The sequence below is a fragment of the Panthera pardus genome, unplaced genomic scaffold, assembly GCF_024362965.1.
Source record: "Panthera pardus isolate Hobbes unplaced genomic scaffold, ASM2436296v1 HiC_scaffold_3, whole genome shotgun sequence".
NCBI lineage: Eukaryota > Metazoa > Chordata > Mammalia > Carnivora > Felidae > Panthera > Panthera pardus.
Window position 1 is genome coordinate 16,958,484 of NW_026526876.1, and position 278,934 is coordinate 17,237,417.

At 59.2% G+C, this 278,934-nt stretch overlaps 3 protein-coding genes and 3 long non-coding RNA genes across 20 annotated transcripts; 1 reads left to right on the plus strand and 5 right to left on the minus strand.

The window, feature by feature from the left end:
* Window positions 1-1,429: 1,429 nt before the first annotated feature.
* Window positions 1,430-4,743, plus strand: LOC128774272 (uncharacterized). Its single transcript, XM_053893072.1, has 4 exons — window positions 1,430-1,500; window positions 1,733-1,811; window positions 4,154-4,460; window positions 4,595-4,743. The coding sequence occupies exons 1-4, from the start codon at window positions 1,430-1,432 to the stop codon at window positions 4,741-4,743; spliced, it is 606 nt and encodes a 201-aa protein (XP_053749047.1).
* A 29,004-nt stretch (window positions 4,744-33,747) lies between these two features.
* LOC109276869 (uncharacterized) lies at window positions 33,748-42,548 on the minus strand. 7 transcript variants are annotated; one of them, XR_002084884.2, is made up of 4 exons: window positions 42,279-42,548; window positions 40,125-40,187; window positions 39,431-39,535; window positions 37,915-39,290 (listed from the first exon to the last, which is right to left on the minus strand). XR_002084884.2 is itself a non-coding variant. In XM_019466075.2 (3 exons), the coding sequence occupies exons 1-3, from the start codon at window positions 41,671-41,673 to the stop codon at window positions 34,503-34,505; spliced, it is 645 nt and encodes a 214-aa protein (XP_019321620.2). In that variant the 5' UTR covers window positions 41,674-42,173; the 3' UTR covers window positions 33,748-34,502. The 7 variants fall into 7 exon arrangements, 1 of the variants encoding a protein (XP_019321620.2); XR_002084885.2 differs by having other exon boundaries at window positions 40,046-40,187; XR_002084886.2 differs by lacking the exon at window positions 42,279-42,548 and adding an exon at window positions 41,371-42,173.
* A 10,314-nt stretch (window positions 42,549-52,862) lies between these two features.
* Window positions 52,863-53,686, minus strand: LOC128774287 (uncharacterized). The gene is made up of 2 exons (XR_008418842.1): window positions 53,525-53,686; window positions 52,863-53,141 (listed from the first exon to the last, which is right to left on the minus strand). It is a non-coding gene; the product is annotated as an uncharacterized LOC128774287 (long non-coding RNA).
* A 7,023-nt stretch (window positions 53,687-60,709) lies between these two features.
* Window positions 60,710-63,444, minus strand: LOC109276870 (uncharacterized). The gene is made up of 2 exons (XR_002084887.2): window positions 62,124-63,444; window positions 60,710-61,709 (listed from the first exon to the last, which is right to left on the minus strand). It is a non-coding gene; the product is annotated as an uncharacterized LOC109276870 (long non-coding RNA).
* Window positions 63,445-75,456: 12,012 nt separating this feature from the next.
* Window positions 75,457-77,485, minus strand: LOC109276871 (uncharacterized). 2 transcript variants are annotated; one of them, XR_002084890.2, is made up of 4 exons: window positions 77,399-77,485; window positions 76,586-76,701; window positions 76,100-76,262; window positions 75,457-75,521 (listed from the first exon to the last, which is right to left on the minus strand). It is a non-coding gene; the product is annotated as an uncharacterized LOC109276871 (long non-coding RNA). The 2 variants fall into 2 exon arrangements; XR_002084889.2 differs by having other exon boundaries at window positions 76,586-77,463.
* Window positions 77,486-93,878: 16,393 nt separating this feature from the next.
* On the minus strand, window positions 93,879-240,894 carry SEPTIN9 (septin 9). Of its 8 annotated transcripts, XM_053893170.1 has the most exons (12): window positions 240,775-240,894; window positions 224,121-224,177; window positions 160,166-160,807; window positions 105,163-105,354; window positions 103,113-103,241; window positions 102,647-102,728; window positions 102,177-102,314; window positions 101,420-101,537; window positions 100,440-100,535; window positions 100,046-100,142; window positions 96,928-96,979; window positions 93,879-95,894 (listed from the first exon to the last, which is right to left on the minus strand). In XM_053893170.1, exons 1-12 carry the CDS (start codon window positions 240,791-240,793, stop codon window positions 95,765-95,767), a joined length of 1,752 nt encoding a protein of 583 aa, XP_053749145.1. In that variant the 5' UTR covers window positions 240,794-240,894; the 3' UTR covers window positions 93,879-95,764. The 8 variants fall into 8 exon arrangements, with proteins under 8 accessions (XP_053749145.1, XP_053749148.1, XP_053749147.1 ...); XM_053893173.1 differs by lacking the exon at window positions 224,121-224,177 and having other exon boundaries at window positions 240,775-240,884; XM_053893172.1 differs by lacking the exons at window positions 224,121-224,177; window positions 240,775-240,894 and adding an exon at window positions 215,064-215,188.
* Between the last annotated feature and the right edge of the window lie 38,040 nt (window positions 240,895-278,934).

A 278,934-nucleotide genomic window follows, 5' to 3' on the forward strand; every position in this document is an offset into this window, starting at 1 on the left:
TTTTCAAGTCGGCTTCTTTCACTGAGTGATACGCATTTAAGGTTCTTCTGTGTCTTTTCCTGGCTTATTAAATTATTTCTTCTTAGCACTGAATAACAGTCCATTATTGGGTGGACCGCACTTTGTTTACTGTTCACCTTCTGAAAGACATCTTGACCGCCTCCAAGTTTTGGCATTGATGAATACAATTGCCCTAAACATCTGCGTGCAGGGTTTCGTGTGGATATGTTTTCAGCCTCTTTGGGTGGAAACCAGGGAGCACGATTGCTAGATCGTATGGTAAGAGTATATTTAGTTTTGTAAGAAACCGCCAAACTGTCTCCCAAAGTGGCTGCCCCAGTTGGCTCCCAATGGCCGAAGGGGGAAACATCGAGCGACGAAATACATTACGTATTGGATTATAGCCCAAAGTATAAAGTAAGTATCCATGAAGACGTCCATACTGGCATAAATAAATGACTGAATTCATAAGTAAAAGGTGGAGAATGGACAAATCCCCCTTGCAGGAGAGTTCGTAATATAGTTTCTGTAGAAGCTCTGCCCTCCGGTAAGCGGAACACGACTCCCCATCACTTGAGCATGGGTGTCGCATAGCGTTTTCCTCCTAAAGAGCACAGCACGGAAAGGGATGAAAACAGCACCTTTCCCTTGAAGAAACCAGAGAAACAGTGCCTCAGCCAGCTGGTCAAGGTCCTCATCAACAGCCACGAGTCACGTTGACATGACAGGCACAAGTCTCGGCTGCTTGATGGGACACGACGTGGCACTTTAACTCTGTGCTCTGCCTCCCCTAAACCCACAAACTCAGTCTAATCCTGGGGAAAATGGCAGACAAATCCCAACTAAGGAACCTTCCACCGCATGCCTCACGAGTCATCCACAAAGCTGTCAAGGTCATCAAAAACAAGGCAAGACAAGAAACTAGCCCAGACACGGGCAGCCTGAGGAGACATGGCTCCTGAGTGTGATGTGGGGTCCTGCATGGGATCCTGGAACAGAGAAAGGACACTGGGGGGGAAACCGTGACCATCTGAATAAAGCATGGACTTCGGTTAATAATGTCAGCATTGGCTCATTGATGTTAACAATCGTGCTGTACTTGTGTGAGATGTTAATGGCAGGGGAAACCAGGTATTGTGTATATGAGGATTCTGTGTTATCGACACTTTTTTGGGTAAATCTAAAACTATTCTAAAATAAAAGATTTATTAAAAAAAAAATACGTGGCGTGAAAATGACTCTGGCATCGAGGCATCCCCGGTGGTGCGGCCCCTTCTGTGTCCCGGGCATCTCTCTCCGTGTCCCCAGCAGGAAGAGCCAGAGGCCACGGGGCCATCCTGCTCTGCCCCTTGTTGGCTGGGTGACTTTGGCCAAGTCACTTCCCTCTCCAAGCCCACAATTCTCATTCAACGTGTGGCTGATGACACCCATGTCACCAGATGTCCGCGAGGACCGGACGGGCTTTGCAGTCCTGCCTGGGATTGCCTGGGGCGCTTCTCGGTCAGGCCGTGTGGCTCCATCACAGAGAATTGGGCTCAGCGGGTCCGGACAGGGCCCAGACACCCACCTGTCCAACCAGCGCCCCTTGTGGTTCAGATGTCACCGAGGCCGGTCCTTTGGAAGGATGGCCGGCTTGCAGGTGAGGCCATTAGGATTATGGTGCGTAGCCATTCTTCCTCCCTGGTGATTTGAGGCCTGGCTGTGGGTCCTGAGGTGTTGCCTCTTGGGGCAGGTCTTGCAGTAAAGTGGACAGTGACCCACTGCCAGGCCTCTCGCTGGCCGAGGCCCGGTCTCGAGATGCCAGTGTGTTTGTGAGTATATCACCCTGAAGCTGCTATAACACAGGGAGGCGTTTCGGGGGGCGGGGGCTCTGCCCTGATCACCCTTCCCGCCGCAGAGTCAAGAACCAAGACCCGAAGCTGAACATGAGGCGGAAAGATGCACATAAATATACGCGGAAGTGGGAGCCCGGGCAGCTCAGTGGGTTGAGCTTCTGACTTCGGCTCAGGTCACGATCTCACGTTTCGGGAGTTCGAATCCCACATCAGGTGAGCTCGAGCCCCGAATTGGGTGAGCCCCGCTTCTCTCTCTCTTTCTCTCTCTGCCCCTTGTGGGATTCTCTCTCTCTCCCTCCCTTTTTCTGCCCTTCACTCACTTATGCCCTCTCTCTCAAAAAGAAAGAAAGAGAAAGAGAGAGGAAAGGAAAGAAAGAAAGAAACAAGAAAGAAAGAAAGTCATAACTACCTAAATGAGATTGAAATGCCTGAAAACCAAAGATTTAAAAAAAAAATACACCGACTTGTCACGTGTTCATCTCCAAGTTAGTGAATTACAGCGTCTTTTGCAAAAATATATTTGTGTTTATTCTCTTGTAAATTTACCCAGATCCTCTGCAGTGAGGATATGTTTCCTTTAAAACCAGACCAAAAGAGGGGCACCTGGGTGGCTCAGTCGGTCGAGCATCCGACTTCGGCTCAGATCATGATCTCACGGTTTGTGGGTTCGAGCCCCGTGTCGGGCTCTGCCCTGACAGCTCAGAGCCTGGATCCTGTGTCTCCCTCTCTTTCTGCCCCTCTCTGTCTCTGTCTCTCTCTCTCCTCTCTCTCTCTCAAAAAGAAATAAACAGTAAAAAATTAAAAAAAAAATAAAGCCAGACCAAAAGAAGTTTCTTGCTTTCTTTTTATATATATGTATAAAACTAGAGAGAGGGAAAAGAGCCCTTTTCACCGGGACGGAGGTCCAGCTAGGAGACACAGAGGCCGGTGGGTGGACACCTCCAGCCTCTCTGTGACACTACAGTTACAGGTGTTTGCCTGCCTGCCTCACTCACACGCACCCCCCCCCCCCAATCAACAATGCCACTTAGACACATGAGCTTTGGGTCCCTGCCCTGCTGAACCCTCTCTCAAAGGAGAGGAATGTGCCCGTCTTGGATACCTGTCATGGGGCATAAGGGACTTCCTTTTCCCGGCCTCTTCTCACAGATCAGAAGCTCGTCACCCTGAGCGACACCACCCTGACTCCCTTTCCCCCCCACTGTGGATCTGCTGGTTCTGCCCATTCAGTCCTATGTCCGTGGGACAGAACTGAGCCCGGCCGGCAAGGCCGCTCCCACGGCAAGGGGCATCCAGAGGGCAGGCCACCAGCTCTGGGGGACCCCCCAGAAGGAAAGTCTTCTCATCAATCAGGAAATGCATATCCCCTGGCCCTTCCCACCTCCTCCCCCCTGGTGTCAGGCCTTGGCCGCCCTGGGGACCTGTCACATTTCCATGTTCTGATGGGTCTCTCCTGGCGTCACTTTGAGAAGGAAGCAGGAGCTCGCTTCTTGGAGGCCCCTCCCCCTGCCCGGTTCCTGCCCTCTGCCTCGAGGACCCTCCTGTCCCCTTCCTGGTGTTCAACCCTCTGCTGAGCTAGAGCCCCCTAGAAGGTGCTGTCTTTGAGGCCAGTAGACTTCCCACGGCTTCGAAAGCCCAGAGGACACGGTAAACCCAGACGCACCGCTGCGCAGGGGTGGGGGGTGGAGGGGAGACCGTGGGGCCCGCAGAGAATTAGAGCCAATGGTTTGTGGGGGGAGAAAAAGGGAGGAAGGGGAGAAAAAGGGGTTCCTGGGCCGCTTCCCTCCTGTTTAGAGCTCAGGCTGAAAGAGCATTTTCCGAGGCTGAACCTGGGGCCCTGGGGAGGCGCTGTGGTGCGGGCTGTCCTGCAGCCCCCCCACCCCGCCCCCGCACGGGGGGAGCGTCAAAGCCAGGCCTCACCACAGTCACCAAAAAGCGCGTGTGCAGGCCGTGATTGCTTGTCACCAAGATGGACTATATGATGTGAGCCATGGCAAACACCATAATGACTAATTTCAAACATTTATTACAATTCTTGAGAGACTTGAAAGCTGTCCCCGCTCTTGATTTTAATAATTGCAGTCTCGAAGCAGCCGCTTATCAAAGTGACACAAATTGTGTGGTAAATAGATTATGGCACAGCTGAAATACTGGAAAATGAGATCAGAAATGCTCCTTCTCCCCCATTTAAAACTCCCTGCAGTCCTTCAGCGAGCCACAGCGGTGCGGCCACGGGGGGCCTGCAGGTGGGAAAATGCTGCCTGGCCAGGCGGCTTTTATCAGCTGGCCCCCCAGAACCCCTGCTGTGGGACCCCCAGGACACCGGCCCTAACCCTCAGACCCCCAGGACACCGGCCCTGGCCCCCCAGACCCCCAGGACACCGGTCCTGGCCCCCCAGACCCCCGAGAACACCGGCCCTGGCCCCTCAGACCCCAGGACACTGGCCCTGGCCCCCCCAGACCCCCAGGACACCATCCCTGGCCCCCCAGACCTCCCCAACACTGGCTCTGCCCCCCGGGCCCCCAGGACACCAGCCCTGGCCCCCCAGACCCCCAGGACACCGGTCCTGGCCCCCCCAGACCCCCAGGACACCATCCCTGGCCCCCCAGACCTCCCCAACACTGGTCCTGCCCCCCGGACCCCCAGAACACCAGCCCTGGCCCCCCAGACCCCTAGGACACTGGCCCTGGCCCCCCAGACCCCAGGACACTGTCCCTGGCCTCCCAGACCCCTAGGACACCGGCCCTTTCCCCCCCAGACCCCCAGGACACTATCCCTGGCCCCCCAGACCCCCCCCAACACTGGCTCTGCCCCCCGGGCCCCCAGGACACCAGCCCTGGCCCCCCAGGCCCCCTGCTGCAGGACACGGGCCATGGCTCCAACTCCAGCTTCCTTGGCCCAGCCTAAGCCAGAGGGTGTGGGGTGTAGGAAGGAAGGAGAACCTGTGTTGTTGAGTCAGGGGTGGAAGGGGATGCTGGCTGGGGAGCCATGGGCAGTGACCCTCCCAGGGAAGCTTTGATAGAGAGAATCCCCTCCATCTTGTATGTGCCACTAGTCGTGAGTTCTCACAGCCTGCCTGCTCCAGCCCCTCCTTCCTGAGTCTCTCCTTCCACAGACTGGGCACCTACTATGTGCCGGGCATGGCGTAAAGGGTCGGGCACGGACAGGCGCAAAGCCCGACAGACGCCTTCCAAGGGCTTCCGTCCAGAGCAGGAGGCCGGCGTGCAGGCCCTGAAAGGAGGTGACGGGACAACCCATGTCGGGCTGTGCCTGCTGGGCGGCGGGAGGCCCCGGGGCTGCTGTCCCCCTGCTCTGCCACAGCTGACCCAGCATCTCGGGGACGCTCCCCAGCAAGGGTGCTTGTGTGCTTGGGCCAGGACCCCGCCCTGCTCAGGATTCGGGCTCTGGTGTCCAGATGCCCGTCTCTTCCTCTGAGGACAGAATGGCCAGGGTGAGCCCTACACATCCTCTTTTGTTTTGTTCTGTTTTACAGACTTTATTTTTTTTTATTTTTTTATTTTTTTAAATTTTTTATAACATTTATTTATTTTTGAGAGAGAGACAGAGCATGAACGGGGGAGGGTCAGAGAGAGAGGGAGACACAGAATCTGAAACAGGCTCCAGGTTCTGAGCTATCAGCACAGAGTCCGACGCGGGGCTCGAACCCACAGCCCTCACGGATCGCGAGATCATGACCTGAGCTGAAGTCGGCCGCTTAACCGACTGAGCCACCCAGGCACCCCTAAAGACTTTATTTTTAAGTCATCTCTACGCCCAATGTGGGGCTCAAACTCACAACCCCGAGGTCAGGCGTCTCATGCTCCGCCGACCGAGCCAGCCAGGCTCAGCGAGCCCCACGCGTCCTTAAAGGGCAAGAAAACCAGGGAGGGCTCACCCACCCCAAACATTTCCCTTCTAAGTGTGTGACACGGTTAGAGCCAGGCCTGTGGGTTGTCACTTAGCACCTGGGCTCCGTGAAAGGCAAACCATTGATCTTTGGGGAGACTCGCGGAAGAGCCCTCGGCCCAGAGGACGGCATTAGCAGGAATGATTTGAATCAGAATCCCAGGAGCAGCGTGGTGTTCCAGAACCTCACTGGTAACTAATCACGGGCCTGTGCATCAATGACAATCGCTATCCAGATGGAGAGCTGGGTGCGTCTATTTGTATGCAGTTTGTAAGAGGCCGGCCTCCTTCCTGCTCCGGCCTGGGGGGGAGGGGGGTGGCCCACACCGCAGCGAGCGGCTACACCTGCAGAGACCCACCAGCCACAGGACGTGCTCGTTGGGGATGCTTCATTGGTGCTCAACACAGACTCGGTCTCCTTGGAGCCCCAGCTCCGGCTGAGTCTGGGGGACACAACGGGGTGACCACCAACCTCCTCCAGATCCTCCCTCCCCCACACGCAGCCAGCCTGGGGCCCCCAGAGAACGGGGTGCGGGCACGGCCAGAACGTGCCCGGGCTCTGACGGCTCTAAGGAGTCGTTCCTGTCTGTTCCACTTTTTAAACTAGGCACTGAATGAAGAAATTAAACAGTTTATGTATTTAAGCCCAAGTTAATAGGTATTAAATTTTACTATTTATTAAATATTAATAATTCATTAGGATTTTTCAAATTAAATATCAAACCTCCAACGAATTAAATTTAAAGAATTAAGCCTATTATTAGTGGAGAGAAATTGCTGGGGTTGGGGGCGGGGTGGGGAGAAACAGGTTCCAGAAACCATTCTTGTAGCCAAAAGGGCTTATCGCCGTTTTATAGATGGGGAGAGGAAGGCCGCCCGGAAGTTACAGCACCTGACCTTGAACACACAGCGGGTTCGTGTGTGAGGTGGGGATTCAGACCCACCCGCGTCTGATGGTGTCCCGGATCCGATCCGCTGCTGAGAATACACACGTGCCCACCCGGATGGGAGGGCAGGACTTGTGGGGCCAGAGGAGGGCAAGGGGGGTATGCAGAGTATACTAATTTTGCAGGAAAGCAGGTCGTGGGGAGGGCTGGGGGCGGGGGGCGGCTGGGGGGTGTCTTGGGGAAGGGCGCTGACGGGCCGAGGAGGGCACCCCCTGGGAAGCTGGGTCCTGCCTCGCGCCCTCTCCTCCCCAGGCTTTGGTGGGTGCAGCGGCGCGCACGTGGGGTCCTCGTGCCCAGCCCGGGAACGGGCGAGTGTGTGGCCTTATTTGGGATAAAGGTCTTTGCAGATGGGGTCAAGCGACCCAGTTCGGCTGAGATGCTGTTGGGTCATGTGGGCGAGTCCTGAATCCAAAGACCAGCGTCCTAATGGGAAACAGAAGAGGGCAACTTTGCCAAGAAGCGAAACCATGTGAGGACGGGGTGCAGAGACGGCGGGGGGGGGGGGGGGGGGGGGCGGGGAGGCAGCCACAAGGAGGGCCAGCGGCCACGGGACCTGGAAGAGGCAGGAAGAGCCGCTCCCCGGGGCCCGGGGAGAGAGCGAGGCCCCCGGACATCTCGATCCCAGTCTTGTGGCCCTGAGAGCTGGGAGCGAACCCAGTTGTATGGCTTTCAGCCCCCGGCTTGTGGTGATTGTTTCAAGGGCCCCAGGAAACTTGCCCAGGGCCGAGGGAGCTTGCCCGGCCCCTCTCTGCGATAGTGTCACAGGCGGGACACCACGGCCCCATCGTGCCGGCTGCTGCTGCTGTCCTCCCAATTAGGGTCAACACCATGGCCGTGAGGGACGCAGGCATCCCGACTAGGTAGGCAGGGGTGACAGGAGGGCCTGGAGGGGCGGGCAGGGGTGACAGGAGGGCCTGGAGGGGCGGGCAGGGGTGACAGGAGGGCCTGGAGGGGCGGGCAGGGGTGACAGGAGGGCCTGGAGGGGCGGGCAGGGGTGACAGGAGGGCCTGGAGGGGCGGGCAGGGGTGACAGGAGGGCCTGGAGGGTCTCTGCTGTATATCTGTCAGGCTCAGGCCTGGGGAAATGAACCGTCCAACGACAGCAGGACAAACACGGGTGACAGACGGGCTCTGATACTTTAATAGGTCCAAACAGGAGATTCAGCCTTATGAAAACATGGGTTGGTGGTAGTTCGTCTAATTATAAGATGCTTTATAATCAGCTTCTTCTAAACAGGAAACCCCTTGGTCCATTTCCACTATGAGCGGATTTGTATCTGTTGCTCCCGGTGAAGCTCATTGCGGGGGGAGGGGGGGGTCCCCTTGGCTGAACAGCTAGACCCCCACCCCTAATTCGGGGCCACATCTCCCCTCTGCCCTGCTCCCCCCCAGGGTCCTGGTCCCAGCTGCCCCCCTCCTCCACCGCTGTCCCTCCCTTTCTGGTCCTACCCTGGGGCGTCAAAACCCTCAATGTCCCCACCGCCCGCCACACGGAGAATAGACTCGGCTGCCGGAAAGGTCGGGCCATCCACACGTGGCCCAGACAGCCCTCAGGTCTTTCCTCCGGCCGCCCTCACGTAGGTGATGAGCTCCAGCACAGGGCGAGCAGGACGCCCCCCACCATCCCCTTGCTGTGCCCCCTCCAGGCTCTGCTCCTCCCGTCGCCCCCTCCGTGATGCCCTCCCTGCCTCGTCTCCTAAAGGCCACAGACCGGACGTCCTTCCAGGTCGTCTGCAGCATGACCTGTTACTTGAAGCCTTTCTGGTGTCCCTCAGGGCAATGCGGCCCCACCTCCTTGGGCCCCCCACCCGCACTTGTGACCCTCCCCTGCTCATACGTGCCTCCTCCGTCCAGCTCTTTTGGACACAGGCGGCCACCTGAAGGACACAGAAGATCCAAGCGGCAACCCGGCCCCGCGTGGCTCATGACAAGGGCCCCCTTAAGTCACGTGCCTCCCTTGGCCTCAGCCATCAGCCCAGACCGAGGGGTCCACCTTCCATTCGGCTGTAGCCTCTGATCTCCAAACAAAACCTTACGTGACAGAGGACAGGCGTCTTATTGCCCACAGTGCCCCTCCTCCCCTGGCTCTACCTGCAGAGAGAGAGCGTTGTCTCGGCCTCCCCGTCCCCCCGCCCCCCAAGATGGCTCAGGCCACCCCGCCGCCAGCCTAGCTCCTGGCCCCTCCGAGCACAGAATCGGCAAGAAGAAGAGAGGGACAGTAGACCACAGACATAGGAGGGAGGGAAGTGTATTCTTGCCTGTGGGGTCGGTTCCTGGGCTTTTGTTTGCTGTTGAAGAATCCAAGTAGGTGGTAAGGTGAGAGAAAAGTCCTGAAGAAGCTAGGGTGAAGAGACAGACAGACAGACCCACAGAGCGAGGAGAGGAGAGAGAGAGGGAAAGAGAGAGGGAGATGGAGAGAGGGGAGGAAGGAGAGAACTGAAACTGCTTGGCCAGCTGACAGGGAGATTGGTGTATCAGCCAGATTGCTTCGGAGAGAGATTTGTCTTCAGAAATTGGCTCATGTAGCTGCGGGGCGGGCCGGCGGGACGTCTGTAGGGCGGGCCTGGCGGGACTCAGGCAGGCGTCGCTACCTTGGTCTTGAGAATTTCTTCTTCCCGGGAAAGCTCAGTTTTGGCTCTTAAGATCGTCAACTGATTAGATGAGGCCCACCCCCGCTTTGGAGGGAGGTCTCTTTTACTTAGTCACGTCGATCGATGTCAACCACATCTTTCACAGCAGCACCTAGACTAACGTCCAGTTAAACAACCGGGTGCTGCTGCCTGGCCAAGCCGACGTGCAAGACTCAACAGCACATTGGTGACTTAGAGACTGTGGTACATCCAAGGACCGGAGAGAGAGGAAGGAGGTTCTGAAAAGCACCGCTGGAGGTTAGGAAATGGATCCCTTTAATCCCTCCTATGTGTCAGATCCACCTCTGTGGGTGCAGGCTGGGGTGGGCAGACCTGTTGTGCTGCCCCCTCTTGGCACCTCAACCGCCTGTGGCTCGCCACACCCCCTGGTCTCAAGGGTGGTCTTTCCAGATGGACGAGCTTGTGCCCGGACAGAGCGGGAGAGCCGGGGAAACAGCCCAACTCCCCTGAGTCTGCAGTTCACTTTAGGACTGAGCAAGGGACTCGGGTTGGAGCTCAGTTCTGTGCAGATTGCAGGCCAGGGGAAGAGGGAGCAGCCCAGGGTCCCCGCCCCCCTCACTCCTCCAGGGCTGTAGGTCGACACAGGAGCAGAGGTGAAGCCAGCCCTACCGGCCTTCCCTTAGCTCCGTGGGGAGCCCCTGCTCGGTCCTTCGGGCCCCAAGTTGGCATTCACCAGCTCAAAGGCAGATCCCCAGCCTCTCCCCACCACCCTCCACCCCAAATAAAAGTCTGCCAAGCGCTGTAGTCTTTGATCCATACATCTTCCTGGCACTTCCCCCCAGGAAGTAACTCTCAGGACGGTGTCCGGATTGGCCGTCGTCCCCCATCCCCTTCTTCCCCTTGCTGGCCCGGTTCCCCTCTTTGCTATTGGAGTGCCACCCAGGCCTGCGATGGGGGCCAGGAGGGGCAGAGCCTGGAAAGACTCTGGCGTTAAGATAGAGATGCTCACGTTGGCTTATCACCATGGCAACCTGCTGGCTGAGTGGGGAGGCAGAGGGGCCGGGGCTGAGGGTCTGTGTTCTCCACGCTGTGGGGGGTGGGTGGCTGATGATGAGACCTGGGAGCTTCTCCTTGGGGGGCCCGGGGAGGGGGTTGCTGCCTTGCCAATCTGGCTCAGCGTGGGTCTGGTCCCACCCCGAGGCAGGAGATGAATTGCATGGTTGGGATCACGAACGGGAGGAAGTTCAAATACTAACACGACCTGCGTCCCCGCCCCCTAGAGGAGAAGGGGTTCCCGTGCCCGGATCTGGAAGAGCCCAAGCCCCCCAGGAGGCAAGAGGGGTGCAGAGAGGCCAGAGACGGGCTGCCTTATCTCTGGCATTTCCCACCACTCCTCCCTGCTCAGAGAGGAGGGCATACAGATGAATGGTTTCTGCCTCCGGTAGCCCAACCACAGACCTGCACCCCTTACCTGGGCCCTGCTGCCTGGCCTGCCAGATGTGGCAAGAAGTGGCCTCGCGGCCATTGCCAGACATCAGCCCACCTCCCCATCTCTGCTCTCTTGGCCTCAGTTCCTGCCGGTGTTCTCATCGAGAGTGTGGACTTAGAGCCGGGGGTCTGGGCGCGGGGCTCGGGATGTGGAAGGAGCAGGTGGAGGTGGGCAGTGGGCCTGGGCATCCTCCAAATGCAGCCGGCAGCATGCTTGTCCACCATGTTCCAGAATATTCCGGCCCCTCAAGAGGAGATTGATCACCTCGTTTAGGTAGGACTCTTCCATGGCTTGGATGAAGGCTCCAGAACATGGTCCAGGAGGCCTCTTCCGGGCCCTGTCTGCCCCCCATCCTGTCTTATTTCTGGAACCTTCTAACCACAGTGAAGCAGCTTCATGCTCTCCAGCCTTTTATACTCTGCTTGCTCACTCAGCCCGGAACACTTCCCCCCTCCCTCTCCAAGTCCTAGTCTGGAGTTCACTTCTGCGAAACCCCCAGGCTTTGTGAGAGGGCACCTGCTGGGGGGCCCTCCCTGCCCCACTCTGCTCCCCCCTCCTTTTTCTTACACAGGCAGCACCCCCAACGTTATCACCCCTGCCCTTGCGCTCACGGGCAGCTTGTGCTTCCAGAAAGAGTAAGACTTTGACGACACATGGATGATGTGTGGCATCCCAGCCCCACCATTAACAGCTGCGAGGATACAGTGGTGGCCTTACCTCTGTGAGTCTCAGTTTCCACAACTGTAAGAGGGTGTGAGCCCCTGGTCTGGCCCCCAGCAGCCATCCACACACAGCCTTTGTTACACCCCTTACCTAGCTGCCTTGGGTGATGTTTTCTTTATTTCTCTCCCCCGGGGTAGGGAGTTTTTTGCAGATGGGGACTCTATTTTATCTGTGCCTCATTGCAAAGTAGAGACTCGATGGCTATTTGGGGGTGGTGGATGACAACCCAGCCTCCAGCCAGCTAACAGGAACCAGAAAAACATGACCCACAGAGAGGAGGGGATTTATAAGGCCACAAGCAATTACAGATGGTGAAGAGATAGAGTCCTTCTTGGTGTCCAGCTCAGGACTTAAGTCTTAGTTAAAAATATCTTGATTCAGGAGAACCGCTCAGCTACCCAAATCCAGCCTGCTCCCTGCCCAACTCACGGTCCTGCTGACAAGCCCCCGAATGTCTGCGGTCTCCCTTGGGCCTGCCCAAGCCCCAGCTTAGCATTCTTTGTATCCAAGGAGGGAGGCTCCTGCTTCTCCCCCACCATCCCTCAGGTGAAGCTGTCCCTGATTCCTAGAGCAGCAAGCCTGCTGGCAAGTCATTCCTGCCTCACACAACTAGGTCTCACCTTCCACCTGTAATGCTGTCTCTCTTCAGACACAGGCCACTTTCTGTTTGCTCAGCTCCTAGGCCACAGCACTCAGCCCCCGACTGGACACTGGCAAGGCAAGGTGTGGACAAGCACTCCCAAAGCACGTCACTACCTGCCCTGAGTTAAATGGAAGTCCCTCAAAAGGCATGTCCACCAGGAACCTAAGAATGTGAGTTTGTTTGGGAAAAGGGTCTTTGTAGATTATGTTATACTTAGTAGCAAAAGACTGAATGCTTTCCTGCTAAGACTGGGAAAAAGGGGAGGATGTCCGCTATTACCCCTCTTATTCTTATTCTTAAATAACACTGGAAGTTCCAGCCAGTGCAATAAGGCAAGAAAAGTAAATAAAAGGCATACAGATCTGAAGGGAAGAAATTGAACCATCTATTTGCACAAGGCATGGTTGTCTACTTAGAAAACTCCAAGGGATATTTAAAAAAAAAAACAAAAAACTCCTGGAGTTGCGTCTGAGTGGCTCAGTCAGTTAAGCGTCCAACTTCGGCTCCGGTCATAATTTCGCAGTTCGTGGGTTTGAGCCCGCATCCAGCTCTGTGCTGACAGCTCTGAGCCTGGAGTCTGCTTTGGATTCTGTGTCTCCCTTTCTCTCTGCTACTCCTCCACTCGTGCTCTATCTCTGTCTCTCAAAAATAAATAAACGTTAAAAAGTTAAAAAAAAAATAAAAAATAAAAATAAAAAACTCCTGGAACTTATGTGAGTTTAGCAAAGTGACAAGATATAAGATAAACATACAAAAAGTTATCGTGTTTTTAAATACTAACCATAAATGTATGGACACCAAAATTTAAAAAAACAATACTATTTACAACCACTCAAAAAAAAAAAAAAAGAAGAGAAATACTTAGGTGTAAATCTAACAAAATTTAGTGTAGGGTTTATATGTGGAAGCTACACAACATTGATCAAAGAAATAAAAGAGAACCTAAATAAATGAAGAGACATACCATGTTAATGGATTGGACATAGTAGAGATTCCCATTCTTTCCAAATTGACACAGACTTAAAGCAATTCCTATTAAGAGCCAGCAAGATTTTTAAAAATTTTTTAATGTTTATTTATTTTTGAGAGAGAGAGACACAGAGTACAAGTGGGGGAGGGGCAGAGAGAGAGGAGACACAGAATCCAAAGCAGGCTCCAGGCTCCGAGCTGTCAGCACAGAGCCTGACGTGGGGCTCGAACTCACGAACATTGAGGTCATGACCTGAGCTGAAGTCGGTCGCTTAACCGACCGAGCCACCCAGGCGCCCCTCAATTAAGTGGTTTTGTAAAAATGAGCCCAAAGAGGGGCACGTGGTGGCTTGGTCGGTTGAGCGTCTGACTTCGGCTCCGGTCATGATATCACAGCTCGCGAGTTTGAGCCCCGCTTCTGGCTCTGTGCTGACAGTTCAGCGCCTGGAGCCTGCTTTGGATTCTGTGTCTCCCTCTCTCTCTGCCCTTCCCCCACTCACTCTGTCACTCTCTCTCTCTCTCAAAAATAAATAAACATTTGGGGCGCCTGGGTGGCGCAGTCGGTTAAGCGTCTGACTTCAGCCAGGTCACGATCTCGCGGTCCGTGAGTTCGAGCCCCGCGTCAGGCTCTGGGCTGATGGCTCGGAGCCTGGAGCCTGTTTCCGATTCTGTGTCTCCCTCTCTCTCTGCCCCTCCCCCGTTCATGCTCTGTCTCTCTCTGTCCCAAAAATAAAAATAAAAAACGTTGAAAAAAAAAATTTAAAATAAATAAATAAATAAATAAATAAACATTAAAAAAAATTAAAAAAAAAAAAAAGAGAGAGAAGGCAAAAAAGCACAATTCTCATCTTGTTTCTGCCTGTTCCAGGAAAGAGAATGGTCTCCAACTTGGCAAGGTTAAAACAAAGCAGAGTGTATGTTGCGGGAGCTCAGGAGCTGTGTGTTGAATTAAATGCAAAGCCGGGATTGCAACCAGATGCAAGTTAAGGAGAGAAAAATAGCCACCTGAGCTGCTATAAACGAGTCCCTTCCCCAGCCCCTGATGAATCGCCTTCCCGGGCGTTTAAGCAGCCATCATCTCAGAGGTACTATGGTAATTTCAAGAAATTATGGAGGGTAAGGGAGGTGTTGAAACAGTGGCCATGAACCACGCCTGACCTGCTTCTCCAAAAGAAAGGAATGTAAGAAAATTCTAGAACTAAGGGGCCAGCAAATGTGTTGTCAATCTTTCGAAAAGGGCAAGACGATTACCGAGTCGGTGCGCGAGTGCATCAGGGGGGCAACGCAGAATTGGAAAGTCGCTAAGACGAAAACGCACGGCATGAATCTCGCTCCCATCTTCGGTGAGTTATCAGGCTGATAGATCCAAAGAATGTCTCCAGCAAAGACGCTGATTTGCATAAACATTTGTAGATTAGGTGGTCAAACAAAGGACTGTCGTGATGGAACCGGAGGGAGAGCCGTAGGTCCGTGGGCACCGTGCACAATGAGGAAGCCTGGAAGGAGAGCCCTAGCGGAGGGCCACAGGGCTCCTCTCTGTCCTGGTGCCCGTCGGCACCTCTGCGGTACGCGCGGGCAGACGTAGCCGTGTGCTTTTCAAATCTGCAAACGGCATAAACCTGGGATGCTTAAGATGAAAAATGACAGAGTCAAGACTCAAAATTAATTAAACAAGAGGCCCCAGCGTGCAAACACCAGCGGGTCAAACGTTGTCAGAGAGCATTCGCATTTCATATTGCATCATTAGGAACCAGGGAGGCTGACCCGACAGAAGGAGGCCCCTGTGGGAAGCTGCTGGCAATACATAGAAGGTGGCAAACCTCACGGGGGCCAGTGGGGACACCGAGGGGGAGAGAGGCGGGCCCACCCTGATCCGCATTAATAGCACCGAGGATCCAGCTTACAGGAACCGCAGGCCACTGGGCACGTCGCGGCCGGGAGCCAGCCTTCGGTGTAAGAAGGACACGAGCGAACGGGAACGCGTCCAGGGGAGAGGTCTGCAGGGTGAAGGGTCTGGAAACAGGAGTAATGATGAAGAGACAACGTCAGCCGGACCTGGAGGAGAGATGGCAGAGGCGGGGGGAGAGGGGGGACCTCACTGCAGGCTGCAGGGAAAACAGATGGTTATTGAAAAGCCGGAGTGAGTGTGGCCGTCCTGCCTCCCAGGGAAGGTGGCATAAATCCCGTCTGCAGGAAGATACATCTCGCCTGCTCCCTAGCCTTGCTGAGGGATGCAGAAGAAAAAGATGGGCCTTAACAGGATCTGCCAGTCCCCCTGTGCTGCTGAAGTGGGGTCCGAGGTTATCAGTTGGGGAGGGGCTCTGGCGATGCAGGGGGGGGGTGTGTGTGAAGACAGCAGGGGGGGGGCGTGCATGGGCCTGAGAAATGCAGGGGGTTGAATTGCAGAAAAGCTGGCAGGGTGCAAGCAGAGGAATCTGGGTGCCTGAGTCACTGGCGGGCGAGCTGGCGGGGTTGGGTGGGGATCCCGGCTGGGGGGGACGGGGGGAGGCCAAAGGAGGCTCAGGAAAGAGCTCTGTGTGGTTGAACCGGAGCTGACTGGCCATGCCGTGGTGTGAACCTCCCTGCAGCCCCGCAGCTGCTCACACACAAATGCTCCCCTGAATGACGTTTGGAGGAAGTGACCCCTGTTCCTGGGCCAAGGGGACGGCGAAGGGCCAACGTGGGGGACCCCGAGATGTTTGTAGGCGGGGCTTAGTCAGCAAAGGCGGGATGGAGGGGGAAACACGAGCTACTCCCGCCCCTCCCCGGTCCCCCTTGGCCCCCAGAAGCAGCAGAGGGAGGTGGGCACCCACAGGCCAATGAAGCAGAGTTTGAGGCAAGCTTTTTCAAGGCTCGGTGGGCAAAGAGGTCTGCCCCAAAAGGCGTGGTGCTGCTCCCTAGAGAGAATCGGGGTGCAGGAGGAGGCCATAGGGGGTGGGCACAGCCTTCTGGGAGCGCGGGGAGGGGCCTGACCTTGGGCCGGAACACAAGAGAACAGCCAGCCAGCCCTGGGTGGTTTTAGTAGGAAAACAGCAGGCACCCGACGGGGGTGACGGAGGGACTCTTGATGACAAAGGACCCCAAGCTAGTTGAGTTGGCCGAAAGGAGAAAAGGAGGGGGCGGTATTTGGATCACACAACTGGAAAGTCTGGAATGTTCCACGTGGTTGGACCTCGGCATGCCAACCTTGTCTTCAGGGATTGCTCTCTGTGTCTCAATTCTGCTTTCCTCTGAACCAGCTTCATGGTCACATAGACACAGCGTCTCCGGGCTCCCAGCCCACCAGCCCGGGCAAGAGTGGGAGAGAACGAGGCTTTTCCTCTGTCCCAGCAGGACTGACTCACCTTTGCCTGATTAGCCCGCCTTGGAATAGGTCAGGAGGGCGGGGCTCCCTGATTGGCCAGGCCTGGGTCAGGTGACCCCCGGAGCAGGTGTAAATGTGAGGGTGATGTCAACCCCCTGGACCTGGGGTTTGACCGGCTGACAAGTGACAAATTTCCATCTCCACGAGTCCACAAGTCTACCTCTCGGTTATTTGTCCGCAAGGCCGGGACCCAAAGAGCCAAATACACAGCAAACACTGGGCAAACCGTGGCTTAGTTGCCGTTAGAAATACCTTAGCAGATTGTCTGTAGTTCCTTCCCGAGCGCATTCACGGGGCACTTGGGTGGTCCAGTCCATCAAGCATCTGACTCTTGGTTTCCGCTCAGGTCATGATCTCATAGTTCAAGGGATCGAGCCCTGCAGCCCCTGTGCTGACAGCTTCTCTCTTTGCGTGTGTGTGTCTCTCTCTGTGTCTCTCAAAAATACACAAACATTAAAAAATTTAATAAATAAAAATAATCACCTTCTTACCGGACTTGAGGTTCACATCAGAGTCGCTTGTGCATTTTTAAATACTGCCCCTCCTCCCTTTAAAAAATAATTGTATAGGAAAGACCCCGCGAGAACCCGTGCGGACACAGGCGCCAGGCCAGAGCGGAGCGGGGCCGTGGGCCCGTGACAGGTGGGACGTGAGCCCCACGCCGGGCCGCGTAAAGGCTTGGCGGGAGCAAAGGGTAAAGTCTATGGGCAAAGGGGATGTTTCAACTGACATGTCATTTGGGGGGGGAAATGTATTCCTGGTGCAGTCAGCCCGTCAGAGGGAAGATTTCATTCCCTAATCAGTCACCAAGATATACCCACGGAAGCGGCTACGTATAATTTGCCATCATTTCCCTGAACCCCACTCCTGGCTCCAGACCTCATCTTTCTCATCCAGACTCTTTTTTTCATTATTTTATTATTTTATGTTACATTACGTTACGTTATGTCATCTCATGTCATGTTATGTTATGTTATGTTATGTTACGTCATGTTATGTTATGTTATGTTATTTTATGTTATGTTATTGTATTTTATTTTTATTTTATTTTTTATATAATGTATTGTCAAGTTACCTAACATACAGTGTATACAGTGTGCTCTTGGCTTCGGGGATAGACTCCCGAAATTCGTCTCTTACGTACAACACCCAGGGCTCACCCCGACAAGTGCCCTCCTCAATGCCCATCTCCCATTTTCCCCGCCCCTGCCCCCCCATCAACCCTCAGCTTGTTCTCTGTTTTTAAGAGTCTCCTGCGGTTTGCCTGCCTCTCTGTAACTCTTTTCTTTCCTTCCCTTCCCCTGTGTTCATCTGTTTTGTTTCTTAAATTCCGCATATGAGTGAAATCATAGGATACTTGTCTTTCTCTGACTGGCTTATTTCGCTTAGCGTGATACATTCTAGTTCCATCCACGTCGTTGCCGATGGCAAGATTTCATCCTTTTTCATCGCTGAGCGGTATTCCGTTGTGTATAAACCACATCTTCTTTATCCGTTCTCATCCAGACTCTTGAATCCGCATTCTTACCTCCTCTACGGCTCCCCTGCCCCTGCCTGTCACCTCACCAGCCCCTGGGCAAGCTGTCTAAAAAGTCAACTGTGGTCGTCCCTCCTCTTCCGAAAACCCCTCCGTAGGTCCACCCGCCTTCTTGCAAACCATTTTCTCCGCACGAATGGAAGCCTTGCACGCGTGGGCAGTGCTCCCCCGTTCTCCCTCCTCTGGGCCCAGGCAACCACCCGTCAGCCTCCTGTCTCCATGGATCTGCTTCTCCCAAAGGGAATTTGACTGACGGAGTGGGGCTGTGCTGGCCCGCTCCCGAGTGTGCGTGTGGGGAGGGCGTTAGAGACAAGGGGCGGCCCGTCCTCATGCTGGAAAGACAACAGCGCACCAGGAAGCAAGTAGGAAATGCTCAGGTGCTCATCTTCGCAGTTCATAGCGGCGACTGGGGAACGGAAGGTGGGGCCCCAGTTAAGTCATCAGGAAGGTGTCAGAGGCCAGGGGGGCCTGTAGTTGAACGAGGCCAGAAGGAAGGACCTGCAGGCGGCCCCGGGAGGGAGGGGGAGGGGTGTCTGAGGTCTGGAAGCACCAGGAGTTCTTACACGGGCTCTCAGAACACCTTGAGGTCAGAGGTTATTCCCATTTCCCACTTAGCAGATGGGAAAACTGAGGCCTGGGGACGGCAGAGAGAGGAAGTCTCCCGGGCTGGACATCAACCCTCCCGCCTCCCGATGGATTTGGCCACTCAGGAAGGTGGGTTCTTCCTCTCCCAGCCACGACCGGGGGGCGTCCCATCAGTCTCGATGCCTGAGCGCTGGAGAACTTTCTAGAACCGAAGGCGCGCCTCTGCCCTCGGCAGCATCTCCCAGGTGGCCAAGTTCGTCCTTTCAGGTTCCTGAAACCTCTTCCGCGGCAATTTATCCCGCCAGCGAGGCAGCCAAGCTCTGGAAATCAGACCCAGGGAAAGGAAACCAGATTAAACACGAGACCGCAGAAGGTGTCCCCGTTCTCCAGAGCCCAAACCCAGCAGGATCCAGAAGCTTCCCGGATCTCAGCGTGGGGCTCGGAAGCCCACCTTATTTGGGGGTGACCTGAACCCCGCGTCGGGCTGTTGATTCCTCGTCGGCCCGATCCAGCTGTGAGCACAGCACTGGCCCAAGAGGGCTCGCTCGGACCCCCCACCCCTGCGACTGGGCCGTGTGCAAAGGGTGGAAAGCAACTTAAAGGTTTTTGGACCTCAAATGGCTCTTACAAAACAACATTTTTAGGAGTTAAGCAATTAATCCAAACACACATGGATTCAATTTCCTTGAAGCAGGGATGGTTTCAAGACCGAGGGAGAAAAATGCTCAGGGACGGACCCCTCGGAGCTTTAGTGGGCCTCAACCAGAAAGGCCTATTACATTGCCCTCCGCCCCCCACCAAAGTCACCAGCCCCCCACCCCCTCCTGCTTGGCGGAGGGAGAGGAGGCTCTCGGGTAACCATGTGCCAGCCCGCTGCCCCCCGGGGGGGCCCTGGTTTGAGAAGGGGAGGAGCTCATTCTGCAGGGTGGGGGGGGGGGGGGGTGGACAGGCAGGGACCCAGGCCTCCGCTTTCGTGTGGACGGTCTTCGGACAAAAGGGACACTAAGGAGAAAAGGCAGCAAAGAAACCAGCCCGATCGCGGCACTGTTTCTCTGCAGAGCACTTCCTGCCTCTGGGTTTTCCTGGAGGCGAAGGAAGGAGCTTCAGGGCAAATGTTCGCTTCCCTCCTCGCAGAGTTTTATAACCTGGCCTCAACTGCTCGCTCGGGAGACAAGCGATTTAATAGAATTATGTGGAGACCTTTAATTGACCTCCCCAAACAAAGGAAATTAAACACAAGACGATGTTTACATAAAACTTCTACGGTCAAATGGGAAACAGGCCATCCGCTCTGGGTGCAGGAGGAACCGAGAGTTTAGAGCTCTGCCCTCTCCGGGGTCCCACGTTCTGGGGAGAGGAAGGCACGTGGGTGGGGCCCACGCCAGGCCGGGCCACCGGCCTGTGTCCCCAGCAAACGGCGTCCCTCGGTTCCCATCTGGAGGGGTGGGGAAGAGACGGTGAAATAGAGGTGAGTTCCAAAAGCTAAATGTTGGGGCGCCTGGGTGGCTCAGTCGGTTAAATGTCTGACTCTTTTTTTTTTTTTAATTTTTTTTAACTTTTATTTATTTTTGAGAGATAGAGACAGAGCACGAACGAGGGAGGGGCAGTGAGAGAGAGGGAGACACAGAATCGGAAGCAGGCTCCAGGCTCCGAGCGGTCAGCACGGAGCCCGACGCAGGGCTCGAACCCACGAACCTCGAGATCATGACCTGAGCCCAAGTCGGATGCTTAACCGACTAAGCCACCAGCTGTCCCTATTAAGCGTCTTGACTCTTGATTTTGGCTCAGGTCATGATCTCACGGTTCGTGGGATCGAGCCCCACGTCGGGCTCTGTGCTGACAGCTCAGGGACTCCTGGGGATTCTGTCTCCCTTCTCTCTTTCTGCCCGTTCCCCATATGTACACAGGTGCTCTCTCTCTCTCTCTCAAAATAAATTTAAGAAAAAACATTTTTTTTAAAAAGAAAGCTTAATTCCTATGAAAGAACGATACCTTTGACAAAGCATTCAGCCCCCAGCCAGTGCTCATCACTGTTCCCTGCCAGGGGGTGTGGCTGTGCCCTGAGAGCCCCGGGATTTACTTTCCACGCTCCTCTCTCTTTCCCTCCTGAGGAGAAAGCAAGCTCAGAGGGCTTCCTGGAGGAGCTCCACGCTCACTGCCGGGAAGGGCGCGATCCGGGGTCCGAGGCAGGTCTCTGACTGCAAGACCGCAGGCCCGCCCTCTCCAGAACCGAGCTCACCGTAACCAAGTGCCGAGCCGCCCATCTCCACTCGGTCTCTCTCCCCGAGTCCCACACTCCCAAACCCAGCCATGACCTCCACGGTTTCCCTCGGACGCCTGCCGGCTGTTTCGGACGTAACAGGTGCAAACTCCTACCTGGCCGCCATCGCACAGCCACGCTGCAACCTGCCCCACCATCTGGATTCACAGCATCTCCGGGCCTCCGGCTGCTCCAGCTGGAGGGCTGGGGCTTCTCCTGGCTCCTCTCTGCCCCTCACCCCCCACACGCAATCTGTCAGCAAATCCTCCCGGCTCCGCCTGGGACCCAGCCCTTTCCCATCTCCCAGCCACGCCCCGGAGGCTGTTCTCCAACACGGCGCTTCCTGGCTCTAACCCTCCAGTGGAGGGTTCCCACCGCCCAGAGGGAAGCTGCCCCGTCCTCAGCGGGGCCCCGGGCCTCACCTCCTCACCCTTGCTGTGGCCACACCAGCTCCCTTCCGCCTCCTGAGGGCCAAGCACCTTCCTGCCGCTGGGCCTTTGCACCTGCTATTCCCGCTGCCTTGAACACTGTTCTCTAAGACATCCCGCCGGTCTTTGCTCAAACCTCCTTGTTCAGCTCTGTTTCAGCGCTGGGTCCCTTCTGGCAGCCAGGCCCGCTCTGCCCTCTCCCCGCTTTGTGTTCTGCCTGCAAACTCTCGCCTCCTGTTTCTTTTTCTTTTTTCTTTTTAGATTTTCTTTTTCTTTTATTTTCTAACTATTTATTTTGAGAGAGAGAGAGAGCGCGCGTGAGAGCACGAGAGGGGGAGGGGCAGAGAGACGGGGGGGGAGGGGTGGGTGGGGAGAGAGAGAGTCCCAAACAGGCTCCTCGCCATCAGTGCAGAGCCCGACATGGAGCTTGGCCCCACCAACTGTGAGATCCTGACCTGAGCCAGGACCAAGGGCTGGATGTTCAACCGACTGAGCCATCCAGGTGCCCCTAAAGATTTTGTGTGTAAGGGATCTCTACACCCAATGTGGGGCCAGAACCCACGACCCCGAGACCCAGAGTCGTGCCTCCACCGGAGGAGCCGGCCAGCAGCCCCCAGACCCTCACCCGATTCTAAGAAGTCGCTGTAGTCTGTCTCCTCCTCTGGTGTCAGCTCCTGGCTCGCGGGGCACCGAGGTGCCCTCGCTGGCTAGCACAGGCGTGTGATACAGGTTGAATGAATGAGTGAAAACACTGGAGAAGAGGCCCCAGTCTGCTTGGTACAAGTGCTGGGCTGAGGGCCCGTTTGGCCCGTGGGGTCCGGCGTCTTGGGGTCCTCCTGGGGGCGGGGTCCAGGGCGCAGAGCTCTCCCCAGGCCTCCAGGGACCCACGGCTCCCGGGGCACAAGTCGGCCTATGACCCAACCGTCCCCTTCCCCGGTCAGGGGTCTGTGCCCGTTCACATCCCCGCTGTGTGAGCAGAGCCCCCGGGCAGTCCCTGTCCTTGTCACTTTGAGTGCCACCCGGTAGTGCACAGTCAGCAGCCAGAAGGCTGTCCTCAGGCTGCTGGAGGCTGGTGGGCGAGAGGAGCGAAAGCGCCTGGGAATTCACCTCTCCCCCTCCCTGTGACGGATGGGTGAGCGGTGCCCTGTCGGCTCCCGGGCCCCCAGCTGGGACCGCACCTGGGTGGGACCCTTGTCTCCAAATCGTGGGCTCAGCGTGACACCATCCCCTGGGGTGGCCTCCGTCCTTCTGTCTCACTTCCCACTCACCTGCTCTGCTTTCAAGGAATGCCTCCCAACCAGCTCCTGGGGCCCCCGCCTGTGACACACCTTCCAGAGTCACGCGAACGGAGCACAAGGGCACATCGCTGTCCCCCACCCCCCCCCCCGCCCCACCCTCTTTTAAAGTTTGTTCCTTTTTGGAGAGCGAGTAAGCAGGGGAGGGGCAGAGAGAAAGGGACACAGAAGCCCAGGCAGGCTCTGCATGGACAGTGGAGGCTGACGCGGGGCTCGAACCCACACGCTGTGAGATCGCGACCCGAGCCGAAACCAAGAGTGGGAAGCGTAACCAATTGGACCACCCAGGCGCTTCTCGTGTGCCCCCTTTTAGAAGATGAGAAAACTGAGGCCCGAGGGCACCCGGTAAAGGCAGCAGCGACATTTGAATACCCAGGGACCCTTCCTTAAGTGCCGGAAATGCGTTCCCAGACTGCCCCTCCCCCCCGCCCAGGGGACCCCTGAGACCTCAGACGCTACAGAACCCTCTGTGTAAATCCTCCAGCTTCAGACCTATGATGACGTGGAATTTACAAACCCGGGGCAGTAACAGACGAACAGCATTAACTAACGATAGAAGGGAACAACTGTAACAATATTCTGTAATGACACTCATGTAAGTGGGGTCTCTAGCTGTCCCCCAGTCGCCCTTCCTCTTGCCACGGGGTCAGATGACAAACTGTCCCCGTGAGACGGGAGGAAAGGGGGTGAGTGACTGAGTGACGCAGGCAGAGGGACACAGCGTTAGGCTACTGTTGACCTCCTGATGCTACATCACCTCCGTGCAGATCACAAGAGCAGCTGGGCACCCGGGATTTACCGCTCAGGTTACAACGTTCCAGATCAGAAGACAGGCGTGCTTTTTTCCCTTCCAACCTACACGTTTTTTTAAAAAAAAAACTTTAACGTCTTTCTTCTTTGCAGAATGAAACAGACTTGGCATTGTGCTCCCTCCCATCCCTGAAGGATTTGCTCGGCGAGAAGATAAAAAAAAAAAAGAAAAAAAGAAAGAAAGAAAGAAAAGGAAAAAAGAAAAGAAAAAAAAAAATCATCCTGCCGTATTTTTAACTGATGGCTGGCTTGTGCCTGTTTGGTGAGATTTATTCTCTCATTAATCACTGCCCTCCCTTCATTCATGTTAAATATAAAATTGATTAGGAAAGATCCCCATCATGGTTAAAAAAATAATTAGCTGCTACATCATGTTGCCCACAGAGCGACAGAAAAGAGTGATTAAATTAGGAATATTAAAACCCCATTAATCTGCACTCAACTTAAGCTCTGTTTGTTCATCTCACGGTGGTGCTTATTATTTCTGACGCTGAAAGATATTTGAATTACCGGCTGCAACGAGGTCACTCGCTGAAAGATGTCAGGTCAGCCGTTAGTCAAAGGGGATGGGGCGACCCGAAGTGAGGGCTGCCGGGGTGTCAGGGAGGCCCTTCCCCACGGATGTCTCTCGACGCGGTGACATCAGTCCGAAAGGTGGGTGCACCTCGCGTCCGGGCTGACCGGCTGTACAAGGGCGCACCTGTTCTCCATCGCCTTTGACGGGTCACCTGTGACTTTAGGGACCTCCGCGGAGTCTTCTGGGCTGGCGTCCTCTGTCCCTGCCCGGCCGGGCCTCCTCCTCCTGTCTGTGGGAGCCCGCGAGCGCCCCGGTCCTGTGACAGCCGTCCCAGCAAGAATGGCAGGTGTCTCCTGTTGCACACGTGTCATGCCCAGCGTGTGCGGAAGGTTCCGTCTTCCGTCTCATGGGGTGCGTCACGGTCCCGCGAGGCGGCCAGCTCGGCCGAAGGCGCGTGGCCGGGGTGAGTGGCGGCACCTGTGTTCAGGCTGGTCCGCTGGGCTGTGTCCCCGGGGACAGCCTTAGCCACTCGAGGGGCTCCTGCAGCCGACAGGGACTGGGTCCCGCAGGCCTCCCTTCGAGAAGGCGCTGCTGTGCAAGGGCCAACGGATGCGGTCCACACAGCTGTCCTGTTTTGCACGACTCCACCGTGAAATCAGCACCATCACAAATCGCTTCCTGCTGCAAACGCCCAAGCTGGGTAGGAGGGAGCTTCCCCGGGAGCCGGAGTGAGGCCTGCTGTTGTCACCAACAGGGGACCCAGGTCCGCTCCCCACCCCACCCCCCCCCACGCCCCGCACCTTCCTTTTCGGTAAAATTTCAGCGAATCTCTGCTTCTGGCTGTCTGCGTCTGAATTTATTTCTTCCCTGTTAATTCCACTTGCTACTCTGCTCAAGAGCCCGGTCACCCCAAATCCGTCGCTCCTCTGGCTGTGGAGGGAGGACAAGGAAGGGACTTCCCGTTGGCTGTCTTGTTCGCGCTGGCCGTCTGAGGGTCCCGTCCCCCGGGCCCGTGCTGTCGCGGGGTCCGCGCTCTGGGCGCTCCTGGGGGACGAGACCCAACCGAGGTGTCTCCCCAGAACAGCTGGAAGCGGCAACATGGAGAGGGCAGGGGTGAGGAGTGCAGGGGGCAGGAGGGGAGGCGTCCACGCGGGGTATCAGGGTCCGTGGCAGGTCTGCACAGGGGTCGGGAGGGCAGCCGCAGAGCATCATGGAAGCCGTGCGATAGATAATTCCCGAGAGGATGAATAAATGAGTGAATGAAGCCAGGCAACAAGGAGCTGGGATATCAGGACTAGCGCAGGGAGGAGGGAGAGATCCGGGGCCGGGGGGCCAGGGGAGGGGCTGCTTGCGGGGGCAGGCTGGCCTTCTGGAATCCTGGCCCCGGCAGTCTTTGGCCTTCCTACGCCTCCGTGAGGCAAAACCGGCCGCTCCCCTCCAGCCTCGGCTCCTGTTCCTCGTGCCATTTCCCTTGGAGCCTTCCTCTCCGGGCCCAGCTGACCTCCGCGCCCCTTGCCACGCCTGATCCCCCCACCTGCAGGCCCCCCGGGGACCCCACTCCTGGCACCCGGCCCCTGCCTCACACCCCTCTCTCGGCCCGCTGCGTGCGAGGAGCCCCGGCACGCCATCGAGGCCGTTGAGCCGAATCCGGTGGGGCTGGAGACCCCTTGGGTTACGTTCCCCCGTGTCCCTGACGAGGAAGCAAAACCCGGTTGGTCACCGATGTGCGGGGCTCACCCTGCGGGCTGTTGGTCACGGGCGCGCGGCCCCCTGCAAGCACTCAGACTTGACAGAAAGGGGCTTCTGTGACCATGCAGACTGGGTTCCTCTCACGCGGTGCTTTCTATCTCTGTTGGATGCTTACCAGATGTGGGGGCCAAGGACAGGCCCGGGGAAGATGCTTTTGGACTTGGGCACCGCGGCTGGTCCCAGATGACCAGAGTCGCGTCCTGGCCACAGTGCCGGCGACAGTCCAGGGATCCTGAGGCAGGCAGGCCGGCGGCCCTGGCCTCCCGTCGACCCCTCCTAAAAGGCGGGGAGGGAGCTTCCCCACCCCCTCCGAGACCTCCCCTTGCTGTGGCCCCAGCCCAGAAGCGCTCAGCTGGATTACTGGAAAAACGAAGTCGCCAACCTGTGAAAACAGTCCACGCGAATTCCTGAGGCTGGCTATTTATAGAGGCGGTTTGGAACAGCCCGGAGCCCTCCCTACAGGTCTCCTCGGAGCCACCATGGAATCCGCACAGAGGGAGCATGTGACAGATTGGACAAAGAGTCTATTTGCGCAAGGGCTCTCGAGCCCCAGGCTAAGGCTGCCTCCGCCGAGCAGAGTATCGGATTTTATCTGCCACCGGCCGGCCGTTTTTAAGGGCACAGAGCACATCTGTGTCAGCACCGCTCTCCGGGATGAGGTCCGGAGCGGGGCCAGACCTCAGACTTCACGGAAAGCTGGCATCGCCCAGGCTGGGGACCAGGCCCGGCCGCGTTTCAGAAGAGCACACTTAGGCCCATCGTCTCCGGCACAAACACCAGGGGGAGAATTTCAAATGATCTGGGGACACCCGCTTGGATAGGTCTGTTTAACGGCAAAAATATCGCGGAGAAAAAGGATTTCGTAGGTGACTTCTGGGAAAATACACGAATCGGAGAAACATCCCAAAGGCGCCGTGAAAAGGGAAGGGGGCAGCCCAGCACCCCCTTCCCCAGGAGCACAAGGCTGGCCTTGTTTTGGCCCTGGGATGGCATGTGCCTGTCGTATTGTAGGGATCATGAGGCGGCCAGAAGGCAAGTTCAAGGACACAAGGCAGAGCCTGGGAAAAGTGCCCTGCCCTCCGACGGTGGCCAGAGGTCCCCGTGTTTAGCCAGAACCAGAAGGAAAAGAAAATCAATGTGTAGCTTGCTCTCGGCTAATGATCTTTGAAGAAGATGGAGAATTTAATGCTTCTGTGTTCTTAGCAGGGAGGGGGACGTGGGTGGACAGGGGCAGCCCCAGAAGGTGACAGTTCAGATTTCAGAGGAGGAAGGGAAGGGTCAGTGCTGTCATTTAGAGTGTGATATGGGGACGGGGTTGTGGGAGGGCTGGGCTCCGAGAGGACCCTTCACACTGGGGTCCATGGGGGCAGGGGGTGGGCAGGGGAAGGAGCCATGAGCACCTTTGCCTGTCGAGCCGGGCACAGGAGCCCCGTGCCCCAGGGACCTTCAGGACAGAGGACGTCTGTGCCCACACAGGAGCCCCGTGCCCCAGGGACCTTCAGGACAGGGGACGTCTGTGCCCACACAGGAGCCCCGTGCCCCAGGGACCTTCAGGACAGGGACCTCTGTGCCCACACAGGAAGGGGTCTGCCACCTGGGGACCTTGAATAGCCCAGCCTGGCACTAGGAAGCACAAGGGAAAGGGGTCTGAAAGGGTGGGAAGTGACACATAGAAAGTCCAGTCTGGACTGGAGGCCACTAACAAATGTTTCAAGTGAGCCCAATGTAGTGAGTGGGCTCAGACAAGCCCAGTAGACCCAGAGCAAGAACCTGCACTTGAACTTATAGGACGTGGACCCCAGGGCCTCGCCCTGCCCTTTACGAGCTGTGTGACCTCCTTACAATCTTGGACCTCTGTTTCTGCACCTATAAAATGGGATGGTGGGTCATTGTGAGGGGTGAGTGAGCCTGGCATACAGTGGGTGCTTAATGAATGCCTTATGAGCCTGGGTCACCCCAGCTTTGTTTCATGTATATCCTAGGAGGGCCCATGCACTCTACCTGGGCCTTTACACTGTTACTTTTAAAATTGCATTGGGAAGTTTTCAGAAAGGTTAAAAACAAGATTCCCAAAGAAAATGGGAGACAGAGACTGACTGAGAAATCTGGCCTCAGAGTCAGAAAGTTTGCTCAAAAGGGTGTGGTCGGTTGGAAAACACGCCCCCTAATCCTAATCTCCACAAGTGAGGTGTTATCTTATTTAGAAAAAGGGTCCTTCCTTGTAGGGGCGCCTGGGTGGTTTAGTCAGTTAAGCGTCCGACTTCAGCTCAGGTCATGATCTCGAGGTTCATGGAGTTCGAGCCCCGCGTCGGGCTCTGGGCTGACGGCTCGGAGCCTGGAACCTGCTTCGGATTCTGTGTCTCCCTCTTTCTCCGCCCCTCACCTGCTCGATCTCTGTCTCTCTGTCTCTCTCTCAAAAAACAAACAAACACCAAAATTTCTTTTTAAAGCAAAAGGGTGTTTGTAGGCGTGATTAAGGATCTTTGGATTGAGGAGATCATCCTGCATTCTCGGGGGAAGGGGACCCTAAATGCCATTGCAGGTGTCCTTACAAGAGAAAGGCAGAGGGAGGTTTGTGACCTCGGGAGGCAGTCACTGTGGGAACACTGCCACAGGCCAAGACCATCCGGAGTCACCGAGAGCTGTAAGAGGCAGGAAGGATCGTCCCCCGGAGGGAGTGAGGCCCTGCTGACACCTTGACTTCAGACCAGTGGCCTCCGAGAGCTGTAAGAGGCAGGAAGGATCGTCTCCGGAGTCACCGAGAGCTGTAAGAGGCAGGAAGGATCGTCCCCCGGAGGGAGTGAGGCCCTGCTGACACCTTGACTTCAGACCAGTGGCCTCGGAGCCGCGGGAGAATCAATTTGTGTTGTTTCAAGCCCCAAGTTTACAGTAATGTGTTAATAGCAGCGACAGGAAACCGATGCCAAAGGGAAAACAAGTTTATCTCCGGGAGTCCTACCCTTCACTGCGGAGGCCAGAGGAGGAGGAGACCTGACCCGCTCACCCCACGACGGCCCTGCCGGGACCCCTGCCCTCGCCCTCAACTGGAGTTCCTCTCGATGCACGTGCTTCAGGTGGGGCTGGCTCTCTGCCTCAGTTTGTCCTTCTGCAGGCACGGACTTCCGTACCCCCACTGGCAGGGGGCTGCTCCTGGGGGTGTTGCCTGCCCCCAGGGCCCCCTGCCTTAGCTCTGGAAAAGCCCTGAGCCAGAACGCAGGAGGGCTGGAGGCAGCTTCCTACGCAGCCGGCCCACAGCTGGGCTCGCAGGCGGGCCAGAGGGATTTGGGCCCAGACAGCGTCTGCTATTCCCTCACCAGCCGCCTGACCCCCAAATGGGTCCGTAGGTCAGGCATGCTCTGTGATTGTACAATCTGTCCAGTGCGCTGTGAGGAAAGAACAAGCCGTCTTAAAGCTGGTAAGACGACGGTCTGGGCCGGCCAGGACCCACCATGAAAGGAAGCCCACCGGGGAGCTCGGAGAGGGAGGCGAACACACGCCTGGGCCTCACCATCTTGTTTGAGCACCAGGATCCACAACCCTTACTTGTGCCCGCGCCGTGCGGGGCTATCGCGGTGCGGGGAGGCCTCCTGATGGTCGCGGCGATGGGTCAGAGCAAGAGCCGAGCTCCAGACGGCGAACTCCTTCTCGCCCAGAGTCCCAGAGGGTAGCCGCCAGGTCCTCTGTTCACTCCGTGGGGAGAGGGGACCGGGGACGGGGGGGGGGGGCCCATAGGACCCCAATTACCACCTGTTGACTGGCTCAGCCCCGAGAGGCCACTTCAGGTGCCGGTTCCCAATTACAGCGCCCGCCCTGGGGGGATAGAACCGCTTCCCTCGGACCCAAGGATTCGGGGCAGAGACGGTCAGGGAGGGCCTCAGGGCTGCCCCGCATCCTGAACCAGTGGTGAACCTGCCAGGAGAATCCGTCTGTGCCGGGAATGGGAGGTGCAGGTTCCGCCCCGGACGCAAGGTGCCACAGCGGAGGGCCCGGCGGAGCTGGGGGTGCCCGGATGCGTCGCTGGCCACTCTGGGGATGCTGGTCCCTGCAGGTGCAGTCAGAGGGAAGCTGGCCCCACCCCGCTCCAAAACAAAACTATCGCCCGCAGACTGGCTCATCCCAGGGCTGGCTATGCAGGCCCCATCACCCCTGTTTCTCGCTCAGGGGCGATCGCTGCCCTGCCCTCCGGGGCAGCCTAAATCTAGGTCACAGTCACAAAAATTATGCAGCATTTTATTTTATGGTTTCTACGAACTGCTCGCCTGGGCCTCTACCACCTGTTACCACTGATGAAGTTTTTTGCAGGGGGTGGGGGGAGGCCCGGAGCCGACAGCCAAGAAAGAATTCTTGAGTCGTCTTGGGTGCCAAAAGGCGATTTTGTTAAAGCACGGGGACAGGGGGACAGGACCCGTGGGCAGGAAGAGCTGCGCTGGGGTTGTGATGGGTGACGGGTTGTATCCCCTCAGGTCAGGAGAGGGGCAGGGACAGGGTAAGTCTCTAAGGAATCTTGGAAGCAAGGTTTCCGGGACCTTGAGGGACTAGCTGTTGCTAGTGAGATGCCATTTATTACCATTTAATAAAACCTCCGTCCTGAGACCCTTCAGATGTGTATCGGGGGCCATGAACTTGGAGTGGGATTGCCAGCATATATCTTGGGGCCGTCGAGATAAAGGAAGTTGACTTACAGGGTCCCCGAGGTTGGGATCACGTTAAGCCGAGATTCCCTTTGGCCCCCCGCAAAGTGTCACCATCGAGGCAGCCGAGCTCCTAGAGGGTGGTCACTCTGCTCGTTTCCAGGACTCATCAGCGGGCCGTAGGCAGTAAGGGAATTTAGTGTCTCCTCTGCCTTAGTTTCCCACGTCACCACGGCAAGGACTTTGACCCCTTTCCATCTCGATGAGGTGACATTAGGGCTCCAGGAAACGGAGTCGATCGGTTTCCGGAGATCAGGCTCTGGAAAAGATGGCCTTTTTCTTGCCGTTTACTAAGCTATCTGTCCGCCGAAGGAGACTCCTGTCCTGCACAACTGTGATACAGCTGCAGAGGCCAGGAAGAAATCCGGATTATCTGCCAAGCCCAGGCCGGGACCAGTCACGACCGACACTTTTCCCCGTTTATTCTCTTCGGAGGAAAAGGAAGGGAAGAAACGTTTTGAGTCTGAGGCCATTTTTGTATTTCAGAAACAAAACACACAGAACAGGATGAAAACCAAACCCCCCCCACCCCACCCCCCTGCCTCGGCTCTCTTTTGTCCCAGCTGAGCAACATCCAGCTGGCTCACCAGGCGGCAAGGAGACTGGAGTCGCGGGGCCAGCCCAGAGAGGGCGAGTAGGGCGATCAGCGCCTCCTCTCCCGTGCAGTCGTCCTGGGTTGCTGCATATTCAGGGCTGCCCCCCCCTTCCGGCGCAGTGGTCTGCACGACCCCCCGTGACGCGTCTGATTTGCAGGGACATGGGCTCCCCAGCCCCTCGCCTGCCGTGTCTATGCAGACGCTGCCCGGGCTGTAGGCTGAGGCGCTGAAGTGACAGAGGAGAAGGAGGTCCTTCTGCGTCTCCCCCTCCCCTGTTCACACCCTGTCTCCTTCAAAAGTAAATGCACATTTAAAAAAATAATAAAAAAAAAAAACCAAAGCCTATTTTGGGGTTTTTTTTTTTGGTTTTGTTTCGTTTTGTTTTTACCTTGCAAACAAGTGAGCCTACACTCCGATGTAGAGACCCAGCACAACAAGCATCTGTTTCTTCCCACGGGGTAGGGGAACAGAACAAGAGAAATTTGGGGGCCACAGGATTAGCCACGCATCGTGGAAGAAAGTCCTGGGAACAACGGACCCTGCGTCCGACTGGGCAATAAAGGATCCGCCGCTGAAGGTATAAAGAGAAGCGTGATCTGTGGGTCCCGAGAGAGCCGGAAACAGAACCACAGGAAGCAGGTCTGTGCAAACAGATGTGGGGAGAGCAAGCTGCAGCGGCCACACCGGCCTGGCTGTGTGGCTTTGTTAAGCCCCTTAACTTCTCTGGGCTTCGTCTTCCTCTGTCCCAAGACCTGGCCTCCTGTCTTCTTTCCAGCGCTAACGTCTTTGATGCAATGACTAGGAATCACCGAAAGCAGGGATTCCTAGAACACACAAAACCACCTGCTTGTTTCTTCAAATCTCGCTCTCCCTGAGCTATCTCTTAATTCAAATACTCAGGAATTTCTGTTTAAGTTATTAAGCTCATCATAACAAAGCGTTCAGTGTTTAAGTCATTTGATCTTTTTAAAATTATTATTATTATCCTTGATGTAGTAATTCCCCTTCTAGGAGTCTGAACAAAGCGTGAGCATTGAGGCACAGACTCATTCTTTGACCATGACCAGCAAAGAATCAAAAGACAAAGTCAACAAGCAAACAAACAAACAAACAAACAGACAGACAAAAAGACAACCAACAGATGAACACAATCAAAATAAAGCGTAACTCTTCGTGGAAACTTTCACAGCGGTATTTTTTTAAACGATGAAGTATTCACAGTGTAAACACGCACACAGAAACACGCCCACACACACGATAAATATCGCCAATAGCACACGGCTCTTTCCTCTTGGACACCGGACTCAGGCTCAGGATCCTACTGAACACAGCACTCCGAAAGGCCACCGTCAGTTGGAGTCGGCGTTCAGACGAGACCTGCTAGCGACCTCAGTCTGAGACCCTTCGGCGAGAAGTCCAACAGTCAAGGTCAGGGTGAAAAAGGAAGCTTAAATAGGAGCTTGGTGGAAGGTCGAATGAAGGCGAGTGCAGGGCTGTGATGGCCCATTAGGGACGAGAGAGTCACTTCCTAGGATGAGGTGGTTGGAGACTGAATACGTTTCCTGCTGCTTTGGTTGGAATTCCAGGAGCAGAAAGTTGTCCTTCTGAGGCAAATTAGAAGCTTTGGGGGTTTCTAGTCTCCCCATTCCTGGAGGGGGATGGTCCTGGGAGTCTTAGCTACTCGAAAATGCCAGACTCTCGGGGCTGAATGGATGCTGCTGCAGAGAGCATCTCTTAGTTGTCTGAGAATCGATAGGCCTTGGGGGGAAACTCCTTCAAAAGTAGGTCTGCCCCAGATCGTCCACCACCGCATGACGAAACATCACCGTGATGTGCCAGGTGCCGCCTGAGGGTCTCTGGGCTGGCAGAGGGAGGACCGGGGTCCCCCTGGGCCCCTCGCCAAGGAGGCTGGGAAGAGCCATTCGCCCCGTCCCTCCTCGCGGAGGACAGATGCTCCGAGGACAGGGAGATTAAGGGGCTGAGCCATAGAAATTTACGGACCACGTGCGGGCAGGGGGACGCAATCTTGCTGCCCGGCGACACCTGGGCCCCATCGCCTGCATCCGAGATGACAGAGCGACTTCTCCCGGCGGCCACGCGCCCCTTCCCCCAACAGACGCTCTCCATTACCCTCGTGGGACGGCGTGATTTCCAGGACCGAGTTTCTTAGATTAAGTCCTTTATTAACCCTCGGGCGGGAGGGGGGGAAATGGGCGGAGACAAGAGCCTTCTCCGTGTCTTCATTTCCTCCCCCCCCGCCCCCCATAAATCCATTCCGAGTCAATGACATTTGCAGAGTGTATTTTCACGGGTCTCCATAATCCCTTCAGAATATTAAGGCCGCATTACTTTATCTTTGGTTACATTAACTTCAATTTTCCTTATGAGTTAGTATTTGGCTAAAAATTAATATAGTGAAGTTGAAAAGAACCTTATGATAGGAAAAAGACTGGTTTCATCTCTGGGTGCTCAGATCCCGGAGTACGCTGGGGTTAATGTAATTAACTTACAATTTGAGCCTGGGTTGTGTATATACACTGAATCTCCCCACTGGAAACGAGATTAGATTTTATTACTCTATATATCCTGGTTATCTTCGCTGTGCCAGCTCGGTGCCACAATGAAAATGCAGAACCATCTGATACTGAGCCCATGCAGTTTATTTAAGGATTTAATTAAATGCTCTAAATGGAGAGCTTCCCCGAATTAACATTTTAAATGTGACTCATTCCAGGTTTAATATTGTCTCAATGCCAACCTGGGAAACTCCGTGGTCAAGTTGTTGACGTTCGAATTGAATTCATTTGGGTGGCTCCGGGGGGATCCATTAATTAATCTAAACAACTAATGGGGATTGGTTCTGACTTTTGATGAAGATTATTTACTGAGACAATTTGCGATGAATAAAGAGTCACAGTAGGCAAATGCTTAATTGAATTCAAAAAAGTCTCATTGTGTTTAATATCAGGGACGCATCGTGGGAGTGAGCTTTGAAATACCATGAAAGGGGCCATTGCTTCAGTATCTTCGGAGCTAGGCACTAATAACAGAGTGAACGGGTAATTACATTTTCCTGGGTAATTTGCTGCTTGCAAAAGGACAACAGGTCTGGCTGGCTAATCGCTTCCGTGGTAAGAGATTTCTAAAAGCACAAACTTTGCCCTTGGAAGGCAAGGGACCCCACTGGTTGCCCAAAGGCAAAGCTATCTGACTCCGTCTCAGCCGCACACAGCTCTGTCCTCACTGTCAGAAGCTCGCCCGGCTGAAAAAGCCCGCCTCCACCCCCACAAAGCCCCCAGGCAGCCACTTTGCCAGACTCCAGGGTCTCTGATGAATCCAGTTGAATTAGGTGAGGACGAGCATCCCCGGTCCGTCCATCCGTCTTTCACCGTCCGTTTTCACCATCGGGGTCAGCACAAGTCGGACCTCTGCTTGGAGGAAAATGGAATGCTGCCCCAGCAACCAGTACAACACCCATTCTGCCCGGCCTTCAAGGCCCAGGGCTGTCCCTGCTCCACGCAGAATCTGAAGATCACCGCCGTTCACGGTGCCCTCTCTCCCGGCCGATCAAGGGCTTGCCCCGGCTTCTCTGATGTAGCTCAGGACCTGCAGCACCGGCATCACTGGGCATGTTAGAAAGGCAGACTCCCAGCCCGAGTCCAGAATCTGCCTTCGGCCAGACCCCCAGGGGGCGGTGCCCTTTCGAGTTGAGGCCACGTACCCGGCGCACTTATTCTGTGGGATAATTATGCCGCCCCGCTGAATGAGCTTTTCCTTCTCTGGTCCCCCTGGTGTCAGGGCTCTGCTTCTCTGGGATCTGCCGTGACCCCCAGGACCGGAAGAGACCTTGAAAAAGACGGAAGTGACTGGTGGTTTCTCCCCAAACCTCTCTCCAACATGGTTGGGGGCGGGGAGCCCAGGAGCGGATTCCTCCGAACTGGGTACCACAGGAACTCAACCCTGCCAAGGCCAGGGAGCACCTGACTCCCACTGTGACCCCCCTCAGAGCCTCAGGCCTGGGGACACTCAAGAGTGAATGAGCGGTCGGTCATTACCGTGGGAGGGATGCCAATAGCTCCTAGATGCCCGTTCTAGTCAATGGCTTGTCCTCAACAGAGCGGACTTGATGTCCCCCGAAAAGGTCCCCGTGCTCTGTGTCCGGCCAGCCAGACCCCCCGCCTCCCACGTGCAGATCTGTTCATGTTTTGGTGGAAAGTGCACCTGGGTTCTGGTTGTGTAAAGCTGGGCCTAACGTGATTTTTGCCAAACAAATCAATGATGCAAAGGTGATCTGTGCGACAGAAGAGTTGTGTTCTGTAAAACGGCTCACCCCACGGAGGAGGCCTCCTCTGTGCACTTAGTTTGTCTGAGAGCACTGGTGACTTAAGCGAGGGCAGATGGTGGACGTGGGGTAAAGAAATAAAAGTGTCAGGGCACCTGGTGGGTCAGTCGGTTAAGCGTCCGACTTCGGCTCAGGTCATGATCTCACAGTCCGTGGGTTCGAGCCCCGCGTCGGGCTCTGTGCCGACCGCTCAGAGCCTGGAGCCTGCTTGGGATTCTGTGTGTCCCTCTGTCTCTGCCCCTCCCTTGCTCATGCTCTGTCTCTCTGTCTCTCAAAAACAAATAAATGTTAAAAAAAAATTAAGAAACATGCAGTGCCTGGGTGGCTCAGTCGGTTAAGCGTCCGACTCCGGCTCAGGTCACGATCTCGCGGTTCGTGAGTTCGAGCCCCGCGTCGGGCTCTGGGCCAACAGCTCAGAGCCTGGAGCCCGCTCCGGATTATGTGTCTCCCTCTCTCTCTCTGCCCCCGCCCCCGCCCCACTCACACTCTGTCTCTCAAAAAAATAAATAGACATTAAAAAAAAAAAAAAGGAAAGAAAAAGTGTTAAAAAGCCAAGTGATCAGAGCAAAGGAGACGATCCGGAAAGAAAGAAAACAAGCTGAAGGACGGCAGCGGGTATTTGCAAACCACACATCTGATAAGGAACCAATACCCGTAACACACAAGGAACTCCTATAACTCGATAGCAGAAAAACCCAAACAACCCAATTAAACCATGGGCAAAAGACTCGAATGGACATTTCTCCAAAGAAGACATCCAAATGGCCAATGGATGTATTCACGGGCATGTCAAAAGATATTCAACATCGCTGATCAGGAAAATGTCAATCAAGACCATCTCACTGGGACCTGTTAGGATGGCTATTAAAAAGACCTACATATGGAGAGAAAACACGTACTGGTGAGGATGTAGAGAAATTGGGAGGCCCGTGCACCATTGGTGGCGAGGTAAAATGGCACAGCCACTGTGGAAGACAGTGTGGAGTTTCCTCAGCCAGTCAAAAATAGAACTATCAGCAATGTTGCTGGTGCAAATGTCTCCAAAAGAATTAGAGTCAGGATCTTGAAGCGATCATCGCCCTCCTACGTTCATCGCACCGTTATTCACAACAGCAAAGATGTGGAAGCAACCAAAACGTCCACCGGCAGATGGATGGATACAGAAGGTGTGGTTCATCCATACGATGGGATATTATGTAGTCAGTCTTAAGAAGGAAGGAAATTCTGGCACCAGCTACGATATGGATGAGCCTTGAGGGCGTGGGGCTCCGTGAACTAAGCCAGTTTCAGAAGACCAAATACTGTGGGATTCCATTTATATGAGAGAATGAGAGCTCCCGAACTTGAACTCGTAGAGGTGGAAGGTAGAACAGAATTTGCCAGGCGCTGAGGGAAGGGGGCAAGCAGGAACGTGACTCAGTGTGCGTGAGGTTTCAGTTACCCAGACGAGAAAGGTCTAGAGATGTACTGAACAAGTATTCCATACACTTAAAAATTTGTCAAGAAAGTAAAAAAAAAAAAAGGGGGGGGGGTGCCTGGGTGGCTCAGTGGGTTAAGTGTCTGACTTCAGCTGAGGTCATGATCTCACAGTCCGTGAGTTCGAGCCCCGCGTCCAGCTCTGTGCTGATGGCTCAGAGCCTGGATCCTGCTTGGGATTCTGTGTCTCCCTCTCTCTCTGCCCCTCCCCCACTCACGCTCTGTCTCTATCAAAAAATGAATAAATGTTAAAAAAAATTTTTTTTAAGCCAACCAATAACAGTATTTTACCAATGTTAACTTCTCAGTTTTAGCAAATGTGCCATGGTTATTTTAAGATGTTAACATTTCAGGGGCGCCTGGGTGGCTCAGTCAGTTAATCCAGAGTCTGACTCTGGATTTAGGCTCAGGTCATGATCTCATGATTCATGGGATTGAGCCCTGCGTTGGGCTCTGTGCTGACAGCATGGAGCCTGCTTGGGATTCTCTCTCTCTCTTTCTCTCTCTGCCCTTCCCCTGCTGGTGCTCCTTCCCCTCCCCCCATCTCAAAATAAATAAATAAACATTAAAAAAAAATTTTTTTTAACGTTTATTTATTTTTGAGACAGAGAGAGACAGAGCATGAACGGCGGAGGGTCAGAGAGAGAGGGAGACACAGAATCTGGAACAGGCTCCAGGCTCTGAGCCATCAGCACAGAGCCTGACGCGGGGCTTGAACTCACAAACCGCGAGATCATGACCTGAGCCGAAGTCGGCCGCTTAACCGACTGAGCCACCCAGGCGCCCCTAAATAAACATTTTTTAAAAAAGATGTTACCATTCAGGAAGCTGGCGAAGGACATGTAGCCAGGCTTCTCCATCTCGGTTCTACTGACATTTTGAACTAGATCCTTCCTTGTGGTGGGGCCATCCTGTGGATTTTAGGATGTTTAGCGGCACCCCACTGGGTGCCAGGAGCAGTCTTACCTACCCACCCCCCCCATGTGACAACCCACAGTGTCCCCTTACCCTGCTGAATGTCCCCTGGTGGGGATGCTCCCAATTAAGAACCACTGTCAAACAGAACCCTTTGCCCGGTCTTTGCACTGTTCTAGAAATCTAAAATTATTTCGAAATTGAAAGTTTATGCCATAACACCAAAGGGACAATCCATGAAAGAAATCATTGATAAGCCCAGCTTCGTTAAGATTAAAAACCACTGCTCTGGAAAAAGTGGGTTCAAAAGAATGAGGAGACGAGCCACAGACTGAGAGACAGTATTTGCAAAGGACACATCTGATAAGGGACTATTACCTGATATATATAAAGAACTCCTACAATTCAACAATAAGAAAACAAACAGCCCAGTTAAAGATGGGCCAAAGACTTTGACAGCTCTCCAAAGGAGATATAAGATGGCAAATAAGCATGAAAGTATGCTTTACATCATGTCATTAGGGAAATACAAATTAAAGCAACAATGAGACACCACTACATGCCTCTTAGATTTGCCCAACACCCAACGCCGGTGAAGATATGGAGTAGGAGGAACTCACTCACTGCTGGTGGGGATGCAAAATGGCGCAGCCACTGTGGAAGCCAGTTTGGCAGTTTCTTATGAAACTAAACAGACCCTTACCACACGACCCAGCAATCGTGTTCCAAGGTATTCACCCAAAGGAGCTGAAAACTTACCTCCGCACAAAAACCGGCACGTGGATTGCTTATAGCAACTTGATTCATGCTTGCCAAAACTTGGGGGGCAGCCAAGATGCCCTTGAGTAGGTGAAGGGATGAATAGACCGCGGTCCAGCCAGACAGCAGAATGTTATTCAGCACAAAAAGAAATGAGCTATCAAGCCATGAAAAGACACGGAGGAACCTTAAATGCATCTCGCTACGTGAAAGAAGCCGGTCTGAAAAGACTACAGACTGTGGGATTCTATCTGTCTGACGTTCTGGAAAAGGCAGGACTATGGGGACAGTAAAAGGATCAGTGGCTGCCCGGGGTTAGCAGGGCAAGGAGGGAGGGATGAGTGGGGGGAGCCCTGAAGATTTTCAGGGCCGTGAAACTACTCTGGATGATACCGTAATGGTGAAAACACGTCATTTTGCATTTGTCCAAAGCCATAACGTGTCCAATACCAAGAGCGAAGCTTAATGTAAACTGTGGACTTTGGGTGATAGGACGCGTCCACAGAGCCTCATCCGTTGCAACAAATGTACGCTCTGGTGGGGGTGTTGATCATGGGGGAGGCTGTGCATGAGGGGGAGCAGCGGGTACGCAGGAAAGCACACGAGGCCGGGAAAAATGAGGTCGGACCAGAGCCAGCGCGGATGAACTTCCTCCAGCCCACAGAGTCTCAAATTAGCTCATACTGGAACCAGGTTGTTGCTCGGACAGTAGCTGTTAGCAGGGTCCCACGAGACTCGGTTCCCCGGAATACACCTTGGGAAACGGTGTTCTCCATCCGTTGTCCTCAACCAGGCGCGGGCTTGCGCCCCAGCGGATAACTGACAACGTCTGAAGGCATCTGCGGATGTCCCGAGGAGTGGGGCTGCAGGCACCAAGGGGGTGGGGACCAGGGATGCTGCTCCCGCCCCTCAACGGGCAGGACTCTCCCGTCACACCCGTCAACAGTGTCACAGCTTCAAAGCCCGTCCCCCCCGCCCCGAGTCACGGGACATTGGCAGTTACGAAGCAGTACATTCAGTCGGCATAACTCCTTGGAAAGGAGAGCCCTGCGTTCGCTGTTGCTTATCGACCCGAGGGTCTCTGGGGGCTCCCTGCTAGTGGAGGTGGCTGGGTGGGAACCATGGGAAGAAAGGGACGGTTTGGTCGGCTTTGGAGACCAAGTGCAGGCCCAAACTCGTGGAAAAGCAGAGACGCAAAGGAACACCAACACTCGGATGCCAGCGGGCAGGAGACGTCCCTGTGCCCCTGACACCCGTGATTCTGTCCGCGGAAGAGATTTCATTTGCTCCCACTCACAGGTGCAGAGACCCAGGAGTGTGGTCCCAGAGGGGATAAAGTGGAGCAGAAATATCACCCCATGGGACTCTGGGCTGACCCCTGGCTCTCTCTGGTCCCTAAGGGGCAGGCTGTCCCCTGGGAGTGAACCCTGCCAGACCAGCCTGTCCCCCATTTTTCCTCCTGCCACAGCCCCGTCCCAGGGAGTTAAAGGGAAGCTTTGTGCGAGCTCCTATTTTACTGCATTTGTCTCATTGCCAACCTTCAAAATGCCAAACGCTGCCACTTGCCCTGGGGGAAGTAATTTCGTCTCTTACCCCGAATGTCACCGCAGAAACTCACTTCAGACCCCACTGACTGATCGGTTTCTCCTGCACCAGCATCCACCGGCATGCCAGGCGTCAAAGACAAAGGGACTCACCTCTGCCTCTCCGCGCCCTCGGCTCTCTTTGGTAGTAAAATCACAAGCTGCCACTTCCAGATCCTGAAAGAGACGTGGAAAATAAGGTATTCGCAGAAGAAGCTTAACTATGAAGCGTCCACATATTACGAAACAGTTATCCAGCTGCTAAAACAATGCCAGCATGTATTGAAGAAGGGGAAATGTTCACATGATGATGTTAGCTGGAAAAAAAAAGAATGCGATATGAGCTCAAGTTGGTAAAAATAAAATAGAAAGGGTAGAACAAAAACAAAAAAAAAAAGGAAAAAAGGCAGAAAAACATGTTTTATGTGCAGCCAGAAAACGTGTAGATCGTTTGCTTCCTTCTTCTGTTCTGTACTGTTCTGTATTTTCCAGAGTATGTATGAATTCGATGATGTGTAATTAAAAGTTCATTTTTTTTAAATGTGTAATGTTTATTCATTTTTGAGAGACAGAGAGAGACCGAGTGTGAGCAGGGGAGGAGCAGGGAGGGAGGGAGACACAGAGTCGGAAGCAGGCTCCGGGCTCCGAGCTGTCAGCACAGAGCCCGACGCGGGGCTTGAACTCACGAACCGTGAGATCATGACCTGAGCCAAAGTCGGCCGCAGAGCCACTCAGGCATCCCTGAAAGTCCATTTTTAAAAGAAAGCTTAAATCCTAGGGTTCTCCTCAGGCTCGGGGCACTGATGCTCTAGTAAGTGACATCCCACAGGAAGGGGTCACATCTGAAGCCACCGGTCACCTTCTCTCCTGATGTATCGTCAAGAACCTCCCCACAATGAGCCCACAACAGTCATCTTCAGGGCGTTGCTTTCTGGGGGTCGAAGAGGGCAGAAGGGAGTCTCTGGGAAGAACACGGCATGGCCCATTGCCTCAAAGCCAAAGGCACAAAAAAGTTCTTCAACGGCACAAGCCCATTCCGACCACAGAACAAGAGCCCCGACCCCTTCCCCTGCCGTCCCACCCATTTGGACACCTATGGAATCTTCCAGAACCGACTGGTCTTGCAAGATGCTCCCTGGGCCTACCAGCGTATCTTAGACCTGATACCAGAGTCCAGCGGACAGGGGGAGCGTATCTGGACGTCCCGAACAGGAAAACTTACCCACCCCACTCCCACCCTGACATACGTCGCCAAGCACGCAGGGGATCAATTTCTGGCGAAGCCAGCCTGGAGTGGGGGTCCCCCAATGTGCCTTTGCAACAGTCCCCAGGCGATGTGCTGCTGGTCAGGGGACCCCACCTGGAGAACCAGGGAAGCAACAATACAGAGGCAGCCAGGTGGAAACACCAGCTCCTCCTTCTTGTGAAAACGGTCGCAGCGCTCCGGATGGCCCGCCCCGGGCACGGATCCAGAGGGCGCGGGCACGCCGCCCCGTGGGTGTGGACACGCCAGGCTTGTGGGCGGGGCTCGGCCCCCGAAGAGGGTAAGCCCCCTCCCCGGGGGAAATCTTCTTCGTGGCTGGACGGACAGGAGCAGGGTCCCCTCCTTTGTTCGTGCAGACGCCCGTGCCCAGAGCTGTGGTCTCCACTCAGCCCCAGCCATCTCCTTGGTGGCCCACTGGCGAGAAACTCATTGGAATTCAGGTTGCTTGTAAACACCTGCAGGTTTTGAGATTTTGCTGAGGTCCGGAGCTCGGGGATTTTGCTCGGGGAGTTTATCAGAGTTAAGTCGGTGAAGGGAAAAAGAGGTGGGTGTGTGCGGTGGGGGGAGATGGCGGGGATCAGTGAAGATTAGTAAATTATTCACACATCGCTCTCTACCAGAACGGAAGCTCGCCTTCCACTCAAGAATGCTTATCAACACCCTTAGGTTTGTTTTTCCATCCATGTTTGAAGGAGGTAGAAGGGAAAATAACATCATTTTTAATTAAGAAATTAAGCCGTCCCCTTTCCCAAATATTCGGCTCTGAATTCATCACTTCCAGGAGCGGGGGGAGGGGAGAGTCCAAGCATCGCAAGAAAATGGTTTTTTCATCATCCGCAAAATCCGATGCCCAAAATAGCCCCTTTGTTGCCCTGGCAACTAGCATTTGCTCCCCCCCCTCCCCCCCATCCCTTTGCATATTGCTGCATATTTCTATCACCTCTTTCCAGGCACAGTTCATAAACAGGACGGCATAATAAAGAATGTTATCACCAGTGACTTACAGCCCAGCTGCGTTCAGCGAGATAGAAAGCGGGAAGCAAATACAATTTCATGCAGCGAGGGTAACAGATTGATTGGGTGTCCTTCAAATGCGATGCCTCTTCTTTAAGTCAGTCCAAATTCAGAAAGAAAGTTGGGCTCGTCCTTTTCCTGGCCGCGATAGACAATCCACGCGGCGATAATGCCCGGGGGTCTCATTAGGACTGGAACCATCCTGCCCCGAGACAGGGATTATTCCGACAGACTTAGCTCCTCTCTCTCCCTCCCTCCCCTCCTCCGCTCCCGTCAAAGGGCCGAGGCCCCGGGATGTGGGCCTTTGCGAATTAATTATCCTCTCTCGCTGAGAATTACTCGGGCTCCATTGCTGGGGGCAGTGGGGGCGAGGCGGGGGCTTTAGCTGATGAAGATCGAGTACGATTTTTCACATCCGTACCTGGATCCTCCCGTCTGGAGAGCGGCCGTGTCCGTTATGGGGTCTGTCTCTCTCCCCGGTTCAGGCAAGATCCCACTACGGGCCTGGTATTCCTCCTGGGCCCTCGGGTAGACTTCTCAGAATCCCACGCCGTGGTGGGATTCGGCAGGGGAAGCTCTAAAGAACGTGGTCCCGGGGAGAATGAGCAGGAGAACCCCCACCATCCTCCCGGAAAAGCTTAGGGGCTGCCTGGGCCCCAGGCACCATCCAGAACGAAGACTCCATCCTTCCTTGTACAGACACCATTTATGAAGTCGGCCTGAAGGTCGTCCCCGGGCCACTGCAGGAGAGGGAGGCAGAGAAAGCGGTCGCCTTCCTGAAGCCCGCAGAGGGGAGGAGAAGAGAGGGGCACCACGTCTCGTGGGCACCAGGGAAGCATCCCCGGAGCTCGGCTTCCTCCCGGCCGGTGGCCAAGACCCTTGCGGGTGCCGGTTCCCATGCAGCGGTTGGTCCGGGCTAAAGAGTTTGGGCAGGTGGCTCTTTGGGGGGGTGGGGCCCCGCAGCGGGGAAGAAGACGACTAGGGTGATGGGGTAGCCCTCCCGTGCCTCCTGGGTTCTTGGCTCCGTCCAGGCCAGTTCCCAAGGCCGGACCGGGAGGCAGTTTATGCATTACCTGATGTTCTCGCCAAGCCTTCGCTGCTGGGGTGCAGGAAGCGAGAAATTCTGGAGGAGAATACAGCCAGCTCTGGTCCCATTTGCAGGAATTCACCTGGCGTCAGTCAGTTTCTCAGAGCTCACGTCTCAGGGCCCTGCTGGAAATTTTGTTTTAATGTATTTTCAATTGAGAAGCTCACATAACATAAAAGTAACCATTTTATGGTAATTTTTTTTTTTAATTTTTGAGTTTATTTTGAGAGAGAGAGAGAGAGACAGAGCATGCAAGCCGGGGAGGGGCAGAGAGAGAGAGGGAGAGAGAGAGAATCCCAAGCAGGCTCCACGCTGTCAGCTCGAATCCACGAAGCATGAGATCATGACCTGAGCCGAAACCAAGAGCCAGATGCTTACCCGACTGAGCCCCCCAGAATCCCCTAAAATTAACCATTTTCAAGTAAATGGACAATTCAGGGGTTTTTCCTACATTCACAGTGTTGCACAGCCATCACCTCTATGTATTTCCAGAACATTTTCATCGCCCCAAAAGGAAACCCCAGACCCACCAAGCCATTATTCCCCATTGCCTCCTCTTTCCAGACCCTGGCAACCTACTGCTCTGCATTCTGTCTCCACTCTCTTCTGGATAGTTCTTGGAAGTGGGATCATGCAGTAGGGACTGGTTGCTTTCACGTAGCATCTTCGAGCTTTACCCACATTGTAGCAGGTGGTCAGGACTTCATCCCTCGTGTGGCTAAATAATATGGCTTTGTCTGGATACACCAGACTTTGTCCCTCCATTCATCTGCCCACAGACGTGGGATGGTTCCTTGACTTCTGTGACCAGCACTGCTGTGAGCACACGTGTGCCTGTATTGGTTTGACCGCGTGTTTTCAATTCTCTGGGGTCTATACCCTGGAGTGGAATTGCTGGGACACAGGTAATTTTTTTTTTTTTTTTCCGGAGGGAGAGAGCGCAAGCAGGGGAGGGGCAGTGAGAGAGGGGGACAGAGGATCTGAAGCCGGCTCTGTGCCGACAGGCTGATAGCGGTGAGCCCGACCCGGGCCTCGAACTCATGAACCGTGAGATCACCACTTGAGCCGACGTCGGATATTCAACCAACTGAGCCACCCAGGCGCCCCAGACCACAGGTAATGCTGTGTTTAACTTTTTAAGAACCCCCCCAGACTGTTTTCCAGAACAGCCACACCATGCCACATCCCCACCTGCAGGGCGCAAGGGCTCCCCTCTTTGAACACCCTGGCCGGCACCTGTTACCATCGGCCTCGATTCTAACCATCCCGCGGGCATGACGTGGTATCTCACTGCTGACCGGTCTTTCCCCGATGACCCATGACGTTGCGTGACCTCAGTATGGGCAGTGGCTCCCGCCTGAACGTGACCCGCGTTTCTTTTCTTTTCCTCTCTGCAAAGAAATCGGGCTCTTGAATGAAGATCCTCACTCACGGAGTCCAAAACTGCACAATGGGCCCTGGGGCACATGTGGCCGGGAACACGATCCCTCCGAGACAGACGGAGAGAGAGAACTTTCCATCCCTTTCCTCAGACCTCCCTGATCACAGAGCCGAGGAGAGAGAACCGTAGCAGAAGGTTTAGAGAAATCCTTAACGTCAGATTCTCTGCCGTTGCAGGAGCCTCTGAAATGCTCCACGGAGGGGACTAGGAAGACACGTGCCCGTTCCTTCCACGCCAAAAGGAAGGTCGGAGGCGGGGAAGCTCGTTTTCGTTTTCTTTACAAGCGCAAGGAGGCTTGCAAATCCCCTGTATCCTCCTCACCTTGAGCACGTTTCCAAGAAAGGCGAAACAAAACCGAGTTCGCATTCTGCAGACAATGAGGGGTTTTGTAGGACAGTAAGTTCACAGTTAATTTCTCCCTCTCCTGAGACCCGACGTCCTGACACCATAAAACATGTCTATGGGCCATCAGATGATGGGGTCCCAGAATCTATGGGAACATTAAATGGAGGGAAATGTGCTGAAAAATGACACTGTGTCGCTGCCCCTGCCCCCCTGCTCTGGGCTGTGTCATTACAGGTCAGACACCTGCTTCCTCTTTGTCATTCTCTAGCATGACAAACGCACCCGCACCCTGGCCCACAGTCTCGTCAGCCTGCCCGCCGACACAGCCTCACGGCTGGCCTTTCTCCTGGAGAGGAGCCCTGGTGGGGACAGTCTGTCCCCCGTCCTGTCCCCCACGGGCTCGCATCAGTCATTGGAGATTTCACTCTGGCCCAGTATCAGACACCGGGGCTGTGACCCCAAGAGAAGGCTGGGGGCCTGACCAAGGGGGCAGTGAGAAGAGGGGCCGGAACTGGGCTTTAAATGGGAGGGAGGTTCACCTGGGTGGCTCAGTCGGTGAAGCTCCTGACTTTGGCTCAGGTCACGATCTCGCAGTTCATGAGTTCGAGTCCCGAGTCAGGCTCTGTGCTGACAGCTCGGAGCCTGGAGCCTGCTTCGGATTCCGGGTCTCCCTCTCTCTCTCTGCCCCTCCCCTGCTCACGCTCTGTCTCTCTCTCTCTCTGTCTCTCGAAAATAAATAAATTTGAAATTCAAATGAATTTCAATAAATAAAATAATACGGTAATTTAAACAGATAATAAATTCGAGAAACAGTCCTGCCTCCTTGTCTCTGCTCAGACTGAGCCCCTTCACCCCAAGGCCATTCTCCTGAGGCCTCACTTCTATGCTGCACCTTCGTGGGTGACCCGGAGCCTTCTGGAGCTCATCTGTGTGCCGCCCTGATGAGGGTGAGGGACAGGGTACCGAGGAGGAGGGCACAGGGGGAAGAGAGGGTACCAGGCTAGCCCTTCAGCTCGGTTACAGAGGACCCACTGTGTGCTGGGCACAGTGAGGGGTTCCCCTGTGTGCCCTGATGGGCTTTTGGCCAGGGTAAGGCAAACACACGACACTGCTGGAGAAAAAAGGAGGCAGCACAGACACAGGGGGTGACACTTCATGATCACAGAGGCTGGGCTGCCTGATAACAGTGATTATTTTTTTTTAATGTGTATTTAGTTTTGAGAGAGACAGAGAGAGAGACAGAGACAGAGGGCCAGCAGGGGAGGGGCAGAGAGAGAGAGAGGGAGACCCAGAATCCGAAGCAGGTTCCGGGCTCTGAGCCGTCAGCGCAGAGCCCGGCGCGGGGCTCGAACTCACGAACCGCGAGATCACGACCTGGGCGGAAGTCGGACGCTTAACCGCCTGAGCCCCCCAGGCGCCCCGACAGTTTATGACAACAAACCTTCAGACAATCCACAGGGCACACCTGCCATGAGCCAGGCACTGTCTGAAGTTCTGTCTGCGTCCTCCCGTGTAAGGCCCACAGAAACGGACCAGACAGATAGCATCAGTCACAGGCACCGTAAATGGCAGAGCTGAGATTTGAACCCAGGACTCTCTGACCAGAGGCCTCAGTTTTTCGCCACTAAACCACTCCTCTTCCCGATCGAGCGCGATGAGGCGGGAGGGAGAGAAGGGGGAAAGAAGACGGTCACTGCCCAAGGACCGATGCAGACACGCCCGTCGCAGGGGGACCGTCCACGGGCCTGGGACGGGAGGTCCACGTGCTACGGGGGCCACAGAGGCGGGGGAGCCACTGGCCTGGAGTCCGAAGGGCACATGAACGGCCGCCGTGGAGGGAAACATCGTCAAGGTCACTGGAAAGGGCCCATGAGCACACAGGGCCGACGTCATCCACGCTGTTGGGAAGGCGCACGGTGTCTTGGGGTCAGGGTGGGGGAGGTCCGTCCATGGTGGAGGAGGGGCGACCGGGAAAGGTCCCCGCCAAGCAGCAATGTTGGCAGAGAGCCGGGAGGAAAGCCTGGGGTTTCCACAAAACCAAAAACAGCCGTGCGCTGGATATTGTAAGTGGCGGGCCGGCCTAAGCCAGACCCAGGAGGCAGCCAAGCACCTGCCATCGGGGGGGCTCACCGGGTCCCACGCCGTCACCAGAGTGTGGGGCCTGGGTGGGAGGGGGCGGAAGCAGGCGACGGACGAGGGGGTGGAGCCTGTCTGAGGAAGGAAGGTCTCAAGAGCAGGACTTGGCACTTTGTTCTGACCTCTGCCCTGTGCCCGGCAGGAAGCGTCCGCTCCGATCGATCGGCAAGGAGATTCCTGGGCACCAGAGGCATAAGAGGCCACTGTCTGGGACCCGGTGACAAGCAGCCTTGTGCCTGAGGTCCTGTGACCTGCGGGGAGCCTACACCACGAGCCCCAGGGCCATTTGGGCTTACTCGAGTCCCCTGGGTCCCGAGGCTGGCTACCTCCCTGCGCACGTGGGTCGCCCCCCCGCCCCCGCCCCGGCCCCCAGCGGCTGGCCTCCTGCGCATGACTCTTCATCCGCCCAGCGCTCAAGTATCTGCCAGCCTCCTCCTCCTCAGGCCGGATCCATTTCTGTCTACCTCCCACTCACTTCCTGGGACGCAGACACAGTCATGGGCCCAGACCGGCTGGTGAGAACCAAGTCTGCAGCTGTCTTCCCACGTCCACAGTCAGGGAAGCGTGAAATTGGCCGAGGTGGGGGTATTTACACCATGGGAATTGGCGAACGCCAGAAAGCCAGTTAGACACTGACCCGCACACGGCCCCACAGGTGATGCTGGCGTGGCAGGGCCACAGAGCGCTGACAAGCAGCGGAGACCCTGGGCTGGGCCGCTGAGTGCCTTCCGGGGGCAACGACCTTTCCTGATGAGGCTGCATTTAGAAGTTTCCAGGACACCACCCCCCTGGAGCTCTTTTTTTAATATATGTACGTTTTATTCATTTACTTTGAGCGAGAGAGAGAGAGACAGAGCTCGAGAGCGGAAGGGCCAGAGAGAGAGGGAGCTCCAGAATCCGAAGCAGGCTCCAGGTTCCGAGCTGTCCACACAAAGCCCAATGTGGGGCTCGAACCCACAGACCGTGAGATCTTGACCCGAGCCAAAGTCAAGAGGTGGACGCTTAACCGACTGAGCCACCCAGGCGCCCTTCCCCTGAAACTTTTTATGTTGACTGCAGGTTCTGGAACTTTCCTCCTGTCTACTTTTCTAAGTCCCTAGAAGGCAGAGGGTCCCAACTATGCCACTAACTATTCCACTCATGCCTCTGGACCTCACCTCTTGTCCATAAAAGGGAAGGCAAAGGGAAGAGCTCCGTAAGGGGCACTCTCAAACCTCAGGGTGCCCATGAGACATCTGGGACGTGCACTCCTAGGTCCAAGGTCGACCAGGAAAGCCAGGCTCTCTGCGGGGGGGTGAGGCTGGGAATCTGCAATGAGTCCACTGTGGTCGTCTGAGAACCACCTCGAGTAACAGCCGGCCGCCATCCCCCGATGTCCCACTCCCTGTCTCCGAGGAGTGACGTGGTGACCAGCTGGTCGGACATCCGCGGGAGCGATGGTTTTCGCCGTGGGCGGGCGCCAAAAATGCAACAGCTTCGTGGAAGGACCTGAGCCTCTTTGGCGCTGGGATCAGCCGTGGTTTCCCAGACCCCTTCTGGCCCGCGGTTCTGACCCTATGCCGTGACGAACGGTTGCCATGCCCTCAGATGCCACTGGCCGCTCGCCGGGCTTCACGGGGCCTTGTTGGCCCGCGAGCCCCATGTAAAACACTCGGAAAGAACAAACAATTCCCACACAAACAGCAAGAGGAGAGGCAATTTTCATCAGCTGCGGCGCCATAAATCTTGATATATTTTATGACTCTCACTTACATTTCTTGTTCAACTTGTGCATAAAACTTCTCCAGATTTATACAAGCCCACTGCATAAGTCATTCCCTTCCCAAACGGGCTCTATATCTTGATGACCTTTTAGAAACCAATGACTGCTTTTCTGTTGTTATCCATAATTGGAAAAGCACCGGAGATAACAAAATTTATGGCAATGAATGATCTACCTGAGCAAAGCCATAAAGAACGCCGGATATCTAACAGAGGGGCGGAGGAGGAAGACACAATCCCCCTGTTTGTCAAATGTTATCTCCGTCAGCCAGGGTCTCCTGCGGCCGCGGCCCCCTCAGCTGACGCCTGAGACCCAGGGATATGGCTCACGTGGGGCCGGTCCGGCCACCGCCACCGGAGACGGTGGTCCAAGAGGGCCTCTGCTTAGAAAGGTCTAGAAACTCCCGAACCGAGGTCGCTCTCACGTCCGCGTCGATACAGACGGTGCCTCAGCGGAGCTAAAAGACGGGCGAAGACGGAGAGGTGGGTGGGGGAGGGCCACAGAGTATTTTCTTGTCCCCCGTCAGCTCCCTGTTGGTTTACTGAGGGCCTACTATGCGCCACCTGCTGTCGCACGGGCGGGAGACACTCCGTGAACAAAATGTACCAGGATCTGCCTTTGTCGTACTTATATCCCAAGATGCCCTCTGACGGCTCCAGCCACAGAAGGGGCAGGAAATGACTCTGAATGGCTAGACAGGCACCAACCAGCCTTCTCTCCTCTGAACAGCCCCCTCCGTGAAATTGACTGCTCCCCAGGCAAGGACTCTTAACTAAAGGAATTCACGATTTTCATCCCAGCCGCCGGGAGAGCCGAGGATGCCATGCGTTGATGTAACCAGGATTCCTCAAGCACCTTTGGTACACAAAGGGCTCGGCCTGGAAGGCTCCGTTCTCAGACCCATGTGTCCAGGTCTCTGAGGAACGCAGGGTCGGTGGTTCACGGCAACAGCGGGGCAAACGAGCTTGTCCCTTGCACAGAAGAGGGACAAGTGTGGCCTCTTCCCCGGAGCAGAGAGGAGCAGAGAAACCAGGACAGCCTTTGCTCCCCAGGGCTGGAAGCAGGCTTCACTCGCAGCAGGAGGAAGTAGGTCAACAGAGCCAAGAACTCTGGCTCTGCCCGGCTGCCCCAGCAGGAACGATCACTTGCTTCCCGAGCCTCCTATTTCTGTAAGGGGAGCGGGTGGAGGCAGAGAGGAGTCAGGTGGCTGCAGGAAGAGGCATTTGAGACCAGGAGCCAGCGAGTGACGACCCACCCATCGGGAGGTCCCACCGAGCGCTTGTGAGCCATGAAAGAGCAGAATGAATTCACTGGTGACTGATTGCATGACCAAGCTCGCCACTGGGCAAGTCCAGACAGCGGTGCTTGACCCCCCAGAATGACAGGGGGGCGTGGGAAGAGTGACGGATGGCCGGGAGGAGTCTGACCCCGCTCCGGAGGCCCGCTCTGGGTCCAGGCTGGAACGTCCAACCGCGGCACCCTCTCACGCACGCTCTGTCTGTGAGCCAGCAACTCGGGAGCCCTTTTCCTAACACCACCCGCCCAAGGAAGAGCCGTCGAGCCCCCCGGGGACATGAGCGGGCCACCCCAAAGCCCAGCAGCTGCAGTCACGGGCACTGAAGACGCGGGGGTCAGCTGGGAGTGACCCGCGGGAGGCAATGCACTTGGGGCTGAGAGTCGGGGGCCCAGGGGGCTGGGTTCCAGCCCGCTTTTCACACCCACCTGGACTCTGAGTAAATCACCAAGCCTCCGTGAGTTCTGGAACCTCCTGGTCTTTACCTGTAAAGGAGACAGTCGACGGGGAGGTGCGAGAGGCCAGCGAGATGGCATGTGTCCCGTGCGTGCCCAGGGCCGGCGCCCGGCGCTGGGCCGTGGTCACTACTCATCGTGGTTAGTTCCTCCTCCTCCCCCCCAACTACCTTCAGAGACCTAAGCCTTGGAGAGGGTGGAGAGAACCGGGTGACAACAAGACCGTGAGGAAGGTGGCCACTGCCCCAGGGCGACCCGCCCCGGCCAGTGCCTGGGACCGCGGGCCGTGCTGACAGACACGAGGAAATTGCTGGGGCAGCTGAAAGGCTCAGGGTCTCCCCGAGGGGCTGGACATCGGAGGGAAATGGGCAAAGACCTGACCCGACAGGGGCACCATCTGAAGTCAAGTGAAGGGCTAAGACCTCCGGAGCCAGACGGCCGGACTCCAGCCCCGTGTGACCCTGGGCGGGCCACCTGCTCTGGGTGTCACTTTCCCCTTGTGAAACAAGGGAGTCCAGCAGTATCCCCCCCGCGGGGTTGAGGCAGGGCCAGCTGGCTTGACGGGGTCGCGTGCTTAGGATGTCGTCGAGCTCGAGGAAGCCTCACACCCTGGGGCCCCCTTGCAGGTGGGGGAACTCACCTGGGGGACACTGGGGGGCAACGTCCCTCGAGCCTCCGGCCCAGTCGGCAGAGGGACCCCAGTGCCACTGCTCCCGCTCTGGGAGGGGCAGGGCCCCCTCCCCGACTCTGGGCGACCCCTCCCTCCCCACGTGCCCCTTCGCAGCCCAAGAGCCTCGTAGAGGCTTCCTACGTAGAGGCCCCAGGCCCATGGCCTCCCTACGCGTGGGGAGCCACCTGTGTGAATGTGTGGTGCGGACGTGTGAGTGTGTAATGTGTGTGGTGTGGGTGTGTGTGAGCGTGTGAGTGCACGTGTCCTAGGGAAGGGGCCGAGACTGTCATCGGATCCTCCAAAGGCCACGACCTCCAAAGGCCGCTGCTCTTGCCCCATCACTTTCTTGGTGACACGTCGGCTTCCCTCAGGCTGGGGCAGAAACCCGGGGGATTTAAACTCCCCCTGAGCTCCAGGCCAGCTGGCAAGACGCGAAAAAGTGAGAGGCTCTAAATCCGAGGCAAGAAAGCGGAAATGGTCCCGCGGGGAGACGGCGGGGAGAGGCCTTCTCCCGGTGCAGATGGCGGGCCTGTGGCTGCTGTCCTTGGATGGGCTCACTTGCAGGCCGGGCCCGCGGACTTCAGGGCCAGGCAGTTAAATGCAACCTTCTTCCACCTTCTCGTTCTATTCGGGCCCCCGGTGGAGGGGACGGTCCCCATTTGCATTGGGGCGGGACACCTGCTTTACTCATTTCTTCCAGAACCACCCTCCCAGACCCCCCCAGAGATCACGTTTAACCAGCTATCTGGGCAACCGGTGGCCCAGTCAAGTTGACACATAAAATTAACCATCACAGGGGTGCCTGGGTGGCTCAGTCGATGAAGCGTCTGACTTTGGCTCAGGTCATGATCTCTCAGTCCGTGGGTTCGAGCCCCGTGTTGGGCTCTGGGCTGACAGCTCAGAGCCTGCTTCCGATTCTGTGTCTCCCTCTCTCTCTACCCCTCCCCCCTGCTCATGCTCTGTCTCTCTCTCTCTCAAAAATAAATAAACATTCAAAAAAATTAAAAAAAAAAAAAAAGAAAGAAAGAAACACTAATACAGCCATGCACTCACTGCCTATCTGGAACCCCTCCCTGGTGCGGACACGTTCAAAGCCGCACTCGTCATAGCAACCAAAGGGGAAAACAACCCAAGCATCTATCGGTGGATAAACACAGTGTGGTCCGGCCATACGATGGAATGTTATTCAGCCTTAAAAAGGAAGGAAACGCCAACGCCTCCCGAACGTTCGGGATGTGATGCTCCGTGAAAGAAGCCAGACATGAAAAGACAAATACTGTATGACTCCATTTACCTAGGGCACTTAGAACAGCCAAATTCACAGAGACAGAAAGTAGAGCACAGGTTTCTGGGGGCTGGGGGAGAAGGAAATGAGGAGGTAGTGTTTGATAAGGACAGAGATTTAATTTGGGACGATAGGAAAGTTCTGGAGACAGACAGTGGTGCTTGCACAGCAAGGTGAATGGACTTAGTGCCACCGAACTGTCCACTTGAGAAATGGTTAAGAGGCGGCTCAGTCGGTTGAGTGTCTGACTCTTGATTTCAGCTCAGGTCATGACCCCAGGGTCGTGGGATGGAACCCTGAGTTGGGTTCTGCACTGAGTGTGGAGCCTGCTTGGGTTTCTCTCTCCTTCTCCCTCTGCCCTGTTTGTGCACTCTGTCTCTGAAAAAAAGAAAGAAAAGAAAAGAAAAGAAGAGAAGAGAAAAGAAAAGGAAAAGGAAAGGAAAGAAAAGAGAAAAGAAAAGAAGAGAAAAGAAAAAGAAAAGGAAAGAAAAAGAAAAGGAAAGGAAAGAAAAGAAGAGGAAAGAAAAGAAATGAAAAAGAAAAGGAAAGAAGAAAAGAGAAAAGAAAAGAAAAAAGAAAAGGAAAGGAATAGTTAAAATGGGAAGTTTTATACTATGTGTATTTTACCACAATAAAAAAAATTAAATAGCCCAAAGTAAATCACACTGGCCATTTAGCCCCGTCCCACAGTGTGTTTGTCCCCATCTACTCTGCCCCAGAGGCCACTTTCTGCCCCTTGAGGGCTCCAGGCTTGTCCCCACCTCGGGGCCTTTGCATCTGCTGCTTCCTGGGCCTGGAAAGTTCTTCACGGGGCTGGCCCTGTTGATGAAGTCTCAAGTTAGATGCCACCTCCTCAGAGAGGCTCTCCCGACCACTCAGGTACAGGAGCCTCCCCCTGCCAGTTTCTGGAACGTCCCCCTTTTCACGGCCAGATTCTTTTCCTACTGTTTCTTTTCTGTCTCCACCAGCCTGCACAGAGGCCCCGTGAGGACGGGAGCTCGCGTCTGGCTGGCGGTGCTTGGCACACGGCCGGTGCTGAGGGGATTTTGGAAGGAGGGACGGAAGGAAAGAAGGTGCTTGGAAATCACACGCCGACACCCGGCCGCGGTTAGCGTGCAGAGACAGAGAGTCGGGGCGCAGGGGGGTCTTCTGTGCGCTTGGAGAGCTCACGCAGCCTCGGGGAAGACTTACCACCCACCCTGGGAGCCCTGGAGCCACAGCCCAGGTGCCTTCCACCCGCCCCCCCCCCCCCCAGCGGGCACACGGGCCACCCTGTCCAGCTGCAGGCAAGGCCCCCGGAAGGGCTCCGCTGTGAGCTGGAGGCCGGTGAGCCCAAGCCGAGATCGGGCCCTGGGGACTGCCACAGCCCGTGCTACCCAGCCCGCTCTCATGTGGCCGTCACCTCATCCCTGAGGACAGCCCTTCCCAAGTGTTTCCCACTGTAAGTGCTTTCTGCAGGCAGCAGTGAGGGCCTGGGAGTCAGGGAGGGTTGGGCAGGGGAGGGAGGAGTGAGTGGGCAGGGGAGGGGACAGGTGGGCAGGGGAGGGGAGAGTGGGCAGGGGAGGGAGGGGTGAGTGGGCAGGGGAGGGAGGGGCGAGTGGGCAGAGGAGGGGAGAGGTGGGCAGGGGAGGGAGGGGTGGGCAAGGGAGGGAGGGGTAAGTGGGCAGGGGAGGGAGGGGTGAGTGGGCAGGGGAGGGGAGAGTGGGCAGGGGAGGGAGGGGTGAGTGGGAAGGAGAAGGGGGGGTGAGGGGGCAGGGAAGGGAGGGGTGAGGGGGCAGGGGAGGGGAGAGTGGGCAGGGAAGGGAAGGGTGAATGGGCAGGGGAGGGGAGAGGTGGACAGGGGAGGGAGGGGTGAGTGGGCAGGGGAGGGGAAAGTGGGCAGGGGAGGGGAGAGGTGGGCAGGGGAGGGAGGGGTGAGTGGGAAGGAGAGGGAGGGGTGAGAGGGAAGGGAAGGGAGTGGTGAGTGGGCAGGGGAGGGGAGAGTGGGCAGGGGAGGGGAGAGGTGGGCAGGGGAGGGGAGAGGGGGCAGGGAAGGGAGGGGTGAGTGGGCAGGGAAGGGAGGGGTGAGTGGGCAGGGGAGGGGAGAGGTGGGCAGGGGAGGGGAGAGTGGGCAGGGAAGGGAGGGGTGAATGGGCAGGGGAGGGGAGAGGGGGCAGGGGAGGGGAGAGGTGGGCAGGGGAGGGGAGAGATGGGCAGGGGAGGGAGGGGTGAGTGGGAAGGAGAGGGAGGGGTGAGGGGGCAGGGAAAGGAGGGGTGAGTGGGCAGGGGAAGGAGGGGTGAGTGGGCAGGGGAGGGGAGAGGTGGGCAGGGGAGGGGAGAGGGGGCAGGGGAGGGGAGAGTGGGCAGGAGAGGGAAGGGTGAGTGGGCAGGGAAGGGGAAGTGGGCAGGGTAGGGAGAGATGGGCAGGGGAGGGGAGAGGGGGCAGGGAAGGGAGGGGTGAGTGGGAAGGAGAGGGAAGGGTGAGTAGGCAGGGGAGGGGAGAGGTGGGCAGGGAAGGGAGGGGTGAGTGGGCAGGGGAGGGAGGGGTGAGTGGGCAGGGGAGGGGAGAGTGGGCAGTTGTGGGGAGAGTTGGGGGCGGGAAGGAAGAGAGGAGTAGGGGAGGGAAATGCGCAGGGGAGGGAGGAGGCGGGAGGGGGGCGGGATGCAGGGAAGGGTGGCCAGGGCACGACGGCACGGCCTGGGGCACTTGATTGTCGTGTGGTGTGCTCGGCGTGTGTGTGCATGATGTGGGGGGTGTGCGTGCGTGTAGCGTGTGGGGGGTGTGAGTGTGGCAGGCACGGTGTGGGGTGCGCCTGCGTCACCGCGGAAAGCTGCCAGAGCCATCTGGTTTCCAAGGCAACGCGTGGAGGTGCGGGCGCCCGAGGAGACGCGCGTGCGGGGTCCGGAGCGCGGGCGCCCAGCTGGAGCCCGGCCCACGCCGCCCGCTCGGTGCCCGCAGCGCCCACCGCGGAGCCGGGCCGGGGCAGGGGGGCGGGGGCGCTGCGACCCCCGCCCCACGAGGGGCCCGGGCGGGGGGCCGAGGATTAATCCCGAGCCCCGGAAGCCCCCAGTGAGAGCCCGCATCCCGCCCCCCCCCCCCCGCCCCCTCCAAGCCCACCGTCCCCACCCCTGCAGGGTGGGGGAGCCAGGCAGGCAGCGGGCCATCCCGGGCCCCACTCCACCGCTAATTATTTTCCATGATGAACATGTTATTATGTCTTACACTCGAAATAATCAATTTGGAATCACCACTTTGATGAGTTAATGGGCACTTGGTGGGTGTCATTTGAGAATCTCTCTGCAAAGTACGGTTCTATTTTTACCAGCGGCTGCGCAGGGACACAAGAGGACGTGCCGTGGGCGCCCGAGTCCCCACCTCCCAGTCTCGCCCCCTCTCGCTCTCTGTGTCTCTCGCCTCCGACACCACCACCTCTGCTCCTCTGGGCTGTGGCCCCGGGACAGCCAGTGAAGGAGGTCCACACCCCGGGCCCAAATCCGGGCCGCCCAACCCTGGCTGAGCCCTCCGCGCCACCCGTAGACGGAATGTTTGCGTCCTCCCGCCGCTCGCAGGTTGAGAGGGCACTTGGAGATGGGGCCCTTGGGAGGAGATTAGGCCACGAGGGTAGAGCCTTGATGAATGGGATTAGTGCCCTTATGAAAGAGACCCCGAGAGCTTCCCCGTCCCCTCCTCCGTGTGAGGACACGGCCAGAAGAAGACGCGCGTCTCTGAGGCGCAAGGGGGCCTCCGCCGACTCCGAATCTGCGGGCACTTTGATCTGGGCCTTCCAGCCTCCAGAGCTGTGAGAAATACGGGTCTGTGGTTTCAGCCCCCAGTCCGCGGTGGTGTCGTGGGCGCCTGGACACGCTAGGGTGACGTGCGTCAGCCCCCCCCCCAGTCCCCCAGACGCCCTCAGAAGGTAGTTTTGATCCATACGCCCGTTTCTCTTGCGAGAACACTGAGGCTCTGCCATTTGAAGCCAGAGAGTGTGGCCTCGTGCCCGTGGATGTCCGTCTATCCCAGTACCACGGCCTCGTGTTGATTAAACCAGCAGGAGAAGAATGCAACTGGTCCATCGCAAAGGCCGATGAGGGCAGAACTAGAGGAGAGCTGGAGACACGGGGGACGCGTGGGGACGGAGCCGGCTGAGCAAGGGGCTGAAACCCATCGTCCCACGGCGCCAACAGCCCGTGGGGCAGGGCACCCACACCCCGAAGACTCACCACCATCCGCTCTTCCGAGGCGACCCTAGCCTGGCTCTGTGGGCACCTGCCGGCACACGACACGGGCTGTCACTCTCTGTATTTCCCATCCCTCTGTCACAGTGACGAGTCCAGAGGTGGGCACGTTAAGCGATCCAGCCTAATTAACGCAAGCTCAGAACCTTCGCCTAGAATGTTGGAACACAGAGGCTCTCTCTTGCTTACCGGATGTGACCAAGAAAGCACGGGGCCCTGAGGACCGGCCTGCAACCACGTGGGACCTACTGGAAGCAGAAATTAGAGAAGAAAACACAGGCACCCGCAGGCACACACACGCATCATAGCCGCCGTGGTCCTTGTGCGTTGGAGGGTCCTGGTCCCAGGGCACGCAGGCCCCCCCGCCCCCCCGGAAAAGTGACCAGCAGTTGGCCCCAATTCGGCCTGTTCTTCAAAAGCCGGGCTTCTCCGTTGGAGAAGAGCAGGAGACGTCCAAACAGGCCAGAGCAGTGAGGCCTCTACGGCAGCCAGCTCCTTAGGAAGCCAGATGGTCTGTCCACTGGTGAGAGAGGCCGAGGGAGAGGCCGAGGACTGGCCCCCTCCAAAGCAAATCGCGGCTTCTCTACAGCTCCACAAGTGGAAAACCAAATTCTCTGTATTCCCTGTGTCATTCCTCTGGTCTCTGGCCCGCATCCCACCCACCCCCACTCCCAGAAAAGGAGCGTGGAGGTTCTTGCAGAGCAGTTCTCTCTAGGGTGCCTGAGCCCTTAAGCCTGCAGAGCTCGTAAAAGTCCACACTCGAGTGCTTTCTGGGCACCGGTGGGTCCACGGGGCTTTGCGGAACTCTCGAAAGCCAACGTACAGCGAGATTTCCTGGTCGCCTTTCCAAGAAAAGAGGTGCTGTATGAGAGGAAAACCAAAAGGCAGGGGGACCCGACTCGCAAACAAGTTTGCGCTTGTTGGCGTGGGGAGTTTTCGTAGCTGTCCCCCAAGCTCCTAAAATAAAGGACGGGAGATGACTACCAAAGTACGAAAAACCCAAATTCGGGATGTGACCCACAGGAAACCATGCTGGTAGGTAGGCTCACAGAGGAGCCTCATCTGCACGTCCCAGGCACCCAGGTGGCGCAGGTGTGGCTCTTACTGAGGCTGTCCACGGGGACCCACAGGCTGGCGTCCCCAGAGCTGCCCCTGCTCTCGGTGCCCGCCGGGTGGCAGGACACTCTGTCTTTGGTACTGTCTGCGGCATTCAGCTCTGTGGTCAAAGACAGCCTCACTCGTGTTGGGTGCAAGTCTCTGGGTTGGGTTGGGGGGGAGGGGACCTCCAAGGAGGAAGAGTGAAGTTCAAAGAAGCAGGAGCCTCAGGAACACACAATCTCCCCAAGGAAGGAACACCCAGAGTGCACCCACCCTAGCAAGAAACAGCAGGGAGACTGGGAGATACTATTTGAGAACATACACGTTCCCAATGTCCGAATGCAGAGATTCTCAATGTCTTTTAACAGGTCGGTGGCGGCGGAAGGCCGTGGGCTGAACAGAAAATTCAAACACTTCCGGTGTGGAAGAAGTCACATTTTACAAAGAACACCGCTATCGCCGGTATTCGTTCGCGCTCTGGCCCTCACCTTATTCAAGCACCACATTTCTGGTACGGTGTTCAGGGTCTAGAAAACCACCAGACGGGTGGAAAGTGCTCAGTAAAGTTGGCATCATTATTACCAAGAACCATATACCACTTGTTGAAAAATATCTCCTACGTGTGCATGCGCCCCAGAAGCAATCTCCTAAGAAGTTTTAAAAAATGTTTCACAGGGAGAGTGTTGTGGGTTCTGAACTCATTTGTTAAAGATATGAAATGTTACCACGCTTTCCAAGATGGGAAGAACAACCAGTTGGCATAAGGAAATGAAACCAACATGAGGAAATGAAACCTACAAACTTCAGTTAAAAAAAAAATCACACAAGGGTCAGATGGGATTGGAAAACAAGTATCTTGGTTTGATAGCTGCCGACCCCAGCTTGCTTCCTCTGGTTGGATCAGCAAACCTTCGTGAGGCCTCCTTTCCACCTAGGACCAACACAAACAAACACTGACATGAACAATCCAGAAGGAAGACTTCACAGGGGTGCCCGGGTGGCTCAGCCAGTTAAGTGTCTGACTCTTGATTTCAGCTCAGGTCATGATCTCATAGTCTGTGAGTTCAAACCCCGTATCACGCTCTGCACTCATAGTTAAGAACCTGCTTGGGATTCTTTCTCTCCTCTTTCTCTCTCTGCCCCTCCCCTACACTCTCTCTCTCAAAATAAATGAACTCAGGAAAAAAAAAAAAGCATTAAGCCAAATTTTTCAAAAGTAGCGAAACATGGTCGATTTATTTTCTATAAAGGTATGAAGGCATTTCAGTGGGGAAGGGACTGTCTTTTAAAGAAATGGTGGACCCCCTTCGGCAAAAAAGATGAATTTCAACGTGTATCTTTCACCAATAATAAAAACAGACTCACAAGCGATACTCTGGTTCGGCCGTGCTGGATGACAATGTGGAGGCATACGCCTATTTTACGACCCGGCAATCCGTCCCGGAAATGTGCGTGCCCACAGGAACTTGTATGTGTGTGTTTACAGCAGCTTTATTAATCATCCTCAAAAACCGGAAACACCCCAAATGACCTTCACCTTGGTGACAGATGAAAAAAGCAGCAGTAAGGGGGAGCCTGGGTGGCTCAGTCGATTGAGCGTCCGACTTCAGCTCAGGTCATGATCTCACAGTTTGTGGGTTCGAGCCTCGCATGGGGCTCTGGGCTGACAGCTCAGAGCCTGGAGCCTGTTTCAGATTCTCTCTCTCTCTCTCTCTCTCTCTCTCTCTGCCCCTCCCTAGCTCACACTGTCTCTCTCTCAAAACTAAACATTAAGCAAAGCAGCAGAAAACCCGTACAATGGGATACCGGTCTACAATAAAAAGGAGGAAGCCACCTTGCACACAACGTGGCCGGCTGGCAAATGCATGATGTTATGTGAAGGAAGCCAGACTCAAAAGGCTGCATACTGTATGTTTCTATTTCTAGGGCATTCTGGAAAAGGTAAAACGTTAGGGAAAGATGACAAATTATTAGTCTCCAGAGACCAAGGGGAGGGGAGCTGTGGACTGGGCTAAGGGAACTAAGTGCTACACAGCTTGACTATGGTGTTATGGACATGACTGAATGCACTCATCAAAACTCACAGGGCTGGTTCCTACCAAGGGTACATTTTACCACGCGCAAATTACACCCCAGAAACCGCACTGAAAGAAGAAAGAATACGATCCGATTGACCTCATTAAAATATAAGTTTGTGGAGGAGGGGGTGTGGGGGGGCTCAGTCGGTGAAGCGTCTGACTTCAGCTCAGACCATGATCTCACAGTTCGTGGGTTCGAGCCCCGTGTCGGGCGCTGTGCTGACAGCTCAGAGCCAGGAGTCTGCTTCTGATTCTGTGTCTCCCTCTCTCTCTGTCCCTCCCCCCCCTCCCCCATTTGCACTCAGTCTCTCTCTGTCTCAAAAATAAACATATATATATATACATATATATACACATATATGTACATATACATACATGTGTGCGTATATATGCACATACATATATGTGTACATATATACACATACGTATATGTATATATATACATATATATATAAATTTGTAACAGGAAGGTAACATTTATTATCAACAAATGTGGAATGTATTCAAGTCAAGGTGCAAACGCCAAGCCAAATAATTAAGTTAGTGATGCTCAAGTTACTTTCAAAACAATTTATTCCACAGCCGTGCTGTTTCGGGCTCCCAGGACGAGACTTTTCCTTGTTCTAACTTACACACATGTTGAGGGCAGCTCTTCATTTGCAAACCAGGGGCCTGACGGACCGGAGCGGTGCCTCCTTGGCCTCTCTTCCCTGGAGGTTTGTGCCGTCCAGACAGAGGGTCGCTGGGTAGGAGGTGCACCGACGTCCTTGTGGGTCGTCCAGCATGCTGAGAATACTCCCTGGGGGCCCAGAGGAGTAACAGCTTAGGAGAGAAGGTGGGGGGTGGGGGGAAGGCACCAAACAGAGGCGAGGTGAGGATTTGGAAAAGAAAGACCGTGCGCTGAGAGGCGTGTTGAGGAACGGTGTGAGCCCATCACGGGCTGTCTATGCGGTCAGGATGACAGACGCAAGGCAGGCAAGGGGCTGAGGTCTAACTACCATGAGCCACTTCTCCCCCGACTGGGGATCGTCCTGGCCCATGAGCAAATAACCTAGTGGCCCCATCACTGCAAACTAAAAGGGGTCACCAGCCCCTTGACCTCTGCGTAGTTTGACCGAAGACAAATAAATTGTCCTGTTTGTTTAAGGAAAGGTCTGCAAAGCCCAGAGCCCCGGAAAGAGACCTTTTGCCTTCCACTTAGATTAATAGACTCCCCGCACGTCCCTGGTGCCCGACCCCGGGGGCAGGTGCTGGGAGAGTGGGCAGAGGGGAGGCCCAGATCTCTCCTGTCCGTGCTTGGGGACACGACGTGGTCTCTATTCTCCAAACACAAGCGTCTTGCCTTTAATGCAGTATCACCTGGGGAGGATGGATTATTCCGGCTCCGAGGATGTTTCCAACATCCTAGCCCACAGCAGTGTTGGGGACAGAGGCGACGCTCTGGGAGCGAGCAGACAGAATGCCAAATGGACAGATGGGGGCACTACCCTGGGAATCTGCAAGTGACACGCACAGAGATCGAGTCTTGCTCCGAATGGCTGGTCCACGCGCCCACCTACAGAGAGACCACAGGACTGGTCAGGGGCCTGCTGAACTAGAGGGGCACTCGTGACTCCAGGGACACCTCCCCTTCTTACAATCAAAGCCCTTCTTGGGTTTTTTGAGCTGGTTCGGGCAGTCTCTGTTCCTTAAGGAGCTATTTCCTTTTTGCTGGTAAGCTCTGAGACGCTGGCCAGGGGAGTCACTAGTCCAAAGGGACATGATCAGTTAGGGGACAGCCAAGCCCCGATGGGTTTGAGTCTGAAATCTGTGTTCCCAAAACAGTGCTCCCGGCAGGGCAGCTTCCGGCGGAATCTCATTTCTGAACCCTTTCCAGAACCTTCCCTGGGGTTCTCAGCCCTGGCCGCCTGTCAGAATCCACTATGGAGCCTTGCAAAGGGACCTGATCCCCACAGAACCACCCACGCACCTAGTCCTCTCCCAGAGGAGAGCACAGATCAGTCCTGGGAGCCACTGGACGCCGTCACTGGATCCAGCCTCAGCATGGTCAGCTGTCTCCATTTCTTTAGGGACTCCAGAAGCCCAGGCCATGCCGAGGAAAGGGCAGGGAGGGGGCAGGACGGCAGAGGAGGGGGAGCTGGGAAAGCAAGGGTACACTCAAGGTGGCAGGCAGCTCGGGAAGGAGGGTGCCCGCAGAGAGACCAGGGAACGCAGATGCGCGCTGTGACCTGTTTGGAGGGGACCTCCTCCGGGGCCAGAGCCGGTGGGCGGGGCCTGCTTGAGCCGGCCCGCCTGGGGAAGGGGTGGGGCCTGGGGACCAGCTTCCAGGTGTTGGTGGCCGGCAGGCAGGAGGGAGGTGTCGAAGCTGCGGGTGAATCCCGCAAGGTCAGGCAGGGCCAGAAAGATCCGGATTGGGCTCCCACCTGAACTCGCTGCCCCCACCCCGTACCTGGCCGTGGCCTTCAGCCTTTTGGGGCTGGGCCTGGCGGTTGCGATCCCGCCAGTTCGTTCTCCAGCGGAAACACGAGGCTGCTCTCCTCCCAGCCTTGCCGGGTCCCGTGAGACCTCACCCAAGGCCACAAACAGGTGAGCTGTGCAGCACGGCTTCCGGAGAGGCCAGGGACTGCCGCTCAGCGGGGACGTAGTAACGACAACCTTTCCTTCTAACTGCCAGCCAGCCCTTGTCAGGAGGCGGCAAAAATGCCTGTGTCGTACGGCTCTGGCTGACCCAGATCAGATGGGCTCCCCGCGAGCCAAGGCCCTGTACCTCTGGGTCAGTGACTTTGACACAGGAACTGCAGGGCCCCGGGGATTAAGCTGAGCTTCTGTTAAGTCCCTGACCTTGCAGATAACATCATCCAAACCAAACCCACGGGACGCTCTGGCTGTGGATGCATCTTCGACTCGGCCAAGAGAGCTGTTGGCCTAACTTCCACGCCTGCCGCCAGCCACTCTTCCTTGGGGACACCTGGGGGTCCCCAGCATCGGGGACACATGCACACGCACACCTGAGACCCCGAAGCTGAGGCTTGCATCTGAATCAGCCACCTCCGACCTTGGGGAGGGTTGTAACGACTGTGTCCTGATGACCTCTTCCGAGTCTCATCCGGGTGGGACAGGAGGCCCACCGTCCGCCCACGTGGGGAGGGGGAGGGTCAGGCCAACCTGGGACCTTCTCTAATACAACTCACGTCCCGCCCTTTCAAGCTCTCGATTGGCTGCTACAGTTGTCCATCACCAACCCAGGGAACCAATAGGGTGCCGGCACAGTGCACAGCCTGGGCACCCGCGCGCGCACGCGCGCGCGCGCGCCTCTCGCTGCAGTCACCTGACTGTTCCTCCAGGCGGAAGGCGGTGCGCGTTCCCGGCCCGGTTCCGGATCGCCAGTGGTGCGTGTCGCGCGGCTCCTGTAACCCAGTGACAGGTTCCAGGCGGCGGGATGCACCAAGTGGTCCGTCCTCACAGGAAGGTCAGGTTCTTCCCAGAGCGATGATGTCCCCTCCCCGCGGAGGGACACCTGTTGGCCACGTGTTCGTCTTCACACGCAGCCTTGTTTCTGGGCCAGGGGAAGGCCGAGCGGAGGGCCGAGCAGGGCGTCCCAGCGAGGGTCCCCACGCCACCCCGGTCTGCTCGGTCTTTCACCTACAGCTTTAGCGTCGTCAGACAAACGCGGCCTTGCCATCACCCCGAGGCCCACAGCAGCCCCTTTCCATCCGCGGCCCATCCACGTCCTCAGCATTTCCAGACTCTGGGGGACTCTGCTCTGTTGACCCAGGCACAGGGTCACGCTGCACCCTCGCTCTGCCCGGATTAGCCCACGACCTTGGGCAGGATCTCCAATCTCCCTGGGCCTCCGTCTCCTCCTCCGGGAGGTGAGTGGGGTTAGGCCTCGCGATTTCCGAGGCCGCTCTCATCTGCGAGGTCTGTGCGTTTGCAATTCCCGCACGTCTGTATCTTCTTCCTGAGTCCAAATCTGGAGGAGAGTTGGACGCAGCTTAAAACAATGCTCCTGTTTTCCAAAGGGACCCTCTCATCCCCTGGCGTCCTATGGTGCCGCCCGCCGATTTCTACCTGGCTCCCAGGGGAAGAATTGTTTAATCTGGTTGTTCGCTGTCCCGATCGTTAGCTGCGTTAGGCGATTGCAGAAATTCCAGCCATAAATAATAATGATTATAAATAATAATTACAGGCACAGTCCCCTCCCCATGCCAAAGCGCTGCTTGCTTCCTCCTCTTATTTTTTTTTTAAATGCCACTCTGTGCCAAAGGCCTTCAGAAAAGGAGTTAATTAATATCCCTGGCTGTGGACTAATTCTCATTTCAACATGTGGTTGTCAGTTCCCTGTCATCATAGCTGATTTACAACAGGGTTTAATTAAATTCTCCGTACATTATTCAGCATTCTCCGAAGACAACGCCAGAGAGGCCCGGGGTATTTAAAATGTCACCTGCTGAGACATATCACCTCTTCTTAAATAAATATGACAGTGATCAAACTTTGGCTAATTACGGGGACTTAGTTATTTGTTTGTATGTTTTAATATTTAATTGCTTTCGTGTTCATCCAATTACCGAGCGACAGCAAATAGAAATTAACTTTTTATCAGCGTGTTCCCAGCCCCGTGAGGAAGGGCCCCCCAAAGCCTCCGGACGAGGGGAACCGCCCAACTTGCGAGACCGCAGACGCGGTCTCAGCTCGGCGCACGGGGCGATTAAATCAAGGGAGAACCGTCGCGGCTCCTGCCCCAACTCCCAGCCTGCGTGGGGCTGCACGCCCAGCTTCCAGCAGCGTCTGGCTCCAGGCGCAAGAGATGTTAGGGGAACACGCTCAGGGGTTTAATTCCACACTGCCACCCCATGGCCTCTGGGCGCAATTACCCCCAGTTGCTTTAGAGGCTCAGGATTCCCTGCAAGGAGGTGAGAACTCTGGCAGTTTGTCTTGGCTTTCCCCTCGCCATGCAGGTGCTGTCTTCATGCTCCGCCAGCTTTGGGGGCCGTCGGCTCCTTGTGAGAAGTTCTGGCACCTTCTGCCAACCTCCCTGGGACAAAGGCAGCACCTGGGAACGTGTTTACTGTGTGCCACTTATGTCACAGATTCAGCAGCCGGAATAGGCACACAGCTTGTCGCGCATGGTGTTCTGATCAACTGCATTGGCCGGACCCCACCCAAAATGGCCCGCGGGGGCCCCCCAGAGCCAGTCCCTCTGGCGTTATCTTGAAAGCTCCCCCTTTGCTCCAACACATCGCCTGACATTTCGACGTTTGCTTTTTCTCCCTGTCCTAACCTCAGTATCTCAATCTCTGCAGAATTTCAAAAAAAAAAAAAAAAAAAAAAAATGGTGGGGGTGGGGGGGGGGGGAGGATGAAGAATTAAGCCCTTCCTGGAACTCTCTCAGCGATTCCAAATTGGATAAGCCAGTTCTACCTCCAGCCTAACCCCACAGCCTCATGGGATGTTGGTTTAAAACGTTCAACTTTCCAAAAATAAAAATAATCTTTTCATGTACTTACAGCTTATCTTCCCAGCTCAGCTGTAAGCTCCTTAAGGGGCGGGCCCAGAAACTAGCAGAGAGACTTAACCATGGTAAAGAAAATGCCAACTGGCTAGCCTTCTTTGAAATGGCCCATGAATGGCCTTGTGCAGCGTCTGTCTCCCAAGGGGGCAGACGGGTGTCATGGAAGGAAATGCATTCTTTCACTGAGCAGGTGACACCTACTGTGGGCTAAGCCTGGGCTCTCCAGGATGATCAAACAATGCAAAAGCCCTGTCCTTGGTGCTGGAGTCTGGGAGGAAACACAAACAATTACCAGCAGAGGTGTGTGCGGGAGAAGGCAGAGAACACAGGGGTGTGGACAGATCAGGGAACCTGGTCTGAGACACCAGCCCAAGCTTGCCCAGGAAGCCAATGTGAGCACAGACAGCTGATAAGAGAGGAGCCTTTTTCATTGGGCAAAGAATAGGAGGCCTTCTGGAAAATTTGTCCTGGGGGCCCAGAGTTGATGCAAATGAACCCAGCCCAGAAAGAGAGGTTTTAATTGGTCCCAGCAGGTGCTTCCCTGGTCAGGGGTCAGCACACAGTTCAGCACCTGTGTGAACATCTCCATCAGGGTCCCTGAGGCCTGCACTGGCTGTCACACCCATTCTCTTCAGATCCTGGAGATTTTTACCTTAAATTCACATCAAGTCTCTATCCCCATTTCCTCTCAAGCTAATTCCCCTTGACAGTCAAGTCCTTAGAGGAAGCAACAAAGCTTCAGACCCCTTGGCTTGGTCAGGAACTACCGAGACACCCAGGCAGCAGAGAATACAGAGCAGTGGACCGAGACAAGGCATCAGGGAAGGGTCTGGACGTTAGGAACCTTGGGGGCCCTGCTGACATGGGGGTCCAGCTCTGACCGTGTCTCTGAAAGACAAAAGCACCTCTACAGTAGTGAAGCCATTCAGTTTATCCTTATCAGAGCCCATCAGAACAGGGATCGTGGAGGCCTCAGCCGTCCCCAAGCATTACAGGTTGTCACACAGACAGGATGAGGGACCAAAGACTCTGGCTGTCCCCACCTGAGCCCATCTGGAGGAACGGGAGTGGCTGCATAGAACGTAGGAGGACGTGTAGGACATTTAGGACATGAAAAAGGGACAGCAGTGGGTCAGAGGGAAAAATCAGTCAGTGATACAGCTTCTGCCTGGCTCCCTCTCCCAAGACACACACCCTCGGAACCGAGCCACATGGAGAAACAATAGTCGAGGACCCAGATGACAGCCAGCATCAACCACCAGACTTGTTTTCTTAAAAACAGCCGATTTCACTTTTTTAAGTTTATTTATTTTGAGAGAGAAAGGGAGCACAAATACAGTGGGGGAGGGGCAGAGAGAGAGAGAGAGCGAGAATCCCAAGCAGGCTCCCCGCTGTCGGTGCAGAGCCCGATACCGGGCTCGATCTCCGGAACCGTGAGACCATGACCCAAGCCTAACTCAGATGCTTAACCAACTGAGCCACCCACGTGCCCCAGCCACCAGACTTGTAAGTGAACATCCCTTTAGATGATTCTGACCCCAGCCTTTGAGCCATCCCATCTGATGCTGAGTAGAGCGGAGAAAAGCTGTCCCCCCACTGCGCCCATGAGCAAAATTAATGCTATTATTGTTTAAAGCCACTAAGTTTGGGGTTATCACATAATACTAGGGAACCAGCACAAATACCCTTTTACCTTCAAAATGTATGAATTCAGATACTTCTCATTCCAAATTCCCATATGGGCTAAGGTGAAGTGTATTTTTTCTGTGCCTGAATCAAGGAGTTACCTGAGCAACTTAATAATGTACCCAAGATGACAGGGGAAAGTCTACTTTTAACTGAAACTGTCTTCAAGTACATCTATTACAACATCTATTTGCATACAAAGAGGTAACATTCCAATATCACAAAGTAAACTTATCTGTTTGCTCTCATCCTTACCAAGTAACTTTGAGACACTTGAGTACATTAAGTAGTCACTACAGGTGCTTGAAAATAATCCAGCAGTGTTTCTTTAAAAACATTCAGTAACTAGGGGCACCTGGGTGGCTCAGTCAGTTGGGCGTCCGATTTTGGCTCAGGTCATGATGCTGCGGTTCGTGAGTTCGAGCCCCTCGTCAGGCTCTGTGCTGACAGCTCAGAGCCTGGGACCTGCTTTGGATTCTGCGTCTCCTTCTATCTCTGCCCCTCCCCTGTTTGCTCTCTGTCTTTCTCTTTCTCTCTCTCTCTCAAAAATAAATAAACATTAAAAAATTAAAAAAAAAAAACATTCAATAACAAGCTCACCTCCCCAGCTTTACTCCAAGGACCCTGAACCAAATCGTAAGTAAACCCTTGAACTTTCTTTATAGGGTGCCCTAATGAGAAGCAGCCCTGTCACAGATCCATTCCTGCAATTCATGAATATTGTCCTATGACTTTCCATTTTGGGATTTATATCTGTAACCTGTAACTGGTGTACATTTTCTCTGCCCTCAACATCTTAATATACTCGGCAGATCTCTACCAACAGTCAGGCAAACCTCCTTCTTATTGTACTTTTCTCTTCACCCTCTTACCTAGAATAACTGACTTTCTCTTCGGGATGCACCTTCAAAGGCCCAAAGAGAAGTTTACATCAACCTACAGCCTATATTTTAACTGAAATCACCATTATATGGAGATCCCAGAAAGCCCAGGCCTTAGGAGTAAAGACCATGTCTTAGAGTAAGGGCCACATCCTAGATCCAAGTTGAAAACCAAAATAGGTCTGCCCAAAGAATAAAAACAAACTTTTCAGGATGAAAAGCATTCACCAACAATCTAGCTACATGGCAAACAAAACTCAACATTTTTTAAAGGAGGATAAGACCATCCAGACTCCATACAACACATCTTCTAAAATGTCCAGCATACGATCAAAAATTATCAGACATGTGAAGGAATAGAAAGCTATGGACCCATAGTAAGAAAAAAGAAAAGAAACAGAAAAAGATCTGAGGTGATCCATTTGTTTGAATGAGCAGAAAAGACCTTTTTAAAGTAACTATTTAGAATGTGCTCACAAATGTAAATGAAGGTTAGCCATGAACAAAATAGGGGGGAATCTCAGCAAAGAAATAGAGACTACTAAAAAATAACCAAATTGATTCCAGAACTTAAAAGTAAACAATCTAAAATTCACTGAGTAGGAGATTGGATGTTATGGAAGCAAAGATTAGTAAGCTTGAAATCAGGTCGACAGAAATTCTTCCATATGAAGAATAGAGAGGAAAAGATTTCATAACAACCAAGAGAGACTTGGCGATCTATAGGACAAAATTACATGGTGTAACATATACGCAAGTAGAGTTTTTAACAGAGAGGATAAAGAGAATGGGGCAGAAGAACTATTTGAAGAGATAATAGCTAAAATTTCCCAAATGTGATGAAAAACGTTCACTTACAGATCCAAGAACCTTAGAAAACCTCAAGCAGTATAAACGCAAAGCGACCCATACCTAGTTACACTATAGTCAAACTTCTGAAAAAAGAAAAAAGCAAGATCATGACCTGAGCCGAAATCAGATGCTTAACCGACTGAGCCACCCAGGCGCCCCAGGAGAAAATATTTTAAAGTACCAGGGGTGGGGGGGTGAGGCATGGCAGGAGGGGGAATGTTGGCTCACGAGTCTAGATCAAGAGAATACTTCTTCCAAAAATGAGAATGAGTTACACACACTTGCAGATAATGAACTCTGAGAGAATTCGTCTCCAGTAGACCCACATGGCAAGAAATGCCTAAAGCTGTTCCTCAGGAGGACAGGAGATAGTGCCGTACAGAATTCAGACCTACAAGAAGAAATAAAAAGCACCAGCAATGGTAAATACTATGGGTAAATATAAAAGAACGTGTTGCACAAGGGCTCAGGTGTCCAATGGCCTGGGCTTATGTCTGTTTTAGTTTTACCACTTCCTTAAAATAAACCTCAGTGCCCCCATCTGTAAAATGGGAATAATTCTAGGACTAACCTTGTAGCGTTGGAGAGGGATTAAATAAGAAAGCCCGCGTAAGGAGTGTGGTGTCATGTCTGGTGCTGCCTTAAAGGCTTCGCCTATATAAGTTCTTTCTTGACCATTGAGCACCCTTGTTTGGTGGCTGTTATTCCCATTTTAAAGGGAGCCATCAGGGCACAGACCAGGCAGCTATTCTATGGGACTAGGATGCGAGAGGGTGTCCAAACTCAGACACGACATAACCTCATAACCTCAGACACACATACGTACACACACACACGCACACACACACACGCACACACGCACACACATGCACACACACACACACACACACACTTGCTCTAATGCACACCAGTGGTATCTAATCATGGCTCTGCCATGGACCCCTTCTCAGAATAATGTTTATAAAGACATAAAATAATATACATAGAATTACAATGGTAACCAATGACATCGTGGGGGTGGGACAGAGAGAGGAAGACACAGAATCCAAAGCCAGGCTGCAGGCTCTGAGCTGTCAGCACAGAGCCCCACGCGGGGCTCAAACTCGTGAACCATAAGATCATGACCTGAACCAAAGTCAGAGGCTTGACCAACTGGGCCACCCAGGCGCCTCTGGGTACCAGTTCTTAAAATACATTTCAACGATAGAGATACTCAAATATATGTGCCTCTTTATCAATGCAACAAATAAGGCACAGTTGCTGATTGAATAACCAACGTGATTTCTAAGTGATGATGAGCACAGAGACTATTTTGAGCTGTCTGCAACAACTTTAATGTAGTGAAAAAAATAGCTGGGAAAATCGCGGTAGTGTGTTGAGTGCATTTATAATGGAAGGAAATGCTAAATTTCAGTAGAACCTTGCTGAAACTAAACGTGTAAATTTGCTTCGTCCAAACTCCTGGACCCCAACTGGTTTGTGAACGCTAGATTGGGGAACTCAGGCCGTCTGGTCTGTATCGCTTTTCAACCAACATTAGCTACGATCCTTTGGGAAATGGATCCCCTTCGTACATCTGCAGAAACCTCCCGATTCACTTCCTTAGGGAGAAACTAAATGCCTTATCCACGCATGCGGACACGTTTTCCAGACAATCGTAAGAAGTTCCAAGACCTTCAGAAGCCTTCCCTTGGATCCCGGATTAAGGAACCCTCCTTCCTAAGCAGATGTCAGAGCCCTTGTCTGTTCACCAGCCTCCTTCAGGAGGAAAATTACCATGATCTCTCCCAAGAACACACGGTACTTTGAAAGAAAAAGAAAAAAACAGAGGGGAGAAGCGACCGTTCAGGAATAGAAAGAAAACATCTTTTTTGGCCATCAAAGTCAGCAGGCAGTTGTGACCCAGCGTATCCCATTTACGGGACTGATTACTTAATGGAATCCAGTTGCCGATGAGACAGGGGGTGAGGCCCGCGGAGGGCTGAAGGGAGAGGGGAAATATTATGTGATGCTGTTTGATCACGCTAATTACTCATAATGGCCCAAACCAGGAACCCAACCACAAGCCAATTCATTGCAAAAGCTATATAATAATGTTTAGGATAAGGAATTAATTTTTATAGCCATTGGGGGCACTGAACTTCTACTGTAATGCAGATTTATTACAAATTAAATTCTCTCCTCAAGTGGTTAATGGAAAGACGCTGGACGTAGCAGAAACGACTCCCTGACCAGACTCACTTCCTCCTCCCGACTCTGCTGGAGACCAAGAGCAGGGGTTTGTCGTCACCCCCATCCACAGGCCACCGTTCCCCAGATGACACAGAGCTCCCGCCAAGTCCATTGCCTCCTGTTTGGTGTGGGGGGGACGGTGAGTGGCACCCCCAGGCGAGGACATCTCCTTGCTTCCCACGGATGGGACCAAGGGCACCTGCAGGCCTCAGCCCTTAGGTGCCCCTTTTCCTGGCTGCCCAGTGCAGATCCCAGGAGAGGCGGCAGAAGGGCGGACGGGGGGTGGGGGTGGGGGGGTGCATGCCGGAGCCCGTAGTTCCCCAGGCTCTGACTTTCAGCCTTGTGGTGTCGGCCCCAGGACATTTGCATTCAAGGAATAAACTCTGGTTTACTCTGTACTGACAAGACTCCCTGCCTTTTCAGACTAGCCTTTGCCAGATGAGGCAGGTACGGAAACTGTGGGGTTCTCCGGCCAGATCTCCCTTCTCCCCCTCCGAGAGAGCCGAGCCGGCAAGGTGTTCCTTGGCTGGGGCCCAGGCAGGCATGGTATTGGTGCCCCCCAGCCCCGACTCGCTCTCCCCGCACCTCCTCCCTGTCAACCTCAGCGGCACATCGGTGGCCAGAGCAGCGTTGAGAAGCAGCATCCGGGGCCCCACGGTGGCGCTCCTGCTCCTGGCGTGGGGCCTGGGAATCTGTATGTCAAAGTGTCTCTGCTGGTCCCGATGGTCTGCTCTGTAAGAAACCCTTCTCTCTGAAAAGATCCCAGGGCAGCCATTTGTACCACTCACACCCCAGGGCAACTTTAATGGTCCACTTCCTCCCCAAAGTAAAGCAGCTTGCAGCCTGAGCGACACTGGGCCCGGGGAGGGGGGTGCCGAGAGGCGTAGCAGGGTGGCCAGGACACCTGTGCTTCCGAAACCTCCAGGTGGCCTCCTTCTGAAAGCGCACGTTCTTAGGGACAGCGTGGCCGGACTTCTCCTGTAGGGGCGGCTGGCTCTCGTCCGCACTCCCACAGGATGCAGCGAGGGGCGCCCACGTGCAGGCGGCCCAGAAGCTGCGGCCAGAGAGGAGACCACGGGCATTCAGGCGGGAATCAAATCCCCTTAAAGACGGCAGGCGGAGTATTTGCAGATTTGGTCCACACCTCGGATTCTGGGCATGTAGCATTGTCCTTGACTCCCTCCACGGGCCTCAGATCACCTCCTGGCATCTTGGGCCTGTTGTCCTGGCCTCTTGTCTTCAAAGGAGAACATGAACGGAAGAAGCACCCCGAATCCAGGAGGCAGAGACATGGGGGGAAAGTCAAGTTCTGGCCGACTCACCCCTGGGATCTGGACTCGCACCCTCTGGGCCCCTATTATGTCCCATAACGTCTCAAGAGAGGCCAGGGGCTCCTGGCTGCCTCAGTCAGTAGAGCACACAACTCTTGATCTCAGGGTCATGAGTTCAAGCCCCACGTCGGAGGCAGAGCTTACTAAAATTAAATGGGTAGATAGATAGACAGACAGTGCTGGCTCAGTGTCTCTGGGCCACTCTCTTGCCTCCAACCCCCATGTTTTAGGACCTAATACTATGGGCCAGGCCCTGGGGACCCAAGACCCAAAACACTGGCCCTCACGGAGTGGGGAGGAGAGACGGTAAACCAATAAATGAAATAATTATACATTGTTCAGGCAGGTGGATAAAAACTGTGGAAACAAGGCGGGGCCTGCAGATTGGGGGGGGGGGGTAGGCGTGGCCAGGGACGGCTTCTTGATTTCAGCTGGGGACGCTGGGCAGGCCACTCCTGGCACATCCCGCTGCCTGGCACGCCTCTCAGCCTGTCTTGGGCAGACCCTTCCATGTGCTTGTGTAAGTATATCTTCCAAACTGTGTCTGGAAACCTTCGGGTAGATTCCCCCAGGCCCCCACCCCCCCTGGATTTAGTCTCCAATTTGAGTGCCTTTCTCCTGCTCCTGAAAAGGTCCTAGTAACGAAGTGAAACTTTGTGGAGTTTTTTTTTTCCCCTACCTGATTTTGCTAATAGGGAAAAACATATTTTTTCCCCATTTTCTTTGAGTTCAGCTTCTCTGATTCCCGAGAAAGCCGAGGTAACGAGAGCTGTGGGCGCGTCACCCGCGCCCCCCTCTGCACGCACGCGCTCACGTGCCGCGGGGCGCGGCGACGCTGGGGAGACAGACTAGAACCCACGACCTTTGAAGCGCCACGCCGGATCGGCTCGAGGGCCAACACGCCGTCCGTGGCTCCGCAGAGCCGGCCGCTGAAACCCTCCTCTGCCTCTGCGGAATCCTGCGCGTGTCTGCGCGCTGACTCTGGAACCTCCCGCCACTGCGTGGGCAGGGGTGTACCCCCCGCACCTCCGAACGCCCTGGACTGACGGCTCTGGACCCACCCCCGGCCGGAGGGTCTCCTCCTGGCCCCCGGGGTCTCCACGGCGCGGACTACAACTCAGCCGCCCAGAGCACATGAAGGGATTCGCTGTGCCAACGTGCCCTGTAGATAGGCTTTCCGGGTGAAAGCTGCCACCCCTGACCTACGCGGGAAGGATTTGGACCGATCGTGTTCTCAAAGCAGAATTTCCTGACACCGATAGCGGCGTGGCCCCCCCTAGATGCGTGACCCCATTGCTAAATGGCTTCGTGTCCCCACATTTCCACTGTGGAATTTTGGGGAAGAGCGCCGGTTACGAGAGGCCTAAATACCGCAAGTCCCTGAACTGGGCCACGTTACGGAGCTTCCTTGCCTCTGTCTCCCCATCTGTAAAATGGGCATGATGGGGCCTCTTCATTTACTCTGGCGTCTAAGGTATGAGGTAAGGGCTCTGTCACTAGCAGCAAGGACGTAGGACCCAGATTCTTTCCAAATATAAAAGAGGGCAAAGGCACCCCGGGTCCCGGGCATCATCACCGAAGGTTCTGTGAGCAAAGGAGGGGGGGCTGTGAGACCGACAGAGGCCGCGTGATTGTGCAGGACTCCGCGCCCTCTGCCACCCAGGTCCCCGGGAGCTGTCACCTCCCGCACCCTCTCCAGTGGCCACATGGGTGGCAGGGCCACACGCGCTGGTCCCCACACTGGGAGGCCCTCTCAGCACGTGGGTCACGGATAGGAAAAGCTGCAGGAGGCGGGGCGTCGATGGCCACGCCCCCCCGGGAAGGGGCGGGGCAGATTGTGCCATGGGGGAGGGGCGGGCAGGCACCAGGCTCGTTCCCCTCTCTTTTACGGTAATACTTCACCCCCATTCGTACCTAGAACTGAGAGCAATGTGATATTATCATAGAGGTAAATACATAATTACATAGATGGTAGGCTTAAAAAAAAAAAACAACACCCAAGCTGATTATTTATCCAACCAACTGGAAAACACATGAGCGAAACCATGCCGTTGACAGGTGAACATAGTCATAATTGCTCTTCAAACACGTATTTAAGTGTCGATCTGTTGTGTAAATACATTTTTAAAAGAGCACATCTTTGAGGGGGAGTGCGGCGGGCAGGGGGCTTGGAGCATGAAAACATCTGGGCGTGGGCGGTAGCACACACAGTCCGCAACTTTCTCCTCCTATCAGAGCAGGTGTTTTTAGGGACCTGGGAGGTATCTTTCAGAGGTACAGCTTGCATTCGCCTTTTCCAAAGACTCGGTGCTGGTCCGCTCAGGCGGGCTGGGCGGCTTTACCACCGGAGATTTCTTTTTCCCCCCATTCCGGAGGCTAGAACCTGAGCTGCAGGCATGGGCATTGGTGGTTCCTTCCGAGGCCTCTGTCCCGGCCTCACGGATGGCCACCTTCTCCCCGTGTCCTCACTGGGTCTTCCCCCTGTGTGTGTGTCCACATCTCAGCTTTCTGTAAGGACTCCAGTCGTCCTGGATTAGGGCGACCCTAGTGACCTCGTGTAACCTTAATCACCTCCTCAAAGACCCTCTCTCCACATCCTGAGGTGCTGGGGTCACAGCTATCTGAATGGGGGCGGGGTACGCGGTCCACACCGGACTCCGTCCAAGCCCGCTGACGCTTCCCTGGGGGACGAGGGGCTTCCTGAGGACCTGTGTCGGTCACCTGTCCGAGGACTCTCCTGTAAGAGCACCAGGTTCCGGCCGCCGGCTTTATTTAAGGATAAATACACCTAAAGGGTGGTTTTGAAATAATAAATACATGCCTCAATGCAGAGAAAACATTCTGGAAAGTTCCACACTTGAAGGACGGTCCTGATAAGAGAGGGCAGCAGGTGGTTTCCAGGGTCAACCTTAGACGCCCCACGAGGTGTCTGGGAGCATAGGGGGTGAGGGCAGCCTCACCGCGGGGCCCCACCAGCAGGCGGAGGGTGCCCACCGCCCCTGCCTGCTCCCGCCCGGTTGGGCACCCCCTCTGTGGGCTCATTAGTAGCCGTGCTCAGCTTTTAGGGGCTGTTCTCGGGGCTCTGGGAGCAGCGGCCACGGCCGCTCTTCCCCTGGGGGGACGCAAGCAGGAGGCCAGGGTCTGTCTGACATGTGTCAGGTCGAATCACCAGCTCTCCCGAGAACATCTTCCTCTCTGTTACCCTCGCCTCTGGCCATGCAGTGCCAGCGGTGGACGGAGAGACAGGAGGCCCCCTAATGATGCCAGGCAGGCAGCCCCCAACAGCATGGCCCTCCCGGCTCTCCAAGGGCCGGCGGGACAGTCACCACCAGCGGCATGGCCTCTGGGGCCCTCACCCCTCCCCCCCCCAAGAACAGAGTGGGGCTAAGAGTGAGGGTCCCCAGAGTGGCAATGGCCCGGCCCGGCTGGGAGGGGTGAGGACCCTCACCTTCCTGACTAGCCCGTCGCTTCCAGGGAGCAGAGAGGAAAGGAAGAACGCATTTCCCAGGGGACGGGCTCGCCTCTGTCTCCAACGCAGCCCCATTTTGTGTGCTGTTACCGTGTCTGCGTCCTATGTCGTCATCACCACAGCCACTCCGGCATTTCAAGCTCTGCGCCAAGACGGAGAACAGAAACGCACATTCTAGCCCCCCGTACGCCCCTCTACCCATTCTGGAATGCTCTCTGCTATTGTACGAGCTGGTGTTCCGGAAGCTTCCTCAGCGGGCCAGGCACCATCCCTGGCCCCGGCCCAGGGGGCCCTGCCTGCGCTGCCCCCTGCCAGCTGCCAAGAATGGCAGGCAGGCAGGCCTTCCTTCTCAACAACGGTCACTCTGCCCCCTGTCCCCTCCGTCCCTCCATGTCCCCACCCCACCCTGGGAGGTTGTGGAAGGAGCGGGTAGTGAGGGGAGGGGCGGAAGAAGGGAAGCCGTACATGGTGTGACGGCTCCCAGTCATTCTGCGTGGCTGCTCGCTCGCAGGCAGAGGAAGGAGGGGCGCCAGCCAGGAGCATCCCGAATGCTCTTAGATTCATCCCACCCTGCTGACCGCCTGGAAGCATCCAGAGAGATGGCTGGACTGAACCCCTACCCGGGCCGGCAGCACGGAGGCGAGGAAGCTAACGCCAAGAGCCTTGCAGGAAGGAAGCAGTTAAAAAGCAGGGGAGGAGGAGGAAGGGCTTTTGGGAGGAGAGAGAAGGAAGGAGTCCTCTCGGCCATATTGGGCCCCAGAGAACAGTACAGGGGTGTACAAAGGCCGGGCCCTGGCTTGCCTCCCCACTCACAGCCCTCTCCTCTCCCCGCACCTTCCGTCACCCACCTGCCTCCCTGGTGACCGTGGGGCACGCTGCCCGGCACTGCCACTCCGGGTGCCTCTGCCCCCAGTTTTTTCCTTCCTTTCTCCAAATAACCCTGCTTTGTTCTAAAGTGGAGGTAAGGTCCCCAGGGACCACGCCCAGACCAGGAGGGACATGACAGGAGAGGCTTGGTTGAAGCAGAGCCTCTGACCCTCCCCTTGGGATCCCCCCAAGACCACACACACACACACACACACACACACACACGCCCCACGCGCACTGCGCGGGCTCTGAGCAAAGCCTGGAGACAGCGCTGACACCCGGTGCCCAGATGCTGCCCCCTGGGCACCCAGAAGGGATTCGCCCTGCAAAACGGCCCTCGACAGCCCCACCCCCACCTCGCTGGTCCTCCCTGTGGTCACTGAGCAAAATCTAACACCCCAAAGGCACCACCTCTCCTTTCCCTGCTGTCGTGCAGGGCGATTGGCGGGGCAGGTGGTGGTTGTGGAGCCCATGGCGCGGGGAGGGAAGGAACATCACGGAGCCCGCTCTGGGCATTTCTGCAGGGAAGCCCAGCCCCCAGATCAGACCTGCCCGGAAACACCGCGCCTCCGCCTCCGCCTCCCCTCCCCGCCCCCCTGCAGCCCGGCATCCCGTCCGTCCCAGGGACCCCGGCTTGCTCTGACCGCAGGATGCATTCCCAGCCTGGCCCCTGCCCCAGAAGGGAGGCCGCGGTGCTCCCGGGCAGGGGTGGGGGGGCTCGCCGGGGTGAGCATTCCCGCACCCTGCGACGGAGGGGGGAGTCGGCAGGAGGGCTCATTATACTCTCTCCTCGGAAAGCTGAGAGCCTATCACTGCTGTCTTGGTAGGATTTTTTTTTAATCCTGGATATTACAAGAACATGAATTAAGCTCTGATGAATGCAATATTAATTAATTACATGAAGATCCACGTGGGACCCTGGAGAGGGGGAGCGGAGGGAAGAGGCTGTGCGTGCAGACGGTGGGGAGGAGGGGCTGTGGTGGGGAGGAGGGGGCGTGGCTCGACCGGGGGCGTGGCTCTGCAGGATTCAAGGCGTGGCTCGCTCGGGGGCGTGGCTCGCTCGGGGGCGTGGCTCTGTAAGATTCAAGCCCCGGACACCCGCGCAGACGAGGGAAGTTGGGGACCCCTACTGCACCTGCGTGCAGGGAGGAGGGGGAGGAGGGCCCTGGTGCCGGCCGCCATCTCCTCTCTCTGCAGGTACGTTTTTGAAACCTTTGAAATCCGTTTTGGCACGTTCCCAAACAGCTGCTTGTCAGCCCTGAGCCCTGCGAGGGACCGAGGGTCTGACGGGGCTGGCGTGCCTCCTGGGTTTCTTCTGTCCAGAACACGGAGCATAAGCATTGCAAGAAGAGTCATCATCGGCCAGAGGCAGAATGTCCCCCAAAACCCTTCCATGCCCCCCCCCACTTGATCCCAGGGGTGGCGGCCACTGCCACAGAAACCTGGCAAAACAAATCCTTCTGAGGACGAATGTAAGACTAAACTTGAAAATAACAGCGGGGGGCCTGCAGTCAGCGGGCACTTCCCAGATGGCTTTCGGATACAGTCAGGGCCCCTTGGTGCGGCCAGCTTGACGTGGGACAAGCACGTCCACCTTCTGGGGAGGGGGCGGGGCTTGTCCCCGGGAGCTGAGCAGGCCTCGGGCAGGATCTGGATCTCCAGGCTGGGGTCACCAGGCTGGGCAGGGCAGTAAGAGACAGAAACAGGGCACACCGCTTCCCGGGGACGCTCCCTCCTCTGTAGGGATGCGCTCACGTCCTGTTTCTCCTCGATAGGAACATTGGCAGAATTCTAGAGCCTAACATGATGGTGAGCGACAAGGTCTCCCGTTTGTTTATTAGACTGAATGTTTGCGTCCCTCTAAAATTCATTTGTTAAGTCCTAGCGCCCAGGGTGGTAGTGCCGGAGGTGAGGGCTACCTGGGAGAGGTCCCGCGTGAATGAGATTTGCACCTGTGTCAAGGAGGCCCCAGGGAGCTTGCTCGTCCCTTCCACTGGCAAAGCCCGTCTGTAGACCTCCCACCAGGGGCCTAGAGCCTGCCCGCGTCTTCATCTGGGACTTCTCAGCCTCCAGAACCACGAGGAAGGAATGTCTGCTGTTTAAGAGCCACGCGGTCTACGGTGGGTTTTGTTAAAGCCGCCCGAACAGGCTCAGACAAGACTCCGCCACATCCAGCCAAGGCTTACAAGTTTTCCAGCACCGTCCGTGAGATGTCAGACGTTTCACGGGTGTTCTGGAGCCATTGCCCTTGCTTCATCTGGGCCGGGGACCCAGAGAGATTCAAGACGGGCTCGGAGCTGAAGGAGACCTTGTTGCTCTGTCCAAAGACCAGGGGAGAATTTTTCTGCCCGTGTGTGCCGCCCGTTTCCTGTGGCGCCCAGGGTCCATTCCCACCGCTTGGCATCATGGAGCCGGATCCACGAATCCTACATCCCCTCTCCCCATATCAAACCCGTGTGGGCTCGGGGCCCCCCCGGGGTGGCTGTCCGGTCGTTAAACCTCAGTCTGTCGGAGGTGCTTCCGGACGACGATGCTACGAGGTGGTCGGTGAATCCTCTCCCCAAAAAATCAGTGCTCAGCGGGCCACGGTTGTCAACGGTCCACCTTCTGGGGGCAGCGGGAGTCGACCGAAGGCGGACAGGACGCTGGAGGTTCTTGTTCAGGTGAGAACAGCTCAGCTGGCCGTCTGCTCACCTGGATGCCCCCATCCTCCCAAAGCGAGGTCCGCAAGGACAGCTGTGGGGCGACGCGATTGGGGAGAAGGAGGAACCCACAGCTTTGTAAGCTCCGGGCTGCGCTCTGAGCTGTGGCAGGCAGCCTGTGAGCCATCCATGCAGGTGTAGACGGAGGGCCCGGAGGACAGACACCGGGAGTTCATCACGCTTACCGGACACGGTGTCTGAACCGCCGGGTGCCCGTTCCTGGAGCACGTTTGTTTAACAAGTATTTGCGCGTGCGGAATACCTTGTTCTCCGCCTGGACTCATCAGCATCGGGAGCGACCAGCCCTCCCCTCCTTCTTCAGGCTTCTTTCGTGGCCGCTGCTGTCCGCCAAAAAGAGCCCGAGGCTTGTGGTGGCCAACGTACCTGAGGTCAACTCACAAGGAGAGGACCTACCGAGGAGCCAGCGTGGTGAATTTCAAATGGCCGTGTCAAGGGGTGCCGGGGCGGTTCAGTCGGTTAAGCGTCCGACTCTCAGTTTCGGCTCAGGTCACCATCTCACGGTTCACGGGATCGAGCCCCACGGCGGGCTCCGCGCGGACGGTGCAGAGCCTGCCTGGGGTTCTCTCTCTTTCTCTCTCTCTCTGCCCCTCCCACGCTCGTGCTCTCTCGCTCTCTCTCAAAATAAATAAACATTTAAAAAAATATTTTTTGAGAGCGAGGGAGACAGAGTGTGTGTGGTGGAGGGGCAGAGAGAGAGAGAGGGAGACAGAATCCAAAGCAGGCTCCAGGCTCTAGGCTGTCAGCACAGAGCCCAAAGCGGGCTCGAACCCACGGACCGCGAGATCATGACCTGAGCCGAAGTCGGACGCTCAACCGACTGAGCCACCCAGGCGCCCCCAGCCTTACGATATTTGGATGGCAGAGCTAGAGAGGGCGTGAACAGCTTCCGAGAGGAAAAGAGACCCTTTGCACAGGACAGAAATGCCACAGCAGTGGGGGACTGGAAGACAAAAGAGCCATGCCTTCAGTGTTTCCAGAGCAGTGACTTTTCAAGGAGGCCCGGCACCCAGGCCAAGTGTGAAGCCTCAGGACATGTACCTGTCAGGTGTTTTCGGGCAGCCCCTGGGAGACACCTGACCTGGGAAGCAGGCGTCACAGTACGGAGGGTGGTAAGGAAGAGAATTTGCACCCTGATGGGTGAGAGGGGTGTGGCAACCTCAGGGAACAGCCAGAGCTCAGAGAGGACATGGTGGGGGGTGGGGGGGGGGAATCCATCAGGTGGGGTGGGAGCGACTCCTCCAAGCACCGGATGTCCTAATCGTGGGGAAGGACAGAATCGAGTGTGGTGTTGCTATGCTGTCAGAGAATTTGGGAAGACCCCGTGACCGTGACCTAGTAAACCGTGTAGCCAAATAATAACAGCTACTCAAATACATATATTAACTCTAAGAAGAACAAGGGTACAGGGCAGGAAAGGTAACCGTAATAAGAGTATGTGCCTCGGTGGTGGCAATCAGGTGGCTTCTTCTAAGCCCTTACAGCACCATCCCAGTAAGGCAAAGGCGAAGGGATGTTTTTCACCCAATGGGGGCCATCTGAGAAGGAGGGAGAGCTGGTGAAGGGGTGGGGTGGGAGAGAGAGCGCCACGATAAATCTTCATCCTCTGCCACAGGAAGGTGAGGGGAATGCCGAGAAACGTCACAGAAGTACATTGTGGCAGCTGTGAACCGAAACCAAAACCAGGTGAGGTGTGTTTGAGAAAGGGACCGGAGAGGGGAGATGGGGCCGTGTCTTAGTGCCCTCCGGCTGCCGTAACAAAATGCCAAGGAAGAGGCGCTCGTAAGCAACAGAAGTGAATGTCTCCCAGTTCCGGAAGCTGGAAGTCCAAGATCAAGGTGCCAGCAGATTCAGAGTCTGGGGACAGCCCACTGCCTGGTTCATAGATCACGCTCTTACCGTGTCCCCCGACGGCAGGAAGAGCTTCTAACGAAAGGGTACGGATCCCATTCCCGTGGCTTCGTCCTCATGACACAGTCACCTCCCAAAGGCACCACCACCTTGGAGGGTAGTATTTCCACGAACGAATTTGCGGGGGGGACGCAAACATTCAGTTCGTCGCAGAGACAAAGGGCACGAAACGGGTGCCTTGTTGCTGCTTTCCTTTTAATATTATTTAACATTTAAAACTACACACACACTTTAGTGTGATTAAAAAATAATTTCAAGGCGGCACCTGGGTGGCTCAGTTGGTTAAGCGTCCAATTTTGGCTCAGGTTATGATATCGGGGTTCGTGGGTTCAAGGCCTGTGTCGGGCTCTGTGCTAACAGCTCAGACCCCAGAGTCTGCTTTGGATTTTGTGTCTCCCTCTCCCTCTCTCTGCCCCTTCCCTGCTTGCCCTCTCTCTCTCTCTCTCATAAATAAATAAGCAAACACTTTAAAAATAATAATAATTTTGAAACTATATAGATTTTAATGTTCTTAAGTTTACAATCAAATACAGAATTGATAACAAATACCTACAAATACTTGAGAGAATATACGAGGAAGGTACAAACACAACCTGTAGAGAAAAATCCAGAAGACTTAGAAGACACACACAAAAAAACAGAAGCAAAGCAGACAAAAGCATTAAAACCAAATGTGTTTGTTACAACAATAAAAGTAAATGATTAAAGCTCCCTTATTAAAAACAAACAAACAAACTTACAAGTATATGTTATTTACCAGAGGCACATCCAAAACAAAAGCGAAATTAAATATTAAGGGGAGATTAACATTTAAAACAGCAGGCCAAAATGATCAGGGAAAGGCAAACAAACAGAAAGCAGAGGCTGAGAATGTTCTTATTCATCGTCACAGCACCAGGAACAGAAGACACCGAAATGCACAGAGTTATTTTATATTGATCAAAAGTAGAATCCATAACGAAACCATAATGTCATTTGTCATGTTGCAGATGAATGGGGAATCAAAACATATCAACAAAACGTGGCCAAATACAAAGAGACTCGGAATTACAGAGGCTGATGGGGCGCCTGGGTGGCTCAGTCAGTTGAGCGTCCGACTCCGGCTCAGGTCATGATCTCGTGGTTCGTGAGTTCGAGCCCAGCGTCGGGCTCCGTGCTGACAGCTCGGAGCCTGGAGCCTGCTTCCGATTCTGTGTCTCCCTCTCTCTCTCCCCCTCCCCACTCGCACCCTGTCTGTCTCTCTCTCAAAAATAAACATAAAAAAATAAATAAAAAAAGAATTACAGTGGTTGACAATAGCCATCTCTCTTAGGATAACACGGACCAAAAAAAAAAAAAAGTATTTTAAGAATACGACTCATAAGGTTAAATAAGTTTCCATCTATGTCTATGAATAAATCAAGAGGTGGACTGTGACGGTCAGCCCCCAAGAGGACCCCTGAGATCCCCGTTCCCGCTTGGTGCTGAGGCTACTCCGTGTACACGATGCCGATGCGTCACTTCCAAGGTCAGGTTATGAAAGACATCCCAGCTGCTGTTCCGGTCATGTTCTTTCTCTTTTCCTTGGGTCACTCGTTCTTGGGGAGCCAGTTGTAACGTGAAGGGAGGCCCCCATGGCAAGGAACCCACATGGCTTCTGCCAACAGCCACAGGAGTGAAGCCGTCTAGGAAGCAAGTCGTGTGGCCCCAGTCAAGCTTTCCCATGACAGCCGCCTTGGCCAACATCCTATCACTTCATGAGAGACCCTGAGCGGGACCTTCTCTCTCCCTTCGCTGTTCCTGAATTCCTGAGCCGCAGAGACGGGAGTGAATAACAGCCTGTTGTTTTAAGCTTCTGTTGGGAATAATCTGTTATGCAGCCGTAGATGACTAACAGATCGACAGAGAGTTGGGGAGAAAAAGAGGTTCTTCATAACATTCCCACTTTGCAAACATCAATGGAAAGGTCACAAAATTGATTTTACGTTGGGTCACAACGTGGGTCTTTTCCAACCGCTTTCTTTCCTACCCACGTACAGGTCACATCTGATAAGGAATGTCGAAACCTGGATAAAAGATGAAAATTATTGCCAGACCCCAAGACGGGGCCTTATGGTTGCCTAAAAGTCAAGACCGTAACATCTGGCTCTAATATCTGGTAGCGGCTGTATGGATTTATTCCCTCATTAAGGATATTTATTTTTTAAAAAGATATGTGGCTTGACTTCATATTACCGCTGACATAGCCTAAATATTTTGAATGCATAAAATTCTTTAACTGTTTCCATTCTTGCTACGTTCAGGTTTTCCACCCAACGGACACAACTGAGACGTGGTTATTTTTACCGTCCTCTGACCGCGTCAAGGCATTAGGCGCTGCATTTGCTAACTGAAGCGAGCAATACATATTTAAGGGTTATGTCTGAGCCAGACACTAAACTATTCCCCAACAAACAGGAAAGTCTGCTCTGTTCACATGGGATACATAAAACTAAATCCAGGATACAGCACATGGCCAAGCTCATAGTAAAATTTAGGAAATACTGTCTGTATGAATTTTGGGCCACTAAATACCTACTGTACCTATGTGGCCTCCATAATAAGAATAAAAGGTTTATTATACATGCAACGGTTTTAATTGTTAATCCTTTTAATGTTAATTTGTGTTATTAATTTTCCATCTTATTACACCGAAGTCAGATGTAGTCAGCAATGTTTCTTCTTTGGGGATTTTATTGAGGTTTTCTTTTTTTTTTTGTTTCTTTTTTTTATTTTTATTTATTCTTGAGAGAGAGAGAGACATAGCAGGAGCAGGGGAGGGGCAGAGAGAGAGAAGGAGACACAGAGTCTGAAGCAGGCTCCAGGCTCCGAGCTGTCAGCACAGAGCCCGATGTGGGGCCTGAACTCATGAACAGTGAGATCATGAGCTGAGCCAAAGTCGGACGCTTAACCGACTGAGCCACCCGAGTGCCCCTATTGAGGTTTTCTTTGTAGCATAGCTAGAATCAGCTTTTGTAAATGTCCATGGTTGCTTGAAGAGAAAATACGCTACCTCCAGGGTATCTTTTTTATTTGTTTGTTTGTTTTGAGAGAGAGAGAGAGTGTGAGCTGGGCAGGACAGAGAGAGGGAGACACAGAATCCGAAGCGGGCTCCAGGCTCCAAGCTGTCAGCGCAGAGCCCGACGCAGGGCTCGAACTCACGGACCACAAGATCATGACGTGAGCCGAAGTCAGACGCCCCCGGGGATCTTTAACATCCACCCATCAGCTCTGTCTAGAGCTGATATTTAGCATCTCTGCAGCCTTACTGGTTTCTAGTCTGCTTTTCCTCTTATGTGTTGAGAGAGGGGAGCCATAGTTCGCTAACCTGCTTGCTCTCCTGGCTCCTCTGCTCGGCCCTCTAGATCCCACGCCACGCTGTTTGCACGGCAGTCCCTTCCAGCAGGGTGGCCCCGTCGATCCGCTTAGCATTTCTGCCCTTGAGCTGGACGTTTTCCGGTATTAATATTACAACCCTGATACTTTTGTCTTTGGTCAATCTAGTATGTTTTTTCCTTCTTCTGTGTTTAACTTGACTGAGCTGCTTTGTTGAATAATGTGTTCCTTACAAACACCATACAGCTGAGTTTGTTCTCTGATCCAGTTCTAGAGTCATTGCCTTTTAACGGGTGATTTATGCCATTTACGTTAATTGATATAAATGAAATGGGCAGTCCTAACTGTATTATTAAATATCATTAGCTTACCATTTTCAATGTTCTTTTTTGTTTTCTCTCTCTTACTCTAGGTCTGAATATTGTATATATTTATATAACATATGTTTTACGTACATGTAAAATATGCCTGTGCATATTTTATATAATATATAAAATATGTTTGACATACAATAAATCATAAGAGTATTAATAATATGTGACATATATTATATATATATACACACAAAATACATTTTAGTGTCTGTGTCTATTTAATATGTGTCTTGTTTTCTCTGTGATACAAGACAAAGATACACCATCCACCCAGGCACATAGTAGAAAATCCGTAAGTCATTTAAGGTCCCTCCTCCATCCAAGCGATAGCCAATGCCTGATTCTTCTACGTGTCTCTCAAATCTGGCATCTCCTTTTCAGTCTCTGCTTTGTGCCAGATTCTTAATGCTTCTCACCTGGATGGTCACATATCATCCTAACTGGCTGGTCACCTGCCCTCATCCCACATCCACACGGTCTTTGTGCAGCTGATAGAATACACCGTCTGAAAGTACACTGTCCAATATGGCAGGAAAGTTTACTGTAAATAAAATTAAAAATTCTGGGGCACCTTGGTGGCTCAGCCGGTTAAGGGTCCGACTTCAGCTCAGGTTATGATCTCGAAGTTCGTAAGTTCGAGCCCCGTGTCGGGCTCTGTGCTGACGGCTCAGAGCCTGGAGCTGCTTCTGATTCTGTGTCTCTGGTCTCTGTCTGTCTCTCCCCTGCTCCTGCTCTGTCTCTCTCTCTCTCAAAAATAAATGCTAAAAAAGTTTTTAAATAAAATTAAAAATTCAACTCTTCAGATACACCAGCCACATCTAAAGTTTTTAATAGCCACATGGGTCTTGTGGCCAACCCCCTCTGCACAGCCTCCCCCACCACCCGGAGAACACCCACATGGCTGTAGAAGGTTCGTTGCACAACCATGTTCTAGATGCAGATCTAACCACATCGGGTCCCTTCAGGAAAGTCTTCAGTAGCTCCGGTGGTTTGCAAAACACAGCTCAGATTCCTCATGGTCGCCCTCAAGGCTCTTCTCGACGTGACCCCAGCCCGTATTCCGGCCCTTCTCCTGCCCTTCTCCTGCTCATTTCCACATTTCCTCTCAGCTCCACAGAATTATTTGCTTGTCTTTGACCACCGTGTACTGATTCTCCTTCATGCCCCGACGCCACCACTCGGTCAACCAAGTGCTGTCCCTTCCCAGGCTATGTCTCTCTGGTGTCCTTCCGCCTCCCCCACCTGGGGTTCCCGCATCCCCTGAACTATACTTACGAGACGGTCATCTGTCTTCCCCGCCAAGCTACACGCTCCTGAGAAGAGGTCCTGCCTTTTGTGACTTAGATTCCGCACAGAAAGCATACTGCTGGCACACGGAGGTTCTCAAAACAAACATTCCTTAAATGAACCAACAGGTGATCGCACGAACGGAGACCGAGGAACCCAAGGGGCGCCCGTGCGCTCAGCGGGCCGTAAGGGGACCGGTTAATAACAGAGCCTGGGACGAGGGGCAGATTACCCCTTGCGGCCGGTTCGGTCCACACCGGAGATCAAACTAGATGCGTTCAGGGCTTTGAAGGCACGCCCAATGGCAGAGAGCAAGATCGATTTCCTTTGGGAGCTGCCGAACGTTAAATTAACCTTTTTAATCCCTGAAAAGTAACGCACACGGAGCCTGCACACTTTGTGGGCTTTGCAGCCGACTGGGTGTGGTGGGAGCAGGGCGCGTGTGGGGGGACACCAGCCTTTGGAGCAGCAGAGAGAAAGCTGTATAAGCTGTGTATTTTTTGAGAGAGAGAGAGAGAACAAAGAAGAATTATGAGAAGCCCCCCAAATTACAAGTGTGGGTTACAATAATTGCTCAATTATAGACTTCCAGCTTTATTAGACACCACACCCCCTCAGCTTCCGCAGCTTTCCAGGGGCTGTCTTGAGTTGACAAAAGTCAAAAAGCTCTGTGGGAATTCTGGCAGGGAGCTGAGAGCGGGTGGTGTAGCCCGTCCTGAGGGCGCGAGGCTGGGACGCAGAGGTCCAAGCCGGGGCCAGGGCTCTGTCTGTCTCCCGGTGGCGCATTCCCCTGGGGAACCGTCCAAAACCCTGGGGGGGGGGGGGGTTGGGGGACCTCCAAACCCTGGGGTTTGGAGGTAGAAACTCGGCTGTTCACATTTGTCTACGAGGGGGAAGCAGCCGTGGCCCGTGGCCGGTTGCTTTGGAAGTCCTGACGTATTTCTCAGGGTCCTTGAGGGCCCTGGATTCGGCAGAGAAGACCCTCCCATCAGGCTAACATCCATTGTTATTTTCTCCTTTTGCAGCGGGAACATCGAAGCTTCCAAGAGACGTCCTCTCCTCTTCGAGAATTACCACCCACCTCTGCACCCTGGTGGCCTCCCGTTCAATAGCAAATCCCCTCCGTGCACCTGCCTCCCGCCACACCGCCACCGACCACGTTTTGGGGGACACGGGTATGCAGTCCGTAGCAGCTGGTGACGATGATGGCTGACACCCGTGGAGCTGTCTTTATTGACCAGCCACCATTCTAAGTGCTTCACAAGAACCGCCTCATTTCATCCCAACAGTGCTAGGAGTTACCAGGTATCGCTTCACCATCGTTGGACTCACGGGGGAACTGAGGCAAAGACCTCGGTGAGGGTCACCCACCCGAAGTCACCCAGCCGGCAAAGAGAAGAACCGACGTTCAAAGCCAGCTGCCGAGAACACTGCCCTTGGATGACCTCTGCGAAGGAACACAGTCCGAGGCCTGCAAAAAAGAGGGGCGTAAGCAGCACTCACAGAAATGAGCCTTCGGGAAAAGAAAACGTAGATGAGACACTGCAGAGACCGCGGGCCCAAACTCTCTACCAACCTCGCACTTGCTTGAGGGCCGAGTCGTACGGGGGCCACGACGGCAGGAAACCTGGGTTCTCTCCCCGCTTTCTGTGCACAGCGACGTGCCCTGGGTCTTACTGGGTTTTGCGAGGCTGCGGTTGGCCACAGCGGGTTTTGTAACGCCTGCTGGCCGCGCATTCCCGCGCGTTGCCCTGTATCGAGGGCCCTGGGGGCGTGCGTGTTAACCCGAGCGCCCACACGTGTGCACACAAACACACGCTCCCTGCTCGGAGGCCACAGGCAGCCCGGCACGGTGAGGGGTCGTCTTGCTGTGCTGCGGCCCGGCTCCTCCCAGAGAGGGTGGTGGCCGAGGACAGGGGTCCCCAAAGCGGCACCCAGAGAGCAAGACACCTCGAGGAGGAACCCACCGGGTGAGGGAAGGCAGGGGAAGGGGAGCTGCGTGGGGAGGGAGCTTCCCGGAGGATCCTTCCACACACCCGCGGGCAGGAACCAGAGCCACCCAAGGGCCAGAACGGGGACCCCGTTCCCTCCTATAGGGTGGCATCCGGCAGGGGGTGGGGGGAGGCCGCGCCTGGGGCGCCAAAGGTGAACACCCAAAGATGCTCCTGAGCCCCTGTGATGAGCTGCCCGCCCGGGTTAATCTGTTTGCCAATCCTGGGACTCGGCAACCCCGCCCGAGGCCACGTCCGCACCCCCACAGCTCGCCCACTGGGAGACCCCCCCCCACCCCCAGCCCCCGTCTCTGCTTTCCCCAGAGCAGCTGTCCGGAGGGCACGCCTTTCCTTCCCTTGGCAGAGGCCCCCTGCTTCCTCGGGAGACCCAGGATGCACACTTTTCTCGTCGTCGTACTCGAACATGCCCGGAACACATCCCCCGCCGTGAGACGTCCCAGACCCAGAGGGGCTGAGACACAGACATCCTTTTTTTCAAAAAATATTTACTTAAAAAATTGTGCTAAAATATACCTAACATAAAAGTTGCCGTTTTAGCCTTTAAAATTTTTTTAGTGTTTATTTATCTTTGAGTGAGAGAGACAGAGCGTGAGCAGGGGAGGGGCAGAGAGAGAGGGAGACACAGAATCCAAAGCAGGCTCCAGGCTCCGAGCCGCCGGCACAGAGCCCAACGCGGGGCTCGAACTCACGAACCTGAGATCGTGACCCGAGCCGAAGTCGGACGCTCAACCTACTGAGCCCCCCGGGCGCCCCTCATTTAGCCTTTTTAAAATGTACAGTCGGAGGCATTAAACACGTTCCTCCTGTTGTGCAGCCATCACCACTGGCCCTTGTCAGAACTTTTTCTCTTCCCAGACAAGCTCTGTCCCCATAAACACTGACCCCCGCCCCCTGCCCCAGGCCCTGGTGCCCAAGGACATTCTGAGGGTGAGCCGTCCTGGAGCCGGAACCCTAGCCCCCTCCCCTCGTGGGGCTCCTGGCGGGATGCAGAGGCTGGGGCGCCACCCTAGTCCTGAGCGGTGCCCACCCTGGCCCGGCTAGCTGCCCCTAGGATTTCCCTCCGTGCTCCGTGCTCAGCCCCGCCTGGCTGGGTCCCTGGCCCCTCCCTCACGGGGTCCCTCCATGTGGCTGTTTCCTTCATGGGACTTCTATTTCTTCGTGGGATGGGCTCCAATACAGTCATTAATCCGGGAGATGAAGGGGCCGGGGTGGGGGGGGGGGTTCTCCACGTGCCAGGACTTGCTGATCAGCCTGATGCTGGTGTCCTGGCACCCGAGGAGGGGGAGAGGAGAAGGGGAGAGGTGGGAGGAGGGGAGAAGGGAGGAGGGGAGAGAGGAGGAAGGGAGAGGAAGAGGGTAGAAATGAGAGGAGGGGGAGGGAGGAGGGGGAGAAGGGAGGAGTGAGAAGGGGGAGAAGGGAGGAAGGGGAGGAGGATAGGAACGAGAGGAGGGGGAGGAGGATAGGAGGGGGAGGAGGGGAAGGTAGAAGGGGGAGGAGGGTAGGAATGAGAGGAGGGGGAGGGAGGAGGGGAGAAGGGAGGAGGAGGAGGAGGGAAAAGAGGAGGAGGAAGGAGGAGGGTAGGAATGAGAGGAGGGGGAGGGAAGAGGGGAGAAGGGAGGAGGGGGAGGAGGGAAAAGAGGAGGAGGAAGGAGGAGGGTAGGAATGAGAGGAGGGGGAGGGAGGAGGGAGGAGGGAGAAGGGGGAGAAGAGAGGAAGGGGAGGAGGATAGGAATGAGGAGGGGGAGGAGGATAGGAGGGGGAGGGAGGAGGGGAGAAGGGAGAGGGGAGAGGGGAGGAAGGGAGAGGAAGAGGGTAGAAATGAGAGGAGGCGGAGGGAGGAGGGGGAGAAGGGAGGAAGGGGAGGAGGATAGGAGGGGGAGGAGGAGGGGAGAAGGGAGGAGGGGGAGGAGGGGGAGGGAGGAGGGGGAGGAGGGTGTTGTGGGACCAGCGCAGGAGTTCCTGGCCCTGACACTCTCCTAGTGATTAGTTTTTAAATCAGGCAAGCGGTTCAAGACCCACTCACTCCGGGCAGCTTTAATCACTCATACTCCCTCTTTATTCTCATTATTTACAGCCGTCCTCTCTGCCGGAAGGAAGGAAGGTGCTTTCTCTCTGGGCTCTGGGCACTCAGCTTCAGGCCCTCCGCCGCCACCGGCCGCCTGCCCCGGGGGACCGGGCCGGCACTCTGCACGGGACCGCGGAGGGCTGGCCGGGGGCGCACTCCTTCGTACCTCGGGTGTCCCCGGAGCCGCCCTGCAGCCCCGCGGGAGAGTGGGGCTCACACAGACCGGAGGAAGGAGGGTGGTGAGGCCACCTTTGCAGGGCTGCACGGAGGGGCTGGGCTTGGGGGAGAGTCAGCCCCGCCGACCTCTTAGCAGTTGCTGATATTATCAGAGAAAACCCAGAACATCTTATTTTCTGGGAAGGCCGGTGCCCTCGGAGTAGGGGCCGTGCTGGGGTTGTGCGGCCAGCCCGGGTCGGCAGAGGGTCGGCAGCCTTCCCGGAACTCTCCAAGGACGGGCTCTCGGGTTTGGGCTCCTGGCAGCGACGTTTTCATCGGCGACCGACCCGTGTGCCTGTACCCCTGACACGGGCGGGTTCCGATCTCCCGGGCCCCTCCTGGCTGGGCCTGGGGGCGGTGCACACATCTGGAAAGCGTTCTAGACGCCAAGGCAGGAAACGCATCTGGTCTGCACAGCGAGTCCCAGTCTCGGCCATCCGGGACGCCCGAGCTGGGCCTGAGCTGGGCCCAACCTAGCCTTCCTCAGGGGGAGAGGAAGGGGAGAGCAGGGGTGAGGGGGAAGGGCAGGGGCGGGGGACAGAGGGCTCCTGCCCGAGTGAGGGACGAGACAGCCTCACTCGGGCTCCCTGCTGGGTCGGAAAGGGGGTGGCTGGGGACCCCTGCAGGGTGGTACCTGAGACAGAAAACCTCCAAAGCCCTCAGCTGCACACACTGGGGTCTAGCCCAGATGTCTGCATGGCTCCGTCCTCCCTCTCGCCCCCCAACTTCCTCTCCCCAGCACCCCAAGCCCCAGGGGCCCCCACATCCAAGTCAGGCAGGACACGAGACAAAGCACAGGAACATTAATGCTATGGAACTCCGCCCCACCCCCCACCAGAGTTGGCACTGGGGGGGGGGGGATGGTGGGGCTTTTCGTTTCTTTGTGGCGTATTTTCGCTTCTGGCATTTTCCACGTTGTCTTTCCGCGCATAGGCTACCTTTGTAGTCGGAAAGGAATGTTTAAAAATGGCAGGGAGCGCGTCCATAAATACAGATCAAAAGGAGACCCCCTTAGCTGATTTCCACCTGGCTTCTTCCCCAGGTGGAGCCCACCTGCTCTGGGTCCCCCCCCCCCCCCCCCCCCACGGATGCAAGTTCACACACAAGGCAACTTCCCCAGCTTTGGAAAAGCCACAAAATTGCCTATTGATTTAATCATCTTCTGGCTTGTTCGGGCCCGGCAGGCCACAGCAGGGAAGACGTGAGCTCAGGACACCTGGGTGCCACAGCACCCTCGGGACATCCCACCCCCACACAGGGGCTCAGAGCCAGCATGAGGCTATGGCTGGTCCTTGGGACCTCCTGCTCCCCCCAGGATGTGTCGGCAACAGCCTGCGCCTTGCAGCTCCTTAGGAACCCCTTGGGCCAAGGAGTCTGAGACCAGGGGCCTGAGCGGTGGGAGAAGGTGGTGTGCAGTCTACACAGGGTGAGCGACTTGTCCAGCTCGCCCAGGACCTTCCTTCCCGGGTTTAGCACTGAAAGTCCCGCGTCCCTGGAAAACTGGGACAGTAAGCCACCTGGATCTACAACAGGGGATTTGCTTGGTTGGGGGAGGGATGGAGAGCCCCATCACTGCGGGCATTCACGGACTGCCCTTGGATGGGAGTGTGGACGGGGGTGTTCTGGTACCAGCCAGATGTGGTAAGTAGGCCCCCGGGGCGAGGAACCCCGATTCCTGAACTGAGACCAAGGCTGGGAGAGGGAGTTGGGCCCTGGGGAGGGTCAGGTCCAGAGACCAGCTGGTGCACAGGGATGTGCCAGCAGGGGTGAAAATGGGGACGCTTTTCATCTGGAGGAGGGAGCGGGGCTTCAGGGTCAAGGAACCGCCGAACAGATCAGAGCCCGAAGGGCCGGGCCCAGCGGCCCTCACATCTGGACTGACTCTCCTCCTCCTCTGGAGCCCACGGCAGACATCTGCAGTCGGTAACAGACCTCGGGATCCTGGAAGCAGGGGCCCCACGTGGCCACCGCCCAGTGAGTCATTCGGAGATGAAATCCATTCTTAAAATGAGCCCACCTGCCCGACGGAAGGGCTGGCTGGGGAGGTCATCTCGAGACCTCGCAGCTCGCGGGGGGCAGAGCAAACCTGGGACCCCAAATCATCGGAGTCCCAACGCGGGGACTTGTGCTTACCACCTTGTCCCCGAGGCCTGGGGACAGAGGGGGGAAGGGGGTGCCGCGGGCTCAACAGCACCCACCCCCCCTCCCAAATTCACGTCCTCTCAGAACCTCGGAGTGTGGCCTTATTGGGAAATGGCATCTTTGCAGGTATAATTAAGGGAAGGACGAGCTGAGTCATCGTGGATTCGGCTGCACCCGAAATCCAATGGCAACGCCTTAGAAGAGGCAGGAGAAAAGGGGACAGCGTGGCCTGCCGACCCCTCGATCTTGGACTTCTGGCTTCCAGGATAGGATGTGAGAGGACAGACTTCTGTGGTTTTAGCCCCCCCCCCCCCCCCCCCCACCCCGTGTGTGGTGGTTTGTGATGTACAGCAAAGGGCTCCGGGCCTCCTTCCCCAGGCCCGTGGGGGGTGTGCAGGGATCCCCCGAAGGCAGCCTCCTAAACCCGTCTACCGGGGCCCATGCTCTCCAGAAGGAAGTTCACCAGTATGCAGTTACTGTCAAATACGGACCAGTTCACAGGGTTCGATCTGGTAAAATGAACTTCAAGAAGAAAAACTTCCTTCCCAACGATACAGGGAGAGAAGCGGCTCATAGCGCCTTCCTGTGCAGACCTTTCAAGCCTCCCGAGAAATGAATGAATTAGGAAAACTTTGCCCTTCACCTTCCACATAAGCAAGAGCTTCTAAGTCCCCTGACGCCGGTTCCCCAGCCAGAGACTGAACGGGCCTGGAGGCCACGCTGATGCCAGCTTCCTCGCAAAGGGGAGCGGTGCCCCTGGGGTCAGGAAGAGAGAGAGAGAGAAAACCAAAAACCAAACCCAAGAAGCCCTTTCCAGGTTTGCATTTGGAACATTTATTTCAGGAAATACATTTCCAACACTTTTGTTATTTATACAAAAAGACGAATTTCTCAGGAGGCACATAGCAGAGGGCCACTGTGGAACAGAGCCCAGTGAAACTCACAAGTTTTCAAAATCTGGCTACAGAGAAGGAAAGCGAGAAGCCACCCCAAGGCCGTGCCCACCGCGGAGGCCGGGAGGCTGGCGCCGCTCGAAGCCGCCCCGCGCCCCCGGGGCCCCGACGCTGAAGGCGGGGTTTTCCTTCGAAGTCTTGGGTCTTGGTTTTGGCAAAAACGCGGCAAGTCGGCAAGTCAACAGTTTCACCAAGGGGTCCTTCCTGTCTCGGGTGGGGGGGGTGAGCGTGCAACGCAAGGACATTGTACGTGCACACCCACACGCACACGCACAGGCCTGTCCGCATCCCCTTCCTCCCGAGGCTCTTCTCGGCGGCGGCAAGAAGCCAGCGGGGGGGTGTGTAAGACAGACGTGTACCTCGCCTGCGTCTCGTCTCCTCGACCTGAGCCAGACCCCACGCTCTCCGGGAGGCAGGAGGGAGCGCGTGTGATCTGCCGTGCGTGGCTCGGACGGTGCCTGCCTGCCGGTGGCCGGTCGCCCCGTGGAGACAGAGCGTGGGGGGGGGGGGGGCGGGGGCGGCAGAGACCGGCCGGGCCACCGTCGGGGAAAACCCATTCTGCAGCCCGACCGACCTCGGGCTGTGCACAGCTGACTCCTGACCTCTCCCTCTTTGGGGGGTGGGGTGGGGGTCTTTACCGTGGGCTCCGCGGTGGCAGGAGCCCGGGGACATCTAGGGCAACAAAAAGCCTGGCCTCCCACCTCTCGGGGTCATGGTGTCAGTAAGGCCCGGGTCGGGGGGGGGGCTGAATGTGTATCTGGGGTGACCACCCACGCAGAACTGAACCAGAGCATCTTGGGCCAGAGAGATGTCTAAACAGGCAGACAGACAGACACACACACACACTCTCCCAGTCAGATGGCGGTGCAGGGCGAGGTCCCGGGGACCACTGGGGCCTCTCGGCACGGGCCTGGCCCCCTGCTGCCCGCACCTGCCACCTCTTTCTCCCCCAGCATCTCCACCAGATTCACTTGCTCGGACCTTCTCAGACGTGGTGGGCGGGGGCTGGAGTGGGGTGCATCCTTTTCCTTCCTTTGAATGACTCAATCCCGGGGGGGAAGGGGGGACGAGGGAGAGATAAGGACCCGTCTCCCTGTCTCCCCGCGCTGCCCCGAGTTGCGGTGGAGGGGACGGTGGGGTGGGGGGTGGGGGTGGGGAGCGCTGGCTCGTGGACGGCTGAGATAAAGGCACTTTCTGCTCCAGGACGAGCGGGCAGGTGGGGCGGGCGGGCAGCAGCCAACGGGCCTCCCCGTGTCTAAGCAACTGGCAACTTGCGTCTCACAGAATTGACTATTCTGCCCTCGGGTGGGGCAAGGGCGGGGGCTCTGAGTTATGGCCGGGGCCTCGGAGGGAGGAGGGGGCAGGAAGGGGGTCCAGGTCACCAGGCCGGCGGCCGCTCACGGCCACCACGCTCGGAGGCTGTGGCCGAGGGCCACCAGGAGCCGGGCCCGGGGTTGGGGGCTGGCCCTCATCAGCGGGTCCTCTCCTGCTCCTCTTGGCCACGGGACGGCCAGAGAGGCGGCCTCCTCTCCGAGGCCCGCCCGATCCGGGCCCCACAGTCAGCGGCTAACAAGGAACACACTCAGGAGGGCACACGCCATCTTGTTACTGGGCAGCGTGTAAAGGGGCGGAGAACGATGACAAACGGAGGAAATTATATAAAATAAAACGGGGCGTGTGGGCGGGCCTGGGTGGTGGCGGTGGAAGGGACTGGGGGGCGGGGTCCTGGGGGGTGGGGGGGGTCTACATCTCCTGGGCTTCTGGCCCCTTCTCCTCGACGCCGTTGGACGTGCTGCCCTCGTGTAGACGCTTCACCCGGTACGCTTCGAAGTGGATGCTGCTGGTGATGTCCTTGATGTTCTGCATGTGTGTCCTGGGGGCAGGGGGCACGGGGATGGTCACAGGGCAGGCCACGGGCAGGGCGGGGGCGGGGCGGGCGCTGACCCAGGACTCCCACCGCCTGCCCCCTTCCACCCCCCCCACCCCCGCTTGGCTCTCAGGGGGCCCTCAGGAGGGCTCCCAAAGCCCATCAATGGGGCGGGGTAGGGGTGGGGGGGGGGGGGCAGTCTCCGTGGCAACCCAGACCCTCTGAGCACACACTAATGCACACGCCCGCCCCTCTGTGTCAAGCCTGTGGCCAGTCCGGGCTGGGTGCACACTCCGAGGGGACAGGGCTGGCCTGTCCTTGCTGCCACCTAGAAGCACCAGGCCAGTGGCTAGTGAAGAACCACCGGTCCAGGGGAGCGGCCTGAGCTGGCGTGCTGGTCGACCCTGCGGTCCTGTGCTCAGGCTCTCCTCCCCCTGCAGCCCAACAGGAGAGACTGGAGAGGGGGGTCAGAAGGGCTTACGGTAGGGGTCTTTCGCAGCCAGACCCTCCAACACGGTGGGGTCACTCCTGGAAGCCACGTCCCACCCCTAACCTGGGGGCCGCAGGAGCCACAGCAGGAGCCCCGCCCTCTCCAATCACTCGCCCAGGCCCAGCCACCTGGCACCCTCTCGATGGCCTGAGGATGGCTACTTCCGGGCAAGGAGAAACCTCTGCTGGGTCCAAGCGGTGGGGTCCGGGGACACTGGGATGGTCGCAGGAGACACCACCCCCATGCCCGGCATACAAGGACCCCTCCCTGGGGCCCTGAATCTCACGGGCTCCGGCAAGCTGCAGTCCGAACCTGGCCCCTCCCGTCCAGGGGATCTTATCATACAGATTAAGAAGGTTTTCACTTCCTGCTTCATTTCCCCGGAGGCGTTTTAGACCACGGGCTTCCGAGGTCCTCCTGGGGGGGGGGGGGGGATGTGCTAGCTGCTGTCCAGGACCCCCGCCTGCTCCCCCACAGTCCACGCTCCTGATTTAGGGCCTTCTGGGGTCTTCAGGGGGCCAAGGCCAGCACCCCACAGCTCCCTCTCACCTGATAAGGAGGTCCCGCAGGTAGGCGAACTCACAGTGGGTGGTGTTCTCAACTGAGGAGACAAAACGGGCTTTAAAGTCACTGGACGCCCCTGCCCCGGCCCCGCCTCTCCCCTGCCCCCCAACCCCCCCAACCCAGTAGATCCTGGTGCCCAGAGGAGGCTGGGCCGGTCGGCAGAGGAGTCCCTGCTTCATCCACGGGCACCAGGCAGCTGGCAGGCACCCGGTTCCACGGATCCCACCGTGGTGGGCCTGACCGGGCTCCTGTCCTCCAGAGGGCAGGACTAGCAGGGACACAGCCCAGGAACCAGCCGGGCAGCAGTGGGGAGAGGGCTCCCGTAAGGCAGGCCGCTGCTCCCCGCTGGGGACCAGGGAGGTCTCCTGGGAAGAGCAGCCCGTCCCAGGGGATCCCGGAGGACAGGAGGGGCGTGGTAACAGAGGCAGGCAGGAAGTCGAGCTGGGATTTTAAAGAAGCGGCCAAAGTGGCCCGCTGGGTGTCTTCCCCACGCGCACACACGGGACGCACGGGGACGCGTACTGTGCATCACCATTTACATCAAGCTATGGAACCAGCAACGTGGAAGGCCCGCGTTGCCCGGTGACACCCAGAGGCCCCAGGGAGCGACAGGCCCAGCGGTCGCTCTACTTTGCGCACTGGCAGACCTCTCGGCGGAGAGGTGAGGGGCGCCGTCTGCCCTGAGGGCGGAGGGCGGAAAAGGCGCCCGGCCCTGCACATTTAATCCAGTCTTCACACACCCCACGAGATACCACTCTGGCTCCTCCTCTGTGGGCACGAGTCTGTCCCCCCCGCCCCCCACAAGCCGGCAGGCAGGGTCGGGGCGCAAAACCCCCAAGTGCCTCCGCCTTGCCAAGCTGTCTGGATTTTACTCCCACTGCCTCTTGCCTGGGTTCTACCCTCCTCCCCCCACGTCCCCGCCCCTGCGGGGCTGGGCCCCCACTAGAACCTTCTGCCACCTAACGTGGAGCAGCAGCGAGAAACGGTGGCAAGGACGGAGCCCCGAAGCTGGGAATGTGAGCCTCTGGCTACTGCTTCCTGGCTTGGGGAAGTTCCCTGGCCTCTCTGACCCCCCCCCCCCCGTTTCCTTGTCTGTAAAGCGGGGAGGAAATGTCACCCACCTCTCAGGGACACGAGAGGCCTGGATGAGCTAACCGTGTGCTTCGTGACCCCCCACCTTCCTCCCGAAGACGCTGCAGGCGGTTTCCGAGGATGGGTAAAATATCTCGGGAGGGCGCACAGCAAGTTGGAGAGAAGATCAAAGAAGCAAGACCAGGGATGGGGCAGGGTGGGCAAGAACGAGGCAGAAGCGCTTAACAACCACGCTTGCCGGGGGCGAGCACAGGGCGGCCGGTCCCCTGGCCAGTCATCAGTGCACAGGGTCCCGGGGATTAAGAAGCCACCTGTGTTCTAGGACGTGCGACGGTTCCGAGATGGGGCAGAAGCCTCCTCCGGGTTCCTCGGATGGGACACCCACCACCTCCCCACCGTCCTTACGAGGTGCTGGGGGGCGGTTTCCCAGAACAATGTCAAGGTGAGCAGGTGCCACGGCACACAGGTCACGGGATATGCGGGCTCGAGGCCCCAACACAGGTGCCGGAGGCAGGAACCAGCCCCACGATTCCTGCGCGCCTGAGCTGGCCACCAGGGGGCAGCAGAGGCGTGCCCGTCACTGGACTGCCCCTCAACCCTCTCCGAGGTCCCCGCTGGCCTTTCTTGTCACCCCTTTCTTGGCCTTTCTTGACACCCCTCCACCCTCCAAACCACGCGCCCGTGAAAAAAGGGCCCTAAGGGGCAATGTTTCAGGACGAGCCCAGGTAAAGCCTGGTGGAGAGACTGTCGCGTGGGACACAGAGGTGAGCGGCCCCCACAGAGGCACGTCCGGGATCGAGGCCCTTAGACGAGGGGAGAGCTGCGGAAAGGCAGACCCAGCAGACGCTGGAGAACACCCAGGCAGAGGCTGGTTTAGAACACACCGCCCTGCACCGAACCCGCCAGCACCGGGTACCCCAGGAAGGTCTGGGGACTCTCCACGCTTAGAGTGTTTGCCGCCCCCAAAGCTCCAAGGTCTTTGGGACATTCTCCCGTTTTGCTAAAGTCTCGGCCCATAGTACCCATTTCAAGGATGATGAAAACTGAGGCCCCGGGGGGGGAGCTAAGGGACTTGCCCCATTTCACAGAGCGCCAGGGGCGGGAATGGCTGCTGAACAGGCCCTCTGGATACTGCGCCCTCAGCCACGGGCTCGAAGAACACAGTGGCCCATCTCAACCTGTCCTTTCTCCCCCGTCTGTTCTAAAGCGGGAGGAAGGAACAGAACGGACGGTGGAGAAATGCCCGGGTGCAGCCCACCTAGGGTGTTACCGCCCGAGCGGCTGACCCGTGTCTGCCAGAACCCCATAGATACTCGTGAGCGACAGCTTATGTGGAGAGAATGTCTGAGGACGTCATTGAGGTAAAGAACCAAAGCGGCGGCCATCTTGGATTTCCGGTGGACACTAAGGCAATGACCAGTGTCCTTCCGAGGAGACGGAAAGACAGACACGGTCAGAAGGCTGAAGGCGGAGCGGAGACCGGGGACGCGCCAGGGGACGCGGAGGGTGGCTGGCAGCCACAGGAGGGAGGCCCGGAACACATCCTCCCTCAGGGCCTCCGCAAGGAACCAGCCCTGCTGACATCTTGACCTCTGGCCTCCAGAACTAGGAGGGTAGGTCTCCGCTCCAAGCCACCCAGTCGGTGCTAATTTGTGACAGCAGCCCCGGGACGCGAAGATGTGGGGGTCTCAGTAAATTCTGCAGGGGGTGCGGGCCGCCTGGCTCTCGGAGCCGATGGTGCCGGAAGCCCACCCCCGCGCTAGGCCCAGAGAAGTGTGGTAGTTTGTCCAGGGTCACACAGCGCGCCTCTGAATCGGTAGCCCCGGAAACCCAGAACTCGGCGGGATCACGGGGCGCTCCCTCTCTGGATGTTCCCCTGCCCCGTGGGCGGTCGGGATGGAGGTACGGTTCCATCAGCAAACGGCCGGGCCGCCCTGGACAAGCCACTTGCCCCCCTCCCTGGGGCTGAGTGGGGCAAAGCGATGGACGCGGTCCCCAGAGCACCCAGTACCTTCGATGGTGCCCCACTTGGTTTTCCTTCCGAGGATCCTCCTTCCGTTCACTTGGTACTCGTGGTCGCTGCCCACCACAGCGAACGGGATCATCTCCTGCGGGCGGGACGGGCAGCGCGGGTCACGTGTGTGTGCACAGGCCGGTCCGCGCCCGGGGCCCCTGGGAGGAGCAGCCCTGAGCCCGGGGCCCCCCACCACCGAGACCCTTGGCCTGAGGCGGCCACATGCGGCCACGTGGGCTCTGACCCCTTCCGGCCCAGAGACCGCGTTCTCACGGCTCAAGGCCATCACACCCGTGACCCCAGTCCCCCCGGACAGGGCTAGGAGACCCCGCCGTGTCCTCTGGCAGGAACCGAGGGGCCTCTGGGAACGGCGTCCGGCCAGTCCGCTCACCCGGAACTTCTCGTTCACCAGCCGGTCCTCCGAATCCTCGTCGAACTCCTTCTGGGGGTACACGTCGATGCCGTTGGACAGCAGGTCCGCGGTGATCTGGGGGCCCGGAGGGGAGAGATGTGGGCGCCGTCCGCACAGCGAGCCGGACTGGCCCGCCAGTATCTGCCCACGCTGTGGCCTCCAGTAAGCGAGTGGCCCGGGCCTGGGGTCAAGGGCAGGCTCTACCGGGGCAGGCGACCCTGGTATCTCCAGTGCTGGTGCCTCTTGAGTGGAGGGGGGCAGCTGCAGGCCCGCCAGGAGAGACGTGCAGCCGCCCGAGGGAGCCGGGTCGCTGTTCCTGAGCCCCGGGCTGTCTACTCTCTCCAGCTCATCCCACCCCGAAGACAGCAGCTCAGGGTTGCGGCGTCCTCCCTCGAGCTCTACCCGGAAACCCTCTGTCACCGCAGGCCCCGGATGCCGCACGGGCCCGACTGTCACCGCCCTTTACAGCACCCGCTACCCGCCATGCACGACATTCCCGTGCACGGCCGTCATTTCTGCCCTAAGCACAGACCCACACCCATGAGCAGCTTCAAGGGGCTTTCTCCTTCCTTCTCCCTCCTGCAGACACAGCCACAGGAGACAGTCCTTCCCTAAGCATGCTGGGAAAATCCCCAGCATCGGGGCCTGTGGAGCCTGGGGGATTAGACCGAAGGGCCTCCTCGCTCACGCCCACTGGGACGGAGGCTCTGCGGGGCCCCGGCGCCTCAGTTCTCCAGGTGGTTCTGACGTGTGGCCATGTGGAAGCAGCAGCCCAAGGCGCATCCTCCTGCTCGACAGCAGCCCGAAGTGGGGCCACACGGCAGGGAAGGGAGGTGCGGCCACCTGCCCTCCCCCCCCACCCCCGGTGGAGACGACCCGTTTCGGATTTTTCTCCTCCAAGAAAAGCCCGGCGTGCTGTGTCTGACGGCCCCCGCGAGGAGGAAGGTGGAGAGACCTACCCGCTGTTTGAAGTAGACCCTCTCCTCCAGGGTCAGCGTGTCGGCCTTGGCGATGACGGGGACGATGTTCACTACTTTGCTGAGGCGCTTCATGAACTCGATGTCCAGGGGCCTAAGGCTGGAACAGAATGGCCTGGATGAGTGTTGGGCCGGCAGGGGGCGAAAGGACGGGCACGGGACGAGAGAGGGACGGCGGCCTGCTCCCGGGTGGGTGCACGTCAACAAGGCCAAGGCCGTGGGCTGAGTGCCGGCCGAGCAACAAGTGAGGGACGGCAAGAAGGAAGAGCCAGACAGGAGCGGGCTGAGGACAAGACCAGCTCTGAGCATGGTCCTGGGCGAGGCGTGCTCTCAGAGAGGGGCTGTCATTGCTCAGGTGGCGGTGGGGGCTTCGCTCAGGAGGGAGAAGTGGGAGACGCGGAGAAAGGACCCAGCAGCTCCGGGGCCTCCGGGACAGGCTGGCTGGCCGCTATCCAGGGCACCCCCAGAACCTCGCCCACTGGCTCCGGCCTGCCACAGTCTGACGGAAGCTCAGCCTTACCCTCCACCCCCCAGCCCCCGACCGGGCACCTGCTCTCGGCGGGTGTGGGGGTGGCTTCGCGGGGTCCCGGATGGCGGGCACGTTCCCTCCCACCCCGGAGCAGAGCGGTGCCCTCTCTTCCCCTGGGGCGACAGCAGCAGTCACAGACGGGGCACGGGGGTTCTGAACCGGGACGGGACAGAACCGCCCCGACCCCCCCAGGCCCCGCGTGGGACGTACGAGTGGCCGGTGGCCGGGATGAAGTACAGGCAGCAGTGGACACGCGTGTCCGGGATGCGCTTCTTGCGGTCGATGCTGACCTCCTCCTGCAAGTATCTCTCGTACTGGTCGTTGATGAACTTCATGATGGGCTGCCAGCTGCACGGGAGGCCCCCGTCAGCCAGCACCGGGACCGGCGCCCGCCTTGTCCCCCCCCACCCCCGGCAGGCCCCCCCAGCTCCCCGAATCCCAGCCCAGCACCCCATCTTCTACCACAAGGGCCGGGGCTGCTGGGCTTTCCCAGCAGAGACCAAAGCCCTACCCGAGAGCCCCCAGACCAGCCTCCCACGCGGCCCTTCGACCCCAGGGGATGGTGGAGGGAGGGCAGGATTCTCAGGGTTCGGGGGCCTCCGAGGGTTTAGCAGCACCGCAGGCCAGGGGCACCCATGAGCGCTCTTCTCCCGGGAGGAGAAGCCCCCGCAGATCCTCACCAGTTCTCATTGTTGATGTGGTCCCCGAACCCCGGCGTGTCGATGACCGTGAGCTTCATGCGGACGCCCTTCTCCTCGATATCTGCACAGAATCACAGCGCCCACCGAGCTCAGGGGGAGACCCCGGACCCCTACAGATACCCCGCGGGTCCCGCCTGCTAGGGACCTGACCGGTCCTACCCCGGGGCCTATACAGGGTGCCCATGGGTGGTGACCAGCGATGACTCCCCAGGTGATGCCGGGGAGATGACAGCCTCCAGGAGCAAAGCCCAGCAGGGGCCAGCAACGGTTATCCTGGGGAGCCCCCTGCCCACGGTGTCTGGTGGAAAACTCAGGTGTCTCCAGGGGGCTCCATCTGACCAAGGGCTGCAGGGGTCCCGGAGGGCATCCCTGAGCCAGACTTTCAACATGCCCAGCTCAGGGGACCTGGCGTCGACACCCCCGGCCCCCCCACCCCGGCACTCACCGTGCGTGATGGACTTGATCTCGATGGTCTTGGGGATGCGTTCCTCCGAGGTCGGCTGCACGGACTTCCGGCTGATCTTGGATTTGAAGAGGGTGTTGATTAAGGTGGACTTTCCCAAGCCGCTCTGCCCTGGGGAGGGGACGGGAGCCAATCAGCGGGCCCTGCGATTCAGCGATAACTGGGCAGTGCCCCCCCCGCCCCAGCACCCCTCAGCGGGGGCCCCCGGTCAGGAAGAAGGGCCGGGATGCCCAGGTGGTGGCCCGGCTCTCGTGGTGGGTGGCTTGTAGCAGGGCAGGGACCCAGAGTACCCAGCAGGAGCTGAGATGCAGAACAGCACAGGGGAGGCCAAGTGCAGGGCCAAGAGCAGGGACGGCCACAGGCTGGTGCCCACACCAACAGACCCTGCAGCTGAGAGGCTGACTGGCCAGCGGGCCCCCGGGGCATCAGGCGGCCCCCGAGCCCCAGAAGCGCTCCTGGCCTCACCGCGTGTCCAGACCTCACCTGACCCGAGTCCCCTCCCACAGCAGGGGGGATGTGCTGGACTCAGCTGTGGCTGGAAGGTCCCTGCTGCTCACAACTGTCAGAATCTAGGGCTGGCCTTGCTGCTGCTGCTGCTGAGGACCCGTAGGTCCCGCTCACAGAGCCCTCGATGCGCACCGGGCGCTGTCCTGACTGCGGCTGTGTAACCCTCCGCATCCCGCACCCAGGTGCTGCCACCCTCCCATCTGATGGAGGGGAAAACAGGCACAGAGCCCAGCTCCAGGGCCCCGCCCATGACCTGGGGGCGCCCACAAGGACCAGCCGCCGTGCTTACAGGGTGTGTACTGGGTGCCAGGCATGCCTCACAGGCACACACAAGACCCACGCTTAGAGCCCCATCGCTTTACCCCTTCCCTGAGCTGCCTCAGGCCGTGCCAACCAATATATTTAAAAAAATTAAATTACACCCATTTTCCGACCTTGATCATCTGGCAAGGAAAAGCGGGGGCTCCCAGGATGCTGGAGGCTGACGCCGGGAATCCCGGGAGACGCTGTTCAGCGGGCCAGGGATCGGCCTCCCCCGTCCATCTCCCCCCACGGACCACCTGTTTGTGTCCCCGCCACGCTCAGGGGCAGAGCGACATCAAACGTGCTGACGGCTCAGAGCCTGGAGCTGCTTCGGATTCTGCGTCTCCCTCTCTCTCTGCACCCCCCACCCCCGCCACCCCTGCTCCCGCTGTCTTTGTGTCTCAAAAATGAATCAATGTTAAAATAATTTTTTTTAATAATAAAAAAAAAAAGGTCGGAACTGTTATTATCATCACCCTCAGCACTTACTGCTTCCCGAGCGCCCATGACCACGTAGGGGCCACACACAGTAACAACTGATTCGCCCCTCCCAGCCCTTTGGGGTCAGGATCACTCCGTTTTATGGATGAGAAAATCAAGGCAGGGAGAAGCCCCGGGGAAGACAGGACAAGCGCCACGCAGCTCAGTCCGGGCAAAAGCGGGATTCTACCCTGGGTCCGCGGAACCCCCAAACAGGTGCCCTCCCACCCCAGCTGCGTCTCAGTGGTGGGGGCCCTGCCGTGGGAAGAGGAGGAGGAACTGAGCCCCCGCTCTCTCCGCTCTGTGAGCTGAGTCCTCGTCAGGCCCTCTCTGGGCCTCATCGCTGCCTATAAAGTGGGGCACCCTCTTCACAGGGTTTCTGCAAGGACTGAACGGGACCCCGAGTGGCCGTCCGGTTCTCGCGGGGCCACCGGGAAGCCACCAGCCAGGCCTGCAGAGCCCTACCCAGGGCTGGGCCTGGTGATGCTTCGGCAGAAGGTGCAGGCCACTGGTCGGAGACCAGCCGGGTGGTCTTGGGTTCTTACTACGAGGAGCCCCCCCTCCCCCCAGAGGCGTGGGGGAAGCTGGGGCCCCCCTGGCAGACACGCGGGCACACACACAACGCCACACGCGCCCTGCAGGCCTGGCGTGTCCACACCCATTTTGCACAAGGGCAGACTGAGCCCCGGAGCCCGAGGGGCCGGCCCACGGGGCTGGGTCCCAGTATGGGGCCCATGCTCACCGACCACCATGATGTTGAACTCGAAGCCTTGCTTCATGGCCTTCCTGCGCATCTGCTCCAGGATGGAGTCGATGCCCACATAGCCGAAGTCCGCGGGGGCCTTCTCGTTCCGGGGCGCGGGCACCTGCTTCAGCCCGGCATCTCTGGGGGTGTCGGCCATGTCGCCAATGCAGCCAGGAGCTGCCTCGGGGGCTGCGGAGAGAAGAGTGGGGGCGTTAGGGGGCCGGACACAACCATCTGCAAAGTGCCTGCATCCTCGGGTGGTTCCGACCATCGCGCCAGTTTCTCAGATGGGGAAACTGAGGCTCAGGTGCCCAGAGACCCCTTTGGAACACCCCAGCGCTAAAGATCCCCTCCCCCCCGACACACACACACACAAGGCACGGGCCGCAGAGCCCTTCGCTCAGCTCCAGGATAGAGTTGACCCCCAGCCCTCACCCTGCCCCAGGGCACCCAGGTGGGCCCTCTCCACCTCCTTCCCTGACTCAAATCGGCCCCAACACCTGCTGCAGCCAGAAGGCCTCAGGACCCTTGGGGTCAAACAGTCAAGTGTTTGCGGCAACCTGTGAGCCAGGGGGGAAGCGAGCATTTGTTGTTCTGTCACTCCTGTCACTCCCGGGTGACGGGTGTTCAATCCCAGGTACCCACCAGCAGCCCTGGACGCAGAGTAGGCTCCCCCCGGGGCCCATCTGTTCCCGGGCGATGGCAGGCAGACGAGGCTCTGTGGCAGCTCCCTACCCGCACCCCCCCCCCCCCCGGACTGGGCCCGGAGGGGGAGGTCTTCTCCCTGCCCAGCCTCTGTGTGCCCCCCACCCTCAGACCAGGACGAGGTCTATGAACGGCCAAATAGGACAGAGCTTCTAGAAATAATTCCAGCTTCCGCGGTTTGTAGGTCAGAACCTTCCTCCCTGTCCCCCTTCCTCCCCTGGCCGCCCTCAGGAGTCCACACACTCAGGTCAGAGGCCTAGAGAAGGGACGAGCAGAAGGCACCCAGTGGGGACCTGAGGGGCACTCACCCAGTGGAACCGGTCCCCACCAGGGTGGGGCGGGAGCACATGGGCCGCGTCCCGGTGCAGCCCCAGACGTGCCACACACGCCCCACCACACCTCTGCTGGGCCAGCCCCTCAGCCCCGGTGGGGCCAGGCTCTTCCCGCCCCCCCAACCGCTGTGGAGGCCTTTCCAGGGCCGCTCACGGGTCTCCCGGCGCACCCCGAGCTCACGGGAAGGAAGCACACTGGCTGTCGTGACCTGTCCCCTGGGCATCGGCCCCGGGACCCTGGTGTGTGCTGGGGCAGGGCGGCGGGGGGAGGAGGCACGGTGGTGCCCTCTTGGCCCTGCCCTGGGAGGCAGCAGGCCACAAAGTCACCGCGGGGCTTCGGATGAACGGTTTCCACTTCCTGGGGAAGTGACCGGACCCTCCCCCTCCACCCCCGCCTCCAAACCCCAGTGGCCCCAGCCGGCTCGCACCTCGGCGGCCACACCTCTGCTTTACAGGCGTGTCAGAGGGAGCTGACACGGGGTGGGGGTGCCCGGCCCCCTTCCCTTCCATAACGAGGATGGTCAGCTCACACATTCCAGAAACGGGAGTGTGGGTGGGTCATCCGCAGGAACGCTCAACTTCCCCGTGTCCTCAGCCACGCAAAGCGCCGTGATTCCTACTGCGCGGGAAGGGGAACCAGCAAATAACAGAAGACACCGATGACGACCAGGGACCGCCCGGGGCCACGCCGCCCACTCCCGCCCCCCCAGGCCAGGGAAAGGCCAGGGACCCGGGAAGCAGCGATGACAGCCGCGGGGCCTCCCCCCGAGTGGCACCCGGAAGGCATCTGCCTCTGCTCCCTCTTCAGAAACAGTCCCTGCGCTCCAGCATCTTTAAATAAACAAAGACCAGAGCTGCATCTGGCCTTGAACATGTGGCTGTGGGGCTGCTTCCTGGAGACAGACTTGGGGCCCCGTCTTGCAGGGCAGTTCAGCCCCGCCCCGCGTGACCGAAAATTGCTTCCACCTGCCTGCCGGGCCGGGAGCCCTTCCGTCCGGGCCTGGGCCGGACCCCCGCCCCCACCCACGGCCCCTTCCGAGCCCTAGTGGTGGGGGGGCGCCCCCCGAACCCCACTCGGCTCTCTCCTCCGCCCGGCCTCTGCTCTGGCTGGGCCCCTCTGCAGCCACCGACACCCACGAAGCACAGAGCAAACATCCCGCCCACCAGGGCCCTGTCTGGGAAGTCCTTCCCACCGACCCACCGACCCACCGACCCACCGACGGAAGGGCCTGGCCTCCACACAGGTGAGGGTCCCTTCCCGCAGCCCCTCCTCCCTGGGAGGCCTGCCCGGAGGGCCACCGGCTCGGGTGCAGGTGGGGATACCAAGGGCTGGGTTGTGCCCCGGCCGGGAGGCAGGCTTTGGAGTCCGGGCCAGGACCTGCGTGGAAAGAGCAGAGGCCCCATGAGGCTAACTGGCCCAGAGACGCTTTCTCCGAACACTTGCTTTCCACGGAGAGCCACCGGGGCCTGGCTGCAGGAACCCCCTCCTCCAACACCGTCCGTAACGACTTCTGTGATGGGAGATTCTATGCCTGTGCCGTCGAACCGGGTGGCCACACGGGGCCGTTTTTAAAATCGGGGTAGAATACGCATAACGTAAAACGCACCACCAATCCTTTTCTTTAGACGTACTTGGCGCCCTTAAGCCCAGTCACGTTGTTGTGCAACCAGTCTCCAGAACCCTTCCCCGTGTCGCCAAGCTGAAACCCTCTCCCCGTTAAACACGAACTCCCCACCCCCTCCCGGGGCCCTGGCAACCTCCATTCTACTGTCCCTGAACGTGGCTACACTAGGGGACCCCGTATAAAGAGGCTCTTGTGGTATTTGTCCTTTTGGGGGTGGGTTTATTTCCCTTAACATAAGGTCCTCAAGGTTCACGCGTGCTGTTATGTAGCAGGTATCGGGACTGACTTTTTTGTTTTTTTTAAAGTTTATCTTGAGAGAGAGAGAGAGAGAGAGAGAGAGAGCGCACGCACACGGGCAGGAGAGGGGCAGAGAGGAGGAGAGAGAGAATCCCAAGCAGGCCCCACGCTGTCAGCTTGGAGCCCGACGCGGGGCTTGAACCCACGAACCGCGAGATCATGCGCTGAGCCGAAACCAGACGCTTAAGACTGAGCCACCCAGGAGCCCAGATCTCCCTCCTTTTCAAGGCTAAGAGGCCCCCGTGTGGCTAAGGCACATTTTGTGTATCCGTTCATCCCTCGGTGGACATCTGAGCTGCTCCTACGTTTCAGCCCTTGTGGATGACACTGCCACGAGCACCGGTGTGCAAACATCGAGACCCTGCTTCCAGTTCCCCTGGGGTCACCCCGGAAGTGAGATGGCCACATCACACGGCAGCCGTATTTTTAATTTTTTGAAGACCCGAAGACCCACCCACTGTTTTCGCCTGTGACTTCTGAGCACTTGAAATGTAGCCAGGCCAACTGAGGAATTGAATTGTTTGTTTTGTTGCATTTAAATTAATTTATGGGGCGCCTGGGTGGCTCAGTCGGTTGAGCGTCCGACTTCAGCCCAGGTCATGATCTCGCGGTCCGTGAGTTCGAGCCCCGCGTCGGGCTCTGTGCTGACAGCTCCGAGCCTGGAGCCTGTTTCAGATTCCGTGTCTCCCTCTCTCTGACCCTCCCCTGTTCATGCTCTGTCTCTCCCTGTCTCAAAAATAAGTAAACGTTAAAAAATAATAATAATTAATTAATTAAAATGTAAAAAGCTGCACGTGGACGGCACAAAATTCTGTCCAACCGACTCCTTTTACAAGCGGGGAAACTGAGGTCCCCAGAGTGATTTTTTTTTTTTCCTGAAACGTTCGCTTCTGTCACCTGTGATCACTGTCCGTGTCCCCCACACAGACCGGGAGCCCCAGGGAGGATGGCAGCAGACCTGGGGGGATGCCCCACGCCATACCTCTAGAAGTGTCCAGGGAGGGGACACTCGACACCCATGGAATGAATGGGGTCTTGGGAGTGTCCCCCTGGTGCAGGGTGGGTAGAGGAGGGCTCTGCGGCCGAGGCTGGCCCACAGCCCCTCCATGACCCTGGTCAGGCCTGTGTCTAATTCACACCCCCCAGTGACCTCTGCCTGGGGCCTGGGCCTCATTCTCTTTCAAATGGCCCTGTCACCTCCACGCCTGTTTCATACCCAAACTTCATGAGATGCTATTAATAGGAAAGGGGAGTTCCCCACAGAACAATTTTCACATTTGTGTCCCAGATGGCACTCACTGCACCCTCGGGAGCTAAAGGTATTTTAAAAGTAGAAAAGTCAGGTTCAGAGAGGTTAAGTAACTTACTCAAGGCCACACAGCACCACCTGCCTTTTCTCATTGTTCCTGGCTGCCTCTCGGCCAGGAGGCGATGTAGAGAGAGGACAAGCAGCCGCGCCCTCCCTATGCCGCCCTCCTGGGTCTTTCCCCTCCTCTGAGGATGGAATGTTCCCTGGGGCAGCCTCACCCCCTTCCAGGCAGCTTCGGGTCAACAGCTCTGCCCCCAGGCTCCCAGGCCCAGGGCGAAGTCACCGCCCTCCGTGCCACCGGATCTCCCCGATGGAAGGAAGGCCAGGGACCACACAGGCTGAGGTGACCCCACACACGGGCTTATGCTTTCCTCCAGCCTAATTATTTCCTTTGTAAAGTTTTGACCGTTTAAACCATGTTTCGCTGTTCGGTTCGGCAGCATTCACAATGACGTGACGCATCACCACCATCAGATGGCAGAACCCTTTCGTCGTCCTGGATAGAAACTCTGTGCCCATCAGACACTAAGTCCCGCCCCGCTCCCCCAGGGACCTCCAGTGGGCCTTCTGGCTTTGTGAATCTGACTCCTCCAGGGGCCCCATTCGGCACGGTCCTCCTGTGTCTGGCTTTGTTCACCGAGCCTAACGGCCTCACAGCCCATTCCTGCCGTAGCAGGTGCCAGACCTTCCTTCCTTTTGCTGCCTGATAACATTCTGTTTATCCATTCATCCGTCAACGGACACTCGCGCCGTCCCCCCCGTTTTGGCTGTCGTGAATAACGCTGCTACGATCACGGCTGTACAAGGATCTGAGTCCCCGCTTTTGAATTCTTTTGGGCATCCAGCCTCCTGAGGAAGAGAAGCCAGCCGACCATCAGCAAGGCTGTGGTTCGGGCAAGAAGTGCCACGGTCATCCCGTCGTCAGAGCGAGGCGCGGTGACCCCCTGCAGACCGCACGGTAGGCGCCAGGGGCCTCGGGTCGTGGGCCCCAGCTCCCCGTGGCCTGTGGCCGGTCCCCTACCCTGCTGGCACTGCCCACCTGGGAAAACGGGCCACATGTGGTTCCTGAGCACACGGCCCCTGCCACTGCTCTCCGCTCCGAGAGCCCCTGGACCCTGACGCCGCGGCTTGCTGGGGTGGCACCCCTGACTCCCAGCCCCGAGAGTGGCTCTCTAGAAATATGCAAAACACCCACCAGGACGCGGGCAGAAAAACAACATGTGGATATCAGTGGCACGTTAACTGCAAAAGGCCGTGACGTCATCCTGCCACCTGCTAGGACACGGACGAACCTCGAAGACATTACGCTCCGTGAGAGAAGCCGGTCGCCAAAGGTCACACACGTATGATTCCATTTTTGTGAAATGCCCAGAATCAGGCAGATCCATGAAGACAGAAAGCAGGCACGCGCGGCCAGGGGCTGGGGGAGGGACAGTGCCTGCTTAATGTGCAGGAGCCTTCTTTTCGGGGTGATGAAAATGTTCTGGATGCGGACGGAGATGACAGCTTGTGAATACGAGCCACTGAATTGGACACTCTAAACGGGTGGCTTGAGCGATGGGGGAACTGTGATCTCAATAAAACTGTCATATTAAGAAAGGAAAGCAAAAAGGCTGCCTGGGGAGCTGGATTTAAAAGAACCCTACTGGGCCCACGAGTGCCCGCCAGCCGGCCCCACAGCACAGCGGGCAGCTGAGGCCCAGATGCCACGCTCAGGTCCGAGGTCTGGAGGCCGGGTATGGCCAGGTGGCACCCCCGGGGTCAGCAGCCCTGCATCTCCCAGGAAGGGTGATTTCTTGGGGCCGGGGGGGGGGGGGGTGTGGGGAGGCAGGCCAGTTGGGAGGAAGTCTTGCCAATTTCTCTCCACTGGTCCCCGTTTTGAGCCCTGGCCCACTGACCGCTCCCTTGCTGGGGAAGCCCCGCCACGCCTGCCCCCTCCTTCAGCACCGGTGCCCGCTGGGTGGCCTCTTCTCAGGAGTTGGGTGGCAGGGCCCTGAAGCAGGAAGGAAGCGCAGGGCTCCGCCCAGCCCCAACCGGCGACCTCGCTCTTGTGTGGGCCCGCAGCCGGGGCTGTGACTTGGGCGCTGAGTGACAAATTCTCCCCCCGCCCAGGGACGGCCAAGGATGACGGGATCGGATGGTCGCCTGCAGCTTCCCGGGACCACCAGGGCTGTGGGCGCAGCTCTTCGGGCTGGGACACCTCTGGAGCCCCTCACGGCACCCCAGGCCTGATGGGGAAACCAACACCCCGGGGTCTCCCCTTGGCGGCCCGCTGCCGGTCCCCACGAGTCCCATCGTCCCCGAGCATCAGCTGTCAAATGTAGATGTGGCTCTACTGGGGCCACGGACCCTGGGCCACTGCCTGACTCTGCTCCCAGCGGGAGAGGGGCATCCACAGGGCACCGGGCTCTCAGGACAACGCTCTCGGGGCAAAGCCAATGCCACTCCCCTGTCTCACCCCGATCCTCTCCGTGCCTGGCTCCTGGAGCCGGGGGTCACCGATCCCGGTGTCTGAATGTGCCTTGCTCAGTCACCACCCACAGCGCCTGGGCAGAAAGCAAGGCCAACCGGTCCACGGATGCCTGGAAGGCTACCCAACGGCCGACAAAGGGAACCAGAGTCACCAAGGAGATCTAGGTAGACCCACTCGGGGCCAGATGTCGGGGTTCCCAGGGCACCAGGGACTCCTCCTGCCCCAAAGCCCCCAGACTTCTCTCCTGGAGGAAACCACACGTCCAGACACGTAAGCCTTCTGTCTCCCACCCCGCCCTAGCCCAGGTGACCCAGCAGTCAGTCCAAGTTCACCGCAGAACAGCGCACACAGTGGGGGGTTCTGGGACGGCTGCCCCCCCTCCCCCCACAAGCACGTGGAGTCCACCCTCCGGGACAGTGGCACAGGCTGCAGTGAAGGCTGAGGGGACATCTGCAGACCCCAGCAGAGCACCGAAGCCCGTGGCCAGGACGCAGTCAGGCCCTGCCCCCTGCCCCCCGCAAAGAGGCTTCTTGAAGGTGGGCGAAGACCCAATGCACGTAGTGCCCGGAGTGACCAGAGCTGCTCCTTCCCTCCCGTCTCCCTCCCTGGGTGGCTGCCCAGTCCGGCAGCTCCTGGCCTGTCCCCGCTGCTCTCCTGCTGAGCCCACACCCAGCCTCGGAGGTGTCTCCACAGTGACTGAGTAACGCTGTGTGTGGTTTCCTCTCCCCACGTGTCCCCCGACGTGACAGTCAGGAAACCAGTGCCCTCATCCGCCACGCTCACTCGTGTATTGCCACGTTTAGAGCGGTGCCTGGCACGAGGCAGGTCCACAACGCGATGCTGAATGAACGAGGGAACAAAGGGAGGCGCTGATCACAACAGCCGAGGTCTCCCGGGGGCTCACCATGCACTGGGTGCTACCTTGAATGCCACACCTGCACTAACTCACGTGACGTGCACGGCACAAGGACCGGGTAAGCCAGCGACGGGCATTACCCCCAAGTCTCCGATGAGGAAGCTGAGGCCCGATTTTGTGACTTATTATGACCCAGCGCGAGTGGACGGACGGCAGAGCCAGGATTTGAACGCAGGGAGGGTGACCCCACAGGCCAGGTCCTCCAGCACCACGGAAAAGCAGGAGCGGTGCGTTCCCGACAGCGGAGCCCGAGCAGGTGCCGCTGGGGCAGGGACTGAAGCTCTCGCCGCCCCCCCCCTCCTCCCAGGAGCCGCCCATCCTGTTTAGTGAGGCACCAGGCCTCTCACGGGGCATTAGGATTTTTTTATTTTTTATTTTTAACGTTTATTTATTTTTGAGAGAGAGACACAGAGACAGAACGTGAGTGGGAGAGAAGCAGAGAGAGAGGGAGACACAGAATGTGAAGCAGGCTCCAGGCTCCGAGCTGTCCGCACAGAGCCCGACGCGGGGCTTGAGCCCATGAACCGCGAGATCGTGACCTGAGCCCAAGTTGGACGCTTAACCGACTGAGCACCCCCAGGCGCCCCAAGGGGCATTAGGATTTTAATCTTCATGACTTCATAAAGTCATTCAAAGGCCAAGCCTGGTTGGCCAAGCGCTTCTAAAACAGCTGCAGGGAGCAGTGTGGGGGTCCCAGATTCCAGGGGACTCCAGGGCAGGGGCGCTGATGTAGGAGAACCCTGGTACTGCAGAGGCCCCCCCCCCCGCCAGGGGCCCCGTCAGAGCTCCCAGATGGATCCATCCGAGCAGGCAGCAAAATGCCCATTTTCATCCTAAAACCCCAGCTCCTAGAGGCCGCCCCAGGTCCAGGTGGAACTGACAAAATTCACAGGGGCCTCCAAGATGACTCCCCACTTCTGGTATCAGTGACACGGGAGGGAGGTGCTATTCTTAGCCAACCTGGGGAATACAGGTGAAGGAAAGAGAATGGCCAGTCTGTGGGGCCAGACACACCCACATTCGGGGGCTGCAGAAAGGCCCTGGACCGAGACGTCAAAGAAATAAATGGCTGTCAACAATAATCATGGAAAAAGATCCCGGGGCCCTAGGGGACCAGGACCACAATGTAGATTCACTCAACAGATATTTGATGGCCAGGGGGTCTCCCTCCCCGAGCTGCAGCAAGGACCAGCGAGAACAAACGGTGTCATTCCGGACGGGGCGTCACTCCTGCGGGGCTCTGAAAACAGGATCCTTTCCCATTCACTCGGCTCCTTCTTCCTCGGGTCCCCCCATTCACCTACACCGGGGCTGTTACAAACTCCCCATAAACGTCGCAGGGGAACTTCCTGTCCCCTTCTAAAGATGGAAACACTGAATACAAATGGCCGAATTTTGCAGATTTGTGCGGGTGGGGACCGAGGACGGAATCGGAAAAGCGCGCATGCCTCATCTAATTCGAGACGTAATTCCACATCAAATTACACTTCACACTTTGTCCGGGGCAGGAAGCGGCTCGTCACAGTCCGGTCAGGAACGGGGCTGCCAGAAATCTGAGACTTTGCCCTCTGGCCTGAAACTCTGCTTTAGAAACGGAGCTCAGAGGCTGGAGCCTCTCCGGAGAAAGGAGGGATTTGCAAATGCAAAGGGCTGCATTTTCCCCCCCCCTCGGCCCTCCTTCCCTTTTCCAAGGAGACCGAAACTCCAGTTCTAAAGCTTCTGTGTGAGGAGACTCAGGGGAAGTGTGCATGAATAAACATCTCCCAGGACCCCATGCCCTTTGCGGACCCGGCAGGGACAGTGCCACCCCAACCCGACTCATTCATTCATTCATTCAGGGGCCCAAGGCGCCCCGGAGGCGGGGAGGGGGGTTCCCCCACTCTCACTGCCCGCCAAGGCTCCTCGGCTTGGCTTTTCTCCCGCCAAACGCGTTCAAGCAAGCTTCTCCTCTATTGTGCAGGAAGGAATCTCAAGAAGCTCTCCCTTTCTGCCAACACGGTTTCAATTGGCCCAAGTCGGCGAAGTCAGATTTGGACAGCGGCCACCTCTCTCCCCATGCCGCCCCACCCGCTTCTGGAAGAGGCCTTCTTCTGTTCTCTATTGGCGGCCCGGCCACCTCCTTCTCCTCCTCCAGGGAGCTCTCAGCTGGGCTGGGCGGCCCTTCGGAGACCCCGGGCTTTGCTCAGGGCAGGCTCCGGGCTGCAAGCATGGTTCGCTTCCTAAAAAGCAGCCTGCAGAAGGGCCAGGGCCAGGGCTGAGCCCTCCGACTCCCCGCATCAAGGATTCATTTTTTATTTCATTTTCCACTACCCAGTGGCCTCGCAGGATCAGGGACTGTGCCCCCCCCCCCCCAACACAGAGCCTCCTCCCACCCCAGAGAACCTTCCAGCACAACGGGTCCCCGCCCCAAAGCAAACCCAGAATCCAACCCCGGGCCAGCCCGCCCACCGGGTCTGAAGGGGCCGGCTGACCACAGAGATTCCGTTAGTTCTTGGCAAATATTTGCCAAGTTAAAAGCAGAAAGAAAAGATTCTCCCCCCATGGATGGGTGGAAACTGGCCATTTGTCACAGGGTAGAATTTCCTCTTATCAGGGATGTCCCGCTAAGGAGGGGGGGAGGCCTCCCCTCCCCCTGTCCCCTCTATCAGCGGGACTGTCAGCAGATCCTCACCAGAGGGACAGAGGCTGGGGGCGCTGGAGGTCCCGCCTCCCCCAGCTGATGAAGTCATCGGAGGAAACAGGGCTCCCCGGGGGCCACAGGACACCCCTCCCCCCCAGGCCAGGGGCTAAGCAGAAGATCTCCCTCGTGCCCAGGGTGCTACAGGAGGCAGACTGTGGCCCGCGGGGGCCATGCAGGGAGGGCCACATTCCTGGGCGGGAAGCCTGAACAGATGACCCCTGAGGCAGGGAGTCAGCAGCCCCGGACCCTCTTGAATCAGGTCCCCCATCCCTTTGTCGCTCTGGCTGTGGGCTGAGCAGTGGCGAGAGAGCTGGAGTCATCTTCTCTCCCACCTCTGGGTCCTTCCTGCTCAGGAGAGCAGAGGTTCTGGAAGCAGTGGGCTCGGGGCCTGGGGATTAGCAAGGACTCCTACTCGGACCGCGTCCCCCTGGCCGGCGGGGCCGCTCCGATTCCACACGTCCCAGACTCCACCGCTCCCCGGCGCTCCTACGGGAGCCACTCGTTCCGAGGATAAGCCCAAGAAAGGCCCTGTGAAGTCTGAGGACACATCTGGAGCCAGTAGGGGAACGTGGGACGGACAGCCCGCCCATCGGAGGAATCTCAGAAACACAGCCACCCCTCTACCCGGGGCCCTCCCCAGGAAAAAGCCGTGTGCAGCGACAGCTGCCCAGTTACCCCTCGGGGCGGACGTTCCATCACCCCTGAGACACCGCCTGGGGTCGGGGCGGGGGGGGGGGGGGGACACGCTGGCCGTGGGCAGGGTGCAGACACCTGTGAGCCCAGGGCTGGGTCATACACCAGAGAGAAGCGGGCACAGCCCATTTCCTGTCTGCACTGGGGGGTGAAGCTGGGGCGTACTTCTGGACTGGCGGTTCTGAGTGCACACGGCTGCCAGACCTCTGCGGAACAAAGTCCTGAGGGGTCACCCCTCACCCCACGTTGCAGGGAGTGAGCCCTGAGCACCCCAGTCAGTCTTTTCCTTCCCGCAACGCTCTCTTCTCTTAGCCGCGCAGGCCTCCGCTGCCTTTCCCCTGTCCGAGGCTGCTGGGGGGCTCAGCCTCTTTGCTGGCTCTCCTTCCACCTGGAAGTCCCGGCCCCCGAGCGTCACAGGCCAACCTCTGTCCGGTTCACACACTGATGCCAACTGACCGTCCCTCTGAGTCCGTCCCAGCTCAGCGGAGATGCCCCGAGGCCCCACCGGCACCAGCGTCTGTGGCCCCTGCCCAGTGAAGTCTGGAGGTCTCAGACCGAACGGGCCCCAAACTGAACTCTGACCCTCCAGGCCGCCCCCCAATCCCTCCACGTGAGTAAATAGCACCTCCAGGCGTCCAGTTATCACAGCTACAAATCTGGGGGGCCCAGCCTTGGTCCTTCCCCTCCCATCACCCAAACCCAACCATCTGTCCCAAAGTCCTCCCAGTTCCAGCCCAACATCCCTGCAGGTGGCGGCCTTGCTTGCCTCCCCGCGGCCCCCACCACCCAAGCCATCACCATGCCTGCCCTCCACCCTCACCCCCCCCGCCCCATCACGCTCGCTGTGTGACCCAGAGCAAGGAACTTAACCTCTCTGCACCTCCATTTTCTTCTGTGTGGATTGGGACAATACCACTGCTTGCCTCCCGAGAGCGCTGGGGGAATCCAACAAGATTGTTTACGAAGCACAAGGAACAGTGCCCAGTCAGTGCTCTGAGTAGCTGTACAGAAAACAGAAGCCCATACCCAGCTCTCCAGCTTGGGTGAATGGACTGTCTCCCCAGCTCCTACCAGCTCTGCAAACAAGGCTCCTCACAGAGGTTCTCTCCTGCTCGGCTCCTGGAGGAACCCCTCATTTCCCCAGTTGTTGAATGAATGAATGAATGAATGAGTGAGTGAATGAACGAACCAATAGGAAACTCGCTACCCTTCCTTCCTCCTCTCTTCCCAGAACACTGTAAGGGGCCGGCTCCTGCTCCCCGGCCAAGCCGGGTGGCGCCTCTCGGCCCGGCCCCAAACTGCTGGCCCGCATCCTCTCCCACGGGCTTCCCCACGGCCTTCGGCGTGTGGCAGGATGGGAATGGGATGTTAACCATTTCCAGTCTCCGTCGTCCTCTGGAGCCACAAAGCACCGAAGAGGAAGGATGGACGGATGGACGGGCTTCCGAGGACAGCTCCTGCCCATTCAGGAAATTTTGCTCAGGAAATGGGGGGGAAGGGCGCCCAGAGGAGGAGAGGCGGGCAGAGACTGGGCCTGAGGCAGGCATGCCGGTGGGCAGGGGCTCGGACCACCCCGGTCACTGCCCCGAGCCGCTCCCCACCGCTGCAGATGGCCTGGCCGGTGCAACAGCGACAAGCGAGTCCCCAGCGTGGAGGGACCAGGCTGTCGGTCACCGGGCAACCCCGGAAGACATGCCCTCCTGGGAACTAGGGTCAGTCGGTTAGTTTCATAGCCCAAGGGTGACTCTTCCTGCTGTCCCCTAATCTGCGGTCCAGCAGCTACACGTGACCTGCCTCCAGCCCGGACTGAAGAGTGGTTAGAACTGGCAAAGAGAATTGATTAACTCTGACACAACCAGTCTTGGAAACATACCCAGTCCCGGGGCCCAGGGGCTCAGCCTGGACCGCAGACGCACGGGGCCGGCTGGGCCCAGTGAGCAGCGCTGACCCCCAGGGCTGGGCTGGGCTTGGGCACTGCACAGTCTGCAAAGCGCTCAAACTTGCTTTATCACTCGGGATCCTGGGCTTCCGGCGGTAACGGGCCGCGACTCTCGAAATGAGACCAAAATAACAAGATCGACAGGGCTCTTACACAGGTGACGACGGAAGGCAGTTAAACTAGGGAGCGCACCAGTCTGGGGGGGGTCCCACCCTCACGGGATCCTGCCCGCAGGCAGACCCCAGGCGGCCCCGCACCCTCCACACACACCCCCGGGTACCTGCCGGCAGATGGGAACCGTCTGAGGCGTCCTCCCTGAGATCGCAGCAGCTGTGGAGGCCACGGGGGTGGGAGCCCGTCGCCTCCCAGGTCCCCTCCCAGGTCCCTCCGCCCCGAGGCTCCGGGAAGGAGCCACATTCATATGGTAATTTCTGCCTGTGAACTGGCGCGGCACAGAGGGCCCTCCAGCTGCGGGCCGGGAGGAGGGGAGCCTGGCCCGGGCCTGACCGCTCGCTCCCGGCCCTGCCAAGTGGGCCCTTCCCGGGGCGCTCAATTCGGGCTGCGGGGGGAGCGGGCGCCTTGGTGCAGGCGGGGCAAAGGGCCTCGCTTTCTGCGCTCACACGGTGGTTTCAGATGACAACGGACACGGGTTTGTTTCACTTCACTTTTCGGTGGCTCCCTGCAGATCATGCCGCGGCCCTCGCCCCCTCCCTGGACCCCAGGGGCAGCCCCCCGCGCCTCCACCCTCCCTGGAAGGAAAGGTCTCCCCGGGGCCAAGGCCGGTGGGGGAAGGGGGAGCGCGTTCTCTCAGGAAAAAAAAAGAAAGGCCGCTCCCACACCCCAGTCCTCCTTTCCCTCAGCTTCCTCTAGAGGGGAAGGGGGAGAGGGAGGAGGAGGGGGTCACACAAAACCCAGCCACTCCCTCCACCCACTTCCTCTCTCACACTGCGTGAGTTCACTGCTGCAGCTGAGAGAGAGAGAGAGAGAGAGAGAGAGAGAGAGAGAGAGAGAGAGGAGAGAGAAAGGAGAGGAGAGGAGAGGAGAGGAGAGGAGAGGAGAGGAGAGGAGAGGAGAGGAGAGGAGGGGAGGGAAGGGAAGGGAAGGGAAGAAAAGAGAAGAGAAGAGACATGCAAACCTTCGAGAGAGAGAGAGAGAGAGAGAGAGAGAGAGAGAGAGAGGAGAGAGAAAGAAGAGGAGAGGAGAGGAGAGGAGAGGAGAGGAGAGGAGAGGAGAGGAGGGAAGGGAAGGGAAGGGAAGGGAAGGGAAGGGAAGAAAAGAGAAGAGAAGAGACATGCAAACCTTCGAGAGAGAGAGAGAGAGAGAGAGAGAGAGAGAAAGAAGAGGAGAGGAGAGGAGAGGAGAGGAGAGGAGAGGAGAGGAGAGGAGAGGAGAGGAGGGAAGGGAAGGGAAGGGAAGGGAAGGGAAGGGAAGGGAAGAAAAGAGAAGAGAAGAGACATGCAAACCTTCCAGAGAGAGAGAGAGAGAGAGAGAGAGAGAGAGAGAGGAGAGAGAAAGAAGAAGAGAGGAGAGGAGAGAAGAGGACGAGAAGAGACACGCAAACCTTCCTTAGTTCTGGGCCCACGGAAACCAGAAGTCGGCTCCAGGACTCAGCTGCAGACCCGAATGGCTTCTCTGTGCCCCCACCCCCACCCCCACCCCCAAACCCATCCACCCATCCAGCCCATTCACCGCTGGATGCAAAAGGAAACAAAAGGACCCCTGGCGAATCGCCCAGACACAGACTCAAGACAGGTCATGGGGGAAAGTGCAGGAGAGAGAGAAGCGCGCAGCGACTGCCCCCTCCCCGCCGCCGCCTCCCCCCCGCCGGGGACACAGGGCGCGCCCCCACCCGTGCTGGCGAACCAACTATCGCACGACCGGCAATTCCGGGGAGAAATGAAAACACAAGTCCGCACCAAGACACGGGCACCAACATCGAGTGTTGCATGATTCACAGGACTCGAAAAACAGAAACAGCCCCGATGCCCGGCTACTGATGAAGGGATAAGCAGCACAGGACGGGGCCACCGCGTGGAACACTATTCAGCCAGGAAAAGGAACCAAGCGCTGACCCCTGCTACCACGTGGACCTTGAAGATACCATGGCATAAAAAGCCACCTGTCCTCTCTGATTCCACATTTATACAACGCCCAAAGCAGGCAAATTCATAGAGGCACGAGGCAGCTTCGTGTTGCCAGGGGCTGGGGGCAGGGAGCTGTTCGTGGGAACAGGGTCTCTTCTGAGATGATGAGAATGTTCTGGAATTAGTCGTGATGACTGGGTAACGTTGGGATGCGCTAAAAACCTCTGAATTGTACACTTTAGACGACTGAATTTTAACGGCGTGCGAAGTGTATCTCGATAAAGCTCCTAACAACAGCAATATAACAGCCTGCTCCCCGTGTCCTCGTCCGTGGCCAGCTCCCAGCACCGATCCAACATCCCGCCTCCAGGTGCCCCCCAACTCTGCAGCCCAGCGAGTGGGGGCGCTGGCAGGCTCCCTGGCCCTGCGACCCCCCCCCCCCTTGCCCTCTCTGCTCCTGACCCCACCGGTGCTCATTAGGAGCCCCCTTTAACACAGCAGGAAACCAAAACCTCAACCTGAAGGGAGGGGAGACTGGGATTCAAACGCAGCCAATCAGCAACCACAGAGGGTCTCTGGGCAGGAGGGACAAGGGAAAACCCACTCAGCACTCCCCTCCCGGATGCAGGGACACCTGCGACCCCTTACACGTACCGGAACCAACTGGGTGAAGCAGCAGCAGCAGGCCCCAGGCCCCCCCGCCACACACACGCACACACGCACACACCGGGCAGGTGTTCAGTCTTCTGCGCAGGCCCAGCCGACCCAGCGGAAATGATGGCAGGAGCCAGCAGCTGCCGGGGGCGGCCGCCGGATATCCTGGGCCATCTCTGGCACGACCCACCCCAAATCTGTCAGAGGCCCGAGCTTCGCCCTGTCCCGTCCCAAACCCGAAGGATGCTGCCGAACGAGCCTCCGTGGAAACAAGTCCTAGAGAATTCACCGAAGCCCCGCTTTCACGGGGCGGCAAAGGCCCCAGAGAGGGTGGGGTGGGAGGTCTCTGGTGGCTCAAGGTTTAATTATGACTTTAGCGCCTGAGTTTCCGAGTGCCCCGTGGTGTTCGTTAGGTCTTTACTCCCCAGCCGTCCCCGGGGAGCCCCACGGCGAGGGGCCAGCTCAGGGCGGCACACGCGGGGGGACTGTCCTCACCCCAACCGCCCCACAAACACGGGGGCCCTCGGAGAACCAGCCTCCCATCCCTGACTCACACGTCTCCCCCACAGTCTGGGATCTAGCAGCCGACAGGTGCAGGGAGAGGCCACTGGCTCATCCTCCCACGGGCCCACGATGGGCCCCAGGAGATGTGAGCAGGCCAGGCCTGGGTTTCAGGCCCAGAAGCATTTCTGCACCTTCCTGCTGAGTGGTGTCCAAAACGCGTTGCTGGGCAAATGTATAAGGAAATAATGAAGACAGAAGTGGCCGTCCGCACACGGGCAAGGTGTGACTGACCAGGTGCTCCAGTTCCACTGTGAGCCCCGGGGGAGGCTGGGGAGGCAGCCAAGACCTTTGGAAGGATGGCAAAGGTCAGCTGAGGAACTCTGTGCAAGAGCAGGAAGCAGGAAGCAGGAAGCAGGCACCTGCTGAGGGGTGCCGTGTGTGGGGTGCCACCTCCATGTGGACAGGTGGGCACCACACCCCCCAGCCCCGCCCCACCCCCACATGTTCCCGGAAATTTCCCCTGTCGTCCCGCTCCCCCAGCCGCCCCTGAGCTGCTCTCCTCTGTGTCTCCAGTGAAATTCCAAAGAGCCCAGAGGGATCATCTCAACACTCCGGGGCCTGAAACCTTTGCTGAGTCCCAATTGCAAAGTAGCTGCTTCCTGGGACCCCCCCACTCCCACCCCACCCCCAGCAGGTCCTAGGACACCTTCCTAGAGCCTCTCATCTTACAGCTGGTGCATCTTTTTAAATGTTTATTTATTCTTGAGAGAGAGAACGCAAGCAGGGAAGGGGAGAGAGGGAGAGAGAGAGAATCCCAAGCGGGCTCCACGCCGTCCGTGCAGAGCCCGCCGTGGGGCTCGGTCTCATGAGCCAAGCCAAAATCAAGAGTCGGACGCTTCACTGACGGAGCCACCCAAGCTGGTGTGTACTTGCCACCTAACTGGGATGGAAGCTTCTAGAAGGCCTGCCTCGTGGGGCCCCCTACCCTGCTCGGCCCAGGGCCGTCCCGAGGTCAGGACTCATGAGAACGGCAGGCGAGGGGTTACACGCACATGGCACCTCCCCGTCCAGGTTCTGTGACCTCCGTGCTGACCCTGTGAAGCGGTACGCCTTCCGGAAACTGGACGGCGGCTCAGAGGCGACGCGGCACGTGTGTAAGGCCGCGGGGCCATCGACAGGTGCACGGCAGGCACCAGGCGGTTCCCTGGCCCCACGTGTGAAGCTCTCCCTGCAATGTCTATCCTCTCACGGAATCTGGGGAGCGGGCCGCTCTCCCAGCGAGCGAGCAGGTCAACAAAGCAGATGTGGGGGCTGGTCAGGAGCCTCGGGAAACGCTGACCCGGTCATAGGTGGCCGGCTGATGCCAAGTTAACAGAGGTGGGGCTGGTCCCTGGGCCCAGGTCCCCACCAAAGAAAGACAGGGGTCTCCTGGCCGCCCCACCCTCGCCCGCCTCCCCCCTCACCTTCCACAGGAACTTCCGCCAGGCTCCTCACTGTTCCCCAACCTCCCGGCTTCCACCCGGAGTCACCGCCCGCCTCGCTGGGAGCCTCACCTGGGCGCTGAGTTCCCTTGGTTCGGAACGGCCCCCACATCCTGCCTCCAAGGGCCTCTGCCCGCTGGGGCCCTAAGAGGGGACTGGGGGAGGGCTCACTCTACACCTGAGTAGGGGACACATGGGAAGGCAGCGGGGGGGGGGGGGGGGGGTGTCCCAGCTCCAGTGCTGCCAATCTGGCATCAGCAGGTAAGTCACTGAACCCGTGGGGCCGAGCAACCTGCTTCCCAGGCCTTCGTCTTGGCATCTGCCTCCAAGATGGGGGGGAAAGCACCAGAGGAGGGCACAACGGGCTTCTGCCCTGAACTGGAACATTCTGGACATGTGGGAAGACCGACAGGAAGGTGCCAACAAGGCTTGTTCGGCACTATTCAGCAGCACAGAGGAAGCCTGAAGCGGCCCCTCGGCTGGCCAGGTGGGCTCTGGGGGGGCGGTGAGGAGGGCACTCGATTCGACGTAGGTCAAACCGGCCTTGGGCTGAGGTGGCCTGGAGCAGAGGTGGCTCAAGAAATCAGCTGAAAACTCATTTATTCTGGGGGCGCCCGGGGGGGGCTCTGTCGGTTGAACATCCGACTTTGGCTCAGGTCAGGATCTCGCGGTTCGTAAGTTCGAGCCCCGGGTCAGGCTCTGTGCTGACGGCTCGGAGCCTGGATCCTGCTTCCGATTCTGTGTCTCCCTCTCGCTCTCTGCCCCTCCCCCTGCTCATGCTCTGTCTCTGTCTCTCTGTGAAAAAGAAGTAATTTTAAAAAACTCATTTATTCTGTAATAAACAAACTTATTCCTAATAGGCAACCTTACGTGTTCCCCAAAGAGGAACTTTCTCAGTTTCCACCTGTCATGTAGGGCATGAGGCAGCCTCATCACCTCAATAAATTCTCCAAGAGGAAGACAGAGGGCTCCGCACACCGGGCCCGGAGTCAACTGTGGTCAGCAGGACGGGCCCTGTTGGAGGGCCCAGCCCTGCATTAGCAGAGCATGTGGTCTGCAAAACAGCAGCGACTGTCCCTCCGACCCAGGGGGGCCCCTGCCCCCCCCCTCCCATCATGGGTCTTTGGAGTCCACAGCTGACACCCGCCAACGGGTGGCAACGTGGATCCTGTCCTCAGTCCCCTACTTCCCCGGAACCAGGGCACAGAGTGGGGGCCGGGCCATCTGGTCCAGTCCCCTGCACCGGGAGGATGTATTCAGATCCCCAAGAAAAGAAACACTCCAAGGAGAGCACGTATAAAGACAGTAGGGCCACGGGCTGTTCTCATAAGGCTCTCTGGAGCTGGTCGTACAGAAACCAGAGGATTTGGACAAAAGATGAAAAGCTTTGGGCAAACCGTGCTGACTGTGCATGCATTCAAACGTTAACTGAGCAAGCTCCTGGGAGGTCCGGGCCCGGAGACAGAGATCAATAAAATGCAATCTCTACACAAGTCCACAGTCTAGGGAAAGACAGGACACAATGTCCCCGTCCGGTGTGTGTGTGTGTGTGTGGGGGGGGGGGGGGGTCCTCCACGCAGGAGAGTGAATTTGAAATCACCGTCCCGCTCCGAGCTAGGAAAATCTTATCTGGGGTCCCAATGTCAAAGGCCTGGTGACAGGCACCTAGAACCTGGCCTGGGAGATAAGGTAGGAGATAAGTATCTGGGAGGTAGGACACACTCTGCTGGGGACATCAGCAAGGACACTCCAATGACCGTCCAGATGACTGGGCACTCGGTGCCTGGCATTTGCAGGGCAGGGCAGGGGCTGGCAGGCCTCTGGGGACACAGGTCCCGGAAGTGGGGATTGCAAGCCAGGTGCAAAACGGAGGAAATCAATGCCTGGTGAGCTCTCCTTCCCCAAGGCCAAGTGTGGGGGCGGGGGGCAGGGGAGGGGGGGGTGGGCGCAGGGTCAGTGTCAGTGACTCAACCCCAGCCTGGAGCTGGGGTTCCGAGGGCCACCTTGGCTGCTTGGGAGCCAACATCTCCCCAAGGGTGGCCCCCCACCCCCAGCTTCAGAAGAGGCACAAGAAATTTGGGGGTGCCTCTGCCACGATCCAGCTAAACTAAAACGTTTAAAAATCACATTTCGGTTGGACCAGCCAGGAAGAGGGGAGTGAGCCGACGGGCTCACCCTCGCCTTTCAGACCCTTTGTGAGAAGCTGCAGCCCCCCAAACCAAGGCCCAGACCCTCTTCCCGGAAACCAGCTTCTGAGGGCTGAGCACCAATTCTGCTCTCAAGGTGGGAACGGGCTGGTCCAGAGGGCAAGGGCCCGAAGTTAGAATCAGAACTCGGAACTCCTGGGCCCGGCGGCCCGGCCCTTCCCGGTGATGATAACAGAGAAAGAGAGGACGGGGCATTTGGACCCCACTCACCCACCCCAGCCCAGGGACAAGCCACGGCGGGCAGGCTGGAAGGCCTATCATTAGCTGTGGGCCTCCCCTGGCTTCCCAGCCTGCTCCTCGGAGAACGGGCTGGCCCGCACAGATGACTTCACTGCCCGCCACCCTGGGGAGCGTTCCTGGGAAGGCCTCGCAAGGCTCCACTGAGCGCCTGAGAGCAGGTCCCTACCTGTCCAAGGAACCAGGATGGCTCTCAATAAACAAATCAAAGCCTGCCGCTGGAAGGCAGAAGTCTGGGAATGAGTCTGGGCCAAGGGCTGTGATTTCTGCTGGAAGCATCTTCCCCGAGAGCTCGGCTGCGGGGAAGCGGGCAGTGGTGATCTCCGAGATCACCAGCCCTGAAATAAAGTCATCCCTCCCATGCACCTGGCCAAGGAGAGCAGGAGGGAGCCCAGAACCCCTTGGGTGGCCTGGGAAAGCTGGCCCGAGCCTTAAATGTGCAGGGGGCATCGGATAACGGAAGCTCCTAAGCCTTTGACAACACAGGAAGCTAGGCTAGAGGCTGGCGGGGGTGCTTTCTTAAGGATAGGGTCTTCCCCTTCTCTGAAGGCCCCTAGGGAATGTGGCTCATCCTATCTGACAAGAACAGCTCAGGCTATGACACAACAGGAAGTGGGGAGGGTACGTGGCTGGGGAAGAGGGGAGGGGGTGGTGGGAGGTAGGTCAGCCCAGAGACTCTGGTTGCCTTAAGGGGTGCGGGGCTTCTGGGGTGAAAGCCACCGTGAACCCTGTTCTCGAGGCTTGGGGCGCTCAGGGAATGACCCACGGGCCCCGACCTGGGCTGTCTTTGGCTTGGGTGGGCGGGGCCTTGTGGCTGCCCCCTCCCCACGTCTCAGAGCGCCCTGTGCCCCACACAGAGTAGGCCCTCCCCACACGCCAGCTGAACTGGCCACCGTCCCTGACACGGTGCCAGTCAAACGGAGCAGTCTGTCGGAAATACAGACAGAAACCAGCAGACACATTAGTGAGGCAGGTGCCCCAACACGGAAATAATCGGGGGGGGGGGGCAGTGGGGATGCCCAGGAGGGGTCACCGACAACACAGATGTTAAAACGGGTCAGCCACAGAAGAGGCCTCCCTCCGAAGTCTCACCTGAGCCCGAAGGAGACCCAAAGGGACAGAAGCAAGCATCCCACCCTTCCAAAGAGGTCCCACACAGACACTGGTCCTCCAGCCCCAAATGGTTAAACAAACTCATTCTGCTTCCTATTTCCTGAAAAGGAGCCCCCCTGGGTTGCCACGGGGAGCCAGCCAGAAGAGAAATGACATTTATGTAAACACCCACGGAGGCCAAGCGCCCATGAACGAGGTGGGAAACCCACACGTGATTAGAAGGGATCAGAAGGGGACATAAGGGATTAGAAGGGAATGGGGGGCTTTTTCTCTGTCCTTGCCTAACAGGATTTTCTGTGCGGGATCCAAACCAAATTCCTACTAGGGTGCTATGCCTACCGCCAGAAGCCCACTGCCTGGGCGGCACATTTTCCTCCAGGAAAGGAATTCCAAACTTCTCTTTGGTGAGCAGAGATGCTCCCCCAAACCTCTGACAAAAGAGGCAGATTTCCTGGCAGAGAGGAAGCAGAGGGGCACCAGGACTGGCTGAGTCGATCCCCAGGGGACAGTGGGATGAAGTTTTGGGAGCAGAGGGCACAGGCTCTGAAGCACCCCGGCCATCCCAGCGCTGGTGCACGAGGGGGGCGGGGGGGACTCGCCCGGCTGGCTGTGGGATTTGAGTCTGGGGGATTTCCCATCGTCTCGGCTGGAAAGTTCTTTGGAAGCCTCGGCCCCAAGGAGCTCCTCCCTCACCTCCACCCCCCCACAGCCCCGTTCCTTGACAGGGAGTGGCCCCCCAGGATGCTCCGGGCACAAGCCGCCTTCCAGACGCCCACCCCCCCCCCACCGCCCCCAGGACCCGGAGACAGCGCGGCAGGGTCCCCCACGCCCATACCAGAGGGGGCACCCGCATGTCCAGGGTCTGCCGAAGCTAGCCTCCCAGCCGCCCGCCCCAACGGCTGACAATCTGTGCGGAACGATTTTAAGAGGCAGCGGTGGCCAATCCGAGTGCCTCCCGGGCCTCCTGGAAGCCAGGGAAGCCCCCCGCGAATGGGAAACCGGCTGCGAGAAACTCCCCGCCGCGGGAAGGACCTGGCCACTCGGCTTAGCTGGCCCAATATTTACAAAGAGATAGCTGTGGCCGCACAAAGCCCTTTTCTCTGCTCCGCGGCCGTAAATCTGGGCCCCGCGTGGAGACCGAGCTCCCGCCGCCCCTCTCCCGGGGACCCAGAGCCATCCCGCCGGCTGGTGGTGGGGAGCGGGGGGCCGGGCCCGGGTGGGGGACAGGGACCCCCGGGGAGGCGCCGCGCGCGGCCCCGCCACCGGGCCGTCGGAGGACCGCCGGGCGGCCGCACCACCTGAGGGCCCCCGGCCACCGCCGGTGCGAGGCCGCAAGGAACAAAGGGAGCGGAGGACTCACCCCTGCAGCTGAGTCGGGCTGCGCTGGCTGCCGGAGAGCGCGGCCCGCCCACCGGGTCACATGGCTCGGAGCCGAGCAGAGGATCAAAGGGGCTTTGTGGCCGCGGAACAAGGAGCCTCCCAGAGCGCGGGCAGAGGTAGGAGGGACCGCCTGAGCCCGGAGGCTCGGGGGCAGGGCGAGGGGAGCAGAGTCGGGGGCGGGGGAGAGAAGGGGCGCCCGGCTGCAGGCCCGAAACCAACCGGGGTGCATTCGGTGCGTAAGAAACGCCAAGGAGCCGAGCTCCCAAGCCGGCCTCCAGGGAAGCGACGGGGTCCCCCAGGAAAGAGCTCCAGGAGGGAGAGAGGGAAGACGGCTCACCTGGACGTCCAGTCCCAACCGCCCCGGCCACAAGTCAGGGCGCCCGCAGAGTCCCCTCCTCCCAGACGGTCCTGCCCGGGGGAGGCGGGCGGGACGGGAGTGCAGGGTGGTGCCGGGAATCTGACACTGCCCGGGGGCGCCCTCGGTCCCTGCTGCCCCGCCCAGCACCCCCCTCCCTTTGCCAGGTGAGCCCCAAACGGGTCCTGACCCCCGGCCGGCTCAGATAACACACCCAGGCTATCGGACGGGCTCCCTCAGGTCGGCAGACCTCCCCCAGGAAAGCGGTCAAGGGCCAAAGCCTCAACTGCCTAAGCGCGCCGTGGTGGAGACGGCCCCCAGGGAGAAGCCTCGAGAAGGGGAACTGGGGCCGGGCGGGGCGGGGAGGTACGGGCGGGGCCGGCTCACCCTGAGCACTTTCTTTCTTCCCGGAGCCGCGGCTTCTACAGCCCTCAGGGCCCTGGCAATGAGTCACCCTCCCCCGCAGAGCCTGGTGTGGTGCTGGGACCCTCAGGGGGGATGGGCTAGGTGGTCCCCAGAGGGAGGAGCTTGGGAACCACCCTGTTTGGGGCTGGGCCTGGACGCTGGGATCTGCCAGACCCATCCCGTGCCACGACCTCTGACCCCTGAGTGAGTCACTCCCAGGCGCTAGAGTGGCCAAGGGAGCCCCAGGCCTCCTCCCCACTAGCAGAGAGCTCCCGCGGGTTTTGGGGGGATTTGCAGGGGCGGGGAGTGAGTCGTTCAAGTGCAGAGGAGCCCTGAGGGACACCTGAGAAGGTGGTGTGAGGGCCAGCTGGCCCAGACCCGCTCCCGAGGCCGGCTCTCCTTCCCATTCCCATGCCCCCCACGTGGCTGGTGGACGAGGCCCCCAGGCGCCCACCCACTGGCCACGCTGGCAAACCGGCCACATCCAGCTGGTCCCCCTGGGGTTCCTCAGAAGCCAGCTCTCCCCAGCGGCACCAGCCCAAGCACTGCCCACCCCTGATGGCCACGGACTCCGAACCGTGAAGGCTTCAGGGGGCCGCTGTCCTCCCCTCCCCACCCCACGCAGAGTGCAAAGCCGCCGCCGTGGTCTCTGGGCGCCTGGCCAAAGACGGGGAGCGTCCAGGGGAGGGATGCGTGTCCGGAGATCTTGTTCCCATCACGGCGGGAGGGAGGACGGTCGTGGATCTGAGACGCGGACCTCGGAGGCGGACGCCAGAATCAGGCCCCCTTCCTGGGAGAGAGCTTTGGCTCATGACCCAACCCTGCGGGCTCGGGCCCTCCCCACCTGCAAAATGGGCGCGTCAACTGTAGTCACGAGAACTAAAGTGGGACAGGACGACCAGAATCAGGAAGAGTGGCCACTCAAAATTGGCGCCTCTCTTTCCTCCAAGAAGGTGGTTTCCTAGGATGGGGAGTCAGGGGTGGGCAGGGGGTGGCTCCTGCCCACCCCCTGCCCACCCTGCTGGGCCCCTGTCACCGGGGCCCCGAAGGACAGTTCCAAGAACCATGGACAAAGGATGCCAGGGGGGACTCCTGTCCCAGGTGTCAAGGTTAACAAGGAGCCTGGATATGCACCTCCACTCTGCACCTGTCCTGTGGGCAGAGGGCCGCCTTCTCAGTACTCCCCTCAGCAGCTCCTTCTCTGCCCCTCACCTAGCTTTGCCCCCCAGGGCCCACCAGCAGCTCCTTCTCTGTCCCTCACCTAGCTTTGCCCCCCAGGGCCCACCACCGCTTCCCGGGCCACACATGGGCAAACCTCACGCTCTCCGAGGCCGCCCCTTGCCCCACCTCCTCCCCTCCCTGCTCACCTCTGGCCCAGGAGACAACCCGGGTGCTTTCCACATGTTCCCTCACTCATCGCTCACCCGATGGGGGTCTCCAGAGCACAGGAGGAGGGGGTCCCTGGACTAGAGGAACAGCCTGAAGCCTGCAGGGCTCCCCTCCTGATCCCCCAGCAGAAAACAGAAGGCAGGTCCCCGATAAGCACCCCCACGTCTGTAATTTTCAAGTTTCCAGTAGCCACGTTGAAAAACGTTAAGAAACAGGTGACGCGAAATATATTTCACTTAATGGAGCCAAAATATTATCAACGCCACATGTCATCAACGTAAACACTTTTTAGGTATTTTACATTCGTTCTGCTTTCCATACTGAAGTCTATGAAGTCCAGCGTGCACCGTGCACTTAGGGGACCCCCCTCCACCCCCTCCACCCCCCCCACCCCCGGCTTGGACTAGCCACGTTGCAAACGGCTACCGTCCCGGACATTCTCGATTTCACCCTGGTTACACCAGACCCTTGGACAGCTGTTTACGTAGACCGTTTTATTGTAGCCCCGCACCTCCTTTTCAACAGCGGGGGTGTGGCTACTTTGGGGGTGCTGCAGGGCACAGCTTGAGGGGACCCACCGTAGTCTTTACTGGAAGATATCGCTGAGGCCACCGGTCTCTACATCCCAGTGTCCCCCTTCGGCGGATGTACTGGGGCCATTTGCAAAGGGAGAGAGTGGAGAATGGCGGGGGGCGGCGGGAGCCCAGGCGGGGACCCCAAGAAAGGAGAGAGGGAGAGGAGCGTGTGGTCCGGCTGAGCTACCACGAACCCTGGCCTTTGTGAGCCCAGGGATTCCACGCTCCAACCACGACTCATCCTGCCTTTGTTTACTGACTTCAAAGTCACAAACAGCTTCACTGGTTAGAAAAGAAATCTATAAAGACAGAAAGCAGATTGAGGCTGCCAAACTGGGGGCGGGGGCAGCAGTGGGAACTGACTGCTTAATGGACATGGGGTTTCCTTTGGAGCTGATGAGAATGTTCTGGAGCTAGATCATGGTGCTGTTGCACAACACTGTGAATGTGCTAAGTCTTTCGACGGTAAAGTTCACATCCTGTGTGTTTGATGCCATAAAAAAGTATTTACAGAAAAAAAAAAAAAAAAGCAAGTTTAATGCATCCTTTTTTCTCTTGAGCGAGGGCGCCCTACTCCCCAGGGGCCTCCCGGAGGAGCCAGCCCCGCCCACTCCTGTCCCCAGGCCTGTGGCCTCCACAGCTGCAGGGGCACAGGTTTCTGTTGTGTGAGGCCTCTGTCGCAGCGGCCCCAGGACACTCACACGGCCTGCAGTCCCGACCGGCCCACTGGAAGGGGGGAGCTTCCTCGCAGGAACGAAGAAACGGGACGCTCCGGGCCAGAAGGAAACTCTCGGGTCCAGGAGCAGCAAAGAGGATCCCTCCCAGCCCCAACGAGGGGGATCTAAGTCGAACTGTCCGACTCTGAGCTCGACCCTTGCCCACTAAGCCAAGGAAGCCCCCCTACTGGGCACCAGGAGGCCATGCAGGGGAGTGGTGGGGGGGGGGGGGGTCCCCTGCTGACAAGGATGCCCTAGACCATTTCCACCAGTGGGTGCTGCTCACCCACTGGCCTCCCTGGGGGAGCCGCCAGGGAGCTGGAGGCACTGGTCAGCTGTCCTGCCACAGGGTCCTATTCTGAAAGCCACAGGGGGACAGCTGGGTCAGGCCCCCACTTACAAATGGGCCCACTGGGAGTAGAGCACGGTCCGAGGGTGTCACCCACCCTGCAGTGCCGGGATGCCCACGTGATGCCCACGTGATGCCCGAGACCCTCATGTGGCTCAAAGCAGCAGCAGAAGGGAAGGGAAGTGGTCACACCGCACCCCCCCTCTCCCTCTCTCACACACGCACGCACGCACGCACGCACACGCCCCAGGGCCCGGGGCCCCCAACTCTCTCCTGCCAAGCCTCAGCCCTCCTACAACCTCTTTCCCAACCCACCCTGGGCAAACCCCGCGGGAGGCAGCCGATGCTTCCCATCAAAGGCCAAGAAGAAAGTATCCTTCCCTCTCCTCTGCCGGACGGTCACTGGACTCCCACACGGGAGGGCAGGGGGCTGCCGCTGATGTGGGAAGCCAGCAGGTGCAGCCACACCCCCCCGGGGGGAGGGGAGCCCACCCAAGGTCCTGCTGTCCCTGGGGAGGTGGGGGCTCCCAAAGGCCCCAGGGTGAGGGCTCAGGCCTGCCTGCAGGGAGAGAGGCCTGCAAAGTCTCTCTTGCCGCAGGGTAGCGTTGCAGGCTGGCGGTTGAGTCACATTGGGCTGACGTCTTTCTTCCGGTCCCTTTGCAACCTGGCCGAGGAGGAACACGGGCAGGCTGTCCCCCGTCTCAAACACAAGCCCCCTCCTTGGGCCCGTGGGCTCTCTCCCCACCGCCTAACAGTTGGTCTGCATTGTGCCTTCTATGTTTCCACCACCCGCTGGCATCTCAACCTCTGTCTGGCTTCTGCCCATCTCACTGGTAACCGACCACTCGACAAAATTCTCAGGGCCCCTCCCCTCATCCCCCAAGGCAGGGGTTTGCACAGCACAACAGCACAGGGGGGTCTCCTCCGCCCTCATCCCAGCCCCCTGGAGACAGGGGAGAACAGCCTCTCCTCCGTCCCCAGAGCCACCCCAGGGACCGTCTTCCCAGCTCGGCCACCTCTTACACATGCTGTTTTCTAATGAGCCCACACCCCCTGTCCAGACCCTGCCGTCTCCCAAACCCCACCTAAAATCCACCCCCACCCCCCTGCCCCGCTCCCCGTTAAAGGCCACTGCCTCCAGGGAGTCCTCCAGATGGCCTCCCTCAGCCGGGACCACCCTTCGGTCCCCCGGATCTGGAGCATTTGCCAGGCTGACTTACTCACCCGCTCCTGGAACGTGTTTGGCGAGCGCAGGGCAGGAAGGCCCCACTTCCTCCTTTCTAACAAGCGTGCCTCCCTCCTCCACTGTCCCTCAAGGAGGCTTTAATACACATTTCTTTCTCCTCCAGAAAAGCCACCGTGTCAACAGTGTGTGTTAGAAACGATGTTATGATATCTTAACTTTAGGAAATTGTGCTCCTCTTCTGCAGCCACCGCTCGTCATCCCATTATCCCGGTGCATTATCCCGGCTAGAGGGCCACGCAGTGGGATCAAAGAAGCTCCAGGCACACTCCCAGCCCCACCCACCCCACCCTCCCTCGGTAACTGCGCGCCCTGGGGCTCCGAACTCCCAGCGGATACAAAGCCAGAAACACTCAGACCCTGCAAAGACCGGTAAAGACACCCAAGGTGTCTCTGGAACACTCCGGGGTGTCAGGAGGGAGGACCGCCAGGTGGGGGCGCTCCAGGTCGCCTTTAGGTGTGATACTGTGGGTCCTCCCCTCCCCTTCACTGAAACAAGGGCCCAAACCAAAAAGCCCAGCAGCTTAGATGGTAGGATTTTGAGTCAAACCATACAGGGTTCCGTATTTAGAGGGGGACCGAGGCTCCGGGACGCGGGGTGAGAAAGGGCAGGATTCTAGGTTTGGTTTCTGGAAACAGGATCTCAATCCTAGCAGCACTCCATCCTTCTTAAGGGGAGCGGGTAAGAAATAGAGACGCCCGGGCCCCACCCCAGCCATTCTGATTCAACTGATCTAGGGCTTGGTATTTTTGGAAAATTTCTCAGGGGGCTCTAACGTGCGGTCCGGGTTGAGAAGTACCGTTTAGGCCTGATAGATGCATACACACACACAGCTGGGATCCGGCGAGATCCTGACAGCATTTGGAGCGGAATGTACCCAAGAGACACGCTCGGATGAGTGCAGCTCTCAGGGTCAACAGCTCCTTCAACCGTCCGGGGGAAGCGTCCATCCTCAAGAGGTTTTATCCTGCCTTAGGACAAAATCAACCCTTCGGCCCAGAGAAACTTGGTTTTGACCCAGAAGGTCCGTGCAGTTCTTGCTGAAGGGGGGGGGCGGGTGGAGGGGCTGGAGATTCAGCGGGCCAGGCTCGGGCTTTTGCTAAAGTATCTCCACACAGCCCACTGCTTGGCCGGGACTTGGAAAAGAGCAAGAAAAAGGACATCTGAGCTCCTGAAATCTCTTGATCTAAAAGCAGAACCCGCAAAAGAACACGGTTGCCATCATTCCCCTCTGCGAAGCAACCAAGGGAAGACGGACTTTATCACAAGAGATGAGAAGTCTTTGCACCACACCTAAAACAGACACTCACAAAGCTATCGACTTCCCATCTGTCCTAAGGGGCCATTTATCTTTCCAAAAAGTCCTTTGTTTTCCAGGAAATGTTCCTCTCCCCCTCCCTTTCCCCTACTAGGATAGTATAGAAGCTTCAAATTCTAACTGCCCATCTGAGTCACATTTTTCTGCAAACTCCCATATGTACATGATTAGAGCTATCTTTTCTCTTGCTCAGACGTATGGCTTTTTATCGGTTTAATTTGGGGGGCTGGAGGGGTGCGGCTCCTGTCAGTTTAATTTGCAGGCCCCCAAGGACTGAACCTAAGAGGATAGAGGAAAAGGTGTTCCTCACCAGCACCTACTAAAAAAAACCCCAACCCCCCCCCCCCAAAAAAAAAACCCTTTCTTCACTGCAGATCCATACTTTCCACACCCACAGCCAGGAATTCAGACCCCTGGTTCTCAAAGTCTGTTAAAGCAGGAAAATTTGCCCTGCAAGATACCTCCATCCTAAAAGTTTTCCACGACTGTATCGATCAACTGCTACCCTCCACCATCCCTCTTTTGAGGTTTACAAGTATATACACCAGCACATCAAATGTTTGACATTTTATAATGTGAGGGTTTTTTAATTTTAACTTTTTAAAATATTTATTCATTTTCGAGAGAGACAGAGCGTGAGCGGGGGAGGGGCAGAGAGAGAGAGAGAGAGAGGGAGACACAGAATCCGAAGCAGGCTCCAGGCTCCGAGCTTGTCAGCACGGAGCCCGACGCGGGGCTCGAACTCTCGGACGGCGAGATCACGACCTGAGCCGAAGTCGGACGCTTACCCGACTGAGTCACCGGGGCGCACCCCCCCCCCTTTATTTTTATTTTAAACTCTTTAATTCCCAACCTTTTCAGACGTGGAACCACTTGGCCTCTACAGTACCTTCTAAGGGCCCCAGAGAGAATGAAGTGGGACACAACGGGTTTGACTTCTCAGCCCGTCCGTTCTCTCTAGGCCAGGCATCAGACCAGTCCAGACTCTGGACACAGGCTGGGGTGGGAACAGAGATCACAGGCCCCACAGGTAGGCTACAGGTTTTACGATAATATTTCTAAATCCACATTCCTGAGTTACCAGGGGACACAAGAATGGGCACGCAGCACTGTTTGTTTCTTCCTTCCTTCCTTCCTTCCTTCCTTCGTTCGTTCCTTCCTTCCTTCTTTCCTTCCTTCCTTCCTTCCTTCTTTCCTTCCTTCGTTCCTTCCTTCCTTCCTTCCTTCTTTCCTTCCTTCCTTCCTTCCTTCCTTCTTTCCTTCCTTCCTTCCTTCCTTCTTTCCTTCCTTCCTTCCTTCCTTCCTTCCTTCCTTCCTTCCTTCCTTTTTTGCATTGTTTCTAACGGGGAAAACTGGAAACAACCCGATGTCCATCGAGGAGAGAACAGAAAGCTATGGTATATCTACCCACCACGACCACCTGGCAGCAAAAATGCACAAACCAGAACCACAGGCATGAGGCGCAGGACCGCAATTTGCAAGCACAAAAAAACTGCTCAAGGACACGCTCCCAGTTACGGGACGTGCAGAACAACAGCGTGTGTTGCTGCCCGGGCTGGACAGAGGCTCCAGCTGTTCACTGGCCAAGATGGTGCACGTTTACTAAAGACTCAAGAAATCTTCGGGGGCGCCTGGGTGGCTCAGTCGGGTGAGCGTCCCCCTCGGGCTCAGGTCACGATCTCGCGGTTCGTGAGTTCGAGCCCCGCGTCGGGCTCTGTGCTGACGGCTCGGAGCCTGCTTTGGATCCCCTGTCCCCCGTCTCTCTCTGCCCCTCCTGGCTTGTGAGCACGCTTTCTCTCTCCCTCCCTCGCTCTCAAAAATAGATAAAACACACACACGCACGCTGAAGAAATCTTCGCAGGCCCGAGGGAATAACGAGGCGTGAGCTTTTCGGTGGCTAACTGGCAAAAGTCGTCACCTCCCTGAGCCTCAGTTTCCTCACCTGTAAACTGAGGGCAACAAACCACCTGCTACTGGGCTGCTGGCAAGGAGGCTGCTCAGACCTCCTGCCCTCCCCCCCTTGTGGGGTTCTGAGCAAGATGATAACAAGCTGACAACCTCAAAGGGCTTTGAAAACCACAGGATGCTCCCACCTAAGGGGAGCCAGTGACTCCCGGGCCTGTTTTCATGACCTGGCAGAAAACGTCCCAGCCAACGGAAGCCTTGTTTTTTTCCTCTGGGGGCAGAGGCCTCCTTGGTCTCAGGCCCGAGGTCTCAGGCTACCTGACGTGAGGCTTCTGTCAGCCCCAGAACCCGCTTGTGGTGCGGGGTCCCCGAAACCCCCTCACGCCTTTAGGTGAGACCACCGTTCCCGTAAACGAAGCGGCCTGTGTGATCCAGGCCCGAGCCGGCCCCGGCTCTTTCCTCCTCTCTCCCCTCCCAGGACCAAGAGCTCAGGAAATCGCAGGCTGGGAAGCTGCTGGAACATCATTCAGAGAGGGGACGCTGACCCTCCCCGGCTCACCCCACACAACTGAGCACCCCAAGTGCCAGCCCCCCCCCCACCCACCCACCCGGGAGCCCACTTTGCCCGGGCTGGACAGAGGCTCCGTTCACTGGCCAAGATGGTGCACGTTTACTAAAGACTCAAGAAATCTTCGGGGGCGCCTGGGTGGCTCAGTCGGGTGAGCGTCCCCCTCGGGCTCAGGTCACGACCTCGCGGTTTTGTGAGCTTGAGCCCCACTTCTCTCTCTGTCCCTCGCTCACCTCGTGCACGTGCACGCTCTCTCTGTTGGTCTCAAGAAAATAAAAGTACGTGAAAAGAGGAACACACAACATTCAGTGAAAGAAACCAAAATGAGAGAAAAAAATGTGCCTAATTAGGTAAGTTCAAAACCAGGCAATATTCTTTGCGGGGACGGAACATCTCTGTCTCCCGACTGGGTGGGGGGAGGGGGGTGCCCTACATGAATCCAGGTAGGTGGTAACATCTCACAGACCCACACACCGAAGACAGTAAACCGCCCCGAAAGCTGGTTAAGAGCTGAATGAGACACAGTCATTTCCTGGCTTTGATAATGAACCAAGCTCTCCTGAGGGAGGATGCTGGGTAAAGGGTAGAGGGAACTTTCTATGGTTGCTTCTGTAACGTCTTGAGAGGCTAAGGCAACTTCAAGACAAAGCTGTTTTTTTTTTTTTTTAATTAATTTTTTTTTAATTTTTTTTTTAACGTTTATTTATTTTTGAGACAGAGAAGAGAGCATGAACAGGGGAGGGCAGAGAGAGAGGGAGACACAGAATCTGAAGCAGGCTCCAGCACAGAGCCCGGCGCGGGGCTCAAACTCACAGACCGCGAGATCACGACCCGAGCCGAAGTCGGACGCTTAACCGACCGAGCCCCCAGGCGCCCCAAGACAAAGCTTTTAAAAAGTACATCAAACATGTGAAATCCGGCAATACTCATCACGGGAAACAATGAAAATGGAGACTGGATGGTTCCCTTCCTTCGGCCCCTCGTGGGTTACGCTGTGTGCTCCGTCCGAGTGTGGGCGCCGTCCCAGGTGCGGGGGCCCTGCCCGCCCAGGCCTCGGAGTCACAAGGTTAAGATTTAGCAGCAGGCGTGGAACCCACGCAGATGATCTGGCAACACTTAGCAAGGGCCCGCAGCACCTGAGAACAGGGCCAGCGAAGCTGTTCTTAATCCCGAAAGAGGCCCAACCCGGTGGGACGGCAGGCGTTTCCAGGCAGGGGCGCCTACGGGGGGGCCACAGAAAGGAGTTCTGGGAGTCAAGATGGGGGAGGGGGGGCGGCAAGTGATGAGGCTGGAGGTCCCGACTGTCCTAAAGTGTCATTCGCAGCTCTGATTCCACACCTGAGAATGCGGTGCTCAGGGTAGTGAGGGGTGGGGACTTGCTCACCGGGTCCCCACTCAGCTCACGAAACGGACTGTTCCATGGCCAGAAGCGAAGAGCCTAAATTCTAACTTCTGGCCGCAGGGGGGCCCGCGGGGTCAGCGGGCATCGCAAACCCACTCGCCAAGGTCTCCCTGGGCAGCCTAGTGACGCCGGCAGGAGGTGGAGGGCAGCAGCCTGCCGAGGAGGCCCCCACACCCGTGACCATCTATACCACCACTGAGGACAGTGCTTCGGGGGACGGGCTGAACACCCGGCCTGAACTCCCTGCATACCCTGAACCTGCCGCTGAACTTCCCTGGGCCTCAGTGTCCTCACTCACAAGTCAGGAGTTGAAACCCTCTCAGGCTACAGACTTAAAAAAAAAAAAACAACACAAAAATGAGGCCAGTGCTCCGACCCTCACCCTCGCCTTCACTTGCGAAAAGGGGAATAAATAGGTTTCTCAACTGGTGTCTTTCCTGCCCTGCCCCAGGGGAGCCTTCCTGTGGGGTCTGGAGCTGGGAGAGGCTGGGCGAGCCCAAAGTGGGCACACAGAGGCACGGGACAGGAGGATGCCTCCGGAATTTTTCCAGAAGATCACCACTTCCTGACTGTATTAGCTTCCTGTTGCTGCTGTAACAAACTACCACAAACATGGGGACTTACAACAACATAAATCTGTCCTCTCCCAGTTGTGGAGGTCAGAATCCAGCACTGGCCCTCTGGGCCTCTCCCTTTCTCCTCCCTGAAGAGAGAGTCTACCCAGCTGCACCCGCAGAGAACGCTTCCGGAACCCAGTGGGACCCCCTGCCCTGAGAAACCGGCTCGGGGACACTTCTTTGTGCCCTGTCCCACGTGGTGGCACCCTGGCCCTCTCCCCGGGTGTCCTCGCAAAGCCCGGACACTCGGCCCACCCCGCAGGGGGCGTCGGTACGCTTCAGCTGCTCTCAGGCCGAGGGCGGCTGCCGGGAAGCGGCTGTTGCCCACGCCCGGCCCGGCCTCCGTGCGAGCGGCCAGGGCAGCGAAACAGGAGGCTGGAGGTGGCAGGGGCCGCAGAGGCCGGGGAGGCGCGGGGGGCAAGCCGGGCACGTGATTCCCAGCCTGCGGTTCTCAGGGGAAGGGTGAGCCCGGGGAACGGCGAGCAGGGGCCCCAGGAGCTCCGCTGGGGGGGGGGATGAGAAGGGGCTCTGGCCCTCCAGCCCCCACCCCTCCGTGGCTCCGGCCCAGGGCCTCCCCGCCCCCGTCCCATCTCGGGGGAGAAAGTGAGGCTCCTCGCCCTGCCAAATTCCAGTAATGAATCCCACATTCATTCCACCCTTTCTGCCGTTGGAAGCTCTCCCTCCAACCTTCCGGGCTCGCTCTGAACAGCTGGCCTGCAGAAGTCGGTGGGATTAAATATGCGGGGTGGCTCGAGGTGCCTGTGCAGAAAGCCTGTTCTCACTGCATCCCCCCACCCACCCCTTCCTCCGAAGAGGCCTCTCATTCCTGTCCTTTTCCCTGGGAAAAGCCACAGGGGCGGCGGGATCCAGCATTAACTCTTTGCTGCCCGCCAACCTTCCTGCCGGCGCCCTCCCCCTCGAGGCCGGAGGGGCGGGAAGTTGCACTCCCCTCCCACCACGCCGGTCCCCTGACCCTCGTGCGTAAAAACGCACCGCGTGCGCGGTCAAGGGCCGCGCGTGAGAACACACACACCGGGTGGGCACAGCGCTTGCCTGCAGCCCGGCCTCCGAGCCCCGGCCCTGCCCCAGGGGACGGGGTGCGGGCTGCGGTCCCCTGAGAGGGTCACGCCTCACCAAGGACACAAAGGCAGGGGGCTCACGGGGCACCTGGGTGGCTCAGTCGGTTAAGCGTGCGGCTCTTGACCTCAGCTCAGGTCTTGATCTCATGGGTCATGAGTTCGGGCCCCGCATCGGGCTCTGCACGGACGGTGCGGAGCCTGCTTGAGATTCTCTCTCTGCCCCCTCTCCTCTTGCTCTCTCTCTCTCTCTCAAAATAAATAAATAAACGTAAAAAAAAAAAAAAGGAACAAAGGCAGGGCTCAGGAGCAAACGTGCTCAGATGCCCACGGTGCCTCTCTGGCAGTCTCCCGCACACACACAACGCACCTGAGCTGAAGGCCGCCCAGTGACCGAGTGCGGGACAGAGGTGGGAGGCCCAAGGACACCCTCAAAACCGTAAAGGATCCAATGATGAATAGCTGTGGTCGTTAGCCCAAAGGGTGTCTGCCTCCCTCAGGTGCCCCATCTTTCTGGAATGATGTGTGGGGAGACTGGGCTTCGCTGACCTGTGTACCCGGCCCCACCCCAAGGATGGGTCGTTCCACCTCCAAACAGGCAGCCACTTAAGGGGAGGCCACAGAACCAGGGCCTGGGGGCCGGGCCTCCGGCTCGGCCACCAACCTGCTGTGTGACCCTGGCCAACTCTCACCGCCCCTCTCTTGGCCTCACGGTCTCCGCCATAAGGAGAGAGAGTTAAGTCAGAGGTCCGAGGAGGTACGTCAGGGGCTCGGGAGTCAGGCTTCCGGGATGCAAACCTTCCCTCCGTGACGCCCACTTAGCTGTGTGACTTTGGGCAGGTTACTTAATCCCTCTGCCTTGAGCTCCTCGGCTGTGAAATGGGAATACTGACAGAACTGACTTCACGGCACGGATGATGGGATTAAAGGAGGTGCGTATGCCAGGTAAAGCGCCCTCAGGCCACGCGGAGTCCCAGGGCAGCCCTGGTCACCATGAACGGACCCCCGCGCCCCCGTCCGCGTGGTCGGGGCCCCGTCCCTCCTCTGCAGCTCGAGGCCCCAGCCCACAGAAGGTGCCGCCCTCCCCGCCTGCCTCTCTCCCTTCGGGTGAGAGCAGCGGAGAAGCTGGAAACCGGCCTTAGTCCCCAGTGACCAACCACCCCCCTGAGTTAGGAACCACGGAGGCCCCAGGCCACCACCCTCCGTCCACACTCGAGGACGGTGAAAGATCTCCTTGTCGTCTTCAAAACCACTCCTCTCCCTCCCTCCTCCAGACGCACCTTAGCTTCCTGCACGAGAGCCAACGCCGACCCTCAAGGCCAGCCAGGGGTGGGGCGTGGGGAGCCCAGGAATACCTGGGACTCGGGGTTTCGCGGAACCAGGTCCTGCTGGGGCCACCCGCCGCCCCACCCCCGCCCCACCCATGGCTCCCTCGCGTCGTGTTCCTTTGCCTTTTCTGCCCCCTCCCTCCAGCTGAGGACGGGGTGAAGGTGGCCCAGGTGGGCAGAGGGGAGGGGAGGGGGTGGGGGGACAGCCGCCCAAGGGCCTGGGCCGGTCTTGCCTCCTCACTGCGAGGCCCTGTTCTAGGGAGCCTTCCACAGAAAGCAGGCCGGAGAGGAGCTGCCTGGATGGGGGACGAGGAACCCTGCCTGTCCCAGGGAGCGTGGGGAGCACGCCTGCGAACCCCCAGCCAAGGGGCCCCCCCAACTCGAAAAGCGCGACTCTCAGACCCACGCAGACGGGCAGCGGCTCAGTCCCGCACTGTCCCGAAACCCACACGCAGGCGCAAAATGTCTGGTTTCTCGAGAGCCAGAGGACGAGGGGACCCCCCCCACCCCCACCCCGGGGTCGGGGGAGGCCCCACACAAGCTCTGCTCGCGGCGGGCGGAAGGACTTAATTAGTACCATACGGCGCCGGAGGGAGGGGGCAGGAAAGGAAACCAGCAGGAACACGAAAGGCGGGTGGGGGACCAGGAAAGGGCAGGGCGCACCCCCGGCCAAGCCTGCAGAGAAGGGGACGCAGAGGGGCAGCCAGGCCTCCCCTGTCCCCCGCCCCCCTGCGGATTCTCCCCAGCGTGGGCAGCTACAGCCTGTCCCTGGGACGGCTGGATCCGGCTTGGAGGTCAGGCCCCGGCCCAGCCCACCCTCTCCGGCCAGAGCGCCAGTGCCCTGGGCCGCAGCTGCTGGTTTTCTGGCATGGAAGGGGTGGGGGTGCGGGGGCTGGGCTGGCGGAACCCGTCCTGCCTCACCCGCTCACCCTGGTCACCAAGGACTGGCCCCGCGGTGGCCCGTCTCCGCTCAGACGCCAGCCAGAGTCCGGGGGCCTCTTCTGTGCTCCGTCGTTCAGCCCCACCTGTCCCAGCCGCCCCTGACACCTCGTGGGACACCTCGTGCTCCGGGGCAGGAGCCAGCAGGTGGGGTCCCGGCCATGACCCGGAGCTGGGAGGCAAAGGCTCGGGGGAGGAAGGGTGCCTGAGGGGGCACCGAGGGGCTGGAGGTGAGGCTCACAGGACAGGCTCTCCTTCCTCCGGACGCGCAGCACCCTGTGACCACGGGAACGGGCCCAGAGCAAAGCCACACCTGCGGACGGCTGAACGGGGCGTCGCTCGCAGCATCCCCGAGCGGCCTGGCCTCCGGACTTCTCATTTCGGGCTACAGCCGATTCCTGGGCCGCTGCGAGGCGGGGGTTCCGTTCCGTGGCCCCGAAAGCCTTCTGCTGGAGCTGCTGAGGCCACAGCGGGGACCCGCGAGGTGACAGGGGGCGAGGGCCCCTCCACAGCCGAGCAGTGACACCCCCGGAGAATGAGGTCCCCCGCAAAGGGCCGTCAGCCCGCCACCCGCCCCACCGCCCCTTCTCAGGGCCGAGGACTCAAGCTGCTGGGACAGGGGACTGCAGGGTTGGCCACCTCCCCCTAGAGAACAGTGACGGTGCTCCAGGCGGCGGCGCCCGGCCGGTAACCGTTCCTGCCGCCGCGGCCGTCCCTCCGCGATGGCTTCCGGAGAGAGCATTCCATCTGCGGTGGTCAGCGTCCCGAGATCCAAGAAAATTCTCGGGACGGCAGCTACGAGAAACGCTAACGCCGAGTAAGAGCTTATGAACCGCAAGCTCTGTTCCCAGAGCATCACATGCGTCCCCCACCGCAATCGACTGGCGCCTTCCTGGAGCCTTCTGCGGCCCTCCTCCCCTCCTTCAACGGATCAGGAACCGGATCAGGAACCGAGGCACAGAGGGGCTAAGCAAGTCGCCCCAGGGCACACGGCGGGAGGGGGGTAGGAGCCGCCCCTCCCCCTCCCCTGCTCGCCTGGCAGGGACCCGCTGAGGACGGGGCGGTGGGGCAGCCGGGGCCAGTCCCTGGTGTCCTCGTGTCCCACCCGGAAACCCCAGTCCTCGGCTCCGGGCCTGGCCCCTCAACAAATGACAGAACAGCCCCAAAGTGCCCAACACCCTGACGGGGACAGTGAGGTGATCCGCTCTGGGGCCTCTGCTCCTCTGGATGAACTCACCCGTGTCTCACTGAGCTCTCCTGAGTCTTTCTATGAGCCCATTTTACAGAAGGGAACAAAGTACCTTGGCCACGGCCGTGCCGCCAGGAAGGTCACTCGGCCCAGCTCTGTGGCCACACTCTTGCTTGTGCCACTCACAGACAACCCCGCGGGATGACGGGAGACGGCATCCGAGGGGGTTCACTCCTCGCCCGCTGCCCCCGCCAGGGGCCAAGCCTCTGCCGAAAGCCTCCCCGGCCTGTTCGTGAGTCCTGCCGGCCCCAAAGGTGGTTTTGGACCGGCCGTGCCCTCCTGGAGCAAGCGGGCGCAAACCCGTAGAAGCGCCAGACGCAGGCAGAGGGAGGAAACCCCCCCGGGGGGGGGAGGCACTCCCGTATGTGGCAGAAAGAGGCGTCAGACCCCGTTTGGACTATTTTTAAAAAGTCATTTGTATTAAGCATACGGGGAGGGAAACAGCCTGGAAGAAAATGCCAGCCGTGCTTTATTATTTCCTTCTGATGCAATCGTCAGTGACGGTTTTCTCTAGAGTGTTCCAATTTAAAAATTGCCTTTGCCATGAGTTGGCATAATTTTTAAATAGCGAGAAATACGGGTTGTTTTCAATCAGGAAGGCAGATGCCTCTTAGCTTCTCAGCAGCCCCCCCTCCGTCGGCACCCAGGCTCCGCCAGCCCGGCACACGGAACGTTCCAAAGAGCTGTCAGCCGGGCCCTGGGCTGGGTCTTCCCCAGACGGCTCCGAGGGGCCGGGTCCCCTCGCCTCCGCGTGCAGGGCTGGGTCCGGGACCCCCCGGTGGGACGTGTGGTGGGGGCTCCACAGGCCCTGCCAGGAGGTCACTTCCCGCTGGGCTGCAGGGATCACGGGACTTCAACTGGAGTTTAAATCAACACAGCTCTGCCTCATCCCCAGCCTGGTGGGGACCCCCCCCACCCCGCCCCCGCCCGGCGTGACAACCCCCAGGACAAATGTTAGCAGGGAGGGAAGCCGCTGCGGGTGTGACGGGACAACTCTGTTGTGTCCAGGCCTCTCCGGGGACTCGAGGCCTCCACTGCCCCCTACCGACCAGCCACCATCCAGGGAGGAAAAGGGGGTGACGTGCCCACGGGGGCTGCGGGCCCATCGAGGCAGGGAGCGGAGCTGGGGGCACGTGGGATAGGAGGGTAGTCTCTTACGCGGGTCGGCTCCTGCCTCCAAAAACGTCACTGCCCCCCTTCCTCGGCGACAGAAAGAGGCCACCCGGGACTGAGCACCCACTTCTCCCAGGTGAGAAAAAGACTGCCTATGTTGGACGCCCACGGAGCGAGCACCAGGTCTGTCCCCACGCAGAGGACAAGGTGCACTCCGACAAAGCCCAGAAGCACCCACCCCCGAGCCCGTTCCCGGAAACGTGTCGGGAAAGGATCTGACAACCGTGCGATGCGGGAGGCGGTTGGGGGGGCGGGGGAGGGGGTCACAGTTCTCAGCAGGGAACCTCCCAGTGACCGGCCCGCTCAAGGCCAGCACGGGACCAGCTCCCACGGGCCCGGCAAGGCGCAGCCACAGTCTGAGGGGCGAGCGAGCTGTGAGACCCGGTGGGAAGGAGGGCCAGCACTCTCACACCTCTGGGTCAGCCCTGGGCAGGCGCCGTGACGTCCCAGCCTCACTTTCCTTCTGCAGAATGGGGAACAGGCGTTTACATCCGGGGCAAGACCCAGCTCCCTGGCAGGTGGTTCGCTCCACCGGCGGCCGGCATTACCAAGACTGGCCACAGCTCCGGAGGCAAACCCCGACACGGAGTGGGTGCCCGAAGCCTGGCCCCCAAGCCTACCCCGTCCGCTGTGTGGCCCCGGGCACACACCCCTCCCCTCTCTGGACCTGAGGCAGACCCCACCAGTCTAGGGCAGAAGTCTTCCCTCCCGACCTCGGATCCTCAAACACAGGTCTTCCAGCAGCCAGGACCGCGGGACTGGGGCCAGCCCAAGTGAAACACACCCACCGAGCCAGGCCGGGAGGCGGGGGTGGGGGGCGGGGGGGCCTGGATGTCTCCGGGATCACATGGCCAGTGTCCAGCAGGGCTGGGTTAACCCTGCAACTTCTGGCTCCGAGCCACAGACAGCTTTGCTCCCCACACGGACCACAGAGGGCACGTGGACGTGTCCCCCGGATGGGTGCGGGCAGGTGGGGGACAGAGGGACAGGTAGGTGGGCAACCGAAAGGGCCTGCGCGGCGTCGGGTGAGGGCTGAGGGACCCCAGTCGGAAGTCTGGCCCGCCCCTGCGCGGAGGGGGCCCTCGGCCAAAGCGAGCGCTCGGTCCATTCCCGGAGCGCGGCCCCCTCCCTGCAGGCTGCTCCCGGCACGCCGCCCTGCCCGGAGCAGTGCTGACCCGCGCCACGTGACCCAGCCTGGGAAGACGGTCCCAGATGTGGGAGGTCGGACCCGGGACCGAGTGTGCGGGGGAACCCAGCTGCACAGGAAGCTGGGCCAGTGGCCTCCGGAAGCCTCCAGGCTTCGCAGTCCGGACTCCCAGGGTCTGCCGCTGTGGGGCCCTCTCCTGCCTGTGGCTCAGAGCCCCGACCTGGACCCGTGGGCTCCAGGGGTCCGGGAGGGAAGACGTGGCCTTGTCCCCGGGGTGGCTGGCTGCCTACCACCGGGGAGTGAGCCTCTGGCCGCAGCCCCTGCCCCTCCGGGCCCCGGTTCAGCCACAGCGACACCGCCCTGGGGCTGCCCTGACAGGGAAGGGACCTCTCTGAGCTGCCTAAGTGGCACAGAAGCCACGCACGAGTTACAAACCCGCCGGGGCTCTGGGGTCTAACAGTCCCCGTGTTCAACTTCAAAGCCAGGGTCTGCCACATCCAGCCTTGTGACCTGGGGCGTTTTTCAACCTCTCTGTGCCCCAGCACCTTCTCGACAACAGTAAAAGTAAGTGTTCGCTGAGGTTGCCGTGCGGATCCGTCCCACGAGGCACGTGAAACTCGGGGCTCTAGCCCTCGGAGCGGTCACTGTGATTGATGGCATCTCAATAAAGGCTGGGAGGAGAATGACAGCCTCCCCACTGGGTCCCTAAAATGGAAACAACTCAGCTCTCAGAGCAGCAGAGCTCCAGCCAGGGGCGGGCGCCCAGGTCCCGGTTCCAGCCAGCTGTCGCCTTGGAGAACGCTCCCCACTGCTCCGTCAAGGGCCGGCGCCACCCTCCAGGGTATCTCCTGGCTGGCACCTGCTTCCAAAGCACTCATCGGGACTTTCCAGATCTTTCCTCCTCTCTCTCTGACCTTCCCCTACTCGGTTACCCCCACCCCCCCCACACACACACTTTCTTACTCACTCTCTCCTTTCAGTCTTGTTCAAAAACAAATGATCCAGGCCAACTGTGTCAGCTGGCTCCCTGGAAAAGTTCCCCTGTAGCAGGAACATGTGGCAGAGGAGGGACCTTGGGAAGGATTACTCACCACAGAGTCGCGCTCTCGGGGCGCTGGGGCACTGGGCAGTGACCCAGGCCAGCCTGGCCCCCGCACCCTCCGATTAGGAACTGGCCCGGGGTGGGGGGGGGGGGCGCATCTCTAGTCTCCTGGGCCAGAGACGCTGCCCACAGTCGCGTGGTCACAGCCAGCATCAAGCCTGCCCCTCTCAGGGTCCCCGCGGTGGGCTCCCGAGCCCCGGGTGGACAATGTGCTCAGAAGGACTAGAGCTCCTCGCGCTTACCCACGGCCTGGCCCAGAGGCAGGTGTGATCTCAGAGCCCACAGCTGTCACCTGGGGCCGGCACTGGCGTCCCGACCGAGACCCCAGAGGAAAGGGGAGAGAACCGGAAGGTTCTGGGAGAAGGTTTGCTGTGGTGTTCTTAAACTCCCCTTTGCACAGGCGGCTCTCCCCAGAGGCCCTGCTTCCCGAGGGTGGGTTTGGGCCCAGGAAGCCACACTTTCAGATTCGGAACCGTCCAGAGCCTGGAAGGTGGAACTCGGGCCCTGCCAGGAGGTAAGGCAGCAAACGGGCACGTCTTCTGCTTCGGGGACCCCTCAAACGGATCAGCGTCCCCATCGGCACGTGCAGCCAGGAGCCTGCTCTGAGGGAAGGGCTCTGGGGGGTGAGGACAGCCGGTTTCCCAGGGCTCCCGGCTCACCCCACCTCGCATCCCCAGGCAGAACTCTGGGGCCTACTCCCAAGGCCCAGAGACCAGAAATGAGGGGACCCGAGGACGGACGCTCCCCACCGCCATCCCCAGGGCCGTGCTGACCGGCTGGCCTCCCAGAGAGCCATGGGGCCGTGCTCCAGTCCTGGCCGCCCTGCCCAGTCCCGAGGCGGGCTGCTGAGAGGAGTGGAAACCTGCTGGCTTCTCCACCCGACATTCTCTCTGATGTCCCGAGGGACAGTGCCCAGGGAACAGAGACAGGACCCCGTGCTGCCGAAGGCCACCCTTGTCAAGAGCTGAGCTCAGGGCCCGTGCTCAGGAAGCGCCCTGGGGCTCAGCAGGGCCTCTGGAATCATCGTGGAAGCAGCCAGTCCCCGCCACCCACTCCCGCCCTTCACCCTGGCAGGGTCGGGGTCAAGAAAGCTCCCGCCTTGCCCATCCCAGCCCAGCAGGAGGGTGGAGAACTACTCTGAGCTCCAGAACACTCGATAACCCGGGTGAGCCTCTGGAAGCCACCACCGCACGGGACGGAGTGCTCAGGGACCTGCAGGGACAGCGGCTCCAAGGCCTGGGAGCAGACCTGGCAGGCAGGGGGCTGGCCTGCAGGCCTCTGTCTCCCGCTGGTCCCAGGCCGGCAGGGGTCTTCTCTTTTTTTTTTTTCCTAATTTTTTAAAAAAATCTTTATTTTATTTTTGAGAGAGAGACAGCGTGTGAGCAGGGGAGAGGCAGAGAGAGAGGGAGACACAGAATCCGAAGCAGGCTCCGGGCTCCGAGCCGTCGGCACAGAGCCCGATGCGGGGCTCGAACTCACGAGCTGTGAGATCACAACCTGAGCCGAAGTGGGATGCTCAACGCACTGAGCCCCCCAGGCGCCCCCAGGCCGGCAGGGGTCTTATTTCAGCCCCTCCCCAACCGCAAAGGCACGCCCCCCCACCCGCCCCCAACCCAAACTTCCCCCAGACAATTCCGGCAGCACTGGGGCTGGTCTTGTGAGGAGGGGAAGGGGGGGGCAGAAAGACAGGATGGGAGCCGTGGGCAGTGGGCCAGGGCCGGGCCGGGCCGGCCGGGTGGTGGCGAGCAGCCACACGGGGCTCCCTGCAGCTGTGATCCAAGAGAGAGAGAAAGTGGGACTTCCAATCTGTTCCCACTCAAGCCCCTGACGAGTATCTTATTTCAAAACCCAGGGCAGCTGAGGGTCTGGAGGAAAGGGGTGGGGGTGGGGGGGGGGGGGAATCCCAGAGCCTCTGCTCTCTAAACGGGGTTTTCTTTCATCATCTCGTGGCGCCTTGCAAAAGAAAGCAGCAAACGGAGGGTGCCGGTCTGGGTTCCTCTGCACCCCAGCCAAAGCTTCCGGGCAGGGACCCAGCTTCCCGCCCCGCCCCCACCACTGCTGCCCGCCTCCCCCGCCAGTTCAGCAGCCGGGCTCCCCCAGGAGCCGAATCCACACTTAGCTGCGGGGGGGGGGGGGGGGCCCTGAGGCCAGGGGCTAGGGTCTCTCTGACTTGAGGTTCTAATCTAGGAAATGGGATAAGGAGAGTCACTATAGCCGGAAACTAGCCTTACCCCGCTGGGATGGTTAGGTGACCGTCAATGGATTGGCCACCCCTGCCCCCAGCGGAGATAAGGATGTGGCTAATTGCTGAGACAGGGATCCGGACCTCCAGGGCCAGAAGACTCTTCCAGTTCTGAGTCCCATCCAGTCCCATCCCGTCCCATCCAGAAAGGAGGGGCTTGTGCCAGATGGACTGCCTGGGGGTGGGGAGGGAGGGGCAGGGATGTGCGGGAGGGAGTCGAGACGGGGAGGATCCTTCCAGGACAGTGCGTGCGACCATGTGACCGGAAGACTCCGAATGCCGCCCACCCCCTCCAGCCCCCAAAGACTCCTCTGGACACCGAGGCTGAACATTCCCAGACCTGCTGGGTCCAAACAGAATCGGCCACCGCTGCAGCCAAGCGTCTCCCGGGCTTACGGGCAGGGGGGGCGGGGGTGGGGGGGCTGCTGTCTAACGTGGGTGGAAGGGGTGGGGAGGGCAGGCGCCAGGGCCAGGGTGGCTGGGGGCCCACACCGCCCACGGAGAGCAGAGCACCAATCCCCTGCCAAGAACACGCACGCACAATAGGCAGGGATTTGGGCAGAGGGAGACTTGCTGCTAAATTAAATCTCGGGGAACTCGGCTTCTAACTCTCGGAGCTGGGCCATCGCCCCAGAACAGAATGTCCATTGCTGCTAAACCACGGGCAACACGGGAGGCTGGCTGTGAGGTCGGCCTCTGTGCGCGCAGCAGACAGAGCAGCTGTTACTCCTCCGTAGAAGCAAAAGGAAGTGGCCGAGGCTCCCCCGGGGGCTGCCACGGGAAGAAGGGGGGGGGGGGGCCCAGGGGACGGAGCAGGGTCCGCCCTCTCCCCCTCTCCCCTCCAAGCCCCACACCACAAACCCACCGCACCGGCCCTGCCGCAGCCAGCCCGGACTCACCTGGTGCGGGTGCAGGGGCCGAGGGCCTGGAATCCAGGCTGCGCTGGAGGGTCTGTGGCTTTGGGGCCTTATTTCAGGAGGTGCCTTGAACCCTCGGTAACCTGAGCTCTGTGTGACAGGGGCTGCTGCCTCACCGTGCGCCCTTCCTATCGGGCAGCAGACAGGCATTAGTCAGCAGGCCGGCAGGCAGGGAGCCACGGACCTAAGGGAGGCCTTCCCTTCGACCAGAATGAAGGGAGGATGGGGATCACCCTGAGGGTGAAAACAGAGCCCACCCCCCCCCCCACCGCCTTCCCCCTCGGGCTGGGCTACTGGGCCCTGCAGAGAAGCCGACGCCGCCCCCGGGGGCGCGGGCAGGGATCACACCCTGACTCAGGCAGGCTCTGGGGTGGCCGGTGACTACGGGGACCGTGGGTGTCGCGTCCCTTCTAGGCTCATTTGCGGTCCATGATATCATCCTCCCCACCGGCTCGCCATCCCCGCGCACAAGAGGGAGCCGACCCCCCCCAGTTCTGCAGGACCAGGAGGCTACGTCTGCCAGGTGTGACCCACCTTACGGGAGGAACAGAGAGAAAACCACCGCAGCCCAAGCCCCTCTGTCCAATCAGCACCCTCCTCGCGGCCCCCCCCGGGGTCGCCCGTTTCTGCCCGCCGAGAAGTAGGGCAAAAGCAGGGACGGACAGAGGAAACGTTTCTGGAGACGGTGAGTGAGCACAACAGCTTCCGGGCTGGGAGAAGCTCAGAGGCAGGGAGGGGCTGTCCTGCCTCCTAGCGGTGGTCTCCAGGGTGACGGCCCCTCCAGAGCGGGTACACAGATGTGCCCTGGTCGCACGGTGTAACCGTACTCAGCCGTAGAAAGGGACGAAGTTAGGGGCGCCTGGGTGGCTCAGTCAGTGGAGTATCCGACTTCGGCTCAGGTCACGATCTCGCGGTCCGTGAGCGCGAGCCCCGCGTCGGGCTCTGTGCTGATGGCTCGGAGCCTGGAGCTTCGGACTCTGTGTCTCCCCCTCTCTCTGCCCCCTCTCCCCACCACTCACACTCTCTCTCCTTCAAAAATAAATAAATAAATAAACAAATAAAAGGAAAGAGGTGAAACTCTGATCTGTGCTACGGTGTGGGTGAACCTTGAACACATTAGACAGAGTGGAGGAAGCCGGTCATAGAAAACCACCTGCCGTATGGTCCTGTTTCTAGGCAAAGTTCAGAACAGGCAGATTTAGACAGAAAGGCCCGTTGCCGCTTAGGGCTGGAGAAAAGGGGGTCGGGGTGATGGCTAAAGGGGACAGGGATTCTGTCTGAGGCGACGGAAATAATCTAAAATGGACCGCGGCCATGTCCGCACAACTTTGCGGATAAAACCACAGAGAGGTGCCCTTTGGATGAGTGCCCTGCGGGGCATGTAAACCGTGTCTCAAGAAAGCTGCTTTAAAAGAAATAAGAAAAGCTCTCCCCACCCAAAAAGAGAAAAGAACAGAAAATCCCGAGAGTGCGGCCAGGCACAGTAAAGGTAGGAATCACTCCCGCGAAACGCTGCGTTTTTATACCCCCCCACACACACGTTAATCGAGCCACACATCCGCGTGTCCTGGTCGGTGGTGTAAAATGTATTTCTTCCCAGGAGCTGCAGCCCAAGAAAGTTTGAAAGGCTCTCTCTGGGCAACACCAAACTCACGATTCCTGAAACCCTGGCCCTTCACCTGCCTGGACCACTCTGCCCCCTCCGAGACCCGGGGCCCCCATCACCACCCCTGAGAGCTCTGCCAGCAGGGTAGGGGGCTCTCTTCCCCCGGCGGTGGGGGGTTGCTGTGGTCCTCTGGACTGGTCCCTCCTGGAAACCTGGCCACGCTGCACGGCTCCCATTTCAGAGGGAGGATCCCTGGGACAGCGGCCACATCCAGCGGTCTCTGCCCCCTGCCTTCTGTGAACAGCGTCCGGCCCGGGGAGGGGCCGAGGTGCACAGGGTGATGATGCCAGACTACTACCTTTGAAACGTCCAAGAGGTTTTAAATACCTCAAAGGATGATATTTTAGTGGGGGGGAGAAAAAGGTATAAAATAAGAGAAAAACCAAGAATTCAAACGAGCCCATGGAAAAAGGCTCCTTAAGGTTTTTAAAGTACAAGGGCTCCCACGAAAATATCGGGCTCAGACGGTTTCACCGGTCAGTCCTCTCTAAGTTATAACACGGAGATGACCGTGCTGCTGTTCGAAACGTTCTTAACTGTTCCAGGACACAGAGGAAGAGAGAAACACATCCAAATTATTGTGGCTGAGCCAGAGAGACACGGACACTAAAGCTGATAAAAATAGCGTGCACACCCCCCACCCCATGCGGCCCGGGGACCAAGCTCACGTGGATACATCCGTGCAAAACCGCATGTCCCTGGCTCGCTGTTTACCCCCCAATAAATTCCAACGGATGAATGACGTCCGTAAAGACAAAACCATAAAAGTGCGAAAAGAAAACCTGGACGGACTGTTTTCTAGAATTCTGGAATGCACAACGCCTCTAAGCAGGGCATAGATCCCAACAGAGAAAAAAATAATAACAAGAAGAAGAAGAATGCACTTGACAAACCTACGGGTTAAAAACCTCTGTTTGGAGGATGAAAGAACACGCTATAAATAGAATCGAAAGTCAACAACTGGGAAAAAGCCCTCAGAGCAGCTATAGTAAAGGTGCACGAGGGTCTCTTAAGAAAATGTCAACCTAAGGGCGCCAGGAGGGCTCAGTTAAGCCTCCGACTTCGGCTCAGGTCACGATCTCGCGGTCCGTGAGTTCGAGCCCCGCGTCAGGCTCTGGGCTGACGGCTCGGAGCCTGGAGGCTGCTTCGGATTCCGTGTCTCCTCCTCTCTCTGCTCCTCCCAGGCTCATGCTCTGTCTCTCTCTGTCTCTCAATAATAAATAAACGTTAAGGGAAAAAAAAATTTTTTTTTTAAAAAAAGGAAAATGTCAATGAGAGAAGGATGAACAACCCGAGTGGGGCCAAGAAGGAACCAAGGGCAGGAATGAGCCGCTCACGGAGAACCCAGGGCCCTTGGTCTGTAAACGTGGGAGAAGACGCTGCCCTTCCCACGAAGAGAGACGTACAAAATAAAACTGCGGTCAGCCCGGGGCGCGGGCACAGAACCTCTCTGTTACTGGCAGTAAAAACCAGTGTGACTGCTCAGAGGCCAGTTTGGCCACACAGATCAACGTCTTATTTAATTTTGTTTTTTAGTAAATATTTATTTTTGAGAGAGAGAGAGAGAGAGAGAGAGAGAGAGAGGGAGCAGGGGAGGGGCAAAGAGAGAAGGGGACAGATGATCTGAAGCACGCTTAGCAGAAAGCTCGACGCGGGGCTCGAACACACGAACCCCGAGATCCTGACCTGAGCCGAAGTCGGACCATCCACTGACTGAGCCACCCAGGCGCCCCACGGATCAACCTTTTAATTTTTTTCCAATTTTTTGTAGCGTTTTATTTATTTCTGAGAGTGTGAGCGAGAGCGAGGTAGGGACAAGAAGGAGAAGGGAACAGAAGACCCAAAGTAGGCTCTGCACGGAAAACAGAGAGCCCGACGCGGGGGCTCGAACTCACGAGCCGTGAGATCATGACCTGAGCCGACATCTTAACCGACTGGGCCACCCACCCAGGTGCCCCACAGATCAACACTTAACATGCACACATCCCGTGGTGCCGAAATCCCACTCCTGAAGTCGGACAGCCCGCTGGGCACAAACAGAAACGTGAGTGTGTTCATGGGAGCCTCGCGTCTCACGGTGAAAAGCCGGGCGGGGACGGGAGGAGCGGAGCGGCCGGGGACCAGCGGCGGGTCGGAGGGACTTGTTGGACCCAGAGACACAGCACCGGGAAAGCGGAGCGATAAAAAGCCAGGGGCAGGAGTCTGATTTCACTTGTGTTTTCAGAAAGGGTCTATGATATTCACACAGACTTCCCTCCACACGTGCGCCAAGCCGAGTGACCATCTAAAGGGGCAAATCCCGGAAAGACGCTCGATGCGCCCCGCCGAGAACACGGGTGGTCCTGGGGACGAGGGTGGGGAGGCGGTGTCCAGAAAGACCAACTTCCTTCTCAGATCTCCCCGTGATCGCTATTTCCCGTCTTCGAGCCCCGGCCGTGCGCCGCTCTCGGGGACACGGAGAGGAAAGGGAAGCGGGGCCCGCCTTTGGTCTGCGTTCGTGTGCTTGTTCCACCAAAGCCTTCCGGGGGCTGGGCCCGTGCTTGGCCATCTTCCCCCCACACCAGTGGCCAAGGCCCCCCGCAGGGGAGTCTCAGCGCTCAGCCTTCTACGCTTCCAAGTCGGAACCTCTGGGGGTCACTTTGGAAGGAGGGGGGACGGCAGCGGAGGGAATGGGCAGGGGAGGCCCAGCGTGGGAGCGCCGTGCCCGCCCCTTAACGAAATCGCTTGTCTCCCCGTCCACCGCTCAGCGAGCTGGAAGCTCCTTCCTGGGCACCAGCTGCTTGCTCACCAGCTACAAGCCAGAGCTCCAGCTGCCCCTGGGGTTCCGGGGTGGGGAGGCGGGGGTGGGGCACCAGTGATGCCCACGGAAAGCCCCGGGGTCAGGGAAAATCAGAGGAGACCCAGGGAGAGGAAGTCACATCCCGCCCAGAGAAGAGGCCGCGTGACGCTCCTCCCGCGCACCGGGCCCCGCGGGGGACCGCGCGAGGCCGGCGGGAACCGAGCGGCCTCCTCGAGGCCAACCGTCAGAACCCGGCTTCTGGCCGGGGCTGCCCACGCTCCAGGGCACCAGGTGGGGGTCTGAGGGTGCCCCTCCGGCGCTCAATGTGTCCTCTGTCCCTGCCGCACAGAGCGTGGCTGTCTGGCACGGGCACGTCCCCCAGACAGCGGCCCCATTGTGCGGACCCCGGCTCGCGGCAGCTGTCCTGGGCCCGGGAGGCTGAGGACTCAAACAGTTCCTCTCCCGGCAGCTTCCCGGAACGAGCACCCGGGAGGCCTCACCCGGCACCATGTGTCTGGAGCCCGGCTTCCGTCCCGGGGGCCCCGCCGGGTGGTCAGGGCCACGGCCCCCAAATGGGGAAGAGCTGGGCCCCGCCCCCAGCGCCTGCCTCCCTGCCCAGCCCGCCCGCCCCGCAGCTGCGCTCGGCTCTATTTAAGGCATTCCGCAGCTGCTGGGGCTGCATACCCTGCGCGGGCCCTCGATCCTTCTCGGCCCTGGGCTGGGCTTGGCAGACAGCTGGGTGGGCCGGCGAGGGGGGCCGGGTTCGGTCCCCGCAGCCCTCTACTCCGCCTCCCCTCGGAGGGCGCACACCTGGCCCCAGCCGCTGTCACCCTGCACCCGCGTGCCTGGGGACGTCCTGCCTCAGACCTGACGGGAACGGGCTTTGAGAGTGCTTGTCCTCAAAAGGGGGAAGGGGAAAGAGACTCCATCCCGAAAAGTAAGCGGGTGCCCGGATGCTCTCTGGGGCCAGGGCAGGGGCAGGGGAGGAGCCCGGGGCGGAGGAGTCTGCCAGGCAACACAGCTCGGTGCACACACCCCTACCAGAGGCACGGCCTTTGTCCTGCCACAACAGAGACACTGGGCCCCACGCAGAAGGGCCCAAGGCATGGCGAGAGGCGAGCCCCCCGCGCCCAAGTGAGTCCCTCGACGTTTATCAAGCTCCTACTGTATACCGAGTGCCGGGGTGAAACTTCACCGGGGAGTTCCCGGCCCAGCGTCAGGCCCAGAGTGGACACCCTAGTTGGTGGGGCGTCCTGTAAATATGGTGAGGGAGTCTAGGCAGACTTTGCAGAAACTGGGCCTCTCCTCCCTGATCACACGGCGGTCACCCTCTCCCCCACCTCCCCGCTCCGGGCCCGGCACATTCCTGCCCCTTCACCAGCGGACCCCTCCTCGCCCTTCACACCCAGTCCACACCTCTCTTCTCCCGAAGCCTCCTCTGCCCTGCCTCCTCTGTCCCTGTGTCCCTGCTGGGGGTCCCAGCAACCCCGCGCCTCTAGCCCCCACTGTCCCCTGCAGAGCTGGGGCCCCTCCGTTCGGTCCCAGCCCCTGACGCAGCAGGCAGCCAGGTGCACCTGAAAGCTAGGCAGGTGCAGCCGGTGTGCCAAAAAGCCACGCCCACCGCTAGCGGCTCGGGGACCTTGGTGTCCACCTTCCTCGTGCTCCCCCCCCGCACCCGCCCCGAGCCGAGGACGTTTCTAGATGTTTTCAGTCAGAGAGAAAGCATACCGAGACCCCAGATGAGCCTGCCCTCCTCCCCAGTTCCACATCCACCATCACAAGCCACGCCTGGCACCACCATGGAGCACGCACGGGCGGAGTCCAAACCCTGCTGCCTCGGGACAGAGGGTCCTCGCTCTTTTGACAAATCAAGAAACTGAGGCTGGGGGCGGGCAAAGTAAAGGCTCAGAACCGCTTGGCATGGGGGGGTGGAGCCGGGGGGGGGGGGGGGGCGGGCCCCGGTCAGGGTGCCTCACCCCCCACCCTGCCCGGCCAGCCCCGTGGCCTCCAATCGGCATCTGGAGACGGCGAAGAACCAGACCCACGAGTGAGGAGCCAGTGCCCGCCTTATAAGGCCACCTCGGGGAAACTTGGCTGGTGTCAGCCGTGGGAGCCAGAGGTGGGTGGTTCCCGGGGGGAGGGGAGGGCGGCGGGGGGGGGGGGGGTAGCTCACTGCACAGACACGGTTCTGGGTCCTGCAGCCCAGCCCCACCCAGCGCCACCCAGGCAGACGCAGGGCAAGCCAGGGACCTGGGAGGGGAGGCGAGGCCGGACTGCCCCAGAGACCGAGAGAGAAGCAGAGATGACCGACGCATGACAAGGAGGGCCGGGGGCCAGCAGCCTCCGAAACAAGGAACCCCGTGTGCCAGAGTGGAGCTTGTGAGACCCGGGGGTTCTTGGCTGACCAGGAAAGGATCTGCTTGGTCCCCGCAAGGTCCCACGGGGTCCCCAGGGTCCCTGTGTCTGCCTGCAGGGGGGGCACGAAAACCCATTTCACTCCTCCTACATTGTTTTCTTGAGCACCTACTAAGTCTATGTCACTCGGGGGAAAAAAAAAGTTAAACCCGACAACGGCCTTACTCTCAAATAACCTACGATCTAGTGGGGGGCACGGAGGGAATTCTGAAAAACACAGAGTAAACACGAAGAGGGGGTACCTTTGGGATTACAGGTGAACTTTAGATTCTAACTTGGACATTTTCTGAATTTTAAAGGCAAGGTACGCTGGAAAACTTTTCCATTAAGAAGTCCAGCAGAGGAAAAAAAGGGGGTACAACACAAATAATTAACATTCCAAGCCAAACATAAGACATCACACACACACGCACAGAGGCCGAAAGGCACGGGAGTCCAAGGAAGGGAGGCCGCTCCCAGCTAGAGGGAGGGCTTCATGGCAGAGGTGGCGTTTGAGCTGGACTTCGAAGGATGCATAGGAATTCAAAAAGCAGTGATGTGGAGAGGAAGGAGGTCAGGAGTCAGGAGGTCAGGAGAGGGGGCCTGTGGAGGCCACGGAAGGGCCAGAGCAGGAAGAGTTGGGGAGCGGGAGGTCTGAGCTGGACAAGAGATTGGGTGGAGTGGAGAGCGGGCCAGGGAAGGCTCGGGCCTGGCACGGATTTCGCCGGTGCTGTGCTTTAGGGAGGCCAATCTGGGAGCGACTCAGCTCTGGTCCCAGGAGACCCCGACATGCGCCCAAAGCCACGGCCCAGAGGGTTTCTGTCGGAGCAGGGGACCCCCAGAAGCTGTGCCATGGGTTCCAGGAACACACCTCCACTGGGAAGGCCCTGCCTGCCACCCGGACTTGCCCAGGACAACGAAGAACTCGACATCCGAGGCAGCGCTGGTCAGAGCCAAATTCCCCGGCCCGCACTGGGTGAGCCTTCCTCCTCCTCGCCCAACCTCTCGCCCGGCGTCACTCCCGGGCTCGAGGACCAGGTCACTCTGCAGTGACCTCTGTCGTGCTGTCCTAGGTGGACAGGATCCTCCCAAACTGAGCTATCCGAGCCCCCAGCATCCCGCCTCAGTGCAGCCGCCTGGTCTCACTGCATCGGTCTGGCCCTAAAGGTTCTCACCCTGTGAGCACTGGTCTCGGAGCCCTTCCCCACCCGGCCACTGAGACACAGGTAGGTGGGGCACGGGGCGGGGGGACAGCCACCGGCCTCTGACCCTCCCCACACAGAGCTGGGCCCACCCGCTGCTCTCTGAGGGGACGAGGGTCTGGGCTGCTGACGACATGGCTTTCACACCAGGCTTGGACTTCTTTTTTTTCACGTTTATTTTTGAGAGAGAGAGAGAGAGCGCGAGTGGGCGAGAACAGGAGAGGGGCAGAGAGAGAGAATCCCAAGCAGGCTCTGCACGGTTGGCACAGAGCCCCACGCGGGGTTTAAACTCACGAACCATGACTTCGTGACCTGAGCCGCAATCCAGAGTCGGACGCTCAACCGACCGAGCCCCCCAGGCGCCCCGGACTTGGACATTTAAACTCTTTTCCGCGGAGAGAGCGTGCAGTTCCCCAAGTTCCAGGCTCCAGAGCACCTCCGGGCCGCTGCCTTGGCTCCCCGCCTTTGCCTGGTTAAATCCCACTTTCTCCAAAGCTCGGCTCGAGAGGCTGGGGATCTGGGAAGGGCCCCGCAGGACCCTCGACTGCTCCACAAGCAGAGCCAGCCGGACCGGCCCCGGTGGCCAGCACAGCCTCTGGGCCGTGGGGCCCGATGACCCAGGGCGGGACCACCTCCTCCCGCGTCCAGCACGAGCTGCCATCAAGACCCACACGGGCCTGGTGCCGACCATGCCCCCAACCACATCCTGCTTGGCTCAGCTGGGCGCGAACACCTCACCCACGGGAGGCAGAGGCCCTGGACCAACAGGGGAACCGCGCCCCAGGCCACTGGGCGTGCCTCCGTTGCGACGCACCAACACCACGGGGACCCAGAGACCGAGAGAGAAGTCTCGGACCACGGGGACACCACAGGGTCCGAGAGAGTGGGCGTGGCTCTGCAGGGTCAGGTTTAGGCGGGCGGGCTGAGGTCAAATGCTGCAGCAAATTCACGGCCCTCACTTAAAGGCCAAGGGAATCCCCACACCTGCCACACAGTAGATGGGCCGTGGGGACACGAGGCTCAGCGAGGTCAGCCAGGCACAAAAGGACCGAGGACCAACACTGTCTGATTCCACCTGTGTGAGGGAGCTGGGGGAGTCAAGTTCATAGAGACAGAAAGTAGACGGTGGGCGCCAGGGGCTGGGGGAGGGGCACGGGGAGTCAGTATTTAGCGGGCACACACGGTTTCGGTGTGGGAAGCTGAGAAAGTTCCGGGGACGGACGATGGAGCTGGGCCGCACGACGACGTGAACGTTCTCAATGCCACCGAGCTCCACGCTTCACGACGCTTCGCGCAACAGTCGATTAACGTTACGTGCGTTCTACCCAAATTGGAAGCGATTATGATTTAAAAGGTAAATCAAAACTCCAGAACGTTCTGTTTACCTAACCCGAAGAACACTGAACGCTTCTGAGTTCAGTTCCTGCACTTGGAAAGGGACCCAGCTCTCATGGGGCTTACAGCCCAGCCGGCCCCTGACCCCGTGGGGCCAAGATCCCAGGACCAGATGTTCCCAAGCTGGCCCCAGTGAGCTCCCCACGTGAGCACAGCTTCCGGGTTTGGGCCCCCCGAGGACGGTACCCAAGCCCCCAGCCTCCCTCCCTCACCGGAAGAGCACCCCAAAAGGAGCTGTGGCAGGTATCACGGGGCTCCCTGGCCTACGGTCCCCTCCCTAGCGGCCCTGAGAACCCGGGCACACACAGCCTGGGCGGTCTCGTTTCCCCTTGCTTCTGGCCACGACACCCCTCCTTGAGGAAGAGCTGGAGGGAGCCCCTGCAGTGCGGAACCCAGGAGGGCACCAACCCCTCCCCCCACCCGAGGCCTCTCCCTCCGGCCTGCAGATCTGAGCAGGAACCTGCCTGTCCACGGCCCGGCAGCCACCGGCGCGCGGACGCCCGCGCTTGGGTCCCAAGCCCCTCTGCCCCCCGCGTCCCGACACGAGCCCGTCGCCCCCCTCCTTTTCCAGGCTTCCAGACCCCCCGCCGGCTGGGGCTCTGACAGCAGAAACTCCACACCACGACGCATCCTGACCAATAAAGGGGCCCCTCGAAACCCGGAGGGTCTTTTCCAAACCCAAACGCGAGCCCAGCTTGTGGCACCCAGGCCATCCCCAATGGACAGTACCCCTCCGCCAGCCTTGGGACCCCGGCCCGGTGTCTTCCTGGCCTCCAGGGAACCGGGTCTCCACCCACCTGCGACTCACCCCTCCCCCCCCCCCCCCAATTCACAGCTGCTGCCTCCAAGACACCAGGGCAAAGCCAGCTCCCGTCCCCACGCACCCCAACAGCCCCGCAGACTGGCTTTCGCTACTCACCCTCCTGGCTCTTGGGTGGGGCCTCGGCCGCCGGGGGCTGGGGCTTGGGCTCCAGCCTGCTCTGCAGCTGAGACACCGGGGCATGTTCCGAATTCTCCAGGGTCTGGGGTGGGACGGGGGAGGCGGGCACCTCGGCTGGCTTGGGCACCTGGATCTCGACCCTCTTGGGGGCTGCGTCCGAGGTGGGGGCGGCGGGCACCTCGGGGGCCTTGGAGGCGGGGGTCTCCATCCTCCGGTGCGCTGACTCCTGGGGCTTGACTATGGTGATCTCCGTCCTCCGAGGGGCGGGCTCCAGCGTCTTGTGGCCCAGCGCCTCGGCTCGCTTGAGCCCGAAGCGGGACGGCCCGGTGGTGCTGGCGTTCTCCACCTGCTTGGACGAGATGTCGATGGAGATCTCCGTGCGCCGGGACACGGGCTCGGCCTTGGGCCCCGAGAGCTCGACCCTCCGCAGGGCGGCTTTGGGGGATCGCTGGCTGAGGGAGTCTACATGGCGGGCTGCGGGCTCGGCATTCTTCGCACCCAGGTCCTGGAACTTCTGGGTGGAGCTGGCCACCGTGGCCCGGAGCAGGGGGGTCGGGAGCCTCCGGGACGGGGTGGAGTTGGGTGTCTCGGCCTCCTCGACCTCAAAAGATCTTTTCAAGGCTGGAAGACAGAGAGAGGGGGACGTGAGGCGTGGACGGCTCGGGAACAGCCAGGAATGTGCTGCTAAGGTAGCTGCGGGCCCCCGGGGACTCTTGCACCCTCCCCCTCCCGGGCACAAAGGGGACAAGCCCCACTCCCCTGGGGGACTCCAAGGCGCCAACAATCACGCACCCTGGGGGAGAGAAGAGGCGGAGCTTGGAGGACACCGGCCCCCCACCCCCACCCCCGTCCGCCATGGCCGCAGCGTGGACGTGCCAGCTACGTGTTCTAGAAAGATGTTCTGGCTCAAGGGGACATCGGAGTTCTTTCTCGTCGTGGTCTTCCCTTATCCTGCCCCCAGCACAGACGCCACGGGGCACAAACCCGCCACGACCACCAGCAACCGGGTGGGGGGCACGTACGTCCCCAGCAACGGCAGCCACAACCATCACCTGTCAGAACCACGACCGCAGTGACATCATCACAGCAGCACGGCATGGACCGCCGGCTCCAGGAGGCCTAATACGGCCCCTAGGCTCACCGTGGGCATTTACTCCTCACGTGACCCTGTGCCCTAAATGCTGCCGTTATCCCCCGGTCCGGATGGGGAAACTGAGGCCGTGGTGCCTAAGCAAGGTGCCCAAAGGCGCGGAGACGGAGCGCCAGAGCCGGAAGACGCGTCCGTCCCACCCCGGGGCACAGGGTTCTGACCACTCGGCTGTCCTGTTTCAGGTAAACAACGGAGCCCCGGCGTGGTCCACGACTCTCTCGATCCTCACCCTCGGACGCGTCGTCGGCCTCTATCCCACACTGCTTGTCCCAGCCAGGGCCCCCGTGGGACGCCGGCCGCCCGGCTCCCACCCGCCAAGACCAGCCGCCCACCGTCTCCACCAGGACCCGCCGCTCCCTCCGAGGCCAGGGGACGACGGTGCCTGGGGAGCTGCCAGCCGTCCCCGCGGCCCCTGCCTGCGGCCGTGCTCCCAACAGGAACCAGCTGCTCCCGTCAAGAAGACCAGAGCAGGAAGGGCCCACAGCGGGCACTCAGCGACCCCAATGTCTCTGCCACCCCTCTCCCCACCTTGCCTCCCCAGCTCCCCAAGCCCGGGGCTTCCTGGGACCCCGCCATTTCCTCCCCGGCCCCCCGCTGGCCCGACAACAGCGATCTGGGGCCATTCTCGGGGGCCCCCCCGCCACGTGTTCCCTCCTCCAAAGTCCTGGACAGCTCTGTCGCTTCCCAGCGGACAGGACTTCCCTCACAGGACAGACACACACAGGCCGCCTGGCCGGCCTGTGCTCCCGACGCGGCCAGAGCTCCGGACTTCTCTCGGGAGAATCTGGAAATCTGGACTTTCCTACGGGCTATCTCCTGATCTGTACACGCTCGCACAAAGGGAAACAACCCCCTTTCAAAAAACACCGTGTGGTCAAACAGGATCACGTCTGCAGGCTGCCTCTGGCCTGAGGTCCAGCCTGTGACCTCTGATTGATAACGTGGCCAAGGGGGCAGGGGGTCCTGTGCCGGAGGGGCAGGGGACGAGCCAGAGCGGGGATGCCAGCATCTCAGCACCCCTCCCCTGGGGGCCTGCCCCCAAGATAACCACGGAGCATAACTGCTCGTTCCAAAAAAGGTCGAGGTGACAAAGGCCAGGTTCAAGGGGGTGTTAAAGTGGCCAGAAAGCCCAGAGGTGGATGCCTGGAAGTGTGACCTCATGTGGGGTCTCCTGAAAGCACCCGGTCTACCCGCGGTCTCCAGGGTACTGTCCACACTGTCCCTGAACGGTGGCTCCTGTCCATGAACTCCCTAGAGGAGGGGTCCACACCCAGCCCACCTGGGCACAAGTATTTTAAGGTGCCCAGGTGGTAATTCCCTGGGGCCGAGCTGGAGAAGAGAGGTCAGGGGGATGGGCCTCGTCCCACGTTGGCCCCAGAACGAGGCGATCCCCTACCTGGGAAGCCCATTTGGAGGTGCCCTCAACCACCGACTCACGAGTTACGGCCGCGCACAAGAGAAGCCCTTTCTGACTCAGGCACCGTCCGGGGACAGCGCTGAATTCGAACCCGACCCGCACACAGCTCACCGCTGAGCCGAGATGGCCCGCTCCCTGCAACCCTCCTCCCTCTGAGGGTCCGCGTGACTCAGTCCTCACGGCCACGGTCATCCTGCACAGACGCACACGCCGTCCCCACCTGCCACCCTCTCCTCTCTGACCGCTCTGTGCTCCCGCGTGGCACATGTCACCCCCTGGCCCTACAGCAGCTGTGTGTTTATCGCCCGGCCACGTCACCCACCTGGGTGCTCACCCTCGGAACGGTCCCATCCGGTCCCACCCCGGGCTAGTCCGAGGCCCCAGGAGAAAAGGAGCTGTTGCCACCCGCAGGGCGGCGACTGTCGGAAAACGTGCAGGTCCTTAGGGGTGTCCTTGATGATTTACGCCATCCCCCCCCGGCCAAACAAGCTGCCACCCGCCTCTGATTTCAAGCCCGCCTCCCCAGCCCCAAAGCCCGGCTGGCTGTCACCTGCCCCGGCCCCGTGCAACTCCCACTTCTCCCCCTCACATCTTGCAGGCCGTGTCACGACTATTGTGACTGGCTTCCGGGATGGGGGAGGGGGCGTGCTTGGGGTCCCTGGAAACATCCTCCACTTTGCAACTCCACGAGCCACCTCCACGACCTTCACGGGCCTCAGGTGCTTCTTCTGCACAACCCGAAGGTGAGACCAGGTCACAGGGTTGCAGCCTGTGGGCACGGGGCCCCGGAGGAGCCCCCATTTCCACCTGAGAAGCTCCACCTGCTCTAAGGTTCTCTGGTGGACCGTGTCCCCCACACGATACGTCCCAGTCCTCACCCCCATAACCTGCGCATGTGACCTTACTTGGGAAGAGGGTCTCTGCAGATGTCATTGAGGTGAGGATTCGAGACGCCAGCATCCTGAATTCAGGACGGGCTCTAAATCCTATAGGTGTTCCTACACAGGAGAGAAGAGGGGGACTTGGGGCACGGGAGACACAGGACAGGCCACGTGAGGCCAGCAGAAACTGGGGCGATGCGGCCCCGGGCCCAGGGATGCTTAGCGCCAGCAGCAGCTGAGAAAAGCAGGAAGGATTCTTCTCTCAAGCTTTTGTAATCTGTGTGAGACTCTGTCAACACCTTGACTTTGGACTTCTGGCCCCCAGAAACGTGAGGGAATCAAATTCTGTGGCTTGAGCCCCACGGTCCGCGGTAAATTGTGACGGCAGCCCCCGGAAGTACCCCGGGGCCCCCCCGGAACGGGGAGAGACCTCTGGGCTGCAGGATTCTGTCTGGGATCTCCCGACGGTGCCGCCACCCCAGCCCCTCTCCGGGGACCCAGGAGAAAAAGCCGCCTCCTTTTTCCTCCCCCTGGAATCCCACAAAACCCCCAGATGGCGGGAGAAGTCGTCTGGAGGGACCCTGCTCTAGATTTACACCGCCGTATCCGGCAACGAAACAAGACCCTTTGCAAGGGACGCCCTGTACGAAGCTGCCTCCCCCACGGAGGATGTCACGGTGCAAGCAGCACCCGGCGGGGAAAAATCAGGAAGACCGGCTGTCACACACGTGCAGCCACCGTCCTTGGAAACACGCTCCACCCGCTCCAAGGGGGGGAGCGAGCGTCACCCGGCCCCACGGCAGGTGCCTCTCACCTTCCCCACCTCTCCCCTCCCTGCAAGGGTAGAGGCAGCCACAGCTGTCCACAAGCAGCCACGGGAGGCGGCAAGAGTGCTCATGAGCTGGTCAAGCTGCAGATTTGAGGCCCTACGTGACGGACCGTACGTGAGATCTGACGACTGGGCAGAGAAGCAGCCTTTACTGGCCCAGCGGGGAGCAGTGCTGGGCTGCTGCCTCTTTTGTCCGCAGGACGTCACTGCAGTCAGAGGGCACGTGGGACACTGCTTACCATGTCAGCTGGACACAACATACCCTCAGAGCGCCAGACGGGCCCGGGGCCACTGCCTGGGAGGGAGACACCGCCATCGTCTGCTCACACGGTTTCCAAGATCGCCCCGCTTCTCTCTCCTCTGCATTCAAGTCCCCCCACGGCCAGGCTCAAACCTCACCCGCTCCCAAAGGCCCTCCTCAACCCGCCCTCCCCGACGGGCGCCAGGAGCCTGGAGCCCGTTTGCGCGCCTCGGCCTGCCCGCTGCTGGGAATTTATCCCACGGAAATCATCAGAAGCGCGAGGACTGACGTAGGGGGACGTTTGCATCGGCGTGAAAATAGCAAACGCCGGAAACAATTCCAGTTTATGGAGATTTCCTAAACCCAGATGCCGAAGTCCCGTGCCGTCATCAAAATCCCGGCTTTGAAGATGAGAAACGTCGAGGACCTGAAGCCACACCGGCAGCACACAAGATGTGTGGGAAGAGGGGCGCCTGGGCGGCCCAGTCGGTTGAGCGTGCAACTTCGGCTCAGGTCACGATCTCACGGTCCGTGAGTTCGAGCCCCGCGTCGGGCTCTGGGCTGATGGCTCAGAGCCTGGAGCCTGCTTCCGATTCTGTGTCTCCCTCTCTCTCTGCCCCTCCCCCGTTCATGCTCTGTCTGTCTCTGTCTCAAAAATAAATAAAACGTTAAAAAAAAAAAAAGATGCGTGCGAAGAGACCCTCGCGGGGTCTCACACGCACGTGAGCGACGGGCCCGCGCGCTCGCATGACTCTGGAAGGAATCGAGGTGGGTGACTTTTTTTCCCATTAGACTCTCCTGCCTCTTCCCAACGTGCCTGTGCTGCACGTGGGTCACTCGCTATTTTCAGGGCCTAAGGCCATCGACGCTGCGTTTTGAGAACCGGGGCAGGCGAGGCTGTGGGCCTTGCCGGCCCAGCCCCACTCCTCCGGCCCCAGAGCCCGGCCCTCTCCAGTCCTTTAAACACCTACAGGCCCAGCCGCCGCGGAGGCCAAAGCCGCCTCGCCAGATGCACGTCCGTCTGTGCCCGTGGGGGTCGAAGCGGGAGCCGCCTGGGCCTGGGCCTGTTGAAGGAGGAAATGTGCACCACACAAGGGGCCATTGTAAAGCTCTCTGCTCCGACCACAGGCTGCCGGCAGACCTTTCCCCACTCCCGGGTGCACAGAAGGGGCCGGTCCGGGGAGGGGGGGCGTCCCGGGGCAGCCACAAAGCCCTGCTCCAGCGGGGGGACAAATGTCATGCAAAGAATGTTAGAGACCAAGATCAAAACAAACCCCCCGCCCTCCCTGCACGACTCCCTCGGGAGGGACACTGCCGATCTGGGCTCAGGCCCCAGGAGCGCCGGCCCTGGCCCAATGCAGCCTCTTCCAGGGAGCAGCAAAGAAGGTTTCATCCCTGAACGGGTGGCCCCAGGGAACCTAGAAGGATGGTCCCAGGCGGAGGGTACTGCCCTGCTCCCCGCCCTGAGCCTGCAGGACTAGACTGCAGGACCCCCATCCCGAAGGCACCTACTCTGCCAGCTTGTGAGCCCCTGGGAGTGAGGGCCGGGCCCTGGCACCGCCCCAGGCTGAGTCACGGGCTCGGGCAAGGCTCGAGATGGCAGAGCAGGGCTACAGCAGGCAGGACGGGGGCTGGGGCCAGGAGGAGGGCCCCCGAGCAGGGCAGGGCCGACGGGAGAGGAGGCCGTCCGTTAAGCGGCAAATCCTCCAAAGGAAAAGCAGCAGAGGCCCAAGAGCAGGACTCATCCCCACTAAGGACTGAATTACCTAGGAAAGGTGGGGGGGCAGGCTGGCCAGAGGCCAGGGCGACTCCGGGCAGGGGCTGAGACAGGGAGGACACGACCTCAGTCACCCCTGGGCCTCCGCTTCCTCGTCTGTCCTACCGTGGGCGCTGACGGGATGGCACAGTGGTACCCGTGCCCCGATCATCGCCGTTGTTCACGTGTGCACCCGGTGCCCAAGCCCAGAAGGCAGGAAGCCTTCCTCTCCATGCCAGCAGCCTTTAGGCAGCAAAGGGACAGTAGATACCCAGCTGTTTCTCCTTGGGACAACCCTGGGGTGCACGGTACGGGGTCCCCCCCAGCACCCCTAGGGGGGCTGAGCCGCACGCACCCTCCAGGCCGCCCCCTTCCCTGCCTCCTCCGCTCGGGGAATGCCTGGATCACCTCCTACAAGAACCCTCTCAGGAGCTGCCTCCAGGGGCTCGGCGGAGGGGAGATGGCGGGGGGGGGGGGGCGGGGGGGGCAGGTGGGGAAGGGGTGGGGGGAGGAGGGTCCTCAGGAAGCAGAACGGTCCGAAAGGGAAAAGCTTGAAAACAGACACTGCGGCCAAGTGGGGCCTGCGCTGGGAAGTCGAGGGTGGCAAACAGCTCGGGCACCACTTGGGCCTTGGGTTCCCCGCAGAGAAACACGTCTGTCGAACGAGGAGGATACAAGGAGCAAAGTCCAAACAAAGGAAGAGCGGGTAGAGAGCGTGGCACCCGCGGTCAAAGCCCTCTGCCCGGCCCCTCTCCCTCTGCGTCCCCAAGGCGAGGCCTGGCCGGGCCGCAGGGCCTGACGCGGCCTGAGAGCTCCTGGCCGCCCTGGGCTCGTGTGCACGCGTGGCCAGCTGTAGGCGGCCTGGGGAAGGCGGACAGCAAGCATGCGGCCCCTCTCCCTGGCCCTGGGACCACAGGCTTGTGCCTCAACACCAGGCAGTGTCAGCAGGGGTCCGGCCTGGGTGCCCTAGACAGGAGGAACCAGCTGCCCCATTTCCATCAGCCGCGGGGGGTGGGGGGGTGTAACCCTGAGAACTCCAGATTCAGCAGGGGGTTTCTGGGGAGGCCACGCAGCCCCAGGCAAAGGATGGGAGGTTCCCCCGCCCCCCCCCCCCACCCCGATCTATTTTGATGACTGTCTTCCTGCTTTGGATGTTAGGTGCTGCTATATCTCCTCCCACCCCACCTCTGTTCCCTGGGCCTGGCGGGGGCGGGGGGGGGGGGGGGGGACACAGGCATGCCGGGGGGTCCTTCCTGCTTCTCACAGCCTCCACCCACGAGGCCTGGCCCCCTGCTCTGGAATAGCAATGTAAGAAAGCACAGGCTGGGCTTCTCAGATGGGGCCAAGAGCAACAAACAGGCCCCCTCCCTCCCTTCCCAGGCTGCAGGGGGAGCTTGCTGCCACTCACTGCAGGGGGGAGGCAGGGGGCTCCACACAGCCTACGTGGCACCCGGCCCTTCCCCGCCCAGGACATGCTCAGGCACAAACAGAATGCAAAAGTCAGATGCGGAGCACCAGTGACCCCCCAACCCTCCAACTGGGACAGACACGCACACGCGCACACAAGACCCCTCGGCCAGGAGCAGAGGCCCAGTGGCAGCGAGGGTCTACAGCGGCCCCCGGATCCCAGACATCCTCTTAGTCCCCAAATTCACTGGAGAAAGCTCTAGCAAGCAGGCATGGACACAGGTGAAGCCAGTCCTCCCCAGCCAGGCTGGGACCAGGGCCCCTATCGGATCCCTTTTTTTTTTTTAATTTTTTTTTTTAACATTTATTCATTTATGAGAGACAGAGAGCACAAGCAGGGTAGGGCAGAGAGAGAGGGAGACACAGAAATGAAGAGGCTCCGGGCTCTGAGCTGTCAGCCCAGAGCCCGACGCCGGGGCTCGAACCCTCGAACCGTGAGATCGTGACCCGAGCCGAAGTCAGACGCTTAACCGACTGAGCCACCCAGGCGCCCCTCGGGTTCCTTTACAGGGGCTTTCAGACTCCGCTGTGCTGTCTGCAGAAGACACTGGCCGAATGGTGTCCCCCCAAAATGATACGTCTGAGTCCTAACTCCCAAAACCTTTGACGGGGACCTTGTTTGGGAAAACAGGTCTTTTGCGGGATAAAGGTGAGGATCTCGAGACGAGATCATCCTGGATAAAGGAGGGCCCTAAATCCGACGGCAGCGGCCCTCATGAGATACAGGAAAGGAGAAGACACGCAGAGGAGACCGTGTGGAGGCAGGGCGGGGACCGGAGGGGCCTACAAGCCAAGGACTGTCACCGGAAGCTGGACACACACCGGAACAGACTCTCTCACAGAGAGCATCCAGAAAGGACCAAGCCCTGCCCACACCGTGACTCCGCACCATGGCCTCCAGGACTGGGACAGGCTGAACATCTAGCGTTTCAAGCCATCCACAGGGTGTGGCACGTTACAGCCGCCCCGGGGAAACGAACACCCCGACGAACACCCCGACGGGACACGGACGAGAGGGGAGGCCTTGCAACCGCCGTGACCTCCTTCCGTGGGTGCTGAAGCCACTTCCTGCTATGACTCACCAGCTCTGAGAAGGGGCCAGGGGCACCCTGGAATCGGTCCGGCCTGGCGGGAAAGGCCTGCATCAGGCCACCGGCTGGCCCCAGCCCTTCGCTGGGAGCCCTTTCCTGCTGCCTGTCCTCGCCCTCCCTGGCCTCAGAGCTTCCCCCACGTCCCCCCACCCCCGCCCCCCGCCGGCCAGGACCCATGCATCCAGCTCACCCAGAGGATGCCCCATCTCACACCTGTTGCCCCAGTGTCCCCAGACAGGGCACCCCGGGTGCTCCCAACACTGTCCCACTTGGGGCAGGAAGCTCTCTGGTCGGCCCACCTTCAGAGGACTAATTACTGGTGTTCACCTCTCCCCCACCAGAGAAGGGCCTTGGGGTGACAGCTGTCCAGTCGGGGAGACCCCGGCAGGCGGCGTGGGACAGCCACGTAGCGACTCCTGCTGCAAGAAATCTCTACCCGGATCTGCTCCCGGGGCGGGAGGGGAAGGCCCCTCTGTGCCTCTCCAGCTATCTCCCCGATGCCCTTGGGTCTCGGGACACCAGGGTCACTCCAGGCAGGTTTAAAAGTCCCCTAAGATGCTGGGCCACCTTTTTCTCTTGACTAAAGTTCTGGGAACGTGTGCACACATAGACCAATATGCTGCAGGCGGAAGGTTCTGCACCACCCTCCCCCCCCCCCCTCAAACCAGCTGCGGGTTCTCCACACCCGGGAGGGAGCAGAGCGAGATCTGGACGAGATAGCAAGAATTTCCTGACCCAGGGTGGGGACGCCGGCTGCCTGCACAGCTCTCTGGAAGGCGGGAGGAGGACCTAGGTGTGGCCCAGCCCCGGCCCGGAGGGAGGGGAGGGCGGGAGAGGAGGGGATGTGAGACCTCCTGGGGACCTCTTGGGGCCTCTGCGGGTCAAAGGTTCTCAGATAAATGGCAGTCCAGGAGGCAGGAGGGAGCCCCTGGGAGGGGACTGACTTCAAAACCCCAAACCCCCTGGGTCACAGCTTCAAGGGCCTCAAAGGTCACAGACCCCAGAGCCCTTTAACCTGCAACCCCCTTCTGGGGCAGCCCCAGTCGTCCCGAGGGGGTCTCCAGGGGGTCCTGTCCCAGAAGGAGCGCTAAGCTGCTGGTTCCGGGTGGGAGCACGGCCGCCCCCCCCCCACCTCTCCTCCTTTCTACCTGCACCCTCCCCCCCCCCCCAAATCCGCAGGCCCCCTAAGTGCTACTGCTGGGGATGTTGCCCCAGCCCCGACCCGGACCGCGGAGCAAGGACGCCCATGAAAACCAGCTGTCCTGCACCCACCTGTCCACGCCCCGGGTGGCTCTCTCCCACACGACGCGTGTGGTGCGGACCAGGACCGCGGGACCTAGGGCATCTGGGCTCCAGGGCACAGGCTGAGCCGCCCGGCAGGTCAGGGTGGCCTCAGGGTGGCCACCTGCCCAAGGGGGCCGCTGCTCCGGTCTCTGCTCACGGCTCGGGGATCCCGGGTGCTGGCTGTTATCTGCCCGGGGGTGGGGGTCGGGGGGAGGAATCACCTCCCCTTCCTCACCTCACTGACTACTGGGGGAGGTGGTAAAACCACTTAAAAAAATGAAGGGAAAAAAAAAAAAAGCCTCATACCGGGAGCCAGTCGGCCCAGGTGGAGCCCTCCATTAATCACGCCGCCTGCCAAGGGACGCCAGAGGGACAGACGGAGGGAGCCGTCTGTGTTGTGGCCTAGGGGTGCTGCCCCGGCCCCTAATTACAGGGGACAGTGACCCCGGGGAGCAGGGTCAGGTGCCGGTCAGAGCGGCACCCGGGAGTCCAGCTGCTCCCCAGGCCCCCGAGGAATGGGGGTGGGGGGTGGGTAGAGTCGCCGTGACACAAAGCCCTCCGGGCACCGACGTGGACTCTCGGGTTCAGGTCCCGCCAACCCAGAGGGTGACGTGGCCTTGGTCTTCACCCTCAGGGACGTGAGCGGTCTGCCAGAGGAGGAGGGGCACGGAAAACTAGGAGGAGGAAGGGAGTCTTGTGTGGAAGAGACCACAGCCGGACATTGAGAAGATTCTGGAAGGGGCTCCCAGGGAGCAGTAGCACCTCCACCAGGGAGGCCATCTGGCTGTTCCTAAGAGCCCCAAGTGGAGGCTGAGTGAGGCGGGCTGCAGGGCTCCTGCTCGGGGCCCGACTGGGATCTCCCCGGGGACAGCGAGCTCTCCACCAACTCTAAGCATCCATCCAGAACTTGACGAGGGCCCTGGGAACGCGCGCAGGAGGGCCGTGGGCAGCTGCTCAGGACTGCAGGCGGGACGGGACGCAACCACATTCCTGCCACACGGACGCGGAGGCCGAGGTCCGGGCAGGCCAAAGTCCCTCCAAGTCACGCCCTCAGGCCTGTCCAAGCCTGCTCTCCCGACGCCCGCCCACCATCCCACTCACCCCCTAGCCTAGAACACTCTGCTGCCCTAAGACGTGCCGCGGTAGCGGGTTGGAGAGTGGCCCCAAAAGGACACGTCCGTGTCCTAGCCCCCAGAACCTGTGAATGGAAACACGGTCTTCGCAGATGTGATTAAAAATCTCAAGATTTGGGGCGCCTGGGGGGCTCAGTCGGTTGAGCGCCCGACTTCGGCTCAGGTCACGATCTCGCGGTTCGTGGGTTCAAGCCCCGCGTCGGGCTCTGTGCTGACGGCTCGGAGCCTGGAGCCTGCTTCGGATTCTGCGTCTCCCCCTCTCTCTGCCCCTCCCCTGCTCGTGCTCTGTCTCTCAAAAATAAACATTAAAAAAAAAATCTCAAGATTTGATCATCCTGGATTTCGGGTGGGTCCTAAATTCAATGCCGAGTGTCCTCGTATGAGATAAGGAAAGAAAAGAACAGGGACACACAGAGAGGGGGCCACGTGAAGACCGGGCACTTGAGTGATGTGTCCATAAGCCAAGAACGCCAAGGACCGAGGGGCAGCCCCAAGACCCAAGACAGAAGGGAACACATTCTCTCTTGGGGCCTCCGGAAGTAACCAGCCGCTCCGATGCCTTGACCTTGGACTTCGGGCCCCTGACCTGGACTTTACGCACCCCCTAGCCTGCGGAACTCTGCTGCGGCAAATTCACGCTCACGCTGACTCCCTGCCCACTCGCCCTTTCGTCTCCTTCCTACCAAAAGCCCCTGCCCCTGCCCTGTGCCCCAAGTCCCCCCCTAGCTGATCGCACACAGTTGTTCTCTTCGTGTCCCCCCCTCCCAGTGCCCACCCGGCCACGGCGCCCAGGCAGTGGTGAACTTACTCTCCTTCGCATTTTCTGTTCGGTCACAGAGCCTCCAAGGGCTCACCTGCCCTGCGCGGCTTTGGGAAAAACACCTCCTGAAACGCAGGACAGACCCCTCCTCTGGGCAGAGCGGGCAGTGCGTCCCAGCAGCCGGGAACGTGACCTTGCAAGGGCACCCTCCCTCTGCTGCACGTTCCTCCCGAGAGATGAGGGCCTCTGGGACAGGCACTGTGTGACCCTGTGACCTGGCTGGCCGGCTGCGGGTGGACAGATAAATCACCCCCAGGGCCACACCCCGTAAAGACACAACCCTCCGTTGAGCATCGGGCCTGCGGGAGGAGAAACAGAAGCTCCTGGGCAGCCATCTCTCAATCCCCCTGTGCCAGAGCTCCGGCCGGCAGACCACCCCCACCCCGACGCCCACCCCCCACCGCCCTCGCAGCCCCACAGGCAGGGCCCAGGCTGCCAACTGCCTCTCCCGATTCCCACCTCAGGAAGCCTCCAAGCACCAGCTGCAGGGGCCCTCACCCGCCCAGAAACTACCCCGGGTGCACCTCGTGAGCCCACCCCACCCCGCCTACTGCCCTGCAGGAATGAGTCTTGCCTTAACCAAAAACAGAGAATTTTAGCTCAGTGTGGGAGGGTCAGGGCAGTGCCGAGCCCAGAGCTGGGGCGGCTCATGGGCCACAGAGATGACCCCTCTGGCCTCGGCGTCCTGATGACGGACCAGATGGGCAGCACTGAAAAGCCCCTCCTGGCTGTGACATCCCACGACCCGAGGGCCATTTCTGAAGTCGGCCAACAGCTCCCGGTCTGCTGGCTCCTCCTGAACCAGCCAGGTCCAGCAAGTTCCCAACACTCGGAGCTGGAGGGGCCCGGCCGGGGATGGACAGGGAGGGCCAGCCCACCTCCCCCGGGGGGGGGGGGGGTGCTCTGAGGTCGAGGACCACGGCTCTGGCCACATTCCTCTGCGGCCGAACACGCAGCTGGCGGCCTGGGAAGGTGGCTCCTGGCCCGCTCACCTTTGAGCAAAGCTGCCTTCACTCAACCCAGCAACCCAAACCTGGAGCCGGAAAAGCCAGTGGCGGCCCGTCTCTCTAGCCGGGCTGGGAGACCGGGGTGAGTGAGAGATTCTCCTTTTGGACGATCAACTTGCAAGGATGATATCTACCGCTCTTTTCCTGACTATAAAAGCTATTTATTGCGGACGACGTAGAAAATCGGTCAGCGGCAGCCAAGACAGAAGAAAAGACATCAATACACCCACGACTCAGATAACCACGGTCAATATTTTGGCAAAGGGCCTTCCAATCTTTTTGACGTGCGTACGTATGAGCCCGTCTCTGGAGCGGGCTCGTGCAGGGACATGCTCCGCGCTTCTCTCCGGGCAGCATTTCGAGGGCCACATCTCTACGCATTGGGACACTGGTTCTGTGAATTCCTCTGCAGTTCGAAGGCCCTGCTTCCAGATCCTTCTCAGAGGCTCTGACCGCCGGTCAGAAGCATTTCTGGAGCTTGTGAGAAAATAGACTGTGGGTCTCCGCCTCTTGGAGGTTCTGGTTCGGGAAGGCTGGGTGGGTCTGGCGCCCCAAGGTACGTCCGAGGGGGAGGGCGGGGGAGGGGCCTCACTAACCTCTCCACCACCACCCCACCCCGAGAATCCTGCAAAGGGAAAACCCCAAGTACCAACCATCATGGGAACAGCCCGGCAGCCCCACCCACCCCTGCCTTCCCCGAAAGTCACCCAAGGTCGCATCCATCCAGCCTCAGCCACCACCACTCGGCTCCCAGATGCGTCATGACCCAAAGGGCACACTGGGCACCGCTGGGGGCAGAGGCACATGTGACAAGGGGGCGTGTCGGTCACGAGGCCTCAAACCCTACCGGACGGACGGCCACATTGTGTTTACCCTTGACAGAGAAGGTCCAAGCAGCGGGGTGGGTAGGGGAGGGGGGTGCGGGCTGCACAGCAAAACATGGTTTAACTCACCTGCTGCGGGAGACACGGGCAGGGCAGAGGTGCGGCGCCCTCCCCCCCCGCCAGCCTCCACCGAATCTGCCTGCTTCCCCCGCCCCCCAGAACGGTGGGTCACGTTCCTCCCCACAGCCGGTCACCCTCCTGCAGGCAAGAGCAAAGCTTGTTCCTGTCTGTCCCAGCCGTACGTTGAACATTTGTGTCCCCGCCGTCATATTCTCGTATTGAGTCCTGCCCCAGTGTGACGGAGTGAGGAGGTGATGTTGCCACCTGCTTACGACACACCGGGCACCGTTCTGGGGCCCGTTCGGTTATCGTGACCGCCCCAAGACACGGTGACCTTGCTTGCTCCCTACTCCACAGATGGGAAACCTCGGCCCGGAGAGGCAAACATCACAGCCTGGGCGTCCGTGAAGCCCGATCCCAGCCAGCCTGCTAAGGGTCACACCGCTCTCCAGACCCCACCGGGCCCCCGAGAGCTACGCCCTACGGGGGAGAGGGCCCGCCACACCGGGCCCTGTGCTAAGCCCCGGGCCCCGGGCCGCCTCTCCCAAGCTCCCTGCCGCCCGGCAAGGTAGGCGCAGTCGTTCCTGTCTCGCAAACAGAGGTCTCGGAGCTGGGGGGGCCGCGAGGCTAGGGCTAGAGGAGGGGCAGATTTGCTGTCCCCCAGCTGTCCCCACCCACCGCTGACAAGCAGCCCGAGGTTTCCATCCCAGTGGCCCGACAAGGCCAGGCCGTGTAGGGTGGCACCGGGGAGGGCCAGAGGGAGTAGGGAGTGAGGGCCAGATGCAGGGGCGGGGCGGGAGGACCCGGTCTGCCTTCCAGGGTGGCCTCGGGCCAGGGGGCACCTGAGTGAGCCTCAGAGGCCTGTCCACCTTGCCGGACTCTGGGGGGCCCGGAACACTCCGCATGTAAAGTGCCCAACCCAGTGGCTGGCACGCGGTAAGTGCCCGATAAAGGAGACCGTTTCGAAAAATAGTAAGAACCCGCACGGCCAGAGGAAGTGTCTCTGTGAGCAGAGGGCGAACAGCTGGAAGGGGCTGGAAGGGACGGGACTTGGGTCAGAAACAAAGAATGCGGGAGGGAGGGGGCCGGAGCCTGACAGCTGGCTCCCGGGCAGAAGTCTGCAGGAACCTGGCTTCAGCATTTAAATATCAGGAGAGATCTAAATATCTGAGCGCACAGGGCAGGCGCAAGGTTTCCTCCCTCAGCAGTGTCCCCAGCACCTCAGCTGCCCCACCACTCGGTGTCCCCGAGGGTCCAGGGGCTGGGCTGGGGACAGCGGCCCCAGGAGGGAGGGAGAGGACCCTGCTCCCCCTCCCTCCTCTCCGTGCACCGGGCCCACCAAGGTGTGAGTGCATGAGGGTCTTTCCCATCTCACCCCCAAGGGGCCCCAGGCCTGCCAAGGGTTTCTTTCGTAGCTCAGCAAAGCAGGCCTTCCTGACTTTTTCTGGTGAAGGCCCAGGACTTCAAGCTCAGCCTCGCCAACCTGCCCCCCACCTCTCCTCCCGCTAAGTTAACAAATCGGGTGCCTCTCTCCACCTGGGTTATTCACCACCCGAGTCCCTCCCAGCTCACCCAGCCTCTTGACCAGGAGGAAAGATGGAGCCTGCCTGCTCGTCACACCTCCACGTGGGCCTGCCAGCACGGCCCCCTCCCCCCTCAGGGCCCAGGACACCCTCTGCCAAGTGCGGCCACACCAGGTTCTCCCACGCAAAACTACCCGTTGGCAGAAATCACAGGAGAAGCCGGCTAGCACCGTCTGCCTGGAGACCCTGCCTGGTAAACTCCCACCTGGGACTCTGGCTACGTGCTCCTTCCTCCAGGAAGCCCTCCGGAACCTAGACCTCTTAGGCCCGTGCCTGGATCCCCAGGACCTAGGACAGAGCTGGCACTCAGCTGGTGCCCACAGATAAACCAATGAGCTGGCCGCCTCACCCCCCCCCCCCCCCCATTGATCCTCTCCCGGCCCTCCAGAGAACACAGGGATTCGAGCACTTCATTTCGAGCCGGAGGAAAAGCCAAAACCCAGCTACTTTACAGAGCACGCCTTCCCCTGGCTTTTTACGGGGGACAGGAGGCAGGGGACAGCAGAGAAGACCGCCCCTCCAGGCCTGGTTTGAAGCCAGGAGAACTTGAATGCTTTTACTGTAGATAATATCGGTCTCCAGGGGACACGGGGCAGGGGCCTGGCCTACCACTTGCAGGGAAACCGCCCACCCACATGGAAAGGAGGGTCAAACAGCCCTGCTCAGAGCCGGCTTCCTGCACCCAGGGAGGGGGCCGGCCCGGGTACAGACTGAGATTCTGCCCGGGACAGAATGGGAATCCGCCAGACTGCTGGCCCTGACGGTCAGAACCAGAAACATCTCCATCTTCCTGGTCAGGGCCCGGGGGAGGGGAGACAGCAAGGTGGCCCATGTTGGAGACTTCTCTTCTCTTCCCACCGAAGAGAAAGATGATGCTGTCCATAGCCCAACTTCCCACGGGCAGAGAGAGGCCTGGGTGGTTCCCTTCCTCAATTCCAGGGGGACCCTCAGCTGCAGCCACGCACAGGGAGGTGCCCAGGACCCCCAGGCCCTGCCCCAGGGGATGGCCTAAAGTCCAGCGGCAATGACAGCTAGCCATTAGCCAGAGCTCCTAGAAGGACCAGGGAAGGAAGTGGGTTTGGGTCAGGAAACAAGACAGAGGATCATCAAAAAAGACCGGACACCGGCTGCAAAAGACACAGGTTCCAGCCCCTCCTTGGACAACTGAGAAGGCTGGGCACGGCGGGGCAGCCGCCCTGGAATTCTCCACTGCGTCCAAATAAGCCCCAGGCTGCAGGATAAACCCACCTCCCCACCACCTGCAAGACTGGACCTGAGCACCCCCGCCCCCCCCACCTGTACCCAGAGAACAACCATGGAACCCCCAGCCAGACAGCCCGCCCCTCGGAGACCAGAGGAGGAGTGGAGTAGATGGGAGGTGGGGGGCGGGGGTCCCCTCGCGGGGGTCCCCTCTCCCCTTCCCCTTCCCCATCTCCACTGGCTTTCCCAGGAAGCTACTCCAAGTGTGTGAGGGCAAAGGCTCCCGGCCTTGGGGACAGGGACACAGGAAGCTCTCAGCCACGGGTGGGAGGACACACACATGCAAGGCCAGGGGCCCTGGATTTTCTGGATTTTGCAACTCGGTCCAGTGGAGGGAGAAGGCCAGAGTCTGTGGAAGGTCACCCTCCCAGGAGGGGCCGTTAGAGACTCAGGAACCCGGGAGTGAGAGTGGACGAGGGAAAGCAACCAAACGCAAGAAAGAGGCAGGCCTGGGCTCCCCTCCTCCTCTGCAGCCCCACTCTTGCAAGAGCCCCAGGGTGGGCGTGGGGACTCCACGGACACCGGCGCTGTCCCCTCGTCCCTCCGCCCAAATCCCTGGGCGCTGGCGGCACTTCAACAAATGACGACAAACTTGGGAGTTTCTAGAATGTCTCCCGGTCCGGGCTGAACGGAGCCTCCAGACTTTTGTCGCGACCAAATTAAACAGCCTGTGCCCAGAAATGCCCCAGGCGCCGGGGGTGTCTAGGGACCGACTGCTGGGTCTGTTTGGCTGCAGATTACAAACCCCGAAGCTTCTGGGACCATGTTCCAGAGAGTTCCGGACAGTTCGGTCTCGTAAGCAACTCAGAGAGCCTCCAAATTTGGGAAAAACCGAGAGGTCTCTGGAAAGAAAGCCACTGTTTGACCATTTTTCCTTAGTGGCTTTGTCAAGAGAAAGCGCAGCAACTCATTTCTGGCTGAGTTTCTGGGATGAATCAAAAAAAAAAAAAAACAAACCTCCTGGGACCTAAACCGCTGATGCATCTCCCACCGGAGCCCCCCCGGTTGCCAGGGCCCCTCACCGCTAACCCAGCCCACCATGCCACGCACAGCACCACGTCTTTGAGGGTGTGCAGAACGCAGCCCGCTGTCGCGGCCACGGAACAGGGAGCAGAGGCACAGGGGCTCCGAGCCCAGCCGGGAGCACCTGGTCTGGCCAGGCAGGCAGGTGGGACTCCTTCCTGGGTTTGGGGACCGACACGGATCCCTGGAGCCTGGCCCCCGGGTCTTGGCTGCCAAACCAAGCAGGGGTACTCCTGTCTGTACCCCAAGGAGCCCCTGCCCAGCAGCACATCAACCCAAGTCCGGGGTGGCTTGGCCGGTAAACTAAAGAGGGGCGGCAGCTGGGCTGGACGTCTGAATGCGCCTCCCCTGCCCTCGGGGCACACAAGGAGGAGGAGGAGGAGGGGGCCCCCCTCTGCCCTGCAAGTGCCAGGATATTAGTCTACAGCACCGAGGGGCAGGCTGGGGCCACGGCTGCTGGGCCGAGAGGTCCCGGCTCCTGCGGGGTGGGTACGCCGTCTGTACGTCGGGGTTTGCCTTGGAGCCACCGCCGCCTCACGCGGGGACCACCGTGTCACCGCCCCCCGCCGGCAAGACGGCCTCCTCCGCAAACGTGGCCTGAGGGAGTGTGCACCGTGTGCTGGGCACCGTGCCGGCCGTGTGTCCGCCACCCGCCCCGGGAGCTTGAGCTGTGGGCTTGCTTCTCCAGGCCGGGGAGCCCCCCAGGCCCCCGTCCTGTGCCCAGGCTCCTCGTGCCCTCGGCTTGCCCTCGCCGCCCCCCTCGGTCCCAGATGAGGCCGTTCTCCTAGCTCAGCGCCCACACACAGTCGGGACTTGCACAGGGCCACTGGACCCAGAGGACGCCCCCGCCAGCACGTCCCCTCCCTGACACAGGCTCCCCGCCTCGCCCACCTCTGAGGAAGGCTGGCGGCCCGACCCCCCTGCCCGTCTTCAGCGAGGCGGTCCAGCACGAGCCATGTCGCTGCTGTAAGGCAGGCCCGCGGGTCCACCCACCTGCGGTGCTCGGGGGTGGCAGGCGGCAGAGGGGGCTGGGTGACCTCTCCAGGGAAGGAGCCCTACAGCCCACGTGACGCCAGCCTCCACCCCGACAGGCAGAGAGCGGTGGAACCCCGGAGGGAAGGTGTGCCAGGCCAGAGGAGGGGCTCCCTTGGTTTGGCCAGCAGCCTGAGCGTGTGCCGGAACCAGAGGGAGCCTGGGCGGGCTCCACAGGCGTGATGAGTCTGCAGGCTGACCTCGCTGTCCGGCCTCACCCCCGGGGGGACCAGACTGGCCCTCGCCGGCGGCCTTGAAGCACCTTCCATCACCCAGGCGCCCACACCCACCTGCCTCTTGCAAATACCCGCCCCACCCCCCAGCTCCAAGAGCGGCACCCACCACACCCCCAAGAGCAGAACCTGTGCCCAGTGCTGCCGGCCAAATCCGCCGAAACCCCAGGGCAACGCTCGCAGGGAGGGGAAACTGAGGCTCAGGCTCGGCCGCTTCCCGGGTGCTTCCAACGGCAGCATTACACCACGTGGGCTCCCTCAAAGGCCCGCCCCCTGTGGACCCCGACTTGCCCCGCCTGCCTCTCCCCGCCACCCCCACTCCAACCCCCAGCCCAGGTCTGACGCTCAGCCCGGCGGGGAAGCCGGTGACAGAGACGCTCCTGCTACCCTGTGCGTGCGTGTCTGCTCTCCTCCTCACGACGAGGACGGTGGGCGTGCCCGGTCCCGTGCTCTGGATGCAGACAGCACCAGGCCAGTGCTGCGGGTGGCAGCGGGACCCCCAAGAGGGCCGCCCCTCGCAGCTGCAGAACAGACACCGGCCAAATCCCACAGACCCGGCTCCTCCGGCCCACATGAGGGACCCCACCGCTGCGCGGCTCCCGCCTCCCGCCGCAAAGGTGCGACCTGCAGGGAGGTGGCGTTCACGGGAGGCCTCGAGTCTTGCTGGAAGGCAGGGTGCGCCGTCACTCAAGAGGTCCACGGGCATTAATCAGGGACAGGTCTGCACCCGTCACCAAGCAACGGGCCTCGTCCTTCTGGGAGGAAAGGTGCACCTGGACCCAGCCGTCCAGGGTGTCTGGGCTCCCAGATGAGCAGGCCGTTTCCACGCAGTCCCATCTCCCTGCCCCCCGCCCCCCACCCCCCACCAGCCCGCTCTCCTGGGCCCAGAGCCTCCGGGGCGCGTCTGGGAGGGTCCTCCACCATCCGGAAGGGCGGGCGCAACCCGTAGGCGACAGAGCACAGCTGTGGGACCGGAGCACCTAGGTTCTGGGCCGCACCGAGTTTCAGCAAACATGAGGCCCTTTCAGGATTCCTCTACCGCATGCAAATACGGTTGCAGCAAACAGCGCTGAGGAAAACAGGCCAGCAGCTGGCACTCGGAAGGGCTTTGTTACACAAAGGCCGGAGCCGTAACAGCCTTCACGATAACAGATTTGGCCCCGCTCTCACTCGAGAACGGCCTGTCCAACTGCTGCGTCCACCGACCCGGAGCGAGATCGGGGACGGAGCCGCCCCTCCTGTCCCCCCGCCGATCGCTTGGGGCGCTGAGGTCACCTCCAGGCCTACTTTCACGGGGGGAGGGCGGATAGGGAACAAAACTCTCTAAAAAAAAAAAAAAATCACAAGAGCAAAACACAGAATCCTTTTCTTGCCCCTATATGGGGTCCTCCAGGGAGCTCTGAGTTCACCCTTCAAAAAGGAAAGGCCAGGGTGGGAGGTGCACGCCCACGAAGGGCACTGCCGCCCCCTCAGTGCCCGGGGCAGACGCGAACCCGACACACACATCCACGACGGAAGACGGGCTGAATCCCCACCTCACCTCCACCGGGTGACAGAGCCAAAGAGAGAAGGGTGCTGCTGCCCGGGGCAGGGGGCAGACGTGCCCTGGACACGGGGCATCCGCAGACCCGCACACCCCGCACACCCACCCGGGGCAGCTCTCTGCCTGCCCCGGACACCCGCCCGGCACCCCACAACGGGAGCCTTCCCCTCTGCCCCTGGCCTGGACGGCTCACTAGCTCCAAACTCCCAAAGACACCGACGAGGGCCCTCTGGCCGCCCCGCAGGATTCCAGCCTGCTAGGACCGAAAACCACGGCCAGCATCGCCACGGCTCCCGACCGGCCGGGATCTGGCGGCGGCCCCTGGAGCTTCTGTTCTTCGGCAGCGAGCACGTGCCTGGCGACCTGCCCTCTCCGACCGCCCCGGAACTATCGGGGCGCAGCGACTGCTGCGGGGCCGGCGGTGCCCTCCCCACCCCCCTCGTCCTACCTTGCGGAAACCCAGATGGCACGTGGGCAGCCCCACGGACACACACCGGCGCTCCCCCGGCTCTACGCTGCTGCCTCCCTCCCCAGGACCGTCCGAACTCCCGGCGGGCACGCCTGGCCCTCCGATCGGCTCCAAAGGGCCCCTTCTTGCGCCCTGTTCTCCAATGGGTCGGCTCATTCTGGCCTCCCCCACTTCTGCTTTGCCGCCCGGAACCCGAATGCTCTTCTCCTTCCTCAAATGAATTCCGACTTTCGCCCAAGGTCTGCCTCCTCCACAGCGACCTTTCTCAGCCGGGGCTCTGCCAGATTGTATCACTCACTGCAGCTCTGGGTCTTCCACGGTCTTCCTCTGCCGGCTCCTGGCCCACGGCCGTCCACCCCAGGCTCAGTCGCCAACGCCCGCTCCCCTCCAAGCTCCGGGGGCACTTAGGGAGGCCATTCCGGTCCCCGAGCTGGGCGAGAACGGCCCTAGCACACGCTTCCACTCGGAAGCCGGGAGGGCTCTAACACCGACTCCTGTGCCTTCGGGGCACTTTCGACTGCCCAGAGCACACAGCAGGGGGACTGGTGCACGCACGGAACCACACGGAACCGGAGAGTCCCTAAGAGCGAAAACTCTCCCCCTGGAATCACAACACCGCCAACTGTCGCAGCAGGCTGGTCTCAATGAGGCCATTGTCTCCGACCAAATGAGAGGGTCAAGAAGCCGCCTGGGAGGCAGCACAGAGGCGGCCCGCATCTCCAGATGGGGCAGGTCGGGGTCAGGATGGAGTTACACGTGGGGACCCCGAGGCAGAAGTGCTGTCACAGCTGTAGGACCACACCACCCCCAAGTCTCCGCCTCCCCATCCGGCCTCGGGGCTACCGTGGAACCCTGCTGTGCCCCAGAAATCCCAGCCTGCCTGGCCAGGCCGTTTTCATCTCAGGATCTCGCAAGCCAACCCAACTCCCACAGGCCACCAGGCGAATGTACACACAGCCCGGGGCCTGAAGGGGGCAGCCTTCTCCAGACGGGGCGGGTTCTGCCACCAGGACACTTAGGAGATGAAACGCCCTAAGTGCCACAGTGGGAGTCCCAAGGCAGCGGCTGCAGGAGAGCTACGCTCTGGGCAAGCAGACGTGGGGACACCCCAGTATGAGCACGCTACCCGAAATGTCCAAACAGCAGGGTATAAGCCATCATGGCTCCGCTGAACCGGAACTCCCCTAGTTCCGCCGGTGCTCAGCGCCAGAATCACAAGAGTGTGCCCACTACGGAGCCAGCCAACAGCGGGCGCGTCCTCCGCAAGGGTGTGCCGGCCGCTAGACCCCAAACCCTCTTGTCTCCTGACACCCCTGCTCAAGCCAGCCCAGACCCCATCCCGAATCACAGCCGCTAGGGCTCTGCTCGGGATCCAGCCAGACTCTGGTCCCCAGGAGCGCGCCCGCAGACGCGGCTGACCCCGGGTGGAACATGAGTACTGCAGAGCCCCGGACACTCAGATGCCAGCCCTGGCTCTGCCCCCCCGGTGGCTGGACGACCTCCAGGCTCGGCCTGGCACCCGGACGTCCAAAACTCCTTCCAGCCTAGCCTCCCCAAGGCCGGGCCCACCGGAGGACTCCGCCGGAGGCCGCCGGGAGCCCCTTCGAGGGGCGTGGGCTCCAGGTCCCAGCAGAGGTAGGCCCGCCCCTCAGAAATCCGGCCCGGGAGCGCCGAAGACTATTGTGTGAGCTTCCCTCCCGACCGCTTTATTTACTCCCCAGGACGCAGGACGCAGAGCCACAGGCAGTCACGAGGACGCACGAAGGCGCGCGCCCGCGCGCGCGTGCGCGCGCGCACACACACACACACACACACACACACACACACACACACACACAGGGTCGGAGCTGGGAAGCCCCGCGCCCTCGGAGGGCAAAGCCCCCTAAGTCTCGGCACACTCTGTAAACCCCGAAGGGGGGAGGGGACCAAAAGGCGCTCCCTACCGGCACGCAGGCCCCAACTCCCCAGGAGGCGGAAGGGGGGGGGGTCCCCAGGCCTCGATGGGGGCCCCAGGGGCGCCCCCCTCTAGACCCCGCCGGCCCGGGCCGTGTCCGCTCGGCGGCCTTCCCCAGCCGGAATTCGACTCGGTCGGGCCCCCCCCGAAGCTGGTGTGGGGGAGGGCGGCGGCGCCCGGGGCAGGACGCAGGGGCGGGGGACGGGCTCCCCGACCCGCCGCGGGGCCGCGGGGGCCCGAAGGCCGACGGGGGAGCGCCGGAGGGAGGGGACCGAGTGACCCCCGAGAGGGAGCCGCGCGCCCGGGCCGGTGCCGCGGGCGCCCCTCGAGCCCTCGAGGGGGCTGTCGCCGCTCGGGCAGATACAATAAAAGGAAGGAAGCGGGGAGGCAGCGCGGGGCCCGCCGAGGAGCGCGGTCCCCCGAACCGGGTCCTCCACGTAGGCGACGAGGACGCGGGACCGGGGAGGGGGGTGGGGGCGCGGCGGCAGGGCGCCCCCTCGGGGGTCCCGCCGGCCCCTCCGCGCGCCCGGCACCCACCTTCGAAGTCCGAAATGATCCCGTCCAGCTGCGCGTTGACCGCGGGGTCGGACATGGTGGCTCGCGCGGAGGGCGGCGGCGAGGAAGCGCCCCGGAGGCCCGGGCCCTGCGCCCGCGCTCCCGCCGAGCAGAGCTGGCCGCCCGCGCCCCTCGGCCCCCGGGCTCGGCTGAATGAATGGGGGAGGCGGGCGGGCGCCGGGCCTCGGCTCCCCGCGCCCCCGCCCCGCCCCGCCCCCGCCGCCCGGGCGGATCAGGTTCCCGCACCCGGCCCGGCCTCCGCGGCTCGCACTGGCTGCTCCGCCCGCCCGTCAAGGCCTGGGGCTGGGGTGGGGGTGGTGGAGGGCTGGGGCCCGAGCGGCCGCCGCGGGGACAGGCCGAGTCCTGGGCGCGCGACCCGGCGCCCCGCTCCGCCCCGCCTGGCCCCGCGCCCCGGGACGGCGACCGACGCGGCCCGGCCCCTCCCCCCCGGACGCCCCGCCGCGGCCAGATGTGGGCGGATGTGGGGGCCGGGCGGCGGCGCGGGGGCGGCGCCGAGGGGGGGGAAGAGATTCCTCCCCTTCCCTGGGGCGCAGGGTTCCTCCTGCGGGAGGTTTTATTTACGCAGCCAAACAAAGTTCACCGCCGCCCGTCGCCGCCGCCTTCCCGCGCTCAGCGCCTGCAAGGGTTAAGCGCCGGAGCTGGCGGGCCGCGGGACCCCCGCCTGTTGGCCCGGAGCCGCGGGGCGAGGGGCGAGCGCGGGAGTCACGTGGCCAGGCGAGAGGTCCGGCCCTCCGGCTACTCCCCACCCCCACCCGACCACCCCCGGGGTGACAGAAAAGGTGCCAGTCTACCGGGGGCGTGGGGCAGGGAAGAAGGAGCGCCCGGGCCACGTCGGCCAGGGACGTGTGCCCACCCCCCGCCCCCCCACCCCCCGCCTCCACACTAAGGGCCTGCTTGGTGGCCCAGCGTAGACCCCGGTCTTCCCCCTGGTAAGGCGGAGGTATTTCACAGGATCCGAAGGAAGGGGTTCCGGAATGGGAGGCAAGGGGTCTCCCCGTCTCCTCTGGACCTCAGGGCGGGGCCTTGCCCTCCAGGACACAACCTCTGCACTTCCCCATCCATTCCCAAACGCCGATTCAAGGCGCAGGACACGACAGAGCCCCCCGGACCAGGACGGGCCCTCCAGGTCTGGCACCTACAGCGGAGGGGACCTCCCTTCCACTGCCCTGGCTGGTTGGTCCGGCGCTCCTGTCCACTCTCCCCCTTGTCATCTTAGACCCAGAACCTCTGTCCCAAGTCAGGCCGGGTGGCAGTACACCCTCCGGGCTGGCCACCGTCCCCTCCGTGTGGCATCTGAGCGCCCGAGAGCTCATCCTGGGTCTCAGGTTGGTGACTGCCACTCCTCTCCCAGCCCCTACACCCCTGGTTCTGAAAGATCCGCTGAGGCCTGCCTGCCACCCCCGTCATTCCCCACCTCTTTGAGAGAATACGCGGCGTTCAGGGGGGGCCTTTATCAAAGAGACGAAATCAAGTCCTCTCTTTTTAAAGAAAAGTGGTCACTCCCTCCCTCATGCTTTGGATATTTTGAACTGTTTTCAACTAAGTGAGTTTGTGGATGTGGAAGCGCAAAACCACAGTCATTTCGGAGGCGCAGGCCCCGTCATCTGCCCGGGAGCCCGGGTTTCAAGACCGGAGTCGCCAGCGGCATTAATGGCCCCCCGATGGTTCCCCCGCCAGTCCTGGGCGCTTCCAACCCTCCGGGCCACCTGTCCGTCCCGCGTCTGGGAGTTTGGGGGTCCCCCGCCCGTGAGGCACGGGCTAAGCCCACGGGCCCCTGGAAAGACGCCGGTCCACGGCGTTATTCGCCAGCGTTTTTATAAAAAGCACCTGGCGAGCGCAGACACACCCGCGTGATTGTTCTCCCGGAGAGCTGGCATCCAGGACCACCAGACTGGCACAGGGGCGGCTTCTTGGGCATTATTCATTTCCATTCACAGCGGAGCCCAGCAGGCTCAGGCTTATCTCCTCGAGGGGCCCGGCCAGGGTGTCCGCCTCACCCAAACGCTCCCCTGTGGGAACGCAGAGGACAATGGCAGGAGGGAAGCGACCTCCGCGGCCAGAAAGCGCCCCACGGGGGCACGGCCCGAGCTCTCGGGAGCCCATCCGGGCCGCCCCTCCTGCCTTCGGCTTAACCGCTGGGGCTACCGTTGCCAAACCCTGACACCTCCAGGTGAGGAGATCCCCCACACTCCCTCCAGCAACCCAACCCAGCGCTTGGCCACACTCCCGGCCAGGAAGTTCACCCTTGTATCTAACCAGCTGCTCTAATTGTACATCGTTTAGTGCCTCTCTTTTTCTGTCCTCAGAGGAGATGGGAAACAGCTGGGCGCCACCCTTCCCATAATAAGCACCTTCTCCAAACTCGAAGATAATCCGGCCCGCTGCTGGGCCTTCTCTTTCTCAGCTTGGATCATCCATCTGGCCCTGTCTCAGCCCTGCCTGTGATCACCTCTGATCTCTGTGTCCAGCCTGCAGCTCCAGGACTTAAAGAGGCACGATGCTTATGGGGAGGTGAGGGGCCCCTAGCCCCCTCCTCGGGGCAGAACGGTCCAGGCCAGGGGCAGGACGGGCAATCCTGGCGGGGACGCTGGGCAGAGAAAGGTGGCAGTGGCAGAGAGAGGACGGTGAGCTGAAAGGTGGCAAGAAAAACAGAACCGTAAGGCCTCCGCGTTCCGTCACGGCGCACTCTTCTAAGACCACGGGAGAAGGCAAGACTGTCTATAGGCCTGGCCCGAGGGGAAGGTGTGACCAGAGGGACACCGGAGGGTCCACCCACCTCACGGGTCCCCCGTGAGACCCTATAGTGGGTGCTCTGAAAACACACGCCCACCCGAACCTCGGAACGGGACCTGATCTGGCACGCGCTTCTCTGCTGATATAATTAAGGGGAGGATCTCGAGATAGGACCACCCTGGGTTAGGCTGGCCCCTAAATCCAATGACAAGTGGCCTCATGAGAGACCAAAAAAGGAGGAGATGCAGAGAAGGCCATGGCAAGTCAGAGGCAGAGCCCGGAGAGATGTGGCCACAAGCCAGGGAACACTTGGGACCCGGGAGGCTAGAAGAGGCAAGGGAGGAGTCTTCCCTCAGAGGGAGCAAGGCTCCACTGACACCTTGGCTTCCAGCTTCTGGCCTCCAGAACGTTAGAGACAACATATCTGCCGTGTTAAGCTCCTCGCGTGTGGTCCTTTATAATCGTGGCTCCCAGACACTCTACGGACATTGGCCCCATCGACGCCTCCCCAAAACCTGCTGTAGGTCAGGAACGCTGCCGGGCAGGTGGCAGTCCTCGGGGGACTGGGGGGGGCTGGGGACACGTAGGACAGCAAGCAGCAAGTTTTAGTAAGAACACCCGGGGGCCAGGGATGGGCAAGAAAGGTGTGAAACGAAGTCCAGTTCAGGCCTTTCTGGAAATGGGAAGAGAAACCCCACAGGTCAGGCCCCGGTGGGATGAGCCTTGGGAAAAAGAGAGAGGAAATCGATGGGAGGAAACAGCCGTTTGGCTCGAAGTCAGTATCCATGACCCCGGGCTCCGTGTGGGGATTGGGGGGCAGAGGGAGGACAGTGGCTTTGTGCCTGCCCGCCCGCCCTGGGCCTTTGGACAGGACACCCTGTTAAGTGGACCATCTGTTTCCTCATAGACCAGGGCGAAGGCCCACGGTCTCAGCTCTGCCTGGGCCCGGAGCACAGTAGGGCCTCCCCGAGCTCCAGAGCCTTGGACCCATCGGCTGCCAGACCTTCCACGGCTCCCAGGTTCCCTCAGGTCGCCATCTTTGTAAATGGTTCCACCATCCACCTGGCGGCTCAGGCCGAGTGTCCGGGCATCGCCCTCGGGTCCTCTGTTTCCCTCACCCCCGCATCCAGGCCATCAGTGAGTTTCCACCTCCAAGATATCTGCAGGCCAGGCTGCTTCTAACCTCGAGTGCCCCCAACACGGGCGGAGCAACCCTAATGTTTAACAACCTGCTGGCATTTAACACAGCATAGCATTTGCTACCTACAGATAAGGCAAGTTGCGGACTTCCAGAACACAGAGGATAGAGTAAAGTGTAATAAAATACTTAGGAAGTGTGGGTGCTATATATGCGCTACCTTTGTCTTTGACGCGATTACTTGTCAGTAATTCCTATTATATAAGTCTAACGGATGATTTCATAACGCAACTTGTTCCTAACGGGGCAACGCATTTTTTTACTGTGCTAAAATACACATAACATAAAATTCATCGTTTTAACCACTTTTTTTTAATGTTTACTTTTGAGAGAGAGAGAGAGAGAGAGACAGAGAGATGGGGGGGAGAGGGGGAAGGGGCAGAGAGAGAGGGCTCTGAGCGGGCTCCGAGCTGTCAGCACAGAGCCCGATGCGGGGCTCAAACTCACCAACCGCGAGATCGTGACCTGAGCCAAAATCGGACGCTCAACCGACAGAACCACCCGGGCGTCCCTTAAACCACTTTTAGGAGCACTAAAGCACATCACGCTGTTGTAGACCCGTCAATACCAACCACCCCCAGAACTGCTGTCGTCGTCCCAGACCGAAGCTCTTATTTCCATTAAACAATAACCCCCTGTTTTCCCCTCTGTGCCCCCAGCCTATGGCAGTCACCGTCTTGCTCTCTGTCCCCGTGAATGTGGCTACTCTGGGGAAAGTCCTACACGTGAAGCCTTATTGTATCGGTCCTTTTGTGCCTGGCTTATTTCACTGAGCACAATGTCCTCAAGGCCCATCCGTGTTATCGTCTGTCAGGATTTCCTTCCTTTTTAAGGCCAATGTTCCATTGTAGGTACATTCAGACCACACTGTGTTTATCCAGTCATCCATCCGTGGACGTCTGGGCGGCTCCCACCTTTCTGGGCTGCTGTGAATAACGCCGCACGGAACGTGGGTATGCACATATCTCTTTGAGTTCCTCTTTAAGGCTTCTGCATATTTACCCCGAAGTGAAATTGCCAGATCATACGGTAATTCCGGGTAATTTAATTTTAAGCAGTCGGTTACATCTAGTTTTTGTTTTGTATCTTCCATAAGATAGTAAGTTCTGTTTTTTATGTGATACGTGATTAAGTTTTCCAATAACGGCTGCGTCGAACGACCAGCTCACGAAATAGCTCAGAACGTGAGAGTTGGCTGTCCCCCCACTCTCGCTCTCCGCCCTGCATTCCTGTGGAGCCTCCTGACCCACCTGCTGGCTTCCGTTCTTGCTTCCCTCCATCCAGATCCCAAGGAGGCTTTAAGATCAGATGACGTCACCTCCCATGGCCTTGTTCACACTTAGAAACAAGTGCAAACTCCTTCCCTGGGTTGCCAAGGTCCCACACGCCCTATCCACCCTGCCTACTCCTTGGCCTCCACACTGCCTTCTGCCCCAGGACATTTGCCTTAGCTGTTCTGCCCGGAGAGCATCCCCTAGGTCTCCCCGCCTAGGTCTCCCCCCGCTGCTGGTTCCCTGTCTGTCATTTCTGTCTTAAATATCAGAACCACTATCCCAGGGTCCCCCCAGGAGACCGCTTGACAAAGCTGCTTCCCTGCCTCCAGGCATACTACCGGGGACTCCCCGAGAATGCATCCAATCCCTTTGGAATGGCAAAGTTCAGTCTCCTTCGCGGGACGGCAGGGTCGCGGTGACTCCTCACAGGGAGTCAGCCCACAGCGGGGCAGAGGGGACATTCAGAAGTCACTCGGCCACCGTGCAGACCTCCCCAGCTCGGCGGTCGGGATGACAGGCAGGGCGCCGTCCGCACCCGGCCCGAGGCTCTGGGACCCCATCTCCCTTCCCGCCGCCCCGCGACCCCGACGGCGGCCACGCTTAGGGCCGCGGAGTCTCTCAGGCTGCCCGATTTTGAATCTTCCCATGAAGCCTGTCTGTGGGTACAGCTGACATTTAATCAGTGCGTAGGCTACACAACACCCTTACACCATCTGCCCGGCTGCTTAAATGCAACCAGAAGGTTTCACTTCAAAGGGGAATGCCGTTTTCTTAGCACATGATTAATCTGTTCCCCAGACTCCCCAGTTATCGCCCCGGCCTGCTTTGTTCAGAAAATTTACAGCGAACCCTGACCACAGCAGCCTGGGCCTTATCTCTGAGGCAGGGAGCTTTCTAAACAAAGGAGGACCCTTCTAAATTCAGGCTTTCGAGTCACCGGAGGGAGCGGGCTGGTCTGCAGGCCCCGGGCAAGCTCTCGGGCCTCCCGCCCCAGCCCCCCAGCCCCGCTGACAGGTGCTCCCGCGTCCAGGGTCTGTCTCGGCCTGCGGCCCCGCCGTTTTCAGTTTCACTTGTAAATTTTACTGCAGTGACATGAAAAACCACCGGGACCACGGGAGCCAAGGAAGGGGCAGCGGCCGCTCGCACGGAGGGACAGGAGACTCGTGGGAAACCGTGACCCTCCAAGGCGACTCCTCGCGGCCGAACCCTAGCCTGTGGCTCAGGCACATCATTTATTCCTCGGCCCATCCGATGGGCTTGCGGTTGGCAAACCCAGGCGTCCGGGCCCCCACCGTGGGCTTGGTGAGTTAGCACCCAGATAGGAAGCGGGAGGAGGAAGAAGGCGATTGATGTTTTAGTCCTGATTGCTCCCTCTTTATACGGTCCGTTGCTACTCCGGCCCCCCAAACAGGGCTTTGGGACGGACTGAAGTCCCCAACTTGCTAGCAGCCGTCTGAGGTCAGAGGTTCGGAGACGGGCTGGGGCACACGGCATCCCACGCGCCCCGGCTGATGCGGAGGCACCCCCTTGCCCTCCCGGTGGCTCCAGAGTCACACAAGGGGCCTCGAAGGAGTGGCCGGCCTGGTACCAACTCAGCCTCGAAGCAGCAAGCGGCTGTCCACCCGGGGCTGCCAGGACACCTGACTGGGCCACACACCCGGGAGGACAGGCCGTCCCCTCGGTGTCCCGACCTCCTCGCGGCTTTTCTCAAGCAGGCACCCTGCTCTGCGGGCTCAGCGGCCGGAGGCAGTGTGGGGACAAGGGCTGAGTCACCGGCCTGCCCGAGCTCCACGTCAGCAGGAACAACAGAATCTGAGCGGGATCCGAGCTGAGAAGAAAAGGCAACAGGCCCTCTGCGGCCAAACTTATTTTTAAAGTCGCCGCCGTGACCGAGGTGACGTCGTCCCCAGGGAGCTGCTGTCCGCCTACCGCCATGGACTACGGCCACATGCCCTGACAGTGTCCCCGTCCGCTGCCCAGGAGACGGCCAGCAGGTGGGAGGAAAGCGCGCTGAGGTTCGGAGAGGTGGCCGTCAGCACAGGAAGGGCAGGAAAGGGGGAGCCTTCCTCTCTGCGCCCTCCTTTCTAAGGGTCTCCGGGGCACATGCGGCGTGCACAGCTCTTGCTGGGATCCCCCTTCCGTACCCGCCCCCTCAACGCCCATGCGCCCACCTCCAGTGACGGGCAGCTCAGTGCCTCTCAGCTGCCTCCTCTATCTTCGTCCAGTTGGGGCTGCTTAAAAAAGAGATGGCCGTAGAAATTTCGAGAAAGGGGCTGAGACGCCGGCCCCCCAGGAGGGGGCTCCCAGGGGGACATCAGCTCTCATGCGTCCCTGGCAGAGGTAGAAACCTGACTGCAGAAGCTTGCAAGGGAAAGATCAGGGCTTGCTCCGGGACCTGGAAGAGAACTGGCTTTCCATCAAACGGTCACCGTGGGGAAACGTCCCCAGAAGCCAGCCTGTAAGCCCAGGGCTGCAAAGCCGGAGGCGGCTCCAGAACTCCCCCCAGGGGGTAAGCCCGGGCCTCCTTGCTTCCACTGAGCATCTCGGACCACGTGTCGCCTTCCCTGCACCTCCACGGAAGGACGGCGAAGAAAAGGAGGAGACAGCCAGCTCACGGAGGAGACACTCGAGCACGTCTGGCGGACGAAGGGACCGGCGTCAGTAGCCAAAACGTGCACGGGGCTCCCTGTGGGCTGGGTTTTCCACCCTCTCCTGCCCACCACGAACCGAGAGAGGGTTCCGTACCGCCAGCGGCGCCCCTTGCCTGGCGTGACCCCCGAGGGGGGGAGGGTGGCCCCCGTGCCCCAGCGTACCTGAGACGCACCCTCTCGGTCTTGGCCCAGAGCCTTGGGGACAGAAGGCTCCGTGGCGGAGGGAGGCCGGCTGGGCCCCCTCCCGACAATCTGGTATTGCTTTCCTGGATAATGAAGTCTCCCCACCACCCTTGCTGCTGGGGGCCGGCCGGCAGCCACAGCAACCTCAATGAACCATTTGTCCCTCGTGTGAAGTGACCTCAGGGACGGGGACGTAATGGGTTTGCTATTAACACACCCCGCCTGGTGCTCTCCCCCCGCCCCCAACCCCCAGCGTGAGTCATTTGCCAAGATGACAAGGCTGGGCTGAGGGCCCCGACCAGGGGGATGCCAGCTCTGGCCGGGCTGTGAGCAGACAGACCAGGACAAAGCACAAAGGCTGCCGCCCAGCACAGAGCCCCCCCCCCCCCCCCGACTGTACATCTGGGGCCCCTGAACCAAGCGGAAGGCCCCTAGGTGTCTCTGATTCCTTGGCACCCCGGCAGCTGTGTGGCCCTGCCCGTTTGGGGACAGTCTTCCTGGAGATCCCTGCAAATGCGGAGCTGAAGGGGCGAACCAATGTGGACCTGGCCAGGGAGGACAGGAACAAGATGCTGTCGCCCTGGTGCTCTGGGACGGCACCAATCAGAGGCAGCTTTGGGGCATCACAGTCCCTCATTAACACTGACGCTCAGGCGCTCTCGTGCACTTGGCCGCGGGCTCCAGGGAGGAAGCGTGCAGGCTGCAGGCCGGCCTCCCTGCTCGGGGCGCCCGCTACTCCCAGCCCGACTCGAAGCTGCCGGTGGGACACCCCTTCTAGAATGCGCACGTGACCCGTCACCTGCTGAAGACGGCGAGGGGGTCCGCGAAGCTGTCCCTGGCCCTCCGTCTGCACCAGCCGCTCCTGCCTCCTGTCCCCGTGCGTCTCCACGTTCTCTGCTCCCGCCCCGCTTTGCCAGGTCCCGGACAAACCAGTGTCACAGATCTGTGCCTGTTCTCTCCCGTTCCCTCTGCCCAGGAGGCCCTCCCACCCTCCTCGGCCCGGCTCATTCTCGAGCCTTCAGGTACTCAGCTCAGGTGCCGCTTCTGAGGAGCCTCCCTGGAGCCCCTGGGAGGAGGGACTCCTTCCCAGACCCTCCTGTGGGTTTTCCCAGTGATGGCACCCCGGACAGCTGGAGGAGGAAGCCGGGCGGTGGACATCAGGAGGTGGGGCTCGTGGAAGAATCAGCCTGGGGAAGCGACAGTCCTCTCCTGCCACGGAAAAGGACACAGCCAGAGGAAGAAGGGAAGTGATGAGCATCACCGTGTCGGGGGCCCCGCCACCCTGCCGGCCAGATGGGCCACCTCCTCCTAACAGCTGTTCTCCAGCAGAGACAGACGTCTCACCTCGTGGACAGGGTGGGGATGTTCCAGAGGGGGCCACGTCTACACTGGTCCCAGAGACCGTGGAGTCTGGATCTCTGGCTTGTTCCAGCCACGCGGCCGCAGACCTGGCCCCGGGCCCGCCATCCCTGCCCAGGGGAGCACACATCTGGAGTTGCACAGCCCCAGGGGCAGGGCGGGGCAGGGAATCCGCCCGGCTGGCCAAAGCCACAGCACAAGTGGAGAACAGCCGGGCGCGCAGACCCAAGGGGAGCCTTTGGTCCCGTGGGCATCGCTCCCGAGGAGGTAACCGCGGGCATTCCAAGGCCAGCGACTCACCAGATGTCAGCACACGCCCCAGGCCCCTGGCCCACCCCACCGCCGGAGCCTACGGGGCACGTGTGGTCTTCCGGGCCGGCGGCGTGTGCGAGGCCCGGGGTGCAGAGGCTCCCCCTCGGTCACGAATAATCTAGATCGTCGGTCGAGGAATCGTCCAGCGCCGCAGTCCCATCGGGGAACCCACGATCTCAGAACCACACGGCTTCCCTGGCGCCCGTCCCACCCGCACAGCTGCGGTCATCCGGAACACGAGAGCAGCCGGTGCCGATCCAGCAGGGCCCCCGAACCTCCTTCTGAGCAGGAGGAACGGACGTTCGGAACGCTGACCCCGGGATCTCCAAAAGGAAGCGAGCGCTGTGCGATCGGACCCCCTATGACAACAGAGGCCCGTATGCAAACCTTGCAGGAAGACGTTTGTCACCAAAGGATAACAGGCCGGGCTAAAGCAGTGGCCTGCGGCTAAATGTTTAACGACCTGCCCTGGTGGCCGGTGGCTGGGGCGGGGGGGGGGGGGGGGGGGGGGGGGGGGGGGCCTGGTTGATAACGTTCGCCCATGGCCGTGATGTAAATGGTCCCCACCAAGGCCGGGTTCGAGCTACCGACACGACGTGACCGAGCATGAGTTTGGCGAGGGTCACGCGCACCACTAGCCATTAACTGTCACATAACCCCAGGTGTTTCTTCTTCTCTGGGGACAGTGAGGCGCCTACGGTGCCCTTTTGCAGCACAAAACAGCCGCGGCTGGTGGGGTTCACCCGGCAAGCCAACCCGGTCACCGGCCCACCGGGGTGAGGCAGGCAGGTTTGCGAGGCTGCGTGGGGGCTCAGGGAGAGAGACGGCTAGGATGATCGAGCGATGACGTCTGCCCCAGCCTCGGGACAAGAGGCTGGTGGCACCTATGCCCAGCATCGGCCATTCCTGACCTGAAGCCCCTCGCGTCGTGCAGGCTCCGTGCAAACGTCACTTTTCCCCAATCTCGCCTTTCCCCAGAGCGATCCCTGCCACAGGACCAGCCACCGACCCTGTACGTGCAAAGGGGGCTAGTGGTGTGTGTGGCACAGACCCTAGGTGCCCTTCATCACCTCTAATCTCCCTCTCTTCCACAGTGACAAAAGTTTCAGCTGGGCACACGGTTGCCCAACGAAAGAATACGTTTCCCAGTTAGCCTTGCTGCTTGCAGTGGCCCTGTGACTAGGTTCTGGCCCGCAGGAGGGGAGCTGAAGTGTCTAACTTTCAGGACACTCCTGCCCCTTCCCCTCCCGTAGCTGGAGTGCAGATGTGATGGCAGGAGCCGGGGCAACCGCCTTGTTTCGTGAGATGGACGCCGCACGTTGAGGATGGCAGAGCAGCAAAGAAGGGACACACCGTGTCCCCGCTGCCCTGGGCCACCGTGATTGCTCACGCTTGGGCTGGGAAGAGGGAGAGAAATGAATTTCTCTCTTGCACAAGCCTTGTTGTTTCAGTCTTTGTTACACAGCCAGAAGGCTCCCTGACTGACAGCAGCGTGTACCCGTCCTCCTTCCGGTCTGGGAGCTCCTTGAAGGCAAGGCAGAGGTCTTTGGCTTTATGCCCCAAGCCCCTGGCAGCATCTGATACGATAAATAGAGTCTAGGCACAATGAACCACCTAGTTCGCCCACGGTTTGTTTTGTTTGCTTGTTTTGGTATCCGGAATGGGAACGTAAAGGTGCAAGCTTAGGAGAGGACAAGCAGCAACATCAGACAGAGGTGACACCGAACAAAGTCAGGCCCAGGGTAGCCTGGGGACTGCTCTGCGAAGTTCTGTATTGAGATAGATCTTGAGAGGTCACCAACACCAACAGTCAGACGTGTGCCGGACGGAACAGAATCGGCCACTTCAGGGACAGGGCACGCCCTCCGAGCGCGGCCGGGGGCTGAGGCTTCGGCGCTGGGTCACATGGCTGGGTCCAGAGCCGCGTGGCCATTCGCCGGGTAGCAGGACCGCAGGGCAAGTTACTTCACCCCTCTGAGCCCTCACTGACTCCCCCCGTATGTTACGAACGACAATGTCTAGACTGAAGGGATTGGTGACAGTAAGGGTCTGGCATGAAAGAGAAACTTGGTAGGGGCGCCTGGGTGGCTCGGTCAGTTGAGCTTCCGACTGCGGCTCAGGTCACGATCTCACGGTTCGTGGGTTCGAGCCCCGCGTCGGGCTCTGGGCTGACGGTTCGGAGCCTGGAGCCTGCTTCGGATTCTGCGTCTCCCTCTCTCTCTCTGCCCCTCCCCGGCTCACGCTCTGTCTCTCTTTCCTCTCTCAAAAATAAAGACACGTTAAAAAAGCATTTTTTTAAAAAAAATGGGAACTTGGTGATCGGTAGCTCTCATTACCTATAACGTCTAGCGGGGCCCCGTCTGTAGCCGGACCCAGAGGAGCAGAATGGTTTGCGGAGTGTCGCGCAGCTGTTAACGACAGAGCCAGGACTGGGGCCTGGGCTCCAGCTCCCCCCGCCGCGCCCCTGCTGCGGGATGGGTGGCCCCGGCCGAGCGTAAGCAGTGGGTAGTCGGTGAGAAATTCTGAGAGTGAGACCAGAATACGTGGGATGATCCTGCGGGCAACTGGGATGATCACGCCTTGCTTTGAAACGCAGCAGAGAGAACAATACGGTGAACCTACAGGCGGACGGAAGGATGGACAGACGGACAGAGAGGTGACAGAGCAAGCCTAATTCGGTGTCAGCGGTGGAACCTGAGGGACAGGAGTGTGGGTGGGCACCGTAAACTGCTCCCGGCTCCGCCGCGCGTCTGACAACCCTCACGATCCGCGTCTGGAGGAGGGGGGTACAGGGAGCCACGGCAGCTGTCGGAGCGGGGGCAGACCCGCCGAACAGAGCCCGTGCTAGAACGCAGCCTGCGAGCCTGGATGCCTCTCCTGTCTCCTTCTGAAGATCGAAAGAGGGAGGTTTATTGGGCGTGTCCCTCAGAGGTTTAAAGGCTCTTGCTTCTCAGTCCTGACTCTCCTCTCCCCACGTGCACCTGGAAGGTTCTGGGGGTGGGGGGGTGGGGGCCAGCCCAGATGCCGGCTCTCCTTCCGCCCTCCTGGGCTCAGTGCTTGGCACACGACCGATGCCGAGCAAACGTCAGCCTCTGCCCCCATGCCCTCCTTGTCTGCCTGCCCGGAGCATTCCCCCGGCAGCCTGGTCCAGCCACCCAGCGGACACTTCTGGACAGCCGGCCAACAGCTTCTTCAGCTATGCTCCGGTCACCCCGCAAACATCCTAAGTCATAAATAAAGCACTACTGACTGTCTCACTAGCTTCCCCTCCCGTGGCGCCTACCCCTCTCCTCACAGGGTTCCGTCCTGGCCCTGACCCCTTGGTCCCGGAGCCCCTTGCTGGGGTTGTGTCCCCTGAGGCTGCGCCCCAGCCCACGGCAGGCCAGAGGGGGACAGAGAAGCAGGCTGAGGAGTGCAGCCAGTCCTGCGGGAGCCCACCGGGGGGACAGCCCCTTTCTATGCTGGAGTCCCCACTTGGAGAATCAGACAGAAGACAGGAATGGAGGGAGCCGTGGGGGACAGCAAACTGTAGTGGTAGTGGTAGTGCATGGAGGGGGAGGAGGGAGGAGGGAAAGGAGAAGGGGAAGAAAGAGAAGAAGGGGGGGAGGGAGTGGAGGAGGAGGGAGAGGGGGAGGAGGGGGAGGAGGGAGAGGAGGAGGGGAGGAGGGGGAGGAGGGAGAGGAGGAGGGGAGGAGGGGGAGGAGGGAGAGGAGGAGGAGGGGGAGGAGGGAGTGGAGGAGGGGGAGGAGGGAGAGGAGGGGAAGGGGGAAGGGAGAGGAGGGGAAGGGGGGAGGGAGAGGAGGGGAGGGGGAGGGGGAGGAGGGGGAGGGGAGGGGGAGGAGGAGTGGAGGAGGGGGAGGAAGGGGAGGAGGGGGAGGAGGGGGAGGGGGGAGGGGGAGGGAAGAGGGAAGAGGAAGAAGGTGGAGAAGAAGGAGAGAAGAAAGAACAGAAGGAGGAGGGAGGGGAGGGGCGGGGGAGGGGGAGGGGGAGAGGGAGGGAGGGGAAGGAGGGACAGAGAAAACCGGAAGGGGGAGGAGCTGCTTCCTGAGGGAGGGCCGGGTGCCTGCACCCCGTTACACTTATCACACTTACGATTACTGTTAATCACCACCTACGCCATCACCCCCTCTAATCCTCGAGAAACTGCCACGAGGGGGCCTCTCCGTCCCCCAATCTCTCCACGGACGGCAGAGGCGCGAGGAAGGCGGGAGCCTGCCCAGGCCCAGGTGTCAGTGGAGAAGCTGGCACGTGAACGCGGCCCGCCCCCACGCCCATCCTCATGGACCTCAACGCAATCGAGGGCAGCCGGGGCTCTGGCTCCGAGTCCTCGCAGAAGGTTCCAGAGGCCAGGGAGCCCAGACCGGAGGCCGGGCCTGGTGCGCGGCCCCTGTGATGCTCGGGAGGCGCCGTGTGGCGCACGACGGGCGTTCACCAGGCGTGAATGGGGCCAGGATGCTACCCGGCTGTGCCGGGTGAGGCTTCCCGGGCACCTCCGTCCTGGCCACCCACGCTGGAGCCCCTGCGTGCGTGGCATCGCGTCCCGGTGTAGGAACGCCCTCCCCGGCAGGGGGACCCCCCCCCCCCACCCGGCCTTACTCGAAGATCAGATGCTGCCTCTGAGGATAGGCACGCAGGGCCCTGCGGGGGAGGAAGAGGCCTCAGTGCCCCTAACCCCCACCGTGCATGCGTGGGTCCTACGTTAAGTCCTTCACCGTGGAAGGGCCTTCAGACGCCGCAGCCACCGTGCACGGGACGGGGTCTCCGCCTAGGCTGTCCCAGGTAGAAGCAGCGAATGCATGCATGACCCACGATCTGCGTTCAGGCTCTTTGCACACAGCCCTGGGACCTAAACCCACAGCCACAACAGCCAGGACACGAGGCAAGACCCCCCCCCCCCCCGTTGGCCAAGGTTCCAGAGCAGAATCTTGGCAGCCGCCCAGGGGGCTTGTGCCGGGGGGCGGGGGCGGGGCGTTTGCACAAGCCCTACACGCGCAGCTCTTCGCACACAGGTGGCTGACAGTCACCCACACATCCGTGCCAGGAATCTGGTGCCCAGCCCGCCAGCCACAGGGCGCGGGTAATCCCCAGCTGCTCTCCTAACACCACTCCGAGACGCAGCCCGAGGCACGACGGGAGGGTCCCTGTTTTCAAGGTCACATACCCCAGAGGCAGACACTGGGCAAAGGATTAGAGGCAGGCATTTGGGTCAAAGCCCTTAGCTCTCAGTCCTGCGGCTCAACGGGGGAGCACCCGCCCGTCGGTTCAGCATTTTATTGAGCAGCTACAACGAGCCAGGCAGCACAGAGCACCTGACAGATCAGCTCATGGAAAAACATCCTGATCCTTTCCTGGGACTGACGTTATAGGAAGAAGTTGGGCTTTTCGAGTCGCACGGCTCGCATGAGAAATCCCGGCTCAGCTAAGCTATTAGCAGGTGGGGTCTGGACCAGTTTCTCAACATCTCTGAGCCTCAGCCTCCTTGTGAAACGCCGGGTCCCGGCGAGATGACCCGACAATGTCTGTGGGCATCCAGCACCGGCCCGGGTCGGGTGGGTGGCCAGCCCGGAGGACTAGACCAGTGCCCCGCTGACAGATGGGTGACAAGCTGGCATCATGCCTGTGTACTCCCCGGGGCAATGTTCGAGTGGTCATTCACCCACGCCCGTCCTCAGGGGCAGGGAAATGGCGGCAGGAGGCGCACGTCCCACACCTGCTTCTCCCAAAGCTTCCCGGAGGCTCAAGTGTCATTTCCTTCCCTGACAGCTGCCGGGAGCCTGGGCCCACGAGCAGCCAGCAGAGCCGTGGTAGGAGGGGCTTGCCGGAGGGGGTCTGAACCTGACCTCGACCTCCAGGGAGGAATGAGTCGTTCAGCCCTCCCTCCCGGCTGGGCCAGGGCCATGGGGGACATCCAGCTCCTGGGAGATGGGCCAGACCACAGGGGTGAGGCCACAGGAATGCCCCTCAATGTCCACAGCAGAACAAGGCCAAGGTGAGACCCAGACCCTGACCAGGGCCCTGGCCGTTCAAGAGACCCGCGTCATGTCAGAGGGGAACGAATAGCCACCCCAGAGCAACTGCGTGAGAGCGTGTCTGAATGGGTGTGAGTGTGCATAAGGGAGAGAGGCAGGTCTTGGGCGAGTCCCTGTACCCCTCTGTGCCTCAGTTTCTTCATCTATAAAATGGGGAGAACATTACCTTCTTTGAAGGATCACCATGAAATGAAAATGTGTTAATACATTGGAATTTATGGGCGCCTGGGGGGCTCAGTAGGTTAAGTGTCTGACTTTGGCTCAGGTCATGATCTCACAGCGCGTGAGTTCGAGCCCCGATGTCGGGCTCTGTGCTGACAGCTCAGAGCCTGGAGCCCGCTTCGGATTCCGTGTCTGTCTCTCTTTCTCTGTCTCAAAAATAAATAAACGTTAAAAAACTTTTTAAAAAAGGAGATGCGTTAATACGGGTAAAGTGCTTGGAACAGTGCCTGGCACAAAAACAAGCGTTATAGGTTTGCTAAATAAGTAAAAAAAAAAAAAAAAACTTTTTCAAAACACGACACGTGTTACTACGTGCTTAAAACAGAGCTTGGCATATGGCAAGCAGCAGAGCCGGTGTTCTCGAATGCTGCCTGAGACCCGGGAGAGCGGCAGATGCTGGGGCCCGGCACCAGGGACCCCCACGTGCAACACACAGGCATGTGTCCACGCACACATGTGACTGTCTGCTTCACGACGACGTCTGGGCTCAGGCAGGTGGGCCACAGGGCGGAGGCCCTGTTTCCGTAGGAACCAGACACAGCCAAAGACAGATGCCGGGGCGGGGTGGGGGGAAGCGCTGTAGGATCGAGCCCAGCCCGGTCCCCAGCCCCAAAGACAGAGCAGAATGTGGAGGGCCTGAGCGGAGGGGCGCCCCTCTTAGGCATGTTCCCAACATCATTACATTTTGAAATTCGAGTCCTCGTAAAAATAACAGACCCCTGGTCTCGACCTCAGAGGTCCTCTCTCCAGCTCTCCTGAACAGTCGTTACACGGTCCCCGCTTGAATACTTCTAGGCATGGGGAACTCACTACTTGGCGAACTGGCCTGCTCCACGGTCAGATAATCCAGGTTGTGGGCAAAGCGCCTCTTTATGTAACGAGTGAAGCTGTACTTCTGATACCAGCTGTGCATTGGGGAGGAACTCAGACTAAGTCCTTTCATCCTTCTCTGTGACACCCCCCCACATACACACACAACTATTCGGACACAGTGACGGCAGCTCTCTTTCCTTTTTCCAAGTAATCTCTATACCCAACGCGGGGCCCGGACCCACCGTCCGGAGATCAAGTCGCGCACGCTTCTGACTGAGCCAGGCAGGTGTCCCGAGAGCTCTTCTCTTTCGGTGCCTCCTGTCCAGAGAACCCCGCAGCCCCCTCCCCTCCCCTGCCCTGACTTTGCTCCAAGCCCTCCCTGGCCACGCAGGTCCCCCACCCCCCCCCCCCACCCCGGGGCTCTCACTCGTCCACCCACAACCTCCTTCACGGCTGAGCCCTGGAGAGGCCCGTCTGCAGATAAGGGCCTGTTGTAGCTTGAACTGAGACCCCAAAAAGGTTTGTCGAAGCCCTAACGCCCAGGACCGTGAAAGCGACCTTATCAGTAAACTGCGTCTTTGCAGAAGTGATCGAATTAAGATGGGGGCGTCCTGGATCAGGGTGGGCCCTAAATCCAGTAACGAACAGGTGTCTTTGTAAGAGAAAGGAGCGGCGCTGTGGACAGAGGCGCTCGGGGGAGACAGCCACGTGCAGCAGGAGGCAGGACCGCGACAAGGTGACTACAAGCCCAGGAAGGCCAGCAGCAGCCACCAGAAACAGGGAGACGACGGGGACGCCTCTCTCTCCTGGCCTCCAGAAGAAACCAACTCTGACTCTGGACTTCTGGCCTCTGGAACCGCGAGTGAATACGTGTCCGCTGTTTGAACCCCCGCTTCGCGGCCACTTGTCACGACGGCCTCGAGACCCGTCCAGGACCCGAGCGAGGATGGCCCGCTGGCCAACGTCCCCACCCGACAGCAGCCAGAGGCTGCATCCGCTATTTTGTCTCATCGGCAAGGCCGCACGGCTGGTCGCCCCGAGCTTCGGTCTGGGAGTATCTGCAGATCTTCCCATGCCCCACGGTCACAGGGCACCTGCCGCGGGGCCCCCTTTCCCCCCTCACACTCATCTGACCTAGGGGTTCAGAGGGGAGGCCCGGACCCTGTATTTTCACACGTTGCCCAGACAACTGAATCAGCCGCCTGCACTCACCACTTTGGGGAGCCACTGGGCGGGATGCTGGCCAAGGCTCCTTCCTGTGCTAACCCCGCGATCCTGGCCCGGAGCGCCAGAAGGGCCGACCCGACGTGCGAGCCTCCCCGGGCACAGATGTGTCTCCCGTACCCCTGTCTCCCCAAGCTCGGGACACAAGCCGCCAAAACGGGCCCTCAGCTGCACTGGGCACTTGGGGCAAACTTGGCCCTCCTGCACGTCAACTGTCCCGCCCCCACCCCCACCTTCTGTTCCCTTGAACGCACACAACAAAAAGCACAGTTTTGTGCCAAAGGTGGGGCCTGAAGTTTCCCAGAGTCCGGTTTCCTGCCAGGCCTAGGTACAGTCTGTAGGACTGCTGGCCCCTGACTCTGTGTGTGTGTGTGTGTGTGTGTGTGCGCGCGTGTGTTTGTGCAAATGCATGTGCACACGCCCCTCCATGCGCAGCATGGGGGTCAGGAAGATAGAAAAACGGGAAATGAGAGATGTGTTCACATGTGCGCACGCACACACGCACGCACACACACACACACTTGCACACACCTCCCCAAGGGGAAGTCCTTTTCCTTCCTTTCATGTCAAAGGATCCCGGGCTTCATGGAACAAGACTGAACTTCAGAAACGTGCCCGAGGCTCGTCCCGGGCTCGCAGAAACCTCCCCCCCAGGCCTCCTAGGGGTGCGGAAGGCGGCTCTCCAGGATCCGCCGCATCTCCTGTCCCCACCCCCGCCCCCGTTTCCTCCTCCGGGCTCCTCGAACCCTTGGGCTGCCTGCTCTGACCCCCACCTTTGCACTTGGGTGTGAATCATTTCCTCTGCACGCACGCGGACACACACACGACGCTGGAGGGGAGAGGAGGGGGAGGCTTCCCTTCCTGGCCCCCGTGCGCCTGAGCGGCACGGTGCTCCCTCTTTGCAGGCTTCCTCTGGCACCCAGAGGCCCCTTCCTGTGCGCCAGCCCCCCCCCGGAAAACTTCTCGTGGGCCAGCTCCAGCCTGCCCACACCCTCCAGAAGTTTCTCTGCCAGCCAGTCGACACCCTCTGGGAAGAGCGTTTTGCCGCCAGGAGGCCCCGGGGTTTCGGAGGCTGCCACACGCTCTCCGGCAAGGCCTGGACCCCAGACCAAGTGAGGCTGGCAGGGCCGGTGCCCCCAGTTCTTCACTCCTTCCCAGGTACCTTCCCGCAGCCCCAGAGGCTCAGTCCTTCCTTTCGCGCGTGCAGTGAAACAGCCGTGGCTCTCACAGAAGTCACCGTTTTCACAAATCTAGGCACCTGTTTCGGTGGCCTTAAGTACATCCACCCGGCCGTGCAGCCATCAACATCAGCCATCTCTGGAACTTTCCGTCTTCTCAAACTGAAACCCCGTACCCCTCAAACGCTAACCCCAGCCCCCAGCAACCACCGCCTTCTATGAACGTGTACGCACATCTGCCCCAGACCCTGCTCGCGGTCCTTCGGGGCACACGACCCGAAGCGGGTTTGCCGGATTCACGTCAGAATTCTGTGTTCAACGTCTTGAGGAACCTCCATACTGCTTTTCACAGCGGCTGCACCGCCTTGCCTTCCCGCCGACGGTGCCCGAGGGCTCCGGTGTCTCCACATCGTCCCCCACGTGCGCTCGTCTCTGCCGCCTGGAGGGTCGCCATCCGCCTGAGGATGAGGTGGTATCTCACCGCGGTTTGGATTTGCATCGTTCCAACGATTAGTGACACTGAGCGTCTTTTCCCGGGCTTGTCGGCATCCCTGCGTCTTCTTCTTCTTCTTTTGAAGTTTATTTATTCATCTTCAGAGACAGAGAGAGCAGGGGAGGGGCAGAGAGAGAGGAGAGAGAGAATCCCAAGCAGGCTCCGCGCTGCCAGCACAGAGCCTGATGCAGGGCTCGGACGCACGAACCGCGAGATCACGACCTAGCCGAAACCCAGAGTCAGACGCAGACGGACTGAGCCCCCACCCCCACCCCCACCCCCGGGCATCTGGTCTGTCTTCTCTGGGGAAATGTCTATCTGGGAAAAACGTCCAGTCCTCTGTCAGTTTCTTCGTTGGGTTGTTTGGGTTCTTTGCTGTTGCATCGTAGGAGTTCTTTATATATTCTAAATAGTAATCCCTTATGGATAGATGGTTTGCGACTCTCTCCAAAATCTGGGGATTGCCTTTGCACTCTGAAGAGGGCTTCCCTTAACACACACAAGTTTTCGATTTTGGTGCAACACAATTTATCTACTTTTTTCTTCGGTGGCCTGTGCTTTTGGTGTCCCTTCCGAGCAACTGTTGCCAAACCCAATGTCACAGGCTTCCCTCTGTGTTTCCCCCTAAAGCAGCTCCTTCTCTACGGGCGGCTCTATGTTCCTCAGAATCTTTTTTTACCCTCTTCGTCGTTAGTCAGCTTTTGCCTGTTGATGATTCTTTGTATTACATTTTGCTGTTCAAATTACTGGTGTGGTGTGGTTTTCTGTTTCCTGCCTGGGCCCTGACGAATACACCAAAGTAAGTAGAAGAGAGGAAGCAATGAAGATAAGGACAGAAATAAAGGAAATAGAAAAGAGAAAGAAAAAAAAATAAGGCAAAAGTTCGTTCTTTAAAAAGATCTACGGATCAATAAACTCATAGGCAGACTGATGACAGAGACGGAGAGCATAAATTAGGAAAGATATTAGGAAAGAAGGGTTATCCCTAAGATCCTACAGACATTAAAATGGTAACAAAGGGGGGGCGCCTGGGTGGCTCGGTCGGTTAAGCGTCTGACTTCGGCTCAGGTCACGATCTCACAGTCCGTGAGTTCGAGCCCCACGTCGGGCTCTGTGCTGACAGCTCGGGGCCTGGAGCCTGTTTCAGATTCTGTGTCTCCCTCTCTCTCTGCCCCTCCCATTCATGCTCTGTCTCTCTCTGTCTCAAAAATAAATAAACGTTAAAAAAAAAATTAAAAAAAAAAAAAAAAGAAAGAAAGAGATAACACTAGGGCACCTGAGTGGCTCAGTCAGTTAAGCGTCCGACTTTGGCTCGGGTCATGATCTCACAGTCGGTGAGTTCAAGCCCCTGCGTCGGGCTCTGTCCTGACAGCTCGGAGCCTGGAGCCTGCCTGGGATTCTGTGTCTCCCTCTCTCTCTCTGCCCTTCCCCCTGCTCATGCTCTGTCTCTGTCTCAAGAGTAAATAAACATTAAAAAAAAAAATTTTTTTTAAGATTTTTAAAAATAAATAAACATTAAAAAGAAATTTAAAAAAAGAATGTCCTTTCAACAAATAGTGCTACAGAAAAAAAAACCAGCAAGCAAAATCCAACATAACGAACCTCAGTGCTGTCCATCACATACCATAAGCAAAACCTAATTCAAGATGATTTCTAAACCTAACATAAAAGCTATAACTATAAAGCTTCTAGAAGAAAACACGGAAAATATCTTTGCCACGTGGGAGCAGGCAAAGCTTTCTTATAAAGAACACAGGAAGAGGTAACCACACAGAAAGAAATTTATTAAGGTAGATCTCATCAAAATTAAAATTTAAACTTCTGCTCCTCAAAAGATATCATTAAGAAAACGAACAGGCAAGCCCCAGAGCAGGGGGGGGGGAAATATTTACAATCCACGCAGCTGACCAAAGACCGGCATCCAGAAAGAATAAAAGCCAAGCAACCCACTTTTAAAGTGGGCAGCAGGTCTGAAAAGACCCTTCCCAAAGGAAAAGTAGTTGAGAACAGGAAAATGCGCTTAACGGCATTAGTCACCAGGCAAATGCGAGTTGAAGCCATTATGAGATACCCTGAGACACCCACCAGGAGAACGGAACCAGCAGTGACAGCACCAACTGTCGGCGAGGACACGGAGCGACCAGAACTCTCCTGCATGGCTGGTGGGTAAGCAAAATGGCACAGCCACTTGGGGAAAAGATCTGGCAGTTTCTTACAAAACTAAATACACGCGTACCTACCTATCCTCTGGTCCAACAATTCTACCTCTTGGTAGTCACATAAGAGAAATGGAAGCATGTGCACACACACACACACACACACACACACACACACACCGCGTACAAGAATGCTCACAGCAGGGATGCCGGCTGGCTCAGTTGGCGAAGCGTACGACTCTTGATCTCGGGGCCGTGAGTTCAAGCCCCACGTGGAACGGAGAGATTACTTTAAAAAAAAATTTTTTTAATCTTTCAAAAAAAAAAAAAATGCTCAAAGCTTTATTCGCAAGCGCCTTACACTGGAACCATGAAATGAACACCACTCAGTCATCATGGGACAAACCACCGGTGTTCGCAGAAACACGGAGACAGCTAGAAGACACGCAAACCGGCAAAACTAACCTGTAGTGTGAGGAAAGACCCAGAATTTTGGTTGCCCCTAGGCCGGTGGAGGCAGAGGCTGACTGGCCGGGAGCGCCGATGGTGATGTTCTCAATTCTGATAGGAGTTAGGATACACAGGGCAAGCGCACGCCCCGAGATCTGGGCGTTTCACGGCACATCAATTTTACCGCCAAGAAAGAAAAAGAGCCGTAAACGAACGCTGGCCTCTCGCTGCTGAAATGCAAGCCGAAGTGTTTGCAGGGCGATGTGTATGGATATCCGCAACTTAATCTGAAATGGATCCCCCAAGTCACGGGGACTGTCGGCAGAGGGAGGGACAGACAGGTGTCGAAGCCAACAGGGCAAAACGTGCAGCATCTCGGTGGCGGGCATACGGGTGTTGGCGCTCGAACTCGTCAATCCCTCCTGTGCGTTGGAAATTTTTCACAGGGAGAAGATGGAAAGACTTAAAAGAGACAGAGACATATCAACCGAAACTAGGGGAAAAGAAGGAGAGGGCAAGCAGGAGGTCAAAGCCAGTTGAGGAGGGAGCCCTCTCTCCTGGCGCGCTGCCGGAGGGGTATCTTCCCATCCTTGGGCGTTTCCTGCTCTCTCTTCCCGCACGCACCCCAGCCAGCAGCCACGGGAAGTGGAAGTAACACGGGGGGCAGAATGGGAGCCCGGCAGGGGCTGGCTCTCCAGGGCCTGCAGCGCCACCTCCTGGAGGAAAGGCCTTCTGCAGCCCAATCCCTCTCCCTTCTGGGGTTCACGGCCTCCTCCTTCCCCAGGCTCCCCCGGGGTCGCATCACTGCAGCAATGGTGGCGGGGGTCGGTGGCGGGGGTGGGTGGGAAGGGGGGTGACACTGATGCATGGACGATGCATGTTTCCAGAACCCAGGCCCCCGACCACTCCTCGCCAGAGAGGTGCAAGCTGGGGCAGGCGCTCCCGGTGTATGTCCCCTACCCTTAAACACACATCACAGAGGCACGGCCAAGCCCACCCTCTCTGGGTGGCTCGTAAGCCCCCGGCCCACCGTCCCCCCCGGCCCCATCCCTCCGCCCTGGACATGGCGTCATCGGGATGGGCACACACTGAAGATCCTGGGGCTTGGAAGCGTGACGAAGTCAGTCCTTCCAAAGCCGTCGTTCTGTGGTTACTCTCAGATAACAATGCCCCGTGACCTGTCAGCAGTGCCAGGGCCGAGAGCCCTGCATCCTTGAAGCGAAATGCCACCTGGAGAGGGCACCTGGCAAGGGTGGACAGCGGGGGGCAAATGCACACGGAAGGCCGCCCGCGTGAACGGCACCGGAAGCAGGGCCAGAGCGGGGCCCGGGCCCGAAGCGAAGCCACGGGAAGGCGGGGTCTTGGGCCCCGGGTGAGCCTTCTGCGCTCCACACTCACACCTGTGCTGCCCCCACCGGCGATCCTGCGGATGGCCAAGGGACACACTGAGCAGCGAGCAAGGCTTGACCTAAACGTCCCGCGTGGGCCAGGGTGCACAGGCACCCACTGCCCACTGTCCCAGGAGACGGCGTCTTGAATCTTTGTCTCCCTCCCCAGCCCCCGCCACGGGAGCAGAAACACGGCAGCTGGAGAAGCAGCAGGTCTGTCCCCACCAGCAGGAGGCGGTATCAGTCGCCGGCAGGCACATGGGGTCGCACCAGAGCTCCCGCCCCCTCTGCCCGGAGACCCGGGGCCTTGTGGGACACGAAGAACGAGACGCTTCCCCCACGCCGCATGTCCTCTTGAGGCTACCCCCTCGGGGGTGCCCTCTGGGCCCCAGGTAAGTGCATCCTCTGCCTCTTCAACGGCCCGGTCTGCCCAGCAATCAGAGGCCTGGCTTCTCCCGCTGCAAAGAGCAGCCTCGGTGCCCTCCTCCCCTCCGGGCCTCCCCACTTCCCTTCCCTGCCCACCACAGGTGACTCCTAGCAGCCGCCGGGCATTCAGGGCCTGTGGCTTCCTCCACGGGGCACCCAGCATGTCTCCCCAGCACCCCCCCCCCCCCCCGGCCGCTCCCTCTTCCGATGACACTTTGGCCACGCGCACCTTCATGACGACCCGACCTCAGGGCCTTTGCATTTGCTGTGCTTCTCTGCCTGGAAGCTCTTCCTTTGAAGGCTGGCCTGGTCGGGTTCGGGCTCCCCCCCCCCCCCCCGTCATACAAATTTCAGCTCCATGTCACCTCCTCGGGGAGGACATCCGCTGATTCCCCGACACACACGGTCATGCGTACCTGGTGATGATCGCATCACCTGTCCTAGGCTTCTTTCAGCCCTCATCCCAACTCACGCATCGATGTGCTTATTGGCTAACTGCTTGACATCTAGTTCCGACGGAGCCCCAAGGAAGCAAGGGCCGTATCCCCCTGGTGCGTCGCCAGCGGCCAAGAACCTAGGCAAGCGCCTGCCCACCGCAGGACGTGAATAAATATCAAAAAGTGCGTTGGAACGAGCTGAGCGTAATGGTCCCGCGCACAGGATCCCGGCGACGGAATGACAGGAGGTGAAGTCAAAGCAGGAGAAGCAACACAGATAGCTGACACCGGTTAGGGGAGGGGGGAGGAAGGCGGGGAGAAGTGATGCCCTGGGCTGGGCGTGCGGGTCCCTGCCACCTGTCACACCCGTCACACCCTGTCACACCCGTCCTCTCCCGCAGATCCACCCAGCCCCAAAGCGTGCAGTTTTTTATAGCAAAGTTTCAGAGCTGGTGCCTCTTTGCTAATTTCCTAGGGGTGTGTTGCTTTGTTTATTCAGCTTTGCTCAAGTCAGAGTTTCCTCATTTATTTAAAAAAAAAAAAAAAAAAAAAAAAGGAGCGGGGAGGAGCATCTGAAGGTCTAAAGACAGAAGCCTTCTCCACCAGGAGCTGAAATCCACATTGCTGTCTGTCCAGAGTTCAGGCTGTGGCCAAGACCGTTCTCCAAGTTCAGGCCGCTTGTCAGAAGGAAATCTCCCCAGTTTCTCCGTCAGGTCCCACCCTGCCTGCTGCCCGGTCACATGTGCAGCCTGAATGAATCCACAACTGCCCCTGTCAGCGGAATCCTCGTGTGGCCGGTGAAGGCGTGCCTGGGGCTGGAGGGCCTTTGGGCAAAGGGGTTCGAGTGGCAACCTCAGCGCAGAAGTTTCTGTCCGGATCAGATGACCAACTCAGAGCAGGAGAGAGAAGCTCGGACGGCAGAAGGCAAGCAGAAGAGCGTGGCTGGAAGACGGTTCCTGAGAAGGAGCAGGGGGACAGGCTAACGGACAGTGAGCCCCACACTGACACACAGGCAGCCAGGGTCACATGCAGGCCGGGCAGGGGGACCAGACAGAACAGGGGGTACGCCGACACAGCGGAACCCAGAACGTCCCAGGCTGGCCTCCGTCGTCAGCCCAGGAGGGCCCGGCCTGGGCTGCCCTGGGCGTGGCACGTGTCCAGCTGTGTTCTGGGCCAGAGTTGGGGCTCCCTGGCTGGCCTGGGGCAGGGGTGGGGGTGCAATTTAAGGCCTGGCCCAGCCCAGGATTTCCCCATTTCCTGCCTCCCAGAGGAGCCAGCCTGGGTGTGAGGAAAGAAAAAGTGAATCAGGAGCCTTACCTCACACCATGTGCAGAAATTAACTCAAAATGGATCAAAGGCCGGGGCCCTGGGTGGCTCAGTTGGTTAGGCATCTGATGCTTGATTTGGGCTCAGGTCATGATCTCACGGTTCATGAGATTGAGCCCCACATCAGACTCTGTGCTGACGGTGCAGAGCCTGCTTGGAATTCTCTCTCTCCCTCTCTTTCTGCCCCTTCCATGCTCGTTCGCTCGCTCTCTCTCTCTCTGTCCTCTTTCTCTCTCAAAATAAACATTTTTTTTTTTAATGGATCAAAGTCCTAAACGCCAGAGCCAAAACTGTACAACTCTTAGGAAAACACACAGGGGAAAAGTTTTGTGACAACGAGTATGACAGCAAAAACACAGGCAACAAAAGAAAAGAACAGTACAATTGGCTTTTGTCAAAATGAAGAACCTCTGTGCATCGAGGAACACCAACGGCATGAGAAGGCAACTCGCAGAATGAGACAAAGTATTTGCAAATCACATATCAGACAAGGGACTAATATCCAGTATATATAAAGAACACCTACAACCAATAACAACAACAACAACAACAAAACAATAAAAGACTCGGCAAAGGACTTGAAGAAACATTTCTCCAAAGACACAGACACCAACAAGCCCAGGAGAAGGTGCTTGGCGTCACCGAGCATTAGGGAAATGTACATCAGAGCCACAGAGAGACACCACTTCGCACCCCTCAGGACGGCCGCTGTCCACATAAACAAATTAATTAAATAACATGTGTCGGTGAGGCTGTAGGGAAGCAGCACCCTTGTGCCCTGCTGGTGGGTGAGAGAAATAGTGCAGCCGCTGGGAAAGCAGTGCGGAGGTCCCCGCAAAAATTAAACACAGAATTCCCATATGATCGAGCAACCGTGTTTCTGGGTATGTGCCCCAAATGTCTGAAAGCGGGGACTCCAGCAGGTATCTGCACGGCCAGGCTCACGGCAGGAAATCTCACAAAAGCCAAAAGGTGGAAACAAGCTGGTGTCTACCCAAAGGTACAAGAATACACAGAATGTGGTCTGTCCATATAATGGAGTGTTATTCTGCCTCGCACTAGGAAAGAATCTCCGACCCCCCCCCCCCCCCGCCCCAGTGCGGCTGTACCTTGGGGACATAATGCTAAATGAACGAAACCAGGCACAGAAGGACAAATGGAGCAGGATCCCACCTCCGTGAAGTTCCTAGAATTGTCAAACGCGCAGACACGGAACGTAGGGGGATGGGGAGAAGGGAAGATTGATGTTTCATGGGAACCGAGTTTCGCTTTAATACCGATGGTTGCACAACTGTATGAATATACTTAGCGCCACCAAAACGTATGCCTGAACATGGTCCAAACGGCAATTCTTTCTTATGCGTCTTTTGCCACAATTTTTAAAAGGAATTCAGAGTCCTGGGGCGCCTGGGTGGCTCAGTCGGTTGAGCGTCCGACTCTTGATTTGGGCTCGGGTCATGATCTCATGGTTTGTGGGATCGAGCCCTGCATCAGGCTCCGCATTGACATCGCCGAAACTGCTTGGGATTCCCTCTCTCTCTCTCTCTCTCTCTCTCTGCCCTTCCCCGCTTGTGCACACTCGCTCGCTCTCGCTCTCTCAAAATAAATAAACTTAAAAACATAAATAAATAAACCAGCTCAGAGTCTAGCACAGGGCCCCTGGGGGCCCCCAGTCCAGTGATGGGTGTCCTCCTAAGAGAGGAGGAGAGACGGGGCGACACGGAAGGCTGTGACAACAGGCAGAGAGACTCGGTGATCCTTCTAGAAGCGGAAGATCACCGAGGATGACAGCCTGCTTCCCGGGGGCGGTGGCGGGCGGTGGGGGGGGGAGACCGGCTCCTCCCTCGGGGCATCCGGAAGGAGCCAGCCCTGCCCACACCTTGAGTTTGTACTTCCTGCCTCCAGAACTTTGAGACCGTGGCCTGCTGTTGTTTTAAGCCACCCAGTCTGCGGCAGCTGGTTTCAGCAGCCCTGAGAAACTACCCGGAGGACCAAGTCCCTCGCCACTCAGAGCCAGAAGAGGAGGAGGGCCAGGAGGGCGCCCGGCCATGCCTCTCCTCTGGGAGATGAGGAAAACCAAGCCGGAGAGGGCCAGGCAGGTCCAGGCAGCTTGCGGACCGCAGTGTCCGTCCAGGACAGGGGTGAGAGGTGCCCGGGGACTCGGACACAAGCAGGGACGGGTGAGAACGCAGGCACTGTCCCTATGGGTGGGGGTGTCCAGCTCCCTGCCCCCACTCCCCATGACAGCGGACGCCCCTGAGAAGAGCAGACCACCAGTCCCCTCTCCCCGGGCAAGCGCCGTGGACCTCCATGCGTCGGGCAGACGCCCAGGCAGGGGCAGCCGTGCCGTGACGGGGCAGCTGGCCCTCCCGGGACCCCCACACCGACGTCCACGACAGAGCAGAGGGACTTCCACATTCCCCGCCTGCAAGTCACCCGCGAGGCCCGTTCCCACCCTCCCCGGGGCCCAGCTGAGCTCAGTAACAGCTCCCCAGTGGAAAGTTCCCTTCTTGGAGATTCTCCCCCTGCTGAACTACAAGCGCTTGGAACGAGATAAAACTGCTTAATTTGTAAAAGCCACAAAGCCGATCCAGAACAAGGGAAAAAACCCGACCCTTGGCTAGAAGGCGCGGCCTTCTGTGTCTCAGCGGCCAGTCACTGCTCCGTGACTCATCCCTGCCTTGCTGACAAGCCCTCCGGCATCTTCTCGGGGTGGGGGTGGGGAGCGGACAGCCCCTGAGGGGGCCGGGGATGCCCCCCCCCCCCCACTGAGGAGGACCCCGGGCCCCAGACTCACACACCGGGCAGGGGCCCAGCGCGGCCGGGAGAGGGAGCGAGCAGACGTGAGGGTCCCGCGGCTGTCCGCACCTGCCCCAAGCCCCTCTCCTTCCCCAGCGACCCCTCCTGGACAGAACCGGGCAGTGGCCGGAGGCCCACCTTAACCACCAGCCCCGGGGCATGAGCGGAGGAGCCCTGTCTGGAAGGCCCGGGTGGGGCGCTGGGCCGGGCAGGCGCCTCTGCCCGGTGTGGACTGAGACAGCTGTCACAACCGCCTAACGGCGAGACGAGGGGACGTGTCCGGCGAGAAGGAAGGAGGGTTCAGGGCGCCCCCAGAACAGACTCAGAGGCCCCATCGGCAGTGGGGCGCTGCCTCCGGCCATGCTGGCCCAACTCTTTCAGCTGACAGGTTAGGAAACTGAGGCCCCAGCAGGCACAGGGGGCCCCAGTTAAAGGTACCATTAGAGACCAAGGTCAAGATCTGAGCAGGTCTGGGGAACAACATCGGGGAAAAGTTAGGAGGGTCTCCACTTTCGTCCCCATCTGTAACCAGTTTCTAACCGAGCTTTGAAAGAAGTAAGTGATTTTAGGGACAACGCAGCCCTGTGAGGATGTCCTCGATAGTACCGATTCTTCCACGGGCACACCCTGAGAGAAGGTCCCCGCGTCGTCCCTCGCCGTGCAGACCTGCCCGATGAGGGCAGCGGTGCCTCGCGCGGCCGCCGAGGTGCAGAGCTGAACGTTTGCAAAGGCAGTTTTGTTCAGTTCGTGAAAAGCTCCCGGGGTCTGGTTAGCCCGGAAGGTTCCAAGAGTGCTATCACTTCCCAAGAGTCTCCCCCCCTGCTCTCCGCTCCCCTGGTGTCACCCATGTGGGCGGTGGCTTGGCCGGCTGTAAAATGAAGGCCGGACCCGGCGCCCACCCCCGCCCCGAGGCCCCGCAAGCCAGGCTGGTGAAGTGAGGACCATCGCAAGCCTGCAGGGGTCCCGCTCAGGGCGCCCTGTGCCCTGCAGCCCCCGCCAGGGGAGCGCGGGGAAGTCTGGCTCCACACCTGTCTACCCCAGCTGGCCCGTGTCACTCAGCTCACACCTTGCCTTCCGCGGGTCTCCACGGCTGCCCCTCCTCCCGTGGTGGTCCCGGCCTTGTACACGTGCACGCACACGCACACGCACAGACGCATGCACACATGTGGGCACGCCGGTCGGCAGCTCTCCCCCCAGTGGCTGCCCCGCCAGCCCTGACCTCATGTCAGGATCAGGTGAGCCCCTGGAGCAGCAGACAAGGAGGAGCCTCGGGACGGGCCACCCTTTCCCCTGGCCTCTCGGGGAGCCCCCCAACCCACCCAGTGGCACGCAGGCTATGCACCTGTGGGGTGACATTCTGAGCCTCACCGGGACCACCTGGAGCCCTAGAAGGCCCCAGACCTGCACAGGGTACCCAGGACACTCGAGGGGCACGCTGAAAGCCGCAAGCACCACGATGGGCTAGTCACGAGGTCAGACGCCGACACAGTCACGGCGTGCCGTGGCTGGCCGGGGGACTGAGCAGCCTCACCGCGGACAGGGGGCCACCTAACCGGATGACTCAAGGTGGGGCTGCCTCCCCTCTCTCCAGGATCGGTTCTCGCGCCACCCCGACGGCTCTGTGCCCGCTCCGTGGGGACCGCCCGTGAAAACGGCCTGTCTTTGAAAGGCTGGACCCACGAGGGGAGCGGGGAGTGGTCCAGACCCGCGAGGCCCCGCTGCCCCAGGACCAGCCGTCCGCCCTCACTCTGTGCCCTGACGTGACATCAGCGACTCTGCTGAAGAATCTGAGCCGAGCCCACGTCTGCTCATCCTGCTGGTCTGACGCGTCCCTCAGTGACCCTGGAAGACCGCCACTCCCCACCCCGTTGCAGGGTTCCTAGGTGAGTAGGGGCTCCAATGACACCAGTCAGTCACCTGGGTTAATGCCCCAAGCTTCCAGCGAACAGGACCAGGTCTGTCAGCCGTGTGCGGGCGTGCACACACCCACACGCACACACACACACACACACACACACACACACACACACACACACACACACACGTCTGCATGTCTGCCCTGAGCCCCGGGAGCTCCACCCCGGCAATCAGCTCCTGGGAAGGCACCAAAAGGCTATTTCAAGGAGGAGACCACGGCGGCCTTGAAGACGGACTTTGGCTGGCAGCAAAAACACAAACCACACGGGGGACGAACCAACCAACTAGCGACCCAGAGCCGAGCGCCGGCTGCGGGTCCCCCCACCCTTTGCCGGGGAGCTCGGCGCCAACGTCCCCGTCCCTGCGCCCGGCGTCTCGGGACGCAGAAGTGGCACGCTGGGAACCGAGGGGGAGAAGGATCCGGGAAGCAGAGCGGGCTTGAAATAAAAGCCAGACTTCGTGAAGCTCGGCTCTGGGAACACCGCGTCCCACGACCTCAGAACAGCCAAAAGGAAAGAAATATGTCCACAGAAATGAATCCCAGTGACCCCTGGGTGCTGACTTCCCGAAGCAGCGATCCAGCTCTGAGTTAGGGGAGGGGCGGCGAGCGGCCTACCTGTGATCCGGTCTCTCTCCATTACTACGGATATATTTAGCAGCAGGCGGGAGTCCTGGCGTCCCCCTTTCCAGAGGCTTCCTCCCCTTCTCACCCCCGACGCCCTCCCTCCTTCTGCCTCCTCCTTCTCCTCCTCCTCCTCCTCCTCCTCCTCCTCCTCCTCCAAAAACACTCTTTGTCTGGTCTAATTTCTTCAATCTGTTGCAATCACGAATGCATCCAAATTACCACGTTTCCATGTGCTGATCATATGTTTGTGCTCCCAACTGAACCAGCATTGTCTCTTTGAATCGGGAGGGAGAAGGGACCGAGGCAGAGAAATAGAGGCGAGGAGGCGGGGCGGGGGCCGGACGTGGGCCGCGGGCCTCCCGCAGCCCCGGGGTCCCGGCCGGACTGGACTGCCGTCTGGGCTTTGTGCGCCCGGTGGCTCCAGAGGTGCGGCGTGCGAGCGGCTTCCGGCGGCCTTCTCTCCACCCCCTCCAGCCCCTCCGCCAGGCCTGCTGCTCCTTTTTAATATCCACTTGGAGAAGCTTAACTTAGCCTCTTGGAAACCAGCTCACAGTCAGATTCCTGGCGACTTCCAAAGTCTTTCATTTTCCCGTCCCGCGATGCTAGATCCTTTGGTCGCAAAGCCTCGCTCCCGCGTGCCTGTCTCTGCCTGCGGCCCCGCAGCCCACCCCCGACCCCAGACTCGACCCCCACCCCCCGGAGGAGGAGGCAGGGCCCCGGAGCACCTGCCCGAGGAGCCCAGCGGGATGTCCGGGTCCTGACAGAGACCGCCTGGCCCTCCCTCCCGCCCAGGCGAGGAGGGGGGTGGCGCAAGAGAGACTTCCTGGAAGGTCCCACACACTCATGAGTCAGTGCGTCCCCAGCTGTCCCCAGGGAGTGAGCTCCTCAGCGCGACTCCCCACTCAGCCCCTTCTCCGGGCCTGGCTGGGGGCTCGAGTGCCCCCTGCTCTTCTCCTGGGGCCCGGGGCTGCGGGGAGGGGCCGCTCACCTGGCAACCTCAGGGCCCCACCGGCACCCGGTCAGAGTCAGGGCTGGGGGGCTGGGGAGATGGAGGCATCCCCTCTGCCCTTTAGGCTTCTTTCCCTCCAAGGCCCTTGGCCCCAGACAGACACGGGTTTTGTCTGCCGGACCCTCTTGAAAGAAGACGCGCGTCGGGGCCCATGCCGCACCGCTCGGGCAGTTTTGCGGAGAATCTGCAGATTCTGCGCTTGTCTTGGAAAAGACGGCCATGTGGCCACGTGGGCTGGTGTGAAGAGCGTCGCCCCCCCATTGACGACCCATTTCCGGTTTGCCCTGGTCCCCCAGCCCCTTCACTCATTGTCATTATTCTGAGCTTGCCATCCCGTCCCACATGGCCACGTGAGCCGTGTTACCACGGGTGGTCCGTGCGCACCTGCCTGCCAGACAGCGCAGTCAAGGTCCCCGTCCCCTCCCGCCTGGGACAAGACCCCAAATGCAGTGCCCTATGTCGCAAGGGCGTCTTCTTGGGGGGCGGGGGACGCCCAAGGGCAAGCACCTCCTCACCCCACCCCCCAAGCAGAGCCTGGAGGAAAGCCCCAAAAGCGGCCCGCATGGTGACGGAAGGTGGGGGCAGTGTCTCAACCAAGGGGGGGTCCGACAGGCTGAACAGTGGCCCCCAAACACATCACAACCTGATCCTTGTAAAGGGGACCTTATTTGGAGCGTCTTTGCAGAAGGGTTTAAGTGCAGTCAGGCTGGGTCCTAATCATACGGGGGGGGGGGGGGGGTGAGGGGGAGGCGGGAGAGATTTGCAGACCGTGGCTTTGAAGGCTGGGTGCGGCCACAAACAGAGGGGCCGCAGCCCCCAGGGGCAGCAAGAGGCCGGAGAAGGATCTGGCAACCCTACCCGCACCTTGCTCTCAGGCGTCCAGGTCCACAACCTGAAGAGAACTCACTTCTGTGGTCGTGAGCCACCAAGTCTGTGGCCGTTTATTACGACAGCCCCAGGAAACACCCCCAGACACCATAAACCCAAGAGCCAACATCCCCGTATAACGTTTTCCGGCCATTATATTTCATTCTAACGCATTACATTCAACCAACCATTACCAATCCTTGGGTTAGAACAGTGACAGTCGTGGGGGCTTTGGGGTTTATTCCTTCAGCCTCTTTTCTGATTTTGAAGAAATGCTCCTTACTGGTTTTTCTGCTTATAAATGTAATCTTTGTTCATCGCACTGGATTTAGAAACTGCAGAAAAGATATGAAGAAGACCCCCTTTAATACCACACGAGACTCTCCGGCACCAATTCCCGCCGGGGCCAAGCAGGCCCAGGAAGGCCCCCCCCCCCCCCCCCCCGAGACAGGCCCGCTGGTGGAAATTCGGGCTAGGCCAGGACACGCGGCGGCCTCGTCCGTCCAGGCCGCCTCCTGCAGGCGCCGGGCGCACAGGCTGTGATTTCACAGCCGTAGTTGGTGCAGCTGCTAAGCACAGCTGACCTGGGGTTTGTCCCCGGCATAGTTTGGCTCGACGTCCGTCCGTCCCCCCCCCCGCCACCATGCCTAAAAATCCGAGCATTCTGGCCCAAGCAGGGGATCATTTGAAACCAAAAACCTGGCAGCACCGATTGGCTCCGAGGAGGCCCGTGTGAGTCATGAGCCAGCTCAGAGGCCAGGCGCAGAGGTGGGGTGAGGCCAGGCCAGACCTGCATCCCCGAAGTGGGTTCCCCACATGGCTCCATTATCCTCGTCTGTGGTTACATAAAACCCGATGCCCCCCCCCCCACCCCAGCTTAGAATCTGCCGCTGCATTAGCATACGAAAGGCGGTGAGCAATGCCAGTGAGGGGGCAGGCTTCCTTTAACCCAGCACTGCCCGGATTGGACACCTGCCACCTGGGGGAGGCCGACCCCCCAACCCCCCCCCACCCGCCCCGGGGGCCATAGCTTTGGGAAACTGCCTGGAGCAGCCAGCAAGGCCCAGCCCCCTCCGGCCAGCCCACGTCCTGGGGTGGGCACCAATGCGCAACAGCTCTTTCCAGACGGTTCTCAAGATGGTGCCTCCGTCCTTCACCCCCCTTCCCCCCGCACAGATGTGTACCTGCCACCTGCCTGTTCCCAGCCACCTTCTTTTCAATGTCACCATCACCAGCGAGGGGCCTGGTACGGGGTGAGGCCTGTCTTTAAAGATACCGCCCTGCACCCGGTGGGGAGGGGACGCCCAAGTAAGAGGCGCTCCCGGGGTGCCCTGAACGCCTGCCGCCCGGCCAGGAGGATGATTCTGATGGTGCGGGCTGCATCGAGAAGGGGCTGACAGGACCGACGGGGCCTTGTTCCCCGCGCCCCTTCTGAGGAGGGGCTGTGAGGAGGTGGGGGGAGAGGAGACACTCAGAAAGGAAGGTCACATTCTGAGGCTCTGGGCTCACACTTTCCGCCCCCGCTCACCCCCCTCCCCCAGCACGGATGCCTGCGAAGCCTCCATAATCGGCTCCGAGCTCCCAGGGAACTCTCCCTCTAAAAAATGACTTTTCCGTTCATTTCCCGCTCACCCCCAGACTCAACCACTGGAGTCTGCCTCCCTGAGTTACAAGTAAAGGCGTTCCATCCTGACCCCCTCCCGCTGCTACCTTACCCGCCAGCAGAGCGGGCAGCCTCCCCGAGCAACACAGATTCCGGGCTGGGGCCGGCTGCATTCCTCTCCGGAACCTTCTCCCCGCTTTTGATCGTGCGGCCAACTTTCGGCTGCTCCTGAGCAAATGCAACCCGGCTACTCTCTGCCCTTGGGCCGGCCTGTTGCTTTGGGAGGAAGGGAACCAAGATGAGACGGGGGAGGGCAGCGGCCCGGGAGGGCCTCACGCTCAGCCAGCCATCCCAGGCTGCAGCCCGGCCGGAGCCGGCGCTCCGCTCCTACAGGAGGCCCCGGCTGGCCGTGTGGTGCAAGGGGGGGCCTAGGGGTTTGGAGGCCAGGTTCTCGGTAGAGTCTGCCCCCGGGGCCCCGGGGTTGGAGCTTCTGCCCAGAACACTGAAAACTCCCCCAAAGAGCTGGTGTCTTCCATTCACCGCTGGGAGCCCTGCATTCTGCCTGCTCGGCAAGCGCCCAGTAAACGCTCGCCAGGTGAACAACGAAGTTAAAGATCCAACACGTGGACTCTCCCGACCGGCGCTGCCCAACAGAACGCTCTGCGATGATGTAAATGTTCTATATCTATCGCGTTCAATATGGCAGCCACGTGTGCCTACTGTTGAATGGGTTTCCTCCTCCTCCTCCTCCTCCTCCTCCTCCTCCTCCTCCTCCTTCTCCCCGGAGACATCGCATTCTCCATAAATGTCTTCACCAGAAGACAAACAAAGAGAAAAGCTACTTTTCAGCCAAGGCAAAAGAAGGCGGATACTTCTATTTTAAACTCTTTCTTTGGCCCATCGTCCCAAGCTTCTCCTATCGAGTTCAAGTCCACAGTATTTACAGCCTGCTAGCTATGTGCCGTAAGAACATGGAGCCCTATGGGTGGGGAGGACCCCGAGACCCCCCAGGCCAGCAGGCTAACGGAGACTGACGGGCCGGGTCAAAGTTACCGTGGAGAGAGAACACCTTCAGAGACGAGAAGGTGCACAGCCCGTCCCAGAGCGTGGTCGCCAGATGGCCAGGGCACCCAGAGCATGGAGGGAGGAATCGGGAGAGAGGGCCTGGAAAGGGGGCCGGGCCAGGCTGGGAAGCGTCATGACCACCGTACTTGGGTTCCGTTTAGCCTGTGGGGAGAAGTGAACCAAGGTTTCCTTAATAGCAGGAGGATCATGACCAGGTCTGTTCCGAATAATCACACGGACGCAGCCTCTGGCCCAGGCCCGGGCACACGGCCGGGTCTCAGCGAATGCCGCCGAATGCTGACGGGACCAGGGCAGCCTCCGTGTGGAGAAGGGGTGCCGTGAGGAGGGACACCGAGGCCTGACCAGGTCCAGGCCAAGAGGCGGCCATTTGGGAAGAGGGGGGGTTGACAAGAGGGTGTTGGGGGTGGTGCAGAGGTTAAGGAGACACCGATTTCTTGCTTGAGTACCTGGGTGGACGGTCAGGCTGAGACGTGACGGGAACAAAGGAAACGAGGTGTCGGTGCATGGGAAAGGAAGTACTATCGAGGGGAGCCTCTGAGAGCCCACGGCCCTGCCCGCGGTCAGCCAGGCTCTGGCAGTGTCTTCCTCGACCGGCTCCCTGCCACAGAGGCACGCTCTCTCCCTCCTGCCCGTGTGCCCACAATGATGGCGGCGGGGCCCTGCGTACAGCTGGGCGTCCTGAACGTGAGGCTGAGGGCTCACTGGGCCCGGGACAAGGAAGGGGTGCGTGAGCCTGGACAGAAAGACGGGCGGGGAGGGAGCGACGGAGGAACCCGCCCGAGATCCCAGGGGGCACCCGCTTGTGAGGCGTCCCCCGTGAGGGCAGAGACACAGCCCCCATCCACCCACAGCGGCCCAGCGGGAAGGTACTTGAGGTTCCCCTAACGAATCGTCACAAACACAGGGGCTTAAAATAACAAAAACGGGTTCTCTCCCGTTCTCTCTTCTTCTGGAGGCCGAAGTCCAAAATGAAGGCATCGGCGGGGCTGAACTTCTTCCAGAGGCTGTGGGGAAAACCCTTCCGGTCTCTTCCAGCCCCAGTCCCGGCATCCCCCCGGAGTGCTCACCTTACTTCATCTCTGCCTACGTCTTCACGCGGCCTTCTCCCCCCGTGTACGTCCCCTGTGTGCCATGTCCCTTCTTGGAAGGACCCCCAGCCATGGGGTTTAGGGCCACCCTACCAGGAGCAGAACCTCATCTCGAGATCCCCAACCAACGACGCCCGGAAGAGACCGATGTCCAAGTCAGGTCACTCTCTGAGGTTCTGGGTGAACGTGAATCCTCAGGGGACACGATTCAACCTCCTACAGAAGGGATGAGGCCACCAACCTCAGAGGTGTCTGAAGGAGCAAGAGAAGGACCCAGAACACACACGACGGGCAGAAAGAGAAGGCTCTGAGAGATCCCGGCCGGGGACAGTCGGGCAGGCTGGCGGGCCGGGCCGCAGAAGGTGAGGGAGCTGACCGGGTGCGCTGTGGGAACCAGGGCAAAGGTTGGCCCGAGACAGTGGCCCCGGAAGCGGCTGCCCAGAGACGCTGCTAGAGGCCCAGAGTGTGGGAAAAGAAACCGGAAGGCCACTTGGGAGGTCTGAGTGTGGGCATCCCCACGGCCCAGACGATCTGCCTGGGGTCACACATGTGGGCACGGGGACACGTGAGGATGTTCCCAACAGCGCCTGTAACAGAGGAACCTTCCGTGGAACCCCGGCAGCAGGCCCGCGGGTAGACAGGCAACTCGGCCTGCCCGCACGGAGGAGCCCTCGCCCACGGTCAGAATAAATGAACTAAAGCTACGTGGACCCTGCGTGGACAGGTCTCAAAGCCATCCCGTCGCGTGGAAAAGCAAAAAGCAGCAAAAGGCCACCGCCCCCTTGGACACCCGATGTGATGCCGCTGGTCTTCAGCACGAGACCACGAGAGACCACACGAGACCACGAGAGACCACACGAGACCACGAGAGACCACACGAGACCACGTGTGTTGACCACAGACACGCCCGACGGGGACCGGTTCTAAATTCAAACAAGTGGTCACCCTGGCAGGGGTGGGCATGGGGAGGGTCACCCCAGGGGTTCAGACTGCACCCGTGATACCCCATAACTCACGCCGGATGGTGGGGGCACAGCCGTTCTGTTATTTTACTTTTCACGTTTACGTGTCAACCAAGTTCTTTTTTTTTTTTTTTTACTTTTTTTAATGTTTCTTTATTTTTGAGGGAGAGACAGAGCGTGAGCGGGGGAGGAACAGAGAGAGAGGGAGGCAGAACCCGAAGGAGGCTCCAGGCTCCGAGCTGTCAGCACAGAGCCCGAGGCGGGGCTCGAACTCATGAGCCGCGAGATCGTGAGCTGAACTCCGACTGAGCCCCCCAGGCGCCCCAGTACCAATTCCATTTTTATAAAAAAGAGCCGCGAGTGAGTGAGCTCGTCAAAGCATTGACCTGGGTGTGGCTTGTGCCAGAAACGGCCGTCCCCGGCCTGGTCCCACACACAGCCCCGTGAAGAACCTGAACGAAAGCAGGCCTCTGGAGGACTCGGGGTCCAAGGTCCCAGACACGGGAGACCAGGCAGGGTGTGGGACAGGAGGTCAAGCTTGGGGGGGGGGGGGGGGAGGGAGGGCGGCGGCTCTCAACGGGGATCCTACAAGGGTCAGAGGGGCGGGGCGAGGGGGCTGAGAGGCTGGGGGTCCAGGGCAGGACCCCGCCTGGACCGAGGTCTCAGCTGCAGGACGGCAGGGCTGACAGAAGGAGCCAGGGAGACGAGGAAAGGGTGTCCCGGGCCGGAGCCCGCACAGGCCCCCACAGAGAGGATTCCGTGTGTCAGCAGGCGGTCCCAGGCGAAACCCAGATCACCGACTTGCAGCTCTGGGCTTTGGCAAATTATGCCTTAGGCTTCCAAGTGGAGCCGTGCTAGCGGCTGCCAAGGGCTGACGGCACAGAACTGGCCAGTCTGAGCGCGGGGAGGCGCTGGCCAGAGGAGGCTGCGTCCACGCGGCCCGGGGCGCCAGTCTCCCAGGACCTCAACCCCCGAGCTCAGGAGCCGGTCTCCAGCCCGTCACAAGACCAGGCCCCCAGACCCAGCCCCGCTGGCAGAAGGGAGGGAGACCGAGAAGCGGCCCAGCTGCAGAGGCAAGGGGTCCCGGAGAAAAGTTCCCCGGGAAGGCAGAGGCGGCCGGGCGGTCCAGTGGTCAGCGGCCTGACGTGGCCCCGGGTGGGCGGAGCTCCTGCTTAACCACGGATGTGAATCATTCGGCCGCCCTGCAGACCTCCAGCCGGGCGTCACCCTTCCCTTCCCACACCCGGCCCCATCCTGCACCACACGGGGCCTCAGACACGGCCGTGTGGACATCCCAGCCTGTACAGACACACCCCGCCGACGCCACCACCCCCATTCCCTGCAAAGAGCTGCCCCTGGCCTCCCCACGAGCCTGGAGGTGTCCCACCCACGGGTAGGTGACACCTCTCCCCTCGGGGATGTTTGCGCTGGCCCCGGAAGTAGGCGCAGGAACGTCTGGGCAAGGAATTCTGGCGTCGCCAGAAAGATCTGGCTGCTAGCTACATGTAGACCTTAGCTGGAAGTTCGTCTAAAATAAAGTAATTAAGGGGGCGCCTGGGTGGCTCAGTCGGTTAAGCGGCCGACTTCGGCTCAAGTCATGATCTCGTGGTCCGTGAGTTCGAGCCCCGCGTCAGGCTCTGTGCTGACAACTCAGAGCCTGGAGCCTGTTTCAGATTCTGTGTCTCCCTCTCTCTCTGACCCTCCCCCGTTTATGCTCTGTCTCTCTCTGTCTCAAAAATAAACGTTAAAAAAAAAATTAAAAAATAAATAAATAAATACAATAAAGTAATTAAGGAATTCTATGCAAACGACCGGACGAATAAATTAAACTTAATGGATTCTTCAGACGGTCAACAGTCACGCGTAGCTAGCGGCCCCTACAGGGGACAGCACAGACACGGGACCTTTCCACCATCACAGGAAGTGCGACTGGGCAGGGCTGGTCTCGGAGGTGGGACGCGGGCTCTGGGAGAGGCGAGTCCCTCCGTCTCCGGGCCCCGACATCCTCCTTGAAAGGGGGCCACCAGCATGAACACGCACAGAAAGAGCCAAGAGAATAGCTTGGCCGTGACCATCACGAGCTTGCTAATTTGACACTGGTTACCTATTCGCTCTGTCGCGGGAGCACCTTCCCTTCCACAGGGTCACGGGGAGCAGGCGCAGGGGTCACGGGCCGATTGGCTCAGAGGTGCTCAGAGTCAAAGCTGCCCTCCCGCGGGCGGCCCGCCCTCGGCACCTCGCGCCTTCCCTCCGTGCTACCTACAGACGGGCGGCTGCCCCAGCCCCTGGCGACACGCCTCTGCCGGGCCCGAACGCGACCTGCATCAGAGCCATCGAAGACGGTGTCTCCCTGGACAGCAGGGGAGGGGCCCTGCTCACCCGAGAGGGCCAGGCCGGAGAGAGGGCAAGGCCATGACTTAACACACCGCTTACCTGGGCCCGTGGGGTCGCCAAGCTTCCGGAGACGGTTGCTGGAGGTCCGCGTGACTCCTAAAGACAGGGGCAGAAGGCACAGGTCACACACGGCCGCCGGCGGGTGGTTAACACCGGGCACGCCCTCACCTCTGCTCCTACAACGGGCTCCAGAACCAGAAACCAGAGGTCCTCGTCCTCCCCGGCGACACCCAGGCCCAGCAGCCACCTGCAAGGACAGCCACTGCCATCTGGACACCGGCCACTGGCGGCCACCGGGCCAGACTCTTTACACCCATTTCTCACCTAACTCTGACCGCTGCCTTTTGCGGCCGAGTTTCAGTCGGGTCGAGGAACTTGCCCGAGGTTGCACAGCTCCTAGGAGTTGAGCCCAGAATGAACCCAAGTCCGTCCAACTCTAAAATGCGGGCTTGGCCCAGTGCATCATGCCATCCTGACTGTCCGCAGGACGGTGAGGGGTGCTGGCCCCCGGTCAGGCACTGGTCACCCCCTGGGATGGCACACGTTGATCTGTATTGTGAATCGGGATCTCCCCGCACCAGGGTCCCTGACGCCACCCCCCTCCCCCCACTGCTCTGAGGCCGGGCAGGGCCGGGCTGGATCCGGGAGGGTGGAGGACGAGCGGTCCTCCCCCACACCCCCCAGCGGGGAGCAAGAACGGAGCCCCAGATGAGCACTGCCTCGTGCTGCACACGCTCCATCCCGGCACCCACCCCTCAGGCCAGCGCGTGCTCCCTGGAGAGGCTTATGGCAGGCAAGTCCTGACTCGAGGAGATTTGCGGAGGTGCTAAGCCGAGCCCGGCCAAAGCTGCCAGGAAGGGTATCCACGGGAGGGGCAGGGGGGCGTGCTACCGCGGCCGGGTCTCACGGAGCTCTGGAAGTGTGCCGCCTGGGCAACCAGGCCGTCCTTTGGAGAGCCGCAGGGACACCCCAGGTTGGCCGGCAGAGGCCCTCCCCACAGACGGCAAGATGAGCGGGGAAAGGACCCGCTCATCAGGGTTAACCCGGAAACCTGCCCGCAGCCTCCGCCGTCTGACAGCCACCCAGGATGCCGGGGCCAGAGATGCCCGCTCCCGTCTCGCGGTCTTCCGGAGAGGCTCTTACAATGCTCACTCACTCATCCGTCCCACAAACCCCCCCACCCCCCGCCCGACACCGTGACCACCGGGAAGCGGAGGCAGCCAGCATTGTTCCTGAAGGTTCCAGAGCCCCACGCAGGGTGACCCACAGACCTGGCTTCGTGTGCAGCTCCCCGGGGACACCCATGCTCTGTACGTCTGAAGACAGTGACAGCAGAATGGGTACAGTGCATCCTTCAGGGTCTTTCTTACCTGCCGCTAAGCCCAGGTCTCTTTCTGAGCTTGGGGAGGACCCCAGGATGGGCCCCAAATGTCGAACCCACACGGAACACCACCAAGAGATGCATGGACACGAGACTCAAGGGCCTGGAGTGACCAGCGAGGCCTCTGGGAGGCAGGGACGACCAAGTTGACCCTCGAAGGAGGCAGGGAGGAGGAGGGATGCTGTGAGGTCACGACCACTTCCACTCGCGGAGGCTCTATGACCACTCCCCGCGCACCCCACGACGCAGGTGCCACCAGGGCCATTTCAGACAAGGGAAGCGAGACCTGGAAGGCCCCCTCGGCCCGCCCCAGCCACGTCGGCGACCTGGTGGCCGACTCTATGTGTCAACATGACTGCATCCCCCCGTGCCCAGATATGCAGCCAAACGTGAATCTCTGGGTGTTTCTGGGTGAGGTTAGTGTTTGGATCAGCGGACTGGGCACAGCAGGCCGTCCCCTCGGCGCGGTGGGTGCAGACACGACCGAGGAAGGGGGGTGCTCTGGGCCTGACGGGAACACCGGTCTTCTCCTGTCCACGGGCTGGGACGCACGGCGTCGGCCCCCCTGGTCCTCGGGCTGAACTGCGGCACCCGCCTCCCGGGGCGCCCAGCTTGCAGCCGCAGCCCTGGGGTTCCTCAGCCTCCGTCATCACGTGAGCCCGTTCCCCGCCGCTCTGTGACCTCACCCGGCAGACACGCGAGCACCCTGGGTGCCCGGCCACCCCGATGAAACGTCTGCTCACCGCCGAGTGATGGAAACCGTCCCTCCTCGACTACCGCCCAGAACACGAGGATTGCAGGCCACCCCTGCCCATCGAGGCTGGACGGCGGCCTCAGGCCCTTGGGGGCGGGACATTGGGCTTCCAGAACTGACTGCTCCCTTCGGACCCGGAGAGGGTGGGGCCCTCAGTGGCTCTGGTGGGCTCCCCGGGGCTGGGAGCGGCGGGAGGGAGACGGGCCCTGCCCCCAAGGCTGCTGAGGCGGGAGTGTGGGCATCCCCAGCCTCCGACGGCCACCACGACGGCCGTGGGCTCTCTCCACACGCCTGAGTGGGAGCTACACTGCATGTGACAACCCACGAGAATGATCATCACCCCCCAACACACACACACACACTAAGCCACTCAGAGGTCCCGCCGTCGGGCTAAGAGTGGCACCAATGAGCCACAGCTGTGCCTGTAAATCCAGCAAGTCCCCAGTATGGAAACAGTACGGGCTGAGGAACAGAGGAGGAATGGGCCCAACATTCCTGTGGATTGACTCACTTCCGGCTGTGACTCGCCCGGGGCCAGCTGGACGCCCACCCGTGCCCCTGTGGCGGCTTCCAGGCAAAGGTAGAAGGGAAAAGGACCCGTTTGGGCTCTTCAGCACCCCCCCCCCCCCACCGGGGCGTCTGGTCCTCAAGCCCCATTCTGGGTTGGCTCCTCCCCCAGCCCGCGGGTGGGGCCAGAGCAACAGCATCTGTCTCGGATTTCTTGGGTGGAGTTTGTGTTTTATTTGTGCTGTTTATTTTTCCGATTTCCCCAAACACGCGGCTGGTGCCAGGCAGCCCCTGGCGCAGACAGGACGCCGGGCACGCTGCTTGCTGGGCCGGGGAGGTGGCGGGCCCGGGGTTCCCGCCGTCCGACGAACTCCCCGCCCGGGAGACACCCGCGGCCAAGAGCTACTGAAATCCAGCTCCCTGGACCTCATTCCTCGGGCCCGCGTCGGAGTCCGGCGCAGAGGGAGCTGGAAAGGCCTCCAGGACATCCAAGGGCTCCGCTGTTCCAGTTGAGAAGGGAGTTATTTTTGTGCGATTTTAAAAGAAAACATATTCAGAAGGAGAGGAGGCCATGTGACATCCAGAGTTCGCCGGGTGCGAGCTGCACGCCCCGGGAAAATAACACCCACCCCTATCCGTTCCAGCCTCATCACTCCCCCCAGCCCCCCCCCCCCCCCGTCCCGGGGCGGCGGCACGGGGACCAAGACGAAATGAGGTCACACGCCGTGGCACTGGGCACAGTCCCGAGCACAAAGGAAGCACCCGATAGATTAGACAATTATTACCATCGGCAGTAGGTTCATCACAGTCCTAACAATTTTTAAATTATTATCGCTCACCTGCTGTATACGCCAACCTGAACCTGGGGACCTATAATTAGGAGCTAAGAGAGCTCGGCGGCCCAGAGCCGATGCATCTGAACGAAGGAGAAGTTGTAACCGAGGCCCCCGGCACGTTCCGGCCAGGCCGCTGCTATGCCCCGACCACCGCCAAAAAAAAAAAAAAAAGTTCTTCCAGGAGCTCTACCTTACTCCCTCCCAATTCAGGGAAGCCCCCAGACCCTCCTGGTCTCCACAGCGATCTGCACGTTAGGGGAAGGTGGGCAGTTTTCTAGATCCAGAGAAAACAGCCAGGCTTTGGGGAGCTCAGACTCCGGGTGCTTGCCCTCCCGGACCCGGCCGCCCCAGAGACTCGGAGGCCGGGGCCAAAGGCCGTTTCCCACGTGGGCACAAACTCCAGACCAGTGACCAACGCCAGCAGAGTGTGGCAGATAGAGCCCACGAGATTGAAAGTCGCTTCAGATGAGACAAAAGTCAGCAGGGAGTGGAAAGCGGGACTCAGCCCCGGCCGGCGGCTCCAACAGAATGAAAACGCAGCGTTCCAGAGCAGGAAAGAAGAGGCCAGAAGATGCGCGGGGCCTCCTCGGGCCTCGAGAGAAAGACGAGGATCCCACGCAAGGCTGGGAGAACGGGGATGGTCCGCGAGGCATTTTCCTCGTAGGAGCAGCGTTTGGGGTGGGGGCCGCCTCCAGGCAGCAAAAATGGGTCCAGGTAAACCGCCTGGTGCCCCTCTCGCCCCTTTGCCACACCCCCCAGGGGCGGCACAGCCCGGGTGCCTGTGTCACAGAACTGGGGAGCTTGCCCGGGGAAGGGAGGGCAGGGTGTGAAGACATTTTATCTTTCCCTTCCAACCACGTTTTTGTGATGGAACCCAGGAAATTACAAGGTTGAAATGGTTAAACAGGCACTGAGGAACTTAACTAGACTCTCCAGTTAATAGGTTATTATTCGTGATTATTTTTAATGACTGGAACACCACACGTAGTCTCAGAGCCGCTGCCTCCGCCCAGGATCTGGCGGCTGGCCCCAAGCCCCGCTGGGGTCGTGCACCGCCCAGACACCCTGACCCCGGGGTAGGGGACACCGCCCCTCCACACACACACATGCACCCCGTTCTGCTCTGTGCCAACGGTGAAGGAGGTCTGGACAGGACCTTCCTCCAATTAAAAGTCACCATTTTCTCAAAAGGGAGCCTTGCAGGAAGGGGTCCGTTTCCAATAAAGAATCGGTTTTCAATTTTTGCTTCAAACTCATGAGAGACTCTCAGGAAAGGACCGGGAGGTCCCGGCGACCTTGGCCCAGAGCTGCCTGCCCCTACCCAGCGGTCCCCTCCTCCTTCAAGCCCAGGACGGGGGGGGGGGGGGGGGGGGGGGCCCAGGACACACAGTCTTTACCCCCTTCTCCAAGCTCAAGTGCTCACAAGAAGCTGTGAAGGGCTTCCCCCAAGTCAAGGTTGCAGGTGGGAGTAAAGAGTCAAATTCCAGGCTTATCTTCAGAGGAACCTGAGATAAGGAGATAACACCTCCTCCCTCTTCTCCTACCCTCTGCCCTTGGCCTTTGCTGCCAGGAAGTGTGTGTGCTCTGGACAGGTACACTAGGGAGGTGCGGATGCCCTCCTGATGGTGCCCCAACCACCACCGCCCCCCGCACCCCTCAAGAGAACCTTCTCCCCACCAAGGCCGGCAGCTGGGGCTGCGGATCGAAGCAAACCTCAACGTATTCTCCCACGTGGCGAGCAATCCTTTTGCCTCTGGAAACGTGCTCGGGCAAGGGACGCAATACTGCGGGAAGTTCTGTTTTCTGCAAAGCCTCGGGCCTTGAAGCCAGGGGTCCTAGTCCCTTCTCGGACTCCCGCCCCTACCTGCCATCCCCTCTCCGGTGTTGGCGGTGCTCCCAGCCCACGGTCCGCCCGGCTACCAAGCGCCAGCAGAAGGGGCTGCTGGTTCTGGTGTGGTGCCCTCGGCCGCGGTTGCTGCGGCTCAGGGTTGGGGCCCGGCTGCAGGGCCGGAAGAGAAGGCCCCGGGCGGTGACCGCGTCGCCGGCAAGGGCTCTGCGTGTGCGGCGAGGAACCAGGGCGCACGTCCTCCTCCAGCTCGGACCACATCTTCGGGCGGGTGTTCAGCCTGTCTGAGCATCTTGGCAGATGCAGACTCGTGAAAGATCACTGAGTGCCTACTCTGCACCGGGCACTGTCCAGGGAGCGGGGGACACGACGGTGACCCAAAGTGCCGTGGCTGCTCCTGGGGCCCCTCCACGCGGGCATCTGGCTCACACCTCGGGGAAGAGGTGTCACCAGATGGCCACGTCTGTCACACAGCCATCGGTGCTGACCAAGGACCCACAGAGCCCTTCCCTCAAAGGTTCACCAGCGGGGCATCTGGGCTCTGGGCCCCACCCGTAGAAACTACATTGCCTGGTGAAATCTGAAGTTCAGGGGCGCCTGGGGGGGGGGGCTCAGTCGGTTAAGCAGCCAACTTCAGCTCAGGTCACGATCTCACCGTTAGTGAGTTCGAGCCCCGCGTCGGGCTCTGGGCTGGCCGCTCGGAGCCTGGAGCCTGCTTCGGATTCTGTGTCTCCCTCTCTCTCTCTGCCCCTCCCCCACTTTCTCTCTCTCCCTGAAAAATAAACAAACGTTAAAAAAAATTTTTTACATCTGAAGTTCAGATAAACAACAGATAATCTTCAAGCATCATCCCTTGCCCTCCCAGGCTCTCCTCTGAGTGACAGAAGAGATGCCATCCACGGGACGAGGTCTCCAGGTCCCCCGGTCTGCCACCCAGCGAGGGGCTTGGGAGGAGAGCGGAAGGTGGGAGCAAGGGAGAAACGAGGTACCTCCTTCCTGCTCTCTCTGCCTTGGGAGGTCACGTCTGGCCTCTGCCGAAAGCTGTAGCCCCTGCCAGGCAGGCCCGCCTTCGTCCCCAGCGTCGGGGGACTCTGGACCGGTGACAGGACCTCCTCCCTCTGACCCTCCGATCTGGCGGGGAGGGGATGGGGGTGGCTTCCTGCTGCTGAAGATCTGTAGGTCGTGTCGGCAAAGCCACCGAGAAGGGCCCTGACCGCGTGTCGACACGGTCAAACGTTGTTGCAAAATGTGCGAACCAGGAAATACCTTAAATCCAATCAGTTAAAATCCCTGTGTCCACTCTGAGCTCCTGCCCAACACACTCCTGTGCAAGGAGCCACCGGAGGGGTACTGCCATCTGGGGGTGCCGGCCAAGGAGAGGTTGGATGGAAAGCTATGTAGTTGGGACTCAGCTGGGTTGTATTTACACAGCTCGCACCTTTCTGCGTCTACTTAGGTGACCGCTGGCCATTCCGCGGTGGGAGTCCAGTGATGTGCCTTCTGGTTCCCGTCCCCACCCGTGTGCTGCGCACGGTCAGAGGGGCAGGGCAGGGGCGTGGCCCGAGTGCATGCCGGAAAAATGTGGGCAGAGGGGGAGAAGCAAGATGTGGCACGTATGGAGCCAGAAGCTCGTCTACGGAAAACCATTCCAATCACCAGACACAGAGTTGTAAGCGGAGAATTCAGTCCTCGTCCACGTTGAATCAAAACGACAAGTATCCCCGGCCAGGAACGAAGGTACAGTTACAAATGCCCTGTACTTTTATTTTTAAGGTTTGTTTTTATTTTTGAGAGAGCGAGAGAGCGCACGCAAGTGGAGGAGGGGCAGAGAGAGAGAGAAGTGGGGGGGGGGGGGGAACAGAGCATCTGTGCTGAGAGCACAGAGCCTGCCGCGGGGCTCGAACTCACGAACCGCGAGATGGTGACCTGAGCCAAAGTGGGACGCTCAACCGACTGAGCCACCCAGGTGCCCCGCAATGTCCCATACTTTTCTGTGTCTTTCTTAAAAACAGAAATTATCTTCAAAATAGAATTGATCAGAATTCTTGTGTGTAGAGGGCAAAGATCGTGGCAATTATCACAAACTGTGAAGTCACACTTTTTAATGCATCCCAACTACTGAAGATAAAAAAAATAAACTTTGATTAACCAGGAAGATGAATGAAATTTCTATTCTCTCTCTTTCTACCTCTCTCTCTCTTTCTGTTCGGAATAAATGATATGACCAAGTCCTCAGGTAAAAGAAGCGATCAGAGCATGTGGCCAAAACAGTAGAAAAAAAAAAACAAAACATTGCTTTGGAGACAGGACAAGTAGTTGATTGATAGAAGCATTCTTAGGTTTCTGGAATTTCTGGTGCTTATGGTATATGCCAGCTGTTTAAAATTTACAGTTTGGGGGCACCCGGCTGGCTCCATTGAGGTTGTGAGCTTGAGCCCCACGTCGGGCGCAGAGATTCCTTAAAGACTCAGATCTTTTCGGGGCGCCCGGGTGGCTCGGTCGGTTAAGCGTCTGACTCTTGGTTTTGGCTCAGGTCGTGATCTCGCGCTTCGGGAGTTCGAGCCCCGCGTTGGGCTCTGTGCTGACAGCTCGGAGCCTGGAGCCTGTTTCGGATTCTGCGTCTCCCTCTCTCCCCCCCTCCCCCGCTCACACTCTCTTTCTCAAAAATACATACACGTTTCAAAGAAAAGGAACAAAAATAAACAAACTACAGTCTCCTTCAAAAATAAAATAAACCTCGCGATGTGTTGTCACTTCCTCTCTCATCCTAAACAAGAAATCACGTTCATACTTTTCAAGAGCTGTATACGCCCCACGCCACCTGGATCTGCCCCCGGCTGCTCCTGTCCGCCGCCCGTGTGACAAATTCCCCACCCTGAAGCCCTTCGGTTCTGAGTCCTCAAGCGATTTGTTTCCTGGTGAGACACCAGTGCAAACGGCCCACGCGGGAAACAGAGGAGGTTAACAAAGGGCCGACGGACCCCCGGGAAGATCGAGGGTAACGTGGAGAATGGTTACGATCAGAAACTGCCGACCACGGCAAAAAGGGGCAGCAGGAAGGTGCCCCAGAACACGGCGAAAGGCTTCGTCCGCCTCCGGGCCCCACTGTTTAATGGGCCCCCCGGTCACCCAAAAGGCAGCGGCGTTTCATCCAAGCTTTGGATGGTGGTCAGAGCATAACCGGAGGACAAACCACAGAGACAGGTGGGGTCAGGGGTGCAGAGGCCCGGGAAGGGCTGGCGAGGGGAGTCAGCACCCACAGAGGCCCAGCGGGCAGGCGGCGCTGTTGACCGGCCTGGAGTTCCAGGAGTCTCTGCGGGAGTAACCAGGCAGCAGAAGGAATGGTCATCAGGAGAGGTGACTGGTCACCTGGGGCGACTGGCCCCAAGACTAGGGCACTCAGGCTGGCCCAAGGAAGCCAAGGGACACCTCCCAGGGTCCAGACGCACCTGTTCATGGGGCCAAAGGAGGGACAAAGAGAAGGGGGTACTCCTGGCATCACTCGCCAGCCAGAGACAGGAGTCAAGCCCTGTAGGCAAGCGGGCCAGTCTTTTACTGAGCTTTAATAAGAAACATTCTTTATCCTCACGTGGCGGGTAAGGGGACACTCTGGTCTCTTCCTCTTCTTACAGGGACTCCAATCCCACCGCGGGGGCCCCACCCGCAAGACCACCTAAACCGAATTACCTCCCAAAGGCCCCACTTCCAAAAACCACCCCCCTGGGGATCGGGGCTCGGACGCAGGGACTTGGGGTCGATGTTTCAAACACGCGAATCCTCGAAGCTGACTGAGAAGCAGATGGCAGTTTCTGTTCATCCAATGTCCTTACAAAACGCCAGTGGTAGGAACCCTGGTCTGGCTACGGAGGCAAGCCCAGGAATGAAGGAGAAAGGGCGGCGGCGTGCGTGACGTTTTATGAAGCTAATTACCTGGAGAAATTTCCAGAAAGCAACAGCCCGTGTCCCACAGCTAGCAGCACACCTACTGTTAAGATCTTCGGCTCCGCACAGAACCCTCGACCGGAGTCCCGGGCCCACTCCCAGCCATCACAGAAGAGGCTGCAAGTCAGCAGCTAGGAGGGATGGCTACATCAACCACGGGACATCCACTCCGAGAGCCACTGAAGTTACAATTCTGGGATCCACGCAGGACATCTGACTTCAAGCGGAAGGAGCAGAATTAAAATGGTTTTTCCAGGGAACACGAGCCGCCTCTGATAATCAAATCAAATGATACGTGGGCCTGTGCGTGTGGCCGAGGGTGCATGAAAAGCAAAAGTTATGACCAATGGGACTGAAGAATCTGTCCTTCCCACGTCCTGTTCACAACGGCCATAGGTTAGGAGCCAAACAAACAGCCGGGGTGGGGGTGGGGGGGTCGAAAAGGCAAAAGAGAGAGTAAGAGGCACGGCGTTTATTTTTAGAAAGTTTTCCTTTAAGAAAACAACACCAGGGGCGCCTGGGCGGCTCAGTCGGCTGAGCGTCCGACTTCGGCTCAGGTCATGATCTCGCAGTCTGTGAGTTCGAGCCCCGCGTCGGGCTCTGCACTGACAGCTCGGGGCCTGGAGCCTGCTTGGGATTCTGTGTCTCCCTCTCTCTCTGCTCCTCCCCCGCTCATGCTCTGTTTCTCTCTCAGAAATAAATAAACATTAAAAAAAAAAAAAATTGAAAAAAAAAAAGAAAACAACAACAAAAAAGGTCCACACGCAAAGGTCTGGCCGCTCGAGTGTCAACCCCCAGCTCCCAGGAAGGTGCGACCATCCAGAACGGACTGGATCGCCAGGGCTGAGGGTGTGCCGCAACTCAGCCCCCCCCCCCCCCCCCGCCATGCCACCACCTCCCCCTCCCCCTCCCCGGCCTCACAGCACCACCTCTGTGTGCAATGGGATGTTTCTCCCCGACCTGTGTTCCCCACACTGTCTACACTGGGGCACCTCTGTGCAACAGAAGTCACGGTTTTGTTAGCGACTTTCACAAACTAACCCCCAAATCCGTCTGAAGTTGATTAGCCGGGTTCTTAACAGGCTGATCAGGAAGGCAACGGGCGTTGGATTACAGGAGCTTTATTCTCCCGCTGGGATCTGATCCCCGGTGGAAACAGGAGGCACGGTCCACCGGGAAGGCTGTGAAAGCCCCAGGATGCAGGTCAGATTGAGCCGCGGGCCGAGCCCGGGGCCGCCTGCCAGCTCGCCTCTGCCCGGCCCTTCCTGGTAACCACACTCCCCAGGAGCGGTCTCCAACCGGGGCAGGCAGTCACTGCCGCCTGCCTTTCAGCCGCTGCCCCAACACGCCTGGCCCGGCCGGGACAAGGGGCCCTGGCACAGCCCTCAGGGACTTCCACGGCTGCCGTGGCCAGCCCTGATTCCCAGGTGCAGCCTTGAGGGCCCCACAAGGCCCAGTCACCGCCTGGGCATCCCTGCACCACCCCTTGAACCGCCCAGAACGAGCAAGGCCTCTCCAGGAGCCAGAAAGGGGGCAGTGGACAAGCCCCCCCCCATCGCCCTAGCTCGGCCCCACTCTGAAACCCCCGGCCAGGGAGGACACAAGACGCGGCTCTCCGGGGGGGGGAGTGGGGGGGTGTCAGTCAGCAAGACAGAGGTCTTTCCCGCCCTCCTCGCCCCACCCAACACTGGGGCCCACACCTGCGGGCCGGGGTGGCCCTTGGGGATCCCTGTTCCCCAAGACGACAGGCCTCTGCAGGTGTAGAGCCAGCATCGCTGGGAGCGCGACCGGTGACGTGTGCTCCCGCCAGAGGAGGCGGGCGGCCTGGGCTCGGGGCCACCCTGTGACCCGGATCATCTTACCGTCCCCGCCGCTGCCCCTTTCCCCGCCCTGGAGGCCCGCAGGCTGCCAGCAGTCACGCTTCAGAGAACCAGGTCAGATTAGGACGGGAACAAAGCCCGGCTCTTACAGAGCTCCAAAAGGCCCGAGAGGGCAAGACGCCTGGGAGCCGCCACCCCCTTCGCCACGGCAGTGGACCTGGGCCCCGGGTGGGGACAGGGAGATAAGGCAGAGAGAAACTGGGCTGGGAGCAGAGTACCACGCTCAACCTTGGGGACCCAAGGCCAGGCCGCCCTTCCCCGGCCGCAGTGGGAGCCACCAGGGTACAGGAAGGACGCTGGGAGCCCTTCCCAGCAACTCAGCAGCGCCCGGTGGACCCTTCTGGAACGAGCGACGGAACCCACAGGGAGAGTCGAAATGGGCCAGGAACCTCGGGGGGGACAGGCACCCCACAGCTCAGCCAAGGTCGCTCTGGGGGACCGAGTCCCTCAGCACGGTGGGCGCCGTGGTCTCGTGGGTTCTGTGTGGTCTTGTCTACAGGTTCCCAGGGGGCTGCACCGCCACTTACCCCCACTGATGTCCCCAACCCCCCCCCCCCCCCGGCCACACCTAGAGCTGGGCATTCCTCGATAACAGTGCCAGCACAGAGGGCCGGGAACCCAGCCCGTCACCTCCCTCCACAGCGAGGCTCGCACCCCTGGGGCCTTGGGCCTCTCTCTCCAGCCCTCCCTCCCCCAAGGCCACCAGCTGGATCCGCCCCGGAACTGGCGCTCGTCACCCCTGGCTGGGCCCTGCACTGCCATGGGCTGAACCTTCCTTATCGAGTACATCTTAGGCAAACTGCATATCCCACACAACAGTGCCCGTGGACAAACAGCCTTGCGGAAATAAGGTCCCGCCCCCAGGTCCCATCCACGTGGGGCGGCCTGGGGCGGGCAGGAGAGTCTCGCCAGGCTGCCCAGGGAGTTGCGGGGGAGGGGACTGCCTTCTTCCCCCTGGGGTCCCTGGGTCTCCAGGTGAGATGTCCTCTGCAGACGCCCACCTGGGAGCTCCACGCCCATGGCCGGCCCCCATTGCCACCTGGGCCGGGGCTCTGGGCCTCTGCTCCTGAGAAGCAATCTCACGTCCCCTCTGCACCTGTCCTGGCTTGGACATGGAGGTGGGTGGGCAGAGCGGGGCTTCCAGAAAGACGGTGGGCGACCTCCAACTCAGGTCCCTCACACTGGCCTCTCAGAACCCCGCTGGCCTGGCTGGGAGGTGCTGGTGGGCAGGTGTCTGTGAGCTGGGGCGAGCCAGAAGGCCAGGCAGGGAGGTCACCCCCGTCTCTGCGGGAGGCCAGGAAGAGGGACGGCCCCCGGTCTCGGGCTCAGTCAGCTCACTCACATTTGTGGGGTTCGGGGATCCCCAAGTTCCGTGGTCCTGGGCACCAGTCCGCAGTAGTACAGGCAAACTGCACGAGGTAGCTCTTTCTCTCTGCCCACGTCCGCAGATGAGCCAGAGCAAACAGGCCTGGCCCCCAGGAGACAAGGGACAGCAAGGACAGGGCAGGGGAAGGGGCCAGAACAGAGAAGAGGAAGAACCTTGTCCACGCTCACCGGGCAACCCGGCAACCCGGGGTTAGCTCACTGGGGAAGTGTTCTCGGAGGTTCTTCGCCCTTCCCATAAGTCAGCTCCTAGGGCACTGGGTGTGGAGAAGGCCGCCCACTCCGGGCCCGGCTGCAGACGTAATCTCTCTAAGGCCATTGCCCTGGGGTCCAGCCTCCTACTCGGGCCTCTGGAGAAGTCACTACAGGGCAGAGCTTTTTAACCCCTGGTAGGCCAGGTACCCCTCTGGGAATCTCCTCGAAGCCACAACGAATCTCCAAGTAATTCCTTACTGTGGCCGGTGCACACACAGACCAATGCCCACCCCCTTGTCCCCCGTTTCTGTGGCTCGTGGGCCCCAGGGAAGCGCCTGTGCCACTGAGGGTTCCCAGGGGAGCCGGGGACACTGGAGGGCAAGGTCTGTGTGACCTGGTGTGCAGTGAGGAGCCCCAGACTCAGAACACCAGAAAACCCGGGGGACTCAGGCAGCAGGCGGCTGCAACACCGAGGGGCTGCGGGAAAAGCCTGGGCCTCACTCCGGCCTCTAAAGCCGCAGAGGTGCGGGGAGGACCGGACAGCTCCTGGACTTCCTGGCTAAGGCAGGGACACGCGGCCTTCTCCTTCCTCCTGCTGATGAGGACCATGAAGACAGGGGCGCCCGGGTGGCTCGGCCGGTTAAGCGTCCGACCCTCGGTTTCAGCTCAGGTCGTGTTCTCACAGTTCCTGAGTTCAAGCCCCACGTCGGGCTCCGTGCAGGGCCTGCTGGCGCTTCTCTCTCTCTCCATCTCTCTTCTCCTCCCCTGCTCTCTCTCTCTCTCTCTCTCTCAAAATAAATAAACTTAGCAAAAGTCATTTAAAAAAATAAAAGAATGATGCTGACCGTAGCCACCAAGGTACAGAGCAGGCCTTTCTAGGCCTTTCTACGCACGAGCTCACGCGATCTTCACAAGTCAGCGTCGACCCCGTGTAACAAATGAACCAAGCGAGACCAAGTACCTTGCCCCGCAGTGAGGGAGGTGCCAGGCTCGGATTTAATTCCAGGAGCCCCGCAACGAACCACGGGGCCACGCGGCCTGTAGACGGACATCGGTCCTGGCCCACTGGAGCCCACAGGGGAGGTGGGCCCGGGACAAGCCTGGAGCAGCACGGGAGCTGCTGTCCTAACGCCCCATCTGGGCGTCTGCCATGTTCTCCACCTGGAAAGATCCTTTTATTCTCTGACCTACTCACAGCTTCTCACTTCTCAAGGCCGCCCACTCAAACCTCCCGTCACGCCCGTGGTCCCCACTTCCAGGGTATTGGGTAGCATCTGGAGCCCGTGTGGCGCAGGAACACAGGCAGGAAGGGCGTCATCCACCTGCTTCTTGCCCCTCCAGGGAGCATGCAAGCTCCCTGCAAGCGGGGACCACGATCTTTCCATCACCTCTGTACCCTCGCGGCCCTGCCTGTGCACGCCCAACACACGGTGTGTGTTCAACGAATGCGTACAGACCCAAGACACTTGGGATCCCCCCACAAAACATATCTTCAATTTTTTTCCTCTTTCCAGGGGCGCCCGGCTGGCTAAGTTGGCTAGGCGTCCAACAGCGACTCAGATCATGGTCTCACGGTCCGTGGGTTCAAGCCCCGCGTCGGGCCCTGCCCTGTGAGCCCAGAGCCTGCTTGGAATCCATCTTCCTCTCTGTCTTTCACTCGCTTGTGCACACACCTGCTCTCTCTCTCTCTCAAAAATAAACATTAAAAAAAAAATTTCCCCTTTTCAGACACTCACGAGTACTCCAAGGCAGCTCTACAGAGAACACCATCATAATCATTCCATTTATTTCCGAGCCCGTAAATAGGTCCAGAAGCAACGATCCCACTCAATCCAGGAAAGAATAAAAGCCTTCTTCGTTGTCCTTGGATTTTCAATACTGGGGGATTTTTAACACCGTTTGAGAGGCTCCTTAATTTCATGGCATTCATGCTACGTAGGGGTCGGTCTGACTTCTGCCAAGCAGCCCTGTGGAACCGGGGCACCAGGGGAACGGGAGCGTGTTCAGAATGGGGCCGAGAGGCCACCCCGCCCCTGGGCCAGTCCCCTCCAGTCCGATCCCACACAACTACAACGGAGTGACCCAGCCCACCTTGGACCGCTGCCAGCAGGGGAACAAACTGGAAGGGGTCCAAGCCCTCCCCGCACCCATCCTGCAGCACCCCGCCCCGTTAGGTACACACAGGAGCCACGGAAGCTAACTTCACAAGAGCTGGTTCCTACTCACCCCCATAAACTCTCCTTCCACTGACTGCACAAAGCTTCAGCTTTGTTGTCTTTATCTACCTGGGGGGAGGCGGAGAAGGCGTGGAGGAGAGGAGAGGTCGAGCCAGCTTGGGGGGGCCCTCTGGCATCCGTGTAGGACAGTCTCCCCAGGGAAAAAGCCAAGGACCTGTGACCTGGGAGGACCCCCGATCACACCCACTGTCCAGACCCACCGGCAGGACGTGAGGTGTAAGGAGACAAGGGCAAGAGCAAACAGGGGTCCCTGGGCCGCGCAGGGCTAGCGATCCCAGGGAGAGGGCCTCACGCAGCAGCAATGCCCACATCCATCTCAAGTATTTGGAGCATGCTGGGGAGGGAGGCCGCGAGCCAAAGCCCAGGATATGTCACCTGGAAGCCCCCTCCTCCCCCACCATCACATCAACGCACCCACGCTTCCGAGACAGAGCCGGGTTAGGGCCGCGCTGTTGGCCACAAGGGGGTGAACCTTGACATTCTAAGCCACTGACCCAGAAGGGTATTTTAAAGGAAGTTCTGAGTAACCCTCTTTGAGACACGTTATTCTTTATTACTCATTTTGGTTCCTGAATGTGGAAAGCAGGAGACTGAGAAATGACCCACAGGCAGGGGGGTGGCCTAAATGGCCTCTTCGGTTCCCAGTGAGTCCCATGATTCTGGCTTCTTATCAGTAAAAATCAAGTCACGGGTCCCTGGCAGAAAACTTCACGTCCACATAGATTAAGAACGCAGCTAGCAAGGTGAGCAAAAGGGCAGATGCCACTGAATTCAGGGCTGAGGATCCTGCCTGGACCCTTTAGGGGTGAGGGGGGAACCACAAAGAAAAAACAAGAAAAGAGAGAGGACGGAGATCTGGGTTACCCTGACCTGCCCTTCAGTGCTTGTGGCCTCAGTTTGCCCATCTGTGAAATGGAAGTTCGGGGTGATGAGAGCCAGTGAGGCCTCCTCCACCCGAGTGAGGGCAGGCCCACTGGTGGAGTCAGGATGGGTGCCAGGACGCGGAGGGTGCTGTGAGACCCACCGGATGAACCCTCGTCACCCACCCCCCCCCCCCCCCCCCCAGCGCTGCTGGGCGGTCCCATTTGGCGAACTTTCAAGGCATCCGCTGGGTACAGGCAGTCCATCTGAAGGATGCTGCGCGGCCTGGACCACCAGCCCTGGAGGCTGAACCGGAGGAAATCTTCCACCAGCACTCCCCCCCCCCTCCGCCGCCGCCGCGCACACCGGGACCCCAAACTCCCCGACCGGCCGGCGGCGCCCGCAGAGTCGGCGAGGATGCAAGGGGCTAGGAGAGCGAGCAGGAAGTAGGGCCAGCCCGGGGCAGCGGCCCCCACGGCAGCCCCCTCCAGACCTCCGGGCGACCCGCGGCTGACGGCGCCAGAGAACCGTGGGCCAGGTGGGGGGCGGGGCCGGCCGTGCAGGGGTCAGAGGGCTCGGGCGCCAGGACCCCCGCCGCGACCCCCGCCCCGGTGTCCCGCACGTGCGCGCGGGCCCCGCGGCCTGGGAGCAAAGGGGGACGCCGGGTCCCTCGAGGGGCCCAACGCCTGGAGGCCCCTCGACCCCCACCCAGGGTGGGGACCGCGTCCACCGGCCGGGCGCGAACTCCCCACCCGCCACAACCCGCGCCTGAGTCCGGCGGCCCGCCCCGGCCCAGGTAAGGAGGGCGCGTCCCGCGACCCCGACCTCCCCCCCCCCCCCCACCTCCCCGCGCTCCGGCCGCGGCGCCCACCTGAGTACGACTTCTTCATGGTGCCGCCGCGGCCGCCGCTCCCAGGAAAGTGTGGCTGCGGGGCCGCGGGGCGCGGGCTCCCGGGTCGCTAATCCCGGGCCGGGAGTGCGCGGGGTGGGGCGGGAGGAGGGGCGGCCCGGCCCCGCCCCCGGGCCCGCCCCCGCCCGTGGAGGTGCGCGCCCGACCCCGCCCCGCGCTGCACCTGGCGCGGCCCCGCCCCCGGCCCCGCGGCCCCGGCGCAGCGTGTCCGACGGTGGGGGGGGGGGGGGGGCGCCCACGTGGTCCGCGCAGGGCCCCACGCCGTCCCCCAGCGTGGAGGGCTGGCTGCGGGGGCGTCCGGCCACCTCCCTGCGCAGGGGGCGGAGAGGGCCAGGTGGCCCCGGGAGAGGAGAGAGCGCGGGGAGCGGCCTGGGCACGGGCGGGCCAGCCCGGGGTGGGGGGACTGGGGGAGGCGGTTACACAGGCTTAGTGGACCCGGGCAGGGCGAGCGGGGAACCTGTCCCTCCACCCTCTGGTAGTCAAAAGGGCAGACTGCAGCGACTCCTCCGATGAGCTCATCTGTAAAATGGGTGCGTTGGATCCGATCATTTCCGTTCCGTCTGAGAAAACATTGGTCCGCTTTGCGCCAGGTCCTGTGAGGAGGGCGGACGCGGGGCGCGCGCCTTTCCAACCCGCTTAATACACGCAGTGATGAGGGCGCGCGCGTCCTGGCAAAAGGTGTCCAGAAGAATTCTGTATCCTTAAGGAAATTTTCCGTAATGAAAAAAAAAAAAATGTCTTAACGTACAGAGGTGAAAGCGATACATTTTGTCTAGAGGGTGAGGTCAGAGCTTGATTAAGGCGGTGCCAGCACACGGTTTTAAAGCATGAGCAGGAATTTGCCAGGTAGCCAAGGTTTAGGGAGGCGGGCTGTTCCTGGCAGAGGGAAGGGCGAGGCGGGGCCGCAGGCGCGATGTATTACAATCTTGTGGAAACACACAGGGCCAGGCCTTCCAGGTTTGCCAGCGCAGGTCCCCGGGAGGTGGGGGGGGACAGTGGGGGGAGCAGATTCTCAGTAAGGGCGCAGCTGCGGGCCCCTGCCCCCACCGCGAACCAACCCAGGCCAAAGTATGCTTAGCCTCACCAAGAGCCGCTCTTCCCCATTTCTCTTTTACTTTCTGGAGAGGGAGGGACAAGACGCAGTTTTATTTCCTGCCAGAGAGTGGGAAACTCCTATAAATGGGAACTGAGGCACGTGTGGCTGGGTGCGTGAGTCCTTCCCACCGGCTTCCCTTCTTCTTTTATTTACTTTTTAAATTTTCTTCATGTTTTATTTATTTTTGAGAGAGAGAGGGGCAGAGGCGTGAGTGGGGTAGGGGCAGAGAGAGGGAGACACGGAATCCGAAGCGGGCTCCAGGCTCTGAGCCGTCAGCACAGAGCCCGACGCCGGGCTTGAACTCACGAACTGTGAGATCGTGACCTGAACTGGAGTCAGTCGCTTAGCCGACTGGGCCACCCAGGCACCCCTTCCCTTCTTTTTAAAAAAAAAAAAAAAAAAAAAAGTTTGGGGCGCCTGGGTGGCTCAGTCGGTTAAGCGTCCGACTTCAACTCAGGTCCCGATCTCAAGGTCCGTGAGTTCGAGCCCCGCGTCGGGCTCTGTGCTGACAGCTTGGAGCCTGGAGCCTGCTTCCGATTCTGTGTCTCCCTCTCTCTCTGCCCCTCCCCCATTCATGCTGTGTCTCTCTCTGTCTCAAAAATAAATAAATGTTAAAAAAAATTTTTTTTTAAAAAGTCTATTTATTTTAAGAGGGAGAGAGAGAGAATCCCCACTAGGCTCTGCACGCGTCATGGGGCTCAAACTCACAAACCAAGAGATCATGACCTGAGCCAAAGTCAGACGCTTAACGGGGCCACCCAGGCACCCCCGCCACCCGGTCTCCTTCTTAAGCAATCTGTCCAGCCAGGTGACCTTCCCCAGCCCCTGGTTAGAGCCGACCCAACCAGAGTGGACACTGGGCTCTGCCTGGGTCAACTAGGGACTGGAGGCTGAGGCAGGGCAGGGCTGTGAAGGAGGGGAGCAGCCCCAGGCCTGGGGAGTAGAGGCGAATTATGAGCAGGTGTCATTAGATTCTGGGACGGCCGCACCCGCCCCCCCTCCACACACACACACACACACACACCCCCGATCGCCACTTGCGTAAATTCCGCTCTGGCCAAGGCAGAAGGCTTAGCTTTGTTCTGATTCTGGCCACGTGATACCACCCTCTGCCACTGAGGCCTCTGGGAACCGAGGATCTAACTGTTGGCCAGAAATGCCGCGGCGCACATCCGTCCTCAGGGTGGATGGATCCTGGAGTCACGGACGACCGCTGGATGTTCTCTGTGTGCTTCGCCTCTCTCTCAACGCCCACCTTTCTGCCTGTGGGTGTAACTCACATGTACCTGGGCATCCAGGAACCAGGGTCGCCTGTGTGGCAATGCTGCCCGACGTACGGCCTTCCCAGTACTCTGAGGGAAGGACAAGAGAGAGGGAGGGCGGGAGGGACAGCGAGGTGCTCCCTACGAGAACTGCGCGACCGAGTGCACGATCGAGATGCGCGAAGGGTAACTGCTTAAACGCAAAAGCGTTACTTGCATTCTTTTCGTGGACAACTCTCTAGAACGTGTAACATAATCACTTGCCTTAATAAACAGAGTAGGCCAAGCTTTCTCCTGGCTCAAGATCATTTAAAAAAAATTTTTTTAACGTCTATTTATTTTTGAGACAGAGAGAGACAGAGCATGAACAGCGGAGGGTCAGAGAGAGGGAGACACAGAATCTGAAACAGGCTCCAGGCTCCGAGCGGTCAGCACAGAGCCCGACGCGGGGCTCGAACTCACGGAGTGTGAGATCAGGACCTGAGCCGAAGTCGGCCGCTTAACCGACCAAATCAAGATCATTTTAAATGACACCCTTAGGGGCGGGCGCCTGGGTGGCTCAGTCGGTTAAGCAGCCGACTGCAGCTCAGGTCATGGTCTCCCCGTCTGTGGGTTCGAGCCTCGCTCAGAGCCCAGGACCTGCTTCCCCTTCTGTGTCTCCCTCCCTCTCTGCCCCTCCCCTGCTCGTGCTCTGTCTCCTCTCTCTCTCTCAAAAATAAACATTAAAAAAAATTTTTAAGTGATACTTTTAATGGTTATTGACTCACACACTGCTGTGTTACTCCTTCACGAAATGTCCCCAAGCCACTGGGCTAGCCAACTTTTAAAAAATTCTATTGCAACCCTCAGCTCCCTCACTTACTGTGTGGCTTGTGACCAGCCACATGACTCCTCTGAGTCTCGGTTCCTGCTCCTACACGTGTAGATCACAATACCTTACATAGCTTGCGAGGCAGATGTACCGATTAGAAAAGCAACGTATAGGGGCGCCTGGGTGGCTCAGTCGGTGAAGCGTCCAACTCTTGGATTTCGGCTCAGGTCACGATCTCACGGTTTTGTGAGATTGAGCCCGTGTCGGGTTCTGTGCTGACAGCAGGGAGCCTACTTCAGGTTCTCTCTCTCTCTCTCTCTCTCTCTCTCTCTCTCTCTCTCTGCCCCTCTCCCGCTCACACACACACTCTCTCTCTCTAAATAAACTAACGAACCTAAAAAAGAAAAACAACGCACATCAGCCGCCTAACTCTGCTGCTGTCCCCGGAACCTAAAACATGTGGCATTGGCTGGGAGCAGGTGGGGGGCAGAGAAGCCCGACAGCCTTACAGGAGGCCAGGGAGACCCCGAGGGAGGCAAGAAAGCGCCATTGTGCCCTAGCGGACCGGAAGCCTTCGCCAGGTGGTGACAGGCAGCTTAGCAGAGCTGACGTAGGAGACTGACCTCAAGTGGGCCTCATGAACTTGATGATCTCGCTGAAGGGGGTCTCCAGGCGGAGGGTGGAGGGCTCTGCCTATAATAAAACGAGAAAAGGAGCCCGATGGACTAAGAGCAAACCGTTCAAGTTCAAGTGAAATTAGGGGAAAGGGGAAAAGCCAGAACAATCCCGCAGATGCGACTGTGACATCCGTGGTGAAGACCGGGGTGGGGGGGAAGGTCAGGGTGCTTCATGAACCCCTTCCGGCAGACAAAGGCACCCGCGGGGTCCTGTCTTGCAGGCCCTCGCTGTTAAAGGGTCCTCCAGACTCTCAGGGGGCTTCTCCCACCGCATGCTCACCGAGGGCAGACAAGTTCTGTGGAGCCGAGGGAAAGAAGTCGGTCTGAAAAGGCTGGAGAGACAGCACCGTGGGGACAGGAATCGGCGGCTGCCGGGGAGGGGCGGGGGGGAGACGGGACGGAGGGAGGGGCGAGCAGGTGGGGCACAGGGCATTTTTAGGCCAGCGAGACTACTGTGTGTCATAGCATCTCGGGGAATGCACGTCACCACCCCTTTGGCCAAACCCGCGGAGTGAGCCCTCGTGCGAACCACGGCCGCCAGTCAATAACCACGTGCCAACACTGGCCCATCGGTTGTAACGAATGCACCAAATGCAAGATGTTAAGAAGAGGGGTGGGGGTGGGGGTGGGGGGGCGCCTGGGTGGCTCAGTCGGTTAAGAGTCCGACTTCCGCTCGGGTCAGGATGTCACGGGTCTGGGTTCAAGCCCCACATCCGGCTTCACGCTGACAGGGCCAACCCTCCTCGGCAGTCTCTCTCTCTCCCTCGCTCCCTGCCCCTCCCCCACTCTCTCTCAAATACACTTAAAAAAAAAAAAAAAAGGAGAGGGGAAGCTGGTGGGTGCAGAGCACATAGGAACACCCTGCACCCCCTGCTCAACTTTTCTGTAACCCCCAAACTACTCTTTAAACACAAAGTCTATTCATTAAAAAAAAAAAAAAAAAAAGTTTCGTGGGTCAGGCTTTTATCGCCAGGAGCGGATTTTACATGAACACATAGGCAGCCCCCCGGGCTTTTAGAGGAATTAGGTTCTCGGGCTCAATGGGATGACGGCAGGGCAAAATGAAAGAAGAGGCTTTTGGGCTCTCAGCCTTTTAGGGGAGGAAGCGAACTGAGAAAGTTATGAAAGAGGAAGTGTGACCCAGGAAAAGCCACAGGTGGGCGCAGGGCTGGAGGAGCCCTCCCCAGGAGTCCCCAGGAGTCCCCACGGGTCCTGTGGGTCAGGAACATGCGCACGGCTCGGCTGGGCTGTGGGCCGCACAGGATCTCACAGATGGCAGTCAGGGAGCTGGCTGGGGCTGGGTCTCATCTGAAGGCTCAACTAGGGAAGGGTCCGCGTCCAAGCTCACGTGGTTGCTGGCAGAATTCGGCTCCTTGGAGGCTCTTGGACCGAAGGCCTCGGTTTTGAGACCCCCGACGTAGCAAGTGGTCCATCAGAGGAAGACAGTCTGCTGCAAAGATGGAAATCGTGATCTCGTAATCCGATCACGGAGGTGGCCGCCCCGCATGCCGGGGGGCAGACGTCTTTGGGGCCATCTTAGAAGCAGCCTGCGGTGAGGAGGCCGCAAGCGGAGATCTGGCTGGCAGTCCCGATCTCTGGGTCTCCCCGGCCCAGGTGCTAGCCAGGTGGCCCTTCCAGGGGTCCCTACGCTGCACCTGCAGGGCTGAGACGCCCTGCTCTGGCCACTGCCCGTGCCGGCTGCCTCTGCTCGCCTTTTCTCCTCCGTCTCCCGGCAGCGTCCTGCTGGTCCCTTCCCCAGCCGTCCCGCCCAGGTTTCCAGGCCGAGCAGGGGGACCGCTCCCATCCTCTGACCTGGGAGGGGCCCGGTCACACCGGGTGCCTACCTCTGCTCTTCAGCGGGGCTCAGCCATCTCTCCTGCCGGCTCTTCTCCAACTTGTGTTGCTCCCGAGCTTGAGCCCGTCAGATGACTGAGGCCTTGCTGCAGGTGCAGACTTTACGGTACAGGTGTGGCCACTCTGACGCCCGCGTAGGCAGTGTGGGAGTGTCCAGAAAGCAAGCACTTTGGTAACACGCATCAAAAGCATAAAATGCCCATGCGCTCTGTCCTTTTAATTGCATTGTTTTGCCCTCGGCTGATTCGACATATATTTCTTGATTACTCATGACGGCCCCTGCCCTCCAAAGCTTATACTTTGGTAGGGAAAACAGACCTCAGTCAAACCATCGTGGAGGAAAGCGCCATGCGGGGGCGCCTGCAGTCGGTTAAGCGTCTGAGTCTTGACTTCGGCTCGGGTCACGATCTCATGGTTCGTGAGTTCGAGGCCCGCATCGGGCTCTGTGCTGACAGTCCGGAGCCTGCTTGGGATTCTGTCTCCCTCTCTGTCTCCCCCTCCCTCACTTGCTCTCTATCTCTCAAAATAAATTTAAAAAAAAAGAAGAAGAAGAAAAGGAAGGTGCAATCAGAGTATACACTAAAAGCTTCACATCTGGTCTGGGGTCCAGGAGGACTTCTTGTAGGAGGGCATACTGGGTTGAAGTCAGGAGGATGAGCACGGATTAAACAGGAGAAAAAGAGAGGAAGGAGACTACAGGCAGAGAGCGGCCTGTGCAAAGGCCCTGTGGTGGGAGGCAATGTGGTCCCTGCAAGGAACTGGAGGAGGACCCAGGAGGCTTGCGCCCGGGGAAGCTGGAGAGATGGTGGAGGAAGCGGGCCGTGCAGGCACGTCAGGGACTCAGATCTTTATCCTAAAAAGAATGGGAGGTCACGGGAAGGTTCCGAGAGGGAGGAGCCGGGCTGGCATGAGCAGACCGGCATTCTGAAACAGCAGCTGCAGAGGAGCTGCATGTGACAGGCGGGGACCAGAGTCCAGCGGGAGCCTAAGGCAGTGTTCCAGACTGGGACCATGATGGGGTGAGAGAGAGATGAGAAGAGAGAAATTCCAGAGTATCTGACAGGATCTCTGGAGATAAAGTCACCTGGACCCGGGGACGGGCTGTGGCAGGGATGGCTCAGAGAAGAGACAAGGACAGAGGACAGACGGGCTGGGTCCCAGGAACACGATACTGGGGAGGCTCCCAAGCATCCGAGGGGAGCCATCGGCTGGGCGGTGGTGTTTATTCCCCGGGAGTCAGAGGCGGATCGTGGCGTAGAGGGAGCTCCGTGAGCCCGCTGGGCAGAGCCGGGAGCTGAGCTACAGGAGGCAGATGGACAGACACACTGACAAAAGGCGGGCACGGGACGCTGTCAGCAGCCTACCGGCCGTGCAGGGGGTTTCAACAAGCCTTCGATGACGGGTTTGGAGTTAAATTCGTCACAGCCCCCCTTCTTTGGCGGAAGAGCGCTCCCAGCCATGATGAGGTCAAAGGAAGACTCTGGGAACGTCTCGCAACTCAACAGAGCTGCTGGCTGCACGCCGCGAATGCACTAAATGCCACTGAACTGCTCGCCTCAAATGGTTATTTTGCTTTATGTGATTTTCACCTCAGTAAATTATTTTTTAAAAATGAAGGTTGCAAGGGGCTCCTGGCTGGCTCAGTCGGTCCGACTTCGGCTCAGGCCACGGTCTCACGGCTCGCGGGTTCGAGCCCCGCGTCGGGCTCTGGGCTGACGGCTCGGAGCCTGGAGCCCGCTTCCGATTCTGTGTCTCCCTCTCTTTCTCTGCCCCTCCCCTGCTTATGCTCTCTCTCTCTCTCTCAAAGATAAACATTAAAAAAATTAAAAAGAGAAAAGAAAAACATCAAAATATGGGGAATGCTACACCAAGTGCTAAGAGCAGCTGCCCGCCCGTTGTGGGATGACGGGCGACTTGTGGGTTTCTCCTTTGCATTTTTCTGTGTTTTCCGTAAGAAGCATGTATGGCTTTCGTAACCTGAAAAAAATAGAAACTCGCGCTATACCTACACATGTGGCCAGAAATGCATCGACGGATGTTGTTATTGGCGGGCACGGACACTTTTTTTGAGGTCAGTGTTGGTACATGTTTAAAGCCTCTTTGTCTGATTTTTTAACTTTTCGCAAACTCATTGCCAGGAGGACCGAAAACGAGCTTTTTCCACCTTTGGGCAGCTTGGCCCTGCTGATCTTCAAAGTGTCCGTAACCACTGATGTCAGATGGGCGGCTGTCACGTGGGACCACGTTTTACGGAATAGGTGACACGGAGTCCGAGGTCACCCAGGGCTCCTCTCCCCACGAAGCACGGCTTCTCCCAAGGCCACGAAAGCCAGGGCTGACCCCCCCGAATCCTGAGAGTCAGAATCTCCCGTTCTCCCAGGTTAGACAGCAGACGATGGCTGAGTCTCTGCCGGAGAGAGATGGGTCCGGGACTCATGCAAAGTCAGAGAAGATGCTTCCCTCCCTCACCAGCAGCCTGAGGAAGGGGGGAGGGCCCTTCTTCTGGAAGATTAACCTGGACAGCACAGATCCTAATGACACCCTACGTCCCCCGCTGCCCTCGGGAACCATTCACGAGCCTTCTGCAGCTACTGCCCGTCTCCAGGATGTATCCACAACGTCTACGTTAAACAAAACTAACTTAGCTGCAGGACTTCTCAGAGCCTTTAACGTGCCCGTAGAGGCTGCGAGTCTCCAACAAGGTTTAGAGTACTTGTTTGTCGCCAGAACTCGTTTGTCACAAGCACCTCGCGGTTCCATGGGGACGTCCTTTGGGAAAGGATGCTTGTACGAGGGCAGTGGGTCAGTGGGGGCGGGGAGGGGCACCCACGGGCCAGGGAAGTCTGCCAGGCTCCAAAAGTCAGCTGCAAGTGAAGGCCTCTGACCCTGGGCCTGCTCTCCTTTCCCTTGTCCTTTCCTGCTGGACTTGCCCCCAGCCCCTCTCCCCTCCACTGACCTCCAGGAGGAGCGGCCGGGATGAGCTTTCTGGCGGGAAACTGCCAGTCAAGGGCGTGAGGCAGGGAAGGACTGGCATCCTTGTGATGCCGCATCCGAGCTTTTGGCTCAGGGGAAGCCGGGAGTCCCAGCAACATGGGTAGGAAGGCCCAAGGCAAGCCCGGTTTGGAGCTCAGCCCTCGTCACCCAGGGGTACATCCTCCTGTGCCTCTGCTCACGGCCTCCCGTCCCCCCAGCAGGTCCTCCAGCCTCGGAAGCCCCGGATTTCCTCCTCCTCCCCCTCCCCCTCCCCCCTGGTGGGCCTCCCTCAGAGCACACGCTGACCTTTGTCACAGGGAGAAGCCGGATTGTCTCTGTCCACGGGCATCTCCCAGGGAGCTGTCAAAGCTTCCTCCTCCCAGACCCCGGGCCAGGCCCCTTCAGTCAAGATCTCTGGGAACCCCAAGGTCTGGGTGGACATCCCAGGGCTGCCAGGTATCAGCCCGGTGAGCTTCTGCATGATTACAAATCTCCGTGCCTCAGTTTCCTCAACTGCCCCACGGGGACAACTCCAGCCCCGGGCTGCTGTGGGGCTGGGGGATAATACGGGGCGCTCTCACACGCGACTGAGTGAGGGCAGGAGCGGCCTTCCCGCTTGGAGCCCTGAAGCCTCCCTCCCCCAGCACTCCAGAAACATTTGAAAAGCGGCCTGCGGGGTCCGGGGGCCGCTGGAGCCTGAGCCCCATGCGGGACGCGCCAGGCCGAGAAAAGCCGGGTGTCTCCACCTCCCGCAAACAGCCGTCACGTCACAGTTGTCAAGAGTGGGTCAATCCTATCGCTTCTCGGCCTTTTGGCTAAGATCAAGTGAAGAGTGGGTCAATCTTAACGTGCTTTCACTGAAAGCATAAATAAATACAGGGCCTGCCAGGGGCCACGGCTGCCGGGGCCTCGGGTCACAGGGCAGGGGTCGGCGTGGCCCCTCGGGGCCCCCTGGCCCTCTGGACACACCCTGCTCAGCCCTCATGTTCGGGAAGTGTCCCTCGGCGAAGCTGTAGGACCAAACACGGAATGCCCAGTTAGGTCTGAACTGCAGAGAAGCAGCAAGCAATTCTTGCAGCATGAGCACGCCCATGTGGGATTTAAGACATAAAGGTATACTTTACAAAAATTATTGTTTATCTGGAATTAGAAGGTAGCTAACGGGGCATCCTGTATTTTTACTTGCTGAATCCGAAAGCTGTATGGCCTCAGCCCCCCGGGGACAGACTGGCGGTCCTGGAAAGGAGCCTTGACCATCCCCTCCCCCCGCCGCGGAGTTCCCAGGCTGGGGGCTGGGGCCGCCCTGGGACAAGTCGTCCGCGGTCACCGGTCAGAAGCGAAATGACACACGTGAGGACAGAGCAAAGTGGTGGGTTCCTCGCTTTTTGCTTTTTGTTTTTCTTTGGTAAAAGCCTGAGATGTCCAAAGGACCCGTCTTGATTCTGAAATTTTCCTTTCTTGTGTAAACGTTCCGGCCAGGAGCAGCAGGGGCGTCGGCCTCTCTGAGCTGTTCCCTGAATGGGGGACCGGGAGGCCTGGCTGTCCCCTCCGGGTGATGTGTCTTCCGAGCTGGGGACCTTGGAAAAAGCACTTAACCTCTCTGCTCTTTCATTTTCTTACCCATGGAACGGAGATCGTGACCTCCCCAAGGCCACAGGCTTGCTTGGGATTGGACGGAGGCTACTGGGGTACGTCCACGTGCAGACGCTGGTCACATGGCACACTTAGGGCACACTTAGGGCACACATGTGTGCCCTTCTCCGTGTCAACGCTGTAATGCCGCAAAACAGTTTATAAAACAATTAACAAAGAAGTTTCCCATAGAGAGAAACCGACACCATTTATCTTGCGAGGAGATGTTATTACCTCCCAACTTTTAACCGGGAACAGTAATTTATTATCCGTTGCCTGCGTGCAGCTGGCAGAGCCGGCCACTGTGGGCGAAAAAATGTTTAGCTGAGCTCGCATTTGGGTCAGCTCGATGAGGTTTCATTTTTTAAAGTTAACCTTCAAACCCATTACATTCCAGGAAGCCGAAAATTTACACTGGTTTTCTATTTTTAATGGGTTTGCGATAAAAGGAAATATTTAAAGCTTAAAAAAAAAAATAGATGGCACTTTAAGTTCATTTTCCAAGTCATCCCATACAGCAAAGACAGATAAACTATGAAAAGAGAAACTGAAAAGACATCCGCCGTAAGAAAAAAAATAAGACGCCCATCTCCACGTAATAGATGCGGAAAGGAAGCAGAGGCTGGAGCCATGCTGTGCACAGGGGCCGGGGCACAGGGGCCGGGAAGGGAATATCCATAGTTTCCGAGCCACGACAGCCAGGGACTCAGCAGCTGGGTCCCCAACAGCCTCCGCAGGAGATAGGCACTCCGAGACAACAACAGATGGCTTCATTGTTCTGGAGTGGAGCCCCCAGGCGGCCAGGTGGAGGCTGGGTCGGGGGTGGACAGATAGGGGGAGAGATCGGAGGGACAGAGACATCTACTCAAGACGCACCCACACACCTGATCCCAAAACGTGGGCAAGGCTAATGCCGACAAAGACCATCAAGAAGATCGACCGTGGAGATACGAGACCACCCGCTGTGAAATGGAAATAATGGAGGAATCTGAAAATGATTTTCACCCAAGAGTGCCGAGGATCATGGGAGAAAATGAAAAATCATGAAAGAAAACCGGCTGCAATGAAACAAAACTGAGCGGTCACGATGAAGGATGAACTGGCAATCCTGGAAGTGATAAGTATGACTATGGAGAGTTCAAGCTCGACAGACAGAGCGTACGTGGTTGGACACACGGGAATGAGGTAGCTAGCAGATAGCACTGAGAAACTGGCCCAGAAATAAACAGATGAAGCAGATAAGAACAAGAAGCTACAAGTAAGAAATGCAGACAGTGGATTGAGAAGTTCCAGAATAAAACTCACAGGTGCTTCAGAAGAAGACCACAGAAGGAAGGACACAGAAAATAACGTCCTAAAACATAATTTGCTCAGAGCTTTCAAAAACTAAAAAGAAATTCGCTGTGCCGGAAAAACAGACACCGATTTGGAGTTACAGACTTCACAGTGGGCCCGCAGCACGTCCGTGGGTACAGAGAAAAGGCCGAAGGGCTATCGGACACAAAAAGATTGTCCACGGAGACATGGGGACTCGGCGGCTTGCTTGCAGTCTGGAGGAGGTCGCCCAAGGGCTGGAGGGACCCAGCTGCCGTCCTAGAATTCTAGAGCAGCTAAGCTATCCCTCAACAGTGAGAACAAAGCACGTTTCCAACATTCGAAGTCTAAGAAAGCGCTCCCTTCCCACAAACCGTCCCTGAAAAGATTTACCAAAGGGAGAACTTTAGCAAGAGGGAAAGCTGGCCAGGAGGGGAGAGAAGGCTGCAAGAAACAAGGGTCAACACAGAAATGTGTTGGTGAATTTAGTTACTCCTGATAGTGAAAATACCTGATTTCACGTGTCTCGAAGAACGGAACTGAAATTCTAGAAGTGATACCAATGCGGGGGAGGGGAAGGGGATTATGTTCAGGGGGAGTTTCAAGCTGGCAAAGGACGAGAGAAATACTGAGTAACTTTCAACTGTGTTACAAAAAATGTGTATTTAAATTTTTTTAATGTTTACTTTTTAAGAGAGGAGGGGGGAGCATGAGTGGCAGAAGGGGAGAGAGAGAGGGAGACCCAGAATCCGAAGCAGGCTCCAGGCTCTGAGCTGTCAGCACAGAGCCCGACACGGGCTTGGACTGACGGACTGAGAGACCATGACCCGAGCTGAAGTTGGACGCTTAACCAGCTGAGCCACCCAGGCGCTCCCCAAAACTTATATTTAAATACCTTCCCAAAGGGTGCCTCCTGCGACTACTCAGCCAACAGAGAAAAAAAAAAAAGAGAGAGAGAGAACGTTGATGGGGCCCCTGGATGGCTCAGTTGCGAGAGACTGCGACTCTTGATCTCAGGGTTATGAGTTTGAGCCCGTGCTGGGTGTAGAGATGACTTAAAAATAAAACCTTACACCATCAGTAGTAACCTTAAGCCCAGTGCTCGGCAGCGGGCACAGGTGTCTGTCGTGTGGCTCTCCACTTTTCTGACGCTTGAAATATCTCATTGTCTGAGTGTACGTTCCGGGGCCCCGAAATACACCCTCTTCCCTGGGTCCCGCCTGGGCAATTCGGTGACCCGGTCGGGCTCCACGGCCTGGGGTCCGAGGCCCGATGTCCTTCCTGTCGTGACTCCTCCCAAGGGCTTCTGGGAGGTGAGTGAGAGTCACTGGGGGCGGAGACGGAATTGGGAAGATGCACGGGAAACCCGCCTTTAAAAGGACCGCAGAGACGGCGCAGGACTCCCCTTCTCGGAGGCCCCTAGCGCGGTCAGAGTCACAGGCACCCTGGCCGGCCGTGGTCTCGTTGACGAGCAGCTCCCAGGGACGGACGCTCCTTCTGGAGAGAAAGGGGTGGTGGTGGCAGCTCTCGGTCTTCACAGACACCCATTTAACGTTAAATTAGCTGAGCGTCTCTCTCGGGGCCTCTTGCTGTCCCCCCGCCGCCCAGTTTCCCCCGAGCCTCCCCTCCCCGCCCCAGTGCGGGCCCCGGCCGCACCCCCCCCCCCCACCGGGACATGCGCAGGCCCTACCATCCCCAAGGCGAACGCTCCCTGTTCGTGGGAACACCAACAGACCCGGGGGACCAGCAGGGCCGCGGGGGGACCCCTGCCGGGGGGGGGTGGTTCCCGAGACCTTACTTTACACATGTTCTAAGGTGTCAGGGATTTGGCGTGGGGCCGAGGGAGAACCGTGGTCCCCCCTGCATTTCGAGAAGAGCTTTGATCACTGCGTGGGGTGGGGGTGGGGAGGGGGTGCCGGAGGGAGGGGTGCCTTGAGAGAGACAGAGGAACAGGAGACGAGGACGACTCCTCGTGGGGACGTGGGTGCAGGCCAGGCAGGGCCTGGCCGTCTGCACCAGGAGGGAACAGCCGTAGGGGGTCCCCGGGAGGCCCAGAGGCAGAGCTAAGAGTCAGAAAGGCCCCTGAGGTCACCATGGCGGGCAGAGCGGTGACCAGGGGCCTACCCGGAAGGCCTGGGACCTCGGCCCAGCCCATGGTGATAGCGACAGCGGGGGGGGGGGGGGGGGGGGGGGGGAAGGGCAGGAATCCCGAACGACAGACACTTTGCTGTTAAAGCTGGGGGCTTGGGGTCAGCTCCGAAGACGCGGAGGCATCGGGCTTGCTCTGGGCCTCCCACGCCTGTGGGCTGAGGTTCAGCCCGCTCCCACAACACTCGGATGCAGCGTCCCCGTGAGCCACGCCCCCCCCCAAACCTGGGATGGCCACCTTCTCGCCGTGGCTTGGCCACCGGTGTGGGGGGCTGTCACTCGGGGGGCTACGGTCACTCCCGAGCGGAGGCCAAGTGCAGCAAGTGAAAAGGACGCCCCATCGGGGGCCGGTGAGCAGGCTGCCCCGGGGGCTTCTGGGAAAGCGGCTCTTTGCCGACCCGTGAACTCGGAGGGGCTGCTGGACCTCCCGGAGCCTCGTCCTTCATCTGTGCAATGGGCTGACAATTGCTGCCCGGCAAGGGGGCTTGGGGGACTGAGAAAGGACCCGGCACCGGGCTCCCGGCAACAGGCGCGCCTGCTAGGGGACACCTTCCCGGCTGGCCGCACGACAGGTTGCTCTTCGACTGCGCACCCCCACACCTTGGGTGGAGACACCCCCACCCCAGCGGGGCATCCTTTCCCGGGATGTCGGGCGTGGCGGGGGCAGGTACGGGGGCTGCTCTGACTTTTCCAGTTAGGAGATGGTTTGGACCGGTGCCTTTCAGGGAGGAGCACAGCAAGGTCAGGAAACAGCTGGGGAGGGCAAAAGGGGGCTGTTTCAGGAAATGATGAAACTGGGCAGACCTGGTACAGGATGTGGAGGTGGAGAGAGGAGATGGGGGGGGTGGGGATGGGGGAAGGGGGATGGAGGGGAGGGGGACGGGGGATGGGGATGGGGGAGAGGGATGGGGAATGGGGGTGGGGGGGAGGAGGACCGGGGGAATGGGGATGGGGGAAGGGGGACAGGGGATGGAGGGGGAGGGGACAGAGAGGAGGGGGATGGGTGGGGAGGGGGGAAGGGGGAATGGGGGCAGGGGGGAGGGAGGTGGGGGGATGGGGACAGGGAGGATGGGGACGGGGGAGGGGGACATGGGAATGGGGACGGGGGGATGGGGACGTTGGAGATGGGGACGGGGGGAGGGGGATGGAGGGGAGGGGGACGGGGGATGGGGATGGGGGAATGGGGGCGGGGGGAGGGAGGGAGGGGGAGGAGGGAATGGGGATGGGGGAATGGGGGCGGAGGATGGAGGGGGAGGGGACAGAGGGGAGGGGGATGGACGGGAGAGGGGGATGGGGGAATGGGGACAGGGGGATGGACGGGAGAGGGGGATGGGGGGATGGGGACAGGGAGGATGGGGATGGAGGGGAGGGGGACGGGGGAGGGGGACAGACAGGATGGGGACGGGGGGGATGGGGACGAGGGGGGACGGGGGGTGGATGGGAGGAGGGGGATGGAGGAATGGGGGCAGGGGGAGGGAGGTGGGGGAGGGGGAGGGGGTGGGGACGGGGAGAGGGAGGTGGGGGGATGGAGGGGGAGGGGATGGAATGGATAGAGGGGGAGAAGGGGAGTGGAGTAATGGGGGGAAGGCAGCTGATGGAGACCTGTCCTGTGGCTGGAGCTCGAGTGGCGGTGAGGGTGACCAGCTTCCTGCAGGGGCCAAGCTCAGCGGCTACTTTTCTCTCCCCTCTGGCCCCCCTCCCCCTCCTTCACAGCTCGGGCAGTTCACAGACCTTCCGTCCATGCTCAGCGCTAAGAAGCACCTCATCTTGGCCAGCCTAGACTCGCTGTCGCATATTCAAACCACCAGACTGGTCTAAACCAACACTTCAGTGCCCCCCCCGCCCCGCCCCGCCCCCCCATGGTCACAGCTGCGGGGCCCTCCTGTCCACACTCCTCCCACCCCCCCCACCTCTGCCCCCAAAACCTCGCCTCCAGATTCCGGCAGCCTCTCCAGCCGGCCCTGTGTGCTCTACACGCCGCGACTCACTGGAGCCCCGTCACAGGCCCGTTTCACAGATGAGGCACATAAGCACAGAGAGGCGATGTCGCCCTTTCAAGGTCACACAGCCACTCGGTGGCTTGGTGCCAGGCAGCAACCCCCCCCCCCCCGCCCGGGCCCCGCGCTGGAACCATCGTGCCGTCCCGTAGCCTCTGCTGGGTCTGCTGCCACTGCTGGCCAAGCCCGGCGCCCTCTCTGAAATGTGTAGGCTTCGCCCAAAGCCCCGGGGGCGTCAGGGGGAGCCAGTCGGACAGGCTGGAACCTAGGCGGAGGGAGCCCGGTGGCCCCCGACGTGGGTGGGGCGAGGGAAGGAAGGCGTGGTCATTCTCCGCCTTGCTCTTGGCATTTAAAGGCTTATTCACAGGCAAGGCTTCCTGGCAATCCGTCCCTGGGCACCTAACCGCTGGGCACAGGCCCCGGGAGCTGACTTCAGTGCCCGTGCGGGGCGGCACGCTGACCCGGCTCTAGCCAGCCAGCGGTGACTCAGTCCTGCGAAATTACAGGCTTCCGCGGAGCGGTGGGCGCCGGGTGGGGAAGGCCGCGAGCAGGACAGAGCCGGCGGCATCATGGGACGCCGGGGGTGGGACCGGGGCCTCTGCCTGGGGAGCCACAGACAGGCCCCAGCAGGAAAGACGTGGGAGGGGCAGGGCACAGGCCTGGGCGTGGGGGCTGGGGGCGCTCCGCCCTTCGGAGCCTCGGCCTCCCCTACCATCGTGGTGACAGGGGACCAGCCCTCCTGGCCCCGCCAGATGCCAATGGAGAGACGGACCGGCCCGTCCAAAGACCCTGGCGTCTGAAACCTCCCAGTGTCCCGAATGGCTGCCGCCCGGGGCAGCACTGAAAGCTCCTCTCAAGTCATGGTCGCTGTCCTGGGCCCGCTGAGCTCCTCCCAGGGCTGAGCGGGTGGGACTCACCTGTGTGCACCCTGTCCCCCCTTCCCTGCAGCACAGAGCTGGGTGCAGACGATGTGTATGGAAAGAGATGGAATAGGACGGATAAGGGGTCTCCCTTTCTTCTGGCCCCCATCCCCCAAAAGTTGCCCTGTGAGCCTCCCTGGGGTGGGGGCAGGGGTGGGGCACAGAAGTGCTCACACAGCCACCAGCAGCTAGACGGGAAGGAGCCGGTGGCCTGATGGGTTTGGAAAGACAGCAGCCATCTCCTCTGGGACAGAGACCCAGACAGAGCTCCCAGTGTCCCAGGCCCCCGGCTTAAGGCCCAGGATGCCCACAGAGCCGTCGGGACCATGCGGCCCCCACCCTGTCTGCTGCAAAGTCACCGGCAGCAGGGAAGGGCTGGCTGGGGCGTAGAGAAAGGAGGTTCTGTCCCGGAGAGGCTGTCACATCGATCCCTAGAATCGAGTGGGTGACGTCTGCTACGGGTGGCAATGCCCCGCCCCGGAGGGGGCAGGGGGTCTGTTTTCCAGGCGTCTCCCTGCTGGGGCTTCTCTCCTCTCCCTGTCCCTCTGCACCCCGTAGCTGGGCAGCGGGTGGCTGTTTCTCTGCGGTCCCTCCTGACGCCACACAGGGCCTGGGGCCGCCGCTCCTGACCGCGCTGGCAGTGGGGCTGTGACAGAAGCTGGCTGGCCTTGGAGTCCAGCCCGGATCTCAGGGATCTGGCTTCAGGCACTTACTCTGCGTCTCACAGAGAAAGGTCTTTTCTAGCCCAGGGTCCTGTGTTCACCTCTCTCCCTCAAACAGACGCTCAGTCACTCAATCACCTAATTAGGGACTTGCCGTCTGGAAAGGATGGTGTGGGACTCGTGTCTTCCTGCCCCTCTCCACTGAGGACAGCCACACGCCCTGGGAACGGTGCGAGAGAGGCCAGCAGAAGGGAGGGAGCAGGTGAACTGGCTGGGACCCCAAGACTCCGTAGGACCCCCTACGCTCCCCAGGCCTCTGGCAGTAAGTGGCCAGGTAAGTGGTCCCCTTACTCACCCGGAGACAACGATGGCCAAGGGAACACCCACACAAGACGCACGGGCCCCGAGAGTGCTCTCTGTGCGAGCAAGCCGGAGGCCCCCTCCCACCCAGAGGCAGCAGGCGGCTGGGCCTCGTGCCCCTTGGCAGCCCTGCGGAGTCTCTGAACCAGATTGGCACTGGAAGCATGTTTCGCAAAGGTGCCGAAGGAAACCGAGCCTGGAGTCTGGCAGAAATACCCTGTTAGGAACGGAGGGAAAAGAATAAAGACATCCCCTGATGGAACAACATGAGAAGAACGCTGGCAGGCAGGGACCTCCTTAAAGGGCAGCTGGAGGAAGTTCTGCAAACAGAAGGGAGAGAGGAAAAGGATGGAATCTTCGAGCATCGGGAAGGAATAAGGAATAATGGAAAGCGCAGCAGACTTTCCGCCTCGTGTGTTTTCAGAATCCCACGTGGTGAGCGGAACAACAGCTATAGCCCTGGCCGTCGGACGGACGCTCCAGATTTTCAGAAGAGGAGAGGGCGGGGGCGCCCGGGGGCTCAGTCGGTGAAGCGTCAGACTTTTCTTTAATTTTTTTTAACGTTTATTCATTTTTGAGAGACAGAGACAGAGCACAATGGGAGAGGTGCAGAGAGAGAGGGAGACAGAATCCGAAGCAGGCTCCAGGCTCTGAGCCATCAGCACAGAGCCCGATGTGGGGCTCGAACCCGTGAACCACAAGATCATGACCTGAGCCACAGTCGGACCCTCAACCAACTGAGCCACCCAGGCACCACCAAAAGATGTATTTAAAAAATAATTTTTTTATTACATTTCTTTATTTTTGAGAGGCAGAGAAAGGACAGAGCACGAACGGGAGAGCACAGAGAGAGAGAGAGAGAGAGAGAGACACACACACACACACACACACACACATAGAATCGGAAGCAGGCTCCAGGCTCCGAGCTGTCAGCACAGAGCCCGACGCGGGGCTCGAACTCACAATGTGCGAGATCATGACCCGAGCCGAAGTCGGACACTCAACTGACTGAGCCACCCAGGCGCCCTATGTCCAACTCTTGATCTCGGCTCAGGTCACGATCTCAACGCCTCGTGGGATCGAGCCCCGCATCAGGCTCTGCACTGATGGTGCAGAGCCTGCCTGGGATTCTCTCTCTGCACCCCCCCCACCCTCTCTCTCTCAAAAATAAATAAACATAAGAAAAGAGGGAAGGTAAAAGGACCTACACAGAATAAGTTTTGAACATTTTGCACACTCCGCTCGAAATGGCACCAGCATATTGCGGTAAGTTGTGCGCACGTGTGTAGCAACAGCCAAGTTTGTATAGAAAACTACACAAAACTCCCAAGAACACCGTAAAAAATCAAGACGGGGTCCCAAAATATTCTTGTAGGCAAGAAAAGAGAAGCAGAGAAATGAGAAATAGATAAAAAGAAAACAAAACAGAAAAAAAAAAAAAGACGACAAAATAGCAGCCTGAAGCCTTAAATGTACATAAATCGTGTCAATACAGTCACGCGAGGCGGAAATTGTCAGAGTGGAAAAAAAGGGGACCCCAACTCACTTCAAACCCAATGACATCGGCGGAATGGAAGTAAGAAGGATGGAAAAAAAAGACACGCCATGAAGCGATCTTTTAAAGCCTGAGTGGCTATAATACGAAACAAAGTCGGCTTCAGAGCAAATTACTAGAGACAAAGGAGGACATTACATAATGATAAAGAGATTAATTCACCAGAGACATGAGAATCCTAAATAAATCTGTGTGTCCTCACCAAGCAACAGAGCCTCAAAATACATGAAGGAGAAAAAAAAAAACAAAAAACAAGAAACGAACAGAGCTAAATAGAGAAATGGACCCACACGCGTATCTGGGGACACATCCCACCCCCAGCAACGGAGGACATTACCAGACCAAAAATCAGGGGGGAAACAGAAGATCTGACGGGCCCGATCCACCACGGGACCCCGCCGACAGATACGGAAGACTCCGCCCACCAGGAAGACTCCGCCCACCAGTAGAATACACATTTTTATCGAGTGCCCAGGGAACGTGCCCCCGGATCGAGCCGTCCTGGGCCACCGGATAAACCTCAACACGTTTTCTACCCTTGAAATCACGCAGGACGTGTTCTCCGACTGTAACAGCATCCAACTAAAACTCAGCCACAGAGAGACCACGGGGAAACCCCGAGACCCTTGGAAATTTAAACAACACACTTCTAAATAATCCACGGGTCAAAGAGGAAGCCTGGAAGGGAAATTTAAACCCAGAGCCGGGTGGAAAGAAGTATCCGATGTGCCAGAGTACGCGGGATGCCGTTACAGCAGCGCCGGGAGGGACGTGAGGGGCACGGTGTGCGTGCGTGGAGAAGGAAGCCTCGAGTCGAGTGGCAGGTGGGTGTGGGCAGAGGTGCAGAAGTGACAGCGGTTGACAAGCGGTGACGGTCTCCCGGCCCAAGGGGCTCGAGCCCGGACGGACACGGAAACAGGGAACTAAAGACCCAAGTGCAGTGTGGTCAGGGGCTTCCGTGGGGCGTGGTGCAGGGTGCCAGGAGAGCACAGGCAGCCTCACATCCAGGCTGGGGGAAACCAAGGGAGGCTTCTCAGAGGAGGCGATGCTGAGCAGAGTCCTGGCAGCCGAGGTAAGACCCTCACCTGGGGGGTGACACCGGGAGGTGCTCCGGGAGGGACACCCCAGTGTGCTGAGGGGAAGGAGAACACGGCCCAGGAGGGCACCGTCAGTGGGGTCAAGGGCATGAGGGGAAGGAATTTGGGCTTGATCCTAAGGCGACTGTGTTTGCAAATACTTCCTCCCCTGCCGCAGGCTGCCCTTTCGCTCGGTTGATTGCTTCCTTTGCTGCGGACACCCGGATGGAAAGGGTTCTGTGCTTAGGTGTGGCCCACCCTGGTAACCTCCCCGTTTTAAGGTGAGCTGCCCGGAGACACGAAGGACGCTCGCAAACTCGTCAGCGCAGTGTCTACGCTGGCATCTGGCTGAACAACTGGAAGCAGGAGACGGACGGCGCACCAGGGGCTGGGAGCTGGGACACCTTAGGATTCTGCCACCACACGGGGTTGAGGAGGCTGATTCGGCCGAGGGCGTCGGCTAAAGCATCTGTGATCTCGAAGCTGTTTATGGGGATGGTAGGATCGGGGCCAAGGGAACACAGTGAGCCAGTCCCAAAGCCCTTGAGAGGGCGCTGGAGGCTGAGCCCGTGGGGAGCGCTGGCCTCTGGGGGCGGGAGGGCAGGATCCGGCCCGGGAGCAGCGTGGGGAGCCAGGGCGTGCGGCCCGTCCCTGGGGTCATCAGTGGTCACCACCTCGAAGGGCTGCAGAGGACGTCTTCCTGGGAGGAGCACTTCTTGAGGAGTCCAGGCCAACGCAGTGAAGAGATGGGCTTTCGGTATTCCCTCCGACCTCGTTCCTTCTTCACAGCCGTCCGACCCCCATTGTTGACTAGACATTGTGAAGTTAAAGGTTCGGGTCCTTATAGGGGGCAGGCGAACAAGACAGACCCAAGAGTGGCCCCTTCGGGAGCTCCCGGACTCGGGGGGAAGGTAAGCCGTGAGCCACGTAAGGACCTAGAGAGAACTAAAATGGGGAATACAGGCTGCTAGCTGAGCACAGGGCAAGAGCACCCACACTAATGTGGAGAGCTCAGGGAAGGCTTCCTGGAGGAAGTTCCTCAGCTTAGGCAAAGCAGAGAGAGAGCCTTAGGTGAGTAGAGCCCACTGGCCTGGGCCAGAATCCCAGGCCCTCTGCCCACTGGCCGCAACGTCTCCGGGCCTCAGTTTCCCACCTTCAACCTGGAAAAGGAACAGCCCCTGCTGCAGGGCGGGGTCCCTCCACCTGATGGGAGGAGGCTCGGTAAAGACCAGTCCCGGAGGGAGTGTCCCCTGAACATCGCAAGGCCCAGCGCTGGGTGTTGGGACTCCTACCCACGTCGCCCGGTCTCCCGGCCTCCAGCCCTTCCTTGGGGGGATTCCCAGGACACCTTCGGGGATTCCCAGGACATCTTCGGGGATTCCCAGGAGGACATGGCCAGCTGGAAAGGCCAGGGGTTCCCCGCCCTCAGGCCGGGTCTGGGATGGCCTGCCACGTGCGTTCCAGCAGGTGGCGCTGTGGCCCGTGGGAACGTGGCCGGCAGCTCCTGCCGCGGAAATTACTGGAGGCCCAGGGCAGGGGCTGGGGCCACGTACGCACACACACAACACACACGCGCACAGAGAGACACCGCCGTATACACGTATATATGCATGCGTATGCATGCTCGTGTACATATGCACACACATACACACATCCGTACACGGGAGCGCACACACACCCCGGACCGAAGGCTGGTGACGGCAGGGGGGAAGCCCTTCGTTCGCCCCTCCCGGCCACCCTCAAAGACGGCAGGTGCCAAGCGCGTGCCGGGCAGAACGAGGGCCAAGACCTGGGGGCCCGCCGGGCGACTCCTCAGACCGGGCCTCCACCCGTGCCAGCTGCCCGAACGGGCGCAGAGAAGCCGGGGCTCCCGGTGGCTCCGCGTCTGTTCCTCCCACGTACGCCGTCTCGTGCCGTCCTGAAAACAGCCCTCAAGCGGACGGGGCGAGCAGGCCTCAGCCGGGAGCGCCCGCGTTCACAGGCCTCGAGGAAACGTGTCCGTAATGCACTGCTTCTGGGCTTTTCACTCCTGTGGCCTGCAGCGACCAGACCTATGGGCTCTAAGGCCACATCCTGAGCCCCCTCCCCGCCCCTCCTGACTGGCCCCCCCCCCCCACATCGTTCCAGCCCTGCCGATCTGTCCCCCGACTGTCCCCCAGCTGGTAGAGACTTTGCACTTTGGTTCACCTCACTGGGAGCTGGTGGCAGAGGGGCTGGGCTGGGGCTCCCCGGGGGCCAGGTTCACATGAAGGACCGACGCCCGGCCCCGGGCCCCGGGCGGCCCGCCCATCTTAGTCGCCGAGGCCTTTGCCTCTCCTCGCGGCCTGCCCGGCGACCGAAGCGATCTGCTCACTGCGGGAGCTGACCAGTCACCTCCACGTGACAAGTGCTGCGTCTGTGATGATCCTGGAGCCGCGGCGGGCAGCGTGAGGACAGAGAGGCCGCCGTTCCTTGCCCTCTGCACGGACCTCTGTCCCAAGGACCCCCCTCCAGCGGCCCCTCCCGGGGCTTCACCTTCCGAGCAAGGCTCCCTGCCCTGCAGGGAGAAAGCTGGGACCCTCGGCTGCTGGGACACTCACTCGGGGCTCACGGCCTGGCGGCGGCCTGGGACCCTAACCTCACCCAGCCCCCGCCAGCACCCTAGACCACACGGTCTGCAGCCCCCAGACCCCTGGAGGGCCTGCAGACCAAGCCCCACCCCCCACAGCCTTCTCACGTACCTAAGGACCTCGATCGTCTACCTTCATCCATTCCCCCATTCAGCCGCTCCCACTGTCTGGCATTCTTCTGGACTCGGGAGCCATAGCACTGAACACAGCACGCGAGGCTCCTGATCCCGTGGGGTGCGAGTCTGGCGGGGAAAGACACCTGGGTCACTTAAGAGCAGACCGTCCGAGTGCCTGGATGGGCGGTGCCATTCAATCAGGTAGTCAGAGAAGGGACTGCCGTGTCAAGACCTGGGAGAGAATGCCACAGACGGAGAGACGGCAGGGGCCAAGGTCCTGGGGCAGGGGCCAGCCTGACTCGCTCTGAGAGGGAAGGGAGGCAGGGGAGAGGGTCTTCAAGGAGGCTGAGCTGATGGGCAGAGCGGGTGTGTGTTAGCTGTTCACAAACCAGGCTTGCACAGGGGACCGGCTTTGGCCAAGGCAATCTTCTACCTCAGTGCTAGGCAGGGAGCATTGTTCTATTTTGTAGATAAGAGGCACGAGCTTCCGAGAAATTCACTCCCCCGACGCCTCGCAGCTAGAAAGTGACGACCTGGGATGGGCTGACTGGAAAACCTTGCTCTCTTGCCTGGGATGCGCTCTCTCGGCCCCCACCTCCTCATCGGCCCTGAACTTTGCAGAACTTAGCTGCCCGTCCCTCCCCTGCACGGACCCCCCTCCAGCCTCGGGCCCTCCACATTCCCTTCTGAGCGCTGCCTCTCCCCTTGCCCCCAGGCTCCTGTGCCCCCAGCACTCCGCCCTGGGTCTTGACACGCTGTCCCCAACTGCAGCTGGGCTCCCTGCCCCGCCCCGCCCCACCGCCGTCCACTCTCACCGCCCTGATCGAGTCAACCCCCCAGGCTTCACATCCACTGGGGGCCCAAAGGCCTGGTTCTTAAGGAACCGGGTTGATAGACCCTCATGAACAGCTTGGCCTGAGGTCTGGAACCAAGGCTGCAGAGACACGGGGAGACCTCCTTCCACCGAGAGTCCAGGGACCAACCTTGGAATCCCCAAGAGGGGAGACGCCCGTCACCACGAGCCGTAAGACGTTCCCGCCAAAAGCCCTCTAGCCACACCTCGTTCAGATTTAATGTCCGATGCGTGGCAATGTGCAGTGACAAAGCAAGACACGGCAGGGAAGCGGAAGCCATCAGACAAATCCCGAAGGGGGACGCTCCACAAGTCACTTGCCCAGGCTCTTCCGCGGTCGACGCCATACAAACCAAAGGGGCGTGGTCTTGGTGTATGGGACAAGTCACATAAGACACCCGATGAAGGCGCCGTCCTTCATCAGGTCCGGGTTAGAACGGCCAGCTGAAAAAGACACTTGGGGGTCGCTGGGCAGGCCTGAGTATGGAGCGGGCATCACCCGACATCAGGGAATTGCGGTCAGTTTTGTTAGTTGTGATAACGGTCTCGTACGAAGCAGAAAAATGTCCTTCGGTTTGGAAATCAGGCTGTGCCCAAATACTTGAGGCAGAAATGTCGCCAAGACGGTAATTTACTTTGAAGCGATTTAGATCTCTCGAGAATGAAGCAGGTATGGCAAGATGTTGGCAACTGTTAAATACAGGCGACAGATACGCAGGCGTTCATAATGTTACGCTCTGTACTTTTCCGTGTTGGAAATTTTACATGATAGCTTTTTAGACTTAATAAAAGTACGGACCGCCTGGAGAATGTGGGATCCAAAATAGATGTACAGAGGAAACAATAAGGAGTAATTTATGGCTCTCACCAGGCTAAGGGCAGCGACGTGGCTGTGTCGGGAGATGCCACGTGCGTGCTTGTCCGAGGGCGGAGCCCTTGAGGCCCCCCGGGGGTGGGGCACTTTCTCAGACTCCCGGATTCCCACACAGAAGCTGCTTGGGACAGCGGGTGACCCAGGATGGCACAGAGAGGGCCCAGGCCTTGGACTGGCCCAGAGGATTCTGGAACTGTGGGGAGGCTGCTGTCCTTGGGTAACAGCCCCCCCACCCCAAGACCCCTACTGTCTTCATCCATTGGCTGCAAGGCCAGGCTGCTGTTCACCTGCTGAGGCTTCTGGCCAAGTTCAAGGCGTTGAATCACAGGCCTGTGCCCTGACTCACCTCCAGTCTCATGGGGACGATTTCCTCTGTTTCTGGAAGGAACCTGTCATTTGAGGCTGGCGGAATCTTCTGGGGCACAGCGCCACTCCCCCCCCCCCCCCCCCCCCCCCCCCCCGCCCCCGGCCCTGGCCACCAAACCATTTCGGTTGAAGAGCCTCTCAGCTAGTTCCCACAGGTGTGGGAGCCTCTCCAGGAAGTGATGATACGTTACTTGCTGCATCTGAGAAAAGTCACTGGATTAGAAGCTCCCAGGTGACGGCGGCGAATGGAGCGGCCTGGCCGCTCCGTGAGCCCTCCCGGGCCGCCGCACCACAGCGTGCATGGCAGTCCCCGTCAGAGGGAGGCACAGCGAGCTGTCCCCACGACAGACCCCGCCCCCCCGAAACCAGACTTAGGGACCAAGGTTTCGTGGGTGCTTCTGTTAGCACGGGCTCAACGCAGGCCCCGTGCACCTCCGCGGGGTTCTCCCGAAGGCCCAGACGTGCTGGGTAACGAGCAAGCCTGGAGCTGGCCCTCTGGACATGCCCAGGGCATAACGTGAAGTCCCAAGTCCAGGGGAGCGTCTCCAGGAGGGAAGGCCCGTGTACGGGCCCAAGTTCATTGATCTGTGATGATCTCATGTCATTCAGCCATAGACACGGGAGAGCGCGGACCTTCACGTTGTTACTGTTTTAGTTTGTTTCTCAAATACCAGGTGGCCCTCAAGGGGGCCTGAGCCCCTCGGGAGGAGCCCCCCCGCCCCGTGCTGGGCCACGAGGGGCTGTGCGGCGGCCCGCAGGGGGCTTTGGGCCGCTTTCCCATCCTGTATCCCGTCCCGGACCAGAGCTGCCAGAGAACGGCTCTCGCCGGGTGCACAGCCAGGCTGAGTTTTGCTCCTGGGTCTCTCCTATCTCCCCTCTGAGACCAAACTGGCCTCCACCAGCTGTGAAGGAACCCTGAGGACAGCAAGGTGCAGCAGAGAGCCTGTGACCGCACCCAGCCGGCGAGGGGAGCGGCTCCGGGGTCCCAGCTGCAGCCGAGCCCTGGAAGTGTCGGGTCACTTGTGGTCACCTCTGAGTGTGTGATCGCAAGGGCCTCGAGCCAGCCTCTCGTTGCCATCATCTGCGTCCTCCCAGCAGCGACGGTTCCAGCACGCTTCCCATGCATGTGCCCGGCTCGATGCCTGGACGCTCGTTTCACCCGGAGAATAGCCCCCCTGGGATTCAGAGGTCTGACATTCAGTCAGTGGCGGCGCTGAGGCCTGGAGCCCCCGTGCATTCACAGGCTCCTGGCAAGCAAATCCAGGGGGGCTGCCTGCGTCTTGGTCCACAGACGGCCAGGCAGGACGCGGCCCAGACCCCGGGGCCCTGGGAGGGGCTGGGACAAAGATAAGAGACCCCACGTGGCTCTGTCAGATGGCGTCCCAAGGGAGGCAGGAAACCGGGGCTGAAAATAGAACCGAGGCTTGCTCATTTGCATGCCATTTCCCTCTGATTTGCATATCGTGTACCAGAGCCGCTAACTCTAGGACCGTAAAATCAAATGCATGAATGAATCTATGTACAGGATGTTCTAATACAGACAAGCTCAGTCTGTACGTCTGACCGCTTCCAAACCACACACACACACACACACACACACACACACACACGTCACACACGGGTCAGTTATCCCCACCTCCAAATAAATGTGTTAGTGCTTTCAGAAAATTCCACGCTGTGCTCTGTTTATTTCATCAAAAATCAGGACGTAACTGTGTTTTCCGTGCAGGATCGGGGGGGACAGGGTCCGTGTTGGGGCCTTGCTCTCTGCACAGCCAAGGACGTGAGTTTTCTGCGCTGCCCGAGCACCCAGGACCCCCGTGATCTCCAGGGGAGAAGAGGACCCTAGGTGAATCCCAGCTGCACCTTTCGTTAAAATCGTGCTCATCACATACAGCTCACGGCAAGTAGTTACCCTGCCCGGAAGGTCAACCGTGCTGAGGCTGAGAGACCCTGGAGGAGACAAACCCCTGCCCATTCTGAGTCAGTATCGGGCCATCGGGACAACGAGACAGGACATGCCTTACTGGGCAGGATGTCAACTGGGGAAGTGGAGAAGCCTCGCTGCCCAATACCATGCTGCCCCTTTAAACTGATGGAGGCCCACCGTGTATTTCCAGATGGAGAGAAACCAATATTCTTTGTTTTTTAATGTTTATTGTTGAGAGAGAAAGACAGAGCACGAGCAGGGGAGGGGCAGAGGGAGAGAGGGAGGCACAGAATCCGAAGCAGCTCCAGGCTCCGAGCTGTCGGGACAGAGCCCGACGCGGGGCTCGAACCCACGAACGGTGAGATCATGACCTGAGCTGACGCCTGATGTTCAACCGACTGAGCCACCCAGGCGCCCCACCTTTCTTCATTTTAATGACAACCTGCGTGCGTCGCCCCATCCTGCGCTGGGGATCAGAGCCCGTGCAGGAACGTCCACCAGGTCCAGACGCCCCGAAACCCATCCCCGGCGGGGCAGGCCGGCGTCCCGGGCAAGGGCAGCCAAGCATCTGCTGCTTGCCGTTTGGGTCTTCTCTTACGATTTTCCAAACCAAACAGCTTCTTGGGAGGCACGTTGAAGTGTTTAAAAATGAGGCAATAAAATAAATCACTCGTTCTCGGAGGGCCGCCTGTTGGTTATTAGGCTGCATGTTTCTGCTGACGGAATGCTGACCCAGGAATGCCGATGGCAGGGCCTGGGGGCTGCACGCGACCTGCACAGGCAGGGGCAGCAGAGGTCGGCGGGCACGTGGGCCCTCTTCACATCCTCTCTCGGCCGGGGCGGGCTGTCACAGAAGGTGTCCGGGGTGGACCCCGGGCTAACTGGCATTTCTCCTGCACGACTTCAACGCTTCTGAGGCTCGAGTTGTCCACGGGCAGCTGCCAGCCGGCCCTGCCCTCCCCGGGCACCGGCTGATGCCCACCTGCTCCTTCCTGCCCCAACCAGCCACAGCCCCTAAGGATTTCTCCAGAGGACTTTTTTTAATTTTTTGATTTTTTTTTAATGTTTATTTTTGAGAGAGAGAGAGAGAGAGAGAGAGAGAGAGCAGAGAGAGAGGGAGACAGAATCCAAAGCAGGCTCCAGGCTCTGAACTGTCAGCACAGAGCTCGATGCAGGGCTCAAACTCACGAGCTGTGAGATCATGACCTGAGCTGAAGCTGGACCCTTAACCGACCAAGCCCCCCAGACGCCCCAAGAGGGTTTTTTTTTAAAGAATTTTACTTTCAAGTAACCTCTATACCCAACACGGGGCTCGAACTCACAACCTCCAGACCAAGAGTTGTGTGCTTCCGACTGAGCCAGCCAGGTGGCCCCAGGAGGGTTTTTAAGGGCTGGCAGCGAGCTTGGTCCAGCGGCCACGGAATCTAGAAAAGCACTCAGGATTAATCAAGTCATGACGTCACTCTTGGCCCAATGTCAGATGCATCAGAGGTTTAAACTTGAAAAAATAAAACCACGAAAGTGCCCGAAGAAAACGGAGAAGAATTTCACACGGGGAAATCCTTTCTGAGTTAAGATGTAAAGCCCAGAAGCTGTTAAGGAAAGGAAAATAAATTTGATGTCGTAAAGATTAAAATTTTCTACTGAGGAACAAACGAACAGAAGTCCGAGCCACGTGACAAACAGAAGCCAGCTGCTCCCTGTCGCCGGCAGAGTTGAACCGGCCAGCTGGTGGCCTGGCAGGACCTGGCCGCCCTGCCCCCCACCTCTGGCCTCACCCCTGTACTTGTCAGCACAGGCTCCTTTCTGCAGGGGTGACGAGCAAACCCTGACATAATGCAGCACAGATTTATTCCACTCGTGCGAAGTCCTGGGGTCAGGCAGCTCCCCCGGGTAGCAGCCACGCGGCCACCTGGTGGCACCGACCCCCAGAAGCGACATCGCCCGCTGGCAGGAGCTGGGCACGTGGGTTGCTGGCTGCAGGGGGCAGGGAGGTTCGGCCGGGCACGGGGCCTGGTGAACTGAGCTTCCCCTGCCACGGTCCCCCCCACTCCTCCTCTTTCGCTCACTCATCCAGCTACACCCACGTCGATGCCGGGGCTCGAATGCGGTCCTGTGGCCTGTCCCGTGGCCTCTACATGAGTTCCTCCCTCTTTCTAGAATGTTGTTCTCCTGGAAATCTGCTAGGCTGGCTGCCTCGCCTCCTTCGAGGGAGGCCTTCATTTCCCGGTCACCCTGTTGAAGACGACAACCTCCCGCGCCCGTCCCATCACCGTCGCTCGCCGTGCATCACCGTCCGGGACGGCATGCCGGGCGCGGTCCAGTCGGGAAAACTGAGATCAGGTGTCCCAAACAAAAAGATTTAATAGAGAAATTAAATCTCTATTAATTAGAGCTTTATTAATTTTTATTTTTATTAATTAATTAATTTATTTATTTTTTAAAATTTATTATTTATTATTTATTAATTTATTAATTAATTTATTAATTAGAGCGCCCAGCACGCAGTGGACGTGAACAAAGGCGGGCGTGAATGAACGGACCGATGGGTAGCTGGGAAAATAGCTGGACCCCAGGAGGACCGAAGGACGCTGTCCTGAAGACGTAAGGAGTGCTCTTCGGTCTGCTTCCTGGCAGCCGGATCAAGAAACGGACCCAGGAGGGGCGCCTGGGGGGCTCAGCCGGTTAAGCTCAGGTCATGATCTCACAGTTCCTGGGTTCGAGCCCTGCGTCGGGCTCTGTGCTGACAGCTCAGAGCCTGGAGCCTGCTTCAGAGTCTCTGTCTCCCTCCCTGCCCCTTCCCCACTCACACTCCGTCTCTCTCAAAAATAAACATTGAAAAACAAAAAGACAAAACAAAAAACAAAACGGGCAGAAAACAGGAAGGGACATTTCCCCACAAAGGCCACCCAGATGGCAGATAAGCCACAAAAAGATGCCGATCTTTGGGAACGGCCAAAATGGAAAACAGCGGCAACACCCAGTGCTGGTGAGGATGCGGGGAGACTGGCCCTGTCACCAGAGGTGGGGATGGAACGTGACGCGGCCTCTCTGGAAGGCAGTGCGGCAGCTTCTCGTGAGAGCAGGCATGGAACACAGATGACGTGGTGTGCATGCACGCACGCACACACGCACACACGCACACACACACACACACGATGGAGAATTACTCAGCCATCAAAAAGAATGAAACCCTGCCATTTGCAATGATGTAGATGGAACCAGAATGTATTGTGCGAAGCAAAATAAGTCAACCAGAGAAAGACAAATCCCGTATGATTTCCCTCGTATGTGGAATTTAAGAAAAACAGATGAACATATGGCGGGGGGGGGGGGCGGGGAAGAGAGGGAAACAAACCACAAGAGACTGTTAACGACAGGGAACAAACTGAACGTTGCTGGAGGGCCGTGGGTGGGAGACGGGCTGGACGGGTAACGGGAGTCAAGGAGGGCACTTGGGACGAGCGCTGGGTTTGTACGTAAGGGATGAATCACGGAATTCTACTCCGGAAACCATTACTGCACTACGTGTTAGCTGCAATTTAAATAATAAAAAGACGCCACCACATCTCGAGAATTAAAAAAAAAAAAAAAAAGGAAACAGGCAAGCAATTACCGTACGTACAACCCGGTAAGTGCACTCCTGGGCTGTTATCCCAGAGACGCAGAAGCTTCTGTTCACGCAGAGCCTGTAGGTACACAAACCAGCTGTTTTCGCAGCACACAAAAACGGGGGGCAAGCCCGGGCCCGTCCGTGGGCGAAGGGCTGCAGACACGGGTGGGCACGTGGTACTCGCTCCTCTGCCACGAGGCACGGGCCACCGACACGCATCACACCCCCGGGGGAGTCTCCACGGGGGTGTGACGAGCGGAAAAGGCCAACTCCGAAAGGTTACAGGCTGCGCGGGCCTCCTCGCGTGGCATTTTCGAGATGGCCACGTTTCCGAAGCGGAGGACGGTGGGGGTTGCTGAGGGTTGGGGACCGTGGGGACGGCAGGAGGTGAGGGCAGCCAGGAGTGGGCGACGAGGGACGGATCCCTGGGTTCTACTCCCGAAACCACTATTGTACTGGATGCTAACTAACCTGAATTTAGATAAACACGTTTAAAATACAAATTGAAAAGAAAAGAAAAAGGCGACACAGGGATCTCCGGGGAAGGAGATGTTCTGTACTTGGACTACGGTGGTGGGGGGCACATGAACCTACACGGGGCAAAACGGTATGGAGACAAATACCCACCCGCACAAAGGAGCACCAAGGACACGGGGGTGGGGGTGGGGGGTGGGAGAAGACGGGTGGGCTTGCGTCAGCTGGATGACCTGGGTGTGACTGACAGTGACTCACAGTTTTGCAGATGTTACCGCTGGGGGAAAGCGGGTAAAGGCTACAGAAGATTTTTCCTTTCGGTGTTATTTCTCCCAACTGCATGGGACGGCATCTGTAATCGTTTCAATACAAAAAAAAAAAAAAAAGGCACAAGGCTTCTCCTTCTTTACTATGACACCTGATTCAAGTGATTCATTTGGATTTGCTATTGGAAAAAAATAACCCAGAGTGATGTCATCAGCAAAAAAAAAAAAACAACCAAATTTGCATTCTTACATTGTGACTAGAAATGCTGGCTTCTGTACAGACTTGGGTCCCTGTTTAATTTGCCTCTGGGCCTTGGTGGCAGGAGGCGCTCAATGGCACTATGGTCTGAGCGCGTCCACAGGCGGCTCGTCTGCTCAGTCATGGGACCCCATCCCTAATTAGCTCGGTCCTGCGGTCACAGAATCCACTCACCCGGTAGGGAGAAAATACTAATAGGCGCCTGTCACAGAATCGCCAACAGAACCCGTCCCGCTTCGGTTTCCCACGCAGAACCCAGACCTGCCCTCTCTCTGGTTTCCAAGCACGAGGGCTTCCCGCCTGTCTGTCTGTGACGGGTCCAGGGGACAGCAGAGAGCAGCGGTTCTGAACGCAGGCGCACCTCCCACCGTGGCCCCGAGGTTGTCCTGGAAACGTCCCAAGCCGGAAGCCGCCCACTCCTCTGTCTGCGGCCCCGGCAGGTGTCAGCCGGCCCGGAGGCTGAGAAGCAGGTGTGGGGCTCTCTCCCCCGCGGCCCAACGGTCGTGGGAGCCCGGGGGCCGGCACCGGACACAGGGACACACCAGCGGCAGTGCCTTGACAGGTGTCCAGCCTGGGCCGAGGCCCCCGGGGCCGGGCACGAGGCAGGGCTGGTGCAGGACAGGAAGTAGGACACCGGCTTCTTGCGAGGCCACGCTCAGCAGGGACGACGTCCTCTGTCCTGAGATGAAGTCCATCCTCCTGACGCTACGTGCCCGCTCTTTGCCCTTTGGCGAATGATGGGAGTTAACATCCCACGCTAGGACTGTGCGTGTAGCGTGTGTGTGCACGTGCGTGTGCGTGTGTACACGTGTGGGAGCGCACACATACTCCCCAATGTCACTGCTCACGATTTCTTTGGAAATGCGCTGGCGCGTGAAATCCAAAGCCTGAGGACCCCGGACGAGAAGCACTCTGGCTCCATTCCAAATCACAGGGGTCCCACCTACTGCCCTGGGAGGACCCGCCTTCTCCCGGAGGGGCCTCCCTGTATAACCCACTAACGCTTCCCGTGGGACGGTACTGTGCTGGGTCCTGGTCCCACCCCCGAGCCCGCAGAGAAGCTTCTAGAATGGGGCAACAAGTGAGATCCACAAAGGTCTCGGCGTGGCACGGAGCCCTGCGGGGTCCTCTCCTTCCCAGTGGGAGTGGAGGTCCCGGGCGGAGGGAACAGCAGGAGCAAAGGCCTGGCGGCTGGGCAAGCGTGGGGCGTGGGGAAGGAGACCGGAGCCGTGTGGGGCCAAGTGGGCCTGACTGCACTGCCGGTCCAGGCTCACTGCCCTCAGCTCCTTTTACAAACAACACTGCCTCTAGGAAAAGGGATCAGCGTGGATTCCCCCGGGGAGCTTTAGACAGGACTCGGTAGAGTCAATGCAGAATAAATGAATTTATCCGTCCGCGCCTCTGGACAACACTCGCGCACCTGGGCCCCGCTGCACGTTGGAGGTCGTGAACCACGGCAGCGAGCGAAGGTCTGCCCTCTGCACCCCAGCCCTGGGAGGGGCACCTGCCACCATCACGATCCTGCTCCCCCTGGGCCAGCCCTGCCTTCCTGCTAGAGAACTCCACCCATGGCTCTGAGGAAGAAAAGACCATCGGCGTCCCGGCTCGGGGCGGGGGGATGTGTGTCTCCGATGTGGCCACAAGGTGGCATCGGGGGAGGACATTCCCTGGCCAGAGCCGCGGCTCCCTTCACCTTCCGCGGGCTGGGAAGGCTCCCGAGCTTGGACTGCACTCCGGCTGTGGCACCAGGACGGTCAGGACGCGCCTGCAGACTGGGTTCAACTCCACAGGGATCCAGACCGCTCTGCAGATGGGGAGCTGGGAGCATCCTTTCCGCAGCCGGGCCTTCGCCCCTCGCCGGTCCCCAGAAATAGCCCAGGGACAGCAGGCGGCGGATTGGTCTCTCTCCTTCACGACCTCACGACAGAGAGGTCGGGCTGGTGCATGAAGCTCAGTGATTCGAAGGTCCAAGGGCTCAGGAGTTGCTCCGTGGGTGCCAACACCGGTCCTGGTGGCCCAGTTCTTTGTTAAACCCAAAGGCGAGGTCAGAGCGGGACACTGTCCAGTTGCTTCTATCCGAAGAAGGGATGGGTTGTGGGCAGCACCTGCAACGGCAGGGCTCTTGTGGGGCCGGCCTCAGACCGTGTCCTGGAAAACAGCAGGGCGCTTCACGGTCACTGACCGCCAGCTGGTCTGCTCAGCTCTGCCGTCCTGTGCGCGTGCGTGGCCAGCCACACAGGCTCGACCACGAGCCGCGGGTCACAGCAGTGATTCGGACAAAAGAAAGGAAGCCTGAGTCCCAGTGAAAGAGCCAGCGTTACCTTTCTTCAAGGCAAACCACCTGTCTAAAGCCCTAACTGAATGGGGCGCCTGGGGGGCTCAGTCGGTTAAGTGTCCGACTTCGGCTCAGGTCACGATCTCAAGGTCCGTGAGTTCGAGCCCCGCGCTGGGCTCTATGCTGACAGCTCAGAGCCTGGAGCTGCTTCAGATCCTGTGTCTCCTTCTCTCTTTGCCCCTCTTCGATTTGCCCATGTGCTGTCTTTCTCCCTCTCTCAAAAATAAACATTTGGGGCGCCTGGGCGGCTCAGTCGGTTAAGCGTCCGGACTTCAGCTCGGGTCGTGATCTCACAGTCCGTGAGTTTGAGCCCTGTGTCAGGCTCTGTGCTGACAGCTCAGAGCCTAGAGCCTGCCTGGGATTCTGTGTCTCCCTCTCTCTCTGCCCCTCCCCTGCTCGTGCTCTCTCTTTCCTTCAAAAATAAACAAATATTTTTAAAAATGTAAAGAAATTCATTAACAGTAGGGCACCTGGGTGGCTCAGTCGGTTAAGTGACCTCAGCTCAGGTCAAGTCTTGATCTCAAGGTCCGTGAGTTCGAGCCCCAAGTCGGGCTCTGTGCTCACAGCTCAGAGCCTGGAATCTGCTTCAGATTCTGGGTCTCCCTCTCTCTCTGCCCCTCCCCTTCTTCCACTCTGTCTCTCTCTCTGAAAAACAAACCTTAAAAAAATCTTTTAGGGGCACCTGGGTGGCTCAGTCGGTTAAGCACCAGACTTTGGCTCAGGTCATGATCTCACAGTTCATGGGTTTGAGCCCTGCGTCGGGCCCTGTGTGGACAGCTCAGAGCCCGAAGCCCGCTTGGGATCCTGTGTCTCCCTCTCTCTCTGCCCCTCCCCCACTCGCACTCTGTCTCAAAAATGAACATTTTAAAAAAAAACTTTTTAAAGCCCTAACTGAAAACACCACCGCCCACAAACCTTTGTATCATACAAGAAAACACAGGTACAGAAAAGCACACCAGCCGAAGCGATGACTCCATGAACTAGAACAGCCAGGCACCCCCTGCACCCATCTCACGGGGCTTCCACTGAGGATCGGCGGTTCAAGGCCACGGCCTGGGGGCTGGGGGTTCCCAGGGCTGTTGGTCACTGTTTCCAGGCAGACAGACAGACGCATGCATCCTACAGACCACGACTCTCAGAGTATCCACGCCAATGCTGCCGCTGATGGGACTTCTAGAAGCAGAGTGTTTTGCGTAGGGGGTGCCTGTTTGCTCCATTTTTTTTTTTAATTTTTTTTTTTAACGTTTATTTATTTTTGAGACAGAGAGAGACAGAGCATGAACGGGGGAGGGGCAGAGAGAGAGGGAGACACAGAATCGGAAGCAGGCTCCAGGCTCTGAGCCATCAGCACAGAGCCTGACTCGGGGCTCAAACTCATGAACCGCGAGATCATGACCTGAGCCGAAGTCAGACGCTTAACCGACTGAGCCACCCAGGCGCCCCTCCATTTTTTTTTTTTAAGTAGGCTCCACGCTCACCTCAGATCACGACCTGAGCTGAGATCATGAGCCGGACGCTCAACTGACCGAGCCACCAGGGCGTCACTCCTGCCCCATTTTTAAAAAGTTCTCCAAGGGGCACCTGGGTGGCTCGGTCAGTTGAGCAACCGACTTCGGCTCGGGTCATGATCTCCTGGTTCGTGAGTTCGAGCCCCGCGTCGGGCTCTGTGCTGACAGATCGGAGCCTGGAGCCTGCTTGAGATTCTGTGTCTCCCTCTCTCTCTGCCCCTCCCCTACTCATGCTCTGTCTCTGTCTCAGAAATAAATAAACATTAAAAAAAATTAAACAAAAAACAAAAATAAAATAAAAAGTTCTCCAACACAGAGCTTGTAGCCGACAAGTACCACACTCTCCCCATCTGCGACCTCACTGGCCCCGGGCTGGCAGGTTAAGAGCCCTATAGCCCCCCATCCTCGGTCTCTCCCACCGCTCCGGCGATCTGAGGCCCCATCGAGACTCCGCAGGAAGAGTATGTGGCCACCTGATTCCGCCTTGCTGCAGGGACACCTGTGTGCGGTTTTGCCGGATGTAAATTCCTCGGCTTCCTCTTTCTTTCCCTGAAAATCCGAACTATTCCATTTCTTCCCACCTAAAGCTCAGCCTTTGAAAAGCCTGACGTCCCCCCCCCCGCCTTTTTGTGTCACCCTTACACTGCGGCCGCTTCGTTCACCTTCAAGACGCGTCCCCTTCTGAATGTCTTCTCCTTGGGGCGCCTGGGTGGCTCACTTGGTTGAGCGTCCAACTCCGGCTCAGGTCACGATCTCGCGGTTCCTGGGTCTGAGCCCCGCGTCGGGCTCTGTGCCGCTTTGGATCCTCCGTCCCCATCCCTGCCCCTCCCCCAGCTGGTGCTCGCTCGATCAAAAATAAACATTTTAAAAGAAATAAATAAACGTCTTCACTTTCGTCCTTCCTTTCTGATTCGTACAATCTTCCTCTTCGGCTCTTTTCGCTTCTCTTAAAGCCTGACCTGTTGTATTTTTCGGTCTGTGTCCTTCCAAGCCAGTTTTCATTCCTGAAGCGATTTCATTCATCTCTGATGCTTGAAGCGTCGCTGCATTTCCAGACTTTTCTAACGCACGCTTTCCTTCCACGTCTGTCTTCTTAGTGACTTTTAGTTCAGGAAGAAACACAAAACACAAAAAACCCAGAAAACCCAGAAAACAGAAACCAGACTCGACACAGAGAACCAACCGGCGGTTGTCAGAGGGGCCGGGGGTGAGGAGGCACAGACCTCCAGTGACGCAGTCAGTCCTGGAGGCGAGCAGCACGGCACGGGGACTGCCGTAAGGACGCTGTGACGCTGTTGTACCCTGACGGGTGGCGAGCGCGCTCGCACAGAGCTTTGAGTCTGTATGTCGTACACACGAAACTATTAACACGTCGTGTATTACCTGCCATCAGAAAGCCCAGTTCACGTCTGTCCATCGTGCAGGCACGTCCTTCTGGCGGGCGCTCCTTCTCTGGAGCAGACTATTCTCATTCTCAGATTTGTACGGACTTGACTTTGATGCTTTCTTTTCTTTTCTTTTTTTTTGAGAGAGCGCAAGTGAGCAAGGGCACAGAGGGAGAGAGAGAAGCAGGGCTCACCAGATGCGGGACTCGAACTCACGAACCATGAGATCGTGACCCGGGCCAAAGTCGGATGCGTGACCGACTGAGCCACCCGGGCGCCCTGATACCTTTCTGATACTTATTTTTATGTCAGATGAGGTCATGAACTTCCAGAACAAAGCGGACTTTAAGAGAGCACTTCTAATTCTACAGAGTCCCCCCTTCTGCTGTTCTTGGGAAACTTAAAAAATGTCTATTTGCTTCCAGGGGTTTCCTGGCTCCTACCCTGCGGCGGCCCAGCCCTTCTCTTTCCTTCCTGTCCCTCTCCTGATTACTTTTCATTCCGCTCCTGGCAGGCTTCCCTCGGTGTGGGGCCCTTCCTGGCAGGGAGCCCCGTCAGGTTGGCGCTGGGCGTGGCAAGGGCGTGGCTGCCCCACCCCTCGGACTCCTCACCAGCGGCCCGGGCACCCACCGTCGGAAGGGGCGCGGCCCGGGTCCAGCCCAGCGACCCTCCTGGGCACCTGCCGGGTGGCCTGGGCCCTGCTCCCGTGCATCAGACACTCCACCACTGAACACGGGGGCTCAGGGCTGTAGCTGGGTCGTGCAGATCCCCGACCCCCTAGTTTGGCTGTGAACCACGTCCACAGGGGCGTTTACGGTGGCAGAAGATAAACAACAGACTTTGCCACTTTAACCGTTTTTAAGCACACGACTCAGATGTCCTCGGGTTTGGGGCTTTGCAGTCTCGGTGCCGTTTTCGTACGGGGACGCCCCTACCCTCTTCCCAGAAGCCCTGCTTCCCAAAGCCCCGACTTGCAGATTCATCGGCTCGTTAGGACGTTTTACTGAGAACACCTCTGCCCTGCCCGGAGCGCCGAGGGGCGCCCCACGGCTGTGCTCGGCAATCAAGGGGAGCGACGTGCGTGAGGAGAAACACGTATTGCGGGTTTGGTGGCCCCGACGTGACACAGTGACCGTTGTCCGGGACGTCCCGCTCCGTCGCCACGCTCTCTGCGACAGCCGAGGGATGGCAGCAGG

Bases quoted from the DNA above. Each gene is read 5' to 3' on its own strand.
- LOC128774272 (XM_053893072.1), top strand. From the start codon at position 1,430: ATGTCACCAGATGTCCGCGAGGACCGGACGGGCTTTGCAGTCCTGCCT. The intron at 1,812-4,153 runs GTGAGTATATCA...TGGGACCCCCAG, and splicing joins CTCGAGATGCCAGTGTGTTT to GACACCGGCCCTAACCCTCA. The intron at 4,461-4,594 runs GTCCTGCCCCCC...TTTCCCCCCCAG, and splicing joins CCCAGACCTCCCCAACACTG to ACCCCCAGGACACTATCCCT.
- LOC109276869 (XM_019466075.2), bottom strand. From the start codon at position 41,673: ATGGCTGGGGCTGAGTGGAGACCACAGCTCTGGGCACGGGCGTCTGCA. The intron at 40,188-41,370 runs GTGGGGTCCCCT...CGTCTCTTTCAG, and splicing joins TTGCTTCCCTGGTTCTCCAG to GATCTGGAAGTGGCAGCTTG. The intron at 34,782-40,124 runs GTGAGTCCCTTT...GTCTTTTTCAAG, and splicing joins GAGGGCGCGGAGAGGCAGAG to GTCTCTTCCGGTCCTGGGGG.
- SEPTIN9 (XM_053893170.1), bottom strand. The intron at 102,729-103,112 runs GTGAGTGCCGGG...GATTCTGTGCAG, and splicing joins GATCAAGTCCATCACGCACG to ATATCGAGGAGAAGGGCGTC. The intron at 102,315-102,646 runs GTGAGGATCTGC...CCTCCCGTGCAG, and splicing joins CACATCAACAATGAGAACTG to CTGGCAGCCCATCATGAAGT.